Source organism: Arachis hypogaea, chromosome 10, assembly GCF_003086295.3.
Source record: "Arachis hypogaea cultivar Tifrunner chromosome 10, arahy.Tifrunner.gnm2.J5K5, whole genome shotgun sequence".
NCBI lineage: Eukaryota > Viridiplantae > Streptophyta > Magnoliopsida > Fabales > Fabaceae > Arachis > Arachis hypogaea.
Genome location: NC_092045.1, coordinates 114,812,080 through 115,049,058, shown reverse-complemented (window position 1 = coordinate 115,049,058; position 236,979 = coordinate 114,812,080). Strand labels below are relative to the sequence as shown.

General features: G+C 30.8%; 29 protein-coding genes and 1 long non-coding RNA gene across 56 annotated transcripts in view; 14 read left to right on the top strand and 16 right to left on the bottom strand.

The window, feature by feature from the left end:
* The first annotated feature begins 5,469 nt into the window (after window positions 1–5,469).
* On the top strand, window positions 5,470–8,265 carry LOC140175534 (uncharacterized). Its single transcript, XR_011866365.1, has 4 exons — window positions 5,470–5,630; window positions 6,450–6,574; window positions 7,705–7,816; window positions 8,144–8,265. It is a non-coding gene; the product is annotated as an uncharacterized lncRNA (long non-coding RNA).
* A 945-nt stretch (window positions 8,266–9,210) lies between these two features.
* LOC112718032 (mediator of RNA polymerase II transcription subunit 15a) lies at window positions 9,211–12,135 on the top strand. Its single transcript, XM_072204342.1, has 9 exons — window positions 9,211–9,250; window positions 9,441–9,493; window positions 9,764–9,838; window positions 9,933–10,347; window positions 10,461–10,585; window positions 10,668–10,895; window positions 11,176–11,376; window positions 11,459–11,547; window positions 11,922–12,135. Exons 1-9 carry the CDS (start codon window positions 9,211–9,213, stop codon window positions 12,133–12,135), a joined length of 1,440 nt encoding a protein of 479 aa, XP_072060443.1.
* Window positions 12,136–14,999: 2,864 nt separating this feature from the next.
* LOC112718031 (uncharacterized) lies at window positions 15,000–26,338 on the top strand. Its single transcript, XM_072204341.1, is given in 17 exon segments — window positions 15,000–15,350; window positions 16,132–16,646; window positions 16,753–16,872; window positions 16,971–17,149; window positions 17,978–18,098; window positions 18,101–18,187; window positions 18,411–18,648; window positions 18,747–18,897; window positions 18,997–19,301; window positions 21,340–21,675; window positions 23,045–23,559; window positions 24,363–24,482; window positions 24,569–24,759; window positions 24,945–25,155; window positions 25,294–25,531; window positions 25,613–25,763; window positions 25,871–26,338. Coding segments are annotated over 17 exon segments (4,071 nt in total). The 5' UTR covers window positions 15,000–15,066; the 3' UTR covers window positions 26,180–26,338.
* Window positions 26,339–31,930: 5,592 nt separating this feature from the next.
* Window positions 31,931–34,533, top strand: LOC114924630 (pentatricopeptide repeat-containing protein At1g11290, chloroplastic). The gene has a single exon (XM_029289857.2). The coding sequence runs from the start codon at window positions 32,046–32,048 to the stop codon at window positions 34,485–34,487; it is 2,442 nt and encodes an 813-aa protein (XP_029145690.1). The 5' UTR covers window positions 31,931–32,045; the 3' UTR covers window positions 34,488–34,533.
* Window positions 34,534–35,352: 819 nt separating this feature from the next.
* LOC112716938 (uncharacterized) lies at window positions 35,353–38,742 on the bottom strand. Of its 2 annotated transcripts, none has more exons than XM_025769003.2 (3): window positions 38,056–38,742; window positions 36,310–36,665; window positions 35,353–36,219 (listed from the first exon to the last, which is right to left on the bottom strand). In XM_025769003.2, exons 2-3 carry the CDS (start codon window positions 36,661–36,663, stop codon window positions 35,647–35,649), a joined length of 927 nt encoding a protein of 308 aa, XP_025624788.1. In that variant the 5' UTR covers window positions 36,664–36,665; window positions 38,056–38,742; the 3' UTR covers window positions 35,353–35,646. The 2 variants fall into 2 exon arrangements, with proteins under 2 accessions (XP_025624788.1, XP_025624787.1); XM_025769002.2 differs by having other exon boundaries at window positions 36,310–37,280; window positions 38,056–38,210.
* A 791-nt stretch (window positions 38,743–39,533) lies between these two features.
* Window positions 39,534–48,563, bottom strand: LOC112716936 (cysteine-rich receptor-like protein kinase 10). 3 transcript variants are annotated; one of them, XM_025769000.3, is made up of 9 exons: window positions 48,400–48,563; window positions 45,960–46,470; window positions 44,858–45,378; window positions 41,833–41,955; window positions 41,573–41,751; window positions 40,981–41,191; window positions 40,388–40,625; window positions 40,126–40,276; window positions 39,534–40,012 (listed from the first exon to the last, which is right to left on the bottom strand). In XM_025769000.3, exons 2-9 carry the CDS (start codon window positions 46,226–46,228, stop codon window positions 39,698–39,700), a joined length of 2,007 nt encoding a protein of 668 aa, XP_025624785.1. In that variant the 5' UTR covers window positions 46,229–46,470; window positions 48,400–48,563; the 3' UTR covers window positions 39,534–39,697. The 3 variants fall into 3 exon arrangements, with proteins under 3 accessions (XP_025624785.1, XP_072061658.1, XP_072061657.1); XM_072205557.1 differs by lacking the exon at window positions 48,400–48,563 and adding an exon at window positions 44,193–44,248 and having other exon boundaries at window positions 45,960–46,417; XM_072205556.1 differs by lacking the exon at window positions 48,400–48,563 and having other exon boundaries at window positions 45,960–46,570.
* A 360-nt stretch (window positions 48,564–48,923) lies between these two features.
* Window positions 48,924–49,569, bottom strand: LOC140175780 (subtilisin-like protease SBT1.3). The gene is made up of 2 exons (XM_072204340.1): window positions 49,198–49,569; window positions 48,924–49,055 (listed from the first exon to the last, which is right to left on the bottom strand). Exons 1-2 carry the CDS (start codon window positions 49,567–49,569, stop codon window positions 48,924–48,926), a joined length of 504 nt encoding a protein of 167 aa, XP_072060441.1.
* A 15,843-nt stretch (window positions 49,570–65,412) lies between these two features.
* On the bottom strand, window positions 65,413–71,909 carry LOC112716934 (cysteine-rich receptor-like protein kinase 10). Of its 2 annotated transcripts, XM_025768998.3 has the most exons (8): window positions 71,284–71,909; window positions 69,551–70,071; window positions 67,484–67,606; window positions 67,223–67,401; window positions 66,665–66,875; window positions 66,242–66,479; window positions 65,999–66,149; window positions 65,413–65,886 (listed from the first exon to the last, which is right to left on the bottom strand). In XM_025768998.3, the coding sequence occupies exons 1-8, from the start codon at window positions 71,556–71,558 to the stop codon at window positions 65,572–65,574; spliced, it is 2,013 nt and encodes a 670-aa protein (XP_025624783.1). In that variant the 5' UTR covers window positions 71,559–71,909; the 3' UTR covers window positions 65,413–65,571. The 2 variants fall into 2 exon arrangements, with proteins under 2 accessions (XP_025624783.1, XP_072061656.1); XM_072205555.1 differs by lacking the exon at window positions 66,242–66,479 and having other exon boundaries at window positions 71,284–71,608.
* Window positions 71,910–77,033: 5,124 nt separating this feature from the next.
* Window positions 77,034–79,284, bottom strand: LOC112716933 (BTB/POZ domain-containing protein At3g05675). The gene is made up of 2 exons (XM_025768997.2): window positions 79,185–79,284; window positions 77,034–78,322 (listed from the first exon to the last, which is right to left on the bottom strand). The coding sequence occupies exon 2, from the start codon at window positions 78,083–78,085 to the stop codon at window positions 77,216–77,218; it is 870 nt and encodes a 289-aa protein (XP_025624782.1). The 5' UTR covers window positions 78,086–78,322; window positions 79,185–79,284; the 3' UTR covers window positions 77,034–77,215.
* A 661-nt stretch (window positions 79,285–79,945) lies between these two features.
* LOC112716931 (ABC transporter C family member 12) lies at window positions 79,946–95,152 on the bottom strand. Of its 8 annotated transcripts, XM_029289848.2 has the most exons (28): window positions 94,882–95,054; window positions 94,660–94,731; window positions 93,693–93,871; window positions 93,316–93,355; window positions 92,844–93,000; window positions 92,600–92,714; window positions 92,435–92,515; window positions 92,277–92,301; window positions 91,706–91,762; window positions 91,177–91,242; window positions 90,484–90,558; window positions 90,262–90,369; window positions 89,537–89,671; window positions 88,872–88,978; window positions 88,691–88,784; window positions 87,372–87,539; window positions 87,122–87,262; window positions 86,212–86,412; window positions 86,005–86,103; window positions 85,757–85,909; window positions 84,942–85,327; window positions 84,320–84,500; window positions 83,796–84,119; window positions 82,237–82,993; window positions 81,912–82,033; window positions 81,055–81,300; window positions 80,504–80,927; window positions 79,946–80,320 (listed from the first exon to the last, which is right to left on the bottom strand). In XM_029289848.2, exons 1-28 carry the CDS (start codon window positions 94,984–94,986, stop codon window positions 80,241–80,243), a joined length of 4,698 nt encoding a protein of 1,565 aa, XP_029145681.1. In that variant the 5' UTR covers window positions 94,987–95,054; the 3' UTR covers window positions 79,946–80,240. The 8 variants fall into 8 exon arrangements, with proteins under 8 accessions (XP_029145681.1, XP_025624775.1, XP_029145680.1 ...); XM_025768990.3 differs by having other exon boundaries at window positions 94,660–95,152; XM_029289847.2 differs by lacking the exon at window positions 91,177–91,242 and having other exon boundaries at window positions 94,660–95,152.
* A 1,666-nt stretch (window positions 95,153–96,818) lies between these two features.
* On the bottom strand, window positions 96,819–100,762 carry LOC112716930 (uncharacterized). Of its 2 annotated transcripts, none has more exons than XM_025768986.3 (9): window positions 100,506–100,762; window positions 100,343–100,438; window positions 99,851–99,884; window positions 98,897–98,951; window positions 98,415–98,510; window positions 98,156–98,209; window positions 97,998–98,063; window positions 97,270–97,348; window positions 96,819–97,166 (listed from the first exon to the last, which is right to left on the bottom strand). In XM_025768986.3, exons 1-9 carry the CDS (start codon window positions 100,587–100,589, stop codon window positions 97,089–97,091), a joined length of 642 nt encoding a protein of 213 aa, XP_025624771.1. In that variant the 5' UTR covers window positions 100,590–100,762; the 3' UTR covers window positions 96,819–97,088. The 2 variants fall into 2 exon arrangements, with proteins under 2 accessions (XP_025624771.1, XP_025624772.1); XM_025768987.3 differs by having other exon boundaries at window positions 98,897–98,942.
* A 5,314-nt stretch (window positions 100,763–106,076) lies between these two features.
* LOC112716929 (cytochrome c1-2, heme protein, mitochondrial) lies at window positions 106,077–110,020 on the top strand. Its single transcript, XM_025768985.3, has 8 exons — window positions 106,077–106,237; window positions 106,807–106,873; window positions 107,516–107,730; window positions 108,166–108,445; window positions 108,529–108,600; window positions 109,245–109,361; window positions 109,457–109,522; window positions 109,624–110,020. Exons 2-8 carry the CDS (start codon window positions 106,817–106,819, stop codon window positions 109,738–109,740), a joined length of 924 nt encoding a protein of 307 aa, XP_025624770.1. The 5' UTR covers window positions 106,077–106,237; window positions 106,807–106,816; the 3' UTR covers window positions 109,741–110,020.
* Window positions 110,021–116,626: 6,606 nt separating this feature from the next.
* LOC112716927 (transcription termination factor MTERF5, chloroplastic) lies at window positions 116,627–123,947 on the top strand. The gene is made up of 5 exons (XM_025768981.2): window positions 116,627–116,727; window positions 116,803–116,931; window positions 121,931–121,992; window positions 122,083–122,289; window positions 122,377–123,947. Exons 2-5 carry the CDS (start codon window positions 116,858–116,860, stop codon window positions 123,456–123,458), a joined length of 1,425 nt encoding a protein of 474 aa, XP_025624766.1. The 5' UTR covers window positions 116,627–116,727; window positions 116,803–116,857; the 3' UTR covers window positions 123,459–123,947.
* LOC140175914 (uncharacterized) lies at window positions 118,036–120,409 on the top strand. The gene is made up of 2 exons (XM_072205554.1): window positions 118,036–119,197; window positions 119,306–120,409. Exons 1-2 carry the CDS (start codon window positions 118,712–118,714, stop codon window positions 119,531–119,533), a joined length of 714 nt encoding a protein of 237 aa, XP_072061655.1. The 5' UTR covers window positions 118,036–118,711; the 3' UTR covers window positions 119,534–120,409.
* A 1,662-nt stretch (window positions 123,948–125,609) lies between the features above and the next one.
* Window positions 125,610–132,823, top strand: LOC112718029 (uncharacterized). Its single transcript, XM_025769942.2, has 9 exons — window positions 125,610–126,208; window positions 126,937–127,064; window positions 127,351–127,445; window positions 127,858–128,033; window positions 128,840–129,343; window positions 130,098–130,246; window positions 130,331–130,546; window positions 131,101–131,250; window positions 131,975–132,823. Exons 1-9 carry the CDS (start codon window positions 126,022–126,024, stop codon window positions 132,239–132,241), a joined length of 1,872 nt encoding a protein of 623 aa, XP_025625727.1. The 5' UTR covers window positions 125,610–126,021; the 3' UTR covers window positions 132,242–132,823.
* A 978-nt stretch (window positions 132,824–133,801) lies between these two features.
* LOC112716925 (uncharacterized) lies at window positions 133,802–136,766 on the bottom strand. Of its 3 annotated transcripts, none has more exons than XM_025768977.3 (2): window positions 136,330–136,766; window positions 133,802–135,963 (listed from the first exon to the last, which is right to left on the bottom strand). In XM_025768977.3, exon 2 carries the CDS (start codon window positions 135,898–135,900, stop codon window positions 134,356–134,358), a length of 1,545 nt encoding a protein of 514 aa, XP_025624762.1. In that variant the 5' UTR covers window positions 135,901–135,963; window positions 136,330–136,766; the 3' UTR covers window positions 133,802–134,355. The 3 variants fall into 3 exon arrangements, with proteins under 3 accessions (XP_025624762.1, XP_025624761.1, XP_025624763.1); XM_025768976.3 differs by having other exon boundaries at window positions 133,802–136,055; window positions 136,330–136,564; XM_025768978.3 differs by having other exon boundaries at window positions 133,802–135,891; window positions 136,330–136,509.
* Window positions 136,110–140,399, top strand: LOC112716926 (protein NCA1). 2 transcript variants are annotated; one of them, XM_025768979.3, is made up of 8 exons: window positions 136,110–136,741; window positions 137,311–137,595; window positions 137,685–137,913; window positions 138,208–138,353; window positions 138,772–138,859; window positions 138,962–139,108; window positions 139,663–139,812; window positions 139,970–140,399. In XM_025768979.3, exons 2-8 carry the CDS (start codon window positions 137,324–137,326, stop codon window positions 140,051–140,053), a joined length of 1,116 nt encoding a protein of 371 aa, XP_025624764.1. In that variant the 5' UTR covers window positions 136,110–136,741; window positions 137,311–137,323; the 3' UTR covers window positions 140,054–140,399. The 2 variants fall into 2 exon arrangements, with proteins under 2 accessions (XP_025624764.1, XP_025624765.1); XM_025768980.2 differs by having other exon boundaries at window positions 136,731–136,988.
* An 810-nt stretch (window positions 140,400–141,209) lies between these two features.
* LOC112718028 (uncharacterized) lies at window positions 141,210–142,452 on the bottom strand. Its single transcript, XM_029289846.2, has one exon. It carries the CDS (start codon window positions 142,356–142,358, stop codon window positions 141,540–141,542), a length of 819 nt encoding a protein of 272 aa, XP_029145679.1. The 5' UTR covers window positions 142,359–142,452; the 3' UTR covers window positions 141,210–141,539.
* Window positions 142,453–148,519: 6,067 nt separating this feature from the next.
* Window positions 148,520–148,927, top strand: LOC112718026 (18.5 kDa class I heat shock protein-like). The gene is made up of 2 exons (XM_025769940.1): window positions 148,520–148,738; window positions 148,844–148,927. The coding sequence occupies exons 1-2, from the start codon at window positions 148,520–148,522 to the stop codon at window positions 148,925–148,927; spliced, it is 303 nt and encodes a 100-aa protein (XP_025625725.1).
* Window positions 148,928–156,754: 7,827 nt separating this feature from the next.
* On the top strand, window positions 156,755–160,778 carry LOC112716924 (histone-lysine N-methyltransferase, H3 lysine-9 specific SUVH1). Its single transcript, XM_025768975.2, has 3 exons — window positions 156,755–157,075; window positions 157,293–159,476; window positions 160,476–160,778. Exon 2 carries the CDS (start codon window positions 157,454–157,456, stop codon window positions 159,434–159,436), a length of 1,983 nt encoding a protein of 660 aa, XP_025624760.1. The 5' UTR covers window positions 156,755–157,075; window positions 157,293–157,453; the 3' UTR covers window positions 159,437–159,476; window positions 160,476–160,778.
* A 1,176-nt stretch (window positions 160,779–161,954) lies between these two features.
* LOC140172843 (protein ZINC INDUCED FACILITATOR-LIKE 1-like) lies at window positions 161,955–168,650 on the bottom strand. Its single transcript, XM_025768973.3, has 17 exons — window positions 168,392–168,650; window positions 168,025–168,065; window positions 167,092–167,152; window positions 166,669–166,771; window positions 165,919–166,021; window positions 165,766–165,819; window positions 165,609–165,671; window positions 165,205–165,254; window positions 165,031–165,106; window positions 164,745–164,924; window positions 164,588–164,675; window positions 164,417–164,502; window positions 163,967–164,074; window positions 163,340–163,384; window positions 162,797–162,885; window positions 162,339–162,382; window positions 161,955–162,143 (listed from the first exon to the last, which is right to left on the bottom strand). Exons 1-17 carry the CDS (start codon window positions 168,534–168,536, stop codon window positions 162,055–162,057), a joined length of 1,425 nt encoding a protein of 474 aa, XP_025624758.1. The 5' UTR covers window positions 168,537–168,650; the 3' UTR covers window positions 161,955–162,054.
* A 2,062-nt stretch (window positions 168,651–170,712) lies between these two features.
* On the bottom strand, window positions 170,713–179,207 carry LOC112716922 (protein ZINC INDUCED FACILITATOR 1). Its single transcript, XM_025768971.3, has 17 exons — window positions 178,875–179,207; window positions 177,305–177,345; window positions 176,522–176,582; window positions 176,282–176,384; window positions 176,057–176,159; window positions 175,891–175,944; window positions 175,229–175,291; window positions 175,056–175,105; window positions 174,868–174,943; window positions 174,225–174,422; window positions 173,901–173,988; window positions 173,714–173,799; window positions 172,772–172,879; window positions 172,642–172,686; window positions 172,459–172,547; window positions 171,670–171,713; window positions 170,713–171,052 (listed from the first exon to the last, which is right to left on the bottom strand). The coding sequence occupies exons 1-17, from the start codon at window positions 179,053–179,055 to the stop codon at window positions 170,949–170,951; spliced, it is 1,494 nt and encodes a 497-aa protein (XP_025624756.1). The 5' UTR covers window positions 179,056–179,207; the 3' UTR covers window positions 170,713–170,948.
* Window positions 179,208–183,819: 4,612 nt separating this feature from the next.
* On the top strand, window positions 183,820–185,479 carry LOC112716920 (protein CYSTEINE-RICH TRANSMEMBRANE MODULE 7). The gene is made up of 3 exons (XM_025768970.2): window positions 183,820–184,143; window positions 184,277–184,472; window positions 185,064–185,479. Exons 1-3 carry the CDS (start codon window positions 184,089–184,091, stop codon window positions 185,110–185,112), a joined length of 300 nt encoding a protein of 99 aa, XP_025624755.1. The 5' UTR covers window positions 183,820–184,088; the 3' UTR covers window positions 185,113–185,479.
* A 2,168-nt stretch (window positions 185,480–187,647) lies between these two features.
* LOC112716918 (uncharacterized) lies at window positions 187,648–190,781 on the top strand. Of its 2 annotated transcripts, none has more exons than XM_025768967.2 (5): window positions 187,648–188,068; window positions 188,195–188,300; window positions 188,972–189,125; window positions 189,228–189,461; window positions 190,097–190,781. In XM_025768967.2, the coding sequence occupies exons 1-5, from the start codon at window positions 187,684–187,686 to the stop codon at window positions 190,211–190,213; spliced, it is 996 nt and encodes a 331-aa protein (XP_025624752.1). In that variant the 5' UTR covers window positions 187,648–187,683; the 3' UTR covers window positions 190,214–190,781. The 2 variants fall into 2 exon arrangements, with proteins under 2 accessions (XP_025624752.1, XP_025624753.1); XM_025768968.3 differs by having other exon boundaries at window positions 187,680–188,068; window positions 188,149–188,300.
* On the bottom strand, window positions 190,287–192,160 carry LOC112716919 (protein VERNALIZATION 3-like). Its single transcript, XM_025768969.3, has 4 exons — window positions 191,871–192,160; window positions 191,352–191,413; window positions 191,058–191,098; window positions 190,287–190,694 (listed from the first exon to the last, which is right to left on the bottom strand). The coding sequence occupies exons 1-4, from the start codon at window positions 192,069–192,071 to the stop codon at window positions 190,468–190,470; spliced, it is 531 nt and encodes a 176-aa protein (XP_025624754.1). The 5' UTR covers window positions 192,072–192,160; the 3' UTR covers window positions 190,287–190,467.
* An 8,552-nt stretch (window positions 192,161–200,712) lies between these two features.
* LOC112716916 (putative pectinesterase/pectinesterase inhibitor 24) lies at window positions 200,713–206,491 on the top strand. The gene is made up of 5 exons (XM_072204339.1): window positions 200,713–200,981; window positions 201,411–201,788; window positions 203,048–203,533; window positions 204,786–205,109; window positions 206,139–206,491. The coding sequence occupies exons 1-5, from the start codon at window positions 200,798–200,800 to the stop codon at window positions 206,489–206,491; spliced, it is 1,725 nt and encodes a 574-aa protein (XP_072060440.1). The 5' UTR covers window positions 200,713–200,797.
* Window positions 206,086–213,780, bottom strand: LOC112716915 (probable pectinesterase/pectinesterase inhibitor 47). Of its 2 annotated transcripts, XM_025768965.3 has the most exons (4): window positions 212,918–213,684; window positions 208,944–209,301; window positions 207,113–207,801; window positions 206,086–206,485 (listed from the first exon to the last, which is right to left on the bottom strand). In XM_025768965.3, exons 1-3 carry the CDS (start codon window positions 213,623–213,625, stop codon window positions 207,113–207,115), a joined length of 1,755 nt encoding a protein of 584 aa, XP_025624750.1. In that variant the 5' UTR covers window positions 213,626–213,684; the 3' UTR covers window positions 206,086–206,485. The 2 variants fall into 2 exon arrangements, with proteins under 2 accessions (XP_025624750.1, XP_025624749.1); XM_025768964.2 differs by lacking the exon at window positions 206,086–206,485 and having other exon boundaries at window positions 206,842–207,801; window positions 212,918–213,780.
* A 1,906-nt stretch (window positions 213,781–215,686) lies between these two features.
* LOC112716914 (protein FAR-RED ELONGATED HYPOCOTYL 3) lies at window positions 215,687–221,879 on the bottom strand. 7 transcript variants are annotated; one of them, XM_025768962.3, is made up of 9 exons: window positions 221,561–221,879; window positions 217,326–219,531; window positions 217,169–217,240; window positions 216,884–216,955; window positions 216,520–216,579; window positions 216,375–216,443; window positions 216,258–216,302; window positions 216,049–216,158; window positions 215,687–215,947 (listed from the first exon to the last, which is right to left on the bottom strand). In XM_025768962.3, exons 2-8 carry the CDS (start codon window positions 219,492–219,494, stop codon window positions 216,102–216,104), a joined length of 2,544 nt encoding a protein of 847 aa, XP_025624747.1. In that variant the 5' UTR covers window positions 219,495–219,531; window positions 221,561–221,879; the 3' UTR covers window positions 215,687–215,947; window positions 216,049–216,101. The 7 variants fall into 7 exon arrangements, with proteins under 7 accessions (XP_025624747.1, XP_072061651.1, XP_025624748.1 ...); XM_072205550.1 differs by having other exon boundaries at window positions 215,687–215,970; window positions 217,184–217,240; XM_025768963.3 differs by having other exon boundaries at window positions 217,184–217,240.
* Window positions 221,880–223,110: 1,231 nt separating this feature from the next.
* On the bottom strand, window positions 223,111–227,745 carry LOC112716912 (ABSCISIC ACID-INSENSITIVE 5-like protein 2). The gene is made up of 4 exons (XM_025768958.3): window positions 227,473–227,745; window positions 225,466–226,356; window positions 225,279–225,350; window positions 223,111–223,659 (listed from the first exon to the last, which is right to left on the bottom strand). Exons 2-4 carry the CDS (start codon window positions 226,270–226,272, stop codon window positions 223,576–223,578), a joined length of 963 nt encoding a protein of 320 aa, XP_025624743.1. The 5' UTR covers window positions 226,273–226,356; window positions 227,473–227,745; the 3' UTR covers window positions 223,111–223,575.
* A 7,542-nt stretch (window positions 227,746–235,287) lies between these two features.
* LOC112716911 (protein argonaute 4A) overlaps window positions 235,288–236,979 on the bottom strand; it is a 6,550-nt gene continuing 4,858 nt past the window's right edge. For all 4 annotated transcript variants that reach the window (XM_025768953.2, XM_025768955.2, XM_025768952.2 and 1 more), the window contains exons 17-23: window positions 236,893–236,958; window positions 236,683–236,746; window positions 236,435–236,546; window positions 236,287–236,360; window positions 235,903–235,997; window positions 235,771–235,802; window positions 235,288–235,597 (exon numbers count right to left, since the gene is read on the bottom strand). In XM_025768953.2, the coding sequence (XP_025624738.1) occupies window positions 235,422–235,597; window positions 235,771–235,802; window positions 235,903–235,997; window positions 236,287–236,360; window positions 236,435–236,546; window positions 236,683–236,746; window positions 236,893–236,958 (619 nt within the window). In that variant the 3' untranslated portion in view covers window positions 235,288–235,421. The remainder of the gene's footprint in view (window positions 235,598–235,770; window positions 235,803–235,902; window positions 235,998–236,286; window positions 236,361–236,434; window positions 236,547–236,682; window positions 236,747–236,892; window positions 236,959–236,979) is intronic.

Below are 236,979 nucleotides of genomic sequence, written 5' to 3'. Positions count from 1 at the left end.
AATCGAGTTCTGTGGCGTACAACTTTATTTTTTTCATTTCGTTCTCTTACAAATATCCATCTGTATCCAACAGGTTTTACAACTTTTGGTGTACAGACTACAGGCCTAAAGACTTCATATTTTGCAAGCGAGACTAACTCATCCTTCGTAACTTCTTCCCATTTTGGCCAATCATTCTTTCATGGTCTTCAAATTAAAGAAATTAGATACTTCATAATGAATGATGTAATTTTCATCAACATCCTTTGAAATAAAATTTATCTCATTTCCTTTGTTATCATTTTTCAAAGATACTTGATAAAGATCAACTAAGTGCCTTGGGGTACGACAGGTACATGACCAATGGCATCTTCTACCACAACAAAAATATTTATCCTTTGTTGATTTATTTTGTCCATTATTTCTTTCTTTATTCCACTAGCTTTGTGAGATCCTTTCTTATGAATATAATTTTTCTTGTTAACAAAACTTTACCATTTACCTTTTCTGGAATTATGATTTGCTACATTTGCTTCAGAAAATAGGGTGGCGCCAATTGGGCCCGCTTCATTATTTTTTAAAAGCAATTCATTGTTATATTCAAAACAAGAAGGAAAAAAATTAGCTCAAAATATTTTTTAAATTCTTTTTCTCGATACTACTGTTGTAGGAACACATTCGAGACATGAAAGGTCGAAAAAGTTTTCTCTAACTTGTTATTATCAGTTATCTTTTTTCCACATAATTTCATTCGTGAGGCAATTCGAAACATTGTTGAATTGTATTTATTTAGAGATTTAAAATCTTTTAGATGCAAGTGTGTCCACTCATATTAGGCTTGAAGAAGTATCACTGTCTTTTAATGATTATACTTTTTTTCAAGGTTTTTTCACAGATTTGCAGGATATTTTAGTGTGAGATATTCGTTTTTCAATCCTTCGTCAAGATGACGACAAAGAAAAATTATGGCTTTGGCTTTATCTTTTTGGGATGCATTATTTTCATCCTTAATGGTATCTACAAGATCCATTGAATTAAGATGAATTTCTACATCTAATATCCATGATAAGTAATTGTTTCTAGGTATATCAAGAGCATTAAATTCAAGATGAGAGAGTTTTAATATAATGAATATTTATTACTTGAGTCTTTCTAAAATTTGATCAGAATCTCGTACTGATAACATGTTGTAAAATAAATAAATAAAAAAAAATAATAAATATAAAATAAAAAAATATAAATAGATAGCTCTAGTATTAATATTCATCAATATTATTATCTCCCTATAATAGAAGTAAATCATATATATTTATTAATATTATATATATTACAGCTTATACTCAGCCAAATAGAAAAAAAGAGAAAATTATTGTAACATACATATATATATGAAAAGAGAGAAGAGTATTTTTGTTGTACATATATTATGTGAGACCTCCTTATTATTTATACACGTACAATGTTTACTTTTTTAACTTCATTTAAGTTTAGTTTAATTTAAAAGTTTTACTCTTTTATCATAGAAAAATTGAACCGTCCATATAATAAATTTAAGTCACATCATTAATTAAATGGATATCCTTATCCATATCACAATAATCAATAATGACATAATTAAAATTGGTATTTGTGTATGTAATATTTTTAGGATTAACTGATTAAGGAATAATTGAATTTAACGCATTTGCTAATGTAATAATATATTACAATGAACAACAACTTAACTTTTAAAATGGTTTTGAGATTGATCTTTTGCATTAATTTTTTTTTGAGATTTTAATTATATTTTAAATGCTTTTGAAATTAAAAACATTATACTATAATAATCTCTCAATGTCTTTAGTTGCGTTTGATTCTGAGAATAAAACATTGACTAAAGATAGAGACATACAATTAATATTCTTATATTTTATTTAATTAAAAAGTTTAAGAAAAAAAATATAATGATAAAAAAATACAATTATAAAAATTTAATAAAAATAATAAAAAATAAAAAATAAACGTAAACTTCTACATCCTTATTTCAATGTTTTATGTCTGAAAAAAATACAATTTTTATATCGAGTTATTCTTTTTGCTATAAGTGACCTGACACATTCTTTTTATGTTGGATTAAAAAAAACGTCACTTTAATTTTAACGCTAAATACTTGATAAAATGATATCATTTAATCTTAATAGTTATACATTTTTTTTGTAAAAAATAAGATATTCTATGATTCATTAAAATTAAATAATTTCGTTTCATCAAGTATTTAATGCTAAAATTAAAATCATTTCGTCTAGTCTAACATAAATGAATATATACCAGATTCCTACAGCGTAACAAGTAATTCTACGAAGAAAGGATGGGAATCAACATGACGTAGTTTTTCCAATCTCAAAACTTTTTATGGTGCAATTAAAATAAAAAAATTCTTTTTATACAAGCAATTAATCTCACGAATGACTTTAGGGTTTAACTTGACCCTTAATTAATGAGGAGAGAGAATTGAAATATTATTTTCAACACTCTTATTATAAATTAAATATATAATTGATAATTTAATAAAAAAGATTTTATGGATTAACTACCAATTCGATATTCGAAAGATTCTATCGCTGACAAAAAGATTTCTAAAATATATTATCGACAAAATAATCTATTAAACCAATAAATATTACTTTTTTGTAAGTAACAAAAAAGTTTTATATTTAGCGAACAATTTATCTATTAGATTTAAATTTTTATGGCAACATTTGAATAAATATTTAGGAAGTGCACAAAAAAATTCAGAGTAAAAATTTGATCTCTATATTTTCATTTTATTTTTCAAAAAATGTGATCATTCACGATATATATATTTTTTAAAATTAGTTTAATTACTCTATAAATCTCTATAGTTTTATTAAATTTTTAATTAGGTCCTTATATTTTTTTTTGTTTTCAATTGGGTTTTTCTACTATATCATATTTTGTAACTAAGTTTCTACAGTAATAAAAACGTTAGAATTAATAGAATAGTCTATTAAACTATATAAAATATTTAATCAAGTATTAGACATATTCATTTTATTTAATAGAATATTCTATTAATTTCAATGTTTTTGTCACGAACTTAATTACAAAATTCAATATGGTATAAAGACTCAATCGAAAAGAAAAAAAATATAAGAACCTAATTCAAAATTTAGTAAAACAAAAAAATTTGACAGAATAATTGAATAAAAAAATTTACTTGACAAAATAAAAATACTAAATTTAAAGATAAAAATATCTTATTTTTTAATAATAATTATAAAATTTTACATCAAATTTTGATTTCTAAAATTAATTTTTAAAATATATATTTAATATTTAATTTTTTATCTTATTTTTAAATCTTTTGCAAACTGATTCATCGTTAACATCTTTTAAAATTTATTTTGTTAGTGATACAAATTTTTTAGTATATTTTAGTAATTTATTTATATTTTATAAAAAATAAAAGTGATATCGGAAAAAAAAGAGAGAGGCTAAAGCGACATAAAAATTTGGAAGAGAGGGAGTAATAATTAAAAAGTCTAGCGTGATATATATTATTGTACAAAAAATTTAATCTTAAAAGGCATATAATTCTTCATAAACAAAATAAATATCACTGATAATAAACTCTAATGCTTATTCATTATAAAAGAATTTCATATTAACTTTCCATTTAATACTCATATATATAGAATGGAGATAAGTTGAATTTTAGGGGAATAAAAAATTTTCGCAATAAAAAACTAAAATAAAAGGTTTTAGGCGACTAAAGTAAGATTGATATATAATTTATAAGAAAAAAATTTGAAGTTTGGAGGGTTACATGTAAGGTTGGTAATGGATAGGATAAGATAGGATTTAGACTCTATCTTAATTTAATTTGCGGGTTGATAACTTTTTTAAAATTTTACTTTATTCTATTTGTGGGTTGGGAATTTCTCAATTTTATCTCTACCTTAAAGTTCTAAATTCTATCCTTTTCGACCTTATCTGCAGACAAATAAAAAATATTTAAGCAAATATAAAATTCAACTATTCTAAATTTTATACATATTAATAAAATATAAAATAAAAAACAATAAAATTTTAAAAAAATCTAACAAAAAGTTACAAAAATATAATTATCAACTAGCTTAATAATTATTTTAAGTTTTTATAAGAGAAAGATTGTGAGTTCAATATTTACTTTTTCACTATATACATAACTTTTACATATATATTATATAATATATTAGGAGTGCGGGTAGAGTAGTAGGGGTGTCCGCGGATCGGATCGGATCGGATATGGCCAAAAATTCGATAAAATCATTGGATCGGATTGGATCCAATATCCGCAGCTTTTAAAGTTGGATCCGATCCGATCCGATCCGATCCGCACATTTGCGGATCGGATCGGATCGGATATCGGATATATCCGCAAAACATAAAAATATTTTTAAAAGCATATTTTTATTAAAAAAATATCAATAAAATTCATTTTTTCTATTCTTTTAAATATGTTTACTCTTAAAATAATATTTAACATACTTTTTTTAAATGATAAATTAAAATAATAAAACATATATGATAATTATTAATTGAAATAAAACATAAAAAGAATATTTACTTATTTATTTCTTTAATTTTGCGGATACGCGGATATGCGGATACCAACACAAAATCCGCAATCCGATCCGATTAGTGTGCGGATCTGATCCGATCCGATCTGAAAGCCTTGCGGATCGGATCTATATCCGCAATTTTCGGATCGGATTCGGATAAACACCGCGGATATGCGGATCGAATTCGATCCATGGACACCCTATAGAGTAGGGTAAGGTATATCCTAAACCCGTACCCTATTCTATCCGTAGGCAAACTCGCACTACACTCTACCCTATCCTACCCGCAGTAAATCGGGTAGACAACTTTACTTAAATGGGTTGGTTCGGATTGAATACTTGCATGTAGCGTATATATTACTAGCCCGAGTCACATGTATTTATGTAGTATATTTTAAAAAATAAATAATTAAATTCTGAAATTAAATGCATTTAATTGATTAGTGTGATAATATATTTATTAAAAGTTTTTAAAATTTTGTAATACATTGAAAGTAAATACAAGTCAAACCAATAATAAATTAATAATATATGGAACTAAATCCTTAATTTTGGGAAGACCAAAAATAAATGAAAATGAATAATAAAGTAAGAATTAATTTTAAGAAGATATTTTACCATAACTAAAATAATTTAATTTATATGTATATCCAATTACGTAAAGTCACATAATAAAAAATAGTTATTATTTTTATTGATTAACGTAAATAGTTATCCAAACAATTAATATAATTGTGAATTAAAATTAAACTTTAATTAAAAAGTAAAATTCAAAATTCTCTCTTAATTAATTGTTAAGTTTTTTTTCGCCAATAAATTATAATTCAAATGACATAATTTGTTCGTGGTTACCTAAAAGTCGCGGTTCAGTCTCACTCCTAAATTTTTTATTTTTAAGTTTAAAACTACGAAAGTATAAATGTAGTTCGCGCGGAGAAACAGATTCTCCATTTCACCATTTTACAAAGCTTTCGAGTTCTCGTCTCTTCTCTTACCTTGCTTGCTAGCCAAGCACCCATGCATTACTAGCACTGCAACGCTACAAAGGTAGTTACTTTCCCTATCCAATGATTCCAGTTCCCTTTTTTCGTTTGAATATAAGTTCATGCAGGAATTTCACCATTTAATTTTTTGTTTGTCATCATATTGATTTTGTGCTTTGTTGCTTAGATTTTGGGGGAAAAGCGTGTTTTCCAGGTTTAGTAGGGGTTAGAGCTTAAATCAATAGTGAAAGATAAAAGATCACTTTGTGATTGGAACTTAATTTTGGTGTTGGTGAGGTATTTAGATTTGCACTGAGTTCTGGTTATAATCTTTTTGTTCGTCTCACAAAACATGTATATTTATATATATATAGCTGGTTATAAAATTGGTTTTTTTTCCCCCAAAAAAAATTGTTTAGTAAGTGGAGGAGTGTTTAGGGGATAGTTACATGAAGCGCAATACGTTTTGGTATAGGATAAAATATTCTACGTGAAAAGTATACTTACAGCGTTATGGTACGCAGATAAATTGTGAATTGGTGCACGGTTCGTCAACTAATTAGTGAATTCTTGTAACTATAGTTTAGTAGTACCTTTAAAATTTAAGTGTGCTTTCCATGCCTTGAAATTTGTAAGATTACTACTGTCTTTTGTGTCAAATGAAAAGTCATTCTGGCATTACTTCCATTGGCACTTTATTTTCGGGTTAGCACTTAGTTCTGTTCCTAATTGTTGAAGTGCTTAAAGTCTACAAGATAATCTTTGTGTAAAATATGTAACACAAAATTCAGGTGAAAAAATAATTACATTGTTTCTGTTACCATTTTCCTAGAGTTTTATCTTGATGTATAACAAGTGTAACCTCCATTTTATGAACTTTTAGGAAATATAGAATAGTTTCACATACAAGATGGACACAAACAAAATGAGGCCTATTACAGCTGCAACCAATTTTGCTGCCACAGGTTGGAAATCTGCTGAGTGCCGTAGAATAATGGTTAACAAAATGTAAGAACATACCACCTATACTTATATACTTTTTGAATGGCTGACATTCTGTTCAATTCAAAGAGCCCGTCATAGTTTCTTTTTATATTAAACTTCTGTCAGCATTTATTAGATTGAGCATAAATTAAATTTGTGAAATCTCTTCGTTTTAAGCTTAGCATTTATGGTGCACAATTGTCCTAGTGAGTGATCATGTTCACCAGTGGAGGATTCTTAGCTTGTATAGATCAGAGGAAATATAGGTTGAATTATAGCAAAATCATATTATTTGTTATGCTATAGGATTAAGAATTAGAGCGTAACATGCTCGTGTAGCACATGATTATATCCATATCAAAGTTGATTTCACATACTCTACCTTTGTCATGTTATTTTCTCTCATTTGTCGACATTGCATGCTTTCTCAATTTCATTATGGTTTACTTAACAAGGTTGCCACTTCTTGAGGAACCTTATAGGGATAGAAGGCGAGCAACCTTATAGGGATAGAAGGCTCTTAGTTTCACAGTGGGAATTCTTGATTTGTAGCATTTTCCAAATCCTCTTGATTCAATTCCCAATTCATTTGGAAAATGTTAACAACCGATGATGTAAGATTTAGTTTGGTTATGAGTACTTCATGGATTCATTGTTAAAGGTGCAAAGAGACATTTGGAATCATGTATTCATGTCTAACTTTGTTAGTTAGTTTGGATCTTTTGGAATAGTCTTTGTATAACTCTTACGAAAGAACAGTTTTACTTAACCTTCAAGGGCTTGGTTGAAGATAGAAGAATACTTTTCTTCTCCTTTATGGATTCTATTCCATGGATTATTAATAGATTGATTTTTGGAGTCTATGGATGGTTCTTTGAATATTTTATCTCTCTCAACTGCTATCAATTATGCTTCGGTTGTTATATAAATTCAATAACTATTTGTCCTTCTCTTTTAAGTTCATTTTTTTTTTCTTTTCAATTTGATTGTTTTCAGCAGATCATATTAAGTATAAAGATGCAGTCTAATGAGGATTTTGATAGGTTATAAAATATGTGTTTACCTTCTGAGGATAGACTTGTTGGTATTTGTGAACTTCTATTAGGTTCTCCTACTAGAATGGTCCATATAAACTTACATCCTGTAGTTTACAGTGCAGATTTTGTACTCAAGAATGGTCCTCCCTCTTGGAAACAAAATTTACCCTTGCTTCTAGGGTCTGTAGAAACTTTTGAGGAGAAAGTGTTTGCATCATCCAAAGTCGAGGTACCTTGATTTTATGCTGTTTTGACTTTCTTCATGTGAACATTTTGTTGTTCATATAGCTCTTTCAAACCAATGGCATTGTCTTGATAACAAATGAGTACTTCCATGAATCCACATCAGTGCAAGATCTGCACATAATTCTTTGAGATTTTTAAGTCTCCCTATTTTCACGGGATAAATTTTTTACTACTAAAATGCTAAAATTTAGAATGTGCATACTTCCTTTACTTATTTATACAGTGTAAATTTTATCATTTAATACTTTTTTTTACTAGGTTCTCACATGAATTAATTTAAAAAATTGAGGTATTTGGCATCTATTTACAGGCTGAGTACATTGCAAAAATATCAGAAAAGCTGAAGTCAATAGCACCATCACGTCAAAGTGCTGAAAATCTCTTACCCCAAAACTCTTCTATCTCAAGTGAAGTATCTCTTCTTAATAATCTGATTGAATATTATCTTAAATGAATCCTAGAAAATTGGATTTATTTATTTTCCATTCCTAAGATTGAAATGTCAATATCAACAATAGAGAAAAGTCATATTTAACCAACTTGAGTTAATCTAGTGGTTAGTTCATTAGTCTGTTTAAGCAAGTCTCAGGGATTCGAATCCTGACTTGTGCAAGCAGCAACCCATTGGCTCGCAGCAAACCCTTAGATAGAGCTCAGATCCGTGGTAGATTAGTTTTTGGTCTGCCCGGTTGGGGGATATTGTGTGGGAAACAAAAAAAAAACGAAAAAAATCATATTTCCCATTATTTTCCTTTTCTTGCTCTGTGGGTAAGGGTGTTCATATAAATATTGTCTTCTGCATGTCATATAAAAAACAAAGATTTTCCGATTTTTATTCATTTTGTAGTCTGAAATAAATTATTGAATTTTATTATGAAAAGCTAATTTAACCCCCCATATATATATATATATATATATATATATATATATATATATATATATATTCTGAATTCTAAAAGCTAGAAGGCCAGAAAAATCTTAAACTATTGATCTGAACAAGCAATCTAAGATATTATTTATGATACAAGGAAATAGGATGAATGAAGCATTGTTTTCTGATCTCTCAACATCTTTGGACGATAAATTCTTTTTTAGATTAAATAGAAGCTAAGCACTTAATTCTGTTTTACAAAACTTGCTTGTTTGAAAGCATGACTTTCAATTGGCAAGTGATGCTTATTAAAGCATCCATTTCCCCCATGCCCCATCTACAACATTTGGTGTTTTCTTGACCATTGTATTTCTTTTATACTTTGTTCTACTTATATAATTTGGCTTTTACATTATCCCAGCCCATATTTTTGTTCAGTTCCCACCCATTTTATAGGTGTCGAAATCATTCACTCTTTTCTCGGCTTCCACTTATTTTCAGTATTGATGGGGTTGCTTTGTCATGTCAATAGTCCCAAGGTTATAGGTATAGTGTTTGAGTTAATTAAAATATATGATATGAAATATGGTTTTAATTGTGAAAATATCCTAAACTATGTTTTCAATCTTTTTTCAAACTTTACCCGAATAATGTCTATTGCTCCTGCCCTCTTCACATGCATCTTGATTGTTTTCTCTTGGTTGATTGAATGTTTATTTTACTTTTGTATTTCTAGGAGAAGAAGAAATTAAAGCAATCAGAGAGTGGCAAGAACAGGTTTATCAAAAGGTAATGTCCAATATTATCTTTCTTTCCTACAAAGTACTAATACTGACATGGGATACGATATGACACAAGACATGCAAACACACCAAACTTAAAAAATGATAAGACACAGACACAGGGTATACATATACGTATTTTCGAAATTTATAAACTAATCAAGCAGTTATAAATGTCAAACTACCAATATTCACAACCAATTTTAGTGTTTTTGAACCTTATTAACACAGAAAAACATTTGAGATTGAGAGTAATTTTGATTCTTCCTTGTTGTAGGTACAAATGATAAAAGCAACATATTACACAAAACTTGATACTTTTCACAAATTGATAAGTAGAAAGCTTCAGCAGGTATATGTTACTTTCAGGCCTATCATGATTTTAGACAACAACTCTGAGTTTGCATTCCTATAATCTTGATTGATTATTTTCCCATTGAATATAGCTCAAGAATGAGCCTGCTCCTCTACATCCTAAGACGATAGCTGATATGGAGGGATGCGAACAACATAAGCGAGCACTGGAATACACTTTTTTATTATTGAATGTGGACAAAAGCAAGATTGATCGCGGTTTCAAGCAGAGACTAGATAGACTGGAAAAGTACATACAAGATGTTTTACAAAAGAAATACTTCTCTTACTGTCAACAACAATGTTCTTTTGACGTGCAATCCAAGCAACAGGTTGAGCCATCAAATTCAATCAGTTCTCAATTGGAACTATCTGGAAAGAAACCAGCCTCGCAAGTAATAAGCCTACCGAGTTCCCATTTAACAAAGCAGATTCCTTACCTAACATTACAAGAGGTAAACCAATTTTGCAGTTCGCGACAGGGAAATCAAGTGTCTATGGAAAAAGGTGTAATTTCTTTACAATCCATCAATTCAATTTATTACTATATATGTAGACACCATTGTTTCTGTGTTATCTGTTACATGAGTTACTCGCAAACTCTTTTTCGACGGTATCAGGTTGTGGAAATCATGCAGTAGAACCACAAATAGGAGTTGAGATCGAACCATCCGAAGCTTTTGTGAATGAACCAGCTGATATTCCCGATGATACAAGCCCAGCAATGAAGCACTTTATTAAAGTGGTTAGCCTAAAACTTGCCAACTTTTCTTTCTTTTATTTCGCCTGAACTTGTAGATAAGTGCACTTATGCCATGTAATTGCAGTTTAGGTCAATGTCAGCTGAAGCATTCATAGCTGCAACTGATGACATTGGACTAGCACTCCATTTAAATGATGACATAGCAGAAATTTCAACTGATGAAAATGCAAACTTGAATTGCTACGATCCTGTTCCAACAGGAAAGAAAATAAAGCGATTCTTTAATTCAACTCCTGCAAGTGGCAGTTCCGGGCAGTTCATCAGTGCAGAGAAGCCTGCCTCAATATCTAAGGTACTCCAAACTCTGAATAATTTGATAGCTTTGTGCTCAAGAATATAAGCCAGTTTGGTATTTGATGCACTTTGATGAAATCGTTACTTTGTGAGTGTGAATTATGCAGAATTTATCTTTCCGACGCATAATTAGTATTTTATTAGCAGAGCTTCGTCCGACACAAAACATGGATTGTCCTATAGACAAATATATAACAGCACCTTTATAGATTACATTTCTGTTGCTTATTTCTGAAAAGAGCAACCCCATATAACTCGAGCATGGGTAACTCTTGCAGGAAATTTATACTATCTTAGAAGAAATAAAAGTGATAAACAACTTACTGATAGACACTCAAGTAGTTATTAGCGAAGGAAACACCATTACAGGAGTAGCTGAGGGTGCACCAGAACATGATGAAGGACTATTTGTCAAATTGGTTTTCAATTCAGTAACTATTAATCTACCCCCGACAGCAGAGCAAGCTACTAACAAAGAGGTGAATAATTCTATAATGTTGTTAACACTATAGACACTTTTGATTTGTTTGTTCCAACTGATCACATTTGTCAATCATGCAGTCAATAATCAAACCGTTACATTTGTTTGTTCCCGGGTGTTATCCACTTCGCTCACCAGTTATTTCAGATGAAACACCATCAGAAATCAGGTTAGACAATCTAACTGTCTTCTTTTTCATTAATACTTTAGAGAAATGCTAGACGGGTCATCAGAATTTATTGTTTTTGGCCATCAGTTAGCCATTAATATTTAAAAGTATGGATAAAGTATATTGTTGGATTACTAAACTGAAGGAATCGAGTTGATGACTAAGTGATGGACAAAAATAATAAATTCTGATAGCCTCTAGCATTTCTCAATACTTTATTTATTGTCTTTATAAGGTTGAAATGTTGAACAAACAACAAATGAACTTTAGCTTCTGAAACGGTGGCAATTTGGTGATAAGTTCTGGAAAAAAAGGTGGCAATTCTTGTGGTTATGTCTTTCTTAATCTTTCCTCCTGTGTTTCTATTTGGACAGAGTGGATGTCGACGTGGACGATCTGTCAAGTAAAGCGAATCTGAAACTGAGACTTTCTCTACGAAGCATGAATGAGCCTTTGTCACTGCAGAATATAGCAGTGTCATGGGATCAGTGTGTTAGAGAAGCAATATGTGAGTATGCTCAAAAACATGGTGGAGGAACCTTTAGCTCTAAATATGGAGGATGGGAGCTATGTTCCAATGGTTTTTGACTTGAAGGAGCATCTATCCATGTCCCTATCAGTCACCACCCCCCAAGAGATTGCTTTATGAAAGTGATCCAAATACTGCAATTTGATCCAAATTCAGTGCATAATGAATACCTGGTGGTTAGATACCCTGAAATTCATACTTGCATTTTGTAAACATGGAAGCAAGTATTATTCTGGATTGTAGAAACATTAATTACCCTTGAATTACATTTTGTTCAAAGAATGGTTTTATAGCCCTATCAAATCTTGACCAAGGGATCTTCAGAAATATAGGAGTTTTAAAAAAAGTCATGCTTGTGAATAATAATTTTTAAATATTGATCTAAATCCATAATTGACATTAATTTTATATAGTTGTTTAATCACATTCGTTTTTTTTAGATAATTATTTACGTAATTAATATAAAAAAACAATTATTTTTACTAATGTTGTGTACTTGTGTTAGGTGATTGAATATATATATAAAACTGGTTTATACTAATAGTGCGTTAAAATTAAATTTTAAACAATGATAAAATGGGGCTCTTTTACTTATGCACCACCTTTTTTCGATATTTATTATCAAACCCTTTTGAAACTAATTACCTAAATGTTACTTTTTTTATTAAGGTGGCAACTGATTTGTTATTTTAATTTTGATTATGATTATGATTAATTATTGTAATATAGGAAGAGTGGCATTTGAATAATTAGTTTCAAAAGAGTGATATCTTAGTATTAAGGTTTAGAAAATGTGGCACATTTGTAAAAAGATTTTAGTTTTGGAAAATGTTTAAATAGTCGTCCAATCATATTTGTTCTTTTAGATAATTATTTACGTTCTTTTAGATAATTATTTACGCAGTTAATGTAATTATGTAAATTGTAGTTATATTTGTTGATGTAGCGCTATATAATTAGATGTACATCTAAAAGCACTTTATACTGATAATGCATCAAATAATTTTTTTTATAAAAGATTTAATTTTGATTAAATATAAAATATTTTATACAATCATTTAATTATTTTTTTTATGATTATTTACGCGATAAATATAAAAAATAATGTGCATTGCTTAGTATCACATTTAACAATTTAACAAGCCAAGTAGACATCATCTAACAGTTTGTGTTGGACATAAAATAAAATACTAAAGGAGGAACTATTTTATGTTGTTACACTGTCAAACGTTGAAGGGCTCAAACCTAATAAGAAATTAGTTGATAAATAATTTAATTAAAGCATCCGATTCAAGAAACAATGTGGTTACTCAGAATAAATATATATCATCAGTTAATTGAGTCCCAAGTTATAAGTATTTGAATTAGTCAGATTAAAAAAAAATAAAAAATACCACTGGCTGGTTTCTTGAAACATTTAAAAGTCAAAGTTCTTATATATGAACTCACCACTTTACCTGAATGTGCGAAAAAATATAAAAATAAGAATACTCTTCCTTTAAAAATAAAACATTTTAAAATAGTTTGGTCAAACTTTGTACATAATATTATTTAATATAATTTTATAAATATATTAGTAAACATTACGTTATGTACAAAAATTGTTACATATTTTATATAAGTCGAAAGCATCATGTGTTTGACTTTCATTTTTTCTTTTTCAGATATTCATCTAAAAATGGTTTTCCAATATATTGAACTTACCTGAACTCTGTTTGTATAAAGAAGCTATATATGTGTATATATAATGTATAATATAAAAAAGAAAAAAAAGAAAAAATAATTTTTTTGTAATACTATACACAAAAATTCTATTTATATATACTTTCTTAAGAATTTAGATATGCTTAGCTCATTATAACACTATTTTAATCTTTCATTTTATATCTTGTAATAAATAATATAAAAGATTAGGTAAACGGGAGTAGTTTTCTCTCCGATTCAAATAATTAGAATTTAAATTCTCAATATATCAGCTAGTTTTTATATAATTGGACAATTTATATATAAAAAGTTACGAGACTAACGTTAGGTTGGTTATATATATATATATATATATATATATATATATATATATATATATATATATATTGCTATTTTTTATGGTGTTAATATTTAAAGTAGTCTTTGAATTTGTAATTATATTTTAATGTCGTTTTTTAATTTAAAATTGTCCTAAATTTATCTTTAAATTTAACAACCTCTAAAATAAAATACTTTTCGATGACGAAATAATAACGTAGTTAAATGGAAACTACACTAAAAACTAGGCTAGACCGGTAAAAATTATTTTATTTTTAGCACTCAAATAAAACATAAACAACATCGTTTAGGGTATTTTGAGGGTTTTAACATGTTGGAGTTAAAATCCTTTACAATACACTTATATTCTATTTAAATGACAAAAATAAAACAATGATAAACAAATTTGTGGCGTCCGTCTAATCACATCATTATTCCGTTACCAGAAAATATCTTAGAAATGATAGTTATTAAGTTCATGAATAAATTTGTGATAATTTTAAGTTTAAAAATCACATTAAAACTCGACTATAAATTCAGGACCACTTTAAGTATTAACTCTTTTTTATCATATAATGTGAAAGTAACAATATAAATAAATATTTTCATCTATATTATTAAAAACAATCATATTGGGTTACATCAAAATCAGTTAACAAATTTAATTATTAGTATAAAATATATATTAAAATATAAAATACTTATTAAGAATGAGTTAAACAATTCATATATTTATATAAATAATTAAATACATATTTATTGATTTTAGTATATAAATAATATTTTTATATTAAAAAATAATTTTAGTATTCACATTGTAAATTTATTAAGAGTTTAGACTTTCTCTTGTATTATAACTAGCTTGACTTCAACATGTATATATACATATATTCTTCTGAGTTCATCAATCAAAGCCAAATTTGATACAAGAATAATGATATTAATGAATCACACTCATTCGTCAAATAATGGAAACAAAACTGACCACTACTCTGCATAGATTATTTCTTTGGTTCTTCTTGATGAACATCTTCATCACCATTACCAGAACAAAAGCACAATCATCAACCCTAAACTACGTTGGAGATGACTGCCAAAACTCAACAAAACAATCTCTAACAACTGGATTCAAAACCAACCTCAACAGCGTCCTCTCATGGCTTTCCTCTGATGCTACCACAAGCAAGGGCTACAACTATACCACCGTCGGAACCACCACCCGTGATGCCGTCTATGGCTTCTACAACTGCAGGTACGGACAAACCCCGAATGCCCCCACTAAAATTTTTAAGGTGAAAATTCATGTGCAGTTGACTTCACGTAAAGTTGATATCGAGAGCTATTTAACTGTTTTGGTTAAATTTTCATCTAACGGCTTTGAGGTATTAACTTCAGGTGAAATCGACTTCAAATGAGTTTTCACCAAATTTTTAAATTCCTTTTAGAACTATGTATAAAACGTGATGGCTAAAATTTGAAAAAAAAAAAACGTGATTAGTTACTTCTATATTTTATTCTTTAAATTTACGTCAAAATATAATCATTCACATCTCTTATTTCATTGGTTTAAATTTTGGATGGAGTGATTTTATGATATTATTATTTCTAACAAAGACAAAATAATTTTTTGTATAATTTAATAAGTTACTAAATTAGAATTTAAAAAATTCAACTACCAATAAAATAGAGTTTAATTTTGATACAAAAGCGTTTACATAGGCGTGCAATCACATCCGTTCTTTTGGAAGATTCACGCCGTCAATATTATTTTTACTAATGTGATATTATGTAATTAAATATATGTATAAAACTATTTTATACTGATAATGTATCAAAATTAAATTCTAACTCTAATAAATTTTAAAATTTGACAAAAATAATAAGGTGACTAATGAAAAAGATAAAGCTTAATTAAATAGTTTGATTAATTTAACTAAATTTTTATCTAATAGCTCTTCATGTGAATGACTGCACCTGAATTTCTACCAATTACTATTGTAACCTAAATTTCTGGATTCGTCACTGATCCGCAGAGGTGATGTCACCGGAACCTTCTGCCAGTTTTGCCTCTCCACCGCAGCTTCAGACATTCTCCAGCACTGCCCAAACAGGTCATCAGCAGTGATATGGTATAACTACTGCATACTCAGATACTCTAACCATGACTTCTATGGTAACCTTACAATAACTCCATCATGGCAAACTCTTGGGACCAAGAACAGCACCAACAGCACACAAGAACTCCAGAAAGCAGAGACTTATATGCAGAGCTTGATAAAGAATGCTACTGCAGAGAGCAATTACCTGTTGTATGCAGTGGGTGAGTTCAATGCTGGTGGTTCATTAGGGAAAAGATATGGATTGGTGCAATGTACTAGGGACCTTACTAGTGACAAGTGTAGGCAGTGTTTGAATGCTATGTTGGATCAAGTTCCTAAATGCTGTGCTTCAAAAGTTGGATGGCAAGTTGGATCTCCAAGCTGTTTGACAAGGTATGATGATTATATGTTCTACAAGATTCAAGGATCTTCTCCTTTGCCTAATTCAGGTAACTAATTACTTTTATTAATTACTTCTAGAGTATATATTCCTCTATATCTATGGATATATATGAGCAATTAAATTCAACTTGTTGACCTATGCTATTATTGCAGCCAAGAACAATTCAAGCAAGACAAAAACTGTGATCATCATCATAGTGTGTGTGTTGGTGCCAGTAGTGATACTAATTTCTGGCGTCTACTTATTATGGAGGAAGAATCAAATAAATAATGGTAGCTAACACTATTAAGTTCTCTAAGCTCATTTTAGGTACTTGCTTATATCAATAAACATTATAAACTCATATCACAAAGGTTTATTTTATCTGTAGATGCATTTTTGTCAGAGGACACTCCTATATCAGTACATGATAACTCTCAAGAAGGTCAAGGAGACGATTCATTGAATGCCGACCTTCCTGCAGTTCCTCTGATTTGGATTCAACAGAGCACTAATAACTTTTCAAATTCTTGCAAATTAGGGGAAGGTGGTTTTGGTCCTGTTTATAAGGTATCACTGAATATTTCAATATGGAAATCAAACTATATATGCATATAATTTTTTTTGTTAGAAAATTTATTCAAAACAAACTGATAAGGACTAATTCTGCATTTACTCCTTTACTTTTGAAAATGTATCAGTGACTTGCAGTGGTGTAAGAAAGAAAGTAGAGAGAGAAAGAGAGAACTTGAGATATTTAGTTTTTAGTGTGAGAATAAGAGTATTATTAAAGACTGCTTTTGTTTACGAGTACATGACACTTGAGATATAGATATAGAGATACAAAATCGTGTTTGACAGATGTGCTATAGATAGAGACATTGCGTCTCAGGATACTGAATGAGTCTATTTTGTGTTCTTCCTGGTAAGAAAAACACAAAGACACTGGACGGAGAAGTAGCTTATGGTTTCTTTTTTTTCTTTTATTGTCACCGTCAATTTTTCAAAATTACGTTTTTTACCATTCTATTTCTTTCCAAATTTTGTATGAAGAAAAAAATGAAGATAAATTGTATTTCTTATTACAAAAACTCTCATTTTTGTGTCTTTGGCTTTTGTATGCTGTACTAAGTGTTCTATCTTGTTTTGTTCTCAAAACCAAATGCAGTCCAACTGTTGATTCTTACTGTAATACACAAGAGAAATTATAGTCCAGTCTTGCTTTACAAGTAATGCAACTAACTCTAACAATCATTGCCAGGTGGCATAACTGATTTCTGACAAACTAATTGTGCCAGCTCATTCTATAACTAATTCACTCATCCTTTCAACTTTTACTCATTATTGCAACACCTGTTTGTACTTAAATTTTTATTTCTTTGCAAAATCTATATTTAGGGAAGTTTACAAGATGGGACAGAAGTTGCCATCAAAAGACTTTCAAAAACATCTGGTCAAGGTTTGTATGAGTTCAAGAATGAAGTAATATTCATAGCCAAATTACAACATAGGAACCTTGTGGACTGTTGGGTTGTTGTGTTGAGCAAAATGAAAAGCTGCTTATATACGAGTACATGTCCAATTCAAGCCTTGCCCTTCACCTATTTGGTAAGCTTTTAACTATAGAACCTAGTGCCTTTAAAATTTTATTTTCAATTTAATTTTCTCTTAGTTGTTGTTGGTATTGAGTGATAAATATAACAAAAATGAAATAACACCAGGTGATGAGAATAGGACTCTGGTTTAATTTAGATTCAATATAAAAACACTCTTTTATGTATTCTATTACATAAGTAATTTTGTCAAGAAACATTTCTTGTCTTGTTGTCAGATGTGGAAAAACGAAAGCATCTAAGTTGGAAGGTTCGAATGAATATTATCAAAGGAATCGCACGAGGACTTCTATACCTTCACGAAGATTCTAGACTTAAAGTAATTCATAGAGATATGAAAGCTAGTAATGTTCTGCTTGATCAAGATATGAATCCAAAAATTTCAGATTTTGGATTAGCAAGAGCATTTGAAAAAGGCCAAGACGAAGAAAATACTAGAAGGGTTATGGGCACCTAGTATGTCTTGTTACTATCTTTTCTTTTCATATGTGGTATGTTGTTATATCATTTTCTATTTTGACAAGAATAACAATTTTATATTGATTTTTAAACAGCGGATATATGGCTCCCGAATATGCCATGGAAGGATTATATTCAGCAAAATCAGATGTTTTTAGTTTTGGAGTTCTTCTACTAGAAATCATTTCTGGCAAAAAGAGCAGCGGATTCTATTTTTCAGAACATGGTCAAAGTCTTCTTGTATATGTTAGTTTCTTTAAGTACACTTTAGTGTTATAAAATAAATCACTTTTAAAAAGATATGTTTAATTTCTATTATATATTAATATCCACATTTTTGTGCAGAGTTGGAAACTATGGTGTAAAGGAGAATGTTTGGAGCTAGTAGATCCTATACTAGAAGATAAATACCCAAGAAATGAAGTTAAAAGGTATATACATATTGGTTTACTGTGTGTACAAGCAGATGCAGTAGATCAACCAACAATGTCTACAATTGTTGTGATGCTAGCAAACGAGACAATGTCACTTCCTAATCCTAACCATCCTGCATTTTCAGTTGGAAGAAAGATCAAAGACGAGCCACCATCAAATACTTTTGTTAAGGATCTTTCGGTCAATAAAATATCAGTTTCAAATAGTTTACCTAGGTAATCAATATAAGAACAAAAATGCTATTTGTACGCTAAAATTAGCTACTAAAATCAACCACTAATGTATTTATGTATAAATACATGTATGGTTTAGTTTATTTTCAATGTATATTTATATTCTAATATGTATTTTATACTGGTGGCTGATTTTAGTAGCTGAATTTAGTGTACACGTAACATGATTGATATAAGAATTCTGTTTTTAAATTGCTCTAATTGCATAAGTAATTATTTCTGCCAATTTGAACCATTCTTGTTTATATTTGTTGTAGTTTAATAATTAAAGATATAGAATCTACTCATCATTCAAATACAGAGTGATAATTTCTTTTTTAGTTGATTTATTATGTTAGCAAAAATTTGAGTCATTTTATGTAAAATTCGATCAATTTATTAAGTCTTTGGTTTTTAACTTTGTATAACAGGTTTAAAAATAAAAATTGCTACACAAACTCTATACCTGCATATGTTTATGACTACTAATTAGAGTATAAAATTGTTTATAGCGTTGGTAAACATACATTATTTTTATACTCTAGTTATTAGTAATTTTGTTTATTCAATTAGGAGTCCAAGTTTTACATTTCTGAATTAGTCAGATTGACAAAAGAAACCATGCCTCTGGCTGGTTTCTTGAGATTTTTTCAAAGTCAAAAGTATTGATTGTTTCAATCACGATAATTTATAATAAATTATTAAAATGAGAACATTCCTTTAAAAAAAATAAAACATTTTAAAATTATATTACTAAATATTACACTATACACAAATATTGTAACATTTTTGTATAGAGAAATTTATCTTTTTTTAAAAAGGTACTTATCTATGAATACACACAAAAAATTTGCTTTTGCATAGTTAGGCTTAAGAGTTTAGGTATTATTAGTTTATTATATATAGCATTATTTTAGTCTCTTATTTTATATATTATAATAGAAGAAAATGATAATATTACTCTTATTTGTGATAATGTCAATGTTTAATTTACATAATTTTTTTCATTGTATTTTATATGATTTTGTAAAAAAAAAGAGTAACATTATCAAAGTAAAAGTGATACTACTATTTCTCTAGTCTCTATAATAGATAAAACAACAGAATATATAAATAAAGTTTATTTTTCAAATAATATATGCAATATATCAATATAGGATGTAGATCCTTAATATATAAACTAACATTTTTTATAATAAAACTTTTATATAATTAGAAAATTTAATATAAAATACTATGAGATCGATGCTAAATTAGTTATATTATAAAACAGAGGATTTTGTAGATAAATGTCTTTTTTAATATTATTACAAAATAACATTTAAAAAAGAGCCATATAAGATTTTTGGATCTCATCATGCGAATTAGTTTTTGTACTTATAATTTTTTTAAATTTTATAGTTTATTATATCGGTGTTTTCGTTCAGAGTAAAAAAATATTAAAAAAGGACTATCGATTTTGAACAGTAGAAGTGTAGAACTACAACATTACTTTTTGATATGGCATTACATATAACTATATTACTTACGTAATTATATTAAAATATAAAATATGCATTGAAAATAAATTAGAGGAAGTATAAGAAGTCAATAAAATAGAGGTTTAGGAAGTATTAGAAATATAATTATTAGTGTTACTTTTTTTATTAGTGTAAATTTTTGGGATGAATGATATCATGACATAATATTAAAGTTCTAGATTTGAAAAATGCCAAGAGTTTAATTTTTGGTGAACTCCAATATCAACTTACAAATTTATAATAATTAATTTTGGTAACTATTTTAACATATAAAAAGTGTTAGAATATTATTAGAATTTATTATTTTAATCATCAGTATTTAAAAGTATAGACCAAAAATATGTTATTAAATTACTAAATTAAAGAAATTGAATTAATAACTAAACGTGAGGACTAAAAACAATAAATTTTAATAGTACTGAACATACAAATAACATTGTTGTTTTATATATTATAGCCATATTATTGACTTCAACATGTCTAGATATATATAACTCAGTTCCTTGTGGAACACAATTTTGATACAACAACAATGATATAACTAATCACACATTCACACACATTCATCAAATGATGGAAGCAAAACTCACTGGTTCCCTCCATAGATTATTTCTTTGGTTCTTGTTGATGAACATCTTCATCACCATCACCAGAACAAGAGCACAATCATCATCACTGAACTACGTTGGAGATGACTGCCAAAACTCAACACAACAATCTCTAACAACTGGATTCAAAACCAACCTCAACAGCCTCCTCTCATGGCTTTCATCTGATGGTGCCACAAGCAAGGGCTACAACTATACCACCGTTGGAACCGCCACACGCGATGTCATCTATGGCTTCTATAACTGCAGGTACGAACAATCTTTCATTCTTTGTGTGCATATTTCCCACTAAACTTTTTAAATTTCTGGTAGAAACTTAAGTGCAGTTAATTTTATGGGAAGTTGGTAGTTAAAAATTGTTGAATGATTTGACAGGTTTAACTAAATTGTCATATAACGACTTTAACTATCAACTTTCTATAAAGTTAATTGTACCTAAATTTTGATCTTTAGTTATGAATACAGTATGTGGTTAATTGAGACATCAGGTTTACAATTTGTCTAGGTTTTTTGGCTTTTAGCCATGATTTTAAGAATAGTGAAGATCTTTGATTAATCATAACATAACAGTAATTACAACAATTGAAATGGTGGTAAAAGTCCATAAATGAAATAAAATTGATTAATTGGCTAGTGGCTACTTTTAAACGTGTCTAGAGTTTGCAAATTTCTCGTAGTTTCTATGACGGCTAACTATGAATTTTGACAAAAAAAAAAAGAATATTGTTTTTTATTCTTGTTGCATCACATCGGATAATGACACAAATAGATTCTTATATATATTAATATATACGTAGCCATGAGTACATATACGGTGGAGCAAGGGAATTCAAGTATTCAACAAAGCAACATAATAAAATATACAAAAGAAAATATAAGCTTGAACACATAGAACGCCACAACATTTAAGACAAAGCTATCTCTTGCTGGCCTTGCAGGGGAGTCTATGTGGAATAATTAATAAGAGGAGAACCTTTTTTTTTACTATAGATAGGAGATTTGAACTACAACTCATTGGCTATTTTTGCGGATTTAGGAGTCAATGGGGGTTAGGGATGTTTGATTCAGTAGGATATCAAATGTTTATTTTTCTTAGTATTCAGATGGTTATTCTGGATAATATAAGTATATTGTGTTTGAAAAATTAGTAGTATTTTATCTTGGATATTTATTTTTTAACTCAGGCCAAATAAATAGTCCATTGTACACGTTTACAAATACTCCATTGGCTTCCTAAGGAGACTCATTTATTATTTATATTATAGGTAGAACAAAAAAAACATGAGAGAGAAAATATTCAATGATGATAGATCACACTTTATCCTATTTATTTTTGCGGATTTCGATTCTCTAAATTTTGAATTTCAGGATAAAGTGTGATCTCTCACCATTTATTTCATGGATGAGACTAAGAGAAAACATGATTTATTTTTGCGGATTTGGATTCTCTAAATTTTGAATTTCATTTTGGACACCATTTATTTCATAGGCAGGACCAAGAGAAAACCAAAACATTCAATGGTAAGAGAGGTGAAAATACAAAATTTAGAGGATCTAAATTTCTTTTAATAATCAGTAATTGTTATTTAACTTTTCTGGATTCGTTACTGATCCGCAGAGGTGATGTCACTGGAACCTTCTGCCAGTTTTGCCTCTCCACTGCAGCCGCAGACATTCCTCAGCACTGCCCAAACAGGTCATCAGCAGTGATATGGTATAACTACTGCATATTCAGATACTCCAACCATGCCTTCTATGGTAATCTTACAACAACCCCATCATGGCAAGTTCTTGGAACCAAGAACACCACCAACAGCACACAAGAACTCCAGAAAGCTGAGACTTATATGCAGATTTTGATAAAGAATGCTACTGCGGAGAGCAATTACCTGTTGTATGCAGTGGGTGAGTTCAATGCTGGTGGTTCATTAGGGAAAAGATATGGATTGGTGCAATGTACTAGGGACCTTACTAGTGACAAGTGTAGGCAGTGTTTGAATGCTATGTTGGATCAAGTTCCTAAATGCTGTGCTTCAAAAGTTGGATGGCAAGTTGGATCTCCAAGCTGTTTGACAAGGTATGATGATTATATGTTCTACAAGATTCAAGGATCTTCTCCCTTGCCTAGTTCAGGTAACTAATTATTTTTGTTATTATCTTTTCTGGCAATATATTTAATTGTTTGATTTTTCTTAGTTAGTTGTAGTGTAAACATCCAAATTAGTTCCTAACGAATTTTAAATCAAACACTTTGATTCTTTTGCCGCACAATTTATAATGTTAACATACGTAAAAGTAAACTATTTGATCATATTTTAGTATTTTTAGTAGATTTTTTGGGGCCAACAATTTTAGTATTTTTGGCCATTATTTGGCCAGCACAAATACTAAATTGTCTTTAACAAATAAATTTTACTAATTCATGTGTGCAAACTCTGAAAAATGTGGGTGTATACTGTATTTGATTCATCTGTGCAAAACTCTCGTAAATATAGGTGAAAACTAAATGTTTCTTGTGTGCAAAACTTATGTAATATGGGTGCAAATTATTACCGGTTAAGTACTGACAAAAAATGATAATATTTGCTGGTGATATAGCATTGTTGTTTTTTATATTTTCTTACAAAATTTGGCACAAAATATTCTAGTTAGTGACAGCTGGCAGAATTAGTTATGCAAGTTAGTTAGAAAATGCAATCAGTTAGTGACAGCTGGTAGAATTAGTTATTCAGTTAGAGTTAGTTCCTTGTAGCTGTTAAATTCCACAAGGCTCAATACGAATTCAATAATTAAACCAATAAAAACAAAATTTTATACAAAATTATTGAAGATATATGAGTTTATTAATTAATACACCAAATACAAGAGTGTCCTCTCTATATATAGATACATATGAGCAATCAAATTCAACTTTTTGACCTATGCTATTATTGCAGCCAAGAACAGTTCAAGTAAGACAAAAACTTTGATTATCATCATAGTGAGTGTGTTTGTGCCAGTAATCCTACTAATTAGTGGCATCTACTTCATATGGAGGAAGAATCAATCAAATAATGGTAACTAAGACTACTGAAGTTTTTCAAGCTAAGTACATTAATCAATAAACATTATAAACTGATATCACAAATTTGTTGATCCATAGATGCATTATTGTGTGAGAGCGCTCCTATATCAATAAATTATAACTCTCAAGAAGGTCAAGGAGAAAGTCAAGGAGACGATTCATTGAATGCTGACCTTCCTACAGTCCCTCTAATTTGGATTCGACAGAGCACTAATAACTTTTCAGATTCTTGCAAATTAGGAGAAGGTGGATTTGGTCCTGTTTATAAGGTATCACTGAATATTTCAATGTGGAAACCAAACTATATATGCATATAATTTGTTCTTGTTAGAAACTTAATTTATTCAAAACAAATTCATAAGTACTAATTTGTGTACTTACTCATTATGGAAATTATTGAAATGAATGTTTGTACTTGAATTTTTCTTTCTCTGCAAAATCTATATATATTTAGGGAAGTTTGCAAGATGGGACAGAAGTTGCCATCAAAAGACTTTCTAAAACATCTGGCCAAGGTTTATATGAGTTCAAGAATGAAGTAATATTCATAGCCAAATTACAACATAGAAACCTTGTGAGACTGTTGGGTTGTTGTGTTGAGCAAAATGAAAAGCTGCTTATATACGAATACATGTCGAATTCAAGCCTTGCCCTTCACCTATTCGGTAAGTTCTTCCTTTTAGAACCTAGTGCCTTTAAAATTTTATGTTGTTGTTGGTGCTGAATGATAAAATATAACAAGAATGGCTACTGCATATATTGTTGCATATGTTGTCTAGAAACATTTCTTGTGTTGTTGTCAGATGTGGAAAAGCGAAAGCAACTAAGTTGGAAGGTTCGAATGAATATTATTAAAGGAATCGCACGAGGACTTCTATACCTACACGAAGATTCTAGACTTAGAGTAATTCATAGAGATATGAAAGCTAGTAATGTTCTACTTGATCAAGATATGAATCCAAAAATATCAGATTTTGGATTAGCAAGAACATTTGAAAAAGGCCAGAACGAAGACAGTACTAGAAGGGTTGTGGGTACCTAGTATGTCTTATTATTCTCTTTTCTTTTCGTCTATGGATATATATACAAAGAACTAATGGTATTATATTGATTTTTGACCAGCGGATATATGGCTCCTGAATATGCCATGGAAGGATTATACTCAGTAAAATCAGATGTTTTTAGTTTTGGAGTTCTTCTACTAGAAATCATTTGTGGCAAAAGGAATAATAAATTCTATGTTTCAGAACATGGTCAAAGTCTTCTTGAATATGTTAGTTTCCTTAATTACACTATGTTATCATAAAAATAAATTGCTATTACAAGAGGTATGCAGGAGTTTAAGTTCTATTATACATAAATATCCATATGTTTGTGCAGAGTTGGAGACTATGGTGTACAGGAGAATGTTTAAAGCTAGTAGATCCTATATTAGAAAATAAATACACAAGAAATGAAGTTACAAGGTGTATACATATTGGTTTATTGTGTGTACAAGAAGATGCAGTAGATCGGCCGACAATGTCAACGGTGGTTGTTATGCTAGCAAGTGAGACAATGACACTTCCTATTCCTAATCATCCTGCATTTTCAGTTGGAAGAAAGATCAAAGAAGAGCCAACATCAAGTGCTTTTGATAAGGATCCTTTGGTCAATGAAGTATCAATTTCAAATATTCTACCTAGATAATCAGTATAAGTGTTCTGTTTTGAACATTTTCGAATTGTTTTAAGTTATCATGTCTGCCTTTTTGAATCATTGTTGTTTAAATTTGTTGTAGTGTAGCAGATTTTAATTCTACTCATCATTCAAATATATAGTGATAAATTTTTTTTTGGTTGATTCAAATATATAGTGATAATTTCTTTTTTGGTTGATTATGTTGTATCTACTAATTAACCTCGTCTTCTATTAGAGGTGTTTTATGGGTATATCTATATCTATTTTTTACCCACAAACCTACTACTTAGAGTACTCCTTAACAAAAATTTGAGCTATTTTGGGTGAAAACCAATCAATTGATGAGTGAACTACCAACCCGATTCCTGTCTATTTTTAAGAATGACAACGCAACCCTTCAAAATAAAAACGATCCACTTCGGTCTCTATCCCTTAATTCCATCACACAACGCGGTCCTTGTGGGTTATTTTCTGGCGAGGCTTGATGGAAAGTGCTGAGCTGTCACGTTTGAAGCGTGACCGATCACAAGAGCTCGCTAACGTGTTCATTCAGCGTTTAGTTGGACAAATTCAAATGGACTAGGACTCAGTTGCCCACCTCATTCGCTCTAAAAACGACGTCGTTCGCGCGGAAAGTAACGCTTTAGTTGCTTCTCAAACGTTGTGCTTCCATAAAACCCCATCAACAAGCCTTCACATTTACAAGAAAATCCTAGGAGAAAAGGTTCTTCACTTCTCGAGACCTTATGTTCCAACCAAACAGAATGTGAACCCGAGGACAACAGCTACTAATGTCCCCCATCAACAAAATGCTATTTCTGCTGAGAGCATGGCTACAGTAAGTTTCGGGATTGCAGCAAGACTTTTCAAGTTCATTCCTATCCCTGGGTTTATACCTCCGAGGTAGACATGATCTTTGATGTGTTGCTGTTGACTTAGATGATATCAAACTGAACTCCCTTTGTTGTTACTTTGATGTCGGTGTTTACAAATTTAGGAAAAACTTTGCCTTAATTAAGTGTATGTATGCATGTTTAGGTCAGTTTGAAACTCTACTAGACTGAGTTGGAAGATGTTTTGATTCAAGGCTACATGTTGGCTTTCTTTTTGTTGTTAAAAGGCTATATGTTGTCCCTTTCTCATGCTGAACAAGGATATGATTGGTTGTTTTCTGTAGCTGTTTTATATAAAGCATCTATTTGGTTTGTTTATCCAAGATTGTCCATTGAAAAGTTTGTGTAACTACATACTAAAATACATCAAAGTAGTAACAGATAATTTTCATTGAATCAAAGCATTATCTCATCTCAAACAACATACATTATTCTAAAGTTAGTAATACAATTTAAAAAGTAGACATACACTTTATTCCAAATGCCTTAAGCAACATGCACTTTTTAAAACAACATACACTTTAAACCTAGTATCACATAAGGTTTCATGCTAGCCAAATGCCTTAAACAAATTTTGATATTACAATTCCAAATACAAAAACAATAACCATAGCTTTAACACTAATGCAACTAGTACCACTATTGGCATTACAATTTTTAGCTTCAAATTCTAACCCAATAACTCCGTCTAGTTCCCTGAGTTTTTCGGCATCAACAACAACAGCATTAGGTATCTGATTTTGATCTGGCTTCCAACCCTCCATAAAAGGAGAATTTCTAGGTAATTCATCAAATGATGTAACATAATCATCCAACCATGCAAAGTATTTACAATAAGGTGTTGAACTTTGTACAATAAACCCACAGCTAAGAAGATGTCACAAGCAGCTAAAATCAAAGAAACTTAAATTAAATTTGACATTACCTTGAAGTGTGGAAATCCATAAAATAACATGTTAGGGTTTAGTTCTATTGAGGAGAAAAACAGTATTGCATGTGCCCCACAATGGCATCATGGAGTAATGAAGATCTTCTTCTTCGTCATACCAACACTTCCTGCAGATACGCCTATAACACTTCTGCCTTCCTCTTTAAAAGCTTCTCTTCCACTCCCACCAATGGAACTCGACGCATGCTCCTTACTGCCGCTCATGCCTCTGCTACATTTTCTTGTAAATGTGAAGGCTTGTTGATGGGGTTTTATGGAAACACAACGTTTGATGAGAAGCAACTAAAGCATTACTTCCCGCGCGAATGACGTCGTTTTTAGAGTGAAGGAAGTGGACAACTGATCCCCTGTTCATTTGAACTTGTCCAACTAGGCACTGAATGAACACGTCAGCGAGCTCATGTGATCGATCACACTTCAAACGTGACAGCTTAGTGTTTTCCGTCAAGCCTCACCGGAAAATAACCCACAGAGACCGCGTTGTGTGACAAAATTAGGGGACAGGGACCAAAGTGGATCGTTTTTATTTTGAGAGATTGCGTTGTCATTCTTAAAAATGGATAGAGTTCGGATTGGTAGTCAACTCATCAATTGATTAAGTGTTTGGTTTGGATAACAGGTGTAAAAAAAATAATTGCTACATAAGTTGTATACCCACATGTTTATGACTACTAACTAGAGTATAGAAGTAGTGTATGTTGCAAACGATGGACACCTTATATCTTTTTATCAATTTATCAAGTAAAAAATTTAATGGTAGTGCTTATATGTACGGTTAACTACTATGACGTGTTTATTTATAAAAGATCGTCATGTAGATAACAATTTAAAAAATAGAGAGACACTGATAAATATTATATGAAAATTTAAAAAATAATAAATATTGCACTGTCCAAGACTACATTATTTTCATGCTCATGTTGCATATATAGTCACATGATATGTGCTTTAATCTTTCCGTTTGTCAAGGCCAATGCTACGGTTACAATAAAGGTATTGCAGCAAGCAACAAAGACAAGTTATGATTTCAGACCTAGTTACATAAATGTTTGGTTTGCAAAACAGAAGACAATAGCACGAATCCATGGAAATTGGGAGAAGTCTTACAACAAGTTGTCATGATGGATTCTTAGTATATAGTCAACCATGGTAGGAAGAATTGCAGTGTTAAAGATTTCTACATTTAGAGTTGAGGATCAGGTTAGTGAATCTACAAGGTATTTCGACCGTCTTTTCTTTTCTAGACATTTTTTCCGTGTATTGAGGCCTTCCGGAATAACAAGCCACTTGTGAGTATTGATGAAACTCATTTGTATGACAAATATAGAAGTATATTGCTTTTGACAATTATGTAGGATAAAAACTCGAACATCATTTCAATGGTGTTTACACTTGTTAAGAGAGAAAATGCAGAGTCCTAAGCAACGCCGTTTAATCGGTAGACACAATCTTCTTCTATGTTCCCACTCGTGCTTGATCCTTGTTGGCCTTTCTGAAAACTCTAAAATCAAACTTTGAAAATGACTCAAATGAATAATTCGTGGCCAACTATTGCGGTTTATATAGCTTATTCAAGTAATCTGTTACAGCATGTTGCAGTTTCTTTACACCCTTATTTCTTCGTAAACCGCAATGTGGCCTAACAAATTTCGACCATGGTTTTGTTCATAATCTGCGACATCGTAGGACAATTTTCTGCCCTTAACTTTTTGTTCATAAATCGCTACCTTTTGTAGTAATTTATGTTTTATTTTGTTCTTCACTTAAAATACAATGTCCTATCCCTATAGCAATTTATGTGCAATTTTAAAAAATTTTACATCCTGGAACACTTTATATAAAATAAAAATAAGATCTTATTGTAATCATTCTCTATTTATTGTTTTCGTGTAATATTGAACTGTAATTTATTTAATGTATAATTTTTTAAAAAAATTAATATCTAATTATGAAAATGAATAAATAATTATTATTTAATTTAAAATCATATAAAAATTAACAAATTTTAAATATTTAAAATTAAAATAATACTACATGTCTAGTAAATATTATCATTTTTGACTAATGTTTAGTTAATAATAATTTACATCCATATTTACAGAAATTTTATGCACAAAAAACATATAAATTATATTTATATTTATCAATGTTCACATACATAAATTAATACAGATTATACCTATATTTTTTAAAATTTATACACATAAATTAATAAAATTTATTTATTAAAAATAATTTAATATTTATATTATTCAAATAGTGACAAAAAAAATTAAAAATTGGTGGGTCCTAAAAGTTTCTTTAATTCATTATAACAAATAAGTTCAAAAGATTTGACTCGAAATTAATACACAGAGTTGATATTTTGAGTATATACCCATTTTGATCCTCAAATAATTTTAGACTGGACACTTTAGTTTCCAACTAAAATTAATTACTCGATTGGTCTCTAACAATTAATTTTGTCAGTCACTTAGGTTCTTTACTCCGTTAACTCTAATGGAGGACAAAATAGTCCCTAACAACTCTAATAGAGGACAAAATGGTCCCTGACAATTCTAACAAAGGACAAAATGATCTCTTATCCCTTTATTCGAAAACGACACTGTTCTTCCCCAATTTTTATCATATCTTGCATAATCCTAACATTCATACTCTTCTTCTTCACCTTCACGGTCTTTTTTTTTTTCATCTTTTCCTTCCTCCTCTTTAATTCCAAGATTAAGCAATTGTCACACGTGTCGCACCTACCTCAACATGTCATGGACCACACACTTCTTAAATCTTTGTGACTGATACATTCATCTCCTCTGCACTTCACCCACCAAAAAACATCCACTTCCACGTCTTCGATAACATCACCTCCAACCCCAACACGTCCACGACATCCTCAAGATCAAGTTCCACAACTACTCTAAGGGCACGCATTTCTCCACTCTCTGACAAGCAATGTAGATTGTTGGACATTAGAACATCATGAGAAGATTCTCCTTCGACATCATATGCAAATTCTCATTTGAAATAGATACCGAGTGCTTCATTCCTTCTTTTCCAAAGTTCAAGTTGGCAGACAGTTTCGACCTCGCATCCAATCTATCAGTACAACGAGCAATGTCACCGTTGCCGCTCATATGAAAACTGAAGCGATTCCTAAACATTGGTTCGGAGAAGAAGTTGAAGGAAGCGATCAGAGTGGTGGACAATGTGGTCATGGAGATGATAGGGCAGAGGAGGAGGGAGATGGCAACGACGACGACGGGTCTTAACAAACCAGACTTGCTGTCTAGATTCAAGAGATCCATCAAAGACGATAACTAGTTGAGAGATATAGGCATTAGTTTCCTGAGTATGAATTGGTTGAGAACAAGTTGAGAATTTTTTTTCTTGTGAACATTAAATTTATAGAGTGTACATTGTGTAGTTTGAAGTTATAGTGTTAGACTGCTAGTGTTATGCGAGATATAATGAAAATTGGGAGAGAACAATGTCGTTTATGAACAAAGGAGATCAGGGACCATTTTGTCTCCTGTTAGAGTTGTCAGGAACTATTTTGTTCTCCGTTATAGTTAACGAAATAAAGGAAATGACTTAAGTGACTGACGGAATTAAATGTCAGGGATCAATCGAGTAATTAATTTTAGTTGAGGACTAAAGTATTCGGTCTAAAATTTTTTGAGGACCAAAATGGATATATTTTTTAAAATTTAAATTATATTTATATTTATCAGTGTTTACATACATAAATTAATACAGATTATATCTATATTTTTTTAAAATTACACACATAAATTAATAAAATTTATTTATTAAAAATAATTTAATATTTATATTAATCAAATAATGACAAAAAAAATATTAAAAATTGATGGGTCCTAAAAGTTTCTTTAATTCATTATAACAAATAAGTTCAAAAAATTTGACTCGAAATTATACAGAGAGTTTTGATATTTTTGCATGTATGAGTATGAAGAAGCAATAGAGCGATAGAGGGTTGAGCTTGATGACTATGGCTTCTGAATAGATAATAGAAAGAATGAGCTCGCAGCTATTAGCACTACACCCTTCACCTCTTCCCACCAAACCCACACCATCAACGGCAGCAGCAACCCCTCACTACGAACGGATCTTCATCCCCACCCATGTTTACAGGCACCCCTCCGCCATTCTCCTAGAGCTCTGCAACTCTCTCACCGAGCTCCGTCAATTCCTTCCCCTTGTCATCAAGAACGGCTTCTACAATCAGCACTTGTTCCAAACCAAGCTTCTCAGCTTGTTCTGCAGGTTCGGCAGCATTTCCGAAGCTACACGTGTCTTCGACTCCGTCGATGACCACGACAAGCTCGATGTACTTTACCACACCATGCTCAAAGGATATGCAAGAAACTCTTCTTTGCATGAAGCCTTGGGATTTTACCATAGGATGAGGTCTGATGGTGTTAAGCCTGTTGTTTACGATTTCACTTACTTGCTGCAGCTCTGTGGTGAGAAATTGGATCTCAGAATGGGTAGAGAGATTCATGGACAGATGATTGTTAATGGTTGTGAGAACAATTTGTTTGCCATGACTGCTGTTGTTAATTTGTATGCGAAATGCAGGCAGATTGCTGATGCGTATAAGATGTTCGAGAGAATGCCGCAGAGGGATTTGGTTTCTTGGAACACTGTGGTGGCCGGGTATGCTCAGAATGGGTTCGCCAAGAAGGCAGTTGAGTTGGTTTTGCTGATGCAGGAGGCTGGCCAGAGGCCGGATGCAATCACGCTGGTCAGTGTTTTGCCGGCCGTGACTGATTTGAAGGCGTTGAGAATCGGAAGGTCTGTTCATGGGTTTGCTGTAAAGTCAGGGTTTGAGTCCATGGTTAATGTTGCGACGGCGCTTCTCGATATGTACTTCAAGTGTGGGTCTGTGAGTGATGCAAGGTTGGTTTTTGAAGGAATGAGTAGCAAGAATGTTGTTTCGTGGAATACTATGATTGCTGGTCTTGCAGAGAATGGAGAGTCTAAAGAAGCATATGAAACTTTTTTGAAGATGTTGGATGAAGGGGTGCAGCCTACAAATGTTAGCATGATGGGAGCTTTGCAGGCTTGTGCTAATTTAGGCAATCTTGAACAGGGGAGATTTGTTCATAAATTGTTGGAACAACTGAAACTCGACTGTGACGTGTCGGTTATGAACTCTTTGATATCCATGTATTCGAAGTGCAAGAGAGTTGATATCGCAGCATCAATATTCGATAATATGAAGGACAAGACGAACGTCACATGGAATGCCATGATATTAGGTTTTGCTCAAAATGGGTGTGTAAAGGAGGCTTTGAACTTATTCTGCATGATGCAATCTAAAGGCAGTAAACCTGATTCCTTTACATTAGTGAGTGCCATTACTGCTCTTGCAGATTTATCAGTTACCCGCCAGGCCAAGTGGATTCATGGACTTGCTATAAGAACTTTGATGGACAAGAATGTCTTTGTTGCCACTGCTCTCGTTGACATGTATGCGAAATGTGGTGAGGTTCAGACAGCGAGAAAGCTTTTTGACATGATGCAGGAGCGGCATGTGATAACATGGAATGCAATGATAGATGGATATGGAACACATGGCCTTGGAAAAGCTGCTGTAGATCTCTTTGATCAAATGCAGAAGGGAGCCATCAAGCCGAACGAGATAACATTTCTGTCTGTTATCTCCGCTTGCAGCCACTCAGGTTTGGTGGAAGAGGGCCTCTACTACTTCGAAAGCATGAAGGAAAATTATGGCTTGGAGCCTGCAATGGATCACTATGGTGCCATGGTTGATCTCCTTGGTCGTGCTGGCCGGCTAGATGAGGCTTGGAAGTTCATCGAGCAGATGCCTGTCAAACCAGGGATAACCATTTTCGGTGCAATGCTAGGTGCTTGTAAGATCCATAAAAACGTCGAATTGGGGGAAAAGGCTGCCGACAGACTCTTCGAGTTAGACCCGGATGAAGGAGGGTATCATGTGTTGCTTGCCAATATGTATGCCTCTGCCTCAATGTGGGACAAAGTTGCCATGGTGAGGACATCCATGGAGAAAAAGGGGCTCCAGAAAACGCCAGGTTGCAGCTTGGTCGAGTTGAGGAACGAGGTTCACACGTTCTATTCCGGAAGTACTAATCACCCTCAATCGAAAAGAATCTATGCCTTTCTTGAGGATCTTGGGAATGAGATCAAGGATGCTGGTTATGTTCCTGACACCAATTCAATTCATGATGTGGAAGAGGATGTGAAAGAACAATTGCTCACTAGCCATAGTGAGAGGCTTGCTATTGCATTTGGACTCTTGAATACTAGCCCTGGCACAACAATTCATATTAGGAAGAATCTTAGAGTTTGTGGTGATTGCCATGAGGCTACTAAGTACATATCACTAGTGACAGGAAGGGAAATTGTAGTGCGTGATATGCGTAGGTTCCATCATTTCAAGAATGGAACGTGTTCTTGTGGAGATTATTGGTAATATGGGGAAACAATTGAAACCATTTTTAGTGAATTCTTGAGCTATATATTTTTAGTGGAGTTAATAGTCAAATTAGTTCTAAAAGATGGGTCGTTCTCTAAATTTGTCCCTGAAAGATTTTATCAATCAAATTGGTTTTTCAAATATTACAAATTAATCATTTTTGTCCTTCCATCACTTCATTAATAGTTTCCGTCAACCATTGATGATATGAAATGCTTACTGATATCATACATATGATACCTAACATATTCAATTGGACTAGCAAATATGTTTATTGAAAAAATAAACTAAACTGATAGAATTTTAAAAACATATTTGGTCGGCGTTCAATTGGACATGCTATGGATTATGTATATTGTCCATTAATATTCTACATCATCAATCGTTGACAAAAATTGTTAATAGAATGACGAAAGAACAAAAATAATTAATTTGTAATCTTTGAAGTACTAATTTGATTAATAAAATTTTCAGGGACAAATTTACAGAATGACCTGTTTTTCAGCAACGAATTTGACCATTAACCCATTTTTAGTACTTGAGTCTGAACAGGTTGCTGAGTAACTTCTTAAGATATCTTAATTTATTAAACATGACAGTATGACAACAATACTCCTTTCAACTGATAAATTTATTGATATCTCAACAATAAAAGAGGAGAGAATTTTAGGACATATAAATAATATAACACTCCATCGAATTATATCATTTATCTCAACTATTCATCGTCAACATCGTTCTCTTTTGCGCAAAGCAACAATCCTTTGCGTTTGCATTCAACTTTTGGCTCTTGGGATAGTTAGTCAGTTTTTTTCCCTACCAACATTAGGCTTCACCATTTATGGAGAAAGGACAGGACCACTTTTCAGAAGAGAATTAGCATTAAGACTCTGAAACAAAACAAAAGAAACCAGATACAAAGAAATTGTTCTTCAAACATTCCTTGCTAGTGGTCCCTCAGAATTGGTCCAAATCAATCCAACATTGAATCATTTTGTTAACATCCCTGACATTTTGCTATATCTATCAATGATTTTTAGAATGAATATATACACTCTCCTTACAATACATAAAACAAAAACATCCATTTATCTAAATCCCCACGCAATAATCTATAGTTCTATACACCTAAAACTTCCAAGAAATTCGGTCACCCTCATCTCCACCACCAGAACAATTTAAAGAGATATATCTTTCTCATTCTAGAATTGTATGTCATGAAGGCTCTGGCTTTAACCGGATCAGCATTTAAGTATTCAAACGCATACATCTGTTTACCTTCTTCCAACCCATCTATCTCCATCACAGCCTCTAATAGCTCAGTCGCATCAACTGAGCATTTGTTTCGTTCCATAGCATCAGCTAGTCGCCTGATGCTCGCTGCCACTGTCATCAATGCATCCTGAAGGGCATCCTCTGAGGTACGAGGACGTTTTTGCTGCTGTCTCTGTGGCTGCGCCACTGGAGGCTCTTGAAATCCATCTGGCATCGGGCAATATTCTGGTGGAAGGGTGGAGTATGATTCAGTTCCATCTGTCTCACTCATATCTTCTGAACTGGGAGAAACAAAGGAAGGTGACTCATCCACACCATTCTTCATATCCATTAGCTGGCTTCCATCCTTTATCCTAGCCCAACGACTAGGGGCTTGGTAATTTCCACAAACAATTTTCAGTTCATCGTACATCTCTATCTGCTTTCCATGGAACCCTCTTGCATCAGGACGTGCCTGTCAATTGAACCGGAGAGAGAACACCAAATTAGGTATTTATGCTTGATTTATAAACACTAAGAGAGAGAAAGATGAAAGAAAACTTACAGCGATATATTTCTTCCAGAGCTCATCACTGTCACATTCAATCATCTTCGTATTTGGATTCCACCAGAAACCATCATGACTTAGCATATCTTTTATTACTTTATATCTTTTTTTAATTGTTTTTAGGCGGTTAATCACTTTCTGATTATTCAAATTCATGTTGAATTGAGCGTTCACAGCCACACAGGCAGAGGTATAGGCATTTTCATTGAAACATTTATCAATTTTGTTCCCACGTTTTGCCTGAACAGCCAAGGCTTCAATCAGACACTTATCCATTGCAATTGACCACACAACATTTCTTCCTTTGTTTTTCATATCCTTTCTTTGTCTTTGCAGATCATACTGCTCCATTTCTACATAAAGACAATAAAGATTTGAAATGTTGTTCAATATAATATGTATCCATCATCAATTCATCATCCAACTTCTTCTTGGTTCATGACACTAAAAATATTTAATTTAATAGTCTATCTCCATTGACTTAGCTATAAAATGAATCGTTTAATCAACAAAAGTCTTTGCAATGAAAGAGGTAAATAAGTGGTTGAAAAATAAAACAAGCACTAGTGTGCTTATCACTACCCGTGCCACAGCTTTTATGGTGTGTTTTGGAATAGTTGTGGATTCTTTCTGAAGAAACTATCTTAATTATCACTTCATGTGGAATCTGTCCACTTCTTGCATACTTTAGTGCATTTAGTTGGACGGAAGCATCACAGCTATAAGATAATCTCTATTCTCCAAAGGTTTTGAAAGGCAGGCTTATGGCCCCTATAGCCTACATGTGTTTTGTTTCAATGGTGCATGATATCTTTGATATGACAAGGGCCCTAAAAAATGTTTGCTGTAGTTTTTCTCTTGTGCCTAATTATGTCTAGAACTTTCTATTTCACATGGTATGTTATCACACCGTTTTTAAACTTGTGCTCACGTCACATGCCTTTTGAAGGAAGCAACCAAACTAAGCTCTGCAAGTCAAACATGAACAGCATGAGCTTCAGCATCAATTTGCTTCTTCAATGAGCAAGTCCTCAAAATGCTCCGACAATCAAAGACCAACACTAAACCAACAATTATGAATTATGATGAAAGCAGAGAAAACTTTCCAGAAAATATTCAATTGGAAAACAAGAAGAAATAAGTACAGAATGCAGAGAATCATAGAATGCAGCAGGTGCATATTTTCGCCATTTCAAAAATTAGAATGAAATGCAACAAATTAACTGACCAAATGGATGAGTAATCAAATCCCAAGTAAATCTATTATTAACTTGTGTACCAAACAAAATAAGCTTAATTTTCAAAATGAACTTTCCTCATAAATCCTAGAAAAGAAAACCTCATTGGCGAAAAAGATTCATTAAAGCCTAATATTCTGTTATTAGGCTGTTTAAATATGAACTCAATTATTTATTACAATGCAAATTCAAACAGTAATTTATTAATCAACAACCAACATTCAATCATTCTGGTCCTTAATGCTCACCGTTCACCTATTGAATATAGAAAAAAGTAAAATCATGAAATTACACACTGAAGCAAGCAATGAAACACATTATAAATTTGAATAGCGAGTCCTAAAGAGATTTCGCACTTTCACTTCAAAGTCCAAACACAGAGAAACGTAATCGCGAAAAGTGAAATAATATAAAGAGAAGCTCCATTGTTGAATCCAATCATAGGCTACAGAAAAAAAAAAAAAAAAAGACGGATCAAAGAAAAGAGAATGCGCATAAGAGTTACCTGCTACGACGGATTGCTTGCTGCGGTGGCGTCAATGGAGTCAATGAGTGCAAATGTGATAGCTCATTCAGCTGGTTAGGGTTTTCTCGGGAAAATAATATGAGAAAATTGATTCTCGCTTTTTCTCGAAGAACAAAGACCGAAAAGAAAATGCAGTCCATTCCAGTCATGCAATCAGAATCAAGTGCAAAACGGCGTACGAGAATGACCGAATGCGCCTATAGTTGAGAGCCACGTGTCGGTGGGGTTCCCAGCATTAGGTCACTATAGAGAGTAAAAATTTTTCTTAACTAGCATGAATTTTTTCTTTTGTAAATTTTAAAAGTATTGCGATATGTGTATAATAAAATTAACGGTTAAAATTAATTATTAAGGTAAAAAAATTTAGTGCTTAAATAATATTTTTATTCTAAAATAATATTTAAAGTATTTTGGATAATTTACATGTTTAAAACATTTGAAAGAAAACGTTACGCAATTACAATTTTTTAAAATACAAGACGCAAAATATGTAAATATGTAAAACATTTGGAAGAAAAGTTGTAATTGCTTAATATATTCTTCGAAATGTTTTAAATATGTAAATTTCTCAAATATTATATTATTGACAAAAATATCTAAAAAATATGATAAATGTGATTATTTTTGTGACGGGAAAGAAAACAAATAATAACTAAGAAACAAAAACAAAAAAAAAGTTGTTTAAGAAATGCACTAAATATTATTCTTAAATTTTTTCTAAGAGGATGGAAGTTTCTTTTGAGAAGAAAGGGTCCTCATTGTAATTTTTGACATGATATCTGCTACTATTCGTATTTTTCAATATCAACCAAAGTTAAGCACACTATTTTTAAAACATGATATCTCGGATTTTCAACACCAAATGATCAATAAAATCAAAGTAATCCTAAAAATAATTGACAATAATAAAAGCCTCCACATAGTCTGTCTCACATATAATATCTTTTTGTTTCGAGTACCATGCTAAAAAATACCTTTTCAAATAGCAAATAAAAATTCTCCTTGCAAAATACCATGAATCTCAATTGTTTCCAAACAGTCTTTTGTCACATTCCTTTTCAATCTTTGCTAATACAGATAAAACCAATCTGAGCACCATTACCAGAATAGCTAACATCACAGTTATTTTTAAAGGTGTCCACCGAAGAAAAATCCAAGAGCTACTAATAATGGAGGAAATAGACACTGGTTACAACTCAAAAATATTCTAAAATTCTTTTTTCAAGAACAAAACCATACCAGTCATCAGATTTTACATAATAATAAAAATTGCTTCATATTCTTATTCTTTAATTTGAGAAAAGATCTAGCATTTTGGTTTATTAACCCAAACATTTTTCTATTAACAACAATAAAATTAACTTCTATCCCATCATCAACTACTCTTAAGTATCGGTGCCAAAACATCAAAATATTGGTTACATTGCTTGTGGTATAGCTTAATCCATAAACACATATAATCTAAGAGAAATTATAATATATTTGCATGATGAGCAGATTGCATATCTTTAATAATTGAACTACAACACTCAGTTAAAACAAGAATGGTTCAACTATGTTGACGCAATTACTTGTACATCAAGCAATTCTAAAACAGTTTTTATAATGTTGTATATACTACTTATCTAGGAAAAATATTTGACATTGATACTTCATTGACAGAGATATTATCTTTAGAAGTCTTTGACGTTGACTCGTCTTCTTTACCGAACTTTCTTCCAACTGAAAATGCAGGATGATTAGGATTAGGAAGTGTCATTGTCTCACTTGCTAGCATAACAACCACTGTAGACATTGTTGGTCGATCTATTGCATCTTCTTGTACACACAGCAAACCAATATGAATACACCTTATAACTTCACTTCTTATGTATGTATTTTCTAATATAGGATCTACTAACTCTAAACATTCTCCTTCACACCATAGTTTCCAACTCTGCACAAAAATTATGGATATTAATATATATAGTAAAATTTAAACAGATATGCTCATATGTTTTGTAATAGCAATTTATTTTAAAATACTACAGTGGAATTAAGAAAACTAACATATACAAGAAGACTTTGACCATGATCTGAAAGATAGAATCCACTGTTCCTTTTGCCAGCAATGATTTCTAGTAAAAGAACTCCAAAACTAAAAACGTCTGATTTTACGGAATATAACCCTTCCATAGCATATTCTGGAGCCATATATCCGCTGTTTAAAAAATCAATAGAATATTGTTAGTCTTGCCAAAATAGAAACCATGTAAAAACACATATATATAATATATACACACACAAAAGAAAAGACATTAATATGACATACTAGGTGCCCATAACTCTTCTAGTGTTTTCTTCATTCTGGCCTTTTTCAAATGTCCTTGCTAATCCAAAATCTGATATTTTTGGATTCATATCTTGATCAAGTAGAACATTACTAGCTTTCATATCTCTATGAATTATTTTAAGTCTAGAATCTTCATGAAGGTACAGAAGTCCTCGTGCGATTCCTTTGATAATATTCATTCGAACCTTCCAACTTAGTTGCTTTCGTTTTTCCACGTCTGACAACAAGATAAGAAATGTTTCTTAACAAAATTACTTATGTAATGAAATACATATTAAAAAAAAAAGAGAGAAGTTACATAAAAGAGTGTTTTTATATTGTATCATTCAATATCAGCAACTAAGAGAAAATTGAATTAAAAGTAAAATTTTAAAGGCACGAGGTTCTATAGTAACAAAACTTACTAACAAGGAAAATAGAGACAGAATTAAAGGAAATGATAAATATGTATTGAAGTTATTTTGACATAATACAAGAGTCACGTTATTTATAGGGATATTATTAACTAATTTCATAAATATTAATCTACTAACTACTAACTCTCAACTACTTATCATTACTTTAATACTTACCGAATAGATGAAGGGCAAGGCTTGAATTGGACATGTACTCGTATATAAGCAGCTTTTCATTTTCCTCAACACAACAACCCAACAGTCTCACAAGGTTCCTATGTTGTAGTTTGGCTATGAAGATTACTTCATTCTTGAACTCATCTAAACCTTGGCCAGATGTTTTTGAGAGTCTTTTGATGGCAACTTCTGTCCCATCTTGTAAGCTTCCCTAAATATAGATTTTGCAAAGAAAGAAAAATCCAGTACAAAAGTCATTGCAATGATTGCACAATTAGTAAAAGTAAAAGAGTAAACACACAAATGAGTACTTATGAATTTGTTTTGAATAAATTAAGTTTCTAATTATGAGTTTAATTTTGATACACTGACAGTGTAAAGCGTTTTATACAGTCATGCAATCACATCCGTTCTTTTCAATTATCACTCACAAAATTAAAATAAAAGGTAGTTATTTGAGTATTTTTACTGATGTGGCGTTACTGATTGGATGCACGTGTATAACTATTTTACTCTGATAGGGTATCAAAATTAAATTAATAAATTATATGCATATAGAGCTTGGTTTCCACATTGAAATATTCAGTGATACCTTATAAACAGGACCAAATCCACCTTCCCCTAATTTGCAAGAATCTGAAAAGTTATTAGTGTTCTGTCGAATCCAAAATAGAGGGATTGTAGGAAGGTCAGCATTCAATGAATCGTCTCCTTGACCTTGATAAGGGTTATAATGTATTGATATAGGAGTGGTCTCTGACAATAATGCATCTACAGATAAAAAGTTTATGATATGAGTTTATAATGTTTATTGAAATGAGGTTAGAGAACTTGAATAGTGTTAGTTATTACCATGATTTGATTGATTCTTCCTCCATAAGAAGTAGATGCCACAACTTAGTAGAACTAATGCCACCAACACACTCACTATGATGATTATCAAGGTTTTTGTCTTACTTGTACCCTTGTTATTGCCTGCAATAATACCGTTGTTATTTGTGCTTCTTGATTGGAAAAAAAGAAAAAAGAAAAAAGAAAAAGAAAAAGAAAAAATAAATTAAAATAAAAATAAGTATTTTTTTTTCTTTTTAAGATTTTTCTTTAATTTTTTTAAATTATAACATTTTACTACTAGATAATAATTAGCATCTGTACATTATACAAGATATTTTTATTAAAATGTTGAATATCATTATTTTGAACTATTAATTAATATCATTAAAATAAATAATTAAATTTTATTTATTAGATGGTTAAATTATTTTATATTAATATTAATATATAAATGATATTAAATCATTATTTTAAAAAAAAATGAAACTGTAATATAATTTTCAATCCAAATATAATAAGTATGACTATATTTTTTACTTTATTAAAAAAATTACTTATATTTAAGTACAGGATAATGATTAACTTCTACTTTTATTTATTTATTTATTTATTTCTTTTGCTGCCTTCGAATAAGTGATCCCCAACAACACAATTAATAAACAAGCCGGATATAGGAGATATTTTTTTATTATATGTTTGGCTTGGACAACCTTTAACTATAAGCATTATATATTATACTTATTCACATTACACACTCACACATCTAATATTAAAAATTTCTATCTATAATTAACCTCACCTAAATTTTAAACTCGGATACACATATTGCAAAACAAGACTACTAAAACTAGGCTTTGGGTGTATACTATTAAATGATTTTTTTAACAAAAATATTAAAAGTACGGGTCCATTTCTTTTTTTTTTGTTTGATTTTCCACGGTATTTCTTAACCCGATAGGTTAAAAACTAATTCGTCACGATACTGAGTTTCATTTAAGGATTTGTCGTTAGCCAATAGATTACTACATGCACAAAGTGGGATTCGAATCCCCGATACTAACGTACTAACGAGATAACTCTTGACACTTGCATGCACGGGTCCATTTCTTATTAAATATGAAACGGACCTTAATTAAATAGGTCAGGCCTAATGGCGAATGTAACTGGATCCATTATTATTTCTTCTCATAAATGATAAATTTCAAGGTTTAGTTAAAAATATGTTTTCTTTTTTATACATGAAAAAATATATGTTTTTTATATATATATTAAGAGAATTAATCTCTACATACAAATGATTCTGTTATACAAGTTTTATAAGTCTTTTAATTGATATTATGCTCAAACGCGTCTCTAACAGATTTTTAATTTTTGAAAGGATTCTGTTTCTTTTTTCGAATTTCTTGCTTTCTCTTTCTCTTTCTTCATTCATGTGATTTTCTCTTTGTTCTCTTTCTTTGTTACTCTCGATCTCTTTCTTCGTTACTCTCGATTTCCATTATTTTTTTACATCAAGTTCTGAAATCATTTTTGAAGTGTTTCATCTTCATCGTCGTGTTTCTCCTCGTTCTTCTTTTGATTTTGCAACATTATGTATTCTTTTCTTCTTTGTTTGATTTTTTCCTCCCAAAAAGAATTATGAGAATATGAAATAAGAAAAGGAGAAAAAAAGAAGAAGAATTCTGAATTATGCATAAGGTGTACTTCAATGAATTTTTGGTGTATTTCTTAAATCCTTTGGGTGTATTTCTGTAATCCTTTAGGTGTATTTCTGTAACCGTTTGGGTGAATTCCTGTAACCATTTGGGTGTATTTCTGTAATCCTTTGGGTGTATTTCTGTAATCTAAGTGTATTTCTGTAACCGTTTGGGTGAATTCCTGTAACCATTTGGGTGTATTTCTATAATCCTTTGGGTGTATTTCTGAAGTTCCGTTATCTTCAAAACGATTTCAAAACTTGATTTCAGAAACCATGAAAATCGAAAAAAACGAATGAAAAAGCGAAGAGAGAACGCAAGAAGGAGATCGAACAAATTTGACAAGAAACTCGTTTTCATGGAGGAAGAAGAAGAGTTGTTCATAATGCATGGTGAGTAGTGCGCTTTGGAAACAAAAAGTGGTTAAATAACGTGTGTGTATTTACTCTTGAATATGAGAGTGTAATGCGTGTATATTTTGTCGGGTTTGTGCCAACTTGTAAGACTTGTAAACCATAAAGACTTATATGTATAGCAGGCTTTTATTAAGATTATTATTAATAAAAAAATTTGAATACTTTTAATAATGATATAATGAACATATTAAAAGTTAAAACTTAGATTTTATTTCCTTTTCACAAAAATTGTATTCATTTAATAATATGTATTCTAGAAACGTACATTTATTTAAGTTGATGGCTGATGAGAGAGCTCTTTACCGGCCATAACCATATCAGCTACACATTAAAAATAAATAGATGACAGGAATCAGGATAATTTGATTAATTTCAAACTTAAAAAAGCAAGCTGTTTTAAATTAATGCCTACCAAATCCCAAATTCTATGAAAATGAAAGGAAAAAAATAAGAGAAAAGAAAATGAGTGAAAAAAAATAGAAGCAAAATTAGAATTATATGTATATTATTTGGATGAAAAGAAAATAAATAAAGAAAAAATAAAAAAAATTTATTTAAATAAAAAAAAAGTGAAAAAAAAGAAAATCCTAGAAACAAGCAAAATTGATTTAGGCTTTTATTTTTTATTTTTTAAAAGAATAAGTATAAAAAAATTAACTAATTTGTAACAAACCAACATTTATTATTTTTTATTTGTAAAATTATATTTTTAATTTTTTTTAAAATTTAGAATATAATATTAGAAATTAAAAAATTAAAATATAAATTTAGAGTTTAAAATTTAAAATAAAATCGATTGATATTAATTGAAAAAAATTGGTCCAATCCCTAATTAAAATCTTTTTAAAATTGTGCAAAAATTAATTTCTATTTTTTATATATAAAATTTTAAAATAAAAAATAAAAATGCAAATAAAACTCAGAATTTACCTGAATTGAATGATGGAGAAGGTCCTTGACTGGTAGTAATCTTGTAGAACATAAAATCATCATACTTGATCAAACAACTTGGAGCTCCAACTTGCCATCCAACTTTTGTAGCACAGCATTTAGGAACTTGATCCAACATAGCATTCAAACACTGCCTACACTGATCACTAGTAAGGTCCCTACTACACTGCACGAACCCATACCTTTCCCCTGATGAACCACCAGAATTGAACTCACCCATTGCATACAGCAAGTTGGTCTCCACAGTAGCATTCTTGATCAAGCTCTGCATGTAAGTCTCTGCTTTCTGGAGTTCTTGTGTGCTGTTGGTGGTGTTCTTGGTCCCAGGAAATTGCCATGATGGGGTTATTGTAAGGTTACCAAAGAAGTCATGGTTGGAGTATCTGAGTATGCAGTAGTTATACCATATCACTGCTGATGATCTGTTTGGACAGCGCCGAACAATGTCTGAAGCTGCTTCGAACACGCAAAACTGGCAGAAGGTGCCTGTCACGTCACCTCTACCACCAAGTGTAAAACAATTTTAATAATAATAAAAAATAATTAATATAAATAAATATATTATTTTACACATTTATTTAATATATAATTATATATACACGAATGAATAATTTGATAGTTTAATGTTTTTCTTATATATAGATATTTATAAATATATTGTGTTTAATAGTAAGTACTGCATCAATTGAGAATTATAAATCATAATATATATAATGATTTATTTAACTTTTTTTTTAGTTGATCAGAATTGAAAATTACACAAGAGTATAACATTTGTTTGAAAGTAGAAGATGATATTTAATTTTAATTTATTAATATATATATTTCTAAATAAAAATAAAAAAATTAGAATACATTTAGCTTGTGTTTTGATTCTCTATTTTTATTGTCAGTATTTTTTATGTTCTGAATTTTATAAAAAAAATAAAATCAAGAAATTTTTTTTTCTGTTTTTACCTTCTATTTTTATTTTATTTTTCATAAAATTAAAAAAATTATTAAAAATAAAAACAATATAAACCAGCACGGCAAATAATGCACGCAACCGAAGAAAGATTGTTTATAGAAGGGGAGTCGGTACCGGCAGTCATAGAGGCCATAGACGGCATCGCCAGTGGCGGTTCCGATGGCGGTGTGGTTGTATCCCTTGCTTGTGGCAGCATCAGAGGAAAGCCATGAGAGGACGCTGCTGAGGTTGGTTTTGAATCCACTTGTTAGAGATTCTTCCGTCGAGTTTTTGCAGTCATCTCCAACGTAGTGGTATGATTGTGCTCTTGTTGTGGTGAAGCAGATGAAGAAGCTCAGCAAGAAGAATCCAAGGATAGTAGTAGTGAGCTTCGTTTCCATCATTTCATGATTAAATCATTTTTATTGTTGTAGCAAATTGTGTTTGATGAGACACTTGAGGATTTACATATAGATTGATAGATGTTGACCAAGTCAATACTCGATAATTGACTATAAATTAATTGTGGCGGTGACCGAATAAATGAAAGAACTGCACATAAACCGTGACTTTAAGACCAAATGTGTGGAAGTGAAGAACCCAGCCACTGGTGATTGGTGTATGTATGGTTTCGTAGCTTCTCTATCTGCAGTAATTATGATACCCTTAGAATATTCAAACAAACAAAAGATGGGGGCAACACGATTGTTATGTGTATTTAATTTTCAGAAGATGATGTTTTCAGCTCATTGGCTCCATCGAGTTATTCTATAAGTTTATATAACTCACCATTAAGAAAATCAAAATCCACTTTCATTTTATTTTAATATCTCAAAATTTACTCATTTATTAAAAATGATACATAATGCTAGGTTGGCAAAAAGTAAATTTGAAAATATATTTAAATTCTGAACTTTTTTAAATTTAGACACATCAATCTATCATATTCATTACACAACGAAAAAATTAAATGCGACTAAAATTGGACAAATTAGACTTAGAGATCTACATGTCCAAATTTTAAAAAAGTCAGAAAAACTTAAATGTATTTTTAAATTATTAAGATTAAATGCCTGCAAACAAAAAAATTAAGGATAATTTATCTTTTTTTCTTTAAATAATAATCTTAATATATATTTATGCTCTTATATACCGATTAATGCTAAGAAGACAAAAAGAAATCAGACAAAATTTATCCTTCATTAATTGTTGATATATCTACTATATTGATAATTAATTTTCGATGACTGGTTTGATTAATGCACTAATAATGATTGGTTTAATTAATGCACTAATGACTTATATTTATACGCTAAAAAATAATAAACTACTATAAGTCTATAAAAGAAAGTGACATTGTAACAAATGTGCATTCATAGGTTCACACTATAAAAGTCAGTTTCGATACCAGAATCATAACTGAAATTGTAATGTATTATAGTATAGAATTTCAATTTCAATTTCAAATGTATACTTGATTTTATTAAACAATTAGAAGATGCACTTAAAAAAGGTGGATGCTATTCTACGTAGATGGTAAGGTTTGCTAGAGCCTGGTACGGCTCTAACATTTGACCTAGCTTTCTTCTACGTCGAAAAGTCACGTGCCTATATCAAGATGACGTTCTAACTCACGTGGCAACATGCCATCTAGCTGGCTCGCTGCGCGCCAAAGAACTTTGAGCCTCAGCCACAGCCACAACCACAACCACAACCACGACGAAAATGATGGGTTTGCCTCGTCAAATGTGAGGCAAGTTTAGGAGGATTTTGAGAAGATGGTAAAATTGTAGTCGAAAATGGTTCAGATGTTTAAATCATGTGGTGTTAATTTGAAGGAAGGGGACCAACAACAAGGAAGCCAAGTCCTTTTCGAATGAATTAATTGTATTGTAAACACCCGTTCTTACAATTATGAATTATAATGAAAGCAGAGAAAACTTTCCAGAAAATACTTTGATTCAATTGGAAAACAAGAAGAAATAGTAGAGTGCAGAGAATCATAGAGCAGCACGTGCATATTTTTGCCATTTCAAAAATTAGAATGAAATGCAACAAATTAACTGACCAAATGGATGAGTAATCAAATCCCAAGTAAATCTATTATTAACTTGTGTACCAAACAAAATAAGCTTAATTTTCAAAATGAACTTTCCTCGTAAATCCTAGAAAAGAAAACCTCATTGGCGAAAAGGCTTCATTAAAGCCTAATATTCTGTAATTACGCTGTTTAAATATGAACTCAATTATTTATTACAATACAAATTCAAACAGTAATTTATTAATCAACAACCAACATTCAATCATTCTGGTCCTAAATGCTCACCGTTCACCTATTGAATATAGAAAAAAGTAAAATCATGAAATTACACACTGAAGCAAGCAATGAAACACATTATAAATTTGAATAGCGAGTCCTAAAGAGATTTTGCATTTTCACTTCAAAGTCCAAACACAGAGAAACGTAATCGCAAAAGTGAAATAATATAAAGAGAAGCTCCATCGTTGAATCCAATCATAGGCTACAGAAGAAAAAAAGACGGATCAAAGAAAAGAGAATGCGCATAAGAGTTACCTGCTACAACGGATTGCTTGCTGCTGTGGCGTCAATGGAGTCAATGAGTGCAAATGTGATAGCTCATTCAGCTGGTTAGGGTTTTCTCGGGAAAATAATATGAGAAAATTGACTCTCGCTTTTTCTCGAAGAACAAAGACCGAAAAGAAAATGCAGTCCATTCCAGTCATCCAATTAGAATCAAGTGCAAAACGGCGTACGAGAATGACCGAATGCGCCTATAGTTGAGAGCCACGTGTCGGTGGGTTCCCAGCATTAGGTCATTTTTTCTTAACCAGCATGAATTTTTTTAAAATAACAGAATATTCTGTTAAAAAATAGAATATTCTCCTAATTGGGTTACAGTACTTAATTGAGATCTCCAACATTTTTTTAAAATACCAATAATATCCTTTGCATTTTGTTTCCCAAATTAGAGAATCTGACCAATCCTAACTTAGTTTCCTATGTTTCAAATTGGGTTTCTCTTCCTTTGCACCCTGCTGCCGTCTTCCGTGGCGTCGTCCTTGTCCGTCACTGGGTGGTCATCGTCTGTCTGCGTCATCCTCGGCTCTGCTCCGCTCGTCTGCCTTACCCATTGTATCGCCTCGCTTCGCCTCGCCATGAATTGCCTTGGCACACCGCTGTTCAACTTCATCTTGCTTCCTGGATTGGCTCTGCAATAACGTGTAGCTGCTAAGACAGAAGAAAAAATATTGGAGTTACTATTTCTTCGATGGAGTGAGCATCATAAAAGACTAAACAATTTATAAGGCCTATGAACTTCATAATTTAAATAGATTTATTCTCAGCAAACACCAATGAAATTGCAGGGTAGTTTAAGTTGTCAGGGCTAGCTAGAGAATGTGCACATGATCTGTTTGCGTATTTGCCAAAGACACCTAACTGGTTTGGAGTTAGATTCTGAGTACACAGAAAATCAAAGTAATCTTGTGGCTTGATATTGTAGAATAAACTTGGGTCTAATGCTTTTGTGGGGTTAATGTGACTGGCACCATGATCATAAGGACTTGAAGGCTTTTCAGCATTTGATGCATCTTTCAGAGGCTTCATGGTATTGTCAACAACATAAGTTGTTGTCATCAGTGCATATTTTATAGCTGCTAGACTCCATTGAGGATGCTTAGCCTTAATCAATGCGGTTACACCATTCACATGAGGGCTTGACATTGAGGTTCTAGAAACTATGCTGAACTTCACCCTTCTTTAATCTATTGCCAACCCTGATAGATCAACATCTTCACTCCAAACAGCAAGAATATTCACACTAGGAGTAACCAAATCTGGCTTCAAAACTTCAAGTGAGAGGAAATTAGGCTCTCTTGATGAAAATGCTACTACTAAAGGTGAAGGCTTAATCCCTAACCTTGTTCCAAGAAATGAAAAAGTTGCAGTGACATTTTTGTTTATTAAGACATAATTTTTGAGATCTTTACCATCTTTCTTCTCCGTATGTTTCAGTGTTGATAAGAATCATTCCAACCCCACCTAAATTTTTTACCACATGGCCTATTTGCTCTCTTGGACTAATTCCTCTCTCGCTATCTTCCTTTTAGGTAGACATATGAAATTTTCTCTGATCATTTTTGGCTTTTCTTTGATTGAATGTGGCATGCATTTTTCCAGAACTAAAGCAGAGCCTCCAATATACTATTTGCCTAAGAAGCCCTTAGAGAAAGATATATATGCAGGAGTTTTTTATTTTGAATTTCTGAAATTTGTTTGAATTGATTTCTGAATTTTTGCCGATTATGAATTTTGTTGAATTTTGTGCGGGTTATGAATTTAGTTGAATGTTGATTGTTATTGCTGTGATGATGTTGGATTATGAGGGTTCTTTTTTTTTTTTAAAGAAGGGAAAACATTGAAAAAGAGAAATATATGAGAAATCAGAAGTTTGAACCAATAGGGGTATATAAGTAATTTTACAATTTATTAACTTTGTTTACGCTTAACGTTAAGAGGGACTAAATTGAAAAAAAAATTAACGTATAAGGATCCAATTGAAAAGAAAAAAGTATAGGGACCTGCAGAATAATTAAACCTTTTTTCTTCTGTAAATTTTAAAAGTATTGCATTATGTGTATAATAAAATTAACCGTTAAAATTAATTATTAAGGTAAAAAATTTTAGTGCTTGTTTTTGTCGATTTTTAGCAAATCGATGGTGGTTCGATTCTAATGGTCTAGGAGCGAAACCTGCTCCTCTGTGCAGGTACCAATTTTTCTAAAAGTGCATCAAAGTGTTTTCCATTAGATAAATTTTGGAAATAGAAATAAATTAAACTCTGTAAATTGAAGAAGAAATAAAGAAGAAAAAGGATTTTCAAAAGGGAAATTGTTCACAAATAAAAATAATTCGCATTGAAATTAAAAGAAAACAATAAAATGCCTTCGATTGGATCAAAGGACTTCAACATAAAAGATTAAAGTGCAGAAGAATAAATTGAACAATAAAAATAAAGAACACTTGGAAAGTAAAATTACTTGAAATGTTAAATTTACAGAAAAATAAATTGAAAGAATGAAAAGATGGAAGAAACCCTACAGAAAAGTTACTCGATCGATTGCAGACTCAGGAATTCGCTGGGATGTGAGTGTGCTTGAGTGTTTTTCTGAGTAAAAGTTCCAACCCTTATTCCCTAATCCTTCCTAGTATTTATAATCTATCTTACATAACTGACAATTAATTACAATTAATTACAAGATTCACAACTTTGAGTGCGATTCCTCTTGGTAACCGTTCCCGTCGCATGATTATAGACATTTCCCATGATTTTCTCGTGTAATAGAAGCCACTAACTGTTCCACTTTCATGACTATTCGACTAGCCCATCGAATGTCTTACTCGATTGCTTAAATCGAATCTCTTATTCGATTAGGCTTATCCAATTAATAAGTCAATCGAAATCCAATCTGCGCCAATCACTTCCAACCTCATGCTTACGCGTACATCTTCTCAAGAAACTGTTTCTGACTCACTCCGAATCAATTTACTCTCATCAAAAATATTTTTTGATCAACAAATTGCCCCCTTGGATTAATGTGTTTGCCTTCGATAACATTATCGGAAGATAAAACACTTAATCCAAAATTAAAAACGTCAATTTTCAAATCAGTAATAATTGTCATTTAAACTCCCCATTAATTCTGACCCACTCAACATGTCTCTAGAAATTTGCGCTTTCTCTCCCTATCACTTCATCTTCCTCACGAAGTTACCTCTATTCGCATTCCTTCCACAGTAACGGCTACAGTAATACTTTAAATTCATCACTCTTACCTTTGTTCGAATCTTTCGAATTTCATTATTCTTTGAATCCTCCTTACACCAAGAACTTCCTCACAAAATCCCCAACTTTTAATCTTCTTTTTCTCTATTCAACAATGGATGGTTCCTCCTCTCATGCTGCCACTCAAGACAAGGGTAAAGGTCCAGCAGTAGCACCACCATCTCCACCAGCCCTTCGCATTCTCAATCAAGTCAATGATGAAGTCATTGATGATCCCTATTTGCAAACCAATTATTCCAGAATCTTAATCCCCTTCACAATTGATGCAGATACACACTGCTTCCTCGGACCGATTGAATTTGTTGAGAGAGCAAACAAAAAAATTTCTTTCTTCTCAAGCGCTGAAGGGGAAGATTTACTGATAAACCAAGCTTTTAACATCTCTCATTTCATCAATCAAAAATCCTTCAGGAATAATCCAAAAATCAATCCTCGAGGATTCGATTTTACAACGTGGTACCAACGCCTTAAACCCACAAAAAGTGCTGAATGGGGAGCTTTAGGAATACATGAGCTACTAAGGCTCTCTCATTTCTCACTTACAATAGACCCTTAGATGATTGGGGCTGTGACTTGTTTCTGAAACAGGACAACCAACAACTTTCGCTTTCCATGTGAAATGATCGGAATGTCTCTCCTCGACGTAGTTGCTATTACAAAACTCCCAATAAATTCTCCAGACTGTACCCCTGACATGCAACCCAAGCGTCAGTATAATATTGTTTTAACCAACTCCTACAGTGACTTTATTGCCCATAACATGGGTGCAGAAGATACGAAAATCACAGATGATGAACATGTAGCCTTCCTGTTTTATTGGTTCAACGCAATCCTGTTCTTCTCTTGAAGTGTACAAATGCCAAAACTCTTCCTTCCCTTAGCTACTCTTCTCCATGAAGGGAAAGTTCTCAACTTGGCCAAACTTCTTCTAGGGCATATTTTTGAAGAACTTGGTCAATTTGTTTGTGACCTCTGTGACAATAAAATAATCAGTGCAGGAGGCCCTCTGTGGCTTCTTCAATTATGGTTCAATACCATTTTTGAAAATTTTATGATAAAACCTGGAGGTGGCAGTACTGACAAGCAACACATTGAAGGTTTTCGATTGTCTAATTACAAACCCAATTTTCTGAACACCTAATCAGACGAAGACAGATTCTGGGCTATTTTCTCTCTTTTTCATTCCTGCAAAGATTTTGAAAATGACCAACTCAATTTTACTCCTTTTCTGTGTCGCAATTGCGGCCCTGCCTGGCTTGATCGTTTACTCTTTTCAAACACTAATGAAGAGAGTGAACTTGCAAATTGAAGTTGGGCAAACCTGCTGGCTGTTCAAGTAATTCTGACAGGGCTACATTTACACAAAAAAAAAGTTCAAGATAAACCTATATACTCCTCATTTAACAACCTGACAATTAGGGTTTTCTCAAGCTATCCCAACGCCACAGCCTCGAAATGATGATCCTTTTTGCCACATTGCTTTAACAACTCAAGAATATTTTAATACTTGCCTCTTAAAAAATCAACAACGCAGGGATCGTTTCAATTTCTTGATTTACGATCGCAGCTCCTACATCACCAAATCCTGTTTTGAATGGTGGGATGCTTACTATTCAAGGTACACTCGTACCTTGGAAGAAATTCAACAAACTACTGTTCGAACAATCCCTGTTGCCGAAAGTTCCCCAAAAAGAACTCACAAAAGGAAAACTGACACTGCTCGGACACCACCACATAAAAGTAGAAGGACTCCTACCAGAACTTCTCGAAAGGTAACTATTTTTACTCACAACTTTTCCTTTTAACTTAGAATGTTCTACAAATTGTATTTTCTTAACCATACTCAATTCTGAGCTTCTTACCAGTTAGTGCTGCCATCATCAAGTGAGAGTTCTGATGAAAGTGAATCAACCAATAAGGATACTCCCACTGCCTCCTCCCAATCGGAAGACACGGCCGATTCGGATCCTGGTCCTCAACCAATTCGGCAACAAAGACTTACACTAGTAACACTTAACATTTCTATGTGTGTCTTATTTAAATTGAAATGATTTTTAACTCATAATTATGTACCTTTCATACCAGCCTATAACTGCTACTTATTCAATTACGTCTTCCGTGATACCTGACCAGCCAATTCTGCAACAGCATCATAATCAAGGGCATTCTTCATCTCATGATTCTATTCAAGCTACAGGATCTACTTAACCACTTGACACTGGTTTTCCACCTTCTCATGTAACGTCGGTGGTTGATTTGACAAAAGACCCTCCATAGCATTCTCCAACTCAAACTCTCATTCTTGAATCAACTTCACCCAACAACCAGGCCGCACTTTCTGCGGAGAACCAAGTGGCTCTAGATTCCGACTCTCCCTCTCGAAATGTTGAGACAACAAATTCAGATTCATCTCGATCCAGAGTCTTGGAAACCCCTCCAAAACTGCCTAGTCCTCCTCACCGAGTTGATTTTCAGACTCCTCCAGGACCAAGAACTAAAACATCGAGTGCTTCCACCACTCCTACAAGTGCTACCTTGGCCAACTTGATCTCTGTTTTAAACCAAGTTATCCAAGAAAATGCAGTACCTGTGCCAGTGGCAACGCTCTCAAGACTTGCTACATCAAGGCCTTCATTCGAATTAAACACTGACACTCGATAGCAGCTTTGATCGCTCATAAAGCTCTTAGATCATCCACCTACCACATGGGTTACTGACACAATTCTTAACCAACTCCTGGCTGATCTTTTGAATTCTTCTTTTGAACACTCAGCTAACACACCAAATTCTGCCTCAATTGAAGAATTCAAACAACTTCTCAATGAAAGCGTCGCTTCTCAATTTCAACTCCAATAAACTAAGACTGAGAAAACTGAAATCAAAACTAATATTGAAAGTTGTTTTGCAACCGCTCGACCAATTCAAGCTTCTCGTGAGGAATTTGATCTGAGAATCTCCCATGCTATTTCCGTTCAAACTTTTCATGACAAAGAAGAAGAGAAACTTGAAGCATAATTGGCTCAAATTAAGGAAAAGCTTGCAAAAGTACGCCAGAGTCGAGCCACTATAGCCAAATCTCTGGCAGCTGCTCAGCAAGAACAACAACACCTTATTCAAGAGCTTGTTTCAATTGAGACCAAGCGGGAAGAATATAAAAAACAATTTGAGAAAGTTCAATTTAACAAATTCAAATAAATTGAGGCACTTTCAATTCTGGACAGCAAAAGGGCAAAGCTACGCTCTGATTTAGCAAAACTAGTAGCACCTGGAATTTCTTTTCATCTCAAGTTTTACTTTTTGTAATGGTTTCCATCTTTTCTGGACTTATTCATGTTGAACTTCTACTTTTTCCAACAATAGAAATATTTCAAGTATTTCCCATTAATCGAGTTAATCACCTTTCCAGACTCGATGTCTTTAATCTGGTAGGCATTTCCATAATACGGCCCTATTACTTGAAAATGACCTTCTCAAACATGGGACCATTTGTCCAGATATCTCGATTTCTTTTCCATCGGTAAAATGACTTTTAAAACTAACTTGCTGATCCTAAAAGATTTTTCTTTGATTTGATGATTATAACTTCGAATAATACTTTCTTTTTGTCGAATCACATTATCGAGTGCCAGGATTCGTTCTGAGTCTAATTCATTTAACTCATCAAACATTGCATTCCAATAATCATCAACTGGCAAATCATTCTGTCTTGGTACTCTTAAAGTATTCAAATTAATTTCTAATGGTAACACTCCATCATGGCCATACACCAATTTATAAGGTGAAGTTCCCGTCGAACCTCTTGGCAAATTTCGATATGCCCATAATACTTGGCTTAAAGTTTCATGCCATGTTCGAGGCTTATTTTTTATATGATTTTTAATCAAACTTATCAGGATCTTATTCGCTGCCTCTACTTGCCCATTAGCCTGCGCATAATAAGGAGTTGAAGTAACCATATTAATACTCCTCGAGACTGCAAAATTTTTAATTCGCTGACCAATAAACATAGTTCGTTGATCAGTACTTAATGTCTGAGGAATTCTAAATCGATGGATAATATGTTCCTCAACAAAGTCTATTATTTCACTTTGACCAGCTTCTATTAGGGGAGCTGCTTCAACCCATTTTGTGAAATAATTGATTGCTACTAAGATAAACTTATGTTGTTTTGATGAAGGAGGGTGAATCAACCCAATCAAATCTAAAGCCAAACCTCTAAACGGCCACGATTTTATTATCGAATGTAATTCAGCCATTGGAATCTGTTGTACCGAACCATGTTTCTGACATTCTTGACATGCCTTTGCATAATCAATACAATCTTTTATCATAGATGGCCAATACACATGATTGCGATATAACACCCATTTCATCTTTTTCCCTACCTGATGAGCACCACATATTCCATTATGGACTTCACCCAAGGCAATGTTCTGATCATCTCGGCTTAGACATCTCGACAAACTCCCAATCAATCCCTTTTTTATACAATTCATCAGCCATTAAGACAAAATTTAATGCTTGCAACTTTATCTTTCTATTGACTGCAATATTGGAATTTTTTAAATAATGAGCAATAGGTTTTCTCCAATCAGAATCCTTTCATTCATCTATACACAAAACTTCTCTTTCATTTGCTGGCACTAAAACTTGATGGATACTAGATAGTTTCCTAATAGTTTCTGAACCGATCCGATACCTCGAAGCAATTGGGGCTAACTCATTAGCAATTTCATTATGAATTCTAGGGATATGCACCAAAGAATTTTTTTGAAAAGACGTTAATAATTTCCAAGCAGTTACTAAATATTTTTGTAACGCCTCATTATTATACTTAAACTCCTTCGATAACTGCTTTAAAACCAACTGTGAATCCCCTAAAATTTAAACCTCTAAAGCTCCTTTGTCGATTAAAATTTCAAGACCCAAAATCAGAGCCTCATATTTGGCCACATTATTGGAACAAGGATACTTTAATTCAAACAAAAATTTTGATGGAATACCTTTTGGCGTAAAAACAAGGATTCCAACCCCTGCACCATCTTTATGCTTCGATCCATCAAAATACAATTTTCAATAGTTGACTTCCACATCGATTATATTTGCCCCCTGGTCATGCAGATCTTTCGAATTATCTACAAAAAAATCTGCAATGACCTGTCCTTTGACAGCCTTTGTTGGAACATACTGTAAATCGAATTCTGTCAATGCCAATATCCATTTCCCCAAATGTCCCCTTAATATAGGGAAACTCAACATATATTTAATAAGATCAGTTTGTGCTATAACTTTCACTAATTTAGCCAACATATAGAGACAAACACAATTTTCGATCGGGGAATACCTTGTTTCGATATCAGTTAAAACTCGACTAAGGTAATAAACTGCCCTCTTATGCCCGTTTTTATCATCTTGGGCTAACATACACCCTATAGTATTTTCAGATGCTGCAATATATAATTTTACAGGTTCAGACGGATGAACATTCACCATAATCGAGGATTTAGACAAATAAGTCTTAATCGAATCGAATGCCAACTGATGTTCTGTTGTCCATTCAAATTGTGAACCATTTTTCAGTTTCACTAGAGGTGCAAACACCCTAGTTCGATCTGATAGATTCGAAATGAATCTTTGAAGATAATTTACCTTACTCAAAAAGGATTGTACTTCTTTCTTCGATTTGGGTGCAGACAACGCCAATATCGCATCTGCTTTATTTTTATCGATAGCAATTCCCTTTTTATGAACAACAAAACCCAAAAAATTTTCAGCCGATACGCCAAAAGCACATTTCAAAGGATTCATTTTTAACCATTTCTTTCTCATAGTAAGGAATGCCCTCCTTAAATGATCAATGTGCTGACTTACCGAAATCGATTTAACCATAACGTCATCGATATATACTTTCATAAATTTCCCAATAAATTCATAGAAAATAGCATTCATTGCTTGGTGATATGTTGCTCCAGCATTTTTCAAGCCAAAACGCATAACTACCCATTCATATGTACCTAATGTCCCAGGACAACGAAAAGCAGTTTTAGCCATATAATCTTCTGCAATGAAAATTTGGTTATATCCAGAATAATCGTCCATGAAACTAATGATTTCATTTCCTACTGCAGAATGATGCGTGAGCATCTTTCTTATCTTTTCCTAGTGAATTTGCACTTAAATTGTTGAGTTTAATCAAGAATTAATTATCTTTTAACCAATATGGATGCTACTTTGTGTCTTTTGCAATTTTGTTTATTTTAGGTAGCATTCGGCTGGATTTGATGGAGTTTCTGCAGCACAAGAATTAAAGAAGATGGCAACGAGAAGCGACGCGTACGCGTGATTTAGAGCTTTCCATGGCGACGCGTGCGCGTGACTAACGCGTACGCGTGATTTGAAAATCTGCTCAGTGACGTGTACGCATGACTGATGCGTACGCGTGACATGCGCCACGTGCAGAAAACGCAGAAAAATGCTGGGGGCAATTTTCTGGGCTGTTTTGACCGAGTTTCCAGCCCAGGAAACACAGATCAGAAGCTACAGAATGGACGAAACAAGTGGTCCCCACCCATCAACTGAAGGTTTGCTGATTATTCTGATTTAAATTCAAATATTATTTTTAGTTTTAGATAATAGAAACTTCTCTTTGAGGTAATACCCCATTCCAGACTACCAAAATACATTTTATCATAATCCTATTTTTCTCTGAATCATGAGCAACTAAACCTCCATTGTTAAGGTAAGGAGCTTTGTCTATTTGTATGGATTGATTTTATTGCTTTTTCTATTTTAATTCATGTATGGATTTATAATTTAAGAATTGTTTTCGCTCTTTATCTTATGAATTTGGGTGGAACGGAAGTATGACCCATGTTCTAATTGAGTTCTTATATAACTTGGAAAAGCTCTTTACTTGAACAACAGCTTGAAAACAATTTCTCCTAAATTTTAATTATCTGGATTTAACGGGATACGTGACATATAATCCTCTTATTTTTGGATAATTAGGATTTTTGTGGCATATAAACTGGAATTTGATCATGTAGCTTCCAATTGGAATTAATTGACCAAGGAATTAGCAGTTAATGAATTTTAGAGGAGACTAGAAAGGTCTAAGGAATTAGGGTCTAGTCACATATAGTTTGCCATAAATTAAATCTTGCATGATTAAAATAGTTAATAAGAAAAAATCAATCAAGAAAATAGATAACTCTGAAGCCTTAACTATTTTCCCCTATATTTTATTTTCAACTTAATTACTTGCGTGCCTACCTTCTGAAATTTTCAACTTAAACCTTTTGAACATCCAAACACTATTTTCTGCTTGCCTAACTAAGTAAATCATTTAACCATTGTTGCTTAATCCATCAATCCTCGTGGGATCGACCCTCACTCACCTGAGGTATTACTTGGTACGACCCGGTGCACTTGTTAGTTAGTCTGTGGTTAGAAAATTTGCACCATAGAATCGATTAACATATCTGCGATAGGCATAAAATACTCATCTTTTGGAGTAGCATTATTCAAATCCCGAAAATCGATGCATACTCTTAACTTCCCATTTTTCTTCATGACATGGATAATATTCGACATCCACTCAACATAACGTGCAGTTCGAATAAATTTCGCTTTGATCAAGCGTTCTATCTCTCTTCTTTAATTTTTATATTAATTTCAGGAGCAAAACATCTTGGAGTCTGTTTCACAGGTCGAGCATTGGGTTTCAATGCTAATCGATGTTCCACTAATGAACGATTGAGACAAAGCATCTCATGATAATCCCAAGTAAAACAATCTTTAAACTCATGTAAAAGATTGAAGAGTTCAGTTCGAAAAGGATCAACAAGATCTTTACAAATATATTTAATTCGAACATCATCAGGAGTCCCCCGATTAATTTCTTATAAGGGATCTTGAGATTCAAACCCTTTATAATAATGATAATCTTTGATTGAGTATTTTTCGAAACTCAATGGTTCTAAATCATAGATGCAATCAAAAGTGAAATCAATTGAATCATCAGAAATAGAAGAAACTTGATCATTGATTAAATTATCATTACTTCTATTTTATACACAATGAGTCTCTGCTATTAAATCGGCAGTCCGGCTTGCATCATTAGTTTCATTACAAGAAATAGGGAAATCATAACTAAATTCAACTGAAGACGTCGATTCGAACACATTACAACTAATAAGATTACTAACCCTATTTGATTCAACTTCATCAGAAGAATTATCTTTATTCTCTAAAAACTGAAAATTATTTAAATAGTTATGTAATGTTACCAGGTAGTCGGAAACTCCCTCAACCTGGTCCATAGAGCAGTTTCTTCAAGATCTTCAAGAAAGACAATCCCAACCAGTCGGCTCGAAGCCCAATTCTGGATAACGCAACTTCACCGAGAGTCCTTCCGAAGACAAATAACACCCTTCACAATTATAAGGGTTCAGTGATCGATCAACATTTAAGGGCTTTAACTTACGATTATACATCCTAAAATCGGCATGCAGTTGTTCGACATATAAATTCGAATCTGCTTTGACGACCTCAGGCTTCCCCTCCTTAGTCCAGAGAAGCACACTTTGATGCACAGTAGAAGGTACAACCCCCACACCATGAATCCAATCTCGCCCCAACAAAGCATTATAACTGGCCTTTGATGGAACTACCACAAACACCGAATGTCTTTCTGATGACCCAACCTTCACAGTCAAAGTAACCAGCTCTTTTGCTGGCGTAGAAGTCCCACTAAAATCAATCACAGTAATATTTATAGGGACCAAATCATCAAAATGTTTCCCTACTTTTCTTAACATCCTCTCAGGCAGAAGACTAATTGCTGCCCCACCATCAATCAATACTTTGTTTATCTTGAATCCATTCAAAATGGCGATAATATGAAGTGGGCGTAAATGTGACATTTGTTTTTCAGTACACCGAGGAAAATACCCCAGTTCATCTTCAATTCGAATAAAGAAGAAAGCCTCCTCATCTTCCTGATCATAATCTTCATCTGGATTACTCTCTCATTCCCCAAGATATTCAGTTGGGATGATCGAAATCGTCCCTACCATGTCATCATCTCCTTCATCAAAATACTCTTCATCGACATCGACATCTTTATTTTTGTCGACTCTTGAGGACTGAGCCACTACTTTGCCTTTTTTAATCTTTGCAGGCGATGGAATTTCCTTGGGATAAGTCTCTCCATCAGAAGGAAAGACAATTCGAAAGTGCACAGAAGGCGTTGGCCCCTTGCTTATCTCCTTGCCTGCCTCTAGCTGAAGTTTTTTACTCTGATTGAAACTTCTACTTCCACCTCTTCCTCTTGGATAACCCCTAGCCCGGCCTCGATAGTATGAATATTGATTTTGAGAAGGTGCTCGATGCCCCCATTGAGGATTACGTCGATACAGATGATCACGCCTCTGGAATTCCTGACAATTCCTAATCCACTGAACACCTATAGCCTGAGATCGGCTTAAAGATGTAGTCACATCATGCTGAGGAATCTTTGAACTAGAACCCTCTACACGTCGAATTGGCTACCTCTAGCGTGCTTGCTCCTCCCTATGAGCCAATTCTTTCTTCATCATTTCCTTTTCAAAGATTGCTGCTACTTCAGCATCAAAGACAGCATTGCACCGTGGACACAGAGATATGTTCCGGTCTTTGATCTTTTGCTGAACCAAGAAATCCAGCAAGCCATCTCCTGTTCTAGGGTATACAGATCTCACCTGTGACTCAAAATCGTCAAGAGCCACATCAAAGTCATAAGATATGCCAACCATATTCACCCCTAGGGAAGGTTCGACATAAATAGCATTGACCTCGAAGGGATCCACATCAACCTTCATCTCTTTCTTGCCATCATCAATTTCAACCGTCCTTCCATTATTGCTTCTTGAATCAAGTCCCTGAAACGGACACAACTGTTAGTCGAATGACTTGTTGCTTAGTGAAATTTACAGTAAGGTTTTCCTTTTAAATCTTTCACGGAAAGTAAAGTTCTACCCTTAGGTAGAATTAATTGTTTATCTTTAAGCAACACATAAAAAATCTGATCAGATTTTGAAATATCAAAACTATACTTTTTTCACTTTTTAGTTTTGAATCATTTGACTTTTCACTACTAGACAATTTCTTCAGTAAAGAACAAACATATGGAGGACCTTTCTTAAGTTTAGCCAAATCGACTTCTGTTTTGAAATCAAATTCCTCCTCTGAGGACTCCATGGTTACATAAGCAACCTTTTATTTTCGAGTAAAAGGTTTACTCTTTGACATTTGCTCATTTCTCTACTTTTCTTTTTCTTTTTTCATGAGTTCGGTCTGTCGAACCTTTTTAGCCAAATGGGCCAAATCAGGAACATGCACATTATGTAGTTTTCTGCGCATATAGTATCCTAACCCCATGGCTGCTATTTTCACTATCTCACTTTCGGGTAATGACACATAGTATCTACTTCTAGCGTTTTTGAAACGTATTAAATAATCATCGATGGTTTCACCATCTTCACGTTTCAAAGTCACTAGATCAGTAACTGCTACATTCATCTCCCCTCGATAAAGCTGAGCGTGAAAAGCAGTTTCTAACTGATTCCATGTTGCAATCGAATTTGGTCTGAGATTCAAAAACCAAGTAAATGCATTCTTTGTCATTGAAGAAGGAAAAACTTCATTTTCAAATTTTCATCATTAGCTAAGTTCCTAATCTTGACCAAATAACGAGCAACATGTTCAGTAGTTAATTCTCCAACTTCACCAGCAAATTTTGTGACTATCTTCGGATTCTTCACCCCTATTGGCACTTCAGCCATCTGGATAACTTGGGAAAAAGTGGACATAAAATGTGGTTGATTCATAAAACTAACATTCAGCCCAACCTGATTTAATACTTCTTCCATAATTCTAGTGACTTGATAACGTTCACTGCCACGTAACCTGGCTAAAAAGTCATCAGCATTTTGACCACGGGAAATCACATAAGGATTTTCTTGATTCAAAATATTGTTTTCATTTTGAAAAACACTTTCTACTCCTTCGTTATTTCCCCTGGCATTATGCCTTTCACCTTCATCATAATCAACAATTCGAGTAATCCTTTTGACTTGTCTAGCAAGACGCTCAAATTTCGATTCATGATCAGCCATCATGGGATTCAAAATTGTAGTCATTTGTTGGGTCAATGAATTGACCAAGTCATGGTGACTTTCCTCCACTTGTTGTCGATATACTGCCATTGAATTAGCAGCATTCGAAGTGGAGCCCACATTATAATCGCGAGAATATTCGGAATGTTATTGTGGATTTTGAGTATTATTTACTCCATTTGCATTCCCAAAACGGATAGGCGGAATAAAACCTCCCACCAATGGGGTATAACCAGGAGGAAGACCATAAGGAGGCCAACCAACGGTTAATAGAGGTTGATATGGTGGCACAGGGCCACATGGATGAGTGTTACGTCCAAGATTTCCAGTCTGAACAGTCGTAACTGCTATACTTTTAGTTCCAATTGCACCTTTTGAACATGAAGATATGTCGGCTTGCTGCATGGATACTGGTATACTATCATTAGTGGATGAACCACCATTCACATTTGATAATTCATCAGCCATGTGAATGATCTTCCCACTTCGTAATCGCATACACTAAGAAACACTAGAAAAAATATTTGTTTGACACACTTCGAAAAAACTGTACCACTGGACGTGCCAATTTGTTTTGTCAATTTTTAGCAAATCGATGGTGGTTAGATTCTAATGGTTTGGGAGCGAAATCTACTCCTCTGTGCAGGTACCAGTTTTTCTAGAAGTGCATCAAAGTATCTTCCATTAGATAAATTTTGGAAATAGAAATAAATTAAACTCTGTAAATTGAAGAAGAAATAAAGAAGAAAAAGGATTTTCAAAAGGAAAATTGTTCACAAATAAAAATAATTCACATTGAAATTAAAAGAAAATAATAAAATGCCTTCGATTGGATCAAAGGACTTCAACATAAAAGATTAAAGTGCAGAAGAATAAATTGAACAATAAAAATAAAGAACACTTGAAAAGTAAAATTACTTGAAATGTTAAATTTACAGAAAAATAAATTGAAAGAATGAAAAGATGGAAGGAACCTTACAGAAAAGTTACTCGATTGTAGACTCAGGAATTTGCTGGAACGTAAGTATGCTTTAGTGTTTTTCTGAATAAAAGTTCTAGCCTTTATTCCCTAATCCTTCATAGTATTTATAATCTATCTTACATAACTGACAATTAATTACAATTAATTACAAGATTTACAACTTTGAATGTGATTCCTCTTGGTAACCGTTCCCGCCGCGTGATTATAGACGTTTCCCATGATTTCTTCGTGTGATAGAAGCCACTACTAACTGTTCCACTTCCATGACTATTCGACTAGCCCATCGAATGTCTTACTTGATTGCTTAAATCGAATCGCTTATTCGATTAGGCCTATCCAATTAATGAGTCAATCGAAATCTAATCTTGGCCAATCACTTCCAACCTCATGCTTACGCGTACATCTTCTCGAAAAACTGTTTCTGACTCACTCCGAATCAATTTACTCTCATCGAAAATATTTTTCGATCAACAATGCTTAAATAATATTTTTATTCTAAAATAATATTTAAAGTATTTTGGACAATTTACATATTTAAAACATTTGGAAAAAAAACGTTATATAGTTACAACTTTTTAAAATATCAGACACAAAATATGTAAATATGTAAAATATTTGAAAGAAAAGTTGTAATTGCGTAACATATTCTTCCAAATTTTTTAAATATGTAAATTTTTCAAGTATTATATTATTGACAAAAATGATCTAAAAAAATATGATAAATGTGATTATTTTTGTGACGGGAAAGAAAACAAATAATAACAAAAAAAATAAAAAATTGTTTAAGAAAGGCAGTCTCACTAAATACTATTCTTAAATTTTTTTCGCTAAAGACTATTTTTAAATTTTTTCTAAAACGATGGAAGCTTCATTTGAGAAGAAAGGGTTCTCACTCCTCATTGCAATCTTTACCATGATGTCTGCTAGTGTGTTTACATTTCTCAAGATCAACCGGAGTTCAGTACACTATTTCTAAAACATAATATCTCGAATTTTCAATACCAAATGATCAATAAAATCAAAGAAATCCTGAAAATTATTCACAATAATAAAAGCCTCCACATAGTCTGTCTCACATATAATATCTCTTTGCTTCGAGTACTAGACCAAAAAAACCCTTTTCAAATAGCAAATAAAAACTACCATAAATCTCAATTGTTCCCAAACAGTCTTTAGCCACATTTCTTCCAATCTTTACTAACACACGTAAAACCAATCTGAGCACCATTACCAGAATAGCTAACATCGCAATTATTTTTAAAAGTGTCCACCAAAGAAAAAACCAAGAGCCACTAATAATGAAAAGAATAGACACTTGTTACAACTCAAAATATTCTAAAACTCTTTTTCCAAAAACAAAACCACACCTGTCATCAGATTTTACATAATAATAAAAATTGCTTCATATTCTTATTTTTATAATTTGAGAAAAGATCTAGCATTTTAGTTTACTAACCCAAACATTTTTCTATTGACAACAATAAAATTAACTTCTATCCCATCATCAACTACGTACGGGGCCAAAACATCAAAATTTGGTTACATTCCTTGTGGTATAGCTTAATCCATAAACATATATAATCTAAGAGAAATTATAATATATTTGCATGATGAGCAGATTGCATATCTTTAATAATTGAACTACAACACTCAGTTAAAACAAGAATGGTTCAACTATGTTGACGCAATTACTTGTACATCAAGCAATTCTAAAACAGTTTTTATAATGTTGTATATACTACTTATCTAGGAAAAACATTTGACATTGATACTTCATTGACAGAGATATTATCTTTAGAAGTCTTTGACGTTGATTCGTCTTCTTTACCGAACTTTCTTCCAACTGAAAATGCAGGATGATTAGGATTAGGAAGTGTCATTGTCTCGCTTGCTAGCATAACAACCACCGTAGACATTGTTGGTCGATCTATTGCATCTTCTTGTACACACAGCAAACCAATATGAATACACCTTATAACTTCACTTCTTATGTATGTATTTTCTAATATAGGATCTACTAACTCTAAACATTCTCCTTCACACCATAGTTTCCAACTCTGCACAAAAATATGGATATTAATATATATAGTAAAAATTAAACAGATCCATGCATATGTTTTGTAATAGCAATTTATTTAAAAATATTGTAACGGAATCAAGAAAACTAACATATACAAGAAGACTTTGACCATGATCTGAAAGATAGAATCCACTATTTCTTTTGCCAGCAATGATTTCTAGTAAAAGAACTCCAAAACTAAAAACGTCTGATTTTACTGAATATAACCCTTCCATGGCATATTCGGGAGCCATATATCCGCTGTTTAAAAAAAACAATAGAATATTGTTAGTTTTGCCAAAATAGAAAATAATGTAACAACACACATATATATACAACATTAATATGCATACTAGGTGCCCATAACCCTTCGAGTGTTTTCTTCATTCTGGCCTTTTTCAAATGTCCTTGCTAATCCAAAATCTGATATTTTTGGATTCATATCTTGATCAAGTAGAACATTACTAGCTTTCATATCTCTATGAATTATTTTAAGTCTAGAATCTTCGTGAAGGTACAGAAGTCCTCGTGCGATTCCTTTGATAATATTCATTCGAACCTTCCAACTTAGTTGCTTTCGTTTTTCCACGTCTAACAAGAAGATAAGAAATGTTTCTTGACAAAATTACTTATGTAATGAAATACATAAAAACAAAAACAGAGAAGTTACATAAAAGAGTGTTTCTATATTGTATCATTCAATATCAACAAGTAAGAGAAAATTAAATTGAAAGTAAAATTTTAAAGGCAGGAGGTTCTATAGTAAGAAAACTTACCGAATAGATGAAGGGCAAGGCTTGAATTGGACATGTACTCGTATATAAGCAGCTTTTCATTTTCCTCAACACAACAACCCAACAGTCTCACAAGGTTCCTATGTTGTAGTTTGGCTATGAATATTACTTCATTCTTGAACTCATCTAAACCTTGGCCAGATGTTTTTGAGAGTCTTTTGATGGCAACTTCTGTCCCATCTTGTAAGCTTCCCTAAATATAGATTTTGCAAAGAAAGAAAAATCCAAGTACAAAAGAGTAAACACACAAATGGGTACTTATGAATTTGTTTTGAATAAATTAAGTTACTAATTATGAGTTTAATTTTGATACACTGATAATGTAAAGCGTTTTATACAGTCATGCAATCACATCTGTTCTTTTGAATGATTCTTCACACGATCAACATGAAAGGTAGTTATTTTTAGTTTTTTTACTGATGTGACGTTGCTAATTGGATACACGTGTATAACTATTTTACTCTGACAATGCATCAAAATTAAATTAATAAATTATCTACATATAGAGCTTGGTTTCCACATTGAAATATTCAGTGATACCTTATAAACAGGACCAAATCCACCTTCTCCTAATTTGCAAGAATCTGAAAAGTTATTAGTGTTCTGTCGAATCCAAAATAGAGGGATTGTAGGAAGGTCAGCATTCAATGAATCATCTCCTTGACCTTGATAAGGGTTATAATGTATTGATATAGGAGTGGTCTCTGACAATAATGCATCTACAGATAAAAAAGTTTATGATATGAGTTTATAATGTTTATTGAAATGAGGTTAGAGAACTTGAATAGTGTTAGTTATTACCATGATTTGATTGATTCTTCCTCCATAAGAAGTAGATGCCACAACTTAGTAGAACTAATGCCACCAACACACTCACTATGATGATTATCACAGTTTTTGTCTTACTTGTACCCTTGTTATTGCCTGCAATAATACCCTTGTTATTTGTGCTTCTTGATTGGGAAAAAAGAAAAAGAAAAAGAAAAAGAAAAATAAAATAAAAATAAGTATTTTTTTTCTTTTTGAGATTTATCTTTAATTTTTCAGAAAATCATAACATTTTACTACTAGATAATAATTAGCATCTGTACATTATACAAGATATTTTTATTAAAATGTTGAATATCATTATTTTGAACTATTGTATGATTATATTTTTTACTTTATTAAAAAAATTTCTTATATTTAAGTATAGGATAATAATTAACTTCTACTTTCTTTTTTTTTTTAATTTCTTTTGCTGCCTTCAAATAAGTGATTCCCCAACAACACAATTAATAAACAAGCCGGATATAGGAGATATTTTTTTATTAAATGTTTGGATTGGACAACCTTTAACTATAAGCATTATATATTATACTTATTCACACTACACACTCACACATTTAATATTAAAAATGTCTATCTATAATTAACCTCAACTAGGCTTTGTGTGTATTAAATGATTTTTTATTTTTTATTTTATTTTTTTATCGAATATAAGAAGACTCGAATCTCCCATCTCTTAAGTGAGTATAAAAAAATATATCATTTAAGTTATAACTTATTGGCAATATAAAATAGACCTTAATTAAATAGGTCTAATACTTTTAATAATGATATAATGAACATATTAAAACTTAGATTTTATGTCCTTTTCACAAAAAATGTATTCATTTAATAATATGTATTCTAGAAACATACATTTATTCATTCAAGTTGATGGCTGAGAGAGCTGTTTACCAGCCATATCCATATCAGCTACCCATTAAATATAAATAGATGACAGAAATTAAAGGATGATTTGATTAATTTCAAACCTAAAAAAGCAAGCTGTCTTAAATTAATGTCTACCAAACCCCAAACTCTAAAAGGACAAGAGGGACATTGTGAGTTTGTGACAAGTCACTGTTATTTTAATTAGAATTAAGAGGCAATATATCATCTAACATTTGTATCTTTGACGTTCTCGCCTGCTATATCTAAATAAATTAAAGCCTAAGCAATTCACATGTATATTTTAATTATGGACCCCACAAAACATGATAATGTATGTTTTAAATCTACTTAATTAGTTATTTATAAATTATATTAGCTTTCAAGAAGAATCCTCCCTCCAGCGGGAATCGACTTTGAAGGCTCTAAAATCAAGATATATACATATTACATACTATAACAATACATTTTTTTTAGTTTAAACATGAGACAATAATAGAAGCAAGAAAAATTGATTTTAGGCTTTTATTTTTTATTTTTTAAAAGCATAAGTATAAAAAAAATTAACTAATTTGTAATTAACTAACATTTATTATTTTTTATTTTTAAAAAAATTAGAATATAATATTAAAAATTAAATTTTAAAATATAAATTTAAAATTTAAAATTTAAAATAAAATCGACTGATATTAATTGAAAAAAATTGACCCAATCCCTAATTAAAATCTTTTTACAATTGTGCAAAAGTTAATTTCTATTTTTTATATATAGAATTTCAGTTTTATAACAAAAGACAAATAAATCCTTAACCTTTTGATCTACAGACATTTAAGTTTTCGAAAATTTAAAAATACATTTAAGTCTCTAACCTTTTCAAAACCTGGACATATCGATCCCTCGTGTTCACTTGGATTTGTCAGATTTAACGAAAAAATCAAACGTAACTCTCGTTATACTAACCTAATTGATACGAATGCATACATGAGATAATTTTTAAAATTGGACAAATTAGACTCAAGATCAGATATGTCCAGATTTTGAAGATGTCAAAGACTTAAATGTATTTTAAAATCTTCAAGGATTTAAATGTCCGCAGACCAAAAAATCAGGGATCGATTTGTCATTTTCTCTCTAAAATAAAAAATAAAAATGCAAATAAAACTCAGAATTGACCTGAATTCAATAATGGAGAAGGTGCTTGACTGGTAGTAATCTTGTAGAACATAAAATCATCATACTTGATCAAACAACTTGGAGCCAAAACTTGCCATCCAACTTTGGTAGCACAGCATTTAGGAACTTGATCCAACATAGCATTCAAACACTGCCTACACTGATCACTAGTAAGGTCCCTGCTACACTGCACGAACCCATACCTTTCCCCTGATGAACCACCAGAATTGAACTCACCCATTGCATACAGCAAGTTGGTCTCCACAGTAGCATTCTTTATCAAGCTCTGCATGTAAGTCTCTGCTTCCTGGAGTTCTTGTGTGCTGTTGGTGGTGTTCTTGGTCCCAGGAAATTGCCATGATGGGGTTATTGTAAGGTTTCCAAAGAAGTCATGGTTGGAGTATCTGAGTATGCAGTAGTTATACCATATCACTGCTGATGATCTGTTTGGACAGTGCTGAACAATGTCTGAAGCTGCTGTGGACACGCAAAACTGGCAGAAGGTGCCTGTCACGTCACCTCTACCAGCAAATTAAAGCATTTAGTGTAAAAGAATTTTAATAATAATAAAAAATAATTAATATATGTAACTTAATATTTAACATAATAGAGATTTTTAGATAAAGGGTTAAGGTCGGCCAGTGAGACGATGGGGAATAAGTTTCATCGTCGAGAGGAAAATAGTCCGGATCACCAGCTAAGATCCCTAAATGACCGCTCAGTGATAAAGGAGGTAGAAATGCAGAGACAGCCATAAGAAAGCGGCAAAAGAGGGGAAAAAAGAAAGGAAGGTAAGCATCCAGCTCTCAATCCATCTTCACTATCTTCCCTTCAAGCAAGGCTAAAAAGCGGAGTGGAATTGGCACTTAATAGCCTTTAGCAGAGTGGAATTAAGGTATCCCCTTCCCTCTAGGCTAACTGAACTGCCTTTCTCGAGAGAGAGAAAAACCAACGAAAAAATTATATCATTTGAGCTATAATTTGATGCGTAAATTTTATATATTGTTAGTGTGAAATAATTGTAGATAATTAATAATGTATCGATATATCAACAAAGATATAACTAATTTAACTTTCTATAGCATTAATATTAAGTTTATTATAAAATTTTAAAAATATTTTATATATATTAAAAATCAAATATATCAAATCCACCGTCAGTATTTGAATATAAATAAATATATTGTTTCACACATTTATTTTATTTCATTATATATATAATATATATACATGAATGAATAATTTGATAGTTTAATGTTTTTTATATTTGTAGATATTTATAAATATATTGTGTTTAATAGTAAGTACTGCATCAATTGAGAATTATAAATCATAATATATATATATATATATATATATATATATAATGAATTATTTAACTTTTTTTTTTAAGTTTACCAGAATTGAAAATTACACAAGAGTATAACATTTGTTTGAAAGTAGAAGATGATATTTAATTTTAATTTATTAATATATATATATATATATATATATATTTCTAAATAAAAATAAAAAAACTAAAATTCATTTAGCTTGTGTTTTGATTCTCTATTTTTATTTTCAATATTTTTTATGTTCTGAATTTTATAAAAAAAAATAAAATCAAGAATTTTTTTCATAAAATTTAAAAAATAAAAATATTAAAAATAAAAACAAAAAATAAATATAGAAACCAGCACGGCAAATAATGCACGCAACCGAAGAAAGATTGTTTATAGAAGGGGAGTCGGTACCGGCAGTCATAGAGGCCATAGACGGCATCGCCAGTGGCGGTTCCGATGGCGGTATGGTTGTAGCCCTTGCTTGTGGCAGCATCAGAGGAAAGCCATGAGAGGACGCTGTTGAGGTTGGTTTTGAATCCACTTGTTAGGGATTCTTCCGTCGAGTTTTTGCAATCATCTCCAACGTAGTTTGGGGATGATGATTGTGCTCTTGTTGTGGTGAAGCAGATGAAGAAGCTCAGCAAGAAGAATCCAAGGATAGTAGTAGTGAGCTTCGTTTCCATCATTTCATGATTAAATCATTTTTGTTGTTGTATCAAATTGTGTTTGATGAGACACTCGACGATTTACATATAGATTGATAAATATTGACGAAGTCAATACTCAATAATTGACTATAAATTAATTGTGGCGGTGACCGAATAAATGAAAGAATTGCACGTAAACCTTGACTTTAAGACGAAATGTGTGAAAGCGAAGAAACCAGCCATTGGTGTATGTTTGGTTTCGTAGCTTCAATATCTGCAGTAATTATGATACCCCTAGAATATTCAAACAAACAAAAGATGGGGGCAACACGATTGTTATATGTATTTAATTTTCAGAAGATGATGTTTTCAGCTCATTGGCTCCATCGAGTTATTCTATAAGTTTATATAACTCACCATTAAGAAAATCAAAATCCACTTTCATTTTATTTTAGGAGGTCACTCAGATAAAGACGTTTAAAATATTTTTTTAAAGATATTTTTATGTTGTATTTTAATTAGTTTCTATATAATTTATTCAGTGTTTCTCATCACATATTATTAAATTCCTCAAAAGATTTTCTTTCCAAAAACAATAAAAAGCATTTAATTTAGACTATAACAAATATATATATATATAACAAGCTCAAACCTCTTAAAATTTAGTAAAAAAAAAAATTCTTAAAGTTTTTATAAATAAAAAAATAATTAATTTATATTCGTACAATATATAAAATAATTACTATATTATTATTATATTATAGATTAAGATTCACTAATTTAAATTTTTTTTATTTTTAATATAAGCATTAGAAATAAATAAAATTTTTATAACTAAATGTAGTGTAACAAAATATATATAATATTAATTAGTTCTTAAAAAATTCTAAAAAAATAGTTTCTTTCATTTTAGTAAACTAACTATTTATTAAAATAGACAAATTAATTATTTTCTTCTCATATACAATTTTTTTAAGACATAAAAGTAATTAATTAGGATATTGATTAAAATAATTAAAGTCACTATTTCATTAAATTTTTAATTTAAAGAAAAATCCTAGTTAATTTTTGTATAAAAATTTCGAATTTGAAAACATTGATAAAATTATGTTGAATTTTGATTTATTTGATTTTCATTTAAATTAATCACTATATAAGTTAAAGTTCTATTTTGAAGTTATATTCGAGATTTAATCTGATTTTTAAAGTTCCAATTTACTTAGTTTGATTTTTTAACTTAGATATTCGTAACTCATATTAGGGTTTTAAGTGTTTAGTTAAAAAAAATAAGGTAACAAAATTTCAATTGTCACATCAAATAGTCGCTAGAATGTATAATGTAGCAGTCGTTAGTCCATCTCAGCATGTCGTTAACGATTTTGTGAGACAGTGACAAAAATAAGATTAGGAACTAATGTGAGTCATATCTATTAAGTTGCATTGGGAGACTAAATTGAGTAAATCGAAATTTTTGAAATTAGATTGAAACATAGTTTTTAGAACCGAAGCAGTGATCGAACCGGTCAAGTTACTGGTTCACTGATTTATTGGTTCAACCGATAAATCACTGGTTGGACCGATAAAACCGATCTCACGTAAATATAAAATATAAAATAGTTAAAAACTTAAAATTAAAATTTGAAATACATATCTTCACTAACATTTTATGAAGAATCAAGTCTCAACTTCTAAAAATAACTAATATAAAAAAACCATAAAATTTTAATACTACAATAGTATCTTATTTTGACACAATAAAAAAATAATTAATTCACAAAGCCTATCATCTAACTATAATATCAGTAGATTTTAATACTAACATCAAAACAAATAACCTTAATCACAATACTAGCAATAAAATAGATCAAGTACATTAATAAATTTTTAGTGAAATTTATATTTATATTAATAATGGTATATAATTAAAATATAATTAATTTTAAAAATAGAAAAAATAAAAATTAAATTAAATTAGATATTTATGTATACTATATAATTAGTATTTGTCAAATATATTACTTAGAAGTGCAATGGCTAAGTGGCAAGTAGAGGTTGCTTTTGCTCCAAGGTTCTTGGTTCGAGACTTTGTGGAGATATTTTAAAAAAATTTTCAAGTAGACCAGTTCGGTTAGACCGGTTTGCACCAGTTCTTATCGATTCACACCGGTTTTATTCCTTAAACGGTCTAAGGAGTAAACCGAACCGGACCAGAGTCCGGTTCTAGTTCGGTTCACTAGTTTTCCAGTCGAACCAGCTGATCCAGTTTGATTTTTACAACTATGGATTGAAATATGAACATAATTTCAAAGACCAACAAGTATTATCTCTTTGTTGACAATTAAGTTATTTTAATGGTAATTAAGATCTAATAATGGTTTATAATAAAAGAAGCATTCTTTTTGCAATACTGAACCTATAGTAGTAGTTAGAGGTGTCATGGATTAGATCATATCCATATAAATTCACAGTATTTATCCGTATCTGATCTGTAATTTGAGGATGTGATCTGATCTGTAATTGGATTGGATCGAATCGGATCCACACTCTAATCAGATAGAAGTAAATATGTTTAAAAAAGTAAACAAAAAAATTATTGACTTTTTTTATAAAAATAAAATTTTTTAATATTTTTTATTTTATGGATATATTTGATATCTGATCCAAACATAAAAAGTGCGAATATCGAATTTGATCTAATGAGTTTAGTGCGAATTGGATTGAAATTTTTATTTTCAACCATATCCTATCTGTAAACACCTCTAGCAATAATAATTAAAAAATTATAATGATTATATTTTTAACTAAGAGGAAGTGCCAAAAAAAAAGTATTAAATACAAGAACATTTAATCAAATATTAAAAGACAATTTCACTTTAAAACAATTGGATTTTTTTTGCTCATATATATATATATATATATATATATATATATATATATATATATATATAATGTAATAATAATAATAATATGATAATTGTTTTATATATCACACAAATATAAACGTTTTTTTCTTTGATCTTAAGAAAGGTTTTGTAAGTCCTTAACCTTGTTATCGATTTTTGTAGTGTTAGCCATCATATTATCAATTTGATTTATATATAATTCGGATGATAAATTATTTGGTGACATGCTTCTTTTTTTACTGTGATACTTGTTTATTATTATTATTATTATTATTATTATTATTATTATTATTATTATTATTAAAAAATAACAGGCCAAATTATTGCTATAATATAATAGAAGTATGGAAGTTTATCATTCTTCTCTAATGGAGAAAACAAAATTCTTTTCAATAGTTTATTTAACGTTTAGTAGAATAAAAATAAATTTTATTAGAATAAATTTTAGTACGAGTTTAATATTTTTATTCATCGTAAAATATTTATAGAATTACTTGTAGATAAATTTTGAAAAAAATAAAAAAACCATGATTTTTAATTTTATTTTTTAATAATATTAATTTTTTACCGTATATAATTATTTAATTATTTTTTAATCATATATAAATAAATTACTCTTAATAAAACTTTTTTTGTGTTATTTAATTATCTTTTTAAAAATAATTAATTATTAAAATAATTAAACTTTTCACAATAAAAATAATAAAAAAATTATGAACGAAAACCATCCTGATAATTTTTTATATTTTTATTCATATTTTAATATAAACATAAATATAATTTAATTATATTATTTATGAAATATGACTATAAATGTAGATAAAATTTAGTTATATTAATTATATATAGTTTTATTGTATTGTATTGCTTATAAAGTTAGATTATAATTATGACAATAGAATTGTTCTTGTATTTTTATATATGTGACTAATTGGTAGTGTTAAAATATTACTCTTAATTATAAATAAGGTTTATAATTTAAAAAATTAAAGACTCAATTAAAAAGATACGAAAAAATGATGTTAAAATATTCTAACTCTTTAAAATAAAAATATTTGAAATTCAATTAAAAATTATTTAAAATTTAAACTCAATAAAAATTTATATTCAATGTGTTTTGTATTAATATATTTAATAACCTATTATATCATATTGGTTGAAATTAGTTTTTATAATGTTAATTTTTTAATAACACTTTATTAGAAAAAAACCATCTTTTCAGAATGTTTTAAAAACTAATTAATATTATATATATTTTGTTACATTACATCTTGTTATAAAAAAATTATTTATTTCTAATGCTTATATTAAAAATAAAAATAAAATTTAAATTAGTAAATTTTAATCTATAATATAATAATATAGTAATTATTTTATATATTATACGAATAAAAATTAATTATTTTTTTATTTATAAAAATTTTAAGAGTTTGTTATATATATATATATATTTTGATGAATGTGATATATTTTTTATGTAAATAATTTTTTTAAAAAATCTAATAGTTAATCTATTATCTTTTTTGTTATAGTCCAAATTAAATGCTTTTTATTATTTTTGGAAATAAAATCTTTTGAGGAATTTAATAATATGTGATGAGGAACACTGAATAAATTATACAGAAACCAATTAAAACACAACATAGAAACATCTTTAAAAAAAGACGTTTTAAGCGTCTTTATCTGAGTGGCCTCCTTATTTTAATATCTCAAAATTTACTCATTTACTAAAAAATATACATATTTTAAATAATAATCTTAATATATATTTCTACTCTTATATATCGATAATGTTAGAAAGACAAAAAAAAAAGATAAAATTTATCTTATTTAATATTCATTAATTGTTGATATATCTACTATATTAATAACTAATTTTCGAGGATTGGTTTGATTAATGCACGAATGATTGGTTTAATTAATCCACTAATGACTTATATTTATACGCTAAAAAATAAAAAACTACTACAAGTCTATAAAAGAAAGTGACATTGTAACAAATGTTCATTCATAGGTTCACACTATAAAAGTCAGTTTGGATACCAGAATCATAACTGAAATTGTAATGTATTATAGTATAGAATTTCAATTTCAATTTAAAATTTATACTTGATTTCATTAAAGAATTAAAAGATGCACTAAAAAAAAAAGGTGGAAGCTATTCTACGTAGATGGTAAGGTCTGCTAGAGCCTGGTACGGCACTAACATTTGACGTACCTTTCTTCAACGTCGAAAGGTCACGTGCCTATATCGAGATGACGTTCTAACTTACGTGGCAACACGCCATCTAGCTGGGCGCGCCCAAGAACTTTTGAGTCTCGGCCACAGCCACGGCCACAACCTCCGAAAATGATGGGTTCGCCTCATCAAATGTGCGACAAGTTTAGGAGGATTTTGAGAAGATGGTAAAATTGTAGTCGAAAATGGTTCAGATGTTTAAATCGTGTGGTGTTGTTTTGAAGGATTCTCCTAAGAAATTGGAGTTAGAAAGGAAGCAACTCCAAAGCGAGAAAGTGAATGATGGAAATCATGAAAACATGGATTGGATCTTCAACTCCAAGATGTTGGGATAGAGGGAAAAATGGAAAGCATAAAAACAAGAGTGGGATCTTCAACAAGGCTCAAATATCAATATCATTACCAGATACCAAGCAAGGAATTGAACCTCTCCATTCAGCTAGTGTGCCATATACGGAATCAACTCCTCCATCTGACATAATAATGTTCATTATACAACATTTGGAGCTAAAACTATCCAAACTACAATTTGAAAGAAGAGGGGGAAATCAAAGTCAAGCACTGATGACAGCATCACTATTGCCATCTAAACCTTCCACTAATCTCCTCTTCGCCGACTTCGTTCTATAACACCAGACCTCGAAAGCCTCACTCAGGTCCGGGTATCCGATTTCTCTGCTTCTAATCCAGTCAGCAAGAATGTCTGCTTGGTCGTTTGATGGCAATGTCAATACCAATGACACAATTGCTCCCTCAATGGCCTGGCACAAATCTTGGTCCATTTTGTAAGGAAAACCATTCTCCTCTGTGCCTTTTGAATCCAGCAACGGCTTCATTTTCCGAATATACGGAAACCAAGACTTCAGCAATTGGACACGGCATGCTGCCGGAAGAATCACACCGCCATAACCAACCGCTTCCAAAACTTTACATGTTACCTCTATCAGCTTTATTTTCAGGCCCCACATGACCTGGTCAAGCTTCTTGTCTTCAACAATTCGCAAAATTTGATTAGAGATCGCAGCCCAATCAGAGACCAAATTTTTCATTAAATCCATCTTTGGGAGTACATTGCACATCCATTCAAGATCAGATAACTTTCTCATTATTCTATCATTATTATCTGCAGTCCCAAGCTCAAGGGAGGGGACCAACAACAAGGAAGCCAAGTCCTTTTCGAATGAATTAATTGTATTGTAAACACCCGTTCTTACCACTGACTTAACTTCATCATCAGCCATGACTATCAGAGTATCTTTGTCTTTACTTAGCATGTAGTCGACTTGCTCCTGTGCAGATGTTCGGAGCACATCCCCAAATGGTAAACACGACCCATCAATAGACATGGCGATGCGAATGGCTGAAACAAATATATCTTTTGCGATAACTAATTGTACAGGTTTAATCTGATGTATAAATGACATGGCTATTCAGCTCAGTTTCAAAACCACATTTAACTTTGCAAAACCACGGTGCTCCTTCCTCCAAATGATATCCAAGTTTAACACCCTCGTGTTCTCACAGCAGAAAGCAATTTCAATGAATAAATAATGTCACACAACTCCAAAATTATACTTGCGGTTGTGGCAATATAATGGCTTTAAAGGATGACAACATGAAAACCAGGTGATTCTTCAAGGGAATGCCATAAATTTTACAATCTGCATCAACGAAAAAGCTTTTAAGAAGCCAGATTTCCTTCGAATCTAAATAAAGTGAAGCAATAGTAATAATCCTATCCCTAAATGCGAGTGATCATCACTAATAGTAGCATGGAAATATTAGCAACAGATTTTTAAGTTCCAAATGAGCTTGATAAATTCCAGAATAGATCATACAATAGATTTGGTAACATTATAAAACCTATATAGCCAACCAAAAAAAAAAAAAAGATGTAGTAGTAGCAATAATAGCAGCATACTATACTTCACGAAAACAAAAGCATTCAGTTTTAACCAAAAACGGAATCATCAATAGTGTTGCAATGGATAACATTGGTTTAAAAAATTTCGGCTTCAAAACTTTGGTTAATTATTAGGGGAGTATTAGTAATACTGGCACTTCCCTCTTGTGTACCTTTCCAATTACCCTCCATCCTCATTATTTTATTTTTCATAGTGAGAAATGTTCAATTGAAAAGATAATTTAGAGATAACATATAATTTGAGAAACGACATTATCAATTAAAGAGTGACAGTAAGTGGTGCAAACATTGGTAACTATAGCACCTGCTTGTAAAAATTCCTTTCTCTACACTTGCTAAATGTTGAAATAATTAGTTACTTTTTAAGATTCTACGATAATGATTGTATCAACTTTCCATCGTTATGTGGAGGATCACTTTCAGGAGATACAAGCAAGTTCCTATCAATTTAGCAGCTTATGAAGGAAACACAAAATTGACAGCACATGTGCTTAAGCAACTGAACTAAAATCCCTATTTTGAATCGAAGTAATTGAATTGAAAATTTGAAATCAATTGAGAATTCAAATCTACTATAACTACTCTACTTCTCTACGTACCTTCGCTAACAATCTCAGTCGAAGGAATCAGCAGCGGCGTTCCCGAGAAGAAAGAAATCCAATGGAGATTCAGATTAGGGACAAAATGGCGCAGAAAGGCGGAATGGGCTATGGGCTTATTGAAGATAGTATCGGATCCGGGTCCAATTTAACCCGGAACCGGCCCATGTATTTTAAAATCATGATTACAAATTATTAAATTGTTTAACGTTTTTTAATTATTAATTTTATGCGAATAGTTAACTCTATTAAATATTAGTTATATATTCGTGAATTTTATACTTTATTGTACTGAATGGCAATATTATTTAATATTTTTTAATAACTTATAATACTCATTAGATTAAACACAGAATAAATAAATAATGATAATTTTATTTTATGTTATTTTTAATATTTATTAGATTAAATATACTCTGACTTCATATACAACAGAAATGATTTATAAAAACAACAAAAATAGAAGTAATTATAAGAACAAGAGTTGTGCATTTAATTAAGAATGAGAATTTAAGAAAAAGAAACAAAATATAGGAGCTATAGGTCCTTTTTCTTTCTTTTTTCTTTTTTTTTTGATCATTGGAACTACATTAATGTTATGTGGAGGTAATTATAGCTGATATTATATTGAATTAGAATGTTTGGATAAATTTTAGAGGAAGCCACATCAACAACCATTACATTGCATTAATAATGGCTTTGAATATTTCTGTTTGTATGTATTTTTTCCTTTCAAATCAAAGATGAGAGTTGAGATACTGTTTAAGGAAAATGAATCTCGTGTTACTGTTAGTTGAAATAAAGACACTGAGTTCAAATTAAACATATTTTAGCTAACTATTTAACTTGTGATATTTGAATTGGGGGATAAATTTCTTCGAAAATGTCTTTATTCTTAACAAATGGAATCCTATTAAAATTCTAAACTTCCTAAACAATACAAAAGCAATATGATGAAACAAAGAGGGAGATGATATCTAAATAGAAAATAATATTATGATTGCTGCATCCCTCTGAGATTTGATTGCATATTACTGCTCTCCACAACTCAAGATGTCAGTGAAAGGACCTTCTTTCAAAATCAAGTTCCAATTGTTGAATGTTTTTCGGAGGTAACTTGATCAAGACAGACAAACCTGAATGGATAAATTCATTTTTAATAAGTCAATCATATAGATTAACTTTAATTCCTCAAATCAGAGATATTTAATTATATAAATCAAAAGGATTAACTAATAATATTAACTTAGGCATGCACATAAGAAAATCCATTCATCAGGATGAATTTTTCTTCATGAAATTAATATCATTATGTTTACCTTCAACTAATTGATGAAGTGTAGACCACCATCTTTCTGTAGGAACATTGTGTTTAACAAGTGTCTGTTGTATAACATCATCATGCTTCCCTTCCAGAACTTCCTGAAGTGTTGTCAACGCGTCCTTCGTTTTTTCGAGGAAATCTTTGTTGTCTTTAGTTTCATTTGGGCTTTGAAGGTTAAGATGCAATGAAGAAAGGGTTGCAGCTATAGCACATTGTGTAGCAGCAGCCCAGTTGGAAGAAGCTAACTGTCTCATTTGATTTTCAAGTCCCTTGTTTTCTTCATTAGAATTGTTCACAATCCTTCCAAAAACTAAACTACATAAATACTCAGCATTTGCAGCTCCTGTACTTTGAACCATCTTGTAGAATGCACTTGCTTCATTCGATAAGAGTTTGTCCGGCGAGTCATACTCAAGGACCTGGAAACAACAGAGGAAAAAGATTAATCTTAATATTGAATTTTCATAGTTGACTTGAGGCAAATGTGTTATTTAAAATACTGCAGATAGAAATCAGATGTTTGAAACACATGGAACTTGGAACTACCCGTCCAGAATCGAGCAATAGAATCCGATTGCAGTCAATAACTGTATTTAGTCTGTGTGCAATGATGAGCATTGTGCAGGACTGAAACTCTTGTCGGATGGTTTTCTGTATAAGAGCATCTGTTCTAACATCAACAGCAGCAGTCGCTTCGTCCAGGACAAGAACCTTTGATCTTCGAAGCAATGCTCTGGCTAGACTTAATAGTTGCCTCTGTCCAACACTAAAATTATCTCCACCCTCCAAGACCTTAGAGAAGCACAAAAGAAAATAACCAATCACATTTCAATTTTTCCCCCTAATAGAAAAACTTATAAAAAACTTACCTCAGAAGAAAAAAAAAGCAATTCTGTAATCTTGGTCACTCAGACAACTGACCACAAAAAACTCATATCTTTCCAACCATTTTTTTTTCGTCTGTCTGTTTCCAATTTATCTCCAGTCAAAATTAGATACATTCATACATGTTCCATATCATGATTGATGCTTCATTTATATAAGATTAATAAAGCATGAATACAATCATCTTCATCTTCATACTAGTATTAGGCAAGCACAAATTTACAATACTCTTTTTCAAAGATTTCTAAACGTGATGTATATTATTAATCATTCCATCAACAGAGGAAAGCAAAAAGCAGTTATAAATTGTGTATATGCTATTAACAGTACAATATTGGACTCTCGGCTTCAAAATGTGCTTACAATCATGGTAAAACAAGTAACAAGAATAATAATAATAAAATGCTTCCTGGAGACAATATTCAAAAGGCTTAGCAAGTGGAATTAAATAAGATTATGGCATGATGTCCAAGCAACCTGAGCAGACTCAATGACAAATTATAACATAACCTTTGTACCTGTGCATCTAGACCAAGTGGATTTCTTCTTATTACATCCTTCAAATGTGCCCTTTCTAAAGCTTGCCACATGTCAGCATCATTGTGTTCAGTAAATGGATCAAGATTGAAGCGAACAGTTCCTAAGAGAAAGAGTGGTGACTTAGAATGAGATATTTTTAATGGAGTTCAAAGAGAATGTTTATTCAGATAGATGAACGCTAAAATATTACAACATTCCTGTATTCTCATAATTGACTTGTTTGCAGTGTTTATGCAATGTGATCACAAATGCAATTTAAAACTATTGTAACAGTGGATCAAGATTTCGAGTTATAGTGCATACCAGAGAAAAGAACTGGTGATTGAGGTATGATAGTTAGAACTCTTCGCAAATCTGCTAGTCCAAACATAGAAATGTCAAAACCATCAATAATGATTCTTCCACTTTGTAGCTCAACGATACGGAATAAAGCATTAAGCATGCTAGATTTTCCTGCACCAGTTCTTCCAACTACCCCAACCTTCTCGGTTGGCAATACCGTAAAGGACAGTCCATGCAAGACTGGAGGAAGTTCAGGCCTGTAACTCAGGACAACATTCTCAAACTCAACTAAACCAGATGTTGGCCATCCTGGTGGTGGACGGTTTGTCTCAATTATTCTTGGAGCCTCAGTTTCCAAATCAATGTATGTGCCAACACGCTCAACAGCATTTAAACTATTTTCAGCTCTACTTGCTTGTCTCAGGACACCACTCAAGAGACTTGTTATGTTTAAAGTATAACTGAGAAGAAGGCCCATTGTAGATGCAAATGCTGCCTGGTTTTCAGATCTTCCATTTTGCAATACAGCAAATGTAGCTATGAACCAAATCATGAGCCCTCCTAATGATTCTAACCTTATGGTGAGCCAACGGTTTGAACTAATATTCACAAGGGTAAATCTGATATTTTTATCCATGAATTTTCCATTAATGTGAGCCATTCTATCATATGCTTTGTAAGCGCGTATGCTTGCCAAACCATTCAACGCTTCTCCAAAGTGTGCATAAACAGGAGATCTTGTAATTGAATCCAAACGCTTCACTTCTCGAGCGGTGCTCTGTCATGAACAAAATATTAGTACAAAAATTCCATGCATAAAAAAATGACCATTTAGTGTAAGAAAGAAAAAAAAAGAAACATGTTATTCAGGTCTGTCTTCACAGAAAGATGTTCTCTAATTGAATGCCATTTTGACACTTTCGTGGGTGCTTAGATTTACATATACTTTGCTTTGCAACTAGTTAGTCCATGTCAATAACTTTTAGCATCTCTCTTTTAAATTTAGCAAAATACATTATTACAAAGGCAAAGAGAAGTGAAAGTGATGTGCATGATCTGGCCTGCAGATAATTCTTCCTGCCAAACAAAGGATTGGATTTAATAGTTTTGGCTGCTTGGGTTATATGTGTCAGGTTTCTTTTGGACAAGGAGACCATTTGGGACAATGGTACTGTGATTCACTCGGGCTTTTTGGAGTACAGTTTATGCATCCTGGAAAAGTTTTCGGAGGTTATAAAAGTATTTCAATTTCTGGAGATGTGGATATATGATGTTGTCCCTTGTAACCACTAGTATAGACTGCAAAATAATACTAAATATTTCTAGCCAAATGAACTTCCAGAGCAAAATCCTAGGTGTTTGAATAAATTGTTCCAGAAAATTTTTAATATCCACATCAAGTTTGTAGAAGCCCCATATACAGTTACTGTTCATTTATCTCTGTCAAAGTTCTGCACAACTTGTACTCCAAAAAACATCAAACGAATATGCAATGCAAAAGAAGAAAAATAGAACATACATGGCATGGAAATCACGTGCGCAAGATTTCTCTATAACTAAGCTGAAGATGTCGAACCCACCTGGTAATATATATAAGCTCCATAAAAGAAGATCAGCAATGGCATTATAGCCCACAGAGATATTGTGCTCACAGTGCCAATGAGAACAAAGGTAGAAAGTAGCTGCCAGAGTTGCCCCATAAACTGATTCACCAAAGTAGAAACCATGGTGTCTATGTCTCCCATGTCTTTTGCAAACCTGTTAATTATGCGGCCAACAGGATTAGTTTGGAAGAATACCATTGGGGCCCGAAGTATTTTATCTAGCATTGCATCATGCAATCTTTTTGCAGCACGGAGGTTAGAAATGATCAACCAATAAGAGTTTGCAAGTGTTACAGCAACCTGTTTCCAGAAATCAAAGAACATAAAGAAAAGAACTTTGCTATGTTAGGTAACAGTGGAAAGTTTCTCGAGTAATACATTGTTCTAGCTATAACAAAGCTGAAAAGATGCTAAGTAGATTGTAGAAAGTCGAAGCTTGGAAGTTGTTGAATTGAACTGAGAATGTACAAATGCTAAGTAGAAAATCGTTGTAGAATGACCTGTCCAAAGGAGAAAAGTGCATAGACGACAAGAAAATATACTGGATTATAATCTGAAGTGGAATCTTGATCTGTCCAAACACTTAACCATGTGCTACTTGAAATTCGAAGAACTTCTGTTAATGTGTAGCAGGCAAAGAGTATGAAAACTACCCATAGGCCTCCTAATGCAGATTTATACCTGTGAATTGCAATAAACAATTAGAATCATAACAAGAGAAACTAAATTCTGTCCAAGCAGAAAAATAGTACAATCAGAGCTAGTGGTCTCAAAAAGTTAGAAGACTAGTTATATACAAACATCACAAAAAATCAAGCATAAGCGAATTAGTATACTAGCATCACATGGCTGTGATGTATTGATTTCAATAAATGAAATAGTGTATTAAGATAGGAATTAGTACAGGGACAAAATAAAAAAGCCTCCATAAGCTACAAAGAAAAGAGACAAAAAGAGAGAGAGAGAATAAAGAGCCATGATTTTGTCATTTTAATAGAAGGGATGCCATGTAGTCCTGACAATTTTCGACAATCAATCATGTTTTCCATACTCTCTTAATAAAACAACTTAAGTAAAAAACTTGCTTTAACATATACATGTTTGGTTCCATGGCCATCTTACCTCGCCAAAACTTTCAAGCTAACCACACCAGTCTCCCGCTCTTCTTGCTTAACAAGCACTGATTTGCGTAATTTTCCCTTCTTCTCATAGCTTGTGTCGTTTGGAATCTGAACAAGTGCCTCATTGCTCGAGGTTGAAACATTAACCTCGACATGGTCCTCTCTACCTTCATTACTCTCTGATTGTTGTTCCATTTTCCCAGCATTTTCCATTAGTCTCTGAAATAGATACCCACACTTTGATAACTCCTCAAAAGTTCCCTGCTCTTTAATCATGCCGTCACTAAGGAGAATAATTTTATCCACTTGAGGGAGAAGATGTAGCTGGTTGGTGACAAGAACCCTTGTTTTTCCTCCCAGTGCTTCCTTTATACAGTTTTTGAAAACCTGAGTCATTGCAAATGAAATTATATGAACTATGAGCACATGTATTCTTACATTCTCATAATCAAATTCAACAGTATATCTGAAATCAAACTATATACTACAGTCTACAAGACAAACACAATCTTATGAGCATACTGAAAATTCAACTTTAAGTCATTAAGTGCTACATTGGTGGAGAAAGGTTAAATTCCCTGCTTCTTGCTGTCAGGTTATTGCTGGAGATCCCCTGAATTTTTCAGCATACCTCAATTTATCGATGATAAAAATTGGTTGGAATGTTGGATTTAATTCTTACAATCTTACTCATTAAATTGACAATTTAATGAAAAAATTATTAAGCATGGAGGCACTTTTAAAATTTGAACCACTATAAATTATGATTCAATCATAAAAGAACACTTGTCATTTGTAGCTTGGTAAAAATAATACCTCATGAGCAACATGAGCATCGAGAGCACTTAAAGGATCATCGAATATATATACATCTGAATCTGAATAGACTGCCCTAGCTAAGGAAACTCTTTGCTTTTGTCCACCACTAATATTGACTCCTCTTTCTCCAATCTCTGTAAAATCACGTGCCTGAAAAGATAATTTAAAATGAAATAAATAAATGAAACTTCATAATAGCTCAGAGAATAAAATCTTTAATGAACATGGAATTTATGAACACTAACTGGTAATAAGTTGAGATCATGCTGTAAAGCAGTGACATCAATGGCCTTCCAATATCGTTCATATTCGAATTCTGACCCAAACAATATGTTTTCACGTACCTGTAAAAAGATGTGATTTAGAAGTAAATTGCAGTATTTGTTTCGTTTGAATTTATTACAAAAGAAATAAGTAAAAATGTTTAGAAGCATAAGCAAGCTGCAACTGACTGTAGCATTGTAAATCCATGAAATCTGAGGAACATAAGCAACAGTGCCTCTAATTATAGCATTTCCATCATTTAAAAGAGGTAGCTCTCCAATCATTGTTGAAATAAGTGATGTTTTTCCTTCTCCAGTACCACCAACTATTGCAACTAAGCTTCCAATTGGTATTTCCACATTGATATTTGATAGTGTGGACTTCTCTGCCTATAAATCAAACAGGTTTTTCATAAAGGTCATGTGTGAACTTCAAATATCCAAATTGCAAATAAAATGGGTTGTTAGAACTAAACAAAGTATTTAGTAATATAATATTAAAATATTTTGATATCATTCAAAGTCTTTGTTCACTCTTTTCTTCCATTCCTTATCTTAAGACTTGAATACACAATCAAAACAGAGGCTAAAACAAACCAAAAGTGAACTTGCGTGCCCCAAATTAAGGATTTTACCTATCATTATTATTCATCGACACTTCATCGAAAAAAAGAACAGGATGTTATTTCGGTACCTAGAAGTATTAGTTATGCAGATGATAAATCTGCTCAGCATGAACCTACTCTATCAAAAGCTTAAGTTATTTGGTGAAAGCAGATGGATAAGATTTTTAGCTTAATGTTCCTCATCATACAAGAGCCTTGAGAAGTTACTGGCCCTTGGCATGAAAGCATTATGAAGCTAGGGACCATTTGCATTAATCTTTCAATACAAGAGACATTGTTTTCACAAAAGACAAATCTGTTCAGTTATCATTCAAGTAATATTAAAGTTGTCATCTAACATTTTCCTAACATCTTTTCCTTCTTCATTTTGAAAATCTAAATGCAATAAAATGTGGCTACCTATATATACCAAAACAATTAAACAACTTTATCAAAACAATGTCAAAGCACATTACTGTCATTGAAAAATTGACCTTTGCATCCCATGAAAAGTTTCCATTTTTTATTGATATGGCTGGAAGTCCTGGTACAAGAGGTGGATTTTGCTTTAGATTTCGCTCCTCAGCCAAGAATAATTCTTCCAGCCTTTGCAACGATACATTTGCATTTGCTACCTGTCAAACTACAGGGTCAATAATGCATGAACTTAATCCCTCCAAACAATCTCATATTTTACATAAAAAACTAAACTGCTAATGGAATGAAACAAGGTCCAGCAACAACCTGACTTAGTAAGTTTGGTAGCATGTTTAATGGAAAGCGCAAAACTGTGAATAGAGATAGTGAGGTAAATGCCCTTGCAGGAGTCAATTCTCCACCAAGTAAAGTAAACATTCCAAATGAAGTTACAGTCACAAGAACTGGGATGCTATTTAGAATAAAGGTATTGAGCTGCAACAAAAGACAAGATATGAGAAAGCTAAAAATTTCATAATTTAGAAGAATTACAGAAGTCAGACAAAATTTTTATCAGCATTTCGAAAATTGGCTTTGTTATGGAGGGCAAGCATATTTGGAAACAAGAAATTCAGGAATAAATCTCCATCTAACCAGTAGCACAAACTGAAATTGAGCCCCTTACAAAAATTGTAATTCAAGTTCAAACCAATTATGCATTGACATCAAGAGTTCAGCTAACAAAAGCATTATAAATGTTACCATTACTGATTTTAATTTGTGGAGAAAGAGATAATATTAAAAGGGGTTTTGCTAACTTGCGCCCTAAGGGCATAGGTTAAACATACCATAAAAAGAAATATTTTCTAAAAATTATTACAAAAATTAACTTTTTTACATTTTCAATACATTGAATACATTAAAAGTGTTAAAAAGTTTCTATTATTATATTTTTAAAATGTACCCTAGGGCACAAGTTAGTTAAATCATATTAAAAGAATGGGATCACATGAAAACTTTTTACTCTGTTGTTACCTTGGAATTAGCCCTATAAGTTAGCATCAATAGGCATGCATTGTCACATGTATAAAGAAGGATCAATGTGGTATATGCACCAAGAAAATACATCCTACATACAAAAATAAAGACTCGCAAATTTAAAGATATAACTACCATTGTTTCCCCACAGAGGATATCAAAATAGCATTCAAGAGTTATTTCACAAAAAGCCATATTAACATATACTGTTTGTAATATAGTAAAGTTCCTTTATGTATCAGTTAGGATCAAATAGGCATAATTAGTTTCTTCTTTATTGACATTGTAATTATGAAGAATGATTACTTCCGTGTATATAAAGAACACAAGCTGATGAGGTTCGCCCTGAAGTATTGACAGAAAATCACAATCTACACATATCCAGTGATCCTTGTAAACAATTTTATTATCATGGCCCTTTTAGGCCATCTTTCAGTGTACAGTATATTGTTGTTTCCAGTTTTGATAAATGAACAGTCCAATGCTCATCACAAAGAAAATGTAAATGATTATTAATCTCAAATTCATAAATCATCAACATAATAATAAACTGGATTACTGAAAAATAAGGGGCGTTCATAAATCTAAAATCACATCATGGTCCATACAGCATTTAACAGATGTGCTTTGCGAAACCAAGATAGCTCATAATCCCGTATGCTTTGTACTCTACATTGAAAGCTTGTTTCCCATGCATAACATCTGAATCATTTCCGAATATAAAAGACATTTGTTAAGATTCTATTTGAACAAGAAGGTCAAACGAACTTTGTTTTAACGTGTTCATACTTTACAGTATCCATGGCAGCCAGAATTTCATGCATGATACCAACCCTCTTGTCTGTTTGCTGCAGTCCTTCTTTTGTCAGTTTTCTCATTTTGGCAATCACGTATGTCTGTTTCCAAAAACAATAACAAAAAAAAAGGATTTGTCTGTATATTCGAGAAGAATTGCCTAAATATACAAAGAATAAGCCATTATTGTAGAATGGAAAACATAACAAACACAATTTTCATTAATCCTAAATTATAAACTATGAATCATTTTGCACCTTGTAATGAAATTCATCAACTTTGACCTTAATCTGCTATATCTACCATATATCTACTATATATCTACTATATATCTACTGTATATAAAGGGGATAGAGGAGAGTTGGTGTCCAATTTTTTTTCCTAGAATACTCTTCTTCATATATTAAAATATGATAAAATATTTTTTTTTAAATATTTTTTCCCATGCCACATAGTTGTGCAATGATCATGGATCCTAAGACGGATTGTGACACAACTTCTTGGTATCATTCTACAGAAATCCCTTTAAAGCTGTTTCTTTGATAGCTATGCCAAGAAACTTTTGTCTTATATTCGGCCAAAAATGAGAGCGCAGTAGTTTAAAAAACTGAAAAAGCGCACACATGCACACGTGTGAAAGAAATCATATATAAACCTGCCTGTAGTGGGACAATGAGAACTAGCATTAGCGATCCAATAAGTGAAGCAACGCCTAGTTGCTGGTATAGGAGAACCATTGCTATGATGATACGGAATGGTGCTGACCAAAGTCCATGAAGTTGTTGACATATTTGCTGAACATTGAAAATGAATAACAATGAAATTTAAGCCATCAGCACATTGACTATGCCTCAAAGGGTAAGAAAAAGATTGCAATTTATATTAAATATTTATAATACAGATACAGGTATATTGAGAAATTAAACATTATTATTGGCTTGCTTTCTCTATCAACCTTATTAAGAATAAGATATTATTCTTAGTTTGAACTACTAAAGTGTTGGGCACTTTTCAATGGCTGTTCATTACGCCTTTGATATGAGGAATAAAACCTTCACACCAGAAGATTTGGATTGGTTTGAGCACCAGAAAAGATAAGGCCCTTTCTACCATCCTACGACTATATGGGGATCCCTGCCATCCCCCTTGTTGGAACATGATGGCAAACACCACCAGTCAGCCTTAGACTAAACTCCAATGTTCAACAACTTGATGAATACTTGATGTCAAGACATAGGTAAAAGACATTTTTGGCTAGAAGCACCAATGGAACAACATGCATTGGGGAACTTTGCATAAGCCGTTAAGGTAATGAGTAAACCTGTCCCTATGCCAACATGTTTTCGCAGAAACTCATGTCTCTTAGCTTAAGCAATGAACTAACCTGTAGTGCATTGGCGTCTGTAGTTATCATATTCATAAGTTTCCCAGATGAGAACTTCTTTCGACCTTCATTAGTTAGCCTCAAAGATTTTCTAAATATAGCAGCCACCTACATGGTCACATCATACAAAATGTGTAGCTAAAATAATAATAATAATAATAATAAAAGAGATCGTACTTTATTTAGGCATCCTAACACTAGATGAAAATGAAGCTGTCATACCAAAGTTGATCTAAGCTGAAAACCAACACGCATCACATTCTGGAAATATTGAGCTTCACATAGAACACCAAGTGACTGTAAAGAGACATTAAATGTGTAAGAGAAGATCTTTGAATAACTGACCTCTATTATCTAGTTTCACTTACAAAAGTTAATATACGAGATCAATTAATTGCAGGTATTATTTACAAGAAAAGTGATTGAAGGCTTTACAAGATAATTAATATTCAATATGCTCTCCCTTATTAGAGATATAACTATTTATATTGCCTCCTTCTATCAGCTTAAGCTTTTGCGATGAGTAGTTTCATGACATGATATCAGAGCTTTATGTCCGAAAGATCTAGAGTTTGATCCTTGGTGAACCCCAAAATGAAAAAATAGCATAAGGCAAATAAAAGAAGAAAAGAGGGCCTATGTAAAAATCAAGCAAACCTAAAAGAGGCTTAAGTTTTTGGGATGAGTGATTTCATGACATTCCTCAAATTAGAAAATATAGATCATGTGTCAAATATCTTCAGTGTGCTTCTCCTATGAGATATAAATAAGGCATAACCATTTGCTTTTGTTTATGGGCCTTTCAGTTAGAGAAGAAACAGTTGCCAGAAAAAAAGGAAGAAAGAAACAAACGCAAAACCAATATCAATATCTAAATGAACAAGGTATGAAAACTATATGAGATAGTAGCCATACCACTCCAACAAATATGGAGAAAGCATAGATATAACCAATCCAAGATGGATCTTGATTTTGCATTGACTGCGTCATCAATAAGAAAAAAAGTTTAGAAGTTTTAACAAATTAATATACATAAAATAAATTATTCGTAAATTCATACTTGCAAAAATTAAATAAATAAATAAAATGTCGTTTAACAATGAGGAAAAACTTTTCGAACTATTACTTGAGACTTGGTGTTCCAATGATGATCAGTGCATGTCTATCAGATACGTCCTGATTGGCTGTAGGGTTAATGTTAAACATTCATGAAAAAGTTTTAAAAATCGGTATGCATGCAGCATTCCTGATAGCTTTTGTCATAAAATGATCTTTCATTCATGTTGGGATTTTGTTGACACCTTTTGCCTATATATGCATGCATCGGGCTAGAGTGATTCAACAACTAAATTTTTTTCTCCTACAAATGTTCATTCAAATCTGATAGTGGTGAACAAAGAATATAATCAGTTGAGATATTTTGGGATAAAACAAATACACTTACATTTAACAGATGGTTCAGCAGAATTGGCCCAACAAACTGGGAAAGATCATTACCAATCTGCAAAGATCATCACATAATTTTGATGTATCCTAGGAGTCAGAAACTACAGAACTAAACATATCACATAGTTAACTTGCATAATACAATATTTTGCATATTCCATGCATAATATAATTTCATATATGAAGCAATTTGCACAAGTAAGGTAAGCCTAATGAGATTACTGGTTGCAAAGAACCAATAAAATTGACTTTTGCATTATCCTCAAGCCCAGGTGTGAGGGGTGTGCGAGACATTTAATACCACATTGAGGCCTTCACATATAAGTTTATTGCTTAATCGTTTTGAAAGTTGGTATTTTAGTACTTGTCTTTGTTTATTTGGAAAGATTATCACCTCATGCTTAATTAACTTTGACACATCAATTTCAATAATCTTATTCCAGTTTAAATTAGTGAGAAGGTTGAATTGCTCCACCTGCATTCAGATGTCACTTGTAATGTGGAAATGTTTACGTATTTATTTGAAGCTGTTTAAGTTAAAGGTCAAAACCGGGGATCAAAATGTTCACCTTATAGATGCCTCCCCACCAAAACCTAACCAAACATTCAAGTCAAATTGAATAAAAGAAGAGACATCAATGTTACTAACATCATCTTGGCACGTCAAAGCAAAGGTAAATCATTTAATTTGGAAGATAATGTATTGAGAAAAAAACATAAATAGTACCTCTTCCCTAAGCTGTTGTTCAAAGATCTTAAAAGCCACGGGTTAGAGCTTTGAAATTCTAACATCCAACACTTTTGAAACCTACAGAAACCAAGAATTTGTTTAATTGTTGTGTGCTGGATGTATTGATCTCATGCAGAAACACAGAGTATGCTGAATATAAACTTTTCTGTTAATGTCTCTGTCTGATCACACTTGTCTAGCTTCCAAACATCCTTTTCTTTGATGGGTTTTCTGTAACCTTGCCGCATGAGTGGAGTTACCCATCCAAAACATAATCCTACAGTAAACGAAAGTTGACTATTAATTTACAAGGATAGACAATATAATTATGTGAAAATGTAGTTATATCGAATGCAGACATTGGCAAACTCTTAATTTATAACAAGCTCAGTTAAGAATTACATACTAGAGAATATATTAGCATGCATCTCAGGGAAAACTTGTTCCTCTCCACAAAGTAGTTCATACTCAGCATTGTCAGGAAGCTCGTCTTGCGTTGTTATATGGCCATCATACGGAACCAAATTAGGTACGTAAACAAAAAGCAATGTACCAAACAAGACCTGCATCAGAAAAGCAGCCATAATTAGTCGATTGTTGTGTCTGACTGACTCAATACCATAACATTATTCAATTCCCAGTTGTTTCATCACATTAAGAATTGGTTTACAACCATAGCTATCAGTGAAACTATTAAACATTTCAACCATTTGAGCATATGTCAATATGTTACCCTTAATCATGAATATCGGCAGATATGCAGTGTTGGAATGTTGTACAAGGTATTGTAGAATGCAACTGATTTTGTATATACCTTCCTAATTATTTCTTTTCTAATAAAACTTCAAAAAACGATGGAGGGAAAATCAAATATATACCTGGGAGATAAAAGTACTAAGGTACAGAAACAGGGCAGATCTGCACAAAAAAAAAACATAAGACTAAATTTTAAGCAGAATATTCCAATACATTCACCATTCTATAAGTTACTGCAGTTAACACAACATTGAAGAAAAATTCATTGCTTTAATAGACTTGTATTCTTCAATATTGATCATTCAGAACTGAGTATTTCCAAAGTCAAATACCTCTATGAATAACTTGTGGTTTTGATAACCATGGAACCTATCTAGCAATCATAATTACTAGATGAAGGCTTCATGGTCCTTAAAATGCTGATCAGGCTTGTTCTTTGCATACATTTTAATGCAAAAGGTAAAAAGGTAAAGAGTAGTCTTGAAATTAAAAAACTAACCTACTGCAGTAATCTTTCACTGACAGAAGAAGGTTAAGCAATACAACATCTCCAACCAAAACATAGATAACTCCAAACCGCACCACCCATCTAAATTGCCGGATATAAACCTTGGTTTCCAATAGAATGAGAACTATCATCGAACACCATGTAAGCGCTTCAACTATCAAGGCCATTACCTGCAACAACACAAGAGTGCACATGTTTATAAGCTGCATCCTCCATTAGATAAACTAAAGCCTTAATCAAATATCAACATTGAACGCAACTAAGGAATATAGTATTCATGCATTGCCAAGGTTGTGTAATACGACACAAAAAAGAACTCTTTTAGCTGTGGAAATAGGGAAATGTTAGATAAATATCCATTCATATACTTCTATTTAACAATTTAAGCTTTTAGGATGAATGGTTTCCTGATATAGTATTAGAGTTTCCATAACCGAAAAGTCTAGAACTCTATCAATATCCTTGTTGTCTCATTCTTCTAAATAAATAGATAAAGAATTTCCGCATAAGGTCAAAAATAGAATCATGCATAATTCACATTTCAAATTTAAAATAAACTCTTACGTATGAAGACATCTTAGATATATAACCATTCATGTGCATGTATCAAACAACTTAAACTTTTGAGACGAATAATTTCACGACACAGACACAAGATCTTCCTGTCCCAAATAAAAAAGAGAAAGTCTCAGGGCAGCACTTTCATTAAAATTTACCCAGCATTTAACCATCAAGAAAAGAGTGTATAATTCCACACCATTAGATGTAGTCTCACACTATTAAAAATACTAATGATGGTTAATTAATGGCTACGAATCACAAAATGTGCTGGCTCCTAGCACTACTGAATAAAAAATTTTCTTGTACTTCCTATACTTCTTGGAAGTGATTCTAGATTTCTGTTTTTAAGAGATAAAATCCGAAAGCAACCTAGAGCATATATGAACAAGAAACCCACCTCAAAAGGAGCAAATCCAGTTTCACCATTCAAGTTAAATGCTGAAATTCCAGTCAACAATCTCAACAGAGGCTGAATAGCACAATAAGAAGCCAACAATGCGAGAACATAATTATACCAATTAGAACGCAAGGAAAACCTCTGAGCCTTTGTGTTTGTAGCAATAAGCCAAATTCTATAGAAGCAAAGTCCCATAAGAACGAAATTGGAGGTTGAAATTACAAGAGTATTGATTGCACATGGCGTATAGGAACCAAAGGCGCTATCAATTGCTTTGGCCCAAACACTGTTTGATTCAGGCTTGCAGTACCAAACAAATGGTTCCATGAGTGATGCTCTCTGTAACTGAAAGGTGAAAGGGAGAGAAGTTCATGCGAGACTTTAATAATTAGGACATTTTGGCGCTAAGTTCAGTAGAATGATAGTGACGTCAGCAAGCGAGGGAAGAGGGAAATCTAAACACTCAAATATGAGTAACGACATCGATGCTGACGTCACTGCTGACGGATTGACCAATAACTTTATAAAAAATAATTCAGAATTGGTGGAAACTCCAGTGGAGTCGATTTGAGTGAACTTGATAATTGAGAGCCGTTAGATAATTTGACTAAATTTTTTTCTAATAGCTTTTAACTATTAATTTCATGTGAAATCAACTGCACCTGAATTTTCAGCTCAGAATAATTAAAATTTATTATTTTTTATTATTATTTTAAATATTAATAATTAAAAATAATAAATTTTAATAATTTTTTAATATTTTTTAAATTTATTATATTTTTTAATTATTTATAATAGTTTTTTTAAATCTGTTAAACTGACGAATAATTACTGCATATACAGATTACTACATATATACAAAACGAACAAGTGAGCTAACTCAAGTTGTTTCTCTAAATTTATTATTACATCCAAGTAAAGTGAGTATTAGACTTTCGGGCACATCACATTAATCATTCTAATCATTTAATATTTATTATTCTTAAAGGTTCCTTAGATATGTTGACTTTTGTTAATGGAATAAAAATTTTTAATAATTTATTTATTATATTTTATATTAATAATTTAAATTTAGAATTTAAAATTTTTTTATCTTTCATAATAGTTTTTTTTTCAAAGAGTGTTAGACTCTTAAGTTTGTCGGAGCACATCAAGATTTTCTGTAAAAAAATTAAATTTATAATTTTAATATTTAATAAATATAAAGTTAATTTACATCTTTATAATTTAGAATTATTATTGTTCATATTTCTTTATAGTCATAAAGAATAATTTAAGAGTTTATAGATAGTATTTTCATAGAATTTCTCAATTTACTTATCTATTTTTTGTTATATAATGAAAAAACTCTTATGAATTTAATTTTGATGAATTAAATTTTTTTATACAAACATTGATTTGCAGATAATTTTTGCAATGAACATAAAATAGTATAGTTATTAACCTAACAAGGTGGAAACTCAAGTGCAGTCGACTTCACGTGAAGTTGATACTTGAGAGCTGTTAGATGGAAGTTGATAATTGAGAACTGTTAGATAATTTGACTGATTTGACTAAATTTTCATTTAACAGCTCTCAAATATCAACTTTACACGACTTCACCTGAGTTTTCACCACCTAACAATACGTTATTAACAATAGTTTAGTAGTAGACTACTGTCTACCGAGATCGACAAAGTGTCACGTGATGAGATTTATTTAGTTATATTATCCCTTTGGTTTTGTTTTAATTTTATTTTTAATATTTTATTAATTTAAATTTTATACATAATGTATTGAAAGGTTTCAGTTATATTCTTTAGAACATATCAGAGGTAACAATATTATCCTTGTTCCTTGGGGTAAAATTTTATAATCAAATTAGGGAAAACAATACTAGTGGCTCAATCGGAACCCTTACCTCGTTCTTAACAATTATATCAAATTAACAATGAAAATTTTTCAACAAAGTTTCCTCCCTCAAATCACACACTAACGCTAAAGTTTGCCCGTGATAGCAATTTATGGATTGAGAATTGAGATCTCCCTTTTTAATTTAATGATTTTATAAATTTCATTTAACAAATGCTCTACTTTTGTTGGTAGAATATAATAAAGATAAAACATGATAGTGAAACATGTGATTTTACCTCAATTTATTACCATTATAACACAACCAATTATTATTGAAAAAATTTGTGTTCATTTTTCTTGAAGTTTCATTTGATTTGTTCAGAGTCAACATTTTTTTTCATTTACACCAACCACTAATCAGTTGAATGATTCTATTCATACAACCATTTTAAGCAGTAAGTGTAAAAAATAATTTCTCTAACAATTGTAATAATATATAATTAAATATAAAATGAGGATAATAAATTTGATTGTTCACAATCATACCTAATCGCTGTCATGTAACAAAATCTAAATAAATAAAAGCAGAAACTGAATCAAGCCCAGAGCAGTGTGATGACCAAAAATAAGATAATGGCCAATCCAACACAGAATCCCACTATTGTCATAAAGGCCTGCAGATTGCAAAATTGAATAACTTAGAACAAGAAATGCAAAGGACAAGCTTATAAAGAAAAGGAAGGGGTAGAGAATGAAATTCAAGTTATAGAAAGTTACTTTTCCCTGTGATTGAAACTTAAATTTAGCAGTAAACCATGATAATCCTCTATCAACAAATGGCGCCAACGCCAATGCTCTGCATAACAAGTAACTCCATCATTTGTAACAAAACGTGTACTCATCTCAGAATTTGATTCATTTAAAATTACTCTATATTTCAAAATATATCTCAATTTAAAACTTTAGTACATTAATAATGTATCTAGACATAAATTTCCGAGTACATTAAGTTTTGAATACCAAAATTCAAAAGTGACATATTTTAGAGCAGACTGAGTACCAAAAAAGAGATTTTTCTATTTGTACATATGCAGATGGATGCAAACAAGCAAACAACCATAATTCATAAAAATGAAATGGCAACAGTACAAAGATAACCCTTTTTTTTAAAAAAGCTTACAAAGATAGGTTATTTATACACATTGACAAGCATATGGTTTTAAACAGTTGTGATCCCAAAGATTCATGGCAATCTAAAATGCTGTCATTACATAACTCGGACAAAGTTTACAATCAAAATGACCAGTCCTCGAAAGCCTAACACAATCATCCATATAAATAGTTTTGCAACAAGATCAACAAAGGCGGACATATTAAGTTCTGGATGTATCAATTTTTTTCAATTTGACAATTATTGAGGGCAGAGATAGTATATCATTAACTCACAAGACAGCATATTTACATGGATTACACAGTTAAAAATTTGAAAGATTCAGGTAGCTCACCCTCCAGCTCTGATAAGTTTGGTAACTTGACTACCAGCCCACACCATGGCCATCACCTTGAGAAATCTAAACATAACATTGAACGGTCATTGTTAACCATCATTGTTTACAAAGCGAACAAGAGAAACATGGGAGTAGTACCAGCAACATGTTCTTACCTTTCTACAGCAGCTAGATAACCCATCCTTCCTGGTGCTGGAGCAATGTAAAACCTAACAAACATGAAGCATATATTCCTAATTTGAGTGATTTTTAAATAATTTACAAAGTTCCAAGTACTTAAGGGATGGAAGAAAAGCTCCAACCTTATGAAGAAAATTAGATAAGAAGTATAAAAGTATTATTCAATAAATGAATTGGAATAACAAGAGGGAAAGAAAACCACAGACCATGTTAGAGGGACAAATGTTCACATACCATACGATAAGAAACGTCGTGAGATAGTATGCAGTGTTCAGAAGACCATAGGACAGGATTCCAGAAATTCCATATCTCCTCAATTTCGTCAGGATCCTAGCAAACAAATAAAGGGGCTATAATTTTGTAAAGAGGGTATTATATAGATACATGCTAATTCTCCATTACAATGGCGAAGTGATGAAGTCCTGTACTCCTGTTATTTTAGAGTTTGGTTACTTTATTTTCAAAAATGAGAAATAAAATGGGTATCAAATGATTAGTCCGTCTCTCACAATGTAAGGAAGACTAGTAAAATATCATGAACTAGACCAGGGGGAAAAGAATCAGATTTGAAGGATGGAACACTCGAGTCAGTACAATCTAGAATCAATTGATAGAGCAGAAAGTAACATATGCATAAGCATACTATATTTACCAGATAAAGCATTTCTAGTCCCTCATAACTGATGGAAATGTATTATAGCAAAAGCAGCACATACTCATTGCTTGTGGATGACTCTTCTTTCTTCTTACTCTCTGCGCTTTCTTTGGAACCTAAAAACATCTTGTCATTATTATTATCAAGCTTAAAAAAACGATTCCAAAGCTAAACAATACCAAGGATCAAAGATATTAATACACACAATAACATATTTATTTACCTAATAATTGAGCAGAATAATAAAATTTCAAATTTCTCTTTCTATAAATCAGATTACCAACATGGAAATTCAGTCCTCATGTGTTTCTCAAACAAGTCTAACCTCAGAAAGTCAGAATACTAAAAAGAAAAGACAAGAAAATTTCAAGAAAACAAGTTAGTATTGGGCCCAGGCCACAAAACATTAGGACCAAAAATGTATCAAATTTAGTTTCTCAGGGAATGGGGTTGCACTATTGTTTGAGAGATATAACTTAAATAAATTAATATATGCATCCATATTTATTTTCAGTTGCAGGAGGCAAGATACGACAGACAAAGAATAAGAGCCTATGCAGTTTGCATTTCCATTTTCTGTATTTTACTTCTACTGCTTTATATTTCCAGGATTTTAGAAAGAAAACAGTGAAGCAATAAAATCTTGAAACAAAAGACATTGAAAATTATAACAGAAAATGAAAACCCAACCAAGCAGCCTCTAAGTTTTCGTTTTGGTCAATTTGAAAGCAAAGCTCCAACAGAAATTTTGCATGTTTCACCAAAAATCAGAAAGCAATCATCTGGTCCATTACAATAAATTGTAATAGATAAAGGTTCATAATATGGCTACTACTGTCCAGCACGTTGCAACTTTCAAAATCGTCAAACATGAAAGGCCATACTGGAAATTGAAATTGAAACCCAAAATAATTTGCACATCAAGTAACGTCTTCTACTTAAAATGGTAACTAGAAATTTAGAATATTGTAATGAACAGATCCTAATTACTGCATACTCCTTGAAAGTAGAATACCTTCATGGCTGTTTGCACTTGACAATTCATATGCCTAACCTTGCACCAATGAGAGATAAGACAATAATCCAATCAGTAAAAACATGATAGTACAAACTACAAAGCGAAGGGGGAAAAAACACCGCCAAAAAGAAAAAGAAAAAGAAAAAGAGAAGTGAAAACTCTTGCAGTTAACTTTACGTGAAGTATGAAAATTTAGTAAACACAGTTAAATCATTTAACTACTCTTAACTATCAACTTCACGCCAAGTCACTTGCAACTAAGTTTCTACAAAAAAAAGTGGAAAATGAAAAACAGAGAGATCCTGAACTAAATCAGCAACGAGGAAGAAAGTTTCATAATTAAGAATTAAGAAAATAAACAAATGACAGAATACCTGATTTAAAAGTTTCATAAAATATTATACGCCAAAAGTATTAATCAAAAACACGAAAAATAATAAAAATAAAGAAGTTATTGTTGAAGAGACAAATTCAGATAAAACTACTTACATTGTCATTGGTGTAAGTGGAGCAAAGTGTTGTTTGTAATTTTAGGGTACTAGTGCGTCTTCTTAGGGAGGAGCCACCGCTGAAATCGCCGAAACCCTAAAGTTGAAGTGAGGAAGTGTTGGCGATGAATTTGAAGGAGAAAAGTAGGAGTGAAATGAAGTACCTGATGGTGATGGTGATGGTGTTGATGAAAAAGAAGGCTGGGATTGCAGTGTGATGCAGCTGCAAACTTCATAGAAAGAAACATCGATGAGACTTGAGAATTGAGACACACTTATCACTTATTAATTTAGTATCATCAATGCATATTAATTTGGATGTCTCAACTGTGAATTGGCTCAGGAGAAGAATACTGTGCGGGTACCGGTAAATGACTAAATTGTCCCCTTTGCTGGGTATGGATTATGTACTTGGAACAATATAGGAGAACAACATTCTCACTAATAATATACACAACACCAATTAATAATTATTAATTTTAAATTTTTAAAAAATTAAGATTTGAATAATCAACAGTAAACCTATGATGCACAGACATTGACACGGACACGGCATACGACACGGGACACGCGAACACACGGATTTTAAAATCTTACAAGACACGGGACATGGTATATATATAGAATATAAAGTATTTTTTAGATAAATTATAATGAATTTTTGATATTTTATTGTTGTTAAAATATAAAATAATTTTTTAACTGTTTTTAATGTCTTTTTTAACTATATAAAAGTATCTAAAATATTTTTTGTTTTACTAAATAATAATATATATTATTTCTAAACTCATTTCAACGATGTATGTTAAGAATAAGGTTGGACACGCGGACACGTGATGGTATTTAGGTGTGTCCAAGTGTGTCCGGAGAAGAATTTTTATTTTTTATTAAGACATGACAGACACACGTGTCGATGAGTGTCGTGTCCAAAATGTATCCGACACGCAGACTCGGCAACTCAATGAAGTGTTCGTGCTTCATAGCTGTAAACACATTTTGAATAATAAAAATTAACAATTTGTCCCATAATTACGTTTTCTCCTTTCTCTGTTAACAACCACATATCCTTTCTTCATATCCGCAACACGTTTCATTCCTGTTCTCGACAACCCCCCGTCGGATTCTTGCAAAACATTGCACGCGTTCCAGCTCCCATATGCGTCTGCAACCACGGCACGCATCCATGTTTCGTCGCGCCTCCATCCCGCCCGTCGTTGCAGGCAGTCCAGCCTCGTCGCACTTCCATTGTGCTGTTGCAAACAACCTAGCTTCGTTTTACATATACTGTTGTTTTCAGATGCAGGATGCGAATCATTACACTGAGCATTTTGGAAACTCTTGGTAGTGAAGAACTATCTTAGGACTCGATGTTTGTTATTTTTCATGTTTATATATGTATATTGATTCTCCACCTTATATATTTTATATTTTGTCCCTCTTAGAGGCTCACTTGGCAGGCGTTGTGTCATATATTTTGGATTGCTCTTGAGGTTATATATATGGATACTCTAGTCGGCCTTTACTTCGCATGTCGAGTCTAAAGCCTGTTATTTGTATATTTGGAACTCTGATCTTTTATATATATATATATATATATATATATATATATATATATATATATATATTATCTCTTCCACTCAATCTTATCTACCTTTCTACGTTTATTCAATCGTGAGTGATACATTTTTCTATTTATTTTTTTGTTTATTTTTTTTTCAAGGCTCTTAATTAAGCTATTCTTCATATATATTTTTATTTTTAGAGATTATAGTGTCTCACCACTTTTGATTTACGTCTTATGCATAAAATTCTGTGGTAAGGTGTTACAAAAAAAAAACATCTATCCAATCTTAAGTTAGACATTGATATCATGTTTGAAAAGTCCTTAAAACATCCAATTATTGGTTCTTCTCATCAATGTGTAGTCGAAGGTGGTACATTATATTTATATGATGATAGTGCACTTACCGCAGAAACGATAAAAAGTGTGTGCATTGCTAAATAAATATAGAAATTAGTATAATATCGAAGATAAAATTCCTAAATTATATCGTCTCACACAAATTTACGTTTACCTCTTTCAAGTAATAAAAAATATCAGAATGACATCCAATAGAAAAAAGATGTGGCTAACATTCCTTGAAACTAAGAGGCAAAATCTCTGTTGGTTAAAAAAATCAATAACAAATTCATAATCATAGAAATTTATAATAGAGACTACAAGTTTTTTTCTTTAAATAAAATTTAATTAAGTAATTTAAAATAAATCTCTAAAGTGATTAGCAACAATAACAATCCTAAATTATGTTGTCACCACAAACATAACCCTAACCATGTAAAGTAAAATAGAACAATATTTACAAGCTAAAATTAATTTAAATTTTTTTAAATGTAAATTAAAATTAATAAAAAACATACAATAACACATATTTACTAACCTCAAAGCCAAGACCCAAGAATTTGCCATGACACATTCCATTTTGTTTATGTCATCCCAATGTGCATCTGTCATAGTTAAAATAACTCAATTATTACAATAAAAGCACTCGAAAAGACTAAAAGAACTCAAAAGTTAAAAAATGTAACGAATAAAAGCCCTGAACTCTAATACATATTTAGGATTTTTTATTTATATAAATAAATTAAATATATTAATTATTGATTTTCATAATTTGTAGTATTTTTACAAAAATGCGTAACATGTCACATTTCGTTTACAAAATAAACGAATTGAAATTAGGCATAAACATGTGTAAACGAAATATGCTTAATTTCAACTCGTTTACTCTATAAACGAAATATGTGAAACAATAATTCGTTTACTGTGTAAACGAAATACAATAGGACAAACTTGAAGTAACTATAAAAGGATACGTAACCCATTGTATTCTTCACAACAAGTTCACCTCCTTCGCCTAAACCTTTTCCAAACCATTCATAATGTCTACTAGTAGTGTATACTTGGTTTTGTGTGTGTCCCAATTGCCTAATGAGGAACGGGGATAACAGGGTCGTATTTGAGTGTGAGAATCTAGTGCTGCTATGCACACAGAGAGTTGTCTCGTTGTCGGAGTTGAAGGGTCTAATATTGAGACACCACGATCAAAGTGGGAGTAAAGAGACTGGGATGATAGGGTATAGGATGCTAGCTCCGATGGGGAATGGAGTATTCCGATTTCGTCTGTTTTGGCCGTGCGGCGACATCACGTGCGGCGACATCACGTGCGGCTGACATTTGACGTCCATGGCAGAATCATGTGTGAACAAGTGATGGAGCTCTTCGCAGAGGTTGGTAACGTTGGCGGCGGTGGATCTGGGCAGTCGGACTTTTTGCAGGATGATCGGCCCCTCACACCACCGCCTATCCATGTTACCCGCCCGGTTTATGAGATGGACATTGACGGTGAGGAATCTGAGATGAACCCCATGACAACCTGCGTCACTTCTCAAAATCATCTAGCAGCGGCAGCCACCTGAGATGAACGGTGTTATTCGATTTATCAGTCACTAAGTAGCCCCCGATCATCAGCATGATGTAGCACCTCGCGTATCGTTGCAAGGTATCCGGATCGGATGTATCCAGCGGCATCTGTCATAGCCGATCACGCAGTCATGTCACCTTCAGCGAAAAATCCTCTCTCCTCTGAGCTCCCTGCTGGACAACTACAGGTGGCCTGGCTCCGAGTAAACGCTCGACCATCTCCCAAGCCCTAGTGTGGTAGTGGGCCTGGAAGTCTTGAAAGCAACCACTAACAGGTCACCATCTGCGCGCAATCCAAGGTGGTAGGCGACGTCCTACAGCGTGATCGTATACTCACCCCATGGCATGTGGAATGTGTGAGTCTCCGGTCGCCAGCGCTCTACGAATGCTGTGATCATCGTATTGTCGAACAAGAAGTCTCTTAGTGGGACAACGTCTCCAAAACCAGCCTCTCTCATGTACAGAGAATGACATCGGGTGGTGGGACTCTGTGGCTAACTCTTCGGGGTAGAAATAGTCGTCCCAACTGGTAAACAAATATATAAATATGTTTACATGCATATAAAAATTTAATATATAAAAATTTAATACATTCTTGCATATATAATATGATATTTAATGAAAAAATAATTACATTTATTAAACGGGATATAACATAATTAAATGTGTTCGTGTACTTAGTTTAAATTTCGGTGACATAAATTACATTGATAAAAAGTTTTATTTTAACATATATTATACCATGCAATAAAGTAGCGTACACCAACCGAATCCGTAACTCAAAGTTCTTCTAACATCCTACAAATACGTTCGATCTACTTACAACTACATATTACTATAGGTAGAATCTATTTAGGCACTACTTCTACAATCAACTACGTATAAGACTAATATGGCAACTTGTTTCAAGCACTGTAAAAATAATTAATAAATTAAACAGCAACACCACCTCAAAGTCCTCTGCCCCGGCGACATGCCACGTGGCGTTCAGCCTGTTAATATCCGCATCGTCCGCCATAATGTTCGACTGAGCCGCTGGTTTGGTCAAACATGGATAAAAAAGGTAAGGTAAACAGTAACTGACTGTGAATGAAACCCTTTAAATAGGCGTCACTGAGCCTATTTCATTTATAGAGTAAACAAAATAGGGGCGTTGCAGAATACGTGTGCACACGTTATAGGACCGCCCATTTACAACCTTATTTCGTTTACTGTGTAAACGAAATACGCCTAATGTCAATTCATTTATTCTGTAAACAAAATGTGACATGTTACGAATTTCGTAAAAATGCTATAAATTACAAAAAATTGATAATTAATATATTTAATTTATTTATATAAATAAAAAATCTGTTAATGGATTGACTAATATGATTTATCTCAAGTTAATGTTTTTGGAGATTATTTTGGCTAAATAAAAATTTAAAAGACAAAATTGATTAATTAGTGAAATTATATATACCTATAGTTGTCAGAATCGAATCAGTGATCGAACTGATTAGGTCACTGGGTTATTAGTTCAACTGGTGGATCACTGGTTGAACCGATTAATTCGGTCTTATGTAAATAAAAAACAAAACATAGTAAAAAATTTAAAATTAAAATTTAAAATACATATTTTCACTCACATTTTAAAAATTTATAGCTATTTTAAAACAATATGAAACAGGAACAATAAGTATTTTATTAATTTTACTCTATCATAAATATTTTTATTTTGTTTTTATATTAAAATAACTAACAAGTATTTATTGAAAAATAATATTAATAGATATTATATAATTATAAAAAAAATAAGTGAGTTTATAATTATTGTTAAATAAAAATACAATTAATTTAAGAATCAATGAGTTTATAACTAAAATTAAAATAAATTAAATAAAAATAAATTATTTGTTAAAATATATATATATATATATATTAATAACAAGTATAACAGTTTGGTGATTGTGAGTATCATTTTTTGTCTTGATGAAGGGGTTCAAACCCATACGTTTTGGAAAAATTTTGAAACTCAAACGGAATGGTCAAACCAGTCTTATCAGTTTTGACCGGTTTATTTTGAATTTAATCGATTTGTACCGGTTCGTTGCTTTATGCGATTAGATCATCGAATCGGATTGGCTTAGGGTCCGATTTATTAGTTTTTTTGTCGAACCGGCCGCTCCAGAACGGTTTTAATAATAGACCATATTTTTAAAAATAAACTTTTGTACCAGAAATAACCCTTGCGGAATTTTCTTATTCCATAACTAGCCTTCCACAAAATTTAATTAACCAGAAATATTCTCCGACTGTACCATCTATTCTATTCTGTTGTCCGTGCCACTCCTTCGCGTCTCCAATCACCGCGGCGGTGCAGCTTCGCAATCACAGCCAATCGGCGTTTCCATCATCACACTTCACACTTCAAAGGTAACACATCTCACTTTCTCCTTTCTCTTTCTCTCTCTTCGGTTCATCATAGTCCAACGTGGCGCCGATCTGTGGGTTCCCAACGCCATGCCGCCTCCGCCGATGACCACCGCAAAGTCCCGCCGATGGAGTATTTTGTTCCTAAATTATGAAATGAATTATACATTGAATTGTGGATTGTGATGAATGTGGTTGTTCTTGCTGCTGGTTATGCGTTTCTGCTATGTATGTTGTTGTTGCTGGTTGTTCTTTCTGGTTCGAATTTGTTGTTGCTTCTGATATGTTTGTGTACGTTTTCATATGCTTGATTTGATGCAATTTCACAAGTAAATGAAACTCTTTTTTTTGTTATATACATATATATAAGAATTTAATTTTAATACTCTGTAAGTTAATATATAGGTGAAAATAACTACCTTTAACATTGACGGTGTGAATGATCATTTAAAAGAACCGATGTTATTGCACGACTGTATAAAACGCTTTATACTGTTAGTGCATCAAAATTAAACTCTCTATATATAAGGTATTTTCCTTTTATGCTTATACTTTTTGTTATTGATTTTCAGTGCAGACGAGATGGCTGGAGGTGTTATTCAGCAGTTATTGAGGAGGAAACTCCAATCTCATTCTCCTGTAAGCATTCTCTCTGGTCTTAATATTTCCCTTTTCAGCAAACTTCTTTTTTTTTAAGTTATATTTCATCAAAATCATTACAAATTTCTCATTTCTGCAATAATTTTATTGATTTCATCAAAACTTATTATTACTAATTGTGTTTAGTTTATTTACAAAACTGTCGAATAGAAACTAATACCATAACATTAATTAACTGAAACCCTTGGATTCCAAGCTTAGGCCTGCAATGCAAGTTTTCTATAATTTACTCCTCTTAGTATAGGACTGCCTCCTTCGCAAAAAGCCATTTGCTCTTGGGACTTTCTGCAAACTGATTGTTATGGGAATATCTTTATTACAACATGATTGCAAATTTGCAATTGCTATAGCAACTTAGAACCTCGCATCTAAGAATAGTTTCACAGTTCGATTCATTATTTGTAATTTGTACAAACTTGAGTCCTTAGTCCAGCTAATTGGAGCTATTTTCTATCTTGCCTTTTCTGTTAATGTTTGAAGTATAAGTTAAACTTTTTGTGCAGACTAGTACGTGCTCATGCTCATGCATGTGATGTGTTTTTTATGATTCTATGAAAATTTGCGTACTTGGGAGTAAGCTGGTTATATCTTTTGCTAATAGCTACTCTATACTTATTGCAGAATGCTTTATCTATGTCATCCATTCTCACAAAGAAAGATGGGGATGGTTCGACTGGCAGCAGCTCGTTAAGAGCACTTGCGTTAATTGGGGCTAGTGTCACTGGGGTTTTGGGTTTTGCGACAACAGCATCAGCTGATGAAGCTGAGCATGGCCTCGCATGCCCAAGCTATCCATGGCCACACCAGGGCATCCTCAGTTCATATGATCATGCTTCGTGAGCTTTTCCTGAACTTTCCCAATATTTCGAATGTATTTTTCCTTTACAAACACACACACACGCACATTGTAATCTCAACTGTATCATTTGCCACAAAGGTGGACCTTGGTTGAACATTAATGTTGCTACCTCACGATGGGGTCATGGGTTTAAATTTTAGTAGCAGCCTCTCCACTTTTGGGGTGAGGATATGTGTACATTCACCTTTACTAGTCTATATTGGTTGATTTGCGAACTTAAATCCTGAAAGAAATACTTGCCTTTTTATTCAGTTCTGTAGTTGAAGTATCACCCCACCTTTTTGAGGCAATGTTTGGGGCAGGACTCATAATATGTGGATCTTGATTCTCCTCTGTGCCTCCATCAACTATATATAATATTAGGATGAATGCTAATTCAGGTCTTGTTACATTCAATAATTTTTCTGAGCAGGATTCGTCGTGGTCATCAAGTCTATACACAAGTCTGTGCGTCCTGCCATTCTATGTCTTTGATATCATACCGCGATTTGGTTGGCGTTGCTTATACAGAAGAAGAAGTAAAGGCTATGGCAGCTGAGATTGAAGTGGTTGACGGCCCTAATGATGAGGGTGAGATGTTCACACGCCCTGGTAAACTCAGTGATCGCTTTCCTCAGCCATATGCAAATGAAGCAGCTGCTAGGTTTGCTAATGGAGGAGCCTATCCTCCTGATCTAAGTCTTATTACCAAAGTAATGTCTGTTATCTGCTAGTAACGTCTACAAGTTTTATATTGCCTGTGATCTTTAATTATTCTTATACATCACATTTTCAGGCTCCTCACAATGGGCAGAATTATGTGTTTGCCCTTCTAACTGGTTATCGCGATCCCCCTGCTGGTGTTTCGGTAAAGTCTTTTTTTCTAAAGGCATTTTAGGGGCTAATACACTTGAATCGTGTGCAAGTTATATAGATTTGATGAATGCCTGATGTGTGGTTCAGAGCTAGAACAGACATTTTTAAATATGTTGTGTGACTTAGGATTCTGTGCAAGCAAAGGTTTTTCTTCCTGTGTCCTTTTCTTGTGCACACCAATGACTAGTATCTCTGCATGCTAGGCTGGGGATTGTCACAGGGTCTTTGACTTTATGCATTATTTTCTTTGCATATCGTACTAGAATTAACAGCCGACCCCACCTAGTGGGACAAGACTTTGTTGTTGTTGTATCGTACTAGAATTAACCCTGATACTCCGAAATTTTACATGCACTTGAATCGCTCTATGTTTGATATGTATATGCGTGTGATATATGTATGTCGAATACCCATGAATTGATGTTGAGTTTTCGTTATTTACACTTTGTCACCTCCTCACCAGTGACTCTGGTTGTTGTCATTCATTAATGTATAATATTAAATATAAGGCCTTTTTTTTGTTTTTGTTTTTTTTTTTTTCAAACAAAAAGCAAAGAAAAACAAATCTTCTGATTATTCTGCCTCCTATACTAGTGAGCAAGTACTGTGCTTAAAGGTTACTACATAATGTTGTAGATTAGAGAGGGTCTCCATTATAATCCTTATTTCCCTGGCGGAGCCATTGCCATGCCTAAAATGCTTAATGATGGTGCTGTTGAATATGAAGATGGAACTCCCGCCACCGAATCTCAGGTACTTATGTTGTTGAGTATTGGTTTCAGTAAAATCTCCAGGGAATGAACTGTGTAAGAATGGAGATCATATATTTTTGTTATGTTTTGCTGCAGATGGGAAAAGATGTTGTGTCATTCTTATCTTGGGCTGCTGAACCTGAGATGGAAGAGAGAAAACTGGTCTCTTTCCTCTAAATCTCTAATCTCTTTATTTGTTTCATTTTCTCACAGATCAATGTAGAAAATATCTTAATTCCTAACAAGATTGCTACTATGTGCAGATGGGATTCAAATGGATCTTTGTTCTAACATTGGCATTGCTTCAAGCTGGGTACTATCGTCGCCTTAGGTGGTCTGTTCTAAAGTCTCGGAAGCTGGTTCTTGATGTTGTCAATTAGGGGCCTTCAAAGTTTCATTTTTAACTTAAAAGAAAACCATGTTATTGTTGGCAATAATTTTGTCAAATGATTAGTTGTGTCATCATGTCAAATTCGTTAATGGAGCAACCATTCACGGGTTCAATTTTTGCTTTGAGTTAGAAATAAAAGTTGTTCCATATATGATATTCATTATTGTGTTCCCCAAATCAGAACTTTGTATTGTTAGATTCTCATGGAATTTTGTAATCATTATTTATTTTCGGGGTCTTATGGCGATAATCCGATTGTGTTTACAACTTTTTATGGCTATCAAATCTCTCTGACTCCCTATCTAGTTAAACTTATTTTGGTCTGCATATTTTATGTGTATATGTTTTGCTTTTGAAATAAAAAATGAATAATAAGTGTAAAAATATTTGAAAAAGTTTAGAAAAATGTATATTTAATAATGTACCAAAAATGTTACAGATATAATTTTTTATTTTGTGTGCGTCTCGCCTTCAAGTTTTAATAAGATATTATAAGTTCTGAATTATTGACTGCTTTAAAATTTTTCAATTTTCTTTAAAATGTTGTAAAATAAATAAAAGATATATAAAAGATGTATAAATAGAATACTCTAGTATTAAAATAATTAGCTCAATAATAATTTATATATATATAATAATATTATATGTTGTAATGTGTATATATATACAAAGATAAAAATAAGTATAAAAAGTAGAGAGAGAGAATAGCATTTGTTTTTATTATTGCTATGTGTATAAAGGGAGAGAGAATAATATTCAGTTGTTGTTGTTGTTGTTGTGTGTAAAAAGCATATGACGATGATTGGTATTTATACGAGTAAAGTGATGCTACTTTCAACCTTTATTTATTGCTTCTTGTATTGTAAATAGATTCATTCAATTTTGAGAATGAAATCCAAACGTGGTCATCCATCTTTATCACAACACTCCCTCTTGGATGACCATTTAGGATTATTGCCTCGTTAAAACCTTACTAAAGAAAACCCAGTGGGAAAAACTTTAGTGAAGGAAAAAGAGTACAAAATCCTTTAGTGATGGGGACTGCCTCATTAAAAACCTTGTCAAGAAAAACCCAATGGAAAAAAACTTGACAAAGGGAAAAAGAGTACAGTCTCCCCCTCTTGCCGACATCATTTAATGTCTCGAAATCGGCGCATCCCAATCTCATGTACCAATCTTTCAAAGGAGGATTTTGGGAGTGACTTTGTAAATAAATCTGCCAGATTGTCACTTGAACAGATCCGTTGGATATCAATTGTCCCTTGATTTTGAAGATCATGAGTGAAGAAGAATTTTGGAGAAATATGCTTTGTTCTATCATCTTTTATGTATCCACCCTTAAGTTGAGCAATGCATGCTGTATTATCTTCAAACAGGACAGTTGGAGCTATCTTATGATCAATCAGTCCACATGATGACAGGATATATTGGATCAAACTCCTGAGCCAAAAACACTTGCGACTTACTTCATGAATCGCTAGTATTTCAGCATGATTAGAGGAGGTTGTTGCTATCAACTGTTTCGTGGACCTCCATGATATAGCTGTACCACCATATGTGAACAGGTATCCTATTTGAGATCTCCCTTTGTGTGGATCAGACAAGTATCCGGCATCTGCATAGCCAACTAGTTGTGACTTAGATCCGTAGGGATAAAACAATCTCATATCAACCGTTCCATGAAGGTATCGAAAGATTTGCTTGATTCCACTCAAATGTCTTCTGGTTGGAGAGGAACTATACCTTGCTAGTAAATTCACTGCGAATAATATGTCAGGTCGCGTATTATTAGCAAGATACATTAGCGCTCCAACGGCACTAAGATATGGTACTTCAGGACCAAGGATATCTTCATTTTCTTCTTTAGGACGGAATTGATCCTTCTCCACATCCAAAGATCTTACGATCATTGGGGTACTTAATGGATGTGACTTATCCATATAAAATCTTTTCAAGATCTTTTCTGTGTATGTTGTTTGATGAATAAAGATCCCACTTTTTATATGCTCGATCTGCAGGCCGAGACAAAACTTAGTCTTTCCAAGATCTTTCATCTCAAACTCTTCTTTTAGAGTTTTTATAATTGTTGGAATCTCTTCAGGAATCCCAATTATATTTAAATCATCAACGTACACAGCAATTATGATAAATCCAGAAGCAGTTTTCTTTATGAAAACACACGGGCATATATCATCATTCTTGAATCCGTTTTTGGCCAGATACTTAGTAAGACGATTATACCACATTCATCCAGATTGCTTTAGACCATATAAAGATCTTTGCAATTTGACTGAGTATAACCCTTGCGAATAATCATTGGATGGTTTAGATATCTTTAGTCCTTCAGGGACTTTCATATAGATATCCCGATCTAATGAGCCGTATAAATAGGCTGTTACCACATCCATTAAATGCATATGCAGTTTATGATATGCAGATAAACTGACCAAATAACGCAATGTTATCGCATCCACTACAGGGGAATACGTTTCTTCATAATCTATACCGGGCCTTTGTGAAAAATCTTGTGCCACAAGTCGGGCTTTATAGCACACAACTTCATTTTTCTCATTTCGTTTTCTCACAAATACCCATCGGTATCCAACATGTTTTACATCTTCAGGTGTACGGACTACAGGTCCAAAGACTTCACGTTTTGCAAGTGAGTTTAATTCAGCCTTCATGGCTTCTTTCCATTTTGGCCAATCATTCCTTTGTCGACATTCTTCGACTGATCTTGGCTCAAGATCCTTATTTTCATGCATGATATTCAATGCCACATTATATGCAAATATTTTATTGACAATTGTCTTATTTTGGTCACATTTCTCTCCTGTAAAAATATAATTTATCGAGATCTCGTCATTTTCACAATTTTCAGGTACCTGAACGTCTTCTGGCGTTATATCATGATTTTGGACAACTGCAGGTGTCTCTACTATGTCTTTTTCAACAGGAATATTATTTACCTCTTTTCTCTTTCGAGAATTTTTGTCTTTGAAACCGACATGTCTACCACGCTTCTGGCGTAAATTTGTTTCAGTGGCTACTTGTCTTATTGGGACATCAATTCGAATTGGAGCATTTTCCGATGGTATATAAGATTTTGTTATCCTCTTTGTATCGGAAAATGCATCAGGCAAATCATTTGCTATTCTTTGCAAATGTATAATCTTTTGAATTTGCAGTTCACATTGCCCTGATCGAGGATCTAAATGCATCAACGATGATGCATTCCAGTTAAGCTCCTTTTCAGGAAGCTTATTCTCTCTCCCTAATGTTGAAAATTTTGATTCATCAAACTGACAATCCGCAAACCGGGCTTTAAATACATCTCCAGTTTGTATCTCAAGATACCTCACTATAGAGGGAGAATCATATCTAACATATATTCCCAATTTTCTTTGGGGTCCCATTTTGGTGCGATTAGGTGGTGCAATGGGAACATATATCGCACACCCGAATATTCTTAAATGGGAGACATTTGGCTGCTGGCCAAAAGCTAATTGCATGGGAGATAACTGATGGTAACTTGTTGGCCTCAAACGAATAAGTGCTGCGGCATGTAAAATAGCATGCCCCCAAACCGAAGTTGGGAGATTTGTTCTCATAAGAAAGGGTCTAGGAATTAATTGGAGGCGTTTAATAAGTGATTCTGCTAATCCATTTTGTGTGTGAACATAAGCTACTGGATGTTCAACACTTATTCCATTAGCCATACAATAAGCATCAAAAGCTTGGGAAGTAAATTCACCAGCATTATCAAGACGAATTGCTTTGATTGGGTTTTCTGGAAATTGTGCTTTTAATCGAATAATTTGAGCCAGTAATCTCGCAAACGCCAGGTTGTGAGAAGATAATAAGCACACATGTAACCATCTCAAAGATGCGTCTATTAGGACCATAAAATATCTAAAAGATCCACATGGTGGATAAATAGGTCCACATATATCACCTTAAATCCTTTCTAGGAATTCAGGGGACTCAAATCCAATCTTTATTAGTGATGGCTTTAAAATTAACTTCCCTTGAGAACATGTAGCACAACAAAATTCACTAGATTTAAGAATCTTCTGGTTCTTTAGTGAATGTCCATGAGAGTTTTCAATAATTCTCCTCATCATGGTTGTTTCCGGATGACCCAATCTATCATGCCAAGTTATGAATTCATTTGGGCTAGTAAACTTCTGGTTTACAATGGCATGTGATTCAATTGCACTAATCTTGGTATAATATAACCCAGATGAAAGTGAGGGCAACTTTTCTAATATAACTTTCTTATTTGAATCATGAGTTGTGATACATAAATACTCATGATTTCCCTCATTCATCGTCTCAACATGATATCCATTTCGGCGAATATCTTTGAAACTCAACAAGTTCCTCAGAGACTTGGTAGATAATAGTGCATTATTTATTATAAATTTTGTTCCTCCAGAAAACAAAATTATAGCTCTTCCGGAGCCTTCTATCACATTGCCTGAGCCAATAATAGTATTAACATATTCCTCTTTTGGCACAAGACGGGTAAAATATATATTACTTTTGAGAATAGTGTGCGAACTTGCACTATTCGCAAGGCATACATCTTCATTACATATCCTTGTCATTCTCTTCAAAAACAAATAATAATAAAATGAGTAGTATGCACAGTTAAATTGAATACTTGATCAGAATTATTTTTCTAAGAAACAATGTACATAAAATAATGTCATATACTAAAATTTTATTTTAAAACATGACATATTTAATGATTTCAAAATTCATAAACATTGATATTTCATTATTTATGTACATCACATTTGAAACTTAAATACATAGAAAATAAAACTTAACAATAAGTTCTTTACATTATTTATTTACATAGATACTTCACAATCCCACATATTAAACTATTCCATCATTGATCAAATGACCAATATTTCCTTTAGGATCCTCAAAGAAATCAGATACATCATAATGAGTGGTGGAGTTCTCATCATCATTTGAAACAAAAATTTGTTTCCTTTCCTTTGTCGTCCTTTTTCAAATATGCCTGGTAAAGATCGACTAGGTGCCTTGGGATACGACAGGTACGAGACCAATGGCCTTTTCCACCACAACGGAAACACTTATCCTCTGTTGATTTATTCTGCCCGATATTCCTTTCTTTATCCCACTTCTGGTGAGATCCTCTCTTTTGAATATAATTTCTTTTCCTTCCATATTTTTTCTTGTTATTAAAACCTTGCCATTTACCTCTTTTGGGGTAATTTGCCGCATTTACTTCAGGAAATGGGGCAGCACCAGCTGGGCGCGCTTCATGATTTTTCAATAACAACTCATTGTTGCGTTCAGCAACAAGAAGGCAAGAAATTAACTCAGAATATTTTTTAAACCCTTTCTCTCGATACTGCTGCTGCAGGAGCACATTCGAGGCATGGAAGGTTGAGAAAGTTTTCTCCAACATATCATGATCAGTTATTTTTTCCCCACACAATTTCATTCGTGAGGTGATTCGAAACATCGCAGAATTATATTCATTTATAAATTTAAAATCTTGTAAACGCAAATGCGTCCATTCATATCGGGTTTGAGGAAGTATCACCGTTTTCTGATGATTATACCTTTCTTCAAGGTCTTTCCAAAGATCTGCAGGATCATTAAGATGACGACGAAGGAAAATCATGGCTTTGGCTTTATCCTTCTGGGATGCATTATTTTTAACCTTAATGGTATCTCCAAAATCCATTGAATCAAGATGAATTTCAGCATCTAGTATCCATGATAAATAATTGTTTCCAGATATATCAAGAGCATTGAATTCAAGATGAGAGAATTTCGACATAATAAAAATATTACCCGAGTCTTCCTAAAGATTTGATTAGAGTCTCGTGCTGATAATGTGTTGTAAAATAAATAAAAGATATATAAAATAAAGATGTATAAATAGAAGACTCTAGTATTAAAATAATTAGCTCAATAATAATTAGCATTTGCTTTTATTATTGCTATGTGTATAAAGGGAGAGAGAATAATATTCCGTTGTTGTTATTGTGTGTAAAAAGCATCTGACGATGCTTGGTATTTATACAAATAAAATGATGCTACTTTCAACTTTTATTTATTGTTTCTTGTATTATAAATAGATTCGTTCAATTTTAAGAATGAAATCCAACGTGTTCATCCATCTTTATCACAACATAAAATAGTGATGCCAAACTTTTTTGTGAAAATAGACAAAAAAAAAAACATTTTGGTGGAAATACTATCATTGCGTTACACTAGTCAACTTTTTTTCATTATTATACAAAATCCTTGATGAATCTTTTCAATTTGTTGAGAAATTCTTTTGATAGAATACACAACTATATTACATATTAGAATATTTTAATTTAAAATTCGATCCTTAAATAAGTTGTCACTTTTTAGTTTTTACTGTTAGTTATCTTTTATTAACTAATTGTTGGTCAAAATTGCTAAAATTCGTTACCTTCAAGACTGTCTGTTAATTTTATTTACTTAGTATGAGTTTAAAAATATTTTTAGAATATTTTTAGTGTTAATTTCTTTTTCAAAATTTATCACTAATAAGTAATAATAAATATAAAATTTTGTATAATAACATTAGTTTATAATTTTATATTATCACTCATTTATCAATATATTTTACGATTGGTTTGGCCATGAAAAAAAGTTATTAACTGTTTTGACTAATTTAAAAAAAGTTAATTATATTACGTGTACATTAAAATTAGTTATAAAAAATATATATTAAAATATAAATATATATTAAAAATAAATTAAACTATATATATTTATACACAGATACATTAGCAATGAATTTTAATGACTGATTTTAGTGTATAAATAATATTTTGAAAAAAAAAAAATCTCCTCTTAATATCTTATCCTCTCTTTAGTTCTTCTTCGCAGCACAACACAACACTCCTTCGCAAGCGGCGCCATCATCTCAGATTCTTCGTTTCCCTTTTCGGTCGGTCTCTCTCTCTCTCTCTCTCTCTCTCTCTCTCTCTCTCTCTCCCTGATCTCTGTGTGGTTTTTCTTTTAGTCTTTCTCGTAGGAAGGAGCAAACGCAATTTGTGGTCCACTACAAGTCTACAACTATGAAAGCTTCATCTTCTCTTCATCCACACCACCATTTTCCTTCCACTAAACTTTACACTTCCATCACCACAAGGTATTCTTCGCTCTTTCTTTCTTTTTTATTTTTAATTTTTACTATTTTTTCTCTATTTTATCGATCCATATGTTACTGGATTCCTTGCATGTTCAATATTGTTAGCTCATTTCCTCTTCGATACCTTACACATTTACACATTTCGATTTCGAGCATCGGTTGAAGAAGAAATTGATTGAAAGGGTTTATAGTCCCTTAATGGAGATGAGCTAGTGTCATATTGTATGTGAATCTGTGAAGCGTTCGATTAACTTCGTTCCTGACTTAGGCATGGAAAAACCTTAAAATTCTAACCTATAAGCCATGGATTAATCATCATAATATATTACCAAAGATAAGGACTAAGGACTAAGGAGGTGTCTAAATAGTATAAATTATTGTTAGTGTATTAATAGATACTGTGTATCTTTTTATAAATTATGGACTCTTTTACATACATAAAATAAATAAATCATCTAATTATGTGTATACCCTGATCCGATGTTATTTACATTTGTGTCTTATTTTATGTATTAGTAAATTGCAGTGCATCCAAGCTTTTTACTAAACCCCATGCCGCTGGTACGATTTGTGGGGGGAAAAGCCAATGCGATTTGCGTTTAGAAAATCGGAAAAAGTAGTGCAGAATTGCGAGTTAAGAGCTGCCGCTGAAAAAAATAACTTTCCTAATGCCAGTGTGATTTATTTTTTGAGAAAATGACTTCCAAAAGTTATTTTGTTGTCGTTCACCATTGTGGAGAAATTATAGATACTATAGAGGGAACAACTTTTAGCAGCAAGAATCCTATAGGGATTTTTATTAATTCAACAACTTCCTATGCCGACCTACAAGACAATATTTTGCAAAAGTTGGATCAGTTTGACAAGAAGCGAGTATCTGAGATCTTATATAGGCTCCCAATATCATTTAGTGGAGGACATGCTAGATATCAGAGATTTCCGATACGCAGTGATAGTGATATGCAGGTTTTGTTTTACTGTCAATCAACATGTCCGGAGATTCGTACAATTGAGCTATTTGTACGGATTGAGGAGATATTTGGGAGCTCTGGAGGATCTGCACCAAATGTACAGTCAAGAGGAATGGAAGGAAGCTCCGGTTCAGGACCTTTACTTGTGAGATCGCCTTCGTTTGCAGTATACAACAATCAAAATGTCAACGAAGAAGGCGAGACAGCTCTTGGGGATAGTCGGTCTTCTGGACGACTAGTATTGGAAACCATAGAACCACCCACCCAGCATCCACCAAACCATGAAGCTTTCGTGGAGATGGTAGATGTTGCAGAGGATGTCATTCGAGATGAGGATGAAGAGTCGGTGAATATTCCGTATGATAGTGATGACAACCAAGGAAATGACCCGTTAACACAGACTCAACGTTCTAATTTAGAGACACAACACTATCCTAGTCATTCTTCCGCATTGAATCTAAGCGCGATGCAACAAGTTGATGCGGATTTGTCTGGGTTCATAAAGGAGGGAGAGTTCGTGATCGGACAACGCTTTCGAAGCAAAGACGAGGCCGTGCTTGCAATAAAGAACTACAACATTCGTCGAGCTGTGGAGTACAAAGTGCTAGAATCCGATCACAGAAAGTACTGTGGAAAGTGCAGACAGTCTGATCAAGGGTGTAATTGGTTGATCCGTGTATCATTGCGGCAAAAAAAAGGTACTGGGAGGTCCGAAAGTACAACGGTCGACACACATGCCTTGCAATTAATGTTTCAAGAAACCACCGACAACTTGATTATATCATGTTGTATGTTCTTCTATCTTCCCGATGGTGCAAGCTGATCCCACTATTTCAATTAAATTATTGCAGAATTCAATAGAGGGAAAATTTGGGTTTAGGTGCAGTTACCGAAAAGCTTGGCTGGCAAAACAAAAAGCAATTGCAAAGATTTATGGCGATTGGGAAGAGTCGTATAATCTACTTCCAAGGTGGATATTGGGAATCCAAATGACAATGCCCGGAAGTTTTGTGATGATGAAGACTGCCCCGGTTCGTGTCGAGGGTGTGGTTGACCCAAGTCGTGTGATTTTTCATCGTTTATTCTGGACATTTCCACCATGTGTAGAGGCTTTTAAGCACTGTAAGCCTGTTATTAGTATCGATGGCACCCTTCTGTATGGGAAGTATGGTGGAATGTTGATAATTGCCATTGCACAAGACGGTAACTCTAACGTATTGCCAATTGCTTTTGCATTGGTCGAAGGAGAAAATATAGAATCATGGAAATTCTTCCTTACTCATATGCGTGAGCAGGTAACTTCTAAATTATATACAAGTACTTAACATGCAATTTGTAGGGTTTGCGTAATTTCTATTTTCAATTGGACATTGAAATTCTCCCTAACTTATCTGAGGAAGCAGGTGACTCCTCAACCTGGCATTCTTGTTATATCTGACAACCATCCTGCCATTCAATCTGCGTTGAATGCTGAAGGGAGTGGTTGGTACCCTCCTAGCGCTTATCATGCATTCTGCATTCGCCACTTGGCAGCAAACTTTGCACTCAATTTTAAGAGTAAGGATGCAAGAAGGGCACTTGTGAATGCGGCGTATGCGAAAACTGGGTTTGAGTTCCAGTACTACTTTTGAGTTGATGAAATCTGAGAACTCGGAAATGTGTACATTTGCCAATAGATGCCCATTGGAACTTTGGACTCAACATCGGGATGAGGGTCGTAGGTATGGACACATGATAACCAACTTATCCGAGTGTGTGAATGATGTCTTGAAGGGCATCCGAAACCTTCCAATTACATCACTAGTGAGATCTACCTATTATCGGTTGGCGGAGCTTTTTGTTAGTAAAGGAAAAGAGGCTGAAGCCCAATTGGCTGCCGGACAACAATTTTCTCATGTTTTGACCAAAGCTATTGAGAAGAACAGGGAAGCAAGTGGTCAAATGAATGTCCACCTGTACGATAGAGAAAATTTAGAATTCACAGTGTCAGAAGCTGCTTCCACTGGTGGTTATAACTTTGGTGCATATAGAGTGTCTTTGAAAGAACGTCGTTGTGACTGCGGATATTTTCAAGCATTGCACTATCCATGCAAACATGTTCTGATAGCATGTGCATCTCAGAGAATTGATTGGACAACTTATGTTGATAATGTTTATCGGATGAGTAGTGTTTTCAATGTATACAAAATGGTTTTTTCTGCACCTCCACACGAGGACCATTGGCCGATGTATGAAGGGCCTCGGGTGGTACCAGACCCAAGTCTGATGAGGGCTACGCAGGGACGACCACCCTCTACCAGGCTTAGAAAGAACATGGATGAATTTGATGAAGGGCAACCTAAGAGGTGTGGGTTATGCAGGCAACCTGGGCATACAAGGAGTAAGTGTCTACAGAATCAAGCATCTTCGTCTTCTCATGCAGGCAGCAATGGTTAGAGTTAGGGGGTGGATTATTACCTGATATTTATTTAATGCTTTTTATATGTTGAACTAGTTTATGTTACGTTTTATGTGGTGTCTGAATAGGTTATGCTTTTTATATGTTGAACTAGTTTATGTTACGTTTTATCAAGTGCATGAAGAATAAACCTAAGAACATGCATAACGTGGATATAGTAACAAACTAAAATAATATAATAAAAGTGTCATGAATATCAAAATGCAAAACAGTCCAACATATGTACATAAATAACAGAATAATGAGTACTACTTTGGATGCTTCTCAGTGAAACAAACTAATGGCTCAATCACTCTACTTGCCATATCTCTGGCCAAGTAGTACTCTGGTTGGTCCTCATTGGCATGTACAACGGGATGACCTTGATCACAGGCTGCATACGCTCGTGTCCCACTCAATCCAAATGCAACCCCATGATAATCTGTTGGCATTTGGTTCAAATCAACCTTAGAAGCATCCAAAACAGGCCTTTAGTCACTAGTTCCATGAGGAAATGTGTGGCTGAGGTGATCGACGTGGCTGAGATTTGGAATCCTCTCCCGGGAATGGGATGAGATTGTCAGCAGAATAACTATGACCCAAAATCATTCATTGGCTGGAATCCACTACTACATGTCCACTGTGAACTCGATCCACCAAACTCATAAAAGACCTGACCAAGCTCCACCACCTCCGTTGCCGCCACTGCCACCAACTACTTGATTAGACATTTTATACAGTGTTATTTGATACTGTCGCAGCATCAATGACAAATAGGATGGTTGTGGATATTGTATAAATTCGATGGAAGTATTGTAATCATATACTTATCTAGGAAGAAGTTAAGTGATTCATTGTTCGCACGATACATGCAGAAAAATGAATCACAGAAAGTGATTCTGTGATCCTCGATTGGCCTAGGAGCCTTCCCAGCTGGAGTGGCTGGACTTGATTTTAAGAACTGGAAGGTTATTTCTAGAAATATGTGATCTGGCCACTTGATATTTATTGAATTGATGAAGGAATTCAGACTTTATGAAGTGAAGGTAGATGGAACGTATCAAAGGGTGATTCTGAGTTATGTGAAGTCAGTTTTGGGGTGTTCAATTTTTTGCAATCTGTCACATTAGTGTGAAGGGTTGAAGGTGCACATTTAGAGGTACATGTGTAGTTCAGCTGAGTTTTAGCACAAATTTTTTGCACCACTTTGACAAGTATGGTGTAATAATTTTATTGTGAGTTTATGCAAGATCTTCCAGATGACTGTGGAGGATTGAATTGGCATAACTGAGTTTATGCAAGATCTTCCACATGATTAGTATTGGTGTATGCTGTCGCATATGGGTTCTTTACTTTTGTGTACCTTGCTACGGCGATCCTCTCCTTTTGTAGAGTTTTTAGCCTTTTCCAATATCAATGAAAAAAAGAAACAGCGGCTACCATTAATCCATTATGCTTTTTCGCTTTTATTTTTTGGTCTCAATTTATTAGCAGCAAGATGATTTGCTTCCTTCCTTTTTGTTTTCTTTCTTATTTGTTTTTTCATTTTGATTGGATCATTATATAACTTGAACTTTCTCTTCATTTGAAGAGTTTACATCAGGACTCAACTCTCTTTTCCTGCAAAGGTGTTCTTGTGCCAGGCAAAATCTGGTAGGAATTTTTCATCCTTTTCTATTTCTTCAGGTTTCAATTGTTATTTGGTTTACATATAACTCCAAAGTTCTTTTTTTTTCCCCCAAGGCACAAATGGGTCGATAAACGTGCGAGTGATGCCTCCCACTCTGTTAGCAGCAGAAAAGGAAGAAGCCAAGGCTGTATTGATGCTGTTTTTGAAAAAAGAAGGCTTGAGCAATGCCATTGCAGCGAGAACTGTCAACAAATCAGATCCTTTTATTGATCACCTTGTCTCGGTGCTTCACTCTAAACACAAATCTCGGTACCTCGTAGGTTCGGTTGCAACACATTAATTACATCTCTGTTATGACTTTCTTCAACATTTAATCCTAGTAATCACAGTCTTCTTTCATAAAACAGGGAGAGAACTTACAACACTTGAAATCAGGGATGCTATTGTCCCATACCTTGAATCTCTTCTCGAAGAGCACGGTGATAGTCTAGTCGATGTAGTCGAAAACTATCCAAATCCCCCGGTTAAGGAAAAACCAGCTGTGCAGGTTCCTCCTCCTACTCCAATAATAGACTCTAAGAAGCTTAGAACCGTGTCTCGAGTGAATGCAATAGACATGACTGCTGGCAATCTTCGCCCTCATATTGTCTATCTCATAGAGTTCGGTATGAGTATTGAGCAAATCAATGGTATTATTCGGCGATTCCCGTCTTTTGCCTACTACAGCTTGGAGGGTAAAATTAAGCCTGTAGTTGAGTTTTTTCTTGAACTTGGAGTTCCGAAAGAGGACATCCCCACCATCCTCACTAAAAGGCCTCAATTATGTGGAATCAGCCTGTCGGAAAATCTTAAACCCACCATGAAGTTCTTAGAATCCTTAGGCGTCGACAAGAAACAATGGGCGAAGGTGATATACCGCTTCCCGGCTCTTCTAACTTATAGTAGGGAGAAGGTGGAGGAGAGCATAGATTTTCTCCGAGAATTAGGCCTGTCAGATGATAACATAGGTAAGATCTTAACTCGCTGCCCCAATATTGTAAGTTATAGTGTAGAGGACAACCTACGACCCACGGCTAATTACTTCCGATCCTTGGGAGTGGATGTTGGTGTTCTTCTGTTCCGTTGTCCACAGAATTTTGGTCTTAGCATTGAGGCCAATCTGAAGCCTGTAACACAGTTTTTCTTGGAAAAGGGATACACTTTGGATGAAATTGGGACTATGATTTCAAGATTTGGTGCCTTGTACACCTTTAGCTTGGCAGACAATTTGATTCCGAAATGGGATTTCTTCATCACTATGGGTTACCCAAATTCTGAGCTTGTTAAATTCCCTCAGTTTTTCGGATACAGTTTGGAAGAAAGGATTAAACCAAGATATGCACGGATGAAGAGAGCTGGGGTGAGGTTATTGCTCAACCAGGTTCTGTCACTGTCTAGCCGGAACTTCGAAGAGGCCTTAGAAAAGAAACTGAAAAAGAATTCGAGTTGACCAGCTAGTTATAGCAGCAAAGTTGTTGTATCGGATCAGATCGGATAATGAAAGAGGACACTTTTAGACAATGTTCCAGACAACAAGATGCTCAACTCAACTCCAGTGTTTTCGGACTATTTGTCGTCAACGACTTCAGGAAATGTTTGCTCATACCCATGAACAAGATTCAAGCTGCATTGGAGGCTATGGGCACCATAGAAACGGAGCATTGTTTAAGTTCTGGAGCAATTTTGGAGCATTACAGGTTCACAAGCCAAAAAGGTTCCAAGCTATGTGAAAACTCCTCCTCTAAAGTGAGAAAATAGTCTATTGTTAACCCTTAAATCATCCTAGTTGATTATAAGTTGCAACAAAAATACATTGTGATCATAACCACACTAAAATAATTGAAGGGTGAATGGTTTCCTACTGTATCTTATACTTTAGTGTAAATGAACCATATAGTGTCATAGCTTGTGATTATATGTAATTATCATTTTTAGTGTATTCCATTAATCTTATTCAGGGAAAATTAATACAAAGGACTATTAACATGGATTAACTAAAAATGGACAAATTATATAAAAATTCTTAAGAGAGAGCCTATTAAGTAGTTAAAGAGTCTATAATAGTATAATTTAGTGATTTGTTCTTTGCATATCTAATTTGAATTTGGGATTTGTATTCGATTTTCATTCATCTTTTTCAAATATCCCCTAGGAGTAACTTTTAACTTTATTGCCTTTGAGTAAAAGATTAATTATTTAAAGAGAACGACTAAAATTTTTTGTAAACGGTGAAAAATCTCTAAAGAATTTTTCAAGTGATATAGTTTTTTTTTTAAGGGAAAGTGATATAGGTAAATACACTAAGATTAGGTTTGAGCCAAGTGGTGTGCATAAAGCAAATTTATTAGCTTCATGAAGGTTTCTCCAATTGGGATCATGGCCTTTGAAACTGTTTTGCTAGACCTTCAACGCTTTGGCGGTGTTTGTCTACAGGGATGGGATATTGAGACAGGATATAAAAATATGATACAGAAATATAGAATCGTGTTTGACAGATGAGATATGGATAGAGACATGTGTATTTTATCTCCATCCTAATAGGAATGACACAAAGACACTAATAAGGAATGCAACTTATTTTTTATTTCTTCTTTCATTATTCTTGTTAATTTTTCATAATTATACTTTTTACTATTATATTTTTTTCTCAAATTTTTTGAATAAAAAAAAAGAATAAATAATATTTTCATAATTTTTTCAACTTTATCACTAAACAAAATATAAAAACACAAAATTTTATGTCTTGTTTTCAGAGTCTTATTTTATCCTATTATTCTCAGAAACAAACGCAGTTTTGGTTACTATCCGGGCCAAGTTTAAAAAAAAAAGTAAAAGAAAAATGTTTAGATGTGAAAAGACATGAGCATCTTATCCGAAGTTTATTCCTATGCAAAGTTGAAATAATAAAGCCAGTACATGGTATATGGTAATTACTCGATGAACACGAAATCAATGTTTCTGTCCAACAAACAAAATCCATTAACAACAAATTGTCCAATTATTATTATTATTATTATTATTATTATTATTATTCGCAACCTCTTAATTGAGTATGGGGAGACTATGTCATTTGAGCTATTACTCATTGACTATTATTATTATTATTATTATTAGATATAAGAACTGTATTGGGATATGCCAACCTTAGCCAAAACCAGCTTTCAAATTCCATCTTATTTATTCAATTTTATAATAATTCATTACCATGCCTGGCCCTTATAGGTGCAAAGTCACAATCAAATATACGAGAAAAAAAGATCTCACCAAAAAAAAAAGAAAAAAAGAAAAGAAAACCCTCTAGAGTCTAGACAACAATGTTGCATCTCATTAAATTCTTAGATTTCATCAACGATCTTAACTCTTTCACATATTCTTTTACCAAAGGCCTGCAATATAAGGACAAAAAATTTCTTCAATGACTGAAACTTATAGATGAATGGAATTAATAAATAATTCTGAAATGTAGAAATAAAATCACCCCTTCATCTCATTTGATTCACCTCCATTTTTTTTGGTGGCATATCCGAATATGCTTTTAGTTATACCCCTCTTATGCTTTTCAAGGATTCTTCACTACCCTTAATTTGTTTCAACATATGTTGTTACCATTATTGTTATATGGTTATAAATATCAAAGCACCACTTAGACATAATAAATTTTGAGAATTTGATGTTTAGTATGTTGTGTTTGATCTCAATGTTACCTCATAATATTTACTTTCATAGAATTAGAACATACAAATAGGTCCTTTTATAGTTTTTTATATTTTCCTTTCTTTACTTTGTTATAAGATATGAAACCCTATTTTTGTACATAAACATATAACATTATTAGACCTCCATATTTTCCAAAGTTCATAGGTTTGATTTTTTTATTTGTTTTTTTAATAGTAGTGATCATCTCAAAAATTAAAAAAATATATATATTTAGGAGAATTAAAATGAATAGACAATAAGTCTTGTTTCAAAATAGAGAAACTCTTTTTTTTTTCTTTATCTTTTTTTGGTCAAGAATGGCTGAAGAAGAAGTTCAAGTTGATCAAGTTCAAGTTAATCAACAACAACAAAGGGTAGTGATGATCCAAGATGCATCAAGAGAGGTTAATTTAGAAGCAATTATGATGGCCACCAAAAAGTTCTCTCTCAAATCCGGAGATCATCTCACAATTGTTCCAATTCTTGATTGGTTCAGTAGTCCTAGTATGTTTTCTTGTTTTGGAAGAAAGCGTTGTAAGAAATCATCACTCACTTTCACTTACTTTTACAAACAAATGCTGTGTAAACAACTAATAATTTTCACAATTATAAATATTTGCATATGTTTTTTTTTTTTTTTTTTACTTATAGTTGTTTACATACTTTTGTAACTCACCTTTCTCCACAGCACAGAACAAGGACATGAAATCATAATACTTAGGTTACAATTTATGATTTGGATATGCTATGTTTTAATCACTAGTTTAGCTAATAAGCTAAGCTCACTTTGGTTTCAATAGGTACATGTATTAGTTTTTTTTTAAAAAAAAATTTGAGAGACTAACTCGATTTTTATTAAAAGATTATTTTGATTCATTCAGATTGATCGAGTGGTTAGTTTACTCTCCCTTTAAGGTAAGTGTTGGAGAATTCGAATTTCATTTTATACGTGCAGCAATTTATTAGTCAATAACAATTTTTTTTTAAATGAAGTTTTGATCTACAGAAAATTAGTTTTTAGTCTATTGTGTTAAAAAATACGATAAAAAACTTATCAAAGTTTATAAGGATTAAAATAACTAGTGTGTACCTATTGAGCTAAAGTGAGCATTAGTCCATCACTAATTAGTAATTAATAAGTAATTTAAATTGTGCTGATTAATTTTTGTATTGTTGACTAGTTTCTTTGATCTGACTTGTTTCATTTTTATTTATTTATTTGGGTTCTTTAGTGGGTTACATGATGAGAGTTGATTCCAATTACTTCATTTCAACCAACAAGAAAGTTATTGAAGAACATAGCAAGAGATGGTTAGATCTTCGTAACTCGGATCTCTTCGATCACTTCAAAAAGAATGAGGTCAGCACAATAATCCATATTCTTAATCAATAATATTAGGGATAATAAAAAATTAAGGTGAAAACTCAGATGAAGCCGACTTCACGTGAAGTTGATATTCGAAAGTCGTTAGATGATTTGACTAATTTGACTAAATTTTTATTTAATGACTTTCACATATCAACTTCACCTGAATTTTCACACAAAATTAATGGATACTTTTGTCCGCGTACCCAAAATTCATGGGTACAAATGGTAGTTTATTCGTAATATTTATTATTATATTATTGCAAATGAGATTTTTCAGATAAAATTCAAAGTAGAAGTGGTTGCTGGGCCTGCCACAGAAATTGCTTATAATGCTGTTAAAGAATTTCAGGCAACACGTTTGGTACTTGACAAGTTAGTTCACAACTCTACAATTTATTATTATTTTCTCTAATTTAATTTAGAGTAAATACCATTTTCAGTCTCTAACTATTTGTTTGATGCACGTTCCATCTCCTAAGAAATCTAAAAATTCAAATTGGTTCCTGTCCACTTTGATATATGTATGTTCCAGTCTCTGGTTAGAGACCGGAAAGGACATTTATTCAAAGTAAATAGGGACTAGAACGTACATATATCAAAATAAATAGGGACCGGTTTGGGTTTTTAGATTTTTTAGAGGGTAAAGAATCCATCAAACAGATAGTTAGGGACCGGAAAGAATATTTACTCTTTAATTTATGGTTTCAATTGACCTAATTTTACATATTATTATACTTGCTCAATTACAACTTTAAATATATAAACATTGTTTATTTATTTTCAGACGTATGCACAAAGAGATAAAGCACAACCTTGACAAATTCTCTTGTCGTCTCTATAAGATAAAAGGTAACAACTCTATTGAAAGGTTGAAGCCTACAAAATCAACAGATAATAATAATAATAGCTGCAAATCACATGGCAAAAGGCATGAAAATGCGGATGAACAATCTTCTCTAGGTAATAAGCTTTAATTTCTTTTCATTCTTTCAATAATTTTTAAAAAAATAGTTTGTTCTTTAATGTTAATAAAATATTAAAAAATTATTATAATTTATCTAAAAAGTATTTTTCTCTCACAAAATTAGAACTATTGTATCTACCTGTTTCATATCATATTTATTTGTGTTAATCTCTGTATTCTATATAAAAGAGATTTAAATAATAAAATATATTTAATTTGATGTAATGTTATTGTATAAAATAGTTTTTGGTAATATTAAAAAATAAAAAAAAATAATTCAAAGTTCAAATAGTGTAAACTTATCTTATTTAATATTTATTTATTACATAATATATTAAATAAAGCCAAAATTAATGAATTTTAGTAGTTCTTGATTAATTTTTTTTGTTATCAAATATTTTTGAATAATTTTATACTATATTTAATTATGACACGTAGCATCATATTAAAATAACTCATTTTTATATTAATTAGATAAATGATTATAAAAAGTGAAAAAATCACGGACAATTATCATTACATGAAGCTAATAAATGAAAATCAATATGTTTGACTTACCAGTAATTATTGTAACAATTAATTAATATTAAATAAGGTAATTTATGCCTATTTTTTACTAATTTTTTGGTTATTAAATATTTTTGCTATTAAATTATAAAAAATGTTAAATAAACAATGATTATTAATTAAATTTATTTTTTTAACTCTATTAATTCATATTATTCACACATTATTCAAAAAAATTATTAATTACTTATACTTTTTCTTAAATTATTGTCTAATAATTTTCAACTACGCACAGGAATTAGGTCATCATCATCAAGCGACATGTTCTCTTCAAGTATTTACTGCAGCAGCACTGAAGCGTCAACATCATCAAGTGTTGCAAGTTCACGACAACTTGGACAACAAATAGACAACCACCTCGAACAACAACAACCAGATTTCAAAAACCCGGTTTGCAGCAAGTGCAAGAACCGAAGACCGAGGCCGCGGTTGAAGATAGAATTGAGTTACTCGGAGTTGTCGAAAGCGACAAACGGATTCTCTCAAAAGAATTTCTTGTCGGAAGGAGGATTCGGAGCTGTGTACAAGGGACAACTGAGTAACGGAATGAGGGTGGCTGTGAAGCAGCACAAGAACGTAAGCTTCCAAGGAGACAAAGAGTTTCAGTCGGAGGTTAGTGTTCTTAGAGAAGCAAGACATGAGAATGTTTTGATGCTTTTGGGTTCATGCTCCGAGGGACATAACAGGATTCTTGTTTATGAATATGTCTGCAATGGATCCCTTGCTCAACATCTCTCACGTAAGTGTTAACTTCATGTAAATTAATAGTTAAAAATCGATAAAAGAAAGAAAAAATTTAGTGCCAGCAATTTTGTTAAATTTTGTCCAGCATGTAACTAGTAAAAAAAGGTGAGTTATTGGATGAAATCTCATATCATTGAAATCATCATTGATGGTTATTTGATGACTACAAATTACAAAAATTACTGGCCCCTAGCACTCCTCATAATTTCAATAGATTTAATTAAATTATCATCTAACATTTTTCAGTTATTAACTTAAATATTCTTTTATTTATTTAAATTTATAATTTAATTTTTATGAATTAATTTTCTAAAATTTTACACAAATATTTTGTCATGTACGTCACTAAAAATAGTTATATTTTTAATTTTATTATTTAAAAAATATATAAATACTCGTAAATTTACACTTTTATATAAATAGAATTTAGGTAATTTGATTTAAATTTTGATCTTCTTATATTTTATTTTTGTTACTCTCATATTTGTCACTTTGTCAATAAAACTTCTAGTTATCAAATTTAAAAATGATATATACACTCAAAAAATTAATTATTATATATTTGTATATAAATATAAAAACAATTGATTTAATAGTAAATTTTTCATACATACATAACATAATTGATCAAGTTATATTCCATAAAAATTATGTTTTCATAATATAAAAAATAAGCAATAAAAATACCACTTGAGAAAACTCTAGTTCTTTATAAAGAGACTGATTTTGCCTTATTGCTATTTTTGTAGAACACTCTCGATCACCTCTTAGTTGGGAAGATAGGATCAAAGTAGCAATTGGAGCTGCAAATGGGTTGTTGTATTTACACTCCAAAAACATTATTCACAGAGATTTGCGACCAAACAATATTCTTATCACACATGATCATCATCCTCTGGTAATTCACATGCACTTCTTCATATTTTAGTTTAATGTTGTAATGTTATGATTTCTAAAAAAAATTGTTGAAATAATTAATTAGTTAGGCGATTTCGGGTTGGCAAGGATTCAAAATCAAGACTCGATATACTCGACAGAAGTCGTCGGAACGTTAGGATACTTGGCGCCGGAATATGCCGAATGTGGCAAAGTTTCAACCAAAACAGATGTTTACTCTTTTGGTGTTGTTCTTTTAGAGCTAATTACTGGAATGAGAACCATTGACAAAAGACTTGGAGGGAGAAGCCTTGTGGGATGGGTAACTCTTATACCTTATTATTCGACTCGTTAGGTGAAAATTCAGCTGCAGTCGACTTCACGTGAAGTTAATATCCGAGAGTCGTTAGATGATTTGACTGATTTGATTAAATTTTTATCTAACTATCAACTTCACGTGAAATCGACTGCAGTTGAGTTTTTACCTTATAAAAATATTCTCTGTTTTTAAAAATTTTAAAATATTCTTTTAATTTAAATATATCTTGAGAAAGCATTATAATATATTTGATTTGCGTTTTTATTTTTTATTTTTATTTTTAGTGTTATCTATTTTTAGAAATTTGTTAGAAAAAATAATAAAAATAATAAAATCATGTTTTATGTTTTTTTCTTTAAAAAATTCTGAGAACAGATAGCGCTACAAATAAAAAACAGAAAATAAAAACGCGAATTATTTTTTTTGTTAATATATTTTGTTTTTATAATGTATGGAAAATATGTAAAATTAACAAAAGTAATAAAACCTTTTTTTATCAATATATATCTTTAGTTAGCTTGTTAATTTAATTTGAGTATTATTAAATTTTGTTACAGGCAAGGCCACTATTAAGAGAGAGGAATTATCCAGATTTAATTGATGAAAGGATTAAAGAAGATTATGATATCCATCAACTATTTTGGATGGTTCGTTTAGCTGAGAAATGTTTAAGCAGAGACCCTCAAAGAAGACTCAGTATGCTTGCGGTAAGGGACACATCTTTGTTGAAAATTTAAACTATCAAATAAAAATGCATAAATAATGTTAAATTAAATCTAACACAAATCATATTTCCTCATCTTTGGAGCCGTGTATATATATATATATATATATATATATATATATTAAAAGTTACAACACTCCTAATTAAATAAAATTTTATAATTATATCAAATTTTTAATTAAGTTTTTATATATTTTTTTAATTAGATTTTTATAGTACTTTTTAATTTTTTAATTAAGTTATTTTTATATAAAAAACATTAAAATTAACAGAATATTTCTCCCAAAATACATGCGGTCAAAGATCTAATTAAGTTTTTAATTATGAATACTTTCAATTTACGGAAAAATATTTATTCACTCTAATATTTTTTACATTAAAAAAACCTAATTATAAAATTAAAAACAGTATAAAGACTCAATTAAAAAGAAAAAAATATATAGAAACTTAATTGAAAATTTGGTGAAATTATAGAGAGTAATTAAAATTTAAATAAATTTTAATTTTTTGTTTATTATATTTTATATCAATAGTTTGGATCTAGAGTTTATAATTTAAGATTTAGCATTAAAAATTTAGAATTTTATGATTTAAGTTTTAAAATTAAGGAATGCTGCATTCTTTACTTTCTTAGAGAGGACCATATTTTAATGTACTTTTTTATTTTTAATTTGTTATTTTCATTTCTTGTTTGGATACCACCACAGGTGGTTAATGCTTTGAATGGCATAGTGGAAGGAAGTACATGCATCAAAATAAAAGAATATTCCCCAGCAAGATCAGACTCATTCTATAGTGATTCTGAATCTGATAATGATGAAGATGAATTGCATGGTTATGAGTCTGAAGAAGGTGAGTTACAAAGTCAACAAACAGAAGAATCCACAGCAAGTGACAATAATAATAATACCACAAATAATCAAATGTTGCAACTAATTGTAAGACAACCCCCTTCACCTCCAATATGCACCTAAATTAGGGTTTCCAGCTTCCTTTTTTTTTTTTTTTTGTTTCATGATCAACCAAACTATCCATTGAGAAGCATATAATGAAGCCCTTATAATATAAGAGTAAAATTTTGAATTGTTCCTAACAATTTTTTTAATTCGACAATTTCGTCGCTAAAAGTTTAATTATATTCGAATTTTTTAGTCATCTAAATTATTAGAGGATAAAATAAAAAAATTCTTCAAAATTTAATTAAAGATAAATTTTGAAGAATTATTTTGTCTTATAGTAATTTATATGATTAGAGACGTCGAATGTAATAAAAAATATAAGAAACGAAATTGTTACAGAAAATAAAAATTGTTGGAGAATAATTTGAATTTTACTTTTATAATAAAATATTTAAGAGAAGAATGATTCAATGCTTAGATGCTAGGGTTGACATCTGAAATAAGGAAGAGTTTACAGAAATAAAGCTTCCACTTTAATTTGATTAGTGTGTTAAACTGGTTGTGTTAATTTGTAACACAGTGTAATTACTCAGTGTGCTAAGATTAATGCTATTTGAATGTAGAAAGCGAAGGAAGAGTATTACTCCTATATATATCTTTACTCCTTTTTTTTCATTTTTTTTTTGTATATTGATTTTTATTCACTCGTTTGTCCAAATAATGCTATTTTTGTCTTGTGGCATACTTGAAATTTTGGGTTCTATCACGGTTTTACATTATCATTAGCATCTCTTATTTAGATTTAATTTTCATGTAAATTGAATCTAAGGCTAGAAGTACATCTAATTATGTATCATAATAAAAGAAAATTTTATATCTAAAAACATAAATATGATTAGCTGGTTATGCATAATTACATATAAATATTCTATCCTATCAGTATATTTAAATTAAATTTTGTTTATATAAATAAAAAAAAGATGTTATATATATGGACCATTTTTATGTATATTTCCAACAAAAAAGTAATAATAAGACGAAACATAATCAACAATCACACAACTAAGTTGGGTTGGTCTAGTGGTTAGCTCACTAGTCCCGCCTTGTACATGTAGCAACCTATTGGCCAGCAATAGACCCTTAAATGGAGCTCAGCAAAAAAAAAAAAAAAAATCAACAACCACACTATGTGGACTAACCTATTTATCATCTTACTTAAAAAAAAGTTATCTGGTACACAAGCATTCTACGGTAATATAGAGTCTAAAAAATATCGCATCCAAAGAATGTAATATAAGCAACCTAATCTAATAATTGAATTAATAACTGATTCCACATCTTGAACCTATGATCTTGAAATTGAGATGAGTCTAACCTCAGTACTCGTGACTTATAAAGCATGACTTAATATCCAAGATTTGGATCCTCTAAATTTCGGATTTCACTTTAGAGCGTAAAACATAATCTTTCTAAAGAAAAAAACTAAAATTTAGAAGATCCAAATTCTAATATCCAAATCAATCAATTTTATGTTTTCTCAAAACTATTTAACCTTAATAATATGATCACATATAAGTGGCTCCGACTAAGGATCATAATTGCTTGGGTAGGGATGAGCAAAAAACACAAGATGAATACCTCCGAACTAACAACTGAAGTATGTGATTATACCTTGTTTACAGTGAAATGCTGCAACTCACCATACGGCTCTCAACTGTGATCATTCACCATGCTGTCATCACAATTGTTGCGGTCACCGCCAACAATACACCAATAATTAATTAAACTGGCAGTAATATCATTCAATCCATCAAACCCTTAGAAGATCTTATGAAGTTCATAAGATTTTTTAAACCACTTTGAACAGAAAAAAGTAATATATGGAAGGTCAGCATGACAGCATGGAGTACAAGAATAAAGGGCAGCTTGGTGCACAAGCATCCCACGTTAACCCAGGGTCATGAAACAGGAAACCATCGAATCATGACAAACATGCTTGTATGTTTGAGCCAGAAGTCAAGTCTAAGAAACCACCGTTAAATTATGGTAAAATTGCAGGCTTTCCACTTCCATCCACTAAGCAAAATGTTGAAGATGCACGAGCATTTTATCTCAAAAGCGTACATGATGAACAGCTGATGCTTACGATAGCCGCAGCAGAGGCAGTAAAGATCAATTACACCGAACGTCTAACGTTGATGTACTGGCTCACCGAGATAATCATTCATCTCCTGGTCTAAGCTTATGTAACTCAGGTTCCTTGTAATTTCACCAGCTTTAATTGGTTTGCCAAACATGGCCATTTTCTGTGTCAAGTTCTGCAGAGCCTCATGCCTTTTAGCTAGTTCCATGAGAACCTTGATTCTCTTGAAAGAAACATGGCTTGGCTTATGCCCCTTCTCAACCATTTCCAAGAAACACTTCTCTGCTTCTTCCAACTTCCCCATATCACAAAGCAAGTCAAAGAGCAAATCAGAAACCAAGGTGTAGGATCCAAAACCCTTCTCCACCATGTCACCCCACAACTTCATAGCCATTTCTACCTTTTCCTGCCTCTTAAACAGCTTTATCAAGAACAAACAAGACTGTGTGTTTGGAAGACATCCTGCAGCCATCATCTTCATGTACAAGCTCCAAGAGCTCTGCAAATCATTGGACCAGAAAAATACCCTGAAGAACAAATTGTAAGTAGTCGCATTCGGACTCAACCCTTTACTCTCCATCTCATCCACCAAACGATATGCATCACCAAGCCTCTTGGCAATGCAGAAATTTCTGATGGCAGCATTGTATGCTGGAACATCCGGGTAACAACCATACTCCTTCATTTCCTTCAAAACATTCCTCGCCTTATCAGGTTGACCAATCAACCCCAACCCACCAATAATACTAGTATAAGTGATCACATCCGGCGACAAATCCTGGCCACGCATTTCATCGAGCAACTTATAGGCCTTCTCCATTTCCCTGCCCTTACAGTACACATCCACCAAGCAATTGTAGGTAACAACATCAGGCTTCACCCCCATTTCTCTCATCTCCTTAAAGAACCCCTCTGCATCCTCAGGGGTCTTCCACCCAGACAAGAGTATGTTAAAAGTCTGCAAATTCGCGCAAAAATTGTGCTTCAAACCATGATATACATTCCTAGCATCTGTCATGCTCTTCTCTTGGCAGAGTGTTCTCAACAATGCGTTGAAACAATCAGTGTCAAACTCCACCACAAACTTCTTGAGCCTTTTAAAAGACTCAACTGTTTTCCTTACAGAACAGACCTTGGCAATTCTGGCCAAAACAATCATCATTGTGCGTTGGGTTATAACCGATCGGTCTTTCTTCTTCGCTTCAATTAAGAGTTCCCAGACTTGGTCAAACATACGATTTCGTCCAAGGATGTGAAGCATGGTGTCAAATGAATACGGGGTGTGGTAGAACCCTTTTCTTGCACCGGTGTATCGGAAGAACTCGAGGGTCTGGGATGGGTTAGCATGGCTAAATCGGGCCCTCTTGAGGACATCATCAATGAGGTCATTGGAAAGGAAAACACCACTGGATTTGAGGGATTGCCTGAGGTTTGAGGAGGAAGAGGAAGAGGAGGTGGAGTTGATTATGCCGAAAACTGTTTCAACAGCATCATTCTGGTTCGGCTTTAGGTTTGGCGTGGCAGCGAAGGGGCGTAAGAACAAGAAATTCGAGGTTGGGATTCGGCTGAACGAGACACGCATCTGCAACATGGCTAGTGGTGCAATGAATTAGCCACTAGAAGAAGGAAAATCATTGCCAAATGCCAAATGGTTCTGGAAACATGAAAAAGAATCCATGAATCATTGTTTCCTACTCCTCCCTGAATCTCAAAACAAACCTTTCTTGCCTATTCATGGTGACATCACTACAATCAAAATTAAAAATCATATGAACCATAAGTATCATTGATCATTCAAAAGTTTTGAATAGGTTCCAAAGTGTGCATATAATAATGATAGTAACTTGGGAAAAATTCACCTAAACCAGTATTATTATGAATCACAAACATCAAAAGAGGCATAGTCGCACACAAAATGCAAAACTGCAGTAATTATATCTCATGATAAACATTTCAAAAACTAAGGAAATTAGATAATAAAATTTAATTAAAAAAAAAGGCGCAGAAGCAGAAAAATCACCTGGAAGTGAGAACAGCACAGCCGGCGGTGCGGAGAACGAAGCGGCGGAGCAGCAGAACATTGAACAATCACGAGAAGCACCGCAGACGGCGTCGGCGGCGGAAGTGGAAGCGGCGGCGAGAGTAGGAGCAGCGTAGAACCGAATGAACGATGCGATGCAAAAATTGGAGATGCGCAAAGCCTTTCAGGGTTTCTGTTTCAGTTTCTATGCTCTTTTTGTAATTTCACAAATTTGTGTGGTTTGTAGAGTAAAAACACCGTAATGGAGGGACCAAAAACGAAATACAAAAAGATGCGAACGACCAAGTGATATTTTTGGGTCCAATCACGAGTGAGCTTTCCACATTTGGTGCAATCATTGCGCACTTTCATCAACGAAGAAAGAAACCAAACGCTTCCTTCAACCTGCGAGGTTTCTATCTCTCTCTCTCTCTCTCACTCCCTTATCTCGCTTGATCTTGAAACTAATTTATGCATTTATCTTTTAATTTTGTTAATTAATCCCTCAATTCCATATGGCCATTTATTAATTCATTTCTAATACTGAAGAAAAGTAGAAAAAAAAATGAGGGATTTGTTATCGTTACTTTTTAAATCGAAGCTTGATTTCTGATTCGAAGTACTTAGTTACGAAAATTGATGACCCTATATTAATTCGGGTAAAGTACTTTCCTTCCAGTTAGTTTGTGTTGCAGTTTTCTCGTTAAATTACTTCTTAGGTAATGCTCAAAAAATTAAATAAATTTGTTTGTTAGTTTTTGCTGGGCATGTGTATTTTGAGGAAGTTATTCACTTCTTCATGAATAATTGATCGGGTTCTATTGTGTATTTTTTTAATGAGGATTGAAACAGTTTTTCTTGAGGTTTAGGGTTGTACTTGTTCATATACTTAGGAACTTGTTCAAATTTTGAAAAATTACAGATTTATTTACAAAATGCAAAGGTTACTTATTTATATGGTTTATATTTTTTGGATGTCAGGTTATTGACCAAGATGACACCAGTTTGCCCGTTTGTCAAAGCTTCTCGGCCTGATGATAGTACTCCTAAAAAATCAGGTGAAAACTCGGTTAAACATCAGGCCGATTCGGACAGTAAGTGCCCCTTTAGTAAGAAGGAGGCTAGCGATTCGGCTAGTTCCTCGCCAAAGTGCCCTTTTGGATACGACCAAAACTCGTTTAAGATTGGTCCTTTTAGCTGTGTGATATGCCAGGCACTTCTCTTTGAGAGTAGCAAATGTGTGCCATGTGCTCATATTTTCTGCAAGTATGTATATTTGCCCCCTGTTTATATTTAAGTCTGATTGCAAATGCTGCTTGTAGCTCATTTTTGATATTCTAATTATCTTGAATCAGAGCATGTATATCACGCTTTAAGGACTGTCCATTATGTGGGGCTGATATTGAGAAGATTGAGCCTGATACCAATCTCCAAGGTTTGGTTGATCGATTTATTGAAGGTCATGCCAGGATCAGAAGGTCTGTTAGTTCAAACCAAGGAGAAGAAACAAAAGAGAGTGGACAGGTTGAATATGAGGATGTTTCTTTGGAAAGAGGTTCGTTCTTGGTCCAACATGCCATGAGGGTAAGTATGGCTTTTGCTATTATAATTTCTAGTGTTTTATATGAAGTATTAACTGGAGAAGGGTCCTTTCAAGTTTTTGTGAACAATTATTATTATTATTATCAATCAACAATAGTGGTGATATCTTGGTAATGACAGTTTTAGCAATTTGTGATACTTGCTGAGCTTCCATATATGAATGAATGATTTTGAAAACTGCTGAAGATACTCGGCTTTGATTTTTCGTAATTTCATTTGACATTGCATTGTTCTATTGTTTTATAATTAACAGTTTGCCATGCTATTCATAAGCAGGCATTCCGGGCTCAGAATTTAGAAAGTGCCAAATCGAGACTCAGCATCTGTGCTGAAGACATTCGTAGTCAGATTGAAAAAGCGGGTGATACTGCAGAATTATGCTCACAGCTTGGGGCAGTCTTGGGTATGCTTGGTGATTGCTGGTGTGTTTTCTCATTCTCCTTCCCTTTTCTTTGTCTGCCTGTTGCATTTATTTTCCTGGTTTTGCACGTCCAATATACTCTTCTTCGGATTCTTTTTCCCTCATAATTGTGAGTTTTAGTATACAGGGCTGAGCGGCCTTATCACAAATGTAGGGTTGCTGCCTTGTGATCTAGAGGCTCGTAGGTTCAAAATCTGAATGCAATCTCTCTTCTTGTGGGGGACAAGAGTGTGTGCATTGCGGGAGCCTTGTGCATTAGGCTGCCCTTATTATTTTTTCTTCTAAACTTTTCCAGGATATTTTCTTTTCTTTCCTTTTCCCACTTTCGTTCCCCTCAAATTATGTCTTATTATATCACAAAGAATATTTTTTCCACTACATGCTCAATGGAGATATATATGTATACCATATTTCTGCAGCCGAGGAATGGGCGATGCTAATTCTGCTGTCGCATATTTTGAAGAGAGTGTTGAATTTCTGTCTAAATTGCCAAAAGATGATAAGGAGGTTATTTCACTGGATCCTTTCTTTTCTAGGTGTAAAATATGAATTGCATAATCATTTTTACATTATTGTGAATTTATTTCTTCGAAATTTGTTCTCCTGCAGATCACGCATACCCTTTCTGTTTCACTTAATAAAATTGGAGATCTTAAATATTATGATGGGAACCTGCAAGCTGCAAGATCTTATTATTTACAGTCTTTGAATGTTCGTCGTGATGTCATCAAGCATAATTCAACTGTCCCAACTCAGGTTAGATACAAATGTCTGCCTATCCTATATTTGGGTTGATATACCAATATGATTGACTAGCTTTAGTGAATCCTTAGCTCATTATTTAATGTAAAATAGTTCATGTCAATTTACAGAGAGAGAAAGAGATGTATTACATGGAGTTATTTACACGAGTGGTTGCTTATTATGAGAAATAAGCAAGGTCAATAATAGCCTTTAGATCAAAATCAATGGTTGTGATCACCTGACTGAACTTTCTCCCCTTTTTTCTATTTTGGCTCTCTCTCTCTTTGGTTATGTTTTCTGCACAGCCTCCCTCCAATAGAAACTCTATGAATCAGTGCCAAAACCCTTCATGCTTCATCTTTTTTCCTTCAATACGATATTATTCATTTTTTTATGTCTTCGTTACATTAGACAGCTCAACTCAGTCCATTAGAAATCTTTCCATGTGATGATCAAGTTACAATAATTCCAAGATGCGGGGCCATCGTAAACACAATCAAGAATATCTTTTTAGTAGGCCTGGCTAATATTGAGATTAACCTTTACCTTTGTTTCCAATAATTCAGGTCCTTGATGTCGCCGTTTCTCTTGCTAAAGTTGCGGATGTTGACAGAAATCTAGGAGATGAAAAGTTGGCTACTGATGGATTTCAAGAAGCCATAGACATGTTGGAATCACTGACATTAGATTCTGAAGCCAGCGGGCTTGAGCAACGGGTAATGTTTACCTGCTTTCTCACATACCACATGAATTGGAAAATCCTGTTATATTGCTTCTGTTCCTTCTTCCTTCTTCCCCCTACCGTTATCTCTTCCTCGCCCTTTTTCTGTTCCGACTATCTGCTAACTAATTTCAATTTGTATCCTTCTGTAGCGGCAATCGGTGCTAGAGTTTCTAAAAAGTCAAGTGTCTGAGAAACAAGAACAAGCCGAGACACAAGTCGAGGCAACTGCCTGAGATAGGTGCTCCTTAAAAAGTAAGGAAGCCGCAAGCGGGATGCAATAGATGCAAGAAATGTTACAGTATGTCAACGCACAAGCCTATAAAATAAGCTTATCTTACAGAGGCACTTGTTATATAAGAAGGAGAAACCAGACTAATATATCAATGTTCCGGTTCCTGCTTTAGATCTTCTTGCCACTTGCATGTATATCAATGTATATTTTTGTTTCCACTTTTTTCTCTTGTGTTTCTTGGAGCTCAAGGACAACTGAACTGAGGATCTTCCTTGCACTATTGTAACTAAGCATACTTTGTTTAATAAACTTTGAAATAATATGGAGTGAGTTATAATTTTTTATTATGATTATTGATTGAATCAGGTGCATCTGATTCCTATTACTAGAAATCCAACATTCCAACTAACTAGCCCCACATGATTGAAGTTCCTTGAAGGGAGGAGCTCTCTTGGGGAAAAGTCTCTCATTCTTAAGGGTTCAAATCTTAAATCACTCGTAGAAGGATTAGGATACTGTATATATGTTATCAAATGCAATGTTAAGTTCCTTTATCTTGAGAGAAATATAATAAAAATAAGAGAATAAGTGATTGCTAGATAAGATATATATTCCTAGAAAAAGTGAGTTTTCCATGTGAAGTTGTGAAGGAATAGTAGCACGCCTATGACCTATCTTACACATATGATTCATAAACTTCAAATAATGGGTGAAATAAAAACATACAAATTTGTACACATATTGTTACAGATTAATACTAATCTTCAATTCAGGCGAAAGCCTGAACTTAAATCTTTCTTTTAACAAATCCAAATTAATTGTCTGTCTTCTCAAAACTATTCAACCCTAATAACCTTTATTCTATCACCAAAACAGAAAACCAGAAAGAAGATGCAAAAATGAACATGTAGTGCAGAAAGCCCACTGTAGTAAAGATGATAAATTCCTGAGAACCCAATGTATCTTGTAATGTAAGTTGTTGTTACAAATGCTATTCATCTACTTCCAAGTTCCAACTAGATTTACCAATTACGATGCAACACAGACAAATGAGAAGCTCAACAACAATTCAAGTATAAGAAGCAAAAGAAATTCCAAGACCACTATACTATTGCTACTTCAGTACTTCTACATTTCAATGCACATAAACAACACTCTTTCAGTATAAGGCTGTGTTTGGATTCTGTCTCTGAGACAGCAATGATACATTGACAACAGATGCAGAGATAAAACCTTCTTGTATTTTCTATACTCCATAGAAGTGGGTCTTCTCTATATTTCTGCATACTTCTGTCACAAAAGCATAATTCAAAGCAGAGTATATAGAAATTACAAAATACATTAATTTTATGTCTATTTTCACAATCAAGCAATCCAAGGTTCATGTACAAAATTCTAATCAACTTGCAGCAATGAAGCTGAATCCACACCTTCAAAACCCTATCTTCAAATTCCTCTTTCCAATTCCAATCTCAATTTTTTCATCTTCATTCATCATCTTCATCGCTCTCGTCGCTGAAGTACCCAGCTTTCTTCTCTTTCTTCTTGGCAACAACCTTCTCATTCCTCCCCAAAAGCCTCTCATCGGCGCCGCCGTCTACAACCGAAGCCCAATTATCATCCTCAAACCGCTCCGCGCCGGCGCCGCCACCGTCTGATCCCTCATCGTCATCATCATCGTCATCGTCATCTTCCTCCCTTCGCCGGCTGCCTCTCCCGCCTCTTCCCAAACCTCCGCCGCCTCCGCGCCTGCCACGCTTCGGAGGCGGGCGCTGGCGAGGACCCAGGCGGTTGCGGGGACAGTCGTAGGAGAGGTGTCCGGACTGGCCGCACTCGAAGCAGCGGCCAGTGTCCTTGTAGACGCGCTTGCGAATGAACTCCGGAGCGCGGCCGTTGTCGAGTGCGATGGAGGCGGAGAGCGTGCGGCCGTTGAGGATCTTGCCGTGCATTTGATCAGCGGCGCGGCGGGCGTCTTCGCGAGTGACGAATTGGACGAAGGCGACGCCGCGACTGAGTCGGGTGTGGCGGTCCTTGAGAACGGTTACGCGGGCAATGCGGCCGAAGGTGGAGAAGAGTGTGTGGAGGTCGGAGTTGGTTAGGGCGTAGTCCAGGTTGGAAACGTAGAGGGTTGATTTTGAGGGAGCCAAGGAAGAAGAAGAAGAAGCGGATCCAGCAGCAGTAGTAATAGTCTTAGTCTGGGCCTGGGCCTGGGCCTGGGCTTGGGCAGATGAGGAAGAAGAGCAGAAGCGGTAGTAGAAGATGTCGTCTTCGTCGTCGCTATCGGTGTGTGCTCTCTTGGGCGCCATGCTTTCCTTTCGATTCACAGAAGAGGCTGCCCCCGACCCTAAATATATTCTGCTAACGCCGTAAGTGAGGTGGCACTCCTTGCCATGCTAAATTAGTAGAACGACGTCGTTTACACTTTCATACTAAATCTAGTCTAAGACGTCGTCATTTGGAGAACAATTAGAAAGTAGATAAAAGGACAAATAGATCATTAACTTTTTGTTTCGTAGATATTTTTGTTCTTAACGATTTAAAACTATTTTTAAATTTCTAACCTCTTTAAAAGTTGGACATCTGAGTTCTTCCATTCATCTAAGTCTGTCAGATTCAACAAAAAAGTCTGACGTGACTTCCGTTAAGTTGACCTAGCCGTTACGATGTCATGGAGGGGGAGTTTTTAAAATCGAACAAATTAGTCTCCCTCCTTCAAAACGACATTGTTTTGAATAGAATCTCTTCACTTCAAAAATGTGTCCCTTTCCACGCCACTGCCACTATATACCACTGCAACTTCCACAACCATCCCTCCCACCTCTGTTCTTTATTCTTGGTGTTGCTACTATTCCAATCACCACAATTCTCTTTTCCTTCTCCAATTTGGAACCCGCGAAATCCATCCAGCACATCAAACGGCATCGTTAGATCAGTGCCTTACTGGAAGGCTGAGTTTGACGGCTCATAATGAAAATCCAGATGTGCACCGTGAACTTCATCAACTATCAAAAGAATTTTATGAGAATGACACAACTCAGAATAAAAATTGTTGATGCTTTTTTACCTCCCCTTTCTAGTTTTTGGATTACTTTCAATACCTGCAACAACATCTAGCCAATCAGGATGAGCCATCCATCTACATGGAAAAAAATGAAGGAAAGAACAAAATTCGATGAGATAACAGGAAGAATTTATAAATATTGGCAAGCTACGAAAGTATGAAATCCAGAATAAGAGCCCATCTCCGCTTGGTAAGTGTGTGAATCTTCCAATTTCTTTTTAAATTATGTCCATTGTTAACTAGGTGATTTTCAATTAACTCATTCTAACTTTCCAAGTATAATTCCAGCGACAATTCACCATGTCTTGGTGCTTCTGAGAGCAGAGTAGAACGAAGCCAATGCGTCGTTATTGGACTGAATTTGACCACCGCTTGTGGTGATATTGGTGCCAAATTTGCCATTGGAGGAGAGAAAGCAAGCTTCCGTGTTAGACATCCACAAGAAGAAGAAAAAGAAGAACAAGAACAAGAACCCTAACGAATATGATGAAAATTCTCTACCAACGAGCACCAGTAGCAATAGGAAGGTGAGGAGGTTTAACAGCAACGTGAGGGATCTGAGCCAGCCGCCAGGAGAAGCGTACATGATTGAGATGAGGAGTACTCACCAAACGACGTTGTTTTAAAGGAGAGGGACTAATTTGTCTTGTTTTGAAAGCTTTCTTTTCACGTAGGACATCGTAACAGTCAGATTAACCTATCGAAAACCACGTCAGACTTTTTTATTGAGTTTAACGAACTCAGATGAATGGAAGGACCAGATGTCCAACTTTTAAAGAGGTCAGTGACTTAAAAGTATTTTTAAATTGTCAGAGACAAAAATGTCTGCAGAACAAAATGTCAGGAACTTATTTGTCATTTTCTCTAGAAAGTAAAATGTTTAACCCCCACACTTGTAGTTGATCAAATAGAAATAAAAGAGGAATAACAACAAAAAGAAAAATGGTGAAGCTAATAATTTTTACAGATTGCTATACATTCAAGTATTTTTTCGTCCAAGTTCATCCAAATAGGCCTAACACCAACAGAAATTACTATCATTAAAAGAGCGTGATTACACACGCTGTTGCTTCTTCTTCTTCTTCTTATTCTCTTTCTTCTCACGCTCGTTTCTTCTTCTTCTTCTTGTTTCTTTTTCTTTTGGTGACTTCTTCTTCCTGTTTCAAATTCACGTATGCGTGGAGCTTTTTGTTCTTCTCATGCTCATTTACGCATGGAGCTTCTTCTTCTTTGCTTTCTTCTTCGCGTTCCTCCTCCTCCTCTTCCTCCTCCTCCTTCTTCTTTTTCGCGTTCATTGTTTTCACGTGTTTTCTCCTTATCGTCATTCTTTTGTTGTTGTTGTTGTTGCTGTATTTTTTCTTTCTTTTTTTCTTCTCTCCCTGGTGAAGAAGCAGTAGAAGGTGAGGAGGAAGAGTTTTGAATTGTGTAGAACAGAAATGAATTGAAGTTATATTCAGAAATGAACTGAAATTATATTTAGAATGAACCAAAAATTAAATTCAAAATGTAAACTCGTTTCAAAACAAGCACAAACTAAATGCACCTTATTTAAATCTAGAATAAATCGAAATTACTTAATGATTGTGACACACAAACTTAATTCAAAAACAAACACACAAACAAAATTGAATCATGAACAAAAGCACATCCAAATTCATCAAGTAATTTTGCAGCATTATGTGTTTCTTCTTCTTTATTTGATTAGATAAATAAGACAAGAAAAAAAATATAACGAGAAGTTTTGAGGAATTTCTTTTTTTATTGATTTTTCTTCTCTTTTTCTTGGTTTTATTCCTCTCAAGATAGTGAAACAAGAAAAAATCATAATAAAATAATTCATTCAAAAATGAACCGAAATTATATTAAGAAATGAACTGAAATTATATTTATAATGAACTGAAATTACTTAATGATTTTAGTTCATTCTAAATATAATTTCAGTTTATTTCTAAATATAATTTCGGTTCATTTCTGTTATGCACAATTCAAAATTCTTCCTCCTCACCTTCTACTACTTATTCACCAGGGAGAGGAGGAGAAAAAGAAAAAAAAGATAGCAGCAACAACAACAAAAGAATGACGATAAGGGGAAAACACGTAAAGAAGAAGGAATGCGAAAAAGAAAGAGGATAATGAGGAAGAGGAGAAACGCGAAGAAGAAGGCAAAGAAGAAGAAGGAGACGCTCCGTGCGTAAACGAGCGTGAGAAGAAGAAGCTCTACGCGTACGTGAATTTGAAACAAGAAGGATAAGGAGAAGAAGAAGGAGAAGAATAAGGAGAAGGAGAAGGAGAAGAAGGGGAAGAAGGAGAAGAAGCATGTGCCTCTAATTATTTGGATAAACTTAGATGCTAAAATTGTTTGGATGTATAAAATAATTCTAATTTTTAGGGTTATAAAGGAGAGAGGGACCAAATTAATTGATCAAATTTTTATTGTCAACTCAGCTAATCGTTATCTAGTCTAACGTGGCAAAGATCGATTATGCCACCTCACTCGTGAAATAGGTTTTATTTTACATAAAGATTGTGTTCATATTCTGACCCAAAACATAAAGTCAGACCTAACAAAAAATAAGGCCCACCCAAAAAGAGTAGCCACTTCTGCTTACCCGACCTATTAAGAGGTCAGTCGTGATGAGGGAGGATCAACTTCACTTAGGGAATAGTTATCCATCAATAAAGGTGGAACTACTAAAAAAGGTGATTATCTATTCTATTATAAATACACTGACATCTTTCAAGTATATTCAAGTCCCAATCTACAAAAAACATGCTTAAAGTCCTTGCTAACTTAAGCATTGGAGTCTCTTGCAGGTACCACCCCTCACTTCCTCATGAGAAACTCGGACCGCAGCACTTCGACACCAGTACAAGTCGAATGCTGTCTTAGAAGGAGTCTGAACCTCACGTTCAAGCCCAAATTACCGTTTCAGATAACCTCCGAAACAATCATATATCACATGTGTGGGGTGGCGATATAAAAAATAAAAAAGACAATATCATCACTCAATTTATTATTTAGTAAGAAATTTTAGAGAAATTTGCAGATATTTTATGATCATTCGTTTGCTTATTACGTTATTACGATCTCTTTTTCTCTTTCATAATATCTCCTCCAACATAAAAAATAAAATGACAATATCAACACTAGATTTATTATTTAGGAGGAAATTTAGGAAAAATTTTCGGACGCTTTATAGTCACTCGTTCTAATTATGTTATTACTCTCTCTTTCATAATATATATATTAATTACTCGTCCGCTTATTACGTTACTACTTCCTCTCTCTTTCATAATATCTCCTTCAATATAAAAAATTTAAAATAACAATATCATTACTCAATTTGTTATTTATGAGGAAATTTAGGAGAAATTTTTGGATGCTTTATGACCACTCGTCTGCTTATTACGTTATTATTTTGTCTTTTTTATAATATACATGTGTGTAATAACAATATAACAAATAAAAATGGTAATATCATCACTCAATTTATTATTTAGGAGAAGTTTTATCGGACGCTTTATAATTACTCGTTCGTTTATTACGTTATTACTCTTTCTCTTTCTCTCATTCATAATATCTCCTCCCATATAAAAAGTAAAAATGACAATATCATTATTGGATTTATTATTTAGAAGAAAATTTAGGAAAAGTTTTCAGATGTTTTATGATCACTCGTCCGCTAGGGGTGGCAAACGGGCTAGCCACCCCGCCAGCGGTCCCGAATTATTCCTTCCCTGCTTCGCCTAATGGCGGTTTGGTGCGCTAAACCTGTCAATTCTCTTTTTTATTAATAAATCATTAAATATTAAACAATATATATAATTTCACAACCATTTTAATAAAATTATAATTTTTAAATTCACAAACATTAAAGTCTTTATAATTCTAAATATGTAACAAACATAATCATCAACAAAGTTTTTTGAAACACAATAATAAAATCAACATTGTAAAAAATAAAACAAACATTATCCAAAACATATAATTAAACATATTCAAGCTTCTAATCAATCAAACATAGAACATAATCCAAATTATGAACATCTTCAATTACAAAAGAAAAACGACGGACCTGCCCCACCCTGCCGAAACCTGCCAAAGCCCATGAATTAGGCAGTGCGGGTTAGGCGGACTTTTTAACTACAGCAATTTCAAATTTTTAGCCCTGTCTGTCTTTTTTGCGAATTGCGTGAGTTGGGACGACGGGTTTTGGCCCATTTGTCACCGCTATCGTATACGTTATTACTCTCTCTCTTTCATAATATATATATCATGTGTGAAGTGACGATATAAAAAATAAAATAGTAATATCATCACTCGATTTATTATTCAGGAGAAATTTTCGAACGCTTTATAATCACTCGTCTGCTTATTACGTTATTATTCTCTTCCTCTTTCATAATATCTCCTTCAATATAAAAAATAAAAATAATAATATCATCACACAATCTGTTATTTAGGAGGAAATAATTTAGAAAAAAATTATGGACGTTTTATGATCATCCATCCACTTATTACGTTATTATTCTCTCTCTTTCGTAATATATATATATATATATATATATATATATATATATATATATATATCATGTGTGGAGTGACAATATAAAAAATAAAAATGGTAATATCATCACTCGATATTGTTAAGGAAAACTTTTTAGACGTTTTATAATCACTCGTCCGCTTGTTATGTTATTCTTTCTCTCTTTCATAATATCTTATCCAATAAAAAATATAAAAATAACAATATCATCATTGGATTTATTATTTAGGAGAAAATTTAGGAGAAGTTTTCGGATGCTTTATGACTACTCGTCCACTTATTATATTATTACTTTGTCTCTTGGCACAGGATTCGATGATCTCATAACGTTTGGACTATTAAATGGTCCCATAACAAAACATGTTTTTTAAGTTTTTCAATAACTGTTAAATAGTCCGTTTCTAATTTTAATTACAAATTAACCCCATATATTTTATTTAATTATATAAATTATTTTTTATTTTATAAATTATTATTTTATCATACATCTATTATGTTTATTAATAATAAAAAATAAAAACAATCGATTGAATTTCAGGTTTCCCATAACTCAATCAATTTATAAACCATTAGTCACGACACGATTCAAAATTTATAAAAACGATATGCGCGATTCAAAATTCAATCGATTGGATTATCCTATCAATCGTTTGAATGCAGAAAAAAATTATTTACGTCACATTTCAATCGATTGAATGATCATACTAATAGATTGAATGCCGCTATTAAAATGATATATGAAAGTTTAATTGATTGATATGATAATACAATCGATTGCTTCCTAAAAGGAAACAAGTTATTTATTCATGTTGATTAATCTTGAACAAATTAATTACAAGAGAAAATCGCAGATTAAGAAATGTCGATTATCCCAACAACGAACTCCTTGGAGGAAAACTCTTCCCTTGCACTGCCACAACTGTCACGGGAGGACCCCTTGTTCGTGAGCAAAGACGTGGATTGGAAGGAGACGGCAGAAGCGCACGTGTTCAGGGCTGATATGACGGGTCTGAACAAAGAGGAGGTGAAGGTTGAAGTTGAAGAAGGCGGTGTGCTTCAGATAAGCGCCGAGAGGAGCGTACAAAGGGAATAAAACAACAGTGATGCCATGCACTGCGTCGAGTGCACCACTGGAAGATTCTCCAGGAGCTTCACTCTTCCTGCTAATGCTAGAATGGATCAGCTCAAAGCTTCCATCGACAATGGGGTTCTAACTGTCACCGTCCCCAAAGACGACCTCAACCTATTGCATGCTGTTTCCAATTGACTACACCAAACTCAATCGATTTATAAACCATTAGTCACCCGATTCAAAATTTATAAAAACGATATGCACGATTCAAAATTCAATCGATTGGATTATTCTACCAATCGATTAAATGTAGAAAAAAACTTATTTACGTCACATTTTAATCGATTGAATGATCATACCAATCGATTGAATTGGAATATACTATTAGTCACATACAAAATTCAATCAATTGTATTATCATACCAATTGATTAAACCTTCATATATCATTTTAATAGCGGCCTTCAATCGATTGGCTAATATAAACAATCGATTGAATTATAAAAAACTCACGTTCTAGTCATCGTTTAATCGATTGGGTAATATGACCAATCGATTGATTTTTGTTAAAATCACACTGCCTTGAAATTTAATCGATTGTTTTGTTAATCAAATCGATTGACTTTTTAAGAAACACAATTTCAAAATCCTCGACGGATGTAATGGATCAAAGATAAACTTTTAATCGATTGGGATTGTCAAAAAGTTATTACGATCAATGAAAAATCTAATTCGTTATTGTTTTTGTTTTTTATTATTAATAAACATAATAGATGAATGATAAAATAATAATTTATAAAATAAAAAATAATTTTTATGATTAAATAAAATATATAGGGTTAATTTGTAATTAAAATTAGAAACGGACTATTTAGCAGTTTTTGAAAAACTTAAAAAATATGTTTTGTTATGAGACCATTTAATGGTCCAAACGTTTTGGGACCATCGAATCATTTGCCTTGTCTCTTTCATAATCTATGAAGCACGGACACTTCGCTGAATTATCGTGTCCGTGTGTCGGACATATTTCGGACACGACACTCACCGACACTCGTTCGACACGACACTCGTTCGACACGCGTGTCTGCTGTGTCCAACAGTGTCTTAATAAAAAATAAAAAATTCTTCTTCGGACACACCTGGACACACCTAAATACCATCACGTGTCCGCGTATCCAGTCTTATTCTTAATATATATTCTTAAAATAAATTTAGATATAATATATATTATTATTTATTAAAACAAAAAATATTTTAAATACTTGATATAATTAAAATAAGACATTAAAAATAATTAAAAATTTTAATTTATATTTTAATTTATATTTTAATATCAATAAAATATCAAAATATCATTACAATTTATCTAAAAAATACTTTATATTTTATATATATGCGTGTCTCCGTATCATATAAGATTTTAAAATTCGCGTGTCGGCGTGTTCCGTATCATGTCGTGTCCCGTATCCGTGTCAGTGTCCGTGCATCATAGTTCATAATATATATCATGTGTGGAGTGATAATATAAAAACTAAAATGGTAATCTCATCACTCAAGATATTATTTAGGAGAAATTTTCGGACACTTTATAATTTCTCCTCGACTTATTATGTTATTACTCTCTCTCTTTCATAATATCTCCTCCAATATAAAAAATAAAAATAACAATATCATCACTCAATTTATTATTTATGAGAAAATTTAAGAGAAATTTTTGAACTCTTTATGATCATTTGTCCGCTTATTATTAGTTACAAGTGTAATTACCCGTGCCATGCACGTGATAAGATTGAAATTATAATAATTTGATTAATAAAAAAATAATATGTTATGCATTGTTTTTTTTAAATTTAGTATTAATTGGATTAACTCTGAAATAGTTATTAATCGATTTTAATAATCTATTTTGTTCAATAAATCAGACATATATACTGAATGTGATCATAAATAATATAGTAATAGTTAAATCTACCAACAAACATATTGGCTATTATCACACTCTAAAATAAATTAAATATAAAGGCTATTAGCACTCACTTATAAATCTATAAAATTGCAGTGTCTTTAATTCGTACAAGGGTTTATTTATCAAATAAACTTAAAATATAAACAAAAAATATTTATAAAATGGACCTAGCATCACTTGAAAAAATCATGGAAAATAATCAACTTACCTTATCATCCATAAAAACCATTTCTATGTAAGTCGTGTTGTTCTTGCCAAATTTGGATGAGACTTTTCATAACCTTATAATTTTTGTCTTTATTTTTCAAACTTTTTCATTACATAATCTATCATAGGTAATACTGTTGATAGAATCGTAGTTAGTATTCCTTAAGTATGAAAAATAATAAACAGAAGAAGTTCTATATCTGAGGTACGAATTTTCTAGATGATAAATAATTGTAACAATTCACTATTAATCCTTATATATATATATATATATATATATATATATATATATATATATATATATATATATATATATATATATATATATATACTAATTATACACGGTAATAGTTAACAAATATTTTCAATGGAGATACTTACTAAATATATATGTTATCGACATTAATTATATGCCAATATTTTTAGGAAAGAGCTAAAAGAGGAGATATATAAATATATATAATATTATTGCTATATAGGAAACATACATAAATTGCTACATTTTTTATTATATTATACAACTTAAAATTATACTATCATGTTAATATTAATCCTAGATACTTGCTATAATTATATCAAATTTAATTATGAATCTAAATAAATAAAATAGATAACATTCAATATTATTTTTTTCTTTTTTACATTCAATATTACTGTAAATATAAAAAGTAAAATAATTAATAAAAAAATATGAGCAGAAAATAAAACATATTAATTAAAATTCAATTTGTTATCTAATTAATCTTATGTTCATACGATATAACTTTACAAAAATATTATGAATCACAACCTTTTTTATTCTACAAAAAAGAAAAACACTATATGTAGCCTTTAGTAGTACAAAAAAATAATTATAAAAATTAATTATTGATATTGATATTAATCATAATTGATTATTAATACTCTAATTTTTTAAAATATATTTTATCTTTCTAAAATATAATGCGTGTATCATGTAGACTTTATTATTATTATTATTATTATCCACTAATTGATATCAAATTAAATAGGTCACTATTAATGTGTGCATCAATTATCTCCTAAAAAAATTATTGCACTTGAATGAGAATTAGAACTATATCAATTGATATAATTAGAATGATTAAAAATATCAATGATTTATAAGTAGTTTAATAACACATTAAATATTAATTTGATATAATTATAATGAAAGTATTTTCTTAAATTAATATAATCATGCATTATTCATGAGCTAATTGTAATATAATTAGAATAAATTTATTTGAGAAAAAAATTCATGTATAATTTTCAGAAATTATAAGAATTTTTTATTTATATATACATATATATTAATTTTGTTAAATAATTATATATATATATATAATTATATACATATATATAAATAAAAAAATTATATGAATTATATTTTGTTAAACTCCATGTTATCGGCTATTAAAAATATTTAAATTACATGTATTAATTTTTTTGTTATAATTATTTCGTTTTATATATATGATTATATTTTATTTTACAATTGTGCAATAGTATTTTCATAATATTATTGCTATATATGAAGCAGCTTTATATTACTATAATTATATCAAATTTAATTATGACTGTAAATAAATAAAATAGGAAATAATAAAAATTAATTTTTTTATAGTCAAGATTTACTGTAAATATAAAAAATAAAATCACTAATGATTAAAAATTTGAATAGAAAATAAAAATTCATAAGCTAAATTCAATTTGTTAACTAATTAATTTTATGTCCATATATAATATTATTATTATATATTAATTAAAACTGTGAATACATACTAATAAAATTATTACATACGAATGAGAATTAGAACTATATCAATTATATCAATTATATAAATTCAAAATCATTATTATTGTTATTATTATTATTATTATTATTATTATTATTATTGAGTAATGATGATAATTCATGTGATAATGAATATTACCTATAAAACATCTAAAATTAAATAATATTCAAGTATAATTATGTGACAATTATAATTTAAAAATTAATGTATATGAAATTACGTGAATTATTATTATAATAATTGCTATAATGACTACATATTCTCAATCTTATCGGTGGTATCAATTTAACTATATCAATTATATTCAAATTAGTAGTCAATTATTTTTATGAAAATTCTTACTATAATTAGGTTATACTTATGAGATTATCTTATATTAATCGTTATAATTAATTTAATAAAGATATTTATTAAGTATATATGTTATCTATATTAATTATATGCCAATATTTGTAAGAATGAGTTTAAAAAAGTGATATATAAATATATATAATATTATTGTTATATAAAAAATAGATTTAAATAATATATTAAATATTAATTTGATATAATTATAATAAAAATATTTTTCTAAAATAATATAATTATACATTATTCATGAGTTAATTATAATGCAATTAAATGTATAATATTATTCTATATTATTTATTTACCGTCATGATTTGATTTGATTATTTTCTAATTTATTTACTTACATAAATAATTAAAATATATACCATAGCTATCGTAATTATTATAATTTTATGATATAATTACAATTAACATATTTTATCATAATTAAATATTGATTTGATATAATTATAGTGAAAATTTTTTTCTAAAATAATATAATTATACATTATTTATGAGCTAATTATAATACAATTAAAAATATTATTATATCATAATGTCTACTTACTATATTAATATAATATCAAAAGATACATATTTCATTATTTTTTATAGATAAAATCGGTTTTTATTGGCAACTAAATTGTGTTTAGGTCAATGAAAACTATATATTTAGGTAGAGATTTTTTGTCAAATATAATGAAAATACAAATAAAAAAATAAAAGATAAAAATAAACTTAAATAATATATTTGACACCACTTCATTTTATTAATTATTAAATTATTTAAAAATAGTACATCCACGAAAAGTACTCATAATATATAAATTGAGGCAATAATTTAAAATTTTCTAATTATAATTTAATCAAATACTAATATTAAAACTAAATTACTTAAACAATATTGAATCTATTCTAATTCTTAGTCACGTATAGTATAGAGTCATTCTCGTAACGATAACCAACTGAAATAACATCGTAAATATTAACATTTAGAATTCGTGCAAATTCAAACCATTCTCTTGTTAAATAAGTTTCATCATCCGCTATCCATGCAATGTGGCAATGTATAAAATTGCCACACCGAGAAACCAAACTAACCCTTATTCCTCTCAATGGCATTGCATGCATGCAAAAGAAAGCCAGTAATTTCTGAAAAAAAAATCACAATATATTATAAAATTATTCTAATAATGAACAACTTAAAATAAGAAAATTTAAATATATTACCAATCGTTGAAATTACATATCCGAATTTGTCACGAATTTAGCAAAACTGAACTTAAACGGAGGGAATTCAATCTCATTATGTGCTCCACTTCGAAAATTTTTGGGCAGACGTAAAAAGCATGGAGGAAATGGAATTCCTCAATAAAAAATCGAGCTCCTCCCAGAAAAGTTAACTTTAACCATATTCCATTAGGTTGGTCATAATAGGTGAGTAAATCCAACCATCCTTCGGTAAAGTAGAGATTATTGCCCCTTCTTTGAACGCTTACATCCATGTAATTGGAACCTGAATAAGTGAAGACAACTCGATGAGTTATTTCATTGAGTGATGCATTGTAAACGATTGTGGTAAAAGACAATCGAATTGGAACATTAGACGATAAGAATAACTTAGAGTAACGACAATTAATAAATTATTAAAAGAATAATATAATAGAATGAGTATATGAAAAATATTATAAAAAATTATAAATTGTACCTTAAAAGGATCAACTTCAATAAAAAATGAAGAATACATTCTTATTCTATGAAGTAGTAAAAAAATACTAAATATAAAATTATGAGCAGATTCTCAAATTTAGATTTATGTATCACAGAAAAATACTATTTATAGATCTTAGTAAAACAAAAATAAATATGTAAATTACTTATTATTAAGGTAATTTTTTATTATGTACAGTAATTACGCATTATAATTGATAAGTAATTTAATAGTGCATTAAATATTGATTTGATATAATTATAATGAAGATATATTTCTAAATTAATATAATTATATATTATTCATTAAATATTAATTATATTATAATAATATAATTATAATAAAATTATTTTTTATAAAAATTTCATTCGTTTTGGAGGGAAAACAGACTCACGAGAGATCGACACATCACCCTTATTAGCTAGGAAAAAACCCAGTTTTAGTATATTAAGTAGATTATTGTCTCTCTTTCATATATATATATATAACTCAAGATATTATTTAGGAGAAATTTTCAGACACTTTATAATTTCTCCTCGGCTTATCATGTTATTATTCTCTCTCTTTCATAGTATCCCCTCTAATATAAAAAATAAAAATAACAATATCATCACTCGATTTATTATTTAAGAAATAATTTAAGAAATTTTCGAATTCTTTATAATCATTTGTCCGCTTATTAGTTATTATTGCCTCTCTTTTATATATATATATATATATATATATATATATATATATAAAACGTGTAGACTGACAATATAAAAAATAAAAATGATAACATCATTACTCGAATTATTATTTAAGAGAAAATTTATAATTGTTTGTCCACTTATTACGTTATTATTCTCTCTTTCATAATATCTCTTCTAATATAAAAAATAAAAATGACAATATATCGTCATTCAATTTATTATTTATAAGAAAATTTAGGAAAAAATTATGGACTCTTTAATTATGATCACTCATATGCTTATTACGTTATTATTCTCTTAATTTTTAAGTAATATTATTACTCTTATTTGCTAGTTGATCCTTTTCTCTATCACTATCTATCTATCAATTTATTTATAATATATATAAAAAGAAAAATCAAGACACAACACAATAAATCCTTGATATATTAAATAATTTTAATATTTTCATATGCATTTTAATAAAATTATCATTTTATATTTTTTTATCATTACATCACTTTTTATTTTTTTATATAATATCTAACATTAATTTTTTTATCTCTTTTTACTCTTTATTTTTACATAATTTATTCTATGTCTTTAGTAGTAATCTTATTTTTCTTTAATAGATATAAATTAATTAATAAAGTCTAATTTATTCTCTCTTTTTATTTTCACTTCTATTATATATATATTTATCTCTTTTCACATAATTTTATGTTTCTCACTCTTTTTTCTCTACTTTTGCTAATATTTTGCATAATTATTTGAAAAATTTGGTTGATAACTACAATTCTTTATTTTGGTTTGCTAAACAATTTTCTCATTATATATTGGATGATGAACTTCTAAAATACTGTAATATATGATGTTCTTACAATATTTTAAAGTTTTTTATATTTTTAATCTAATTATATTTATTAATTATATATTATTTTTGTCACTTACATATCACCTTTTTTTTCAACAATTTATATTTTTAATTTTATTTAGTTGTAATAATAATATTAAAAATACAATATATCATGATCATAAAAAGATAGATGCTACTTTTAATTATTAAAACATTATATTCATTTCTACATTACATTTTTTCTTGTGTTATAGTATTTAAATTTACTAAATATATGTATCAGATGATAAATTCTTTCAAACACTATAAAATATATAATGCTCTTATAATTTTATTTAAATTTAATATTAATTTTTAACAATTTTTATTAAATAATTTTTATATATATAACTAATATTTCAACTAATACTAATTAATTTTTCACTATTTATATTTACTAAAAATGTTGACTCAATATAAATGATGAAAGAGAGAATTGATTTGAAGAAAAGGAAATGGAAATACACGTTTTGATTCCAATTTTTGCATTGGATAGTGAATCGGACATAACACATAAACACATAAGAACAGTGAATCTTTCATTACAACACGTGTTGTTGTGGTACTATTCTTTAAAGTCTAAACTCTAAACTCAAGATACTATTCATTATTAAACTATTTTCCTCATCAAAGGCTTGAATTGAAGCCACTGCTTGCTCTTCTCAGAACCCAAAATCTCACTCTCTCTTTTGCTTCCATCATCTTCACTCTTCACCCCTCAGATTCATGTTTCTTTCTCTGTCAGAGAGCTTCAGCAATAAGAAAAAGGTAACACTTTTAACAACCTTTTCTGTTTCAGAACTTGTTCTAATAAATAATTCTTTATTATTTTCTTATCTGATCTCTCTTAAGCATTTGGGGTTCATATATTTACTGTGAAAATTCCTGCTTGATTGCATTTTCATTCTGGGTTTTTTTTCTGCAAATTAATTTTTGTGAAAGCGTGTTTAGAATTGCATGGCTTATTTATAGTTTTCTTTGGCAGAAAATGATGGGATTTTCCAAGTTGGGGTTTGAAATTAAGTTGTGAAAGTTGAGAAAGAGTAGGTTAGGATGGTTTTTGTTTGAGGTGAAAAGAGAGGAATTTGAAGCTTTTGGAAGCTTGGTTTTGTGTGAGTGTTTGTTTGAAGTGAAAAAGGGTCTGCAATGGAAGAAGGGTTAGCTCAAAACTCAGTTCCACCTTCAGGTCCCATTGATAAGTCAAGGATTCTGGATGTGAAACCGATGCGTAGTTTGATACCGGTGTTCCCAATGTCACCTCAAGCTCCAGCCTCTGGGCAGTACCCTTCTGGGTTTTCACCATTTTTCCCATTTGGTGGACCTCAGCAAGGATCTTCAGGGGCCCCAAGGGGTGGTGCGATACCGGCTCCGATACGGGCTTATAGGAGCCCTGCTGGGGCAGGAGACGGTGGGACGTCGATGGATGGGTCTAGTGGGAGGAAGAATACAGCTTCTCGAAGTGCTAGATCGGCTGCAAAGAGGAATAAGAAAGCTGTAGGAGTACCTGTTGATGCAAGTGGTTTGGTTGGTATAAGCCCGGCTCAAAGGGAAGACGGAAGCCGGGAAGTTGTTCATCTTATAATGACAACATTCGATGCGATTCGGAGAAGGATCTGCCAACTTGATGATGCCAAGGAATTGAGCAGCGGGTCGATCAAGCGGTCGGATCTTAAAGCTTGCAATACTTTGATGAGCAAAGGGATTCGAACAAACTTGAGGAAGAGAGTGGGAGCAGTTCCTGGGGTTGAGATAGGGGATATCTTCTATTTCCGAATGGAGTTATGTATTGTTGGTCTGCATGCTCCCTCCATGGGTGGAATTGACTCTTTGCATGTGAAGGGTGAGTTCGAGGAGGAAATTATCGCTATAAGCATTGTTTCATCAGGAGAATATGATGATGAAGCTGAGGATAATGATGTTATAATTTATACTGGTCAGGGTGGCAACTTCAACAAGAAAGATAAGCATGTGACAGATCAAAAGCTTGAAAGGGGTAATCTTGCTTTGGATAGAAGTTCGCGACAACGCAACGAGGTAAGAGTCATTCGGGGCATAAGAGATGGCGCCAATCCAAATTCAAAGATCTATGTCTATGATGGTCTGTATAAAATCCAAGATTCTTGGGTGGACAGGGCAAAAAGTGGCGGTGGTGTGTTCAAGTATAAGTTGGTAAGAGTTCCGGGGCAGCCGAGTGCGTTTGCTGTTTGGAAATCAGTTCAGAAATTCAAGTCTGGATTCCCTTCGAGGACTGGGCTTATTATTGGAGACCTCTCCTCAGGAGCCGAGAGTATTCCGGTATCACTTGTCAATGATGTTGATAATGTGAAGGCGCCTGCATATTTCACTTACTTCCATTCCCTCAGGCATCCGAAATCCTTCAGTTTGATGCAGCCTTCACATGGCTGCAGCTGTGGTAAATCATGTGTCCCTGGTGATTTGAACTGCTCTTGCATTAGGAGAAACGACGGAGATTTTCCCTACACCGGTGGCAGCATTTTGGTGAGTCGAAGGCCGCTGATTCATGAATGTGGCCCCACATGCCAGTGTTTCCCTAACTGCAAAAATCGAGCCTCCCAGACCGGTCTCAAGCACCACATGGAAGTGTTCAAAACAAAGGATAGAGGATGGGGTCTTAGATCACTGGATCCTATTCGTGCCGGTTCTTTCATTTGTGAGTATGCAGGAGAAGTTATTGATCAAGCAAGGTTGAATCAGCTCGCGAAGGAAGGAGATGCTAATGAATATGTTTTCGACACAACTCGAATTTATGAGGAATTCAAGTGGAACTATGAACCTAGATTACTCGAAGAAGTGAGCACAAATGACTCTACAGAGGACTACACTATGCCGTATCCTCTTATTATTAGTGCCAAGAATGTTGGGAATGTAGCTAGATTCATGAACCATAGTTGCTCCCCAAATGTTTTCTGGCAACCTATCTTATATGAAGAAAACAATCAATCATTCCTACATGTGGCGTTTTTCGCAATCAGTCACATTCCCCCGATGACCGAGTTAACCTATGACTATGGTATTGCTAGTTCTGGCCATGCTGGTGGTAGCAGAGATTCCAAAGGGAAAAAGAGGTGCTTATGTGGATCGTCAAAATGCCGCGGTTCCTTTGGTTGATATCTTGTTGCAGAAGCTTTCCGACTGGCACGATAATGAGGTAAATCCATTCATGTCTGAACTGAAATTATTTCTTGTTTTGGCACTCTTTAGCATGCACAAACTTATGTTTCTATTAAAGTTTAGAATATATAAGAATAGATGGTTTCTCTAAGAAAATGGAGGTGATGAAATGCATTTAATCTGTCAAATTTACTCTTGAGATGATAGCGAGTGGCGTTTCCGGATTAACTACCATCACCATTTCACCAAATAGAAAAGGGGAAAAAGGAAGTTAAATCGGTTAGGCTTTCAAGTTCATAATGCCTTGGATTTCATGTTACATGCCATTGGGATTCATGATCACTTTAGGCTTTTTTATGCATGATGGAAGTCTAATAATAGTATTAGAATTCTTTTAAACTATGTCTACATTTTCATATATGTGTTTGTTGTTGTTTCAAGTAGGTAGGTAGAGTTAAGTGTGTTTAGGCTCACGCCTTCCTTCGCTTGGCCCTGTGTATAGTTGTGCCGGAATCCTTGGCGATGGAAATCGTGTCGAGGCATGATTAATTGTGTGATGAGGGCCGGTAGAGCGGGACACAGGCCATCGAAGTTGAGATTGCCGGATTATGGGATTCGGTTTGGGTAGGACCGAGTAGGCTGGCCGGTCAAAACTTGTGATTGAGTTTTTCTCATTTCTTTATCTGTAATTCAGTTTTGGATTGTGGAGGTAAAAAAAAAAATTTTAATGCACTCTCAGTGTAAAGAGTTTTACATAATCATCCAATCAGATTTTGCATTATAACTCTGAAGTGAAAACTCACATACAATTGTCTTCATATGAAGTTGATATTTAAGAACTGTCAGATGATCTGACAAGTTTGACTAAATGATCATTTAACGATTTTCAAGTATCAACTTCACATGAAGACAACTGCATGTGAGTCTTTACCTAATTCTAAATCCGAGATTTTATCCATGGAACTTTTGGAAAAGATGGTGCTTTCATGGAAGCTAAAATTTTCCTATTAATTTATCTCTTGTTCATTTTTAACAGATGGATGATGGCACTCTTATGTCAAAAGCCAAATCCCAGTTAAGAAGTTCCAAGCTTTTTGGATTCATGCTTCCAAATATCATTTTCAAGAGTTAATTGTGTTTAGTGGCTATTAATAAATTGTGTATGTCTCTTTCTCTCTCTCTTGACATGGCCCTTTTTTCCATATCCAACTTTAAGAGAAAAAACAAGTTAATGGAAGTTGTATAATTTGTGTTAAATTTGAGATAGCAAATTGGCCATGATACAATGTTTATGTGTGACTTTGTTCATCTTAACTAGGTAATTAATGTTGCTTAGAAATGCCTCAATTGTTTTGAGATCCTATACTAATGGGATTATGTTTGAAAAAATACTCAATTTGGTCCCTAAAGTTACATTCGAGTCTCAATTTAATCTATAAACTTTTCAAATTTTAATCATGTTAGTCTCTGCAGTGGTTTCCATCCAGAGTCAATTGAAAGTTTAGGGATTAAATTGAGGCAATTGAAACTTCAAGGACTAAATTGAGACTCGAGTGTAACTTTAGGGATCAAACTGAGTATTTTGTCGATTATGTTTTTAGTTTCCTTGTGATTCTTGATGATCTTATTTTTATGATATTGCAAAGGAAATAGTAAGATTGAAAATGAAATCTTTTTTTTTTATTATTTCTGTTCGTGAGAAAATAAATTATTTACAAAAACATAAATCAATTATTTATTATTCAAATAAGCTTTCCATTGTGTTTAAGTGAGGTAGAAACATCAAATTAATTTTTTTATTGCACCCATTCATGGAAGTTATGGTGTATTATTTTGAAGCATTGGAATTTCAATTGAGAAATACTAAAGTACGCATTTTTTATTTATATTATTCAATATTTTAGACTAATATTTTATTTTTATATTATTAGAATTTATAGTTTAAAATTTAAAATTTAGGATTTAGTTAACACTTAATACGGTAATTTTTTAATATTACATATAAAAATATATTTGTTGGTTAACTATTGATTTAAAATGATAAATTTTGTTAATCATGTAGCATTGTTCATTTTAATTTTTGCATCCTAATAATTACTCCTATTAGTAATGATTGAAAATCTCAGTTTATTTTTTTAATCATTCTCATAATATTTAAATTATTGAAAATTAAATATATATTAATTTTTAAAACATAAAACATAAAAATTTGAATTTTTCTTTATTTAAAATTCAAAGAAAATTATATTAAAACATTACCTAAATTCCTAAATTTGATTATATGCTTTTCAAATTTCAATACTAATTCACTCTAATTGAGAACTCAGTAACTGAAGTCTCAATAAAATTAGATAAAGATATCTAAGCCAAAATCATACAAAAATTAAACATTTCTTCATTATGTTTTCTTAGCTAATAATAATGACACCATCAATAATAATAATAATAATAATAATAATAATAATAATAATAATAATAATAATAATAATAATAATAATAATAATAATAATAATAATAATAATAATAATAATAATAATAATAATAATAATAATCTATGAAGAACTCAAAATAAATGCAAGTGTTAATTCTAATCCCATTGCTTGCACAAATTAAGTTTACTTCTTTACACTCAAGAATGGTTTAAACATGAGCAGCACCCCAACTCCTTCAACAACATTAAGGATAAAGAATACCATATGCGTCCCTATTATTTAAAAAAAATGAATAAAAGATTTGTTAGCATAAATGAACCACACATTTAAATTACAGATAAATTATTTATCTTTTATTTATTAATATGTCAAACAAAAAGACCTTCAAACACATTATATGATTATTATTATTATTATTATTATTATTATTATTATTATTATTATTATTATTATTATTATTATCATACCAGGGAGAAAAGAGGCATCTAGTCGCTTCTGAGACCAAGTTAACCTACATGATAAGAAGAATAAAATAAGAAAATAATTATGAAATTCCATGATCCAAAATATTTCACTAATGAAACATTTGTAAACTCCAATTAGTTACAATAGAAACACACTAAAAAAACAAAAGAAATTACTATTAGAATATTTTGTATTAGCGACAGATTTTTTTGATAAACTTTTTTGAATTAGTGACAGATATTCTTCTTAGTGACAAATTAATGACGAATAATATCTGACGATATGAGTTACAATATAAACACACTCCAAACAAAAGGAATTAGTATTAGAATTTTTGACATTAGCGACGCATTTTTCAACGATTTTTTTAAATTAGCGACAGAAGTCGTCATTGTTAGTAACAAAATTAATGACGAATAATATCCGACGAAAAAAAAAAAAAAGTGAAAGGGATACTCACAATGCACCACCAGCAGCTGGGCCAATTGTTTTGAATGCAGACATAGCAGTCATGGCAATGCCATTTGCTGCCCCTCTTTGATGTTGTTCCTGTTCACAAATATTACCACAATCTCACAAGGATGGTATTTGAAATTAATAAAAAAAATTGAAAATTGTTTTATGTAAATCAAATCAAATTAATTAAAATAAAAAATATAATTTTTTTATTTGATTTATGATTAGTTATTTTATCTGGAATTTACAAACTTGATTCAAATCTTTATTTAACTTTATAATTTTAGAAGTAAATTAAACATTTGACATATATATATACAAAAGAGAAAGACAGATAATTGATTTTATTTTTTTTTGAATGGACATTGAATTTAGAAATGAAATTTTTTATTTTTAATTTAAATTCCAAACAAACTATTTGATTACTGTCAAAATATTTCTGTCTCTGATCTTTTAATTGGCATTCCAAATTAAACATAGTCAAATAAAACTAATAATCTCCACATTACCAGAAACAAATAATGTTAACAATGAAATGCTAACTTACCACTGCTCTATTTTGCAGAATGAACAAACCGGTTGCAATTGTTTCCTATCTCCAACAAAACAAACTCAATTAGAAAATAGGGATGTATGTTAAACTATCCTAGCTCTTTTTTTAATTTCTGATAATTTGTTCGAAAAACAAAGTGTTTTTTTATAATTTAAAAATCCTATTCTATCTCCAACTATTTAAATAATTGTTCTATTCGGTCTCTTATACATTAGCAGCTAGTCACTTTTTTATAAGACCGTTTAGACCAATTATTGTTTAAATAGTTGGAGATCATCTAAACCAATTAATTGAACAATTAAGGGCCAATTAAAGATTTTTCGAATTATGGAAGGTTGCTGGTTAGGACCTGAAAGAATATATACTCTTAATTATTTTGGTTTTCAATAGTATTCTCGAACTCGACAGGCCAATGACTAATCTGTCGCGGATCAGAGTTTTATTTAAGAGTTTATATATAACTGGTCAATAAGTTACTGTTGCACAAGGCGGAATTCGAATTTTTGATACTTATTTAAGCAGACTAATGAGCTAACTACTAGACCAACCCAACTTAATTATTTAGCCTTAATTATATGTTGCCGAAAAATATATAAGAATTTGTTGTTGTTTTTCACTTACAGTTGCAAGACTTTTAAGAATGGAAGCAGAACTTATAACTGCGTAGAGTGTGAAGCCTGATAACATTCTCATGAAAGGATAACTTTGCAACAATGGTATACTTAACACCTGCATAATATAAAATACAGCTTACACTTAAATTTTTTAAAATTTGTACACATAAATTAATAAATTTTATTTATTAAAACGTAATTTAATATTTATACTAATTAAATAATAATAAAAAATACTAAAATTGCTAATCGAAAAATTTTTCGCCAATAATAATAATCGCAAGATTTGATTAAAAGAAGATGAAAATTCAGGTAAAATCGACTTCACGTGATGTTAATATTTGAAAGTCGTTAGATGAAAATTTAGTCAAATCAGTCAAATCATCTAATGACTCTCAAGTATCAACTTCACGTGAAGTCGACTGCACTTGAGTTTCCACCTTAAAAGAAAGCTAACCGCTGTGAGACGAGCAAGAGTAACGGGCCCACAGGCTTTTTGCACCATTGGGTATAGGCTTAGCTGGTATATTATAATAGCAATACCTGAATAATAATAATAATAATTAAACGGGTAATTAATAAGTAAATTATATATGCATAAGAGCTATGCATATGTGAAAAGATGTACCTGAAATTGCAAGAACAGTACCAACATTATCAGTTGTAAAATTCAAACCACCCAACCTTCCAGGACTAACAGCCCATAATGAGAATACCTAATAACAACAAACTTCTTATATAATAATAATAATAATAATAATAATAATAATAATAATAATAATTACCTCTTGATAAGCAATGTCATGAAGTGAGAAAACACAGTAGACAATGACAGAGGACATTAAAGGCCAATTTTGGAAGATACTTTTTTCTTCTTCAGCTTCATCATCATTATTACTTCCACCTTCTAAAGCTTCAGCTTTATCAATGGATTTATTGTTATCTTTGTGGTTGTGAAGTGTCTCCTATAGTGATCATTGCATTCACTACTTGAATTCAATATTTTATAATATTATTTGTGACTAATTAATGAACAAAATATGGCACAAGTTAATTAATATACATACATACCGGAAGCCAAATGCATGCAATTGCTACCACAAATGCAAAAACTGATATTATGAAGCAGGGTAAGAAATATGGAAACCTACAACACAAGTTATTAGTAACATATTGAATTATTCAAGTTTATAATTAAATAAAAAAAAAACTAGAAGAAAAAAAAAACCAAAAAAATTCACTTACTTATCCCAAAAGGAATTCTTTGGAAATATATTTGGGTATTTCTCTACTGGCTGTAATACAGAAATTTTCAAAATATTAGGAACACATAATAATGTGGCATAGAATAATTAATCTTAATTAAAGTTGTTCTTTTTAATAAATATGCAAGGACAAAAGTCACTTTTTTTTCAAATAACATATATGTACAGAAGTAAATAATAATGTTACAAATAATTCTGATTTACAGCGGTTTATTCTAACGATTTTAAAAAACCGCTGCTAAAGATTTAGCAACGCTTTATTTTAAGGCAGTTATTCAACTGTCGCTATTATTATCACACTCGGTCGAAATTCTTGTAGTATATGTCCACAAAAATATGTTCAAATATATAAATAAAAAATAAAAATAATTATATATTAATTACCTGAGCAAGATAACCTCCCAATGCTGGTCCAACGACTAAACCTACTCCCCAAGCTGCAACAACCTGAAATTATATCAAACTTAAACTAATTAATAATTATTACTATGATGATGGATATACCAACTTCTAAAAATCATGTTTTATTAGTGATACGTACGGTTGAGAGCCCAATAGCTTGGTGTTCTTCTCTGCAAATCTCAGTAGCATAAGCCTGTTCATATGTGATTTCTAATAATAATTGAGCTTTGAATATACAAAACAATAATGAATATAATAATAATATTGATGAGTAATAAGAAAGAAATGGTACTTTTATTGGTCCAAGCAAACCATTTAAACTTCCAAGTAGAAATCGCATGCTAATAGCCATCCAAAGATTTGTGCTGAGCCCAAATAATGTGTTGAATATCACACTGCATGCAACATTACACTTTTTAATTTAGATGTGATTGGGGTAACAGTATAGTACAAAGTTATGGAGTGTATAAATACTTTACGTAATTGTGGTATCAGGAATAAAAATTAGACTGTCCGATTTTTGAGAACACAAATTGGACTTCCCGATTATTTTCGCCAAAATTTAAATTTTCTCTTTCACACTAATCGGACTGTTCAATTAGTAGGCTTAATTTTTTTTACAAAAAATCAGATGATGATCCGATTTTTTCATCATTTGTTTCAGAAAAAGCTGTCCCACATCTATGTCTATTGTTTATCACCCACATTTTTCACAACAACGCACAACACATACATGCTTCTCATATAAAAAAAAATGAGCCTGCAACATTATTAGATTGTTATTTGTTTGATAGAAAAGTCATTTGATTTCTTTAAAGATATTTAACTTTCTTTGCACTAATTAACACCACTATTTAGTAATAATTAGAGTACACCAAATATATAAATTAAACATTTAATTTAAGGTGAAGAAAGAATAAAAAGTTAATTTAACTTAAAAAATAAATAAACTTTTCATTGCTGAACAATCACATTTTTTGTAATAGAATAATATCACATTTTTATAGAAAAATAATCAATTAAATTAATTATATATACTTACACAGTAATAACACCGAAAACAATAACGGGTTTTCTACCATAACGATCAGATACCATTCCCCATAATATAGATGTTAGAGCTCTCCCCAGCATGAATGAAGATCCTACAACATTTTTTAAATTAAACATAATTAAAAAATATAGTATATAATGTATAATATATCATCCTACTATGCTATAGTGACTATAGTAATTATAATATTTTAAAAATATTATTAAAATTAAAATAACACTTTCTAAAAAATATTATTAAAAAAATATTAATTTTAACAACACTTACATAATTATCGAAATTATTATAAACATAAGCATATTAGAATCGACTTATATAATAATAATAATAATAATAATAATAATAATAATAATAATAATAATAATAATAATAATAATAATAATACATGTAAGTTAATTAGGATAATCGTACCCACATAACCAGCATAGGAACTGATATCTTCCTCTCTTTCTGCAATATGAAAATCTTTTACCTAAAAATATTAAATATTTATTAGTAATACGTAGAAATTGTTGTACGATTTAATTATTAATGTCCGTTAATTAATTTATGCAATATTTCATCGGAGGGTAAGGTGTCATATATATAAACACAAAAAAAAAACTTTGATGTAATCATAATAATAAAAAAAATGATTAGCATTGCGGCCAGTAAAAATAAAGAAAAAGTAATGTACTAATGTGACACATAAAATTATTTATATATTCTTACCTATTTATTAAGATTTGGAAGAAAATTAATTTGGTATATAAAAAATTTTATGATAAAAAATTTTATGATAAAAAACTTAAAAGTTGAGTAAATATTTAATTCAATTTTTCTGTCTATTTTTACAAAAGGTTGCATAATCTTAACAAAAGTTAAATAATAAATGAACTCCTAATAATTCTCATTTTAAGATATATTAATCATTTCCTAATTAAAATCGAGCTAGACATACATTCATGAATTTTTTTTTTTGGCCTCGGTATGAGTAGTGCTAGGGAGCCAATGGCCTAAACGTACATTTTGGGTTCACCAAGATTCGAACTCTTGACCTTCTGGATCTGGAACTCTAATACCATGTCCTAAAATCACTCATTCAAAAAACATAACCTGATAGGACAATGTAACACTAATAATCATATCTCTAATACTTTCTAAACCTTCATTGTACACATTATACGCTTAGGTCATTAGCTCCCTATACTTTCTCTTCATTATAAATGGGACCTCCAAAAAAAGATAAGAACAACGTTACTTCATTATTATTAAATCAGAGCATGCTTCACATGTTGTTGGAGGTACACAAAATTCAACTTTTTTTTTTCAAAAAGTAGAAAATAAAAAATAAATTCAACTCACCATGAAATAAACAAATGGAAAGAGAGAACACACAGGCAGCGCTGCAACAAATAGAAGAAAAATTAACTAAACACATCATAAACTCAGAAAAAATATCCATAAAAAAACTCCAAAAAAAATCAAATCAATTTGAAAAAAAAAATTTCATCGTCTAATCATATTCAATTTTTTAAAATAACTGCATCAAAAAATTAAATCTTTTAAAAAAATTCATTTAAATTATTAGAATAAAATTAAAGACGACATATATTTAAACTTAAATAAAAATTCAAGTACAGTTAAATTTACCGTGAAACAGAAAAGAATTAAAGCAGAGAAAGAAGAAAGAACTGAAGAAAGTGATGAGAAGAGAAATTAGAAAGCTTACTTCCACATAAGACTGCAAGCCATATATAAAGAAGATTCCGAATTGAGATTCCATTTGTGAGGTGTTTGGCTTTGTCAACCTTGCAACCAGGGCAATTCTCATAATACACTTCTTCTTTCTTCACCAATAATAATGCTTCTTCCATTGATGAAGATTTCAAGAGTAACAGTGCTGTCAGCTGTGGACTCACCTTGCTCTCAGATTTTTATAGCACCAATCATGCAACTCTACTCTTAATAATTGTTAAGTAAGGTCTATTTATTTATTTATCTCTATAGATTTATTAGATTTATATAATTTAAATATTTATAAGTAGATTTTTATATTAAATAAAAAAATTTAATTATTTTTTTTAGTTGCTATATTTTAAAAAAATACAATAATTTTACAATATTTATTTCTAAAATGTTTCTTAATTTTATTTAAGACCAAATATAATAATAAATATTTTGTATTTTAATAAAAATAGTTATAACAAAGATTTATTAGAAAAGATAAAATAATAAAAAATTATTATTTATCAATACTTTTTTTTTTAAACTATGGATGATGATGTGTGAATTTTGGTATATTTGACCAAGTAAAACTTTTATTCAAACATGGTTACCAAATTATTTGCCTTCGTAATAACGGAAGTGGCAGCTGTATGATACTATGATTATATCCACGTCACACATTTGTGACATGACAAAAATATTTCTGACTTATGTCCATTTTTTTTGTTAGTAATTTAGAGAATTTGAGTTTGTAAAATGTCTATCTTGGTTAACAACATGTTGACTTAGCTTAAACAAACGTAAGAAAGTCTCAATGGTCATTTAAAGTAGTTAAATTTATATATAAAAAAATATTATATACACAAAAAGTTAGTTAATTAAATATTTAGAATGATCATTTAAATTCACAATTTTTATTATTTTAGTTCTTTAAATCTAAAATTTACTATATTAATTCTCGAGATTTAACTTTAGACACCGACCAATTTGGTTTCTGAATCTTTTCTAGAGTTGAATCAACAAATGAAATACTGAGTTCATTCTGATTTGTCATACTAAACACATGACTAATAATATTGTTTTATTTTGACACTTAAATAATAAAAAAAACGATATTATTTTAAAGAATAAAAAAAATAAAACAGTTTACACATTATATAAATTTTATTTTATTTTTTTTAAGTGACAAAATGAAACGATATCATTTAACACTGTATCTAAGATGATAAGTGAGAGACAGCACATTATTTTGTTTGTTTACTCAGAGTTAAAAAAATCTAAGAATTAATATAGTATCTAAAACTAAATTTTAGAAATCAGTCTTATAAATTTTGAATAAAAAAAACTAAAATGATATAAAAAAAATATAAATCTCAAAGACCACCGTAAAATTTAGTCAAAATTAGTCATTAAGTTAATAAAACATGCTAAATAGGGACATTAGAGTTCAATTAGGTCTTAATACAAAAGTTAGACAAAAATGGCAAATAAAGACTTCATTAATAAAAATAAATTTAAAAACTAATGAGTTATGAATCAAAATTAAAGGTGAATTAAATTTAAGAAACAATTTTAAGATAAGACACAACTATAAAATCCCAATCTAATTTTTTTACTGACCAAATGTTTAAAGAACTTTGTTTAAGAAACCAAGCTACCAATCGAAGACTTCTTGAATGCCATCTCAGAGTCTCACATGTCAATCCTTGTTGCTGACTCAGTGACACATTTCTGAGACCATTTTCTTTCAATTTTTTTTAATTATTCTTTAATAATTTAGACTTTTAAGAGTTTAGAGCACGTGGTCCTCTTTACATTACATTATTGATTCATTAATATGGTGTTCTGTTTCTCATCTTATTATTACATTTTTACCCCTAAACCATAAAACTCATGCCACCTTACATTCTGTTCATGGCCTCAAAATTGGCAGCACAGTAAGAAGATTTTTGTCATGTTAGGCTTCTTTTATGGTAAGCATTAATTTTGTCCTTAATTAATATTTTTATTTGCATTTTAAATGGTTTAAGAGTAATTTAATGTTATTTCAATTTTAACTTTATAAAAAATTATTAGTCAAGATAATGATATATACAAAAAAATATAAAATATTGCATCTAACAAGTTTTTATGATATTATAATTACCAATCAATTTTAAAAAATAATTAAAAAATAAAATTTAAAGATATATATTCTCAATGTTTAAGAATAATAATTTTAATTTTATCCATCATAATTTTTCTTATATTTTAGATTTATTCTTAAGATTGTAATCACTGTGGATCTAACAATAACTTATTAAATTCCGTCAATACGAAAAAAGATTGGGTAATATGATTATTAGATAATAAGAATAAAAAATTAAAACATGTAACATGTAATAATGTAACAATATACATAAAAGTTAAGATTTCTTAATCAATGTTTAACTCCTTAAAATAATCATATGACTAGAATTACTAACGCTTTGTTAGTAGTATCTCCCAGTCACCATGAATGACCAATAATAGAATTCAAATAAGGCATTAATTAATTAAAATTGATAAGATAGCATAATTAATTAAGTTGTGGGTGTGTTCTTCCTTATGGTGAGGAATGGTGTAAATAGTAAAAGCACTCCAAGTCCCATAACAATATTCAGGATGAAGAACAACATATGAACTCCTGCAATTACATGTCAAACAAACCAACTTGAGTTATGTCTTTAATCAAATCCTTTTAGTTAAAACATATGTACTTATGTTATTATAATTTGATTTTTTTTTTTTTATCAAATTCATCTGTTGTATCTGAATTTCAAAACAACTAATTAGAAAGGCCTATTCAAAGAGTTGGATTGGGCGCTTTTGAAAAAATTACTTATTTTTTATTTTTTTAACAGATAAATATTATTTTATATTTGGATAATTTTTTTTAAAATTTTTTTAAGTATTAAAAATGTTTTTGTTTTTGTTTTTTTTTTTAAACAAGGTATTATAAACTTTTAGAAAAAGTAAATAATTTACTTTTTTAATAAAAGTATTTTTTAAAAGACGTATTTAAATAAATTTTAAATTAAATAAAAATACTTTATTTAAAAAAAAACTTTTTTTACTAAAAAAAACTAATTCAAACTAGCACTTTAACTATAATCAAAAGTGCTTCAATTATGATTTTTTTATATAAATTAAGAAAACTAAAGAATTCTAAACATTATAGAATATAATCTCGATGTAATAAATTTTACTCTTTTTATGAGCTCAAAAATTAATTTAGTTGAGTTGAGTGGAAGAACATCATACCTGGTAGAAAAGAAGCATCCATCCTTTTTTGTGACCAAGCTAATCTGCACCAATACCAGAATAAGAAAAATTAGAAAACTGAAACATTAATTAATTGATCAAAGCAATGTGCCATATTTTCCACACTTTGTTTTATATTGCTTCATCTATTTTTTGAAGAAGGTATATTTGTCAATTCACTATTTTTTTAACATGTTTAATTAATAGATAAACTATAATTTCATATGAGAACCAACAATTTCTAACCATAAAAACAAGGTATATTAATTTAATATTGGTTTAATTAATTTATTGGTCCTTATAATTTTATTGAATTTTCAATTATGTCTTTATACTTTTTTTTCAATTGAGTCTCTATATTATATCAGATTTTGTAATTAAGTCCATACCGTGACAAAAAAAAATAGAATTAACAGAATATTCCGTTAAACAAACCAAATATGTCTAACACTTTACTAAATATTATATATAGTTTAACTGAATATTCCGTTAATTTCAATATTTTTATCATAGTAGAGACTTACTTACAAAATTTGATATAATATAAAAACATAATTAAAAATTCAATAAAATTATATAAACAGAATAATTAATTAGATTCGTTCAATAAAACTATCGCAAGTGACCTGAAAATTGTATTTTTAGACACTGAACTCGAATTTATTTTCAATAGTTTTGTCGAAAGAACCTAATTTCTAGTAGAACATCAAACGAAATTAATTTAATTTTTTTATAGAACATCAAACGAAATTAATTTAATTTTTATAGAACACAAAATAAAAAACTCACATTGCCCCTCCTCCAGCTGGACCAATTGTCTTGAAGATTGACATAGCAGTCATGGCAATGCCATTAGCTGCCCCTCTTTGATGTTGTTCCTAATTTTTTTTTTAAAATCAACATAAATTAATTAAGATCAAATAATTTGGAAGGAAATAAAGTCAAATTAAATTATTGAAGCCAAGAACTTACCACTGCTCTATTTTGAAGCAGGAACATACCAGTTATAATGGACACCTGAAAGTTCATAAATAAAAAATTAAAAGAAAAATAATAAGATGAATATTGAGTTGGTAAATAAATGAATAAGAGAAGCAGTTACCTGCAGAAGGTTTTTAGAGACAGAAGCAATATTTATGAGAAGGTAGAGTGTGAATCCTGACAACATTGCTATGAAGGGGTAACTCTGTAACAGAGGTATGGATACTACCTACAAATAATATAATCATGCCGCAATATTATTATTATATGCTAATAATATTAATAAATTAAACGACAAATTAAAACAATGAAATACCACTTTGTAACAATTTTCTGAGTACGGTCAAATTATCTAATTTTGATTATAGACTTATGTGTCTTTATACAAAATAATACAAAAAAAAACTATATGTCTTTTATTTTAAATATTTGTTTATTATAAATTAGTCAAAAAATATTCACAAATATCCAATAAGTAAGAATAATCGAATACTTAATAAGTAGTCACTACAAATACAATAAAGATAAAGTATTATTTTGATTCTTAATATTTTAATTAAATTCTAATTTGATTTTTAACATTTTAAACATTCTATTTTAGTTTAAAAAAATTTTAAGCGAATTTAATATTATCTCATTATTAAAGTTAATATGAACAATTAATATATTAAAAATACCATAACATTCGATTTTATTACCTAAGTAAAATCAATTCTCTAATGATCACCAATATAAATAATTTTTTTCTTAGATTTTAAATCGGTGATGATTTATTGCTAAAATTTGAAGTTTTTGAAAAGAAGAAGTGTTACAGATGCGTGAAAATAAAGAGATATAATCTTAACTAAAAATATTGTTAACATTCACAAAATTTATTTTATTAATTATTCATATCATATTTAAAGATGAGACAATATTGACTTTATTTAAAATTTATTTAGACTAAAATAAAATATTTAAAACATTAAAAATTAAATTAAAATTTAACCAAAACGTTAAAACGAAAATAGTATTTTATTTATTCAACAAAAACATAAATAGCCATAAAATAGTGAGAGGTTACCCCAGCAATGCGAGCAAGCCCAATAGGCCCAAAAGCTTTTTCCAATTTTGGGTATACAAAAAGCTGATATATTATAAGACCAGTACCTGAATAAACATAAACATTGTTTATAAATATATGACTATATGATATGAAATCAAATTTGTTCACAAAACATGTTGGTCTCAAATATATATAAATATGTAACCTGTTACTGAAAGAACATCACCAACATTGTCTGTTGTAAAGTTCAAACCCCCCAATCTTCTAGGACTTACAGCCCATAATGAAAAAACCTAACAACCACAGCATCAAGAATATTATTATGAGATACCCTTTCTTTACATGCATTTAGAAACTATATATTACATCAATTTAATTATTAAATATGTAAAAAATGTATCAAATAATGTAGTTTCTTTGATATAATTTATAACGAATAAAATGTTAGTGTAATTATTAGTTTTGTAGAAACTTTTTTTTAACTTATAAAATTATAATGTAAGAATCATATGTATATATAGTTATATACCTCTTGGTAAGCCATATCATGGAGGGAGAACACACAATAAACAATTATTGATGACATTAAAGGCCAGTTCAAAAAGAGGTTTTCATCCTTTTGGATTCTTTTGTCTTTATCATCACACCCGGTGCCGCCGGTTTCTAAAAAATCATCATCGTCGGCGGCGGCGGCAGACTCGATCCGAGGGTGGTTGTGGAGTGTTTCCTGCATGCAGTGATGCAAAAAGTTGAGTTTTGTTTAGACTAATTTCACCTTAAAAGTTAGTATATGATTAAGAGTTAACTACTAATTTGATATTCAAAAGATTCAAATGCTTAGAAAAAGGTATTGAAAAATATTATCGACAAAATAGTTCTCAAATGATTTAAAAATACGATAAAAATAATTATTAAATATTATATTTTTTTATAAGTGACAAGAAAACTTTGAGGATAAAAATATATTTAATATCTAGTTCTTTCTGGCGTATTTTTAAACTTTTTAAAAATTTATCATTAACAACTTTTGAAATTATTTATTTAAGCATGGTAAACTTTCAGATACTATTTTAATAGTATGATTAATACATAATTAAGTATACACTGAGGAAAAAATAGAATAAAAAAGCATTTGATCTTAATGGTAAAAAGTTGAGTCCTCATAGAATTACCGGAAGCCAGATGCAGAGAATTAATACCACAAATGAAAAAATTGATATTATCAATGAGGGCAAGAAGTATGGGAACCTGCAATAGGAACAAAAACAATGTGAAAAAAGAAGTTAAAAAGAAAATGGATTTCTAAATCATATTATATAAAAGTAATTAAAGAGCAATGAGGAAAATAAAATTCACTTACTTATCCCAAATTGAGTTTTTTGGAAATACATCGGGGTATTTCACTACTGGCTGCAATACAAATTAAATTGTTTAAATATATATAAACATATAGAATAAGTTAAAAAAAAAAATTAGACCTACAAAACATGACATTTTGAAAATTATTTGAGATGGAAAGAGAAGAAAATGTACCTGAGCAAGGTAGCCTCCCAATGCTGGTCCAATGACTAAACCTATGCCCCAAGCTGCACTAAACTGAAAATCAGATCAACCCTTCAATCATCATTCATTCATACATACTGCTTTAATTTTCTATTCTGATCCCTTCAAGAGAATGTGACTAAATTTTTAAAGTGATTATTTTAATTTTTTAAATTTAAAATTAGTTATACTAATCTTTAAAATCTAATTTTAAGTACTATATTGGTCTTCAATTTTTTTTTTTTAGTACTGAATCAACAAAATAAATGTTGAGTTAGTATGACCTACCACATTAGATACAGGACTAAACAACGTTATTTCGTTTTAACAGTTAAATACGACAAAAATAAAAAAAGAATAATAGTTTATATGATGTGCAAATCATTGTATCTCCCTTTATTCTTTAAAACGACATCTTTTTTACTTTATTTAAGAGCTAAAATAAAAAATTGTCATTTAATCATATATCTAGCATGACAAGTCAGAACTAATTTAATATTTCTTTCATTAACTCAACGTTAAAAAAAATATGATGCCTGAAATTAAATCTTAAAAATCAATATAATAAATTTTAAATTTAAAAAACTAAAATAATAAAAACTGTGAATCTCAAAACCACTATAAAAATTTAGTCCGATTAATTAGAAGCTTACGGTTGAGAGTCCTAGGGCTTGGTTCTCTTCTCGAAATATTTCAGAACTATAAGCCTGTTAATTAATTCAAATACAACGTGTTAGAAGATAAATAAAAAAAATTATAAATATATTTTACACAATATAATATACATGGCCAAAGGGATCTATATAATTTTTTTTGTACCTTCATTGGTCCAAGCAAACCATTCAAACTTCCCAGAAAAAACCTTGTGGTAACTGCCATCCAAAAGCTTGTGCTAAGGCCAAATAGTGTGTTGAAAATTATACTGAAATTAAGTAATTGATTCATAAGCATAATAATTTCTTTTAATAAAATTTTTAAGATAAAATTAAAATAGAATGAAATATGTAAATTAAATGGACCTTAAACTAATTGAAAGATACTTACACTGCAATAATCCCAATAATTATAACAGGTTTTCTACCAAAGCGATCAGCAATTATTCCCCACAATATAGATGTTAACGCTCTTCCAAGCATGAATGCAGATCCTACACAACAATTATTTTTTTTATTATTATATATAACTTATTAGAAATACAACATTTACATTGTTGATTGGAGCTTAGATAATAGATATTCAAGAATAATGTAAATATAATACTAAAATAAATCTTATTATTCTTACCTACATAACCAGCATAGCCACTTATGTCTTCCTCTCTTTTGGCAATATGAAAATCACTTACCTACAAAAAAAAAATTAATTTTAATTTTTTAATGTTTAATAGTAATAATTACTGTCTTCTCAAAATAAGTATTTTTTTAATATTTGAACAAGTGAGAAAAGAAGAAGGAAAATTTCTATATATTCATCTTTCAAAAATGAATTTTTTACAATGAGATACTATGTTGAAACAGTAAATTAATTTATTGAATTGATAATATAATTAAGGTGAAAATTCAGGTGTAGTCAAATTCACGTAAAGTTGATAGTCGAAAGCCGTTAGATGAAAATTTAATTAAATCAGTCAAATCATTTAACTGCTCAGTTATCAATTTTACGTGAAGTAGAGTGCACCTGAGTTTCTACATATAATTAATTAATAAAAAAATATTAGTCTTATTAGGACAAATAATTAATCATAATTGGCCCGTAAATTTCGGAATTGATGTCCAGACAAATAGTGATAGAACGTGAACCTTCTAGCCAGAATTATTATTAATTATATAAATAAATGAAAGTTCAATCTGAGATTTAGAGTAGAAATTCAAATCAAACTTGAAGACATATAAATAATGTCGAAAACCATGGGATGTACGGATGTTCATGGTTGGATTGGTCAGATATTTTATTAAAATTAATATTAAAAAAATTTATGTGAATAATATATAATAATAAAATGTAAATACATATCATAATTTAAATTTAAAAAAATAAAATTATATATATTATTATATTTAGACTTACCATGAAATAAAGGTAAGGAAAGAGAGATGATATAGGCAGCGCTGCAAAAACAGAGATTATACATCAGAATCAGACAATAAAAAATTTAATTTTTTAATATTTTTATCAGTTTAAAAAAATAAAATAAATAAGTAATGGTATTGCTATATGAACTAATAATTTTATAATCACCATGTATGCAGTACACATAATATATATTAATAATAATAATAAAAAAAGTAATCAAGTATGTTTTATCAAATTCTTTTTTTTTTCTTTTTTTGGTTCAGTCACTGTGCATTTAGCATTGGAGCAGCTAACAACAAATCTCTAATTCGGTAAAGTTACATTTAAAAGAGAGATTAAAATTAAAAGATAAAAGTTAAAAAAATTTAAGAGATAAATTAAATTAAATTTTTGTTATTGTATTGATATAAAATATATTAAATTGAGTTATAAATATAAAAATAAAAAAATAAATTTAAAATTTAAAAAATTAAATAAAAATATTTTTTAGAATAAATGTTATTAAAGTTTTTATTTTTATTTTAAAAATTTTTATTTTTTTATATTCTGGTCCAAAATAAAATTAGACTCATTAAAGATAAAGATCTATCAATAATAGTCTTTTCTATTTGTCCGTTTCTTAAGAGGTCGAACATAATAAGAAGATCAAGTTTTACTTATCTAAATAAGTAACTGCTTCTTCAAATTTTTTTTACTATTTTTATATCCACTAAAAAATAAATTTCAACAAATTTTTAAGATAAAAAAAATGGTTATTCATTCAAAAAGATAGAACTATTTCAAAATGTGGTTATCAATACACTGACTCTCTTTAAATATATACACAACCTAATATATACTAAAAATCTGTTTAAAGCTATTGGTAATTTAAGGTAGCGTTTGTAAGGAGACAGAGACGGAAAGACTGAGATTGAGAGACAGAAACTAAGAGACAGAGATTGAAATAAATCTCAATATTCTGTTTGGTGAAAAGTGGGAGACATAAATTAAAACAAGAATAAAACTCTAATTTAATTTGCACAAATGATAAAATTAGAATTAATTAATTGAAATGAGGATATTTTAGATATAAAATGTTATTAAAGTTTCAGTCTCTATCTCTAAAAATTTTAATCTCCTGTGTTCTTACTTTTTGGAGGTATTGAAATATTGAAATTTTAGAAATAGTGACAGAAATTTTAGTATCAGTGTCTGAACTAACAAATATGATAATGAATCTCAGTCTTCCGATCTTTATCTCAGTACCTCAAAACAAATACAAATTAAACGCAATCTAAGTATTGAAATCTTTTGTAAGTATCACTTACTCCTAATAAAAAACTTAAAAAGTGATACTCAACACCAATATAAGTTAAACACAATCTCAAAAAGAACAAGTCCTAAATTACTATTTTAAGTAACTTTTAAAATAGTTTTAATTTCTGATGATCAAACATAATCCTAAATCTAAATTTTTGGATTTTAATCGCAAAATCTAAAAACAAAGACTATCTAAGAGTCTATATAAAGAAGAGAAGAAAATAGCGAAAACATTGGATATGCACTAAAAGAATGAATGGCTTACAGCTGCATAAGACGACCAACCATATGTTGAAGAGGTTTCGTATGGACATGTCTGTCTTCATCTGTTTCGCTCTTTCCACCTTGCAACCGGGGCAGTTCTCATCATAACAATTATAATTATTCTCTTTCTTCAATAGTAGCCCCTCTCTCTTACTATCATCCTCGTTATGATTCTCTTCCATCTCAACAAGATCCAACACAAACAACAACAAATTATGTTTTATTTTGTGATCGCACGCTTAAAACAAATATATAGACTCAGAGAGAGATCATCTTTTTTTTTTTGTTCAGATTATTAGAGAGATGATCTAACACGGCTATGTACATATATATATATATATATATATATATATATATATGATGAGACAAGAGCAAGCTAATTAGATCACTTTCAAAACGACCCTTTATAATATATATTCTTAGAATAATAATTCTAGTTTTTTTGCTTTATCTCAATAATTTATAATATTAATTGATTTGAAATTAATATTTGTTTTGTTAATTTTTATATTTAAATTAAAATATGGTAACAAACCTATAAGTCAAATTTGGAAGATAATTAATAAATTAGAATAAGAATGGAAAATATTTGCATGCAGTTTGTCTTTGTGTAAAGTTATTAATGATTAAAAATTGTTATATAATTTGATAGATTTAACTAAATTAATATTTAATAGTTCTTAAATATCAATATTTCGTAAACATAAATTTATGTGAATTTTCACCAACAAAAATATTAAGTTGTTTTTGAAAAATCTATTATTTAAAAAAAATGAATAATGATGCATTAAATACTTAAGAAGTTGATATTAATATATAATTTGTAGTTTTTTTTGTCTAAACATGAAAAGAAACAAAGCAAACACTATCCTATATTCGAGCAGATGATTTGCTAGAGATCAGCACAAGGCTTAGACCAAATAACATGATTAGAGTTACTTTTGGCATCATATCTAGATATTCAATCCGTAGCTCTATTTGCTTCTCGGGACACCCACTCAACATGAACAAGCCAAGGACAAGATAAAAGCTCTTGAATCTTGTGAACTAAATCTGTTACTTCAAATGAATACCCACTTGTAAGCTTATATGCATGATGAGCAGAATATCAAGGCAATCCGTTTCACATATAATATCTATCAAACCGCAATTCCAAGCTAAAACCAGCCCCCTTCAAGCAACAAATAATTCACATCTGATGATAGGCTGGGGGGAATACTTCCAAAGCAGCCCGAGATCCAATCTCCCTTAGAATCTCTAATAATACACCCAAATCCTGCTAAATTTGAATCTAGATACAAACTTGTATCACAATTAACTTTAAAACTGTTGCCTACCGGTGGTTTCCAACACAGGTAATTTCGGAGAGACCTAAAGGCATTGTTTCGATTCCTGTAAACCTGTAAGTCCTTGGCGGTAATTCTGACCAAGGCAACAACCTTGTGGTCTGTCCAAGAGTTGTCAGTATTGAATATGTCATTGCACCTATGTCTCCATACCCACCAATGTCCTGCACCAAAAAATGCCTCATTGTTAGTCAAGGCCTTCTGAAACCACTTTTCAAGAGCAGTACCAGTCGTCGAGTCCAGGATACTAGGATCCAACATATGCCAAATTGCCTTTGATCTTTCACAGTCTCTAAAACAATGCTTCATAGTCTCCTGCATCTTGTTACATCTCTTACACATATACGAAGAAGTTAAATGCCGCTTGAATCAAAATGTCTCAATTGGTAGAGCACCATGTAAGCCAAGCCACATAGTAAATTTGAACTTCTCCGAAATGTTTGAATTCCAAAATCAGTTCCAGTTACTATTGGCATTCCAATTTAATGTTTTCTCTAATAACCATCTATAACCCTCTCATGCACTATACTTTCACTGTAGCTCCAACTCAGTTGAATTAGGATATCTCAAATCACAAATAATCTGCTTAATCTCATACGAAATAGGCGTGGTAAGACTATCAACAACCTCCCAAAACACCCCTTTCTACAAATCAACCACTATAAAATCTGATTCAAAAATATGTATATAAGAAACAAGGTTGCACTTTAAAAAAAAACTTTTAGAAAATTATTACACTTTTCTCATATACAAATTATTTAAATAATATTTTTTTTATTTATAAAATATATATATATATTTTTTTTTTCTCCTTTTTTTGTAAGATTAAAATAATATACGTTACCAAAATATATTTTAATATTTATTATAATTATATATATAAATCAATGATAAAAATTATTAGTTGATTTAAATAATATTAATAATGGTTAGCAGTTTATTTAATTTATTTTAATATTTTACCACATGATATCCTGTTAAAAAATATTTAATTTAAGTATTTTATATATTTCATAATAAATCATAAAGTATTAAAAATAAATAAAATTTATTACAATAATAATAATAATAATAATAATAATAATAATAATAATAATAATAATAATAATAATAATACATGCTTGACGTCATTGATTACCTCAATTATTCCCAGTTACTAGTATTATCTGAGTTCTGACGTGTACATCAATATTCTTGTTTTACATTAAATTATATTCTTTTTATTAAATTTGTACATGTACATCACCCATTGAAATAAGAAAATGATGCTAATTAACATACAAATTTATGTATAAGTATTTCATACCTTTTAATTTGGATATAAAAATTATGCTCTTGTTTTACATTAAATTATATTCTTTTTTATTAAATTCGCAATTTTCTTACGTACATTAATTATTTTATTAACTTTTTTTTTCTTAATTAATGTTCTCTCTAAAACTTTATGGTGCCAATATTATTTAGCTTAGTTACATTATTTTCATTTTCTCTTTTTATACTATAATTAAATAAAAATCAAAATATTCATTTATTTGTTTTTGTTATAGAAAACAAAATTCATCTATAAACACTCCTTACTTCTTGTAATTTTTTTAGTTAAATAAATTTTATTTAAATTTTAGCACTAAATATTAACCAACAAAGACTTCGTATTTGTCATCTCCCTCTCTCTGATCTCACCACAATTTGTTTTGAAAAAAAAAAAAGAATTGTTTTCTCTCTACAAAATTAGAGTTTGATTATACGACTTCAGTAAATCATTTTTATTAAAATTTTAAATAATTAGATACAAATATACGAATAGCAATTTAATTTTATAATTATATCTAGCATCGAATCTATATTCTTGAAGCTTTAATAGTTGAATAGTCAATGCAAGTGTCTTGCTGTTGCATTCACTTTCAAATATCCATTTCATCCTTGTCATGCATACAGTAGAAAATTAAGCAAATTTAATAAAAAATAATATTATTACATGATCAATAAATATTATTATTTTTATTAATATTTAATTAATAATAATTTATATATATATTTATAAAAATTTTATACATAAAAAATATATATAATTTATATTTATATTTATTAAAATTTATACGTATAAATTAATATAATTTATTTATATAATTTAATATTTATAATGATCATATAAAAAAATATTAGTCTAAAAATTTCTCTTTAATAAATGTGAGATTGCTAATGAGGCCAAACGGGTTTATGCAATTATAATTAAAAACTCATCAATGGTGGGTGCATAATTGTAGACTGTTTATATGACGAAATTGTCTTCTCAGAAAGTGTTATATTGAAGAAATAATTAAAAAATAACAAGAAATGCATTAAAAAAATTATAATTATATTTTAGTTTAAAATAAAATTTTGAAAATATTCCGAGCTTTAATTTAGACCATTTTTTATTATCTAAAAATTGGGAAAATAAGAGTGAATATTATGGAGAATAATCTTATTTTAATAATTAACTATGTAGTATGTATGTGGGGACGGTTCCAAAGAGGAAGAGATAATATTGAGATTGATAAATATAAGATGAAGCTAACACATTTGAGGTCAAAGTCAAATTGCATTGTATTATATTGCTATAAATTAAGGTATATATCCATAAGAAAAAAGAGAGAGATATTATTGTCCTGCTCTATAATCATTATGTATATGAAATGTAGTTTGAAATTAATAATCTTTGAATATTGAAGATACATTTATCTATAAGAGACTTCTCTAAAATTACCAACCATTGATCTAGAGTTTGGAATCAAGCTTGTCTAGAGATCAGAGATATAATTGGAGTTTTGTGAGAGATGTAACTGTTCTGTGTTAGGTCTCTGTATTTCTATACTTCAAAAAAAAAAAAAAATCATTTGCATCTAGGATTTGAAATTGGAAAGGTTTGTTTTGTTCTTAAATTTAATTAATATAAAATTTTATATATTTTTAATTAACTTCTTTAGGAAAAAAGGAATATGATTTATCAAAAATATTATTTATATATTAAAGTTAATTATTAATATATTTATATATAATATATATGATATAAATCATGATAGTTAATTTTTGTGATTAATTTTGGTGTAAATATAATGTAGTTTATAATTTATATGTGTGAATAAGGATAGTAACACTACGTGAATATGTGGATATTCATTTCGTTAGACGATATATATATATATATATATATATATATATATATATATATATATATATATATAATAATTAATAGTATTATATTATATTTAAATTTTTGTTAAATTTTAATAATTATAAAAACGAATAAAAATGAGATGGATATCATAAAAATAAGTTAGAATTTAATTTTTTATAATTTAGAAATAAAAATAAGATTAATTTTAGAAAAAATTTAAAAAATTAATAGTTTTATTAAAATTTGATCAGTATTTAATTAGTAAAAGTAAAATAAATAATCTTATATTCTTAAATAAAATCTCACATTATTAAAATAATTAATAATAACTAATTAATAACTATAAATTATAAAATTTACTATCCCTTAACACTTTTTCTAATTTTATATAAATTATTATAGAATAGAATAAAATTAAATAGGATAAAAATCCATCCCTATTAGCTCTATTACCATCCCCAAGTGTGAAATGGGTTTACAAGAAAGGAAAAGATAAATAAGAGGGTTGAGGGTTGAGAATTGAGAACTAAACACCTGTTTGTTTTCGTAGCTTCCATGTGTATATGCGAAAACATACTACATACATAGTACATTAATAAGAGGAAATTTCCTGCTCTGTTTAGTATGTTATGTAGCAGCTATAAAATTACTGTTTTAGCCTCTCCTCTTATTCTTATTCTTATTCTTAGTTATTTTCTCTGAAATTTTCAGCATGAGTCAGGCTTACCATGTTAGGCATGATCCTCTCTACTCATCAACCCCCACAGGCAACTTCCCTTTTTTTTTTCTTCCTTTTCTTTTAGTATATATCACATTTTAGAATAATTAAAAAAAAAACAACAATTTTTGTGCTAAATTATTAGTGATTCTTGAAAAATAACTTAACTAATTAACATACAGGGTATCCTACTACGGATCCATATCCTCCTCCACCAGCCAGACAAGGGTATCAAGGATACTTCCACGGAATAGGAGGAGTAGGAGGCTTCCCTCCACCACCATCTGCGGCACCACCGCCACCGCCTCCGCCTCTTCGGCCTTATAACCAATACCCGGAAAACTATGGTAGTCGTTGTCCATCTCTTCTCAGAACCTGGTAATTATATCTCTAATAGTTATGTCGTAATTTGGTCTTTACAACAACTTTTGTGTAGGGAATTTTTTTTATAATTTCATTTAATTTTACTTGAAATCTCTAGCTAGCCATGCAAATTATAGGGCAAGATAATCATTTAAAATTTAAAATAATAAATTTATCATTAAAAAATGTAACATAATTAGTAGGGATTTATATTCGATATATATTTTATTTTCAACAATGCTAGGGAACCAACTCTATATAAGCCAAGAATCAGCCAACTGGTAATCGGATGTTGCTACTAATAGGCACACGGATGTTTTTTTTTCTTGTAAATTGGATGGTTTTGGATATGATTTCTATGTTTCATGTGTTACGCATTAATAAAACATAATTAATTATATAGAATCAACTAATGAATGATCAAAACATCTGTTCTGTGATTCTCTCCTAACACTAACGTGGTCAATAATAATTTAACAAACAAATTAAATTATAAATTAATAAAATTAATTATAATTAATTATGTTGTTCCATTCTTGGCTGATTATTAGTTGGTTTTATATACTTTTCTTTTTATTTTATATTATATTATTTTATTTTGTTCAGTTTGGCTGCTCTCTGTTGCTGTTGCATTTTGGAAGAATGGTGCATATAGAGTAGACACAGTTGGAACCAATGCAAGTGAATATTCAGACACAGATTCTCAAATATTTATAATATAAATGAAAAATAATGTGATAAGAATTATATATTTATATATATATAGAAACAGTAGTGGTACGTTACGAACTTTTTATTTGCCAAAATCTGCCAACTTGAGTTGGGCTGGACATGAAGCCTATCTACTAAATAAAGCCACATCTAAGTTAATCATGGTTTAATCCTAATTTATCACGTGTTGGTAATAGTTGCAGACTCTCTATTGGTAACGTATACTTTTCCATATAGAAAGTATGAGGAGCTAATGGAATATTTGTATAATGAAGTTTTATGGAGTATTAAAGATATAATCATTAGTGTTATCTTTTTCCATTAACTGAAGTTTTTGGAATGAGTAATATCATGATATGGTATTAGAATGCTAGATTCGAAAGGTTAAGAGTTCGATATTTAGTAACTCCAAAATCATTTTAAGCTTTTGGTACCCTAGCGGGGCTCATATATATATATATATATATATATCGGATCATATTAATAAAGTTATATATGTTATACATTAAGGTTTTAATTAGAGAAGAAATGTGATGACTTTGGTGCGTGCGTAGGTGTAATAACGGTAATATAAACCGTATAATTTTAAATTACTCGATTATATATTGTTTTTGCTTAAAATTAAACATCATTTTAATACAGTAAACAAATGAGAAATTTCTTGTAAGATATCTTTATCGAAGTGGTTAGATTTTGGCACTATTTTTGTAGTTTTACTCGTGTAATTGGTTTTTAACGTTTATGGTAAAAAAGTACAAATTAAAAATGGTCTTTAACATGTATTAGAACTTTAATTAGTGTATTATATAAATAGTCATTTTAAAATTTTAGTTTCAAGTTTCAACACATCAAAAACCGTCTTGTAATTCTTACCCATCAAAGGAGTTTTTGTTCGCATTTCTAACATGAATACAAGAGAGTTTGGTTAAAGAGAAGACTAGAAAGTTATTAGTCAAGATTAATCAAATATAATAATCAAGAGTGTTTCTGTTCATAGATTTGGGTATACTTTTGAATTTAGTTTTGTTTTTTAATTAATGATCTAAAATAGATAATCTTTAGATCAAGTAATCAAATTAAACAACAACAATTTATAACAACAAACAAATACTTGCTTAATTTATCAAAATTTAATTGTTTTGGAGCTAGCAATAAACCCCTAATTAATCCCAAACATCCCAAGCAATATGGCATGTTCAACTCAAACTCTTGTTGATTCCAAACAAGTTTGTAACAACAATTTGTAAACAAACAATTTGTAACAACAAACAATTTGTAACAACAAACAAGTACTTGTTTAATTTAGGTTTAATTATTCTGTTAATTCTTATAGTTTTATCGAATTTTTAACGAAGTCTTTATACTTTTTTTTTTCTTTTTGGTTAGGTCTCTATTTTGTAACTAAGTCTTTATCGTGACAAAAATATTGAAATTAATGGAATATTCTCTTAAACTACATAGAATATTTAGTTAAGTGTTAGATATATTTATTTTGTTTAACGGAATATTTCATTAATTTTAATATTTCTATCATAGTAGAGATTTAAATACAAAATTTGATATATTATAGGGATTCCATCGAAAAAAAAAATAAAAATTTAATTAAAAATTTAATGAAATTATAGATAGCGATAGAATAATTAAATGTTTAATTTATCAAAATTTAATTGTTTTGGATCTAGCAATAAACCCCTACTTAATCCCAAACAACCGCTACCAAATTAAAGAAGTTGGATCAATAGTAGAAATAGTAAGTTTTATAGGTTTGATGAAAGATTTTGAGAAAGAGAGAGAGTTTGAATCAAGATATATATATTTTTTAATTTAGAATGTGTTATTGAATTAATTTTTTTATCTTCTCTCTTACGGCTATAGAAGCTTATTTTAAGATTAAAGATCAGAAAAGAGAAAGTGATATTAGTATATATTTTGATTTAATCTAAAGTATAATAAAATTTATGCTAAGTCTCTATCATAATTATAGTAAAATTTTACTATACAATAGTCAATATTACAAATACTAATTTTAAAACAACAACAGACAAATGAACCAAACTAGTTTTATGTCAAGACAAATAAAATTATAGTTTCAAATTTCACAAATAAATGCCAAGACAAACGAGGTCACAATTCTACGATTCACAAACAAAGACAAAATTTCAAAAAAAAAAAAAAAAACAGAGACCGAAACAAAAGTTTGAAGGTAAAGATTTATATGCAATTATTTTTATCTGAAATTGATAATAGAGAGTTATTAGATAATAATTTAGTCAATTATATCAAATTATTTAACGATTTTTAACTAAACGTTAAATAAAAACAACTACAAATAAGTTTTTACCAAAATTAAAACCATTTTGACTTTTTTTTTAATTCATACTTTTTAACTCATAAACCTTTTTTTTAAATAATCCCTCACAGATACATAAGCATTTTTTCCCCCTTAACTAAAATTAAATAATCGGCTAAAAGCTTTTGAAATAAGGGTATTTTTGGAAAATAAGATAACTGCGCAATGACTGGACCGGCTGCATGTCCAAGGGAAAAAAAAAAAAAGAGAAGGGTATTTTTGGAAAATAAGATAATAGCGGTGGAGCAAAGGGAAGAGTTGTGGGAGGAAGATGAAGCTTTTCGACGCACACTGTCATCTTCAAGATCCAAGAATCTTAAGCAACGTTCCCCAAATCATAGCAACCGCCCAAAGCGTAGGTGTCGCTGCCTTCGCCGTCAATGGAGTCTCCGAGAAAGACTGGCTTCAGGTCAAACACATGTCCCAATCCTATCCTTCAGTCATCCCTTCCTTTGGCCTCCATCCATGGTTCGTTGCAGAAAGGTCTCCGAATTGGTTCAACACTCTCAAACAATTCTTCGATTCTACGCCATCTGCCGCCGTCGGAGAGGTGAGCTCTCATTCATCAATTCATATTCTCTGCGAATTTCAATCTATTTCATGTAATTCATTTTTCTTCGATTTTCTCAGATTGGTCTTGACAAAGGATCTCATGGAAGGAACGTTGATTTTTCAGATCAGGTTGAAGTACTCAAGAACCAGCTTCAACTTGCAAAAACGTTAAACAAGCCAGCATCTGTACACTGTGTTCGTGCCTTCGGTGAACTTCTTGAGATGATGAAGTACGAATATCTATTTGATCTAACCTCTTTTGTTTCTTTCCATAGATAGTAGTTAGGGACATGAAAGAGTGTACATATTTTTACACAAGGATGTGTTATTTGAGAAAGTACAGGAACCAACTCTTAACTTTAGCATTTAGGTTTATAATTTAGGATTTAGGGTCTAGAATTAAGATAAATAAACTAATTTAAAAAATGTTAGCTGAAAAAAGTTGGTTACCTAGCATTAGTCGTCTCATTTATGCTACTGGTGTCTTTGGTAGTTGGTAATTTGGTATGAGAGCCTCAGATCATGTTTTAAGTTTATTATTCAAGTCATTTTTATCTTTCCAGTGAATTATAGGAATGAACTGAATAACCAAATCGAGCTTCGAAGAATAGAACATAGGGAATCATAGGTATTGTAGTTCCAAAAACAGTATGGCCAGTTTGTTAACAACCTTGCTTTTTTGTCTTCTCTATAGCTATAGTGATGTAGTTACTGATTAAGTTCATATGGATGAATAATTTTGTGTGTGGGCTTACTTCCTGATCTTATATGTTAGCTTTTGGTACTTAGCTCATAATTTAATGGTGTTGCCATGAAATTAGTGTTAAACTTATGTTCTAATTGATGATTATGAACTAGCATCTTGGAATTCAGTCTTCCTTCGAAATTTCACCATTTCCAGGTCAATGGGACCTTTTCCTGCCGGTGTTATTCTTCATTCTTACTTAGGATCTGCAGAGATGGTTCCTGAATTTTCAAAGCTCGGTGCTTATTTTTCCTTCTCAGGGTTTCTAATGTCATTAAAAGCAAATAAGGCAAAGAAAATGCTGCAGATGGTGATTTTCATCACTTGCGTTATTTGATTAATATTCTGTAGTTTTGTATTATGCATGTCGAAACAATTAACAATATTGACATTCTTATTGTTTCCTATTTAGGTCCCTTCTGATAGAATTTTGTTGGAGACTGATGCACCTGATGCACTGCCAAAGTCAAACATAGATTCTCTTTTTTTCGTCGATGGAGATCCATCTCTCCCTGAGGAGCCTCAAGGTCAAAGCTCAACATCATCCTCAGCATCGGGTACATCGCTTAATGACGGGTCCCAAGTCTTAACAGATGCTTCGACGTTGCCAAAGGAAACTCTAAATCATCCAGCCAACATACATCTGGTATATAGCCTAGTATTTGCTCTTATTTTTCACCTTCGATTTTCAAAATAAGTGTAGCTTGATAAATCTTTTTTAATACAGCACAAAATTCTCCCCAATTTAAGTTTTAATGTGAACATGCAAGTCATCCAGCATAGCTATTTCGTATCTCTTCTTTTCTTTTTCTCTCTGATATTTTTTACTAGCCCCGCTACTGAATTAGAATGCACAAATGAAGTGCTTATTATTTGGAAATACTGTGTTTAGCCATAGGTTTCTTAAACCACAAGAGTGCTCATTTTATGTGTTGGAACCCCAACAAATGGAATTTATTTGATTTGGAACCGAATCATCCCATGTTTGGAAGTAGATAACAATGCAAAATGAATTGGTTTATTAAATCCATCCAAAACCATTATTCACAATTATAGGATGCTTACTCAGCATGCTTGTATGGATAATCTTATTACTTTGTAACGCCAAAGGCGAGGTAGAAAGATATGCAGGTTTGCGTGAGGGGCGAGTTGATTGCTGTAATATTGGATCTCGTAATAGTGGTTAGGAATTAGCTTGGGGAGTGGGATATGCACACAGAAATTAATCTCTTTCTCTCTTGTGATTATGTATTTATACTATTCAATTCATTCCTCTTGCAGGTACTTGATTATGTTGCATCAATGCTAGAGATTACAAAAGAAGAGCTTGCTGAACTAAGTTATCAAAACGCAGTGCGAGTATTCTCCTATGAAGGTTCGAAAGTACTCCACGCATAAGCGAAGTAATGATGTAGCAAATGTCGACAGAGAAGAAGTAAAGAAGTAGAAGATTACATGTGTAACGCGCACATAAAGCAAACAACATACTATAACTTATGTTGCCAATACACAACATGTAAAGAATGAACCGTGCAGTAGCCTAGGTTGGGTTCAATTTATGCATACAGCTATATTGAGTTTGAACCGAAAAGAAAGTAGTAATTTATTATTGTTGATTATTATTATTATTATTTATGTAATTATGATGATGATCAATATAACCTCCTGCCACCAGAACCATTCTCCCTTTGGATGTTATAATAGAGAGCAGCAACAGGCGAACCACGATTGTATAGTTCGGCAAATTCTCTGGTGTTGAAGTTTTGGCGCCAACCAGGGGCATAAACCTTCTCCTTACCCAATTGACGAAATAACACAAACACGATTCGATGAATCCCAGATGTTGGTCGTGGACTTTCATAGGCTACCACCTCATTACCTGTAACATAATTGTATATTTGTATTCATTCCATCTCATTAGTAACCTTATTAATTAAATAAATTACCTGTTTAACTGTTGTTAAAATTGTTACTAATTACATTATATCTTTTTGAAAACTCATTTAATTTGTATATATATATATATATATATATATATATATATATATATATATATATATTCAAAAGACATGGTCCTGGCGTGCACGCTGGATTCCCATATGCTCATAGCTACTGCTCAGTTTAAACGCATGGTCCATATATTATATAGTATACTAAAAATACTTACCTAAATGGCCAATTTTTATGTTAATGAGATTATACCAAATAAATAAACAAATAAATACACAACAATCTCACGTACCAAAACTAGGTCCAGTTGTGGCGGGAATATCAGTTACCAGCCTGAAGTCAATCAAAAGAAAGAAAGTATTCAATTGGAATATATATATATATATATATATATATATATATAACTTGTTGTAAGATGTAAATTGTTGTAATATAAAAGAGATGAATGTATATATAGTCAAAGAAGTGGTGTAAGTGTAGTTTTGATAAATCTTAAAACCTAGGCGTAACCTTTATTTAACCATGTACCATTAGTCTTCTTTATTAATTAGTGCACAAATTTTGCACCACAATTATTGTGACTCACCAATGTAGATATTCCCTCAAACTAGGGTCGCTTGGGCTAGGGGCATCTGGATTCACTGCAACCTGTATTAAGTCATTAAAATCACTTTAATTTGTTGTTTTAAACATATATAATCACATGTCATAAACTATTTTTCTTTCAATTCTTGGCAGCAGGCTTTAGCTATTGTTAAAGTACATTAGCAGTTTTATATCTAACAAATGAAAATGTTATATTAGACAATAATTACGATAGAAAAGAGAGAAGTATTTTTAATTCCAAAAATTTTGACATATCCCTTTTTTTTTCAAATAAATAAAATACCAAATTCAACGGAAGAGGAATGAGATACAAAATCTATAGTCTACACACTTATTAAGAACTGTTAATAATTTAACATGTTTGACTAAACTACTTAACATAACACGTGCTTAAGTCTCATCTTCATCTGAAAATAGTTGAAAAACGTCAAATAATTTAATATATTTGACTTAACTGTTTAACATAACACGCGTCTAAAAGAAGATGGTAATAAATTACCAGAGTGTAGAGGTTCCTGAGGTCATCTCCACCAATGACTACTCTTGGTTGGTGGATAACTTGAGAAGGCTTGAATTCACAGCCATTGCAAACATCTCTATTATTGTAAGAAACTCTAATTGAAATAGAAGTTTCAAAGGGGTCTAAAACATCCCCAATCACACGCCCAACTACAAGAGGGTCCTTACTAACAAGTGGCATGGCTTGGAACTTTGATACAGTGCAAAACTAATACTAACTATCAAATAATTAAATTGTTTTTGTGTTATTCTACGAGTTTATTATATTTGGTATAACATATATACATGGGGCTATTTATAGTTTCAAAGGGTGTGTAGGATTGGTCCCCATTCATTCTCCTTTTGTGTTTTGTATTGAATACCAATAATGAAAAAAAAAAGTTGAAAAAAAGAAAAGAAAAATAATGTTATTCGTGTTTGGAAATGCTGAAAAATGAAATTTCTTTAAATAATTTTATTTGTATATATTTTTAAATCATTGTTTTTGTGACAATCAATTTATATTTAAATACTTTAGCTGAAATAATGATTTTAAAATAATCTAAGAAACCACCTTTTAAGTGATATAATTACAGAATATATATAAAATAATTCTGTATATTATTTAATGTTTTATACTTGAAATCAAATTAATAAAAACCATTATAATCTTAAAAAATAAAACTTTTTACTTATAATTGTAAGTTTTAAAATATTGTTTTTACTTAAAAATACTTTTTAAATTGAATTATTAGTTTTAATGATTTTGATTGAAACATGCATATTTTTGGTAAAAGAGTGTCTTATTTTAATGATTCCAAACATGCTCAAAAAAAGTATAGTATATATACTTTGTCACGCACATACACTGTAGCGCACGTGGATACATGTGAACCCTAAACTAACTATGCATTGCATACATTCGGAATTGTTCAAATACATAATTCTTATAGGGAGCTTTTTTTGGTGGGGAATGAAGAATAATCCAGACTTTGAAGGACCAGGAATTAGGGAATAATTGAAGATAACCAGAAAAACAAGGGCCGGTTTGCAAATAAATGAAGATAACCAGAAAAAACAAGGACCGGTTTGCAAATTGTGGGTTGTAGCAAGTGGAGGCAAATTTGGATATACCAAGTACTCACACGTGGTACTTTTAATATAGTAATTGTTTTATATATGGTACGAATATAAATTAATTATTTTTTTATTTATCAAAATTTTAAGAGGTTTGATCTATCGATATAACTCATATGATAAATTTTACTTAAAAAAATTATATATATATATATAATATTAATTGTGGCATATTTTTTTATATAAACAATTTTAAAAAAAAATCTAATAATTAATTTATTATCTTTTTTGTTTTAGTCCATTTTAAATATTTTTTATTATTTTTAAAAAGAAAATCTTTTAAAAAATTTAATAATGTGTAACGAAAAATACCGAATAAATTATAAATAAACCAATTAAAATGTAACACCAAAACATTTTTAACAAAAGATGATATAGGCATCTTTATATGAGTGTTCTCTATGTTTTTGTTGTGCTCCTCATAAAAAAAAGTGATAATGCTAAGAAGAAAAAAAAGTCAGATATTCAATTGTTGTGGTAATTAATAAATTTTAAATAAAACAAATTTTGACTATTTTTACTTGATTTTTTTTATCACCAAATATTTCCAAAAAAAAGTTTGTTTTGGTTTTTCTGTACTAACATTTAAAGGTTTTCTTCTTTTCTATGTCATTTGTCGTTGTTAATTTGATCCATTAAATGATAATATTGATCTCACATGATATAAACTACATTATATTAATTACTAATTACTAAAAAGAAAAAAGAGAATACAATAATAAATTACACTATACTAATTACTTTAAGAAAAAAAAAATTATACTTTACTAAAAAGTTATGGGCAAAAAAGTTTAGTGAATAAATACTTTTTCTTTTTTTAATTGAAAAGTTGTTAGTTGCATCATTTTGATGCAAGAAACATTCTTCGATTACAGTTGAGTGTTACATCCACCAAAATAAACAAGACAAATAAAAACCCAATCAAGTTTAATAGAGTATATAGATCAAGAAATTAAGATCAAGATCAAGAATATGTAGCTGCTGTCAAGTTTCTCTTCACATCACTTTCATCTCACATTAGTTTCTCTTTAAAGTTGGAGGACCACATTTTCGGAATTTGAAAAATGTTAAGAGATAATATTTTTAGTGAAAAATGAAGAATTATTGAATAGTGTTAGTTCAAACGAAAAGAAAATATGTTAAAAAATTTAAAATATATTAATTTCAACACAAATTATTAAATTAGAACTAGGTGTAACGTAACAATAGGTAAATTTAAAATTAAGTAGTATAATTTTTTAAATATGGGTGTGGCAAACTGGCAATAAATAAAGGATATTTTATTCTTGTTGTAGCTTAAAAATAATTAATATGTAATAATAAATAATATACGATTATTACTCTGCTAAATTATTTAGTCTTCATAACTAATAGTATTGGGTTAGTTCAAATATATAAAAAAGAAGAAAAAAATAAATCACAATGCTTATTATTAAATATTGATTCTTGAACCAAATATTTCTTGAGTTTATTAAATATTATATATGAACCCCAATAATATGATATCATAATTACTGTGTCTTTACGAAAATACATAACTACAACAAATTTTCTTATTTATATTGAGAACTACAAGTATTTTGAGTTCAACTATATGTGACTTTCTTATGTGTTAAAAAATCGATGATTAATAAAAATGTCATTTTGTGAAAATAATAATTAAAAATTATTAAATAATTTATACTATTTGACTAAATATTAGTATAATATATATTAATATTTATATTATTTGACTTTTGCTGATGTAGATGTAACATTATATTAGCCGCAATAAAAGAGAATAAACAAGAAAGAAAAAGGTGCATATCCCATAAAATTCTGATGAATCTCATCACTGGTTATTTGGTTACCACCAACATGATGCATGGGATCCAATTATAAACGAATGGTTATAACCATGGCAGGGGTAATAAATACGCAACCATGCATGCTAGCCATATATAAAAAATTAACTATTCCTATATATATACAATTCCTATATACATGTAAAAATATAAAATATATATTAAAAATAAATTAAATAATATATATTAAAATTAATTTAATAATAAATTTATATATATATATAATATTTTTATTTAATTAAATTATTTAATATAAATTATTAAATAATTTAGTCAAATATTATATATATATATATATATATGTTATTTTAGTCAAATATAACATTTTTTTATATTAATATAACACATATTATTTAGAAATAAAAATTATTAATAACTTAGACAAATGTGTTTATTAATCACCAAATACATAAACTTAATCTTGTAGTATTTTATATTTCAAGTAAATAGTTAGATTGGTTCATGAAAAATTATCTAATCTCTAAATTAATTTTCGAAAGATTAAATTAATCAAAATCGTTCTCGAAAAATTTAAAATTAATCACGTTAATTCTTTCGCCTATTGTGTCACTAATGACATTAAGTTTTGCTGACGTGACACAATTTTTTTTGTCAGGATTCAGGCCCACATACATACCCAAACCATTAGAAAATCGGAGCCTAACCCAACAATCCAACCCGACAGTCACATACTATCTTTCTCCTCTACGCGTCTCAGTTTCCATGTCGGTTTCAACAACTGCTGCCTCCATCAGTTACAGCCTCCTCAGTGATTCAAACAATATTGTATCTGATTGTCTTCTATTTTATCAGTCAATAACTCAGTTTTATCAAAACTAACGTACTATGTCAATAAAATTTAATATCATTAGTGACAGAATAAACGGAGGAACTAACGTAATTAATTTTAAATCTTTTGAGAACGATTTTAATTAATCTAATTTTTTGAAAAATCAATTTAGCGATCAAATAATTTTTTATAGACCAATTTGGCTCTTGTATTTTCGTAAGAAAAAAGAACTAAATAGAATCTCCCTTTATATTAGGTTTTTTTTTTCTCCCAGAATCTGGATTCCCTTATATATATAAGCAATAAAGTCAACAGAAGAGATAAAGATGAATGATGAGACAAAATGTATTGTGAGACCACCGAAGTTATTTTTCATTTTTTCTTATTTCCTTTCTTCTAAAATAAAAAATAAAAAAAAGGCATAATAAATAGAATCTTGTTGTTGTTTTGTTGTTGTGTGTGATGGTTGGAGAGTGGGGATGGAAGAAATGATGATGGAGGGTTAGAGAATGAATAGCAAGTGGATGGAGAAAATTGAAAGAGACTCCAGGATAAAATTGGAAAAAGAATTTGATTAACTTCTAATGTTAACCAAAGGGTAAACTTGACGTGTGATTGGATTAGTTTCTATAAAATTAATGGATTATGTTTATTGATTCGTACAAATATAAAGGAAAAATATTTTTTTTTCTAAACTCATACGTAAATATATTATTTTTATTCAAAACTTATGTTTAATTACTTGCATTGTATATGTAAATGTAGTTAAACTAATTTGAGTTGGTCGAGTGGTAAATTTGTTCATCAGTTTAAGTATAAGTGTTGTTTTGTATATGCAATAATTTATTAGCCACACTACAAGACGAACAGAGGATAGTGACGGATTAATTGTCGATTTGCGATGGTTTTAAGCCGCCGCTAAACATAATGCCAGCGACATAGCAACCGCAGCGCATAAGGGTGTGGAGATGACATTCTACGGTGGTTTCTAGCAAACGCTGACATAACCGCCGCAAATCAAGTAATTTGTGTCGGTCAGTTTAGTGCCAGTTATAAACCGCCGCTATATCACAAAGAAACTGTTGAGTTAGATTGATTTTGGGTTTATAAACAAATGATGACAAATATTTATCGAGTGAAAAACCCAAGTTGATTTAATGTGTGTGCTAAGTGATTCAGGTCCATTTACATGTGTTTCAGCCCAAGTTAACATTGCTTCAACAACCTTATATGTCACAGCTTCAAAGCAACAGCCCGTTATTCAATTCTCAGCCCAACATGTTGCTAAAAGTATTCTTTAAATGCATAAACTCAAGGTATAAGTCCAAAACCTTTAAACAAGCACTGATAAGCAAAAAGTGCAAAGAAAGAAGGCTCTACATTTGCAAAGTGATAAATGGGCATTTGTCTTCATTATGAAAAATGAAAGACAGCAGAAACAAAAGGGAATTAACAACACAACAAGGACAGCTGTGGCTCTAGCAAAACAACAAACACAAGGACAATGCAACTACACAAAGGACATCAGCAAATCAAAATGCAAAAGATCATAAGTAAAATTTGGAAGAGCAAAACAAACACGCAGAACTATGGACAACAGTGGAAATGACTCAAAAATGAAAGTGCTTTGCATGCCAAGGAAGGCAGCAGCTCCAAGAACAATAGAGGTTGGTGGATCAAACCCTCCAACAAGCAACTATAGTGGAGCAGAATGGAGCAAAGACTGCATGACAGCTGAGACAGCTCCAACGGATAGCTGGGACAAGAAAATGGAAGAGACAAATTGGAAAGCAAGCTGAAGATATAAAAGAGATCTCATTCCAACATTTGAAGACAAGAAAAAGAGAGTAAATTCAGAGCATAATCTATTCACACTTGAGCTGAATTCTTTTTCTTCTACTAGTACTTAATTTCTGATTTTTTGTTATGGCTATCTTGTGTCATCTTTTGTATTGAGAAAATGCTAAATATGTGAGTTGAAAAAGTCATGAGAGAAGAGACGAGAAATGCATGAAAAAACTAAATGAATTCTTTCTGTGTAGTTTGGTTTCTGTGAACTAAGGTTTAGTTCCCATTGCCAAGTTGGGATAGCACTTGGTGGTAAATTGAATCTTCGGATTTTTCTTGCCAAGTTGGGATAGCACTAGGTGTTTCTGAATCTGGCTAGGTTCTCCTTTCAAGTTGGGACAGCACTTGGGTTGCTAAGCTTTGGGGTAAAAAGCTTAGTAGAAAATATTAGATGAATTGGGTTGTAATTCATTAATATTGGTGTTTGTAATCTGTTTGATTATAGTGAAAATTTTACCATGATTGTGGTGGAGACTGGATATAGATTTCATGGCACTTAGAAACCGAACCAAGATACATGTTAGCCTCTATCTCTTCTTTCCTTCTCTGTTTTATTTCTTAGTATGAGACAAAACGAAAAAAATCTCCTGCATATTTAGCTTCCGCAAAAACAGAGCTTGAAAAGTTAATTTTGAGCCAACTTGATTCAACCTCCATTCTCAAGTTCAAGTAGTTTCATCAGAGACATTTAAGATTTTATTTGCGATGTTCTTAAACCGCCGCAATTTGATTGTTGCGTTTTACATGGTTTTTATCTGTGGCAGTTTTAAACCGCCGCTAATTATATAGCGAATTTTTTTTAAATCTAATATTTTAGTTTGATTTATTTTATTAACCTGGAGATTTTTTTTATCTATTTTTTTATTTTAAGAATCTTATTGTTCTTCTCTAAAATTCTATATTACAGGCAAAAACTCATGAATTTTTAACTGCAAAATAAACTAACATATTACTATTGGATCAGATAATTTAGCACACTCTCTATTATCTGTCTCTTTATTTTCTCTACTGTTATCTTATCTTCAAAAACTTAAAAAAATAAACATGACAATATCAAGTTATGCAGTTAGACTAGCCTTCAAGCCTAAAACAAAAATCTTTGAAGTGAAATAAGTTACTCTAAAATGTCTAAATTTCTAATACTTGATAATTTTATTAAATTCTGAAACAATATATATTTAATTTTCAGTGACGAGTATAATAAACCGTGTTGGGTGATTCTTATAATTGAAAATCACAGTTTGATCAATTTTAATTATTTTATTTATTCTATTTGAAGAAAGTCAACATATTATTAACTCTTAGGTGCATGCAAAGAATAGAGTGTTAATTCATATGTGAAATGGTGCAAGCTTGTACACACAACAATATAAACAATCGCAGTTTTTAATCACTGAATCAAATATTTTGTAGAATTTATTAATTTTCTGTTATAAAAAAATAAAAAAATACAATTGCATTGGATCAATTTAGAAGCTAAATTTCTTGTAAAATTACAAAATTTAAAAAAATATATATTAAGAAATTATCAAAATTTATTATTTATTTTTAGTTATCAATATTTAAAAATATGAACTAAAAATATATTATTAAATTAAAAAATTGAATTAATAATTAAAAATTATTATAAAAAATAATAAATTTTAATAATTTTTGAGTATTTTTCTACATAAAACATATATATACGTATGTATGTATGAATGTATGTAGAAAGTATTATACCTATAGGCTATAGCACGAACACTTTTATTGTGTTACACATCACATCACTTCATCAGAATCTTAAATTCCGTGGCCAAATTATACATCAAAGGTGAAAAAAGTTAGATGATTCAAACACTAGAATCTTTCACATTTTATTCTTGCTGCAGGAATATCCGATTCTTCTTTTTAACAATTAAAGTAATTCGAAGAATCGGAGTTGAAAATGAAAATGAAAATGAAAATGCGAGAGAGAAAGGGATAGTACCTACGACCACTTTAATAAGTAAAATTATTTCTAAATTATTGTTTACTTATTTATTATGTGTTTTTTGTTATAAGAATTTTGACTTATGCTATTATTTTGACAAAAAAAAAATTGGAAATGACATAGGTTAATTTTAGGTACCAAATTGAGTTAATTAACAATATTTCTAATTTTCCATGGGGTATATATGTACTGCAAAATCATTTCTTAGCTACGATTTTAGAGTATGAGATTTACTACTCCAACCGATTGATTAGAGACTCAATTGTTATAATGAAATACAGTATTCTTTTTAATGTATATTAGATCATAAACATAAAGAAACAAAAATATTGTTAGATATATATAACTACAATTCATTTGACATTATCTAATATCTTAATAACCTTTGAAGAGAGTAGATTTCTAGGTTTTTTTTTAAATAAATAAAAAAAATTAGATGACAAGTGGAATACAATTATTTTCATGTGAAGTTAATAGTTAAGACATATTAAATTATTTAATATATTTGACTAGGTTATCATCTAAGTATTCTCGATTATTAACGTTATCAAAAATTTTATATTTAGTCAAATATAGGTTAAATTTCATCTCTAGCTTTTGCACACCCTTACCAAGTTACCAAGGTTTCTCAAACCAAACAAACATCTAAGTAATCATTTATGACTTTTTTTTTTAATAAAGATCCATGAAAAATATATTTAAAATAACAAAGTGATAGTTTGATCGATATTAATAATAGTGATAACTCATATGTAGTTGTGTTCATATGAAATTGATAATTAAAAATCATTAAATGTTAATTTAGTCAAATATATGAAATCATCTAATAATTTTTAACTATTAATTTTACTTGAAAACAAACTGTATGTGAATTTTTACAAAATTAAATTTATATTTTTTTATTCAAGTGTTGTGTGATTATTATTGTTCTTCTTCCTGCCACTAGAGAATTATGTATATTATTATTGCTAAGTTGTAAACTTGATATACACTTAATTAGATGATTATAAATGAAGAGTTATTTACACTATGAATTCAAAATACCAGCTTAAAGTAGATGGTTGCACACTAAATTAACAAAAAAGTCAAGCTCAGGCACTAATTTAATTGCAGAAATATCATTTCTTCAAAAATAAACACTAACACGTCCAATGTCATTTAATTAAGAAAAATGAAATTGGTCAACCAAACATGACAAGCACTTAACCCAACATGCAAATATGAATTTAACAAAAGTGACTCGCACGAATAAACATGTCATACCAAACTCTTCCTCTCATATATGTATAAATAATATTCATTCACAAAACTTAATACTCATCAAATTAAAGTTAATCATGTCTTCATTCAAATCATACGGCAAAGTTGATGAACATGACCAAATGCTACACCAAACCCAAATAAAAACCCGAAAGAGAATCATAATCATAAGCCTCTCCTCAATAATCCTCGTTGCTGTTGTCCTTGCTGCTGTTTTTGGAATTCTCAATAATTCTCGTGATCATAACTCACAACAAGATGGTACTTATAATAATCTCTTCTCCTCTTATATTATTTTTGGGTACTAAATTTTATTTATAGAATTCAAATATGAAAAAATAAGTCCCACTATATTCTATCTCTATTTTTAGACAAATTAAAGATAGTCACACAAAAATTCTACTATTTTCAGTTATTCAATTAAAAAAATCTTATAAAATTTATTATTTCGAGAACTATCTTAACAAATGTTTTTAAGTGTTTCTGATTTGTTCGTATAACTTTTTTATGGTGGAAACTCAGGTGTAGTCGATTTCACGTTAAATTGATAACTGAGAGCGATTAGATGATTTGACTGATTTGACTAAATTTTCATCTAACGACTCTCACCTGTCAACTTCACGTAAAGTTGATTGAGTTTCCACCCTTTTTTATTATTAATAATTTTGGAGCAATTATTGCGAAATGAAGGCGGTTCAGTGCTGGCGACGTCGGTGAAGGCGATTTGCGACGTGACATTGTACAAGGAATCATGTTACAGTAGTCTGAGCTCTGTTGTGAACTCATCAGCAGGGGAGGTTAAGCCAGAGGAGCTATTAAGGTTGTCCATTAAGGTGGCCTTAGAAGAAGTCTCAAATGTTGTTAATAGGTTTTTCTCTTCTGATAGTGGGGGGCATAATGGACATTTCCAAGGCTTAAATAATGATGGTAGGGCAAAGGAGGCTTTAGACAATTGTAAAGAGCTTTTGGATCTTGGAGTTGATCATCTTAATAACTCTTTGTCTTCTGTGGATTCCTCTTCCCTTTTTGACACCTTTGATGATCTTCAAACATGGTTAAGTGCTGCAGGTATGTATCATACATTATTTTTATTTCAAGGTCAAAATAGCAGTGTTATAAAAATTGAGCCGGACCAACTGGTTGAACCGGAAAATTAGAAAATCGGATTTTTATCCAACTCAATTTAATGTCTTGACCGTTTAAAGTAAAAAACCGGTATAATTTGTTTGAACCGGTTAAAATTGATACGAACTACAGCTAAACCGAACCGGTTAACTCAGCTTAGGTATTTTGTTAAAAATGCTACCATGAGGTTTTGACCCTTGCACCTCATGTATGGCTAGACATACTTCCACTACCAAACTAATTGTCTTACTACAAAGTGTGTTAATAATTTTATATATTAAATACCTAGTACAACTTAAAAAGGAATTTTTTTGTTATATATAATTATTCATATAATAATATAAAAACTCATATTATATTATAATTTATATATAATTTAATTAAGTCAAATTTAAGTTATATCAAATATTAATTTTATTTTTCAATAATAATATTGTATTTTTTATTTTTATTATTAATATTTTTGTTTTATCATAAGTTTATATATTTATTTTATTAGAATTTATATAATTACTAAAATAAATATTAAACATTTTAAATATTTTTATATTAAAATATTAGTAAATATATTTTTTTTAATTTTAATTTTAAATTTTTTACTATTTTATATTTATTTATGTAAGGCTGATTCTATTAGTTGAACTAATAAACTAATAAATTAATTGATTCGATTCTTAGAACTATACAAAATAGAATTAACTTTTGATAGATAAATTATGTTCCAAAAAAAGTTGAATATCCATTTTTACTCAATGTCAATGAAAATTACTTCAAAAAATAGATTGTTAAAGTTGCAAAATTAGTGGAGAGTTAAAGGTTAAAGTGAAAAGTAAATAAAAAAATTGGTCACCAAATCCAATTTGATTGTATTTTTTAATTAGATTAATAGACACTATATTTTCTAATTTAAAAATACTATTTATATACTAAAATTAATCACTAAAATTAACTGGCTAATATAATCATTTCTAGTTAGATGTCAAATATCATTATTTTAAATAAAGACTATTTAAATTCAAATATTACAAATAAAAATATTTATTGATCAAATTTCTTTCGTATCTAATATAATAATATATTATATATTAGATATAGTAAATTATATTAATAAATTAATCAATCAACTTAAATGAGTTAATTAAATATTATTCGTCTGTTTAAATAAATATTAATATCTATAAAACTACTTGATATATAAACAGGTACATACCAACAAACTTGCATTGAAGGGTTTGATGAAGAAAAAGAATCACTAAAATTGAATGCAACAAACTACCTTAAAAACTCAACAGAGTTCACCAGTAACAGCCTGGCCATCATCACATGGATGAAGAAGGCGGCCGCAATGACCGTGAGCCGGCGGCGGCGCTTGCTAAGTTCATCATTTCCAGAGTGGCTTAGTTCCAAGGACAGGAAGTTACTTGGAAGCAAAGAAGAGAGTAATATTGTTGTGGCCAAAGATGGGAGTGGGAAATACAAGACAATATCGGAGGCATTGAAACATGTTCCAGAGAAGAGTAGTAAGAGGACAGTGATTTATGTGAAGAGAGGAGTTTACTATGAGAATGTGAGAGTTGAGAAGAACAAATGGAATGTGATGATGATTGGTGATGGCATGAATGCAACTATTGTTTCTGGTAGCCTTAACTTTGTTGATGGCACACCAACCTTTTCATCTGCTACTTTTGGTAACAATAATCTAATTCTTTTTTTTTCTATTTTAATTTCTTTTCATTATCTACTATATATATATATATATATAGTTGTCTTGTATAAAATTGATAATTGAGAACATTAAATGATGATTTAGTCAAATTTGTTAAATTTCTCAAATATTAATTTTATATAAAAACAACTATGTGAATTTTCACCAAATAATAAGATGACTCACATACAGTTTTTTTTCGTATGAAATTGATAGTTGAGAACCGTTAGATAATGATTTAGTCAAATTTATCAAATTATCTAACCAAATTCTCGAATATCAAGTTCACATGAAAATAATTGGTGTAAGTTTTTATGAAATAATAAAAGATAATTCAACACATTCAATTTGGTGTCCTAATTTCTATTTTTTTTTATTTTTCCATTAGGTAGTTAACAATTGATGTGCACAAAATATCTAATAAGACATTACTAGCTAGTATATATTTTTTTTCTTTTTAAATTACTATATAAAGAAATTTAGTTTGCATAAAAATCATAATTATTTGTAAGGCTTGTTTGGATGATATCTTAAAAAAATAACAATAATTTGATATTTGAATATTTTATTCAAATGGGTATGATGACAATATAATCAAACTATTTTACAGCAATATAATCAAATTTTTTTATAAACACCAAATATATATTTTTATGATGTACCAACATGGGACACAATATAACACGAGACACGTGGATATACGAATTTTAAAATCCTATAAGATACGTAGATACGACATATATATAAAATATAAAGTATTTTTTAGATAAATTATAATGATACTTTAATATTTTATTAATATTAAAATACAAAATAAATTTTTAATTATTTTAATATTTTTTAATTATTAAAAGTATTTAAAATATTTTTATTTTAATAAATAATAATATATATTATTTTTAAACTCATTTCAAGAACACGTAATAGTATTTAGGTGTGTTCAAGTGTATTCGAATTTTTTTTTATTATAACACGGTTAAACACAGCAAACAACATATCAGACAAATATCAATGAGTATCGTATTTAAAATGTGTTCTATACATATGAACACAGCAACTTAGCAAAGTGTCATACTTCATGGATATATAGTAGCTAATTTTTAGCATTCATATAATATAATTGAACATTAAAAATATTAAATACATAATACATATATTTAACATACTCAAACTTTGAATAGTTACCTTACCTCTGTTGAATAAAAGATTGATACTATTCATTTTGTTTATAAAAGCTGTGTTTGGGAAGAATTTCATAGCAAGAGACATGGGATTTAGAAACACAGCTGGTCCACAGAAGCATCAAGCAGTGGCACTAATGACAACTGGGGATGAAGCTGTTTACTACAGATGCCAAATTGATGCATTTCAAGACACACTCTATGCTCATTCCAATCGCCAATTTTACAGAGAATGCAACATTTTTGGTACTGTTGATTTCATCTTTGGCAACTCTGCTGTTGTCATTCAAAATTGTAACATTTTCCCAAAGTTACCAATTCCTGGCCAGCAGAACACCATCACAGCACAAGGCAAAACTGATCCCAACATGAACACAGGTATATTCTATTTTTTATTTTTTTTAATTGAATAAAAACAATAACTATACTCTGTGTTAGTTGTTAAAAAACTGATGGGGATAGAAAAGTAATTACACTTATTTTTAATATTTAATGGTAAAGAGATTGCAAAACACTTCAAAAAATCTGTTACTTTTTTTCCCCATATAGTCCTTGTCTTTAAACTCATAATAGACATATATAATTAGATTCTATTGATTTATTAATCACAACTCAATAAAAATGAACTTATATATCCATATTTATATATCTTGGCGACTGTTTTTTATTGATTTCTTTTTAGGTGAAAACTCAGGTACAGTTGACTTCACGTGAAGTTGATAGCTGAGAGCCGTTAGATGAAAATTTAGTCAAATCAGTCAAATCATCTAACGACTCTCACCTATCAACGTCACATGAAGTCGACTGCACCTGAGTTTTCACCATCTTTTTATTATTAAATATTTTTGTTATTATTATATCGATAATGCTAGGAAGACAAAAAATGTCCGAATTTACCTAATTATTGCAACAATTAATAAATGCTAAATAAGGTAAATTATGGCTATTTTTGACTAATTTTCTTTGATTACAAAATATTTTCGTTATTATATATAATAAAAATATTCAATAACAAAAAAAAAACCAAAATATGTTTTATTTAGCACTCATTAATTGCAATAATGCTAGAAAAAAAAACCAAAACTTGCATTATTTAACATTTATTAATTACTACAACAATTAATAAATGTTAAATAAAACAAATTTTGACTGATTTTGACTAAATTTTTTTGGTTACCAAATATTAATGAATACTAAATATAATAAGTTTGAGCTTTTTTTTTTTGTCTTCCTAACATTATTATAACGAAAACACGAAAGATTTGACGTACAATTTTTTTCTAAATTATCTTTTATTATATATAATTCATAAAAAAATATTAAATTAAAAATCCAAATTAATCAACATAGAGTATGCTAGTTAATGATAGTGATAAATTAAACAATTGAAATGTATGAACATGGCAGGTATCTCAATACAAAATTGCAAGATTTCAGGCTTTGGGAACTTGAGTTCTGTCCAAACATACTTGGGAAGGCCATGGAAGGATTACTCAACCACAGTGTTCATTAGATCCAAAATGGAAGCTTTAATTAACCCAAATGGATGGTTACCTTGGGTAGGAAACTCAGCACCAGACACCATCTATTATGCTGAATTTCAGAACTATGGACCAGGGGCTTCTACAGCAAATAGAGTCAAGTGGAAGGGCTTGAGAGCTATTTCTTCTAAACAAGCTAGCAAGTTTACAGTCAAGACTTTTCTTGGTGGCCAAAGATGGATTCCTGCATCTTCTGCTCCTTTTCAGTCTGATCTGTGACAACCAACATTCTTAATTATGATCAGATGCAAAACTTCATTAATTCCTTTCTCATAATCATGTTTTTATTATATTTTTTTTTGGAATAAATTATGATTTTGAATTATAAAATATTTGAACACAGACTTTGAAAGAAAGTAACTAATTCAAACACTTATTCCTTTGCATAATTGAGTGAATATCAAAATTAAAAATCAATTGTGACTATTTTTATTTTAACACAAATAACAAATTCTCTTAGTCACCAAAAAAAAAAATTAACAAATTCCCTCAACACTAAAAGAAAGAGGACATATCAATCCAATGTGCAAAAAATTAATCTGTCACATTAATCATAAAAAATAACCATCTATAGAAATTATATATTTTCCTTCCTTTCATTACCAATTTTCTTCCATCCAGAATCCAAGCATTACATACATAAATTTATTATCCAACAAATAAACAATACAATTCTCTATTTTTCCTATTATTAACTTCTTTTTTCTTTCTTCTAATAATTCAACCGTGAATATTCGCAGTGAAGTTGATAGTAACAATTTAGTCTAACTAACATATCAGATTATCTAACAATTTTCAACTAACAACTTCACATGAAGATAATTGTATATAAATTTTTACCTAATTCAACAAGCCTTCAGTATAGGGTATATCTGTATCTGGAAGCCATGTATTCCCCAAAGTGAAATTAAGAACAGTAAAATTAGAAGCTTGTGTAGCATTCAAAAGCACATAACCAGGCCAATGAACTCTATTACTAGTGTTAGAACCAGGTCCATAATTATTGAATTCTCCATAAAAGAGAGTATCCAACCCAATTGTTCCATTCCATTCCAACCATCCAGAAGGTTCTATGAGATCACCAATATAAGACTGCAAATACACCGTTCTCGAATACTCCTTCCATGGCCTACCTAAGTAGGTCATGGTGGACGAAGTATTCAAGTCCGGTGCAGCACTAATGCTGCAGTTATGGATCGAGATTCCGGTGTTCATGTTAGGATCGTTTCTTCCCTGAGCAGTCACAGCATTCTTTTGATTGGCCATCGGATTTCTGGCGTAGATGTTGCAGCTTTGGAAGACTACGGCGGCGTTGCCGAAGATAAAGTCAACGGTGCCGTAAATGTGGCATTCTCGGTAGAATTGTCGGAGAGAGTGGACGTAGAGCGTGTCTTGGTAGCCTTCGAAGCTGCAACGGTAGAATGTGGAGAGGTCGGCGTTGTTTCGCACAGCCACGGCTTGGTGTTTTTCCGGTCCGGCGGTGTTTCTGAAAGTAATGTCCACCGCAATAAATCTTTCTCCGCTAACAGCTGCATTAATTCATTTCAATGTATTAATAGAAGGGTACTCTACTATACAGATTAAAGTGATATAGAGAAAAAATAAATTTGGCACTCTACTATATAAATTGAAGTGATATATTGAGAAAATAAAATTTTTTTATAGTTATTTTTTATTATTTTATTGTTATTCAAAGTGTAGGTCCTATTTTTTTAATTTCTCTTTCATCCCACAAAAAGAAAGATATGTAAACTTATATCTTTACTATATAATTCACTTTAATGCAAAAGGAATGTTCTCCTAATGACGCGTAAAACGTCTCTTTGTACGCTTACATGTCGCATTATTATTGAACGTATTAATGAATCGGCTTAACAAATTAGAATAAAATTAATTTTTTATAACAATAATAAATCTAATTTTTTTTAGAAATTTAATTATATTTTTAAATTTTTAGGAATTTAAATGTCTGCAAAACAAAAAAGTTAGGGATATATTTGTCTTTTTATCAAAAAATTTAAAGATATTTAATTTAGATTGTGTAATTTGATCGGATTAAATCGGATTTAATAATTATAATACAGAAAATTGGGTTTATTATTGTTACTAGAGTTAAATCTCAATTTGACCCCTGAAATTTAGTCCGATACTCAGAATGACCTCCACAATTTCGACGGCCCAATTAGAACCCTTAAATTTGCAATCGATTGCAAATTTAAGGGTTCTAATTGAGGCCAACGAAATTATGAGGCTCATTCTGAGCATCGGATCAAATTTCAGGAGTCAAATTGAGATTTAACTCATTGTTACTATAATAAATTAATTTTGTTTTGGTTTATCAAAAAATAAATTATTAACCAATTTAATAAAAATGTCTAATAATAACACGACACATGTAAATGTCTTAAAAAAAACATTTTTAATGTCTTTATTAAAGTAGTCTCCTAATACAAAACATCATATAGAATTGTTAAATTCAAAAATGCCTTTTTTTCAGTTAAAGAAAAATTGAACATATTTTATGTGGACCTAAAACTTGTGTAAGAGAAAGTTTTGCCAATTTTTACATGTGTAGTTCTACAAACAAATTTATGTCTTTCTATATGATAAAACAGATTATTGAAGCAATGGTTTATGGTTAAATTAAGAGAAGGAAGAAAAAAGTGGTTACCAAAGGTAGAAGAATTGAAAGTACTCCAACCATCAATGAAACTATGATTGCCAGTGATAATAGTGTTGTTGATACCATCTCCAATGAGCAAAATGTTCTTCTTTTCTTTTGGAACAACAACATATTCTTCATAATACCCTTCTCTAACATACACAACAAAATACCCATCTTCTGGCCTTGTGTTATTTGGTGCAGCAGCAATGGCTTCTCCAATTGAACTGTAGTTATCACTCCCTTCATAATGGCTCACTATCACAAAATCTTTCAATAGAATCCCTTGGCTTTTGCTTTCTTTTAGAATCCTTTCGCTTCTGCTACAATTTGAATTCTTCTTGCAACTATACTTTGTTCGAAGAAGCTGCAATATATTAATAATTAATCAGTTTTTGTCATTCTGATTTTTTAATTAGCAATATATCATTTTTTTCCAAACATTTTTTTAAAATGTCATTTTTTTTTATAATTAACTACTCACATATTTCACCTTTTTATCATCGGGACAAACCCTCTCAATTGTTAAAAAAAATTGAGGAATGATCTCTAATCTTTCATTGCTCTTTTTCTTATATTTATTTTTTGTCCCACTTACAAAATTAATGGTGAAAAATCACATTTTACTCTCTCAATTGTTAAAAAAATTGAGAAGATCCATTCCCTAGAGACGATTGATTTAATATTTTATTTTTAATTATGATTTTTTATATTAATATAGACAGAGTAACATGTCGCGCGGTAATTAATTAAAAAAATAGATTTTAATAATAAATTTAAAAAAAATAACACATTGATATTAGAAATGCCACATTATAATAAGAATATATAAATGAAAAATTTTCAAATATACTTGAATTAATATTATTTTAATAATTTTAACAGTTAATTTTAACATATTTTTTATAATTGAGATTAATAGTTAAAACTACTGAAACACTAGTAATTTAGATACACTTAAAAATTTTTCCATATAAAACTTGACACAGAAGTTAGGCAACATAATAGAAACCAATCTTACATTTGATGATGATTAGAAAAATAATGCAACAAGTTTAGCAAAGTGTGAAAAGGTTTTAGCTCATTAATAATTAAAGAAGCTTCGTACCAACTAATAATTAATAAGAATCAATCATTTGATGATGGGTTGATCACTAAAAAAAAAAAAAAAAAATAGGCCAAAGTACATTACCACATGCTAATAATGGCATGCCTCATATATATATAAGGAATATGGCACGTGATTGGTTTGGTTTGTTGCCAATAGCTTAAGCAAAGAAAAGCAACACCCCACGTGATTAATGATAGATTTGAACTATGTCCTTTCATTCAAAGTTCAAACCTTGTGCATAACCAAAATAGAAAACAAAGCTCACAATGTTGATACAAAACCAAAGTCAATCAACCATGAAGCATGTTGTTGGTCGCAAAATATTTTCACATTTCTAAAAAATTTTATATTAAGAAAAAATGGTTCAACTAGGAAACAAATTAGGAGGGAAGCCAATTCCAAGTTAAAAAACAGGTTTGTTATATTTTTTTTTGTGCTATCCTAATTTTTAAAATTTTAAAATAAAAAATAAAAGAAATTAGCTTAATTGACTTATATTATAGTTGGCTTTTTGAAAATTTTTTAAACAAATATTTTGACGTATGATTTTTAATATAAAAGTTTATAAATATAACAATATAAAGTTAATCAGATGTATGCATAGGTTTTTGAATCAGTTCATAGTAAAATACTTAATCATTTTTTATTAAGAACAAAATATTATTTTAATTATTAATATTTAAGTTAAATCTTAATTTCATCTCTAGTATTATATTTTATTTTTATTTTATCTTATTTCTATTAATAATAATGATATAAAGTCTTACTGTTTGTCTAATCTTATCAGATCATTGGGATAGAGAAATGGGTTACGTTGAACCTCTAATTAAAATACTGATTTATAATAATAAATTAATTAATAATGCTATAGCAAGTAGACAAGTAGTTGATTGATTATAAGGTTATGTACCCACCAATCCAAAGTAACATTATTGATGAATCAATCATACTAGCTATAAGACTAATATAAAATATATATTAAAAATAAGTTAAATTATATATATAAAAATATATGTTAGTTGATTTTAATATATAAATAGTATTTTCATTATTAAATAAGAAACAAAATTGTACGTAAGACATGGTCAAAAAAAAAAAAGAAAAGAAAAAGAAAGCTAAGCCAATTCACAATAACTAACATATACAATAATTAATCATGCTTAATATGTGATTTGGATGTAATCATGTTCTCTTCCAAATGTGAAACATAATCATATCATACCCTTACTTTGCCTTATCCTAAGATAAAGCTTTTTGACCCCACCAAGAGGACACTTGGGCATCGTGTTTTTGTGTCCATTTGCTAAGCTTATTAAATATGTCAATACAAAAGAAAAGTTATGTATATCATGAATTTAATCCGATTTAAATAATATAAAAATAAATAATTTTTAAATATTTTAAATTTATTATAAAAATAAATTAGACAAAATTTAGATACCAAATAATAGAGAGAATAAAATTCAGCATTTTCCATTCTTAATATAAAATTTATCTTATTTAAAATTTATTAATTATTACAATAATTAATAAATATTAAATAAAACAAATTTTAATTCATTTTAACTAAATTTTTTTTGTTACTAAACATTTTTTATCACTTAAACATCTCAACAAGTCTTGGTCATTGTTATACCCATCATTATTAAAGTTGTCTCACTTTCCTTTGATCTCTTTTAAATTTCTCATCGTAATTATTATTTAAAAGGTGATGTTTAATTTATTAAAAAATTAAAAATTAATATCTAATTTAAATAATATAAAAATATAATTTTTAAATATTTAAAATTTATTATAAAAATAAATTAAATAAAATTTAGACACCAAATAATACACAGGATAGAATTCAGCATTTTCCATTCTTAATATAAAGTACTTATTGTATGTATATGCCAAACTAATTAAGCATTTGTCTGTATATATAAGGAACATCTTTCAATTTGAACATCCCTTTCATTTTGTAGGAAGTAATAATTATTCAACATCGCTTTCGAAACACTTCTATATATCCGATCATGCGCTTATTATTATAAATTAAACAATTATCTTAGCATCAGTAATATTTAATTTTCTCTCACTTTGAATTTTGGTATGTGATCACACTTAACTTTGGATATAATATCAATTTCATGATTATGAATCAATTGATGTGGAATGAATGCATGGTACTATAAGTAATTTATGGTGTTTTTCCTTTCCCTTAAGTTTTCAAATTATTTTATCTTAAGAAAAAAATATTGGAATCAATATAGTATTTAATTTACCGAAATGCTAGGAAAAATTATTTTATATTAAGTTATTAACATACATACAAAATAGACAACAACAAAAAAACATATATACAAAATAAAATTAATAAAATTTTTAAAATTTTATTAACTTCACTCATAATCAATTTACTAATAAACTAGTCTCTACAATAATGTATTACGTTAATATTAAATAAATAATTAATAAAAATGAAACTTCATAATGCTGATACTAATTTGACTATTATATATTTTTTTAAAATATATTTTTTCGTATTTTGTTTTCAACAAGTTAAATAATTATGGTTTATTTTATTTAATAATTATTTTTTTCAAATGTACATAAAAATATTTTTCACATAACAATGTTCGTATATAAAAATAATATTTCACAATACTTAATAAATCATTAATCATAAAAAATTAATAGTTAAAAATCGTTAATACTTATTAAATAATTTGACAAATTCACTAAATTATTAATTTTACATAAAATTAATTACACGCAAATTTTTTTAATATGTATTTATATGATATCATCTTTATACAAAAAAAGTTCAAAATAAAGGCTAGAATTCACAAAAATATGAAGAGTTTATAGAAATATATAAATGGATTATTACCTTAATGAGTTTCTCAAGTGGCTCCCTAACCATAAAGTTCTTGGTTGGAAGGCCATGTTTGCGGGTCTTATTATTATTCTTCTTCATGTTCCTATCAAGAGCCACACTCACCAACCCAAGCGACACACTGTATAATTCTGTGGCACCCTTCAACGATGCCGCGAGCGCGTTACCTATCCCACCTTTCGTGGCCACCAACCCATCGTAGCATGTCTCGTGATTGGTGGCCACGGCGCTGAGATAGCTCTCGATCTTGTCGACGAGCTCTGCGGCGCCGTTGGAATAATAATAATCATTGTTATTAGAATTTTTTAGCTCAGCGGATATGGACGAAAGATAGTCCACGTTGAGCTTGTTGAGGTCTCTGCAGTCGACGATTGTAGAGACCTCAGCATTGTTTAGAGAGGAAGAATTATTATTGGATTGGCGATTGTGGCGGTTTAGAAAGTCGTTGAAGACTTTTTTGAGTTTTGTGGCCTGTTTGAGACTTTGTTTGATAGAAAACTTGCCGTAACCGTACGGATCAGAAGGAGAGTTTCGAATTGTGGAGAGAAGGGTACGACATAGTTTAGGATATAATGTCGACTTGCACGCAATAGAAGAAGAAGACGAAGAAGGAAAAGACGACAAAGATAAAGAAGAAGATGGTGTGAAGAACAAAAGGAAGAAGAAAATAGAAAGAAATAAAGATATAGATAAAAATGACATTTTTTATTTTTTATTTTTTATTTTTTTTTGGAATGTGATGAGTGTGAGAGTGAATAGAATAAGGTGAGGGATTTATAGGAGTTGGAGGTTGAGAGTGAGAATGAGAGGGGGACACAAATACGCGTAAAGAGGAGGGAGTTTTGTTTGTCTTTTTCAAGAGACAAATTTTTGTTTTGGAGAAAAAGTAGAGAGGAATATTATGGATGGTAAGTATGATTAAAAAATAAGTGAGCAAGTTAAGTTGTATTAAGGAATATGTGGGTGAAAATAAACTTAGGTTGGTTGAGTGGTCAGTTCATTCGTTCGCTTAAATAAGTGTTGGAGGTTCGAATTCCGCCTTGTGCATGTAGCAACTTATTTACCAGCGACGGATACTCTTAAATGGAGCTCAAATCCGTAACGGAAAATGTTACATTGTTATTACTTTGTAAAATTGAAAAGGTATTACCATTTGTGACAAAACCAATGAGTGCAAAATGGTTTGAAGTGATGTGGGGTGTGTGTCGGTGTGAGGAATGAATGAAAAAGAAAGAAGGGGAACGTGGAAGGGAAGACTTTAACGAATGCTAATTATTATCTATTGGTGGTTGTTTTGGTACAAGCCACCATTTGTTACAAGTACTTCCTATCCATGCAATTATTACTATTGGTACAACTCAAAAATAAGAGTTTCAACAATATATATATGTTAAAGGCTTTAGTTAATATTATTTTAAAAAATTTAACTTTTAATATATTTCTTATGTATTTATTAAAATAAAGGTTTACATTTTTATTAATAATAATTTTAATAAATATAAAAAAGATTAATTATGTTATTAATTGTAAAAAATATCAATAAGTTCTTAAAAGTAGTATAAACGATGCAATTTTAGCTGATTTGTTTATCTCATCTTTTTTTTTTCTCAATTTTGTTAATCCTATCAGCGAAATTGCATTGTTTCTTAATTTTGCAGGCTCATCTTGCAAAATTGAATTCCTTACGAAATTGGAGATATAATACACACAAAATGTAATTATTTTTATTATCACTCAAATTAGAAAATAAAATTTTTTATTTAGATAAAAAATCCTAAATTCCCTTAATATTATAGACTCAAAACCTAAATTGTATGTACAGAGAGAAGTTCTATCACTAGTATAAAATATATGTTAGAATATAAATATATATTAAAAATAAATTAAATTATATATATATTTATATATAAATATATTTGTGACTAATTTTAACATATGGATAACATTTTCTTAGTTGCCCACGATAACGTTAATAGATTGCTGCATGCATAAGACAAAATTTGAACTCCGATATTTACTTAAACGAATGAGTGAGTTGACCACTCGACCAATCCAAGCACATTACGTATAGTGCCTAGTTCCAACTTCGCCAGCCCACATCCCACAAACCTCCATCCAAGTCAATGCGACAACTATTGTTAATAGCACTTCTCTTGTTAGAGGCAGCGTGCATCCTAATGACAGTGACCAGTGCCCACAAACTCTTCTTTTTTTCTGATCGATGTGGAATAAGTTGAGGTTTCTTATGTTCACATTGAATCGAAGATTATTGGTTCATGGAAAATGCAGACATGCAGTACTCTTGATTGGTTCATGGATGTTGGAAGTCCAAAATTCCATTGAATTGAAGAGTCAACCACTTATTAGCTGTACCCAACTTTCGTTCTAAAAGTAAAACCTTGTGAATTGTGTAAATATTGAATGCATAGTCACTCTCTAGGCTCACACGGAAACTTTATATAATATGTAAATACACAACTTACAAAATAACATGGTACCAATAATGTAAAGATAATATTATAAATAGTTAAATAATTTGCCATATTTAACTCAATTATCTAATAGTTTATAATATCATCCTTACATGAAATATCTACCTACAAATAATAATACGAGAAATGAACACCTAATTTGATTTATGCCCATACTCACATAAATGCTATCTTTAACTAAAAAAGAGACATGATTCCTAACCTGAATTCCTTATTGTTTCTTCCACAAAACACAAGGCAGAGAGGAACGTGTGCAGGAAAAAAAAGGAAATCATAAATAAGCAACATTTACTCTTTTGAAGCAATGGAAAAATAAGAAAGCATGCTAAGTAACAAGCACTTTCCAAATTGTAATTTTTCCAGGTAGCCTAAGTTATTATAATACAACAATCTCTATCCAGCATTATTAACTTAACATATATTTATATTACAAAATATTGGATTTGGAAATTCCCCATTTTAACTTGAACCGTGAATGATGTATTCCGTTATCTACACCAAGATAAGCATCCAAAAGTCCTTGTTTCCCAGCCTATCAATATAAAACATTTCAATCTGATTGAACTGTTAATACTCAACAATATATTCATTTAACCGTAAAAATAATGGGTTTGACATTAATATGTCAACTACCTTCATGTTCTTGTTTTTGGTCAACTCAACTACATCTAAAAGGATATCAGCATTCATGCATGCCTCGACGGATCCTCATGCAACTGCGCTGCTCTTACATTCGGATCATCCTGCCACGAGAACCATCATGATATTTTTCTTCAGAAATAAAATAAATAATAAATAAGGATAGCTCTTTTCTAAAACTGAGTTTCAAATTACATACTAACCCGGATGCCATATGTGAAACCTGTTCGCAAAAAATCCAATTGTGCCTGCAAGTTTAGACCATATAAGAACCAAACAACCTTAAGAAAAAAACTTTATCCTTGGCAAAATAGCCTTACCAGATTTGGCATGCCCTGGTGCGCACTATAATAACCGTCGTGACTTGTTGGTATTGAACTTATTGGTCCCTGTGAAGATATATAAATTATTTAGTAGTCAAAATAATTATTTAACAGAACTCAATCAAATTTCTTCTATACACACCAGTCCCTGAAGAGTCTGCTGATTCCCGTAAAAATCATCTCGCGGTCCCATTAAGTTCAACTAATCCATCAAATAAAGCAAAGCTTTAGTTAAACATCCACATACAAAATTAAATGAAATCAAACAAACTGTATAGTTTCCTGACTGATGGAATATATGAGAACAGTTTCAATGCTTTGATAGTATAAAGCAATTTTACAGTTTATTTACGATAGTGTTTAGTTATTCACACTGATTTGATAGTTTCTTGAAATTTTATCAGTTGGCAAAGTAAAATTCAAAATTACTATGCACTGTTCGGAGCAAATAAATCAAATCCTGTTGCATAATAAAACATGAGAATTATGGAGTATCATATTCATACCATTCCCTGCACCTGTTGTTGTGTGCCGTAATAGCCATCAAGGGTTACTGCAGCTCTTGTGCTGAACTTGTCCTGCAAAAGAAGATTCCTTTTAGCTTTAAGAGCAATTTGCTTCAAGCAAATATACACATTATCCATATAACTAAGTTGGAGTTCCAAAGTAATATTTCATAAAATTTTCCCTCAACGCAAACATTTCAAATCCCAATTTGCAAAACACAACCTATATTTCCTTAACAACGTAGTATAACCAGTAAATAAGATCACACAATTTGAGAGACTAACAGCGGGAGGACAAACCATTTGTTGCATGTTGTCAATTGCTCCAACAGTCAACATTTCAGCCTCAGCATTCACCTGCAAATCAAAGGAGAGATCAACAAATGAAAAAAAAATAATTATATAAAATCAAGATGTTGCAGTACAGTTATTAACAACAGACCTTTTTCTTTTTAGCTGGATTTTTCTTTTTGTTTGACTTGCCCATATTTCTACTTTGGGTATCTTCTTCAGTAGAAAGCTGAGCATGAGTGACTGATGTACCAACTTCCATGGGACTCTTGCCAGAATTATTAACGCTCACACAACTTTTTTGTGCTTCGTGCAGTGCATGGACTGCAATACTGTAACTCTCTTGTGAAAGAGATCCCTCTTCACTCAGTTTAAATGCTCGCTGACATAAATCATTGTATCGTTGCACCCTTGCCAGCATATGTTCAGACTCTTCTCCCATTATATTCCGGACCTTTGCGTCTTTGGTCCAGCGTTTCAAAATATAATGGGATGGGATTGCAGAATGGCCAGAATATTGCAGAACAATCAATATGTGTCGACAAAGATAGCCTCTATATTCAAATAAACGACATATACAAGACCATTCTGATTTTACTTGATTCACCACAACAAAGAAGTCCTTATTTGATTGCATGTCGTGAACCCGATGAATAATAGTGGTCTCATCTTGTCTGTCAGCTTTAGGATGACAAGCAACTGCACCAACAACCTCAGCTTGAATCTTCTTGAATACAGCATGCGTGTAAACCCCTGCGACACTCTTCTCCAACGGCGAAGGAGTTTTCAATGTTGCTACTTTATTCCAGGTATCAGAATCTGCTTTGGCTTCCTCTTCGTACCTGTCTTGCAAGATTGCTTCATACAATTTAACAAAATCTTGCACAGAGGTCTTCTTGTGAACATATTTGTCAAAGTAATAATTTACACTTTCCGATCGTTGGACAGTAGACATACCACCTAAGAAAACATCCCTCATGAATGTTGGTGCCCACAACTTACGATCTTCATATAGTGACTGCATGCATTCATCCTCTCGAAGTTCAAACCTATCAACAATTTTCCACCATCTCTTCTCAAAGTCATCACTGGTCAATGACCTGTATATGCATTTTTCAAATTTCGCCAAAAACTTCTCATGTTTTTTAATTACATGAGCCATATTTTCAGATATCTTACCCACAATATGCCATAAAGAGACACAATGACAAGCACTAGGGAATATATCTGCAATAACTGACTTCAAAGTCTTGTCATGTTCAGTAATCATCACTTTTGGAACTTGACCACCAACTCCTTTCAGCCACATCCGCATCAGCCAAGAAAAAGTTGCGGGACTTTCATCGGATATTAAGGCACACCCCAGTAGTATAAATTGATAGTGCTGGTTCACTCCAACAAAAAGTGCAAGAGGCATCTTATATTTGTTTCTAACATAAGTGGTATCAAATGACACTACATCACAAAAGTTGGTATAGTCATGCCTACTTTTAGCATCAATCCATAGAATATTTTTCAGTCTTTGATCATCATCAAGATCAACTGCATAAAAGAAGTTAGAGTTCATATTTTGCATCTGTACAAAAAAATCCAGCATGAGTTTAGCGTCTCCTGATTCAAGGCTCAAATTCCGTCCTTTATCAAATGGATTCTTTTCATTCTTGAGACCAACCACAGTCTTGTATTCAGCAAACTGTCTGGCCATTGCAGCATACATTCTTCTTGTTTGTTCACTGACTGCTTGGGCTGGTAAAAGCTCATGATTATGCTCCTTCACAAAACTGTGTATAACCCATTTTCCATCATGTTTTCTTTTCACGTGCATACTTGCTTTACAGTCAGTCTTGGAACAAGATCTTCGACCGGTTGAATTTTCAGAATCGGGCTTGCTCTGTCTTGCACGTGGTCGATTGAACGATTTGTCATATTCTCGTTTTGTTCCGTACCTAGAACAAGCAAACTTTGCATCTATGAATTCTCTTGATGTTTTGGAGCGTCGGCTATTCTGTATTGCAGTGTTGAATCCCATTGAACGAGCATATTCTTGGTAGAATGAATAAGCCTCCCCATGAGACTCAAATTCCATGCCAGAAAGTGGCTCAAGATTAGTATCTTCCTTGAATATTACCATATCAAGTGTGGGCGAATTCAAATCACCACCATTTAGAGCTTGTAACTCCATACCAGGATCAACCATATTTCTCCCCTCCATAGCTCCATTATTCAATTTTTCTTCACCATCCAATATGTTATCAATTGTAGCTGTTTCTTCATCCTCTTTATCATGTTCACCAGAAGGTAACCTAAGGTCTATATCCATGTTCAGAACAGCTTTCTTCTTGATGATATGAAGGGTACTGAAAAATTCTAGCACATATAAATCATGTCAAGCCATCAGAAAGATCCAGTTCAATTTTTTTAATATATTCATTGCCTAATCATGTGATTATGGGTTGTGAAAGAACTATAGAAAACAAGGCAGATCATGAGAAGAAATTTCAACTTTCAAACAACTTGAGGGGAAAACAAGTAAGATCCTGCTAGTGTTTAGGGATAAGTCAGGCAACCTTTGTTTAAGATAACTGGCAGTATAAGGGTATAACCTGAACATAACTAGCAGATTATCATTATAATAGGAATCTGTTAAAAAAATCTGCAACCCTAACTGGTAACCAATGCTCTTATTTTGGAAGTCGGTAGCTTGACAATTTAGAAAGGGTCCAAAAAAATCCAATTAATGTCCTGCATACAGGCAAATGGCTGCTGTTACAGAAGCTATGTAATTTGTTCTTCAGTTTCATAACATGAACAGAAGAAAGACTCAACATTTAATATCCTGAATAGATAAGGAGGTCCTCTAATAAGAGAGATAAAAAAGGAAAAATATAATTACAAAAGCTACCACCCCTCTACTTCTATGTTAGAAAACATTAAGATAACCATCTGCTCTAGACCAAAAATATATGACAAATTACCTAATCTTGTTCCACATTAACTGCTAAGCTATAAACGTTTCATTAGAAATGTGCCATGCTCAAAAGAAAAAGAGGTGATATACAAATGTGGATTGTGGAATACATCTGCTTCATGATAGTGGTACACACTGCATCCTTAATGATATTGTCAACAGATGTCCATGGCACCTAAGCATGTTCCTACGTCCTACTCTATGGCATTGACATTGTGACCATAGGAACAACTATCCAATTGGTTTGTGATGTCAGTTTTCAAATTTTGACACAATCTGGAAGTGGATTTTGGTCCATTTGATCTCTCTTTTCATCACCAAAACCAATAGTTAAATAACATTTTTATTTGACCACAAATCGAAGCAGTAAAATGGTACTTTACTTAGTTTTAATCTAATTTAGTTTTTTTTTTTTTTAACAGAAAAGTCATTTAATGTTTTACTGTAAACTCTCAAGAAGTTGGACTTGCAGCAAACTTGGATATGATGATTAAAACTTGTGGATGCAAGTAAGGGAAAACAATGGCTACAGTTACTAGCCAGCTTGTGCTACTTTGTTTATTTTAAAAAGTGAAATAACATAATAGACTTAGGAAAAAGACATTCCATGAGAAGTCATGACACGCCAATGAAATGGGTTAGAGATTCCAGATTTCCATCTTAAAGATGAGAAACAGCTCATGCAGCAAACTGTTACAGTTTAATTTGGATTAAGAATTAGCCATTTAATTCCAATGGTTTGACCCACAGATAACAACCATCTGTTAGTATTCATTAAAGTCAATGAGTCTAGTGGTGCAAAGAGTCATATCTCTGAAACTTGTTAATCATCATATCATATCATATCGGAACAGACCGACTCTCCAAAATCTTTCGAATACAAAACATCCCTAGAACATTTTAGATTAAGAAAAGAACACTGTCAGTATCAACACAATTTAGACTCCTCCACATTCCTTTGTGCCACAAGTCAAATAGGATAACCTCCAAACATTATAAGGTCCAAACCAACAGCTATTTTTTAACTGTGAGGCTTTTTTAATCCGACTCTCTATTTTAACATTATAAACAAACTACAACTAATAAATTCACCTCCTTTATGAGCACACTTCAACCCAACAATGTGTCATCAACAAAAACCATTAGTTACCCTTGTAACATGATACACACTGCCACCACCTCATAAACTGTACCAAACTTGCACCAAAAAATACAAACTTCCGAACCCAAATTCTAGCTCACAGTGCACTGAATTTGAAGTCTTGCATCTATCTATCTAGTAAGTTAAAGAATAGCACAAGAACCTAAAAGCATTGTATAAAGCATAAAACAGAACAAGAGCAATTCAAACAGAGTTACACAAAAACAGAATCAGAGAGAGGGAGAGGGGGGTTAGGGTGTGTGGAAATTGAAGGTACCTGAGAGAAAGAAGAGAGATTGATGATCTGAAACAGAAAGGGATGAAAGAGGGTGAAAGTGAGAGAGAGAGGAGGGAGAGTCGGGTTCACGCGAGGGGCATGAGCGAGTGGAAGAAGAACAATCCCCAAATGCGTGAGGCTTTAGGGTTTCAAAGACAACTCGCGTTCCTTCTTTAACCAATTCGACTCTTCTATAACACTTCCCTCTCTCACCGCTCTCGTCGCACGTGTCGCGCGTGCCCCTTACCCTCTTTTTTTTTTTTTTTTTTTTTTTTTTTTTATTCTTCATTATGATTTCCCGCTATAAACTATAAAGCTCATATAAGTGTAGCAAAATTTTTAATTTTAATATGTAGTTAATATAAAAAGAGAGCCTTTCACAAATAATTATTTTTTAAATTCATTACTTAAATAATCTTGTGAAACTTTTATTTTAGATTTAAATTATAATTTATTTTACTTGTATACATAGTTAATATAAAAGGATTTGTAGTACTAACAATTATTTTTTAAATTTATTACTTAAATAATCTCACAAAATTTTTATTTTTAGATTTAATTTATGGCACAAATCATTGTTTTTCGAATTTATTACTTAGATAATTATTTAAATAATTGTATGACTTTTTTTATAAAAAGAAGTGTAAAAGATAAAATTAATTTTTTATTTTTTAAATAAATAATCTTCTGTGAGAACTAGACTATTTAACTTTGTGATGATGTTACATCATTTGTGTAATAGGTAGGCTCTCTGATTAATCCTAAATTACTAATTTTTTTTTTAGGAGTTGGATTTTTAGTGAAAAAATCTACTATTGCAATTTTGGTAGTTATTACTATTTAGTTTTTAAGAATAAAAATGGCATGGGCTTTTACAAACCCGTTACCTGTCGATATTTTATAGGGACGTATTTGAGTTTCTTCTCAATTTATATAATAGGTTGATCATGTTTATGTTACTGAAATTAAGCCCATCCTAATTTTCTCCCGTCTCTTAGACTGCGTTTGTTTACAATTATAAATATAGAGTACTGTCATCAAAACACAAAAAATATAAAATTAATATATTTTATGTTTATTTTGATAGAAAATACAACTTATTTTTTATTTTATTATTTTTATTAACTTTTTATAATTATATTATTTTCTAAAATTTTTGAATAAAAAATAAAAATAAATTAAATTTTTTTAATTTATTCTAATTTATTACCAAACACTTTATGTATTTATATCTTTTGTGCCTTATTTTTAATGTCTTGTCATGTTGTCAAAATCAAAAACTGCTCTATAGAATTGGGATTGGCTTAAAAAGATAAATAATAAATTTCAAGACTTCAGAAAGTTCGGAAACTTATGAGAAAGATAACTTTCTGGGTTTAAAAAGAGGTTCACAAACTTCTTTTGGTCTGATTTCAGTCTCAATTATTTACCTTTTAATATTTTGTTTGTATCAAAGAATTTGGATAAGCTGTAAAATAATTATAATGTAAGTAAATCAGATTGTAAAACAAAAGTAAAGCTATCTTAAAACATTAACACTAAAAGACAGATTTACTTGGAAGAAGGGAGTATAAGAGTATTGCATTTACATAGAAATAATAAAAACCTTTTTTGTTATTTGGTTGGTATTTTAACTTTGCTACTCAATCTTAACATTCATAATAAAAATAAAAGATTGTGAAGTTCAATTTACAAAGCTCTAAGCTGCTTGCTACTAAGAGAGTCACAAAAGTCTCAACAACTAGTTCTTTTCACATTCTCTATTTTTACTCATTAGCATCACAATTTTCACATGTTAGAGATAACTTATCTTTCAGAGCTTGACACTTTTCCTCCCCCCATTGCCACCACCGCCACCGCCACCACCGCCGCCGCCCCCCCGCCACCCCCACCCCCTCTTTTTTCTCCCCTTTTTATTTAAACTGTTATCAGGAAAGGCAACCTAAAGCACCAACTAATACAACAGCTTTGGTGCCTTTGATTGACTACCCTGCCTCCACTTACAGGTACAGATGTCAGAACGACGCAGATGATGTTCGGCGAATCTGATATCGAGGTTGGGGTGGTGGGGGCGCACTAGACAACAGGTTCTCTAGTTCCTGCATGTTTAGGACAAAAGTTAGCGGGCTAGTTGAAAATGGACAAGGAACTACGAATGTAACAAGATTAAGACAGCAGCATGAATGTAACATAAACAAGATTTCTGTGTGGATTGGGACAGCAGCTTGAAGAATTTGTAATCTACAAGTAGAACCTTTAATAATCTTCCTACCAATTACTTGCATTAAAAAAAAATTTATTGAAGAAATCTTCTTCTACCTCTGCAAAGAAGAGCAGCCTTAAAGGCTTAGTTCAATTATGTGCAGTAACAACTTATGTGTATGCCGTGCAGCAGAAGTGAATGTCATTTTTTGGATAAAACATTAAGTGAATAATTTTAGCCCACAGAAAAAATAAATTAAGAAATCAAGTTTCTTTCACAGAGAGAAGATTGCTATCTAATTCAAGTATAATGAAGAGACGCATCATTCAAGAGTACACAAATGCAAATCTTTGAAGGAAGCAAGAGAACTTAGAGAAGCCTTTTCCATGAATAAGAACAGGGAAAAATTGGAAGATAATAGATTTTAACAATTCAACTTCAGCTAAGAGTTATTTCCAGATACGTAGGGCACAGATCTCCTAAGTTCAATATTGTGTGAGGGAGTTGACCTGAAATGACAAATACAAGGAAAAATGCAATTGCTGAGCCACTTCCCTGAACCGGTGAGGCCTTTTATTTATTTACTTATTTATTTATTTATTTCATATAAGGCATTTCCTCAATTCTCTCTGCTCATATCTTCCCAGCCAGATTAGAGAACTAGCAGCTCTCTATATGTAATGAATTTTTCCTTTTAAAGCACAACATTAATAAACCAGAGATTTCTAAAATATCAATCATATCTGTCTGCAACCCACTTCACTAATCAGTGTTCTAATAGCCGTAAAAGTGTTAAAATAACATATTTTTGTTTCTTTTGGATTACATTAAGGGTGCATTGGGAGCTCGCATTGGAGATCTGGTGGGGCAATCAAGTTCCCAACATCACCATCCAACCAAATCTGTTGACTAGGTTGGTTCAATGCCAAATTGCACTACAGCACTACTGGCTCAAGTAATGAAATTACTCGTCAAACCATGTAATAAATGATGCTGTTTGTTGCATTGCACTTTGACTTGTAAGGAATACACATGCATCAGATAGTTGAGGAATACACTTTTCATGGTCAATGACTCTAAGATTTTACTCACAATTAGAAAACAATGAAATAGTATGTCAAGACCTCGTAATAACATTTTAAGTTTAGAGAGAATTAATAATGAAGAAGAAATATAGATTGCTCATATCTTATCTTGAATATTAAGAATTGATATTATCAATCAGAAAATAACACCATACATTCAGCGCTTAAAATTATAAATCTAGGAGGGCAGCGCCGAGCACATCACTCCCACCTAATAGGACGTGGGTTGGGGAAGTGTACTCGGCTTACCACCACAAGTAGATAGGATGTTTCTTGGATTTGAACCCGTAACTTCTAGGTCACGGCATAGCAATCTTACCATCGTGCTAAGTCTCACTATCACATTCATCACTTGAGAGTGACAGGGGACTAGGGAAGTGGGAGCGGGGATTGAAACAAAGTAAAAAATAACTTCAAAGATGAATCTAACCTTCCGTTTCCTCAGCTTTTCATTTTCCTCTTCCAGGCGCGACACCTTATTCTCTAATTCCGTTGTGTAAGCCTATTTAGTCATCAAGGTGAAGAAATTTTATTAAGGGAAAAGCTAAACATAGAAAAGGAACTCCATATTATATCACATCAATATGACACATAGTTCAAAGAAAGAGAAAGGTAACCTGCTTCCTTGCTCTAGATCGGGCAGCAGATTCCCGATTCTTGATCATCCTCTTCTGCCTCCTTTCCACCGTCTTCTCCAATATGTCCTCCGGTGTGCCCCTTTTCCTCCCAGGTATCTTCGTATCGGACAAGCTTCCCATCAAAGGTGAAGGCATTGCCACCTGACCATCAGCATATGGAACATCCAAAGCAGCACCAGCCCCCATGTGCAATGGCTGTGCTATGTTCTGGCCAGCCATATACATCCCCATTAAACTTTGCTGAGGATGCTGATACTGTGGTTGTGCATATTGCATCATTGGACCTTGTGGAGGGAATGGTGGTGCTGTTAAATTAGAATCAGCAACAGCTAAAGGACCAGCACTTTTAGTATTACCCGATGCTTCAGGGACAATCCCGACCCCTGCTTTCGCCAAGAAAGCCTCCAAGGTCATCTCTCCCAGTGTAGCTTGTCTGTCTCGAGGCTTCTTCTCGTTGTTATCTTTATGTTGCTGGATATCTCTCCATACCTCATCAACTGTCTTCTTGCCAAGCACACTAGTTATCGATAGACTAGCTTGATGCTGCAGTGCAGCTTGATTAGCTTGTGTTGTGCGGTCAATTTCCATACCTATAGACTGGTTGGCCTCAGCAGTCCATACATTTTTTAGAAGCTCATCAAGGTTCATACTAGCTAGGGGTTTTCCTAAGTCACCTAATTGATTCTGAACCTCATCGAGCGTAAGACTGTACATTGAGTTTTGCCGTGCCAAAGGCTGAAGCTGTGCATGTTTACCATTACTTTCACCACCACCTTGAGACCCCATAGTATGGATCCCCCAGTAACCAAATATCAATGATAAAAGTTCACTTCATATTTCATAAACCGAACATGCTCACAAAATCCAAGCCTGAGAAACATTTAGCAATGGCATTTGTGAGGAGATCAGCATAAAGTTCATATGATCTGTAGTAACCACAAGCCTTTTGCATGCAATCTAACAGAAGGCAAATAAGTAACTTGTGTTTGTTGTAACCTTATAATTATTCCATTTTAATTAGAAGGACAAAAAAATGAAACAAAAGTATTGAATCCATAGACATGCACGGCTAAAGCAACAATGTTCTTTAACGATCTTAAATTCTAAATGCACAATTAATTTACATGATTTTCTCCATTTATTAGTACAACGTAAATTTCCTGTTTTCCCTCTTAACAAAATGTATAAAACCAATTTGAAAAAAGAAATGAATGAAACAATTAAAACAAGAAAGATTAACATAATTAACTACAAAACTAAACCATTAACTTGAAAAATTATGACTAATAACTTCAAAGTTATCACCCTCATTCTCAGAAGCAAAACATAAAAAATTTCCAGAAAACAAATATTGAAAAAAAAAAAAGAGAATCAACAATCTTGATCCATTGCATGCAGGCAGGCACAAAGATGCAGCAACATCAACAAAATTAAATTTGAAACCCTAAACCCCATATTTCCCTTTCAAAAACCACAAAACAAAGAGTCTCTTGAAAAATTCATTCCAAAAACCCTTTGGTCAGAATATCAGGCCCCAATTCCACATAACAGTTAAAACTGAGAGAAATTCATTTTTACAACAAATTAGAAAAAGGTACAGAAGATAAACAAACACATTCAATTATTTTTTCTTACAGGATCATCAGAAACACGAGATTAACCCCAAAAAGAAGTATTCACAATATTTGAAACACAAGATTTTTAGTAAACAAACTGAAAAAAACAGAGGAGTAAAACAGAGAGAAGCGTCATTTGCATGCAAGGAATTCAGAGTGAGCGCCGAAAAAGGAGAAAAATTCAGCTAAACAGGGCAACGAGATCAGCATAGAATTGGTTTCTCGAATGCAATGATGACATTCAGAAAATTAAAATAAATTACAACAATTAAGAAGAAGAACAAAAGAGTGAGTCTTAAGACATATCAATGTTTTGTTAAAAGGTGAAAAAATAGAAAATAAAAAAGAGAAAGAGAATAATGGAAAGTACCTGATTGCGAAACACCGATCTGAGAGTGAGTGAGTGAGTGAGTGAAGAGAAACAATGGGTTTTGGGAGAAAGATTGCAGAAAATAAATTATGAAAAAAAAAAAGAAAAAAAACTAAGTGTGAGAATGAAGAGAATCGAGTGTGTGTAATAAAAGTGGTGTGATCGGAGGAAAGGAATGACAATACCCAGGTTGGTGAGAGAGAGAAGTGAAGAGAGATAACCAAATGGCAAATTCTGCATTTCCTTGCAATTTTAAATATTCTCTCCTCCAAATGGCAAAACTTTAATTTCCTTGCATTATTATATGTTTTTTCTGATGTAATAAAAGACTTTCATTCTGCATTTTTTTTTTCAAAAATTAAGGGGGAGATTCGAACTCGAAACCTGTAGGTGAAGATGAAAAAATTATGCCATTTTAAAGTATTGCTAGTTAAGAGTTTCATCCTGCATTTCATTTCACTTTTTTATTCCATATAATATTGTATTAATATGCTAAATTTATTATTTAATTATCAATATCTATATCTATATTATATATAATCTATACAGTGTATATTGAAAATAATAATGGTACATAATAAATAAAATTTATCACTTTTTGTTAATAATTAACTAATTTTAAATATTATAAACTAAATTTTACATTTTAATTCTAATAATATAAAATATAAAAAAAACTTTTAAAATAAAAATATTAATAAATAACATTTTAGTCATTTTTAAATTTATAACATTTATTGTACATTTATATCTATGTATCTTACTATCTTGTTTTAAAAATTGTTTAATAATATTGATTTTCATTTTAAATTTCTAATAATTTAAAAATGTATGTCATCAATGACAAATGTCACATCTCATCATTGTATCATTTTAACTATTTTATGTCTTTAAAATACATTTTAATAATATAATAATAAATTATTTTTAAATTTTAATATATTATTACAGTGAAAATATAAAAGTTATTTTTTCAATTATCTTTAAAGTAAAATATTTTTCATGGCATTTTTAAATATCTTAAGACATATATTAACAATATCATATATAAAATAGGTTAATATACCATTTTTTTATAATATGTTTTATTATATATACTTCATAAAAAAAATATTTTTAGCTGCTATTCTTCAAGACTTAAACTAAGATCTCTTATTTAAGTTATAACTTAAAAAGTTAAAATCAACCTACAATCTTAAAAAATTTATTTTTATTTTTATGTATATTTAATAAATAAAAGTAAATGAATAAACACGTTAATACTTATTTATATATTAGTATATATAAAAGTTTTGGTCGGATTGTAATGTATTTATTTATTTAACGAAATTTAAAATAAGTGGTTTAATGAATTTATGCTAGTTGAATGTATTAGAATATCATAATTAGGAACAAAATTAGAAAAATATCAAAAAAAATTAGAAAAAACCAATATAATTTATTAGAATATTATTCCATAATAAGCGTACTCATTAGCGTACTCTTAGTCTATGTATTAATAAGATTCTTATAATAAAAAAATATAAATAATAAAAATGATATTTTTTTAAATAATTTTTTTTTTTTTAAACTCTTTGTACCATAGTAACAGAATCAAATAGTACATCCATCTAATGACAAAAGACGAGGTTTGCTGGACAAATTATTAAACATGATCACACATGTTATCTAACTTGCTGGTAGCTAGAATTCAACTAAGTCTAAATCTGTTAACATGTTAACAGAAGAACATTGGCTCAGCGACTCTTGGGTGAAGAACAATAACTCAGGAACATGAACTGCACCAGAACTTGTAGTTCTACCATAACGGGAAGATGTCTCATCCGATTCATGAAACAAAGTTTGTGCCATTTGAACAGCCGCTAAGTGAGCATAGTAAATAAGAGCAACTGCAATAATGAGTTCAGTTAAAAAAAAGATATGTTTTGTTTCTTGTGAAAAAAGATATAAAGTCATCATTGTCATATATATGAATGTGGTTAAAATAAATAACTATTTTGAGTATGTAACAATGATTAAATATCATATTTTTTAAATTATTTTGGGTATTAATACAACATATATTGATTAATAGAACAGATATATAACAGATATATTTAATAATATACATGATTATAAGATTATACTAAAAAAAGGAATAACATGGAAATTAGAAAAAAAATTTATAGTATACCTATTGATATGACAGTTGTGGTCCTCTGACAACTGTTGAAAGTTCAGAGAAAGAAAATAAATTATTATTATTAAGACACAGAAAATTCTTACACATGTAGTTAAGTTAATCAAATAATCATACAAAATGTAAAACTCATACAAAAGAAAGAGAATGCATTAATTCTTGCAAAGGATCAGTAGAAAATCTAATTTTATCATGCAAAATTTGGTAATGAGTAGAACGAATTGTCCCCTATATCAATATAAAAAAATACAAAAAATATACTATAAACATGATAAAAGTCAATTTTTTTGAAAGAAATACTCTTAATTAAAAAACAACATCACCAACAAATGAATTAAGAGTTCTTGAATAGAAAAATTCTTGTGTAGGTAGTTTATTAATAACTTAATTGATAAAAGATAATTAATATTACTTAAAATTTTCAAATAAATAATTATTTTGTATGAAAAAATAAATTTTAAAATTGGACAATAAAATATTCCAGAAGTTATAATCATGCCATAACGAGCACACACATAAAAGTCATTCTTCCTGGGATACAAGAGACTGGTGGAACATTATTATCTGAAGCATCCATAAAGAATTTAGTGTGATGGTTCTTTCACTAGTTACAAAACTCTCTTCAAACTTGAAAAATTGAATGGTAAAACCAGGAGAGTACCTAAAGAGTACCTAATTAATAGAATAAAATATTATTTAATATATAACCTTAATTACAATATTTTTAATATAAATATATTATAGAATTGATTAATTATAATCTATTATTATTGACTATTGCAATAATGAGTTCAGTTAAAAAAAAGATATGTTCTGTTTCTTGTGAAAAAAGATATGAAGTCATTATAGTCATATATATGAATGTGGTTAAAATAAATAACTATTTGAGTATGTAACAATGATTAAATATCATATTTTTTAAATTATTTTGGGTATTAATACAACATATATTGATTAATAGAACAGATATATAGCAGATATATTTAATGATATACATGATTATAAGATTATACTAAAAAAAGGGATAACATGGAAGTTAGAAAAAAATTTATAGTATACCTATTGATATGGCAATTGTAGTCCTCTGACAACTGTTGAAAGTTGAGAAAGAAAATATACCATTATTATTCAGACACAGAAAATTCTTACACATGTAATTAAGTTAATCAAATAATCATACAAAATGTAAAACTCACACATAAGAAAGAAAATGCATTAATTATTGCAAAGGATCAATAGAAAATCTAATTTTATCATGCAAAATTTGGTAATGAGTAGAACGAATTGTCCCTATATCAATATAAAAAAAATACAAAAAATATACTATAAACATGATAAAAGTCAATTTTTTTGAAAGAAATACTCTTAATTAAAAAACAACATCACCAACAAATGAATTAAGAGTTCTTGAGTAGAGAAATTCTTGTGTAGGTAGTTTATTAATAGCTTAATTGATAAAAGATAATTAGTATTACTTAAAATTTTCAAATAAATAATTATCTTGTATGAAAAATTAAATTTTAAAATTGGACAATAAAATATTCCAGAAGGAATAAATATTAACGTGGAAAAATGGTTCAATAATAATAAAAATAAATAAATTAAAAGCCATTTGACAATAATATTTATAATCATGCCATAACGAGCACACATATAAAAGTCATTCTTTCTGGGATACAAGAGACTGGTGGAACATTATTATCTGAAGCATCCATAAAGAATTTAGTGTGATGGTTCTTTCACTAGTTACAAAATTCTCTTCAAACCTGGAAAATTAAATGGTAAAATCAGGAGAGTACCTAAAGAGTACTTAACTAATAGAATAAAATATTATTTAATATATAACCTTAATTACAATATTTTTAATATAAACATATTATAGAATTGATTAATTATAATCTATTATTATTGACTATTGTAGTATTGTTATATTCTTGGAATCTGATTTCTGAATTTTTATTTTATTTGAATTTTTTTTGTGGGATAAGATTTAACTCAAATATTTAACTTGATTAAGAACATTATTAACTAAACATTTTAGCATAAATAATAAATTCATTTGTAATATTTTACGTCATTTTTATAAATTAATTATTTTAGATAAAAATTTATTTATAATTGTCTTATATAAAGTTGATAATTTAAAATTATTAAATAATAATTTAATCAAATATATTAAATTATTTAATAATTTTTATCTATTAATTTAAAAGCAAAATAAGCAACTGCACTTGTTGCCAATTCCTTTTTCTTCAACCAGATGGCCATCCTCACAGGACATTTCAACCTAGTAAGCCAAACATAGTTATGATTTTAACATGTTAACTAATAAGTATGAAAGCATGCATATAAACCAAGAAAATGAAATAAGGAAGGACAAGAATTACCCTAAGTGATAGAAGAAACTGTCTTTTATGCCCACACCAACACTAAAATGGTTACTTTGCAGCTGTGTCCTCTGTCCCTGGTTCCAACACCTCTTCTATTCATAGGCAAGAATTTTGGCTGAGATTCTTCTTTCCCTACTTTCATAGGAGGCAAAATTGCAGGGATTGGTGGTGGAGGAGGCAGTGTTTTTGAAGAAGAGGCCATGGATTCTTAAGTCCTACTTTGCACAAAACTAAGTTAAAAAATGTAAGCATGCTAGTGAGGTATAACAACAACAATGGCTAATTATAAGTCACAAATGCTTAAATAGAAACACAAGAACAGATTAACATACAAATTAGTAGAACTACATCTAGATTTTTAAAGCAATTTTAACTACGCTTAGTTTGTTTTTAAATTAATACTTAAAAGGACTTTTATTTCTATACTAGGGATATTTGTCCATATAAATAAATTTTACTTAAATATAAAAATTATTATGTTTGTGTGTTTAAATATAATTACACAAAAAACAAATACTAACTAAGTGGTATTTAATTGTAATTATTAGATCCCTAATATATGATTAAACACAAATAGTATATTTAATCTATTTTATTATAATTTGTTTACAAAATTATATGTAATTCGTTAGCTATAACTCGACTCAAATAAATTTATAAATCGAAATCCGCTTAAAATTAAATAAACAACTCCTACATCAGTACGTAGAGTACATGTTTTTTCTATATTTTTTTTTTCTCTAAGATAATAAAACATTAAGACGTAAAAATTTTTATGCACTACTATTAGATAGAATAGAAAAATGCCCCGCGCAAGTTATTCTACCAAATATATAACCTATATTCGTAAAGACACAGAATTTTAGTACTCGTATTATTTTAAAAACTAATAATTAAAAAATATAATTTTAATTTTCAATTTAACAAATTGTTTTTAAAAACCCATATGTAATGTCTTCTTAAAAAACGATTCCTATGTAATATTTTACTTTGTCAATTTTAAAAAATATCAAGTTGTAACAACCAATTTATACTTAAACCAACCTAATTTAAAAAAAAATGGATAATTTTTAAGTCCAAATCAACAAATTTATTTATAAAATCACGTAAGTAATATCTTTTTTATATATAAAAAATTATTAGAATTAATGTAAAAAATATAAATATATTTTTGACTTCTTGTTTTATTAGTACTTTATATATATTTATTTAGTTAAAATCTATTATTTATATAAATTTTATATTAAGTATACAAAAGCAAATACCATTTAAAAAAAATATTGAATTTATTTATACTATAATGTCATTCATGAAGTATTCAAAATTTTAAAAATTAGTTTTATAGTTAAATTCAAAATATATTAAATAAAAGACAAAAAAAAATTAAGTTCGATATGTCTCACTATGTCGGTACCTGAAACTTTTGTCAATCGGATCTTGTATTAGATTTTATCATATACTTATAAAGTATAAAATTAGAATACATCCATTTTTTATTAATACATGAACAATTTTTGTAAATTACATTTGTAAATAAATAATGGGTTATAATTTTATGTATATGAATATTTGATATTAGGTAATTACAATTTTAACTTTATTCTATTCTAAATATCAAAATAAAAAATCAAATAGTAAGAAACGAGCGTGTGACATAAAAAAAACTATCATATGTATGAATATTTTAAATTCTTACTGTATTTTTTTCAGAGCATTAAACTAAAAGTAGTAAATTAAATAAATTTAGAGACAAAGATATTGTATTGATCTCATTGATTTCAAAAAAATCCTAAAAAATATCAGCACTATTTAAAGACAAAAATACTATATTAATCTCATGAAGAATGTCCATGAGAAGACTTCTCTTGGCATTTTCAAGTACATATTATACTCTCAAAGCAATTAAATTCATACTTGAACCAACTCTTTGAACTCTCCATAAACATAGTTTAAAAAAAAATTGTTACAATTTGATACATTTAAAAAAAAATTGCAAAAAATAAAGTATGAATTAAAATAACACACTTTTTCATAAGAGTAATCACTATAGTTGAGAATGCAAATTTCTTTCTCCAAATTAAAAATATATTTGGACTCTCACTTTATTTTTCCTTTAGTTGGGAAAGTAAATTTCTTTTACCAAAGAAATCACAAAAATGAAAAGTTTCGCTCTTTTGATTGTTGTAAAAAAAAAAAAACCTCTTGTTCCATCGTGTCGACAAAGGCCGGATACTTGTCGAATAGCTAGACATGTAATGGTTACGTTTTATATATTAATAGATAAATAGATTCTAACATAAATATTATGTTATATGTATGTGATTAATGATCTTGTGTTTTACAATATCATATGATGAAATTATATCTCAAAAAATCTTAGGCTCTACCAATAGTTCTTCGATAGTTACCTATATATACAAAAAAAAAATGAATCCTCTCTATTATAAAATATGATATTTCATCCTACATTTTTTAAGTAAAATTGTAAAATTAAGAGAACACATATGATAATAAACATTAAATAGTAAGAGATTACATTCCAACATCAATTAAAGAAGAGTGAAACATATTTTTGTTTTCAAAATTTATTAAAAGTTTTAATAATATCTCTAAATTTTCTTTTGTTTTCAAAAATTTTAAGACTAATTCAACAACAATTTTATAAAAACAACATTTAACACAAATAAGGTCATGTCATTTGAATTATATAGCTTTAGGGGAGTCAAAAATACACTTTACTCATTAAAATTTTTTTAAGATTTATTACATATAAAAAACTAGAGCAATGCTAGAGGGCCAGCAGTTTTATTGAATTTTGGCCAGCATGTAACCAGCAGAGGAAGGTGAGCCATTGGATGAAATCTCACACCAATCTCACACCATCAAATCATCATTGATGGCTAGGTGATGGCTAACAATCACAAAAATTGCTGGCCCCTAGACTTTTCCAAAAAACTATTGTCTTCCTTACTTAGCTAAGAGACTCATAAAATTTTCTCTTCTTTTATGGCTTGCCATTTTTATTAACCAGCAACCATACATACCCAAATTTATAAAACTCAAAGTATTTGACAAAATAAAATATATCTATGTTAAAATATATAAAATAAAAATTTCTATAGAAATTTTCATTTTTAGCATTTAAAAAGGATGAAAAACTTCAATATCTAGTTTGCTACTTTTGTATTCTCAACAAATAATCTAAAAAATTCCAAGAAATATATTAAACATAAACAGCACAAAAAATACCTCAAAAATTTTAATAATTACTCGGCCAAAAAAAGTATGAACACTTGAACTAATAACTTGGTGTATTTAATTAAAATAAACTACAGCTGGTAGCTAGAATTCAAAAAAGTCAGTGGAATATATATAATGTTTTAACAGAAGAACATTGAATTGGCAACATCTTGGTGAAGAAGGGGTAACTGAGGAACATGCACTGCACCAGGAATTGTAGTTCCACCATGGCTAGAAGATGTCTCAGACAGTTCATCAAACTTGATAAATTGTGCCATTTGGGCAGCTGCTAAGTGAGCATAGCAAACTGGAGCAACTGCAATAATGCATTGTGTAAAGTCTATTAAATATTAAATAATCTCAACCATATAGCTATCTAAAAAGTTCACCATGATCATGTATATGAATGTGACAATATACATAATTATTACATTCTATTGAGTTTATTAAATATCATATTAGCTACCATTTATAGAATATAAGTTATACCTATTGATATGGCAGTTGTGCTCCTCTGGTATCTGTTGAAAGTTCAGCAAAAAAAATTATGATCCATTATTATTCATACACAGAGAGAATTCTTATACATGTAAGCCAAGTTAATCATACTTAGTTACTTACACATAAGAAAGAGAATGCACTATTTCTTGCAAATCATCAGCAGAGAACCCAATTTCATCATGTAAAACTTGGTAATGAGTAGGTCGAGTTGTCCCCTATACAAATAAAAAAAAATATACAGAAAATATGAAACAAGAATTGTGAAGGTAAAATTCTTGCAAGAAATACTATTTAACCAGCTTCACCAACTAATGAATAAGAGTTCTTGGGTAGGGAAGCTTTTGTGTAGTATATTTATTAATAGGATTTAAAAATTGAATTACATTGAATAAGAGTTTAATTGAAAAAGACAGTTAGCATTACTTAAATATTAATGTAGTATCATGCCATGGAAAATGGTTCAATAATAAAATAAATTAGAAACCATTTGACAATAATACTTACAATCATGCCAGCATGAGAACACATATAAAAGTCATTGTTCTTAGGATGGCAGATTTGGCTGTCAATAACAGTTCCTGCACAAAAAAATAACAACTTAATATCAATTTTCATAATTTATTTTGCATATTCTGGTGGACATGTGACTGACCTGGTGGAACATTATCTGGAGCATTGTCCTTAAAGAACTTAGTGTGATGGTTCTTCTGAGCAACAATAAAAGTGAACTTGGGAGACCATTTCTCATCAAGATATTTGCATGCCTGAAGAGTGAAGAATTATTCAATTTCAATGGAATTCCCTCTTGTTTTAAAAAAATGATATATGCACACTAAAAATCAAATACCAATTTTTGTGTGATGATAACTGAAATCTAAAAAGGCAAATCCAAATTAATACCTCTATGATTGGAACTAACTCTTCATTCAAGACCTTGATGAACTGTGATTCACTCACTCCATCCCTAAATATAGCATTTGGAAATTATAAATTTAGACCTTGTTTCTATATAGTAAAAATGTTAGATGCTGAATCAAGCATAGTCATTCTAAAATTTTGTAAATCATCATTAGGACTAATACATGAATCCTCAATTAACTAATCCAATACCTGAAAATTATGATTTGTTGAGGCTTCCTTTGATTTGAAGTTTCATAGAAGTCCATAATTAGCTCCCTGAAAAGAACACAATAATAA

Excerpts from the sequence above, each read along its gene's own strand:
- LOC112718032 (XM_072204342.1), top strand. The coding sequence starts at position 9,211 with ATGGGGTTGCTTTGTCATGTCAATAGTCCCAAGGTTATAG. Across the intron at positions 9,251-9,440 it reads CAATAGTCCCAAGGTTATAG|GAGAAGAAGAAATTAAAGCA; the intron begins GTATAGTGTTTG and ends TTGTATTTCTAG. Across the intron at positions 10,586-10,667 it reads TGAAGCACTTTATTAAAGTG|TTTAGGTCAATGTCAGCTGA; the intron begins GTTAGCCTAAAA and ends ATGTAATTGCAG.
- LOC114924630 (XM_029289857.2), top strand. The coding sequence starts at position 32,046 with ATGAGCTCGCAGCTATTAGCACTACACCCTTCACCTCTTCCCACCAAA.
- LOC112716938 (XM_025769003.2), bottom strand. The coding sequence starts at position 36,663 with ATGGAGCAGTATGATCTGCAAAGACAAAGAAAGGATATGAAAAACAAA. Across the intron at positions 36,220-36,309 it reads TCTGGAAGAAATATATCGCT|GCACGTCCTGATGCAAGAGG; the intron begins GTAAGTTTTCTT and ends TTCAATTGACAG.
- LOC112716936 (XM_025769000.3), bottom strand. The coding sequence starts at position 46,228 with ATGATGGAAACGAAGCTCACTACTACTATCCTTGGATTCTTCTTGCTG. Across the intron at positions 41,956-44,857 it reads TTCTCCATCATTCAATTCAG|GCAATAACAAGGGTACAAGT; the intron begins GTAAATTCTGAG and ends GTATTATTGCAG. Across the intron at positions 41,192-41,572 it reads GATTTGGTCCTGTTTATAAG|GGAAGCTTACAAGATGGGAC; the intron begins GTATCACTGAAT and ends ATCTATATTTAG.
- LOC140175780 (XM_072204340.1), bottom strand. The coding sequence starts at position 49,569 with ATGTCAAGCCCTCATGTGAATGGTGTAACCGCATTGATTAAGGCTAAG. Across the intron at positions 49,056-49,197 it reads ACTACCCTGCAATTTCATTG|AGCCAATCCAGGAAGCAAGA; the intron begins GTGTTTGCTGAG and ends ACGTTATTGCAG.
- LOC112716934 (XM_025768998.3), bottom strand. The coding sequence starts at position 71,558 with ATGATGGAAACGAAGCTCACTACTACTATCCTTGGATTCTTCTTGCTG. Across the intron at positions 67,607-69,550 it reads TTCTCCATTATTGAATTCAG|GCAATAACAAGGGTACAAGT; the intron begins GTCAATTCTGAG and ends GTATTATTGCAG. Across the intron at positions 66,876-67,222 it reads GATTTGGTCCTGTTTATAAG|GGAAGCTTACAAGATGGGAC; the intron begins GTATCACTGAAT and ends ATCTATATTTAG.
- LOC112716933 (XM_025768997.2), bottom strand. The coding sequence starts at position 78,085 with ATGTCATTTATACATCAGATTAAACCTGTACAATTAGTTATCGCAAAA.
- LOC112716931 (XM_025768990.3), bottom strand. The coding sequence starts at position 94,986 with ATGGAACCATTTGTTTGGTACTGCAAGCCTGAATCAAACAGTGTTTGG. Across the intron at positions 90,559-91,176 it reads TCTCCATATTTGTTGGAGTG|TCACTTGGTGTTCTATGTGA; the intron begins GTATGGCTACTA and ends GTCTCTTTACAG. Across the intron at positions 81,301-81,911 it reads CACTTGGTCTAGATGCACAG|GTCTTGGAGGGTGGAGATAA; the intron begins GTACAAAGGTTA and ends TGCTTCTCTAAG.
- LOC112716930 (XM_025768986.3), bottom strand. The coding sequence starts at position 100,589 with ATGTTTCTTTCTATGAAGTTTGCAGCTGCATCACACTGCAATCCCAGC. Across the intron at positions 98,210-98,414 it reads ACGACGTTTCTTATCGTATG|GTTTTACATTGCTCCAGCAC; the intron begins GTATGTGAACAT and ends CATGTTTGTTAG. Across the intron at positions 98,064-98,155 it reads TATCTAGCTGCTGTAGAAAG|ATTTCTCAAGGTGATGGCCA; the intron begins GTAAGAACATGT and ends TGTTATGTTTAG.
- LOC112716929 (XM_025768985.3), top strand. The coding sequence starts at position 106,817 with ATGGCTGGAGGTGTTATTCAGCAGTTATTGAGGAGGAAACTCCAATCT. Across the intron at positions 108,446-108,528 it reads ATCTAAGTCTTATTACCAAA|GCTCCTCACAATGGGCAGAA; the intron begins GTAATGTCTGTT and ends TCACATTTTCAG. Across the intron at positions 109,523-109,623 it reads AGATGGAAGAGAGAAAACTG|ATGGGATTCAAATGGATCTT; the intron begins GTCTCTTTCCTC and ends TACTATGTGCAG.
- LOC112716927 (XM_025768981.2), top strand. The coding sequence starts at position 116,858 with ATGAAAGCTTCATCTTCTCTTCATCCACACCACCATTTTCCTTCCACT. Across the intron at positions 116,932-121,930 it reads TACACTTCCATCACCACAAG|AGTTTACATCAGGACTCAAC; the intron begins GTATTCTTCGCT and ends CTTCATTTGAAG. Across the intron at positions 122,290-122,376 it reads CAAATCTCGGTACCTCGTAG|GGAGAGAACTTACAACACTT; the intron begins GTTCGGTTGCAA and ends TTCATAAAACAG.
- LOC140175914 (XM_072205554.1), top strand. The coding sequence starts at position 118,712 with ATGGTGCAAGCTGATCCCACTATTTCAATTAAATTATTGCAGAATTCA. Across the intron at positions 119,198-119,305 it reads TTACTCATATGCGTGAGCAG|GTGACTCCTCAACCTGGCAT; the intron begins GTAACTTCTAAA and ends CTGAGGAAGCAG.
- LOC112718029 (XM_025769942.2), top strand. The coding sequence starts at position 126,022 with ATGGCTGAAGAAGAAGTTCAAGTTGATCAAGTTCAAGTTAATCAACAA. Across the intron at positions 127,065-127,350 it reads ATCACTTCAAAAAGAATGAG|ATAAAATTCAAAGTAGAAGT; the intron begins GTCAGCACAATA and ends GAGATTTTTCAG. Across the intron at positions 128,034-128,839 it reads GGATGAACAATCTTCTCTAG|GAATTAGGTCATCATCATCA; the intron begins GTAATAAGCTTT and ends AACTACGCACAG.
- LOC112716925 (XM_025768977.3), bottom strand. The coding sequence starts at position 135,900 with ATGTTGCAGATGCGTGTCTCGTTCAGCCGAATCCCAACCTCGAATTTC.
- LOC112716926 (XM_025768979.3), top strand. The coding sequence starts at position 137,324 with ATGACACCAGTTTGCCCGTTTGTCAAAGCTTCTCGGCCTGATGATAGT. Across the intron at positions 138,354-138,771 it reads GGTATGCTTGGTGATTGCTG|CCGAGGAATGGGCGATGCTA; the intron begins GTGTGTTTTCTC and ends ATATTTCTGCAG. Across the intron at positions 139,109-139,662 it reads ATTCAACTGTCCCAACTCAG|GTCCTTGATGTCGCCGTTTC; the intron begins GTTAGATACAAA and ends CCAATAATTCAG.
- LOC112718028 (XM_029289846.2), bottom strand. The coding sequence starts at position 142,358 with ATGGCGCCCAAGAGAGCACACACCGATAGCGACGACGAAGACGACATC.
- LOC112718026 (XM_025769940.1), top strand. The coding sequence starts at position 148,520 with ATGTCGATTATCCCAACAACGAACTCCTTGGAGGAAAACTCTTCCCTT. Across the intron at positions 148,739-148,843 it reads AGATAAGCGCCGAGAGGAGC|CTCAAAGCTTCCATCGACAA; the intron begins GTACAAAGGGAA and ends AGAATGGATCAG.
- LOC112716924 (XM_025768975.2), top strand. The coding sequence starts at position 157,454 with ATGGAAGAAGGGTTAGCTCAAAACTCAGTTCCACCTTCAGGTCCCATT.
- LOC140172843 (XM_025768973.3), bottom strand. The coding sequence starts at position 168,536 with ATGGAAGAAGCATTATTATTGGTGAAGAAAGAAGAAGTGTATTATGAG. Across the intron at positions 165,820-165,918 it reads GTTTGCTTGGACCAATAAAA|GCTTATGCTACTGAGATTTG; the intron begins GTACCATTTCTT and ends ACATATGAACAG. Across the intron at positions 163,385-163,966 it reads TTCTTAAAAGTCTTGCAACT|GAAACAATTGCAACCGGTTT; the intron begins GTAAGTGAAAAA and ends TGTTGGAGATAG.
- LOC112716922 (XM_025768971.3), bottom strand. The coding sequence starts at position 179,055 with ATGGAAGAGAATCATAACGAGGATGATAGTAAGAGAGAGGGGCTACTA. Across the intron at positions 175,292-175,890 it reads AAGCCCTAGGACTCTCAACC|TTTAGTGCAGCTTGGGGCAT; the intron begins GTAAGCTTCTAA and ends TCTGATTTTCAG. Across the intron at positions 173,989-174,224 it reads ATGATATGGCTTACCAAGAG|GTTTTTTCATTATGGGCTGT; the intron begins GTATATAACTAT and ends TGTGGTTGTTAG.
- LOC112716920 (XM_025768970.2), top strand. The coding sequence starts at position 184,089 with ATGAGTCAGGCTTACCATGTTAGGCATGATCCTCTCTACTCATCAACC. Across the intron at positions 184,144-184,276 it reads CTACTCATCAACCCCCACAG|GGTATCCTACTACGGATCCA; the intron begins GCAACTTCCCTT and ends ATTAACATACAG. Across the intron at positions 184,473-185,063 it reads CCATCTCTTCTCAGAACCTG|TTTGGCTGCTCTCTGTTGCT; the intron begins GTAATTATATCT and ends TATTTTGTTCAG.
- LOC112716918 (XM_025768967.2), top strand. The coding sequence starts at position 187,684 with ATGACTGGACCGGCTGCATGTCCAAGGGAAAAAAAAAAAAAGAGAAGG. Across the intron at positions 188,069-188,194 it reads CATCTGCCGCCGTCGGAGAG|ATCAGGTTGAAGTACTCAAG; the intron begins GTGAGCTCTCAT and ends TTGATTTTTCAG. Across the intron at positions 189,462-190,096 it reads ATCCAGCCAACATACATCTG|GTACTTGATTATGTTGCATC; the intron begins GTATATAGCCTA and ends TTCCTCTTGCAG.
- LOC112716919 (XM_025768969.3), bottom strand. The coding sequence starts at position 192,071 with ATGCCACTTGTTAGTAAGGACCCTCTTGTAGTTGGGCGTGTGATTGGG. Across the intron at positions 191,414-191,870 it reads TCAGGAACCTCTACACTCTG|GTTGCAGTGAATCCAGATGC; the intron begins GTAATTTATTAC and ends GACTTAATACAG. Across the intron at positions 191,099-191,351 it reads TTGAGGGAATATCTACATTG|GCTGGTAACTGATATTCCCG; the intron begins GTGAGTCACAAT and ends GATTGACTTCAG.
- LOC112716916 (XM_072204339.1), top strand. The coding sequence starts at position 200,798 with ATGTCTTCATTCAAATCATACGGCAAAGTTGATGAACATGACCAAATG. Across the intron at positions 203,534-204,785 it reads CTTTTCATCTGCTACTTTTG|CTGTGTTTGGGAAGAATTTC; the intron begins GTAACAATAATC and ends TGTTTATAAAAG. Across the intron at positions 205,110-206,138 it reads TGATCCCAACATGAACACAG|GTATCTCAATACAAAATTGC; the intron begins GTATATTCTATT and ends TGAACATGGCAG.
- LOC112716915 (XM_025768964.2), bottom strand. The coding sequence starts at position 213,625 with ATGTCATTTTTATCTATATCTTTATTTCTTTCTATTTTCTTCTTCCTT. Across the intron at positions 209,302-212,917 it reads CACTTGAGAAACTCATTAAG|CTTCTTCGAACAAAGTATAG; the intron begins GTAATAATCCAT and ends AATATATTGCAG. Across the intron at positions 207,802-208,943 it reads TTTCAATTCTTCTACCTTTG|CTGTTAGCGGAGAAAGATTT; the intron begins GTAACCACTTTT and ends GAATTAATGCAG.
- LOC112716914 (XM_025768962.3), bottom strand. The coding sequence starts at position 219,494 with ATGGATATAGACCTTAGGTTACCTTCTGGTGAACATGATAAAGAGGAT. Across the intron at positions 216,956-217,168 it reads AAATGGTTTGTCCTCCCGCT|GACAAGTTCAGCACAAGAGC; the intron begins GTTAGTCTCTCA and ends CTTCTTTTGCAG. Across the intron at positions 216,580-216,883 it reads AACAACAGGTGCAGGGAATG|TTGAACTTAATGGGACCGCG; the intron begins GTATGAATATGA and ends TTGATGGATTAG.
- LOC112716912 (XM_025768958.3), bottom strand. The coding sequence starts at position 226,272 with ATGGGGTCTCAAGGTGGTGGTGAAAGTAATGGTAAACATGCACAGCTT. Across the intron at positions 225,351-225,465 it reads GATCTAGAGCAAGGAAGCAG|GCTTACACAACGGAATTAGA; the intron begins GTTACCTTTCTC and ends ATGACTAAATAG. Across the intron at positions 223,660-225,278 it reads AAAAGCTGAGGAAACGGAAG|GAACTAGAGAACCTGTTGTC; the intron begins GTTAGATTCATC and ends CTAAACATGCAG.